General features: G+C 37.0%; 21 protein-coding genes across 46 annotated transcripts; 10 read left to right on the top strand and 11 right to left on the bottom strand.

Annotated features, from left to right (window-relative positions):
• Nucleotides 1-17802: 17802 nt before the first annotated feature.
• LOC105225453 (actin-2, muscle-specific) lies at nt 17803-20549 on the top strand. Its single transcript, XM_011203913.3, has 2 exons — nt 17803-17963; nt 18964-20549. Exons 1-2 carry the CDS (start codon nt 17924-17926, stop codon nt 20052-20054), a joined length of 1131 nt encoding a protein of 376 aa, XP_011202215.1. The 5' UTR covers nt 17803-17923; the 3' UTR covers nt 20055-20549.
• Nucleotides 20550-47374: 26825 nt separating this feature from the next.
• Nucleotides 47375-65584, bottom strand: LOC105225454 (homeobox protein orthopedia). Its single transcript, XM_011203915.4, has 5 exons — nt 65069-65584; nt 58249-58531; nt 56632-56761; nt 48807-48894; nt 47375-48437 (listed from the first exon to the last, which is right to left on the bottom strand). Exons 1-5 carry the CDS (start codon nt 65196-65198, stop codon nt 47971-47973), a joined length of 1098 nt encoding a protein of 365 aa, XP_011202217.2. The 5' UTR covers nt 65199-65584; the 3' UTR covers nt 47375-47970.
• A 33696-nt stretch (nt 65585-99280) lies between these two features.
• Nucleotides 99281-102820, bottom strand: LOC105225455 (uncharacterized). Its single transcript, XM_049453084.1, has 3 exons — nt 102663-102820; nt 99635-99805; nt 99281-99567 (listed from the first exon to the last, which is right to left on the bottom strand). Exons 1-3 carry the CDS (start codon nt 102690-102692, stop codon nt 99406-99408), a joined length of 363 nt encoding a protein of 120 aa, XP_049309041.1. The 5' UTR covers nt 102693-102820; the 3' UTR covers nt 99281-99405.
• Nucleotides 102821-106633: 3813 nt separating this feature from the next.
• On the top strand, nt 106634-109645 carry LOC105225456 (uncharacterized). The gene is made up of 3 exons (XM_011203917.3): nt 106634-106828; nt 109203-109285; nt 109356-109645. Exons 1-3 carry the CDS (start codon nt 106799-106801, stop codon nt 109471-109473), a joined length of 231 nt encoding a protein of 76 aa, XP_011202219.2. The 5' UTR covers nt 106634-106798; the 3' UTR covers nt 109474-109645.
• A 385-nt stretch (nt 109646-110030) lies between these two features.
• Nucleotides 110031-110555, top strand: LOC105225457 (U6 snRNA-associated Sm-like protein LSm6). The gene is made up of 2 exons (XM_011203919.4): nt 110031-110237; nt 110307-110555. The coding sequence occupies exons 1-2, from the start codon at nt 110147-110149 to the stop codon at nt 110453-110455; spliced, it is 240 nt and encodes a 79-aa protein (XP_011202221.1). The 5' UTR covers nt 110031-110146; the 3' UTR covers nt 110456-110555.
• A 25-nt stretch (nt 110556-110580) lies between these two features.
• LOC105225458 (uncharacterized) lies at nt 110581-111347 on the bottom strand. Its single transcript, XM_011203920.4, has 2 exons — nt 111059-111347; nt 110581-110994 (listed from the first exon to the last, which is right to left on the bottom strand). Exons 1-2 carry the CDS (start codon nt 111098-111100, stop codon nt 110581-110583), a joined length of 456 nt encoding a protein of 151 aa, XP_011202222.2. The 5' UTR covers nt 111101-111347.
• Nucleotides 111348-111491: 144 nt separating this feature from the next.
• Nucleotides 111492-116365, bottom strand: LOC105225459 (monocarboxylate transporter 14). 4 transcript variants are annotated; one of them, XM_049453072.1, is made up of 7 exons: nt 116242-116365; nt 113520-113673; nt 113194-113460; nt 112927-113133; nt 112526-112870; nt 112306-112471; nt 111492-112250 (listed from the first exon to the last, which is right to left on the bottom strand). In XM_049453072.1, exons 2-7 carry the CDS (start codon nt 113598-113600, stop codon nt 111880-111882), a joined length of 1437 nt encoding a protein of 478 aa, XP_049309029.1. In that variant the 5' UTR covers nt 113601-113673; nt 116242-116365; the 3' UTR covers nt 111492-111879. The 4 variants fall into 4 exon arrangements, with proteins under 4 accessions (XP_049309029.1, XP_049309027.1, XP_049309028.1 ...); XM_049453070.1 differs by lacking the exon at nt 116242-116365 and adding an exon at nt 113742-114298; XM_049453071.1 differs by lacking the exon at nt 116242-116365 and adding an exon at nt 113777-114287.
• A 1086-nt stretch (nt 116366-117451) lies between these two features.
• On the top strand, nt 117452-149211 carry LOC105225462 (ubiquitin carboxyl-terminal hydrolase 43). Of its 4 annotated transcripts, none has more exons than XM_019989955.3 (8): nt 117452-118626; nt 140376-140444; nt 141667-141867; nt 141977-142111; nt 142194-142322; nt 144235-146269; nt 146326-147419; nt 147488-149211. In XM_019989955.3, exons 1-8 carry the CDS (start codon nt 117970-117972, stop codon nt 147536-147538), a joined length of 4371 nt encoding a protein of 1456 aa, XP_019845514.2. In that variant the 5' UTR covers nt 117452-117969; the 3' UTR covers nt 147539-149211. The 4 variants fall into 4 exon arrangements, with proteins under 4 accessions (XP_019845514.2, XP_011202225.2, XP_019845515.2 ...); XM_011203923.4 differs by having other exon boundaries at nt 117453-118626; nt 142194-142328; XM_019989956.3 differs by lacking the exon at nt 140376-140444 and having other exon boundaries at nt 117453-118626; nt 142194-142328.
• Nucleotides 149087-152348, bottom strand: LOC109579485 (odorant receptor 49b). Its single transcript, XM_049453082.1, has 7 exons — nt 151981-152348; nt 150553-150691; nt 150192-150462; nt 150035-150134; nt 149882-149983; nt 149467-149574; nt 149087-149406 (listed from the first exon to the last, which is right to left on the bottom strand). Exons 1-7 carry the CDS (start codon nt 152272-152274, stop codon nt 149305-149307), a joined length of 1116 nt encoding a protein of 371 aa, XP_049309039.1. The 5' UTR covers nt 152275-152348; the 3' UTR covers nt 149087-149304.
• Nucleotides 152349-154193: 1845 nt separating this feature from the next.
• Nucleotides 154194-162532, top strand: LOC105225461 (uncharacterized). The gene is made up of 4 exons (XM_011203922.4): nt 154194-155384; nt 160580-160863; nt 160933-161241; nt 161302-162532. Exons 1-4 carry the CDS (start codon nt 155364-155366, stop codon nt 161924-161926), a joined length of 1239 nt encoding a protein of 412 aa, XP_011202224.2. The 5' UTR covers nt 154194-155363; the 3' UTR covers nt 161927-162532.
• A 1992-nt stretch (nt 162533-164524) lies between these two features.
• LOC105225463 (suppressor APC domain-containing protein 2) lies at nt 164525-169415 on the top strand. Its single transcript, XM_011203924.4, has 3 exons — nt 164525-165646; nt 167577-168678; nt 168741-169415. Exons 2-3 carry the CDS (start codon nt 167590-167592, stop codon nt 169158-169160), a joined length of 1509 nt encoding a protein of 502 aa, XP_011202226.2. The 5' UTR covers nt 164525-165646; nt 167577-167589; the 3' UTR covers nt 169161-169415.
• Nucleotides 169269-169912, bottom strand: LOC105225464 (coiled-coil-helix-coiled-coil-helix domain-containing protein 1). Its single transcript, XM_011203927.3, has 2 exons — nt 169800-169912; nt 169269-169715 (listed from the first exon to the last, which is right to left on the bottom strand). Exon 2 carries the CDS (start codon nt 169711-169713, stop codon nt 169342-169344), a length of 372 nt encoding a protein of 123 aa, XP_011202229.2. The 5' UTR covers nt 169714-169715; nt 169800-169912; the 3' UTR covers nt 169269-169341.
• A 361-nt stretch (nt 169913-170273) lies between these two features.
• Nucleotides 170274-172036, top strand: LOC105225465 (neuralized-like protein 2). The gene is made up of 3 exons (XM_011203928.4): nt 170274-171034; nt 171092-171400; nt 171477-172036. The coding sequence occupies exons 1-3, from the start codon at nt 170422-170424 to the stop codon at nt 171590-171592; spliced, it is 1038 nt and encodes a 345-aa protein (XP_011202230.2). The 5' UTR covers nt 170274-170421; the 3' UTR covers nt 171593-172036.
• Nucleotides 172037-172445: 409 nt separating this feature from the next.
• LOC105225466 (glutathione S-transferase 1) lies at nt 172446-174357 on the bottom strand. Of its 2 annotated transcripts, none has more exon segments than NM_001304986.1 (3): nt 172446-173167; nt 173246-173349; nt 174287-174357. In NM_001304986.1, coding segments are annotated over 2 exon segments (678 nt in total). In that variant the 5' UTR covers nt 173341-173349; nt 174287-174357; the 3' UTR covers nt 172446-172584.
• Nucleotides 174358-174930: 573 nt separating this feature from the next.
• On the bottom strand, nt 174931-175732 carry LOC125777849 (mediator of RNA polymerase II transcription subunit 29). Its single transcript, XM_049453779.1, has one exon. The coding sequence runs from the start codon at nt 175582-175584 to the stop codon at nt 174949-174951; it is 636 nt and encodes a 211-aa protein (XP_049309736.1). The 5' UTR covers nt 175585-175732; the 3' UTR covers nt 174931-174948.
• A 350-nt stretch (nt 175733-176082) lies between these two features.
• LOC105225469 (E3 SUMO-protein ligase NSE2) lies at nt 176083-177022 on the top strand. Its single transcript, XM_011203932.4, has 3 exons — nt 176083-176290; nt 176353-176770; nt 176832-177022. The coding sequence occupies exons 1-3, from the start codon at nt 176203-176205 to the stop codon at nt 176962-176964; spliced, it is 639 nt and encodes a 212-aa protein (XP_011202234.2). The 5' UTR covers nt 176083-176202; the 3' UTR covers nt 176965-177022.
• LOC105225468 (histone-lysine N-methyltransferase eggless) lies at nt 177018-182190 on the bottom strand. Its single transcript, XM_011203931.4, has 14 exons — nt 180780-182190; nt 180591-180726; nt 180232-180533; nt 179913-180171; nt 179726-179849; nt 179281-179662; nt 178958-179212; nt 178389-178895; nt 178180-178322; nt 177931-178108; nt 177757-177873; nt 177500-177693; nt 177349-177433; nt 177018-177287 (listed from the first exon to the last, which is right to left on the bottom strand). The coding sequence occupies exons 1-14, from the start codon at nt 182088-182090 to the stop codon at nt 177081-177083; spliced, it is 4200 nt and encodes a 1399-aa protein (XP_011202233.3). The 5' UTR covers nt 182091-182190; the 3' UTR covers nt 177018-177080.
• A 551-nt stretch (nt 182191-182741) lies between these two features.
• On the top strand, nt 182742-193235 carry LOC105225470 (epidermal growth factor receptor substrate 15-like 1). Of its 14 annotated transcripts, XM_049453777.1 has the most exons (15): nt 182747-182875; nt 183188-183247; nt 183386-183512; nt 183663-183899; nt 184086-184867; nt 185001-185172; nt 185237-185386; nt 185454-185543; nt 185886-185948; nt 186295-186492; nt 186569-187027; nt 187098-187286; nt 187486-187584; nt 190770-191280; nt 191401-193235. In XM_049453777.1, exons 3-15 carry the CDS (start codon nt 183447-183449, stop codon nt 192519-192521), a joined length of 4137 nt encoding a protein of 1378 aa, XP_049309734.1. In that variant the 5' UTR covers nt 182747-182875; nt 183188-183247; nt 183386-183446; the 3' UTR covers nt 192522-193235. The 14 variants fall into 14 exon arrangements, with proteins under 14 accessions (XP_029405700.2, XP_011202243.2, XP_011202240.2 ...); XM_029549840.2 differs by lacking the exon at nt 183188-183247 and having other exon boundaries at nt 182742-182875; nt 183391-183512; XM_011203941.4 differs by lacking the exon at nt 183188-183247 and having other exon boundaries at nt 182743-182875; nt 183391-183512; nt 187095-187286.
• Nucleotides 193236-193966: 731 nt separating this feature from the next.
• Nucleotides 193967-198893, top strand: LOC105225472 (inhibitor of Bruton tyrosine kinase). The gene is made up of 11 exons (XM_011203951.4): nt 193967-194414; nt 194475-194543; nt 194606-194796; nt 194862-195076; nt 195144-195511; nt 195567-195694; nt 195761-195904; nt 195983-196590; nt 196699-196822; nt 196877-197579; nt 197641-198893. Exons 1-11 carry the CDS (start codon nt 194226-194228, stop codon nt 198565-198567), a joined length of 3666 nt encoding a protein of 1221 aa, XP_011202253.2. The 5' UTR covers nt 193967-194225; the 3' UTR covers nt 198568-198893.
• A 91-nt stretch (nt 198894-198984) lies between these two features.
• On the bottom strand, nt 198985-217493 carry LOC105225471 (uncharacterized). Of its 6 annotated transcripts, none has more exons than XM_019989968.3 (19): nt 217377-217493; nt 213410-214574; nt 208300-208394; nt 208177-208206; nt 206427-206541; nt 206166-206263; nt 204846-204966; nt 204550-204700; nt 203350-203435; nt 203170-203294; nt 202856-203085; nt 201461-202781; nt 201161-201375; nt 201053-201091; nt 200832-200902; nt 200370-200558; nt 199955-200271; nt 199800-199896; nt 198985-199189 (listed from the first exon to the last, which is right to left on the bottom strand). In XM_019989968.3, exons 2-19 carry the CDS (start codon nt 214439-214441, stop codon nt 198992-198994), a joined length of 4530 nt encoding a protein of 1509 aa, XP_019845527.2. In that variant the 5' UTR covers nt 214442-214574; nt 217377-217493; the 3' UTR covers nt 198985-198991. The 6 variants fall into 6 exon arrangements, with proteins under 6 accessions (XP_019845527.2, XP_029405706.2, XP_011202249.2 ...); XM_029549846.2 differs by lacking the exon at nt 217377-217493 and adding an exon at nt 216897-217095; XM_011203947.4 differs by lacking the exon at nt 217377-217493 and adding an exon at nt 216691-216889.
• Nucleotides 217494-244567: 27074 nt separating this feature from the next.
• On the bottom strand, nt 244568-245732 carry LOC105225473 (trypsin alpha). The gene has a single exon (XM_011203953.4). It carries the CDS (start codon nt 245562-245564, stop codon nt 244647-244649), a length of 918 nt encoding a protein of 305 aa, XP_011202255.2. The 5' UTR covers nt 245565-245732; the 3' UTR covers nt 244568-244646.
• Between the last annotated feature and the right edge of the window lie 1487 nt (nt 245733-247219).

Below are 247219 nucleotides of genomic sequence, written 5' to 3'. Positions count from 1 at the left end.
ACAGGATAATTAGATTGAGCGAACATGACGATAAAGGACACCGCAATTATGAAGCTATTAAATGCTAATCAATTTATTGTGCATGAACGGCGACACGAGCGACTGGCTGGTGCGGCGGAAAGCGAAAGTAAAGGAGTAGAAAAAAGCACGAAAGCAATAAATTGTAATTAAAATAGTTCTGAAAATAAAAAAGCAGCCAAAAAAAAGTGCAAAAGTACAAAAGTGCATTTAAAAATAGAAGAATCTCATTAATCGAGAACAAGCTAATGTTACCAACAACGTTGAGACTTTATGGTATCCCAGGTTAACCGCTATTGACTCAGTGGTCAAAAGGTTCCAGCAAGACAACTCAAGAAATCATATAGATCCCGGAGCCACTACTTCAATGAAAATACAGGCGACCTAGCCATATTAAAATAGAGGCCCATCAATGGGCGAATTTACGGCTTACGTGACCGAAATTTTATTAAAAACCAATAAACGCACTATATTTACAATTTCATTCTCGTTTTTATTTGTAATACAATTTTTGAAGCGAAATGATTATTGATCTCAAGTTTTCATATCAAAATACCAGGTGCACCTGATCTCTCCAACGAAGTGAAGGTCACTTCTTTTCCATGTCAAGACGTGAATAATAAGGGAGTTGTACAGTTTTTTCGTCGGGAGAGAACTTTACTTTTCAGTTGTCTACTCAGTCCAAAGTAGAACCTGTTGGCAAAAGTGATTCTGCGCTGGATTTCAAGACTGATGTTGTTGTTGGCGTTGACGCTGGTTCTAAGTTAGATGAAATTATCTACGATTTTAAAGTTATGACTGTCAATAGTGATATATTCCATCAACATCGATTGGGGAATCGGGTTCGCTACCTCCAGATGTGACACTTTCACTGGCGTTCAACAGGCTCAAGAAGTATTCCCTCCATATCTTCAGTATGCTCTAAACATCAGCTACTAGATTAACACTGTTGGACCTACCTACGTAGAATTTTCGAGCATTAACCCTGTCGGCCAGCTTCTCAAGCTCTTTGTACTAACGCATTTTGGCCTCTCTCTCGCTACAAAAAGATAATGGTGTGAGTCGATGTTAAGTCCTCGGAGCGTACACACTCCAAGGACAATGGATACATGGCGTCCATCTATTACAATATGATCGATCTACTTGTAGCTTCGAACTTTTCGATCCAGAGGCAGCCAAGTACTTACTTTTCATTGTCTATAATTACCGACCTGTGCTTGCTTCCACTGCCGTTATCACACCCACGGAATCGATGGCAAATGTTTTAATAATAAGACTATTAGTTGCCTTATGAAATATTACTCTTAAGGGAGGGAAATTATTTAAAAGCATTGATATGTATGCCTTTCACAGGCACAAGAAGAGCCATAAGCCAACCAACTGAGAAAACTATCAACCACATGCATTCCGCTCTGCTAATCTTGATTCTCAAATGTAGTATATATATGATACAGTGACGTTTTTTACGAGTTGTTGGCTTGCTCCGGTAATTCCAAATCTCTACATATTTTTGTGTTATAAAAAATCTTAGGAAAATCAAAAGGATCTGAACAAACAAAGGTACCTTCCCGATAATTACCAAGCATTACGCGTCTCACTTTTCACCTCTGCTGCTCCAGATACATACACATATAATACACATACATACATACACATATTCATTTATGTCCATGTCCTTTGACACCCCTCCACCAGCAGCCTCTTGCATTTGTACTCCATTTATTGCTGTTTCGTTACAATTTCGTTAAATATCAATACTCTGCTTGACTTTGCATTCTGTTTGCCCTACCTCAGCCATCCCTTGATATTTATATAGTACTCGTGTTCATATGTACATACCATATACATATATATATGTATATGGATATCCATTGTGTGCGCACATTTCTTTACACTGCATTTGGTGTTCACATCGTCATGCTGCTGAGTGCTGGCCGATGCTTATCTACCCTATCAACGGAAAATGCCTACAAATTGCTATTGTTGTGGCTGTGGCGTGTCTGCCGCGCGAATTGTATTGAAACCCTCAATTGTTTATAATACCTCGATGAATGTGTTTTCCAAATTGCTTTTAAATTTGAAAAGGAAACCTGGTATGGGTTTGAACAGGGAAAAATCTCGCAAAGCTGCAACACTTTAAACGCATGATTTTGGTTACAAGATATTCCGGTTCATGTGTTTGCTAGTTTGTCGGCGTCATCTAGCGGACAATAGTTGAAGCACTGATCCCTTACAGTGGGAACAAAGCACAGAATTTGTCAAATAAAAATAATAAATCTGTGATTCTTGACTGTGATAACGATTTCAGGGAGCTTGACGAAAAGTCCAAAGCAAATTTCGAGTGAAAGCTTACTCTAAATACGAAATACCAAATATTATACAAATAGGTTTATTTACATATATACAAAATGTTAACTATTTTTCACTTCACTCAACTTTAGTGTTGAGCTGTTTAGTCGTAGAGCCAGAAACCCATTTTCAGATTGATACTCAAGGGTTCTTTACCGATATTAAGTCTAAATAAGGAAAAAAAGATACATATTTTGAATAAAAAAAATTTACAGTATGTTTGGGGCATCAATGAGAACGCTCAAATCGCTAAAAATAGATTCTAAAAAATATAAATAAAAACCAAAATCTAAATTTTTTTTAAACTTTCACATAAATTTTAAAATTATGTAAAAATCAGTAGAGACAAAAGTTGTATATCTTTTTAATACATAGAATTTTGCCATAAACAGTTTTCCATAAGAATCATGATTTTGTCGGAAACGTCAACATTCAACCTTCAAATTATTTTCCAGGTTGTATTTTTGTTATTTTAACTTCCATTTTTCAAACATTTTCAATGGCTTCAGCACTGTTTTATATTGCCTCTCAAAATCTGAAGTTTTGCTCGAGTATATCCAACGGGTTTTTCAATAGGGACGCTACAAAAGTAGACTAATAGGCACAGCAAAGGACGCCATATTTTTTCCCGCCCTTTTGACATTTCTCTACAGTAAGGTTTGCCATTTTATCATGGTAAGATAATACCGAAATTCTATTTTTATCGTCATAATCATCCTCTCTGGTCAACAATTGAGCGTCTAGTGGAAAAATTTGAATCCATGGGCACAGTTCAAAATGTTCCCGTGGCAGTGAGACTAATATTGCTGCCGCTGGTGCATCGATTGAGGAAGACCCAAATCAGTATCTCACACGTTGGGCATCTCTGTGAGGCCATTGTGGCGTATTTTGCAAAAAGGATCTTGGCCTAATCACTACAATATTAAATTGACGCAAGAATTGAAGCCGCTCGACCACTCGAATCGTCATATGTTCGTGAATTTGGCTGAACAACTAGAAAATGATCCGGATTGTCATCGAAAAATCATCTGAATCTGAAATTAGGCTCATTTCTGGCTAAATGGCTTCGCCAATAAGCAAAATATTCATTATTAGTCAGGCAGCAACCCACGCGTACTCCATGAGCCGCACTTCTTCGGTGAGGAACAGGACTGGTACTGTGAATGGCAAAGGTTACGGCTCAATGATAACCGAATATTTTTAGCCCGAATTGAACAATATGGGGTTCACCAAACTTGGTTTTCAATAAATCGATTGTGACATTCGCTGCGTCCCTTGTGGGCGCCCAACAGGACGTGTTATCTCACGTAATAGCCCAGACAATTGGCCGCCTCGGTGATGCGATTTGACGCTGAGTTTTATATACTCTGAGAAACTATAAACGGTCTAATAAATTTGAAGTGATTTGGTGTTTCATGAAATAAATTCCTCCGAAGATTTAGCATGTATAACCAATTGAAGACATTAATAATATTTTTAAGTTAAATTTTGTAAAGATGAGTTTTTAAGAGAAAGCTAACCATGCATCATGTAATAAAAAGCGATCCGAACTTTGACCAAATAAGGTGTTGGCAATCAAATTTGGTTAGTGGATACGTTTGTAGAAAGCTTAAGGCAGACGAGGTAGAAACAGAGTGTTTCACAATTAATTTTTATGAAGAAGCTATACTGGGTTATAGACAACTTGTATCGATGAGTGGTTCGTCCACCTCGGACATTACAACATTACAGACATCACCCTTGAAAATCGTCTTACAGACAATGAAAAGATATCAGTGGTCTCAATATATCATATACATACATAGAGCAATTTAACTCACGATGGTGAATATCTTAGATATTTAATATTTATAGTTTATACTTTATATGTACATCCTTATATAATGTATCTAGCCGAGTTAAAAGTCACAACAGAGAGCTGACCTCTCACTCTCAATTACGATGTGCAAACTTATGAATATGAAATAATCATTCCTAATCGGGTCGCTCGGACGGTTGGACTAAAATCAAGACACAGCCATTACTGCCTCGACTAGCGCTATTCGGATGGTCATGCAGTCATTCCGAAGAGTTCATCGGTTAATTATCAAAACCATGTATTTGGCCATTTTGAGGCGGCAACCTATAACAACTCATCTTAAGCGGCCAAATTTCAGTTTGATTTGCTTTCAAAAATTTTATTAATTGTATTTATTCACGCATATGTACACATACATACATATACATATACATATGTATATATAAACATATAGTGGAATACTTAGAATGCGCATGAATCAAAGTGTTGATATGTCTTTATGAATATCACTGTATGTGTGTGTACACATGTGTCGCCACATCACTTGTTCGTCATCACCTGCCGCCGCACGTTGCCAGCAAATTAATTTACTTGTGCATTTACAGAATTTTTGAATTCCTCAAATCTGAATGAATCTCTTCTCGTGCGCGTGAAGACTCAAAGGAATTCTCCCCAATGAATAAAACTTTTACAAATTCATTTGCATGTAAATACACACACACACACACTCACATGTATGTGACTGACTGACTGTTGACTAAAAATACATCGTAAATTTAAAGTGCACAGCGTCACTATTGAAAATGAAAACAATCCGCCATTCCGCCGCCCGCCACATGACGGATGCCTTTGCCACAGACACAAATAAAAAGCAAGAACGACACATGCACACACACATATACAACCGCAACTAAACTTTACATGGCTTTCGCTTTTGATTTTTTGCTTTCCTTTTGCCTTTGGTTTGTGTCTGCAATATAAATAAATTCAAACTGTTGACTCACCACAACGAGTAACGGCACCTTATCTAGTGGCAGCGTAAAAATAAATTAACGCCATATAAGGAGCTAATCCTCGTGCAATGATCATAGGGCCAAGTGGAGAGCTAACCGACGCAGCGAGCACATCTGCACTGCATCAAAGAGCAGCTCCCCGCCTCCTCACTCAGACCTCACTCAGGCCCCACTCAGTTGGTGGCTATTTTTAACCGCAAACTCAACTACACCTACATTAGAAGATATGGCAACATGTGAGGGCGAACTAAGGCAAAGCAGCGCTAATGGGGAGCCAGGAGCGGGAGAAGGCGAGGAGTAGCAGCGGCATGACAAATGCAAAAATGCGTTGAACTTGAAAAGTGAAGATGGCACGAATGTAAACAAACGAAAAAGGCAAAAACTGTAAAAATAACAGCTAACTGCACACAGATACCACAAAGTCAGCGAGTGAAACCGAAAGTGAACACAGCAAAAGACACAAAAAAACACACGAAAACTTGTCAATGAAAGGCGAGCGGCAAACTCAACTTGACTTTTACGAAAAAGGAAATGCGGAAAAGCCACGCAGCAGTGAAAATTGAAAATTGAGTTTAAATTTCGGACAGTCGCACAGTGTACAGCATGCGAACGCCAAATAATTACGAATGACAGCTACTCCAAGTGCGCAGGTGGAGCGAAAGCAGACGCGGCTGAGTTGGCTGGCTGACAGCAGCAGGAAGTTGGCTGTTCGGCGGACTGACGTGTAGTGATCCAAAATTTTTGGCAACTACATATGCGCACGTATAAGCCGACTAAAAATATACACGCGAAAAACCACTGAGCGATCGGCGAGCGATCAGCGGAAGTGAATGCGGTGGCGGTGGTTGCGGCGGTGTTGTGGCGTTGCTGCGAAGGCCGCGCAGTATTGATGGCACGCACCTTTATTACATATACATATGTACATATGTATGGATGGGAAGAAAGTGTTTTTGAGCGCTATTTTTTAGACAGTGCTGGTGGTGAATATATACTTACATACATATATTGTCAGCTGAAATACAAAGTAACTAAACATCACTTCTTATAAGTTCTCAAGTGCACGAAAAAAGATGAAAAATTTGGCTATTCATATCAAAACGAAATTTCAATTTTGGTTATAAATTGGTTATAGCTGATAGTAGACACTTACTAATTTTTACGTACATATCTATATGTAATATTGTATGATGTAGTGATACGTAATAAATAAAAAAGCTCAATTGTTTGTCATTTCAGCCTTCGTTTCCGATGAATTTCTTCATGTTTTATCATTTTCCAAGACTTTTGCAGTTTTCTATACATATTGGGTAGTCTAAAAAGTATTTTCGTATTTCTAATGGAACTTCAACTTATCTTTTTCATATTTATACTAATAAATAAATAAACAAATATGTACAATTTTGGTCCACCACTTTTTGCCATTTTTCCGCTAGAGGCGTTATCCCAACAGTGTAAATCGGAATTTTGAATATCGACAAAATACGAAAAGACTTTTTCGACTGCCATATAAGCATATATAGAACATAAGTAGCAGTAGCTAGAAATTACTTTAATGAACAAAAAATGTCTGAAATATTTTTATCAACTTGTTGGACGGATATAGTATATATACATTTCTCTACAAATTCACATAACTCCCACATGCACATACATACATATGTACATACATATATGGTACATATGATAAATTTGTTATATGCCCAACAATCAAGCACAAATATTTTGTAAATACGTTGAGCCGCCTGATAAATAAGTCAAGAAGCCAAACACTGTTTCCTTCCTGTCCGTCCTTTGAAAAACAAAACTCTCTCTAAACTTGTAAACATTTTCGACGCGCACCATACAAGTCCGCTGTATCATTTCAGAAGCAAAAGCTACACAATTCACTCACAAACATACATACATACATATATGTATATGAATATTCATATATACATACATATATATTCACATATACATAAATATAATGAATATATGCTATAAGCACACATAAAAATATATGTCTGAGCATTAGTATCAGAAATACATATATAGTATATATGAAACTGTGTATCCACACCGAACAAAAGCCATTATGTGGGTTTATATGTATGTATGTATATGTGTGTGTGAATATAAATATGTTGGAAATACTTATACACACACACGCGCATAGACAAATATTTTTTGTTGGAGAATATTTTTAAATAATTTCTGAATTTCTGTACAAAACGCTCGGCCAACAGCAATGCAACTCTCGACTTTCATTAGCGTACGAGGTAATATGTAGTGAAAATTTGCCATCAAAGAGAATTGGAATTTGTATAGCAAATACATACACGCTATAACACAGAATACATTCGAATTTCATATGTGAGAATTTATTTTCGAATAGTTAGATATTTTCATTTCAATATGTTAAAATTAGTTTTCCATACGCGTTCCCTTTTCCCTTGCCTAGTATTTAGTGGAAAATATGAATTTGGCTCAAACATTTTTTTATTTTTAATTGACAATGGCAGCGCGGTGGTTTTTGACGCTGCAATAACGACTATATATTTCTTAGAATATACATATAATTACATAAATATATATTTGTATGTATACAAATGTATGTATGTATATACAATAAAAAAATTTTAATGAAAAAACAATATGCGCGAAACCATCACAGAATAATACAAAGATAATTAGAATATGGCGTTATTAGCGAATAGCGATTTATGAAAATATACACGAATATGTTTAGCAAAATATTCATTGCTATACAATCGTGTTGGCAATTCGCTATAAAGTGGCTGCCGCGATCACCTTTAGCGTACGTGCATATAAAGATATTCATTCAACTCCATATATACATACATATGTTCATACATCCATAAATTTGTATTTTTGTACGTATTCATATACGCTTTTATGATATTTATTTCTATTATTGTCCACTATTTTCGAACACCTTTTCGCTACTTTAATCTCTGTACTCACACAAATTTATTTTTTTTTTTTTTAATTTTTTCAATATTTATTTTCTTAAGAGCACAGTGAACAGCAGTCTCAGATTTGTCATACCACACATTTTCACACTTTGAATATGATCATTTTGCCATCATATGTTTCCGTCAATCTGCGCGCATTCCTTCGCGATTGTGTTTGTTCAGTTTTTAGAAATCGATGAAAAGTTATAAAATTAGGTCTCGTTTAGAATATCTCTCGTGCTGAGTGCAACGCATGACACCTTTTTTGCTTACCCTTTTTTACCTAATCACTATGCCTTGAAGGAATTGTGCTATGCGAATGACGTACCGAATGGTGGAATGCATTTTGCTCAACTTTATCATTTATTGACCAAAATAAATATGCGTTGTTTTGGATAGACTCTTAGAAAATTTATTTAATTTGTTTGCTTGAAACATAATACTCTATTTAAAGGAGTATAGAAAAAGGTTATGTTCATTGGCGTGAGGTACATAAACCTTCTCTGTGCTGAGAACAGTTCTATTCTCCCCTCATTTCCCCAATTGATACCGCATTGAATTTTTTCAGGGAGACCCTGCATCTAATCGCATAAAATGTCTGGGCTATCGCAACCATACCACCATCAATCGCCAATATATGCCTAATTATCGTATTTATTGCTTTCGATTGAATAATTTTTTCTTTTCAAACCCGGTACTTAAACAGCCTTAGGTACCACTTATTGATACTATTTATTTGTGTTACAATTCATGGAAGATATATAACAAGATATGTAATATAAATTACTTTTTCTATATTGTATAAGAATTTACCTTTCGTTCCACAGTCTAAACCATAATCTAACGCATCTTCTCATAAATATTTTTAAAAATCTCAATACATAGAATATTTTTAAAGAATATGCCTTATATGTACAATGATCTATATATCTTCTCATGGTATAATATATTTATCGTACACAAAAATCCACAAAGTATAACCAAAAATACTATAAAAAGCTTTGAAAGCAATCAGATAACACTGTATTTAAAACTTCTTGGTGACATAATCTTGAAAATAGATCCAGTTCAGTTGTCATGATGCATAATAAAAGTCGAGGAGCTTGCTTTTAAGAACTTTTAAGTATTAAAACCAACTCTGAAAGTATTCGACGCAACACCCGCCGGGGGAAGAAGAGAAAGAGGAAGACCTCCACTGCGTTGGAAAGACCAGGTGTAGAAAGACCTGGTTACCCCTGTTGTAAACTCGTCTATAACCGCGGTGCCTATGCCGATAAAGAAGGAGAAGAAGATTAAAATTATAGTTGAATTTCCTCAATATTTTATATTTTTGCCTAATCTAATCTAAGTGATGTAAAATGGGTCTTGAGAAATTGAACAAGATAAACAGAACCAAGCAGCTTATACACGAAAAAAGTGGTATATACCCCACAAAACAATTATAATAGGTCTCGTTCTTTTTGATCGCATACATTGTATTAAAAAATAGTAAAATTCGGAAATGATAGACAACGTTTTGACTTAATTACTTACGTAGACAAGATCTTTTGTCAATGCAAGTACATAAAAAGATGTAAAACAAGTAGAAAAGGGGTAAGTTTTTGAGTAACCGATCATTTCATACCCTTGCAACTTGAATGAATCAAGCCTAGGAAATACCTTTAGGTGCCTAAGGTAAGTAAGTTATATGGGGACAAGGCAAGTTTTCTCCCGGTTATGCGGTATAAAGTCAACTGGAAGTTCGTAAATATTTCTACTTGTATTAACTATATATGAGCTAAAGAAATTATTGAGCCGATTCAACCCATTTTTGACATACAAGCCTAATATTATTAGGAAAGGATTACTTCTGAATTTCTATAACATATCCAACAGATTAACCGATATTTTTAATAGAAAGTAAACTATAGCCATGGGATCGACATATTCGGTATCTGACGACTTGAGTAGTTTTGTGCTGGTTTGGAAACCTTTTGTTTTGGCTTACTTTAAATGAACTTTACTTTAAGTGGTTGTAATCCGATTTCGTTTATTTTTCCATTAGGAGATAGGAATGTCAGGGTGATGCCACGCCCATAGTCCATTTTTGACCGCGGTCCTCTTTTATCGTGAGTATAAATAACCCTACATCCAACTTAATTATTTTTAGGTGATAGATACAACCATTAGGAAAATAAAACTATTATATAAAATGGCACAGCTGAAATTGTCTTCTGGAAGTTTAAATTATTTTCTCTCAACATTTGTCAATACATTTAAGGATGCATATAAATTATTCTATGTACCTATCTATCTATCGGGTCGTCCACTAAGTAGGTAAGTATTCCCCTGTTTGCTACAGTGGTCGAGCAACTTCTTGGAGAGAAAAATAAAAAATTTCAAATGGTTGTATCAAAAAATGAGAGACTGTTTGGGTATCTATAGACAAACAGACAGCTGTCAAGATGATCATATACATACCATATTTTATATGGAATCCGCCGTTTGCTTCTGAGGGTTGCAAACTTCTTAATACAACCTGTTCAGGGTATCAAAGAAAGGACTCTATGATATTGTTTGATCTTCTGTAAAACTTTAAATATCCAATTGACCAATTTGCAATGATTTAGTCACACGTAAAAGTAATTGCGGCAGACGTATTTGAATAAACACAGCCCGAAGTCATTTAGCCATTTGATCGTCGTCCGAATGTTTATTGAGCATTGAACCCTCTATGAAGGCACATCCAAATACGCATATACACATATATGTACATTTATATGTGCAGTTTTACATGGATTGTAATAATAATAATGCGGAAGCTCATTGCTTTGCTGGTTTCGAGAAAATTGACAAAATTGCTAAATCAGAATTTAATAAAATCACCAGAATAAACAGCAATCCCTTAGGTACATAAACACCTAAGTACACACACGCATAATAATAATGTTACAGCCTCACACACACGCACACAAGCACACTCACATCTATATGTGTGTGTCACAATGCAATTTGTTAGATTTTTAATAAGCCAACTGTAGGAAAACATAGTCAAGGATATTTTGTTAGAGCACGTGCAGCAATTGAGCAATGTCGCCACTGTTGACGCCGACGCCCCCCAAACTAAAACCAACAACAACACTCCCTCTGAACGGAGTGTAGTTGGCGCAGCGCTCGCTGTCACCGCATACCGCCGAACACGGCAAGGACATTAGCACGCGTACTTAAGCAAACAAAATAAAATGGATCACATTAACCCAACCAAAATTAATAAATTCCCGCTTTGCCGGGCGAAATGTGCGTGGGTAGCTGTGCCGCATAGATGTTTTGCTCTTTTGCCAGTTGACTTAGCACAGCATTGCCTTTGTTTTTGTTGTTGTTGTGCCTCAGTGATGCTGACGTTCGTTTGGAAAGGACTCGCTCTTCCCACACAAACACACACATGCGCTTGTATTGAGCTGCGCTTTCGCTGTGTGCCTTTATTTTGTTTCGTGCAGTTTCCCTTCGCTCCGGCGACCATCCTTTCATCCACCCCCTTAGCTATGGCAACGCGCCTTTCATCACATCAACTCACCGCTGGTTTCGAGGAATTTTTATTAAGTTGCCATTTACTTTATTTGGTGCACTTCATCACCAGTTGTGTGAACTCTTTATTGTGCCCGTGGGTGTGTGTGTGCGCGCTGGTGTGAATGAGCAGCGGATTTTATGCGGCCTGCGCGAGGGATTAAACAACTCAATTGTTGCTAATTGGCAGTGAGAATGCTGATCTTGGATTTTTTTCTGAAATGTGCACATAATCACGTATTTTATAGGCAGAAAATGGTTAAAATTAATTTTTGGAAATCGACTTCGAAAACGGTATATTTCACTGAAAATTAATTTTTGAGCCTGTTTCTGTAGACGATATCCTAGAGAACCTAGGAAAAAAAGGTATCTGGCGCTGAAAAAGATTTTTCATCTTTTATCTGAAATTTAAAAAAAAAAAAAATATATAGAGTAGTCGAAAAAGTATTTTCGTATTTTAAATGAACTTTAATGAACCATTTTGGTTGACCACTTTTTGTCTTTTTTTCTCCTAGAGACTTTATTCCATCAGTGTAAAACTTTTCTGGTTTCTCGGTGAAAGCAGCGATAAGTAATTTTCACAGTCTTCTCTTGAAGCCAAACTCCATTAAGGGAGTTCTGCTTTGACCGAAAGAAACGGTAGTCCGATGATGCAAGGCCACAGCTATATGGTGTAAGCATCAAAACTTCCGAGCCAAGCAATCTCAGTTTTTCCCGAGTCATCAAAGATGTGCGTGGTCTAGCGTTATCCTGATGGAAGAAGAGCCCTTTCTGTTGATGAGTTCTTTTTTTCGATTGCTTGCTTCAATCTCATCAGTTGTTGACAGTTAAATGTAGAATATCATTCGACCAGGCTGGATCAGCTCACAATGGATGATTCCTTTCCAATCAGACCAAACACTCAGCATAACCTTTCAAGGCGCCAATCCTGGCTTTCCGACCATTTGTTGAACATCACCACCCTTGGACCATGTTCGCATATTATTTTCATATTTTGATCTATTTTTAGTCTCCTGTTACCATTCGCATCAGGAATGGTTCGATTGTACGACTGCAACGACATCTATATGTACATTGACAAAATACGAAAAGATTTTTTCGACTACCCCATATTTTTAATTTTGAAAAATATTATCAAAGGGAAGCTATACCTTAAATTTAGATGCTTTATGTTGGAATGTATGCATGTCTAACCCACCCTAATAATTTCTCTTCTTTGACTAATTCCCTAAATATTATAAATAACCCTTTAACATGCACATAACCTAAATAATTGCGAACAAAACAAATTAGTGCGAATTTCCCATGAAATCTCATTTCAGAAATTCCTTGGATTTCGCTGTTAAATGTCGCGTGGCTGCGCAAATATTTTCACAAGTTCCAAATAATCGCAGACCCGCACTAAATGTGGCAGGCGACCACAAATCCCCACAACAACACGAAACAATCAGCATTTCAAACAAATCGAACCGAATGAAAATTCAATTAAAGGCGCTCAATCAAACACACAAAACCACATATGAATGTCTAGGCGTTGAATCTGAATCCGCGCCGCCTATGCCATCAGCACAATGGAAATCCAAATCACACTAATCAGTTAGGCATCGGTCAGCTACTTCGTAATGTAAATAAATACCACTTTACTTCAATGGATCCTATGATTGGGTGAGTGGCAGACATTTGGCCACAGTAAGCTAATAATGTCAATAACAAAATAACAACAACAAGAGTATTGAATTGGAGTAGTTAGCACCCTTTCATTACGCTTAAGCCACCACAAAGGGATCACCGCATTCAACGATTGAAGAGCAAAATCCTTTCAACGGCTAATGAGCCTAGTCACAACTCACAATTATACAATACTCGCTCCTAATATGTGATGTAGGGTTCACAAATGGAGGGAGCATTGAGGCATTGATTATTTCACAGCTTGGCTTTGGCCATTGGTCACCGCTGACCACATAACACCTTTCGCTAATTCTAAAAAAATTTGCAGTATGCAACATTTGAGGCAGCTGAAAATGTACTATATTGTTATTAAATGAGAAGAATAAGAGTTAAATTGAAAAGTACCATAGTGAAACACATTTTTTCAACATAGTTCCCTTCATGGGTAATACTCGGTAAACTGCCTTGTCATTTATTCAAATGAGTTCCTTTTTCAAGGTCCTTCGTTTTTCAAGGTAGTCAATACAAATTATTTCATGCGCATCCCAAGTACAGACTCCGTAACCATGCCTGCCGGCTGTTGCGTTTTTCCGCGTTTTGGAGTGGGTTCATTGTGTGCAGACCTCTCTTATGGCTGTCGATGGGACTTTGGAGTGAAATGATAGAGCCATGTTTCTTCCATTCCCACAAATTGACGCAAAGCTCAGGTTTATTATACTTGAACGTCTCCATATTCTGCTCCGAATCATCAACTCATAGCTGTTTTTGGTCAAAACTTTTTTTGTATCCATTTTTTCATAATTACAAGAGTCACTTCACTCAAAATACAATAATATACACACACGGGAATTTTACGACTGACCTCTCATATGGGTCTTCTTACTTGTAAATAGTTAATTAAGGGGTGTATTTTGTCTATTGATTCTAAAATAACGTTGGAGATATTAGAAAGATAAGTAGATAGGTAAAAGGAGCTGAAAATATAGAACAAATTGTCGGCTCTTGAAACATTAACGACGTTAATTGCAAACGGGTACAGACTATGTGTAGGAACTGACTCTCGGGTATTCCTCAGATATTTTGTTATCTATGCTATGGTATTTCATTCAACCTTTAGAATCAAACACCATAGGGATGAATGGTATCGTGGTCAAACTCAATCGATTTGCTAATATTTTGAAGTGAGATTTTTGGATTGAAAATTACGGTCCTTTTTCGATAATAAGACAAAATAGGAAAACTAGATTCATAATTTTTAAAAAACAATTTTATTGACAATGTTAAAACTAAAAACTTTTTTCTTAAAAAAAACAAAAACAATTTTTTGCAAAGATAAAAATTAAAAACTAAAATTTTTTTTTTAAATTTTACTTCAATTTGAAGATTATGTGAAAAAATTACAATTTTTTTCATACGATGTAGATTTATTACGACTTTGATAATATAACTTTTTTCTATAACACTTGTAGTTTTGAAATAAATTAAGGTGAAAAATTGTTAATGCTTAAATATATAACCATCCCGTTCCCTCGCTCACCCAGCCTCTGGTCGAACATTAATTATATTTCCTTGCATTTTTCTTATTTTATCTTTCTTTTCCAATAAATTTCATACTGCAATATTTTTTTTGATTTTAAAAACTATCTACTCTAGTCTATAATGATTTTCTCAAGTTTGCTAATGATATTTAAGTTGAGGGAAAATCAATATTCCTAATTACGAAAGAAAGAAAGAAAGCAATCACTTAGCCACACCTTATTTAACACATTACGCCTCGGCCATAATAAATAGAAATGTTTCCCATATAGTAAATAGAGTGTATTTTCTGTAAAAACTTTCCTGCCCAATTTCCTCCACTAATAGCCAATAAATTCTAAATTTATATAGATTTTTCCAGAGGTTTGTGGAATTAAGCGGGTCAGTCTGTAAACAAACGAATGTGTTCTTTGGAAATAAGTCCATTTCACTTGTTCAAATGAAATCCAACAACAGCTGGAATACGTGAAAGCTTTCCATGCATGCATAAAACCTCATTAGATAGTGAGTGCAATGAAATGTGTGCTGGAAAGCATTTAAATGTAGTGAAATACAAGTTTTCTCCCAGTATGATGGAAAAGTTACTGCCTAACATTGCAGACCATAACTATAGCTTATATGTAGCTGTCATACAAACTGACCGATCAAAATCAAGTTCTTGCTTGGAAACTTTTTTTGGGAAGGGTATTTTAGCTTCGGTTGCAGCAAAAGTTAATATTTTTTGTTTATTTAAAATAAACATATTTGTCTTAAATTTATCTCAATTTCGAAAATATACCGACAATTCTCAATTTATGCTAAAATTATATTCCCATTGCATTCTACTTAATATTTCAGAAATACTTGACATTTTCAAATATACACACATCATTCCCTGCTTGAATATATGTTTGTGGCTATTTCGAGCTGAACTAGTTCCACATTTAGAGCTGATCATTTTAATTTTAACCCATGCCAGCATAAATAGTTCGAGAATGCACCAATTCTATTTACATAAAACTGCTGGAATCATTCCATTTGCTCGATTACAGAATCAAAATCGGCAAAAGTATGTAAACATGCCCCACTTAGCATTCCAAAAATACTTGCGCTCCATGTACAAGTGTGGGCCGAGACATGTATGCTAGCATAGATATGTACATATGTTGGTGCATAGAACATTGTATCCGATTTTAATGGAACTTGAGGGTGTATGTGTGATAAAGATTTATTTCATATTTTATTGAGCGAAACTCCAGAAATTTTACTGGAACAAACCCAAAATGTTTTGATGTAAAGAAAATCATGGAAACTTACTGTCCTGCTAACTGTAGAGCGCCGCTGGAGCGACATTCAACATGTTGGTGCAACAGTGTGTCGCCGTGTAAACAAATGTGATTATGTATGTGTGTGTGTATATGTATAAATATGTTTTGGTTCATGAGCTTAACATTTTATTAAAGCAAACACAAATGTAGATATGTATGTATGTGAAAGCCTAAGCGCAAACAGGCTAGAACGACGAGGTGGCAACACCGAAAAAATGCACAGAGGGTGGCAACATGGAAATTACCAAAAATAGAAATGTACAAAACAGAAAAGGCGCCAATAAATAAAATCAACAACGTAAGCGCTGACCACCTTGCCTTTGCCTACCCAACAAATATTCACATTCATATACATACATACATACATACAGACATATGTATGTGTAAGCATACAAAAATACGAAAAATTCCTACATAATGATACACATGTACCATACCAATTTGCTCGGCCATACAAATGCAAATTTAGACGCCCGTGCGTGGGGGCCACAACGGCTAACGAGAGCGATGCTCGTACGCAACGTGAGAGCCACAACACAATCACACAGGCATACTAGCAGAAAATATGTATTTATTAAGCATTTTTGAAAAATTAAATGTTCGAAAATAGAATATTGAAAATATTTTTGTTTGAAAAGCGACAAAATGCTGCCAATACAGAAGCTATGCGCTTCGCAGGCGAACGCGTGCAAGCGAGACAGCCTCTGAGTTAGCAGGCGCGATGTATGCCCCCCACCACATAAACAGAGTAAGCGATTGAAACGGAGAAATTGAAGAAAACAAAAAGTGCCACACATTTTAGATTGAGAATAAATTTGTTAAAAAAATACCAGCGCCGCACCGCACAACACCCGCCAACCACAAACTCGCAACGGCAGGCGTTGTGGCGTTGACGCGGCCGCCTTGCCTTATACGGCGCTTTTGGAGCGCTTTCCGTGGAGAGCCGAACCAATTACCCATGAAATATGCACACACATTCGCACAATCATAAACAATCACACTCGATCATGCCGAACGAACGCGAGCATACGCGGCGATCAACAACGAACAGCGAGCGCACAATCACACGAAGTAAACGTGAGCACTGCGCTGCCGCTATGACGGCACAACAGCTTCCCCAGCAGGCCGAACCAACCTATACACCCACATGCATACGATTAGCCGAAGATAGTGAGTGGGGGTGCCACAGTGCGCAGGAGCACGATCGCTATTGCTAACTCGCTCGGCTGCGCGCACATCGCTTGCCATCCAGCCTCCGCAATGCATGGCGTACATGTGTCGGTGTGCCGCTGATGACGGTGAGCGCGGCGGTATGATCGGTCTATTTTTAGCGACGTTGAAAAATCGTAAACACACCATATTCCTCGTTGCATGAGCTGGTGTTGGTGTTGCTGCTTGTGGCGAAGCACCTGTATGTGTGCCTGTGTGTGGCGCGGTGTATCGTGTATGCCGAGTTGGCGGTGGAGGTGAGGTTGCCGCCGCCGCCGTTGATGGAGTGTTGCGGGTGTTGGTGACACTGAGCGGCGTCGCGGCTGACGATCGCTGTTGCCGAAGAACTTTTTGGGATTTCCCATACGATGAACATGAAAATTGTAGTTTTATGTTGATTGGTATAAAATCGACTGGCAGTGGCCAAGGCACTTTAGTCAGTGAGTAGTGTTCCAAAGCGTACACATTTGCCTTATTATTTGATTATTTCTTCTTGCTCGTGGTTTTAAAACACAAAACACAAACAAAATGTGTGACGATGAGGTTGCTGCTTTGGTCGTTGATAATGGTGCGTTAACATTGGATATTAGCTGTGGATATTGTTGTTGGTGGACTGGATGAAAGCCCAATCCAGCAGCAGCAAAGCATATTTGGATTACAGTTTGAAGGATTTACGGCGGAAGGAGGCGAAGATACGAGAATGGTGTAGTGAAAAGTGTACAACACAAACATAGAATTGAAACGAAAAGGATAACAAAAGAGAGAAAAATGAAAAATTGTTTATTAAATCTCAAGTGATTAAGGACAAGAGAGATACAGAAATATCTAGTTTCAAGAAATAGGGCGTTGGCATTGACCAGCATTGCGTAGTGTGTGCCGTGAGACCCCCTCAATGGGATCACGTAATATTTTTTATTTGAACTGTACCAGTTCCCCAAAAATCTGAAATAAAATGTGGTAAACATACCAAAAAGATATAGCAAAGCCCTGAAGGCAAAGGAGGAAAGGAAAAGAAACTGATTAAGTGATAGCAGAAGTTTCTATATAATTTGGCTAATAATGAGAAATATATTTTTGATTAAATTCAAAACTAAATTCAGCAGAAAGACTAAATATTTTGAAAATTAAAAAAAAAATACCTACTCGAAAGATTTTGGAAATTTTTGTTACTAAAAATATCAGCACTTAGTAAACTTAGTAAAAATAGACGACACACTTTCCAACGAGAATAATTTTAGAATAATCATATATTAAAAAAAGGAGGCCAATCAGGTTTCTAATTATATTCCTCAAACTGTTTTTTTGCGGAAAGCAATTTTTTCAAAAATTGGTTTTCTGAGGTTAGCTGTTTCTAAGACGGGCCGCCAGATTTATGCGCCATTTTTCACGTTACCTTCTCCGGGATTCGCTCAATTTTGCGGTAGCACATATCAAATGGCTCTGCGTCACTCACTTTTACCGCACGTTTCTTCGTTTCCCGCCGTCCGTTTTTCCTACGACACATAAAGACCAGCGAAAGCATGGTGTATCACTTACTTACGTACGGTTTGTATTTTTTTATTTTTTAGGCTCCGGCATGTGCAAGGCCGGTTTCGCCGGTGATGATGCGCCCCGTGCCGTCTTCCCCTCAATTGTAGGTCGCCCACGTCATCAAGGTGTGATGGTTGGTATGGGACAAAAGGACTCATACGTCGGTGATGAAGCTCAATCCAAGAGAGGTATCTTGACCCTCAAGTACCCCATTGAGCACGGTATCATCACCAACTGGGATGATATGGAAAAGATCTGGCATCACACTTTCTACAATGAATTGCGTGTCGCCCCAGAGGAGCACCCAGTCTTGTTGACTGAAGCCCCATTGAACCCAAAGGCTAACCGTGAGAAGATGACCCAAATCATGTTTGAAACCTTCAACTCCCCAGCCATGTATGTCGCCATCCAGGCTGTCCTCTCCCTGTACGCTTCCGGTCGTACCACCGGTATCGTCTTGGATTCTGGTGATGGTGTCTCCCACACCGTACCAATCTACGAAGGTTATGCCTTGCCCCATGCCATCCTCCGTTTGGACTTGGCTGGTCGCGATTTGACCGACTACTTGATGAAGATCTTGACTGAACGTGGTTACTCTTTCACCACCACCGCTGAGCGTGAAATTGTCCGTGACATCAAGGAGAAATTGTGCTATGTTGCTTTGGACTTCGAACAAGAAATGGCTACCGCCGCTGCCTCCACCTCCCTGGAGAAGTCTTATGAACTTCCCGATGGTCAAGTGATCACCATTGGTAATGAACGTTTCCGTTGCCCAGAATCCCTCTTCCAACCCTCATTCTTGGGTATGGAATCCAGCGGTATCCACGAAACCGTCTACAACTCCATCATGAAGTGCGATGTTGATATCCGTAAGGACTTGTACGCCAACATTGTCATGTCCGGTGGTACCACCATGTACCCAGGTATTGCTGATCGTATGCAAAAGGAAATCACCGCCTTGGCTCCATCCACCATCAAGATCAAGATCATTGCCCCACCAGAACGTAAATACTCCGTATGGATCGGTGGTTCCATCTTGGCTTCCCTCTCCACCTTCCAACAGATGTGGATCTCCAAGGAAGAATACGACGAATCCGGCCCTGGCATTGTCCACCGCAAGTGCTTCTAAGCAGTTACTGTTACCAGCTAGTAATACGCTTTTACGTGTTCGCGCTGACGTGGCTATTGCATTGTTCGCCACATTATTGTGTCTGATGATGCAGTATCACCATATTAGCTATAACAACAACAACATGCCTTCAGAGATGCCCGCCCATTCGTTTATTTATTTATTTGCATAAATGTTGTCAATACCAATTGATCACTGGTTCCAGATCGCAAATTCATAACGACTGAACAACACTCACAACTGTAAACACACAAACAACACTGAACCAGATTTATGTTTTATGTTTGTCATTTAACAATTTACCGTTTATGAATATGTTTCGTTTCATTTCGATTAACTCTTGATTTTGCTTATAGTTTTATGAAAGCATAATGAACGCATTATTGTTTTTTAAGGGTATTTTTGCCACATGTAAAATAATGTAATGATTTCTTATGTAATTAAATTAAAACAATTTATAATTATTTATAAATAAAACGACTTTTTTAGACTTAATTTTCCATATCAATGACTTTATAACGCAGTTATGGTCAAACAAGGGGGGGTTGAGGGGCCGAGGGGCTGGTTGCCGCCACACATACTTAGTACTCAGCATAGGGTTGGGTCTTCGCTATACTCCATAGGGCGTTTAGATCATACATGTTGTTGCAGTTGATGTTGTTGGTACGAGAAAGCTCTCGCAAGCAACAAAAGCATTGAAATTGTTTGACTCCCCTCCACTGCCGCCAAAAATATTTCGAAAGCACCGATCATATTTCCATGCGCAAGCTCCGCACACACCGCCCATTTCTCCACTCGCCTTTTCGAAACACACGAGCTTTCGGCGTGTTGCATAACAGCTTCGATCATTCTTTTGTAATCTTGTAGAAATATAATATTTTTATATATACATACATACATATTAGCCGTTCGAGTAAAAACATTGGCTGGCCGTTTGTCTATTTTTGGAAGCCAAAACGTTGCATTGGAACACAAGCGAATGCTGCTGCTCGTAACACCGCCAGCAGGTGCCAACGAGGCCACCGCCGAAAAAGCTCGCTGGCTCACATACATCAATGGCATTGCGTTGGCTGAAACACCATGCAGTTGTTGGCATTAACCGTTCATGTATTGGGGGCTGCTGGTATTTTGTGTGTGGTATGTACGAGTATTTATGGAAATGACATGATTACTTATTTTTACCTCGCCTAATCGGTACGAGTTCATATATACGCTTGGCGTTCGTGCTTCGCTCGACCCAAAGTCGGAAAGCAAAAGATGTACACAATTGTATTATATATACGTACATATACAGTTAGGTATATGGCAATGTAGAAACATATATTTTTATACTTTAAATTTATTGTTCCGCAGATGAGATTGCGTTGTGTGCTCAAATTTCCTCCGAATTTCCACACACAAATATTCGAGTATACATATTTTTGTTTCGATATCATTTGTTATTATTAGCAGCTATTTTGATCACGAAGTATTGCTAGAAATGTTCGACTCGCCTGCGTGAACAGCTTTTGGGTAATCAATACAAATTCCAAAAATATTTGAAGCGGAATGGAAATTGAAATTCAATTGGAATGAAGAGCGTTGGGTCTGTGTACTTCAAAAAGGCGGGTTTTCTTTCGTCATCATCTACTTTTTCAGTGAATAATATATTATAATAGGATTATATCGAACTTTTAAGGATACCAATACCTTTATAGACCTGCTATAAAGAATATTTCATACTGAAATACAATCCTGCTATTCCCCTTTAGAATGGTAATGGTAAAAGATAAGTTGTCATCGACTTCATCTAACGATAGACCCACTCAACGTGCTGTTTCGACGGGGTCGGATCAAAGCAAGAAGGGTATCATTTGAGTAGGGTTAGTAGAGCATGCGAAGAGGTGGCATAGTGTCATGCGAAAGCACCCTAGCAGGAAGTGCTTGGAGAGGAGTTCATTATGCTCCTTAACTGGTACCATATGAGCCTCACTATGCAGGTATTCGATGGGAGACATCAAGAGGCATACTATTGTAGTTCGGGCTGCAGTATTCTGACAAGTTTGCAGCTTCCTCGTCTGCGTTTCAGTGCATCCCAGGGAAATATCTGGTCACTTTTACACTAACAATATTATACCCTGAACAGGGTATATCAAGTTTGCAACGAAGTCTGTAACTATCAAAATTAAGCAAGCTTACCATTATCCTTAACATTTTTTTTTCCGTTTTTAACAAGATGAAGACAAATAACTGAATATTGGATTTCTGGTCATGATAAAACTAAAGGCTATAGGCTTATAATTAGAGCGTAACTCTTATCGTGCACATATTTTCATTAGTCAGGTGATGACTTCTGATATCTGAGAAATTACAAATCCTATGGGGTGGACAGGCCTGGTTAATGGGCTTGTGAAATTTTTCTAAAAAAAAATTCTTTTTTATTTTCCTAATTCCGACTTTACTTTGATTGGAATCCATCGTGTTCTATTCAAAAAATCCAGTTTTTGTGTGTATCATGCTCAAAAGCGTTTATTTTCAAATTAAAATTTTATAATATTAAAAGTAGTAATAACAAATAAAACTGATGTATTAGATTTAACCAGATTAAACATGGATTATCTCAAAAATATAACAAGTGTTTGCGAAGTTTTTCATTTTTGAAAAATTTTAAGTTCAAAGTGTCTTGTTAGCTTTTTTCCATCATTGACCCATATTTAACCATAAATAATAACTAAAATAATGCGCTGACAGTATTTAACAACAAAGACCTTGAAACACTAAGATATTTCTTCAGCCAGCAGCTAATATTATTAAGTGGTCACACGTCATTGTCAAGACATTTCCCACTTTCCTTGACCCAAAAGACACAAAGCTGCTTAGTACATAGTATTATAGATATATGTACATATATTCAACGGCTATATATGACTTTTTGTCAGACAATATTTTAATTACTTTCCAATTCTTAGGCGCCTTCACTCACATCCACGAACTACTTATGCATGCATGTAAGCAAGTATGTTCTAATTGCTTAAGAGTTTGTAGTTGTATATTCTTATACATAATATTCTGAATACAGATATTTAATTAATAGACAAACACTTGAAAACTATAAAATTTTGTTTTTAGTTGCAAGTACTAAATATCTAATGCAAATTCAAACATAATTACCCTAATATTTTTCATCACATTCAAGCAGCTTTCCTCCTTTATTAAAAGCTCGTTAATTAATGTTGCTCACTGTAATTTGTTGAATGTGATTTTGTAAATTGCGAGCACATGTTTGTTGCTTTCAGTGTGGCAATTTGTAAGTGTTACCACAAGACGATTTATCAGCAGATGCATTTGCAAGCATAAATATGCACACACACACACATATATGTACATATGTGTGCAATTAAAAAATAATCAGCAGAAAAAGTGATCATAGTTTCGTCAAAGGCGCATCTGTGCGATACAAATTATCAGCTAAATGACGTGCTAAACGAGAGAGGAATGCTGCTCATTTCACTCTTTCGAGGTTAAAGCGTTTTGTTTTTGTAAAAGAGGCTTTTGGCAGCATGCCATTTGATGTAAAAGTCATATACAATTAGTAGCTGAGATTTAATTTAACTAATTTCTGCGATAATTCATAAGAAATTTAAGACTTGCAGCGAGAGGAAATAAAAAATAATAATAAATCGAATGAAAATATAGTTTTTGCGCTGAATATATTATCAAAGATTTATTTAGAGAGTGTATTAGTAATTATTGCCACTTAATAAAACATGTCAGAAGGAAAAGGGAAATAAAAAGAATACCAAAATTTGCAATGTAAGGGGGCAAGATCATATACAATGTCTTTTTGATAATGATAATGTTTTGGGGAAAATATCAATACTTAAACTCTCCATAAGAGATGCTGGAGGTTACTGAAGAGTCACTCAATATCATATTTGATCCGAACTGGTCCATTTAAACTTTGAATGCACACCGAATCTAAAAAAAAAGGTTTTCTAGATTAGTAGAATTTGATCCTCATATGTCAGAAATAACTTGAGACTTGCGCTGTGACATAAGATATATTGCGATCTCCCCTTTGTCACACAGACCCACATCGGTTCATCATTCTAATAAATTCCATTAACCTTCTGGGAGCTCTTGAGGCCATGAGAACTCTATTTGGATATATAAATGCAAAGGGCTTCATTATGTGTTTACCGACTGCTGTGCAGTGTAGAATCAGGTGTTCAGGAGCTTTCGGCTCTGTGACGCAAAACCGGAACTTTGCACAAAAGCTACACCCATGCTAGACAAGTGCTTCTTGAATCTGCAGTTCCTAGTGTAAAACGTCACGATTAGCTGAAATATGACTCTTGGAAAAGTAATTACACTTGAGCTTAATGAGGTTGTAACCCATTAGCAACATTGCCTGCGCCATTTCGGTAAGTTGTTGTCCATACTTTTTACTGTCCACATTCATCTCCCTGAGGAGCAAGTTGTGTTCGTTGAGTTATAAAATTTATAAGAAAAAAATGTTTCCCTTTACAATTTTGACAATTTAACGGATAATATCTTTTAAACGATCAAGTTTATAAAAAAAATCGTAGGAGACCATCTTGCAAATCATTCAATTTTCTATAAAATCCATGAAACGAAATATTTTTTGATGTAGTTGGAAGCGAAATAACAATTTTGTATCTGACTAATAAAAAAAATAAAACACCGCTAGGCGGGGGACCTTCTCATAACAATTGAGAGCTCACACTTGGAGAGGCTTTCTTAGAGGTGTCTACTAACCAATTTTTTAGAGTACCAATCGAAAAAACAACCCTAATGTATATTGAAATGTACTCAACTATATAATACAATTAACTACTCTTTAAAAAAATCTAATAATCATAAATTCATATTATTAATTAACATAACTAAATACAATTTATATAAGCTCGCGAATTCAAGGTAAACTTAGGCACGCGTGCACCCCTCACGTACTTGTTAGTCAGGCATCTGGTCAATTTGTGTCACCGCCATGAACAGCAGACGAAGCTTTTCAGACGAAGCTTTCCACACCACTAACGTACTCTAACACACAGATGGTACTCACACCCACATACTTATATACATTTATTTCAGATGCGTATGCGTGTACACGTCACAGAACGCTTCTCGACAAGACTCAAGTGAATTTTTAGAAATCAGGCGCTCCATTGTTTTCACATCAATTACAATCGATGAAGTGATTGTCGCTTGAATGCTCAAGTTCCCACTAGCCAAATTGGCGGGTGTGCTGCTCGTACACAAAAATACATACCTACATTCGTGCTTGTAAGTTTTTGTTTACTAGGGAAAGCAACTGGTTATAAACTACTCGGCAACTAATCCAAACCGCAAGTAAGTGATATTTTCAAGTTACGTCAAAATTTGATCAGAATTAAGCCGGTTGATTACTAGTTAAAGCCAGATTACTGTTCAGGTGTTTTTATTTCAAAAACAATGCTATGTTCTCTTTTGCTCTCTCTCTCTTTAAGAAAAATTCTCGACTTAAGACCGTTATCTCAATGTCTGGTTCACTTAGCCAAGACTCCTTCCTTCCATAAAGATAATTTTTTAAACGAAATCTTAACTGACAGCTACCTGCTAACCAGATATTGAGAAAACGGCGCTTTCTCAACCAATTCTGATTGTAAACTAGTGCTTTTCATGACCATTCTGATGATTTTTTGCAGCATTATTGGGTTATAATCAATCCACCCTTCTGTTTTGTGATTTTTTGTGTGTTTATTATTTCTTTATTTTTCGCATTTAAACGCACCTTTCTTGGTTCAATGCAGAAATGTCGAGTTATAATTGTTTAATGAAATGGAAAGTCACACCCACGTAATGTATTACATAATGAATTAGATTAGTAAAAAATTTATAAAGAAATGCACTCATTAAAAATTTGTAAAAATCAAAATTAGCATGCCTTGACATTTCCATTAATTTTATAGCACGACTTTTCGACCTTATCACCTTAGTTATCAAATCAGGCAAACAAATGATGCGATGAATGTGGTCTTCTCTCTTTGATGTAGAGCTAATAAAAATCAAAGCCAAAACGAACTTCCAATGGAATAGAAAAATATTTTCAAAAATCATATTCAATTGAATATTTGGTCAAAAATCGCTTTCACCTTTCACACGCACACACAGCCACGTAAACACAATCAAGGTTCAAAAAAAGAGTTAAGCCGCCTTAATTTGAATGATTTCGATTTTTGACAAGCGTAACGAAGCGATCACAATTTGCGTTTAAAATTAAAATTCGCTGCCCACGCGTTGCAGGAAAACAGCACGTTGCAGCGCGCATTTACAACAACACAAAGGCACCAGCGTCACCCTTGGAGCCTCAGTGAAAGGGATGATTTCTGTGCGGTTTTCATAACGGTGATAACTTTTGCAGGGGTTAAAAATTGTTGGCAATTTATGCAATTTATGTGCAAATTCGCTTGAATAATTGAACGACAACAACGAAAGCAACAAGGACCAACAACAAATCCAGCACAGCATGAAAAATAATAAAATTAAAATAATCGCCAACTAATTGATTCTAATCGATAAAGTGGAAAGGGACCTTGTTGGAGATTTTTCTTTGGCTCGGTGGTGTTTGATGAAGCAAAATGCACACGTACGCACTTTATAGACACATAAACGCATACATATTTACATGAAGGTGTATGAATATGAATTTATAAAACCCTTGTACTGCACATGATGTTTTGATATTCGGCAATTATTCATTAATTTTTTCTAATAAGCAATTCGAATTTAAAGTAGTCTTCTTTCAATAATTTCCACATTTTCAAATTTTCGTAAATATTATGGTATAATCCTACAAAGCAAAATGTGTGTAAAGCTTACTCAAGGATCACATAGCGAACCATTTAAAAAAAATTATTCGAATATATCCATGAATACTCTTCGCCCTCAGCAAAGTTCACCTCTTAAGGGTTATACTTGTAGGAGTTCTTACTGGCCACTGTCCTCACCGCGATTCCTGCAGTACGATTGAACATCTTAACTGATGCCAGCTGCATCCGCTCTTTAGAAAAAGATGAAATAGAAATATATCAATAATTCCTCCTCGAATGTTCCGCTTTTACCAGAACAAAGCAAAAACACCTCGGATCTCACACAATCAAGTGAAATAGCAAAAATGGATATAAAACACCTTGGCAGATTTTTGATAGATTCAGGGCTGTTTGCCGATAGCCAATATCCCACTTCACTTCTTCTTCTTTATTGCCGTAGACACCGCTTACGGGGTTATAGCGGAGTTTACCACACCGCCAGTGCAGCCGTTATCTCATAATTCGCTGAATTATGTCAATGCCGTCCTATATCCCAGCTCATCGTTCCATCGACCGCGATATTTAAGTTAAAATTTTTTTTATTAATAAAATTCGGCCAAATGGCCACTTTGTTTCCGTTGCATTTCTCCATCCGTTTACGTCAATATCCGATGACCCAGTGCAGCATGTCGGCTGTAATTCAGCTATAGTGCCCTATATGTTGTATTCGAACCTTCGTGCGCTGTTGGTTGATTGGCGTACATAACTGATTTTACATAGTTCCAGATAAAATAATCTAGAGGCGTCATATCGCATGACCTTGGCAGCCATTTTACTGGACCATTTCTCGAAATTAACGAGCCAAACTTTGCGCGCAATGTGTCCATGCTTAAATGTGCGACATGAGGCAGCGTCCGTTTCGTTGGAAATAGAGATCTTCCGCATCGATTTGATCAATTTCCGAAAGAAAAAGTCGAATAGCATGGTGTTATAACGGTCGGTACTGAAGGTAACCTGATCTGAGAAAACCATCTTCCATACTTTTCAACTCCCATACGTCAAAGCTACGGCGATAAATGGTCTATCGACATCAGTTCTTGTACCAATATAATCTTATATGGATTCAGAGTCAAATTCAAACGTAAAATTCGCCATATTGTCATGAAAGACCCAACTGTGCAGAACAACGTTGAATCGATTGTTTTGTTGTTTTGGATTTGACTCAACGCTAACCTGAACGACAGAGATATTTCCTTCACTAAGGGTTTTTCTTTGACGGGAAGGTGACACACTATCGTGAAGATTATAACAATTTTGGAATTTCGCAGTTATATATATATTGAAAAACTCTCTCATCAGATAGATGATGACGACTGTGTTTTGCGCAAAGAGTTCACCGGAACGTGAATTTGAGTAATGATATGGGACAATTTCTAAGCTTTGTACGAAAGAGAAACATGGTAAACTAACTACTAACACTAACTACATAAATTTTAGGTAGATCCGGAAAATAGTCCTAGAAATATGAGCTTATTTGTAGACATTTTTTTGTGGGGTTATCGGCTCCCTAAATAAGGAATAAGATTTTTATACAAATTGGGATTCTTAAGCCATTCTAAAATATAGAAGTCTCCATTTTGAAAAATTCCAGCTGTATTTGTCTATGTATTACGGCTTCTTTGTGTTTTTTTATTGTTTTATATATTTCATAAATGAAAAAGCAGTCAATCCAATTGACAGATTGAAGATTTCGAAATTCTCCTAGTTTTTTCAAATGAAGTTCCATATTCCCAATAGAATATATGTTCATTACCATAGTAATGACGTTATTAGTGCTAGTAAAGATTAGGAGGCACATGCATTACAATTTTGATATTGACAAAATGATTTAAAAAAAATGAAATCAGTCGATGATCCAACCCTCGAGAACTTATAAAAATACGATAAACACCAGATTGACATATATACAAGTATATCGTTTATTATTATATCATGCATTATTAGACAGATCATGAAGACAATGCGTTTGGTAATTTCTTAAATAATATATTTTTACTGTTACTTAAAGTCGTCGAAGTGTTAAATTTGCGCTTAAGAGGATCCATTACCGGGCAAATGAGGATAACAATATTCAAATATTGGACAAAGGAACATTGTGTCGAGGCGTTCAAACCAATTCAAGTATTCCGCTTATTCATATATGTTCGTGTGTATGAAACAAATACAGCTATGGACAAATAAACAAGTCTACTACTGAATAACAAAGAAATTCAAGTAATTCTCGAGCGCACTCGAAATTTATTTTCATTTAATAAAAACATTCAAGTGTGTCTCACTTGAAAGTGCCAACAAATAAGAACAACAAATGAGTACTCATGCAAGTGAAATAGCCAGTACAAAGCCGCAAATACTCGCACAGCGCTCGGCACTGCATGCCGGTGTCGGTGTGTATGCTGTGGGTGATGCCACCGGCTGCACAGGATGCGACACAGTCGGGTGGTGGGTATTAACAAAAGTGCTTAGCACATGCGCACGCTAACGAAATGGAAATTGTGCGCGAACAAGCGGCGGACGGCGGAGTTGAAAGTGTACTAGGCACGAAGGACGAGAGGAACAAACAACAATAACACAAAACACCACAAAGCATGAATTGAAAGGATACTATTTTTGGCAAATTAGCGAACATTTGAAAATTAAATCAGGCATGTAATTTGTTGTTTGTACAAAGCTAAATAAGCATTTTCACATACAAATACATAATTGCGACCAAATAAATCCGTACATTGTGTGTGAGAGTGTCGAAAGTACCGTAAGTGCGAAGGTATGCTCCGTGAAAAGGTAAGAAATCAAAGGAAAATGCTGGGAGAAGCGTTACATTTGTCACTTCGTGTAACACCTTGTCGGCAATGCACACATTCGGATGTGTGTTTGTCTAGCCATACGAGCTCATTCAATTGAGGCCGCACAGCCGCTTTGTGTCGTATGTGTTTTGCTGTTTTGCCGTTTGAAGCACCTCATTAATGAGCATTTAAGTAACCTCTAAATAGCCGCTTTATGCTACTAATTTAAAGGCAAATGAGTTTTTGGCTCGCTCACACGTGAGTGCGCCTCTTTGAGCCCATTGAATTGAGGAAGAAATTCCGAAAGCGAAGAATCAATTGTCATGGCAATGTCTACTCGTACAAGTGTGTGAATGCTAATGGCTTTGAAGTGAGATATTTCGCACAATTTCAAATTGATACTTTTCGAGCGCAATATGTCTATGAATCGGTGAACAAACATATGTACATATATAAAACATACATACTTACATAAGTCTCTGGTAAAGTACACACCTTAAGGTGCAGTGCAGTCAAGTAGCAAACCTTTGAGTTCTGGTTGTATGTTGAGTATTTTAGTTTCAAGCATTTGAAGCTTATTCTGAGGTTAAATATTCATTACTTCTAAATATGTTTATTTGTATCAATCCATTTCCCTTCAATCCAATCCAGTTTAGTGCTACAAAAGTACAAATAAAAATTTAAATCTCTTGTAACAAATATCGGGTTACACCCTTCCGGTAGTCGCGTCCACAATATCATTTTCATAAAACCATATTTCACTCATCCACAATCGCTAATTGTTATTGTTATTGTGATACCGAGATAAGCACATTATTACCGCCATACGGTTTTATAATAAACTCATAATCCAACAACGATTTGTTGCTTTAAATGTGTCATAATTTGCATATGAATTGAAGGTATACAGAGATGAGCATAAAAATGTCAAAGGATAAAAAACAGCGGCTCTAACCAAAACAACTCGTATATTTTTTTGTTTAGGAATTCACAATAACGTGCCGGTCTTAATCATAATGGAAGAAGTATGTCCTAATGACATCGCCGGGGCATAAATTGGGATGAGATGGTCTCTCATTGAGTACGTGTGGATTGCTGCCTGACCAATAACATATTTTGCTTATTGTCGTAGCCATTCAGCCAGATATGAGCCTCATCGCTGAAGATGACTTTTCGTAGAAAATCCAGAACATTTCAAGTTGTTTTTCACCCCATTCACGAACATACGACGATTCTGGTGGTCAAACGGCTTCATTTTTTGCCTTGAATTGATCTTGTAACGATATAGGCCAAGATCTTTTCGCAAAATTCGCCACAACGACATCTCAGAGATGCCCAATGCTTGAGAATAACGTCTGATTGAGTCTTCTTCAATTGATGTGCGAGCGGCAGCAATATTCTCGACACTACAGTCACTCTTTGTCTCATTGGCACGGAAACATTTTGTATGTTGGCTGAGGATTCCAATTTTTTCCACTATACGCCCAATTGGTGATCTGACAGGACGATTATGACTGCTATAAGTTGGCCGTAGGGTTCTTTAAGTTGAGGCCACGGACTCCGAATTTCGGTAGTAATTTTTAATAATTTCGTCTCGTTGTTGGATGGGATTAACTCATAATGTTTTGAGAAAGTAATCTCGACGAACAAAAACCAGTATAAGTTCATTATTCGCCTCCTGTTATATGATGAAGAGACAGGGACGATGACAACATCTAATGAGTCGACATTACGAGTTTTCGAGAGAAAGGTTCTGCGAACCTCCTTAACGTATTGGCACGCCGAATATCGGTTACTCGGCCATAACCGCGTTAGCAGTGTCTACGCCAGTAAAGAAGAAGATAAATACAAATAGTTCTCGCATTGCCAACAAAACGTTTGGAATGTTTTAAAAATTTTATGAAAACTAGGTATATATTGGTCTAAATGTAAGATCTAAAGTATATACAATACTTGTATGTACAACAAGTTAGTAAACATGAAGGCAAAGCAAAATTCGAGGGGCAATATCAAATTATCACTATTGGAATTAAATGACACTATTTAGTTATGAATTGAGTTTATAAGTAGTTTTTCGCTCCCACAAACCGTGAATTCTAACAGCTGTTTGGAATGCACTTAACGGCATTAAGTAAATCATTTTCCCGTTATTTATTTTTGTTTGCAATTAACTATGATACGGGCATGTTGGCGTTTACTTGAAAATTCGGGGTCATAATTCTTCATAGTTTCGGAAGTAAACAAGCATGCAAAGTAGCTATCAAGCTCAATGGCACACTGAGCATATCGCACCTGGCTGTCATGTCACTTAGTCATACAAATACTGAACTATATATGTATGTATGTATGTATAGAGCTCGCATGCGTCTCGACACAACCTTCAACCCTATTTTGGTGAATGGGAATATTTATAGCCGTACGTAATAAATACTCCTTCATTCACATACGATATGTGTATGTGTATATAAATTAGTGTGTGTTTGCTTGCTCGCATTTGATTTTAATTTAATTTCCGTAACTTTGTCTCAATTTGTTTGCATTTAAATACTGTCATTTCGGGGCGGAAACATCCACACGCAAGCAGCGACTCCACACACATACATACGAGTATGCAAGCATATGCAAAGTAGTTATGCGGACACACTAGTTCCCAAGGATATGTTTTCTGTATAAATATTTACACACAGAAGCACACATGCACACACACATACTCACGCAAGGTCTTTGGTTGGCGATAGTTCGCTCTGGTCGCGTATCACTTCAACACCTTGCAACTCCCAACCCGACCGGCTCGAGTCCCTTTGCCTTGCTGCAAGCGCTGAGCTGGTGCTTGCTGTTGTAGTTGCGGCATCGCGTGCTTTGTTGCCTCACTTGCTGTTGCACTATCAAGTTTATTGATTTAATTACCACGCTCGCACATACGCCGTCTGGCAGGTGTTGCAAGACTTATGTTGCTAATGTAAATTAATTGCTTTTATTGCCAGTTACCATTGTCGCCAGTTTTACTGCAAGCATTCCGCCGTCTATGTGGTTGTTATGTCCCGTCGCTAAGGCTGAGCATTTGTCATAAACGTGAAGTGTTGTTGTTGTGTAATTTTTATATTAGTACTATATTTAGTAGTGGGTTTTTGGGAGATTCTATATTTTTTTGTATATCTAGATACTAATATACTCGTAGGTGATTTATCTGATTTGTGAGATCCTGAATGTAAGTCAGTTAAATTAATCGGAATCTTTGTTAAAATACATATAAATGGGAATAAATCACTTATAAAGACAAATATGTGATCTTCCTCTATGCAGGAAACAAAATGAGGCCTAATGTTTGATAAAACTTGAGAAATTTGGCGCATTTAGTGATCGGTACAGCTACACGAGATCAGCGCGAAGTCAATGTATCCTAAGATACTCAAGCTCTGTCATACATTGCGAAGAGGGCTGCTTCAGGCGACGATGAACACTGTGGAGGAATGTCGTACCGAGCGGTGGCAATTGTTAAATTGGAATATTGGAGGGTTCCGTAAAATATACGTCTGTACTGACTGCAGTGTCTTTCAAGCGGAACTGGCTGCCATCAAGCTGGCAGTAGATGTACGAGTGCTGCCCCGAAATGCAGCTTAGTTCAGAGAGGTATACGTTCACTCCGATAACAAAGCTGGAATAATGATAATGAACTCGCTGCAGTACATTAAATACTAGACAATACGTGTTTGACCTATTTATCAATGACATAAACCAACTTTGTTATCCGACTTGGTTGAAACTGCAAATCTGAGCTTACTAAAGAAGGCAAGATAGGCAGCGATTCTTTATTTCACTGTCCTCTTGCGTTCTTCTTCTTTATTGACATCTGGTCTTTTATCAGAAGTGGAGGCCTTCCTCTACTTCCCCTGGCGGGTCCTACGTCCAATACTCTCAGAGCTGGAGTGTTTTCATCCTGTCTCTCGTTGGGCTATGTTAATGTCGTCATATATCTCGTACAGTTCATCCATCGACGGCGGTATTCGATGTTGCCAATGCGCAAAGAACCATAGATCTTCCGTAGAACCTTTTTCTCGAAAACGTCGATCAGATGATATAATTGCCCATGCCTCTGCACCATATACAAGGTTCTTTGTTCGTCGAGAGAAGACTTTACTTCTCAATTGCCCACTCGGTCCGAAGTTTTTCTGCATCGGATGTTGAGGCTGACGTTATTGTTGGTGTTAATAATGGTTCCAATATAGACGAAATTATCTACAACGTCGAAGTTATGACTGTCAACAGTGACGTGGGAGCCAAGTCGCGAGTGCGATGACTGTTTGTTTAACGACGGGAGATATTTCGGGTTGCCCTCATTCACTACCAGACCTATTTGTTTCGTTTCCTTATCCAATCTGGGGAAAGCAGAACTAACAACGCTGTTGTTGAGGCCAATGATATCAATGTCATCGGCATACATCAGCAGCTGTCTTTTAGAAGATTGTGCTCTAGTGTTGGTTTATGGTATGGTAGAAGTCGAGGTGGAATCATCTACATAGAGGTATCTTCTTTTTAAGTGTCAAGCTTTTGCCAGAAGATGAAGGAGCTGCGTTTGATATCAGCCGTTTAACAAATTTTGGTAAGCTCAAAACTATTCGTCGATCGTTGGGGATCTGGTGATTCATGTCTATAGAATATTGGGAATGACAGAGGATCAGCGGTCACAACTGTCCAAAAAGAATTCTTGGAGTTTTATTAAGTTCGATTATTATTGAAATCACACATCTCATCTGATCAATTAAGAAAGAAGCAAGATGATAATATATATGGAAGTAAAGTATGGGAAAATAGCAGAGAAACTAAATGCATATCTAAAGAGAACCAAACTAACAAGTCAGAAAATATCTACACACATAAATGTACATCGTATGTAATTATATCTGCCCAAATGCAGTTAATCAACTGACATTTGCATTTTTCCCCTTCCCTTTTACGAATACTAACCTCCACTTTTTCCAACCAATTTCTTTTTTCTCATATTACCTCCACATATTTTTTCCTCACTTCATCCATTAGCATTTGAAGGCGCACACTTTTTCCAAATTTTGAATTTTCTTTTTTCATCAAATGCTCTTCCCATACGTGCTGTCCCCTTCCGCGAGGCAGCCTCTGCCTCTGCCTCTGCCTCGGCCTTAGTCGGCAATTATCTCGCTTGATTTAATAAACTCAATTGGCCTCTTAACCAAAATAAGTGCCTGCTAATCGTTTACTCCGCACTCTTTTGGTACCAGAACAACAACAACGATGTACGATTACCAACGCCAATGACAATGAAGAGGCAGCGAAGTCGAAAGGACCGAGGCGGACGACGTTAGCGCAACTTTTTGTCTTCTCGCTCGCTTGGCAACATTTGCTTCCGCTTCTTTTGCGCTGCTCCGCCGCTTTGGTGTAACAAAAAAATCCTGTCACCAGATCCATTGTGGAATCAATAAAAAGGCAACAAAATGTGTACGAGCACCAAAAGGGAATCACCAAATGAGCTGGGAATTGAAGAAAAGCGGCGAAAAATGACAATTGCAAATTGCTGCGACACTCACTTGCCGCTTGCAAACATCAGCCAATTCGATTTGCTCAAGTGCCAGCGCGGAGTGGTGGCGTTGATGGTGGCGGTTGCGCGCCTCATTGTCGTCGGCCGGAAAGCGGAAGCGCACAGAAAATTGCAAAGTTTGAGCAATGAATTTCATTTCAATTCACTTTATTACATTTATTTCCCCCCCGCCCGACGCGCCCGTTTCGTTTATTCCATTCGTTGCGCTTTTAATGTGGCAAATTAATTTCATTTCACTGAATGCCATGAGCCAGAGCGGAGGTGGAGACTGCGGAGCAAAGACGTTGTGAAAAGTTTTGGTGGTGCGGAGAGGCTGAGAGCCTGTGTGGCCGAAGATGTCGGAAAGTTGCCACCTTTTATGCGCCGATTAAAATAAATGCGAATTTCCGGCGACCCAAATTATCCGCTGACAATTGGCTTTGGCAGAGAGTGGGGGCTTGGTTATTGTTGTGCTATTTTCATTCCTTCCAAACGCTTGCATAGATTTGTCGAATTTTATTTTGCTGCGCTACTTTCGTAGTTGATTGTAATTTTATTTGATGAAAGTGACAATAAAGAAAAATCTGTTGATGCAAATGATTGCATAAATTAGGCGCTGCTGTTGGGAAATGTTGCTCGTGTTCGTACAGGATGTTCGCGGAAATAATTACTGAATTTTTATGCATTTGAAAATTTCACATTTTGCCTAGTTTCTCAAATTTTGAAGCTCTCACTATGTTTGTAACTAATTTTAAAAACGGAAGCTATACTAATATATCGAAATAGATAATATAAACAATAAGGTTAGGTTAGATCGTAGGGTTGATCCTCGCAGCAGAGATAGCGTGGGGTCTAACTTGGACAGTTTATGATACTCAAAACTGCCACATCTGGATCACTAGACCTAAATAGATCAACGAAGCGCATTGAACCCTATTACAGCACTAGATTCGCCAAAGATGTGTACTGAGATATTTTTTCTTCAGATTGAGCACTCCAGGTTGATCAATCTATCTTGAAGCATGTTCGTTTTCAGTCATGTTTTCATGCGGCGAAATGTCTAAAAAGAGCGTTCAGAAAGTGTGCAGAATATGCGAAGAAAACTATGAATTATGGTTCTTCAACGCTTCCAATGCGGTAGTCGGTAACTTGTTGTCTTTGTTTGCTTCTGCCTCCAATGACACTGCCAGTGATCAAGTTCACCTTTCAGCTTCAAATGTCGCATGACGTTGTCATTATCCAAAAGGCCTTTGAATCTATCTATCAAGCAGTCAATAAGATTTTCAATTTCTTAGGTTTGCAAAGCACGTTTTTCGAAAATGTTTCTTAGGTTTTTGTCTTCGATTTCGGAACTTTACAAGCAGCGTATCTATCATATTTGATGAATTTGCCAGATCGATCTATTCTTTCTGAAGAATCACGCTGAGTAAATGAGTTAAAGATAGAATATCACATGAGTATCGTTGCTTTTTCCGTTGGGGCGTTGCTACATTTGGACTCCATATACATACAATATATAAATAATCAGGATGGTGAAACGACTTAAAATGCGAGAGATTGTCCCTTGTGTGTCCGTCCATACAAGCTGTAACTTGAGTAAAAGTGAAGATATCTTGATGATACTTGGTACACATGCTCCTTCGCAAAAAAGTAAGGCGAAGTTCGCAGACGGGCGTTATCGGACCATTCGAGAGGACTTTATGTGAGCCGAGGTGAAATTTGGACGACCTTATGATCAAAAATTTTCCAAATCGAACCAAAACTAGTCAAGCCCCAAATAACGTAAATATGTACTCCAGTATCTGGAGTTGACTTTTGACCGAAAATATCGGTCAATGTATGGGATATACAATTAAGTAAAATGAAATTAATTAAAAATGGATAGAATGGACTTTGATTCTTGCGAGTTGAAAACTATAAAATGTTCGGTTACACCCGAACTTAGCGCTTTATCTTTTCTCTTTACAGAGTTTACAGTTGATGGCCTTCAGTAGGACCTCTCCACTACCTTTGGGGCAATTATTTCCAAACAAAAAAATAATTTCAAACCAAATTGAGCATTGACCAATTTGTTCGTTATTTATTGGCTTGCAAGCAACCTCATTATCACAAAATTAAATCTAGCAGAAATACCATTTGCGCAATATTAGTTCATTTAGCGTAAAATCCTCAACACACCACCGTCATTTATAAGCGGCATTGTACAGCGGTCACCAAAGGCTCTCCACAATGGCATTGCTATTTTTTTAATCACATGTCCAGCTTAATATACCAGATAAGAATTAAGATTTATTTACAACCAATAAAATGGAAGAACTGGAATGTATCAGATATACCGCTTGATCGCGATCAGCTGCCGTAAGAACAACAAATGAAGGCAACGCAGCGATTTGTGGAGATTTTTCCAAAGGACGTTCACCACACAGCACTTCAATGCCATGCACACCCATTTTTAATTTACAACAACAACACCGTTTCTGCGTACTGTCGCTTGAGTTGTTAGCGATCGCGAAAGGTAGCAAGCAGCACGGATCGGCGTCTTTTGATTTTGTTTTGGAAAAGGTGCACACTGTCAAAGTATCAGCTTACACAACAGCGCCGCGGTGCGCCACGTCTCAACAACCCTCCCCTCCTCGCATGTCCACCGGCACACAGCGTTGTCTCAAACGGAAATCGACGTTTGTCTCTTTTACTAGAACAACTTATTCCATGTATGTGTGTGTGAGTGTCAGTGTGTGTGTATCTCAAGTTGTTACTTATAGGCACTTATGAATTTGTTGCAATTTCGGATTGAGTTCTGCGGTGCATCAACAATTGACGGCGCTGTTTTTCTTGTCTGCTTGACTGGCAATTTGTATCATTTAACAAATAATAATCGGTTTCACTTTCTAATTTTTCTTTAGCTGCTGAGGAAATGTCATTCGATATGCCTCTCTTTCTAATAGACAATAAGCACACACAAAACAAGCGGTTTTTTAAATTGCTTGTTGGTATTGTTGTCAGGCGGCGTGATTATATCTTTGCTCGTAAAAGTAGGCTATAATTACTGAACATACACAAATATGTATATAAGGTATTCTTTCAAGCAGTTGATTTAAGATAGCTAACATACCTTAAGATTAAATCGTTTCGAAATATATTTACGAGGGAAATTTTTGTAAACATTTTTTTTTTATTATTAATAAGGGGGATTGATTGTTTTACTATTATACATTTTTATCACGGTGCAATTGAGTATAAATATTTAAATATTTATTTTTAATAAATTTCAAATTTTGAAATATAATGTAAATCATTGCTCTTACATTTTCTAAAAAGTTTCCAAATACCTAGAGTAATGACGTTTTTACCAACCTTGGCTCAAATTTATCACTTTGTCTCGCACGATCACTAAACTATAGTTACTCCTTCTTCTTTAATGGCTTAGACACCGCTTACGTGGTTATAGCCGAGTTTACAAAAGCGCACCAGTCCTTCGTCCTTTTCGATGTCTGTCTTGGAGACTCCAAGCAAAACCGGGCCCTTCTCCTGGTCTTCCCAACGGAGTCTTTCTTTGCTTCCCCCGGCGGGAACTGCGCCGAATACTTTCAGAGCTGGACTGTTTTTATTCATTCGGATGACATGACCTAACCAGCATAGCCGCTGTTTTTTAATTCGCCGAACTATGTCAATATCGTCGTATATCTCATACATACAGCTCATCTTCTATAGAATGCGATATTCGTCGTGGCCAATGCGCAAAGGAGCATACCTCTTTCGCAGAACTTTTCTCTCGAAAATTCGCAATGTCGACTCATCAGTTGTTGTCAACGTCCATATATCAGGACGGGCATAATGATTGACTAAAGAGTTTGGTTTTTGTTCGTCGAGAAAGGACTTTATTTCTCAAATGCCTACTCAGTCTAAAGTAGCACCTTTTGGCAACAGTTATTCTGCGTTGAATTTTCAGGCTGATGTTGTTGTTGGTCCATCCCGATCCTGATGGAGCTTTTGACATTGCTCAACATCAGTTTACACAGCCATATTAGTTTTTCGGGGATACCAAATTCAGACATCGCGGCATAAAGGCAACTACTTTTCGTGCTGTCAAAAGCAGCTTTGAAATCGACGTAGAGCTGATGTGTGTCGTTTATCTTTTCACGGGTATTTTCCAAGATTTGGTGCATTGTGAATATCTGGTCATTTGTTGATTTTCCTGACCCAAAGTTGGCTCGTTCAGCAATCCATCGGGCCCCACCGCTTTGTTATTCTTCTGGCGAGTAATTGCTATTCGAACTTCTTCATGCGGGAACATCTGTTCCATCGTCATCGATTGGGGAATCGGGTTCGCCTTCTCCTGGCGTTATATTTTCACTGCCATTCAGCAGGCTGGATAAGCGTTCCCTCCATAGTTTTAATATGCTGTGGGCATCAGTCATTAGATCACCTCTGGGGGTTCTACAAGTGTATACTCCGGTCTTGAAACCTGATATGGAATTTACATACATAAAAAATACCAACTTAGAAGACATGCGAGTTAAGTAATAAAATATTCTTAAGAAGATGAAACTAAAAATTTGAATATAATTCCGAACGACTACTGGGATTCGTGAGAAACTTTTCCGGAGCGAAAAAACGTTTCAAAAATTACTATATTCTGACAAGGTTTGAACGCTATCAGAAAAACTAGTTCAAGTTAATAGAAGCTGTGATTCCACACAAGCTCCAGCATAGCGGTAATGCCCACCTCGAAACACAACAACCGGCGGCACTTTTACTATAGTCAACGTCTTTCCAAGAAAGCTTTTTTGCAGACCTGTGATTTTCCTGTACTTAAATTATTTTTAAAAATTATTTGTCAAAAGATTTCTTAATATAGAAGCTGAGCAGCGACGTCATACGTCACCAAACTACCAACCATTGAAGCGTTGCTCTTTCCTTCCACAATAACGGTATTGTTCGCTGCGCATCCTCATTGCAAAACTTATCCGCTTTCATAATGAATGGAATTCAAATGATGAAACAAGCCCGTAATTATTTCGTTGACAACTTTTTGATGAATTAAATAATTTTTTAAGTGAGTTTCCACTTAACGCGCCTTCGCCGGCAACTAGGACGCATAGCGCAACGGGAAATGAGCACATTTACAAATACATATGCAAGTAAATATTCAACAACTTTGCCTCACACACACACACACATAAAACATAAAGGAATGCATACCAAAGTAATGAGCAAAACGCTGCGAAATGAAATCTGCCGTAAGCACCTTTTGAGCGGATTTAACTTGTTTAATTACCGCAGTATTCAGTGAAAATTTAACCGAGAAATATGGAAAGACGACGGCAAATAAGGCGACAACGCCGATGTGCAGATTTCATATTATTTTGCAATGCAACGCAATCTTCGCTGCCTTGAAACCATGGGCATTTTGTAATGAGTGAAAACAGAAAAATTAAATGGCGATTATTCTTGCACATACACATATATACTTTACATGCACGCTAGATTGTGAGATCTTATAATTTTCAGTTTCCATATTAAACACAAATTTCATTTAATTTGATACATTATTCATTCGTGCCACCCTTTATACTTCGCGAATGTGCTCGTATGCTTGAGTTATGATTCAATTTTAATGCGCTCAAGTGTCCTCATGCAGTTCTATTGTTCGTGAGCACACAGGCGTAGGCATATTTGAGAGCATTGGAAGCGTCGGATTCTTGGATTTCAAATAAACGTCAATCAAGACTGCTTTTGCAGGAACGAATTCGATTAACCAAATTTTCCAGTACTTTTCCCACTAAATCAAATCGTAAGTCATGAAAAGCACGTTCAATGTTGAACTCTAAACCTCGAAGAGAGTCTGGTTTGTTGCCAAGAAATAGCCAAAACACATTCATTGACAAAATTTCTTGAAATAATCAAATCTCCAAACTTTTCTCGCAATAATTCGGTTTTTGCACGTGGTGTGTGGCACGTAGCCTCGTCTTATTGGAACCAAATGTTACTAAGATCAACTTCTTCCAATTACGCCCATAAAAAGTTACTTATCATCGATCTATACCGCTATCCATTGACAATAACTTCGAAAGAAGTATGGACCCATGATTCTCCAAGGCGAAAAACCACACCAAACTTTACATTTTAGGTGAATGTAAAGATTATTCACAAATAATTTGTAGATTTTCTTCGCACCTGAATCAACAGTTTTGTTTTGAAGATGATTTTCTTAATATCTTTCAAGGAAAAATCAGCAAATTCACGACGTTTACGGTGATCCAATGGCTTCAGTTCTTGAGTGAGAACAATTAACAACAATACGGATGCAAGCCCAAATCCTTTCTCAAAATCGATATAGTTCCGATTCTTGCGGTCTTCAACAACTTTTGTCTGAACGGCAGCAATATTTTCAAAATTTAGAGTGGTTCTTTGTCCTATTGGCACATTATATAAAGATAATGTACGCTCGAAATTTTTAACAATTCGACGAATAGCTGTTATTACGTTCATAAAATAGCAAAAGTGCAAGAAAAGTAGTAATTGGAGAACGATTATTTTGATAATAAAACTCTTCACGATGAAATTGTAGACATTACTGATACGTTTAAAAACGGCGGAACGACGCTTAAAAATCATACCGTCTCTAAGTTAGAAGTCGCAAAATCTTCATGAGTACTTAGTACTTTAGAGCTATATAAGCTAAATTATTCACAGTTTTGTCGTCATATTCGTAATATGTTTTTGTAAAACATACATGTAGCACTGACAAGATTCATACCCAAACCATTAAGCAAAATGCGTTGAGTCGATGCAAATACTGTTTCCTTAACATTTTCGATGTTATCGTTATTAACGGAGGTACATGAAAGACTCGTATGAGGCAAGACAAGTGTCCGATGTTTCATTGACTTCATGACTTTCGCAGAATGCTTTATGTCGCTCAAATACTTATGTTCGTAATAAAAAGACTCTCCAAAACACTTTTGGATAACATTGGAAACAGAAAATGTTATGGAAGCTCGCTGTTTTATTTGTTGAACGCATATAAAAAAGGTTAATAGAACTATCGAGGAAAGAAATATTTATCGATTTAGTCTCCAACCACAGTTTAAATAGACCTATGCTGGTCAAATTTAATGTTATATCCTTCTATCAAGACGCAGATTGTGGAAATTCTGTTATAAAAACTTACTCTAAGTCTTTAAAATATTATGAATACTCGAAACAAAAACCTGGAGCGAATATGCGGTATTTTAATTGATGAACGAATCGATTTGAGGGAGATAATGCTAAGAATTATTATTATGATCAAGTTACGTGTGTTTGAATTTAATATTACCCCTCACCAATTGTTCCAACTACGCCACTGATTGCGGAAATGAGCGAAATAGTATAAGCATTGTGACACATGAATGCCGACTGCGGCACTTGACGCGAATTTCAATGTTGATTACACATTTTAATAATCGAAAATATGGCAAAGAATGCACTAAATAATGAATAAGACCACTTCAAGTGCCGCAAATATACCTTCTGTTACAAAAAAATTGCAGAAAAAGTTCAACAATGCAACGGGCAATGGCAACCCTTCTTCCAATGCCGTGCAGCTTTGACAAGAAGGAAGTGAGTGCATTATTGAGTGTGAGCACATTTGAGTCCACTTGATAAATTTCATATATTTGTAGCCCGCAGAGCGCAATCATTTATTACATCACCTCTAATACTCACGCACACACACTTGCAGGCATCAGCGTACTTGCACACAAATGTGCGTATGAAAGTCCAATACTGAACCACTCACACTCGCACGAACATTCGTGAGCGCTCATTGCAAGAGTTACACTGCTATTCTGTTGCTTTTCGACCGCCTGCAGCGCCTGTGGCAAGACAGCCACTCGAGCACCGATTCCTCAAATAAAACGCAGAGCTACTTGAACTTATTGAATTTTCGGCATTACCTTCGTGTGCCGGCGCATTCCATCCCGCGCTGCTGCAATGGGCAGATGCATATAGCAATCAGCTCCAGCTCTCGCCAGCGCGCACCGATTACGTACGTGTGTATGTATATATGAGTGTGTGTGTGTGTGTACTTAAACGCTTTTCCAGTTCATGTAGCCAATCGAAGTTTTGTATACAATTGTGGCCTTTACAACTTCCGCTCCTTTGCGACCGCTAAAGGATATTTGAATATCGCTGCTCTTTTTGCCAAAACGTCGCCAAGCAAATCCGCAATCCAGACTCGAGCAAGTCGCGCTCACCCACTTGATTATTTGCTTATGGAATTTAATTTTGTCATCTTAGCGAAAATTGCGTTTTCTACAGCAGAATAAATGAAATCAGTTCGATGGAACGTGTACTCACACACACACATATGTTCGTGTACACAGTCGTGCTATTCAATCGTTGCATTCGGAATGTCATCGAAACGACTCGAGCGACAATTCATATGAACAACAAATACTCTTACGCATACTTATCGACGACTGCACAAACATAGTATTTCATCGAGTGTTAATATTTGAATTAACTGTAATATGACGTGACTCAAATATCAACACGTGATCACACTTAAGCAATGATTGAGTTAATCTGAGCGCTGCTGTCGGCATGAATAGAAATGAAGCGCCATGAGTACAAATATTAAATATCATTAAATATTCTTGAAAAAGAAACCGTTTTCACTATTTAAGTAGTTCTGCAAGAAACCCCATATTTTTATGAATAAATATGGTCTAAGGGAGAGCAAATTTTTTTTTGACTTTATATGCTAGGAATTCTAGAATGATATAAGCCATACCTAGATCCTGTACCTAAATTGGCCAATATACATGTCTTTTCTTTATAATAATAATAATAATAACTGCAATCAAGGGTCAGCCTTCAAAACGATTTCTACCAATAAAAAGCTTTTGAGAAAACTCGACAACCATCGACAGTCGGCTTTAAGCTAATTATACCATAAGATCAAATATGACCCGGACTGACGGTTGTTTGTATCACCTTAAAATAAATGAGTTAAATATAGGGTTATGTATGTAGAAATGATAGGGCTGATGAGACAAGTTGAAATCCGAGTAACTATCTGTCTGTCCGTCTGAGCAAGCGATAACTTGAGTACAAATTAAGATTTCGTAAACTTGTTTCAAGTGTTTCTTGGCAAGAAAGTAAGGACGAGTACGTACATCTTTACATAATCAAACCATTGCCACGCCCACAAAGCCCTACGAAACGAATACCAATAAAGCGCCATAAGTAAGCCCTAAGTCAAAATATAGAACTATAATTAAGTCGTGGCCCCGCCTTCTAATATGCTTAATAAACATATCTCCTAAGCCTCTAAAGATACAACAACCTAATTCGCCTAGATAAAATATTATAACAGAGGGCTTTAAGAGAGCTGGGGCCAACATTTTATAATGGGCCGGCACTGCTTTAAGGAAAAATTACATATCTCGGAATTTGCTCGACCGATTTCAACCAAATTTGGCACATAGCATTCCTTTGATATTCCTATGTTAGGAAATCGGGCTATAACGACCTTCCTTATATCTTGTAAGACTGTGTGACAGAAATGGCTTGAATCTGGTCAATCCTCCCAAAGCCCCCATATAGCTAATATATGATTTTCGAACTTGCAATAGACTTTATACCGCATTCATATATAGACCAATATGTGAGTTATCTTAACAAGATAGAGAGAACTTATTTTTCTGATAACGTTACAGATTTATGTCAGGAATGAATAAAATCGGATGAAACCCCGCCACAAGCCCCATATAACGAACAAGCGTTATTTGCTTGAAAGTATTGTCCCGTCTTTCATTCTTGCAAGTCCTAAGAGTATGAAATGTACCGTTATACCCGAACTTAGCACTTCCTTTCTTGTCCGATGTTATCATTACTACTCAGAGGTTCGCGAATGACTCACATGAGGCACGTCAAGTTTTCAATGTCTTCACCACTGTGATGAAGTAAATTCCCCAAAGTCTGCTTGGTGCAGCATTTTCAATGACTCCGTAGCCAATATTCCACTGGAAACACCAAATTCCAAATTTCCATCTCAAATAAACTTTTCGCGACGTAAAAAATAGCTGTCATACACATTCTAATTGACATATGGAGGTCACACTTCAAATGAACGGAAAAAATTCGGCCCGGACTCTCTCCTGTTTCCCCTAAATATAAGAAATATTGATAAAGCGAAAACATTGATGATTTCAAGTTAGTTAAGTTTAAAAAGTTAAGTAAAGGATAGCTTTTCGATTAGAGTAAATCAGAATAAATATTCGCAAAGGTAATGCTTGAAGATTTCGTAATTCTACTCGCATGCTTTACATTCTGCTGAAGGGAGCATTCGCAGGTTTTACATTCCAACGCTTATCTAGACTTGAGGAGAGACCGCAAGGGTAAATGTCATGTGGTGACTCTACTAAAGTGCTGAGTTCCACCTTCCCAATTTGGTAGTGTATTGATCTGACCGCCATTTATACAAAGTTAGAGAAACTCTGTTTTTCTGATATATTTCTAAAATCTAAGCCTTAACTAATACCAGCAAACTAAACTGCAGGAAATGTGAACAACTGAGAAACCAATCTTCAAGCACTGCTGTAAGGCCTTTAAATATAGCTTACTAATTTAATTTTCTGCCTCTACACACAAACGTATTTTAAGACTACACTCCCAACATCTTTTCATATTGTAACACTCTTTCCGTCAAACTTTCCGTAGGTTCAATAACCCATCGTTTATCAGTTTTATTATTGATTCCTTCAACCAGCTCATATTGAATTCATTTTTCCCAGAAATTCTTAATCCTTTACATAATTACAACGTATAAATATGTATGCATGTGTGTAAACAGCGATACTTGTAACTTTCACATTTCCTTATTTTATATCCTTTGCGTTTCGTGCTTTCTCCAGCTGTGCGCTTCAACCAGAAAGAGTGGCTGCCATCATTATCGACGAATATTTAATAATTCTGCTGTGCAACAATTAAATAAGACAGCATTGTATTTAACGCTGCGTGAGTCCTACATACTGGTTTCCGTCTGCTTTGTGCTCTCCTTTTCAACCATCTCTCATGCATAAGGAAGTTGCAATATTGAATTTTAAACTACGCTGTATACCTCCCGAATAATTTATACCTGGTGAGACATATTGAACCATAATTCTACAGCGCTGCGCTGATTTCTGTAATAAATTGGCTCACTTACAATATTTCCGAAGAGTAACCGAAAATAAATATATTATTATATATCTATGGTACATATAAGACTATTTATTATCTTTTTACATATTCCTTCGCAAAAGAAGACAGCACTTATGTACCACAAAACCGTGAAATATCATGTCTTGAAATTAATTCTTCAGATAATGAAGTTCAGAAACCTTCGTTTAAGTCTCTTGAGAACTTTCACGTAAAACTTGGCGTTGGCGGTTTGTCCAGAAGGAACAAATTTATGGTGAACGTTGCCTTTGATGTCAAAATAGACATTAACCATCGTTTTTCACGACCTTCATCAGCGGCTCCAAAAAGGCCTGGTGTCACCCAAACACACCACTTCTTGCTAAAGCTACATCTGGGTAAGCCTGCTTGATCATATCAAACGTCTCTGTAGCAGAATTACCGAGTTTCACACAGAATTTAATCGCGTACCTTTGCTCTAAGGAACGCTATATTTTCGGCTTGCACCACTCACAGAAACACGTCTGTGTCCTGGCTCTTCAGGTGCTCGGAGACAATTACCAAATCCGGTCGGTCGATTATTATCCGGTAATGAATCCTGGGTTGAAAGATGGGTGATAGTGTTGGGAATAATATCCTCAGCTTGACATTATTGATCTGTTCAAGCTACTATAAACAAATAGCTCTATTACTGAGATCGCTATCAGCATCTGTAAATTGGTTATTAACAATTCTGACCACTTTTGATTTGACACCGACTTACTTTTAGTATGCTTTCTAAAGATATCCTAAAGAAGCAAGATGTAAACCGACGCGGTAGTAGTATTTTCTAAAAGAAAATCTGAAGAATCCCGATTACGAAAGTGTTATACGAAAAATAAGCATTGATCCAGAAACTTAAGGCTACTTAAATTTTCAGTGCCGGCATAGCAACATTCATAAAAAAAGATTTACAGAAATATGTAGTACTGTGTAAATTTTTAATTTTATTTTATTAAGTACTCTTATTCTTTATTCTTTTCTATAATAATATTTAATGTACAATACTTTTACGCTATTGAACATTTGCTCATATTTTTATAAGTTATCACTACTTCATTGATTCTAATTCAAAATATTTCCGAAAACCAATGAGACAAATGTTTTCCATATTTTTTTTACTTGTTCAATTTGTCGCCTTATCTAATGACTTTATCAACTAAATGAAATCAATCACATGTAAGGGTTTCATATTATAATCATTACAAAAAGTTTTTTATATATAAATTCGATCCTGGAGATAAATACTAACATATACGCATAAGTATGGGCATAATTTTGCTTACAAGTCTTTATCACTCGCCCTTCGTCTCTCTCAAAACTTAAAAACTACCAACTCCTGTTGTTGAATATACATAAATTATTTGATATTTTATTTATTCACAAATCAAATTTCTTAGCACTCATAATAATACTTAGTCCGATCTACTTTAGAGTGTTCAGCGTGAAACAATTAACGCGCCACATTTGCTCTGTGACTAAACCGTAACCACCACCATCAAACGACCGTAGCTGCTTCAGAGCAAAGTTCAGTCCTCACATTTGGTCACCACCGAGACGGGCGTTGAGGCGCTACTCGCCACGCTTGGCGCCAACGGACTCTTGGGCGAGGCCGCAGCCGACGAGGTGAACGTGACGCCACCCGCCACCATGGAGGTGGGCACCAACGAGACGAGGCTCGCTTGCGACTGGCTGGGTGGGCTGTCACGCGGACTATTGCTGCATGGTGGACTCACTTGCGCCGCCGAGTGTAGCGACAGATTCTGCGGGTAGCCAGCAGCGAAGATGCCATTCAAATTGCTCAAGCCCATGTATTGCGAGAGGAGGGTGTGGAAGTTGGGCAATTTGTAGTGCGGAACAAGGCTGGGCGGCAGCAGCGCGGGGTTGAAGTGTTGATGTAAGGCAAAGTGTGGTGGCCAGAACTCGGGCGGCAAGGTGGCCGGATGGCCGGGTATGCCGTGCGGAATTGGTAGGCCGAGTGGAAAGTCAGGCAGACCTGGAAATGCAAGAAAGGAAAGCATATTCATTAGTCGATGTCAAAATAAGCGATTGCGTGTGAAACTAAAAAGCGTTAATTGAATTAATCAAGAACTTTTGAAAGGTAAATGGAAATGATTATTAAAATAGGATTTTTTATTATGAGAAGCGAAAGTATAATTAAAATAACATTAGCGTCGTGTAAATTAATAAATTATAATCAAAATTAGGAAGCAGGTTCTATGATTAATGAGAAGAACGAAAGCTAAGCAGAAACTGTTAAGAATTAAAGCAAGTTTAAATAGATTTTGATTAGAAACCACAATGTTCGAAAACAGTTTCGGAATTTAAAAAAAAAAACGAATAAAAAATTTCTAGAAATACCAACCTTGATCGGGTAGCAAATATCCGTTTTTATCCTGATTCATAAATTTTTCGCGTTTTCGCCACTTGGCACGACGATTCTGAAACCACACCTAAAAATAAACAAAAAAAAAATTAATTAATTTAATTTTCCAAAAATTTTAAACAGAATATTATACAGAAAAAAACGATAATCTCTAACTGCATTACAATAGTAATTGGCTTGTCGAATTTTATTGCAAAACACTGCAACCCCGAGCAACTCACAGCACGCTACAACATGCCTACAAGGGCGAATATACGTACGACACACCACTGCCAGCCGACAACAGCATTCAACCCTCTTTTCACGCCTTGCTGAGATGAACTGGCGTAGCGGAGGACTACAGCATAGCAAGCATTACAATAGAATCCAATCGGAAGTCAGCTGCTCCTCTGCTTGTCTTCAGTCAACAACCCTATATTAACCCCAACAGAGCCGGTGTACATTCGCATAACCGACCCCGTCTCCTGAACTAAGTTGACTAAGAAGAAAGTGCGCATGGGACGCCATAACCGAGTGGCATGCAACGCCAACCACCAGAATTATCGCATCAGGTGTTTAGACTGACGGCTGCGGTGAAGCTGCAAGCCCTTTTGGCAAATTGCGTAGAAACTGCAACAACAACATTTACCTCAGAAAGGTGAAAGACTGCCAAATGACCATCTACCTCTATATATGTACCTTCATGCGCTCGAGCAGTGTGTAGTCGCACAAACAATTATTAAATGCAATTTGCAATCGTGTTTAAGCCGAGTGCGCCCAATTTAACAACAACAAATTGGTTTTGTACATACAAACGTACAAATATATGCCTGAGCATTGGAGAAGCCAGAACTGGTTTTCGGAATGGCTTTTTAGTTACTTTTGTTGGTTTTTGACACTGGTGCAGGTGAGTGCAGGGTAATATTAAAGATTGGTAGCTTAGATCAAATTTGGAAACTTTTAAGGCTTTTCAGTGACTTTCATATTCTGTATTCTTTCCAAATGATTTTTCGTGGTCCAGAAACGCATCTTTGAAATGATAGCCGAGGCTTTAGTTCTTGCCATTCGGCTTTCAGGTTTACTGAAGGCTTGATTCACAGTCTAAAAAAATCATGTAACCCTGGCTTTCGGATCTTTCTTTTCTTCGGATAACTCCTCATCATTTCTCTGAATTAGGTTCTCAATATTATTTAAACCCCTCATATAGTAAATTAATGTATCTATTTACATCTTCGGACTTAACTCACACTCTAAAATATCCAGAATCACAAGCAAATCTGTAACCAGCAATAAGCTTTTATCGAACTTGCGTTGAGAGCCAAATTTCGGAATGGGCGTGTATGGAAAACATTTCCGTTAACATGTATGCAGCTGACAGAGAGCAATTTCCTCAGCGCTGAGCACCCATACTTGCAACCAGCGACTTAAATAGATAACTGCTTAAGTGCCCAGATCCTTTTGATGCATTGTACGCAAGCCTTGTTCTGTGGCTCGGGCGTGTCTGCGGTAAATGTGCCTGACGAGAGTGTATGTACGTATGTGTGGGTCGTTGCGGTGGGGTATTAAGAAAATTAATTGTTTGTAAGCAAATTTGCACAAAGCCAAGGACCGAAAACCGGAGCGATCACCACCTCAACGACAGGTCAAAGCAGCGAAAACACCGAGATTTTGTAGCAAAGTTCAGCAAAGTTGAAATTTTCAAATTGACTAGCATTTGCATGCCTTAACTCGAGATGTAAGGGGGCAGCTAAAATTGTGTAGCTGTGGGGCAGAGGGAGCAAAAGACATGTAAACCGTCTAAATGTTAAACAATGCGCAACCAAGTGCGAATATTGAAGCTTTCAAGGGGTGCACGGGCGTTTAAGGTTTAATTTCAATAAGCAATAAGCCAGCACGCCTCCCTTAGGACAATCGACAAGCGGTCGTCGTCGCCCGACGTCGGCAGCAGCGTCGACTGTTCGCCCAACAATGCAGGCGCAGCAATGCGAGAATAAAATTAGTAATGATTTCCTGGCAATAATTGCCCTAAATGCTGTCATTTCTAGACGACAATGCAGGCAAGTCAAGTCGGTGGTAGCAAGAGTTGCGAAGCAGCGGCAAGGGGCAGATATGTGCAAAGATGATTATTGTAATGATGGAGATGTCCCGTGTGGTGGGATTTCGTAGACATTCTGCAACATTCTAGCTGCCCTAGAGCTCTGGCGTGGGCGGGTATGCAAAAGCAATCACATAAGTTGTTGTGTGTGTATTGGAGGCATTTAATTGTTACAAGGACTGCTGTAACGGCAAGTGAATATTCGTATCATTTTCTGGCACTGAGATGAAACGAAAAATATAATTGTGCTAAATGCTTTGCTTTATTCGTTTATGCCAGTGAATAGTCGGATGTGTAGACACGCTTCCGGGTAATTATGTGAGCTGCGGCATTTTATGCATGCCTTAATCTGAAAACGTTCCATGCAGAATATTTTTTGTGAGCATGACATGTGCTAAAAATGTTTAAATTTCGATTCATAGACGATTCGTAAGGTTTTTTAGAGAAAGCCAATATTTTTTAAAGCAAATTGTGTTGTCTATATTCGTAGCAATATTTTTAAAATTTAAAATAATCTTCAAGACGATAATAAAAACAAAAATATTTTTGCATCAAAAAAGCTATTGAAAATCTAAGCTCTATAATTTAGATGATATTTTTAAAGCAATATTTTACGAGTAAATGCAAAAGAAGAGAAATGGAAGATGACGGGTACACATTTTTAAAATATAAATAGCAGACGCTTACTAATCTATAAATATTTCCCAGCTACTTTTCACTTCAAGTTTTTTAAATTTTAATTTTTTTTATTTTTTATTTTTTTTTAATTTCACTTCCTTTTTAAAATAAAATTTAATTTTTATTTAATTTTTTTATAATATTTAATTTTAATTGATTTTATTTTACTTTAAATTTTTTATTTTTTTTTTATTTTATTGACTTTTTTCTTTTATTTTATTTTATTTCATTTTGTTTTATTTTATTTTATTTTATTTTATTTTATTTTATTTTATTTTATTTTATTTTATTTTATTTTATTTTATTTTATTTTATTTTTATTTTATTTTAATTTTTATTTTTTTTTTTATTTCACTTATTTTTATTTTATTTTTTCATATTTAATTTTAATTTTTTTTTTCATCCATTTTTTTCCATGCCTCATACATCCTCTCACTAGGTATATTTGCACAAATAATTCTGCTGTCATATTAATGCCAATAAAAATGTATAAGCTCATCAATAGATATTAATACTTTCATACACATGCGGCTAATTCTCTGTGGCGCAACAACAACAACCCTATCAAATCAGAAACGATGGATATTTATACAAATTGTCTGATACTAAACTAGTTACCAGCCAGTTTGAAGCACACATGAATTCCCATGCCAAGTGTATGTGTGTATGTGAATGGGCACATGTGTGACCAACGCGATTGTATCATTTTTATACACACACATATACATATACATGTACACTTTTTACGACTTAATTTTTTCTCGCTCAATTCGCCGCCACCAGTCGGCTCTCATGTCCTTCCAAGTGCATTAAATCCGAAAATAATTGCCATCTTCATGCCAACATGTTGTCCGCCGAGTCCATGCGCCCTTTACAAAGCACACATACACATATATATGCAAATGAAAATACACATGTGTGCGCTATGAGCACGTTGAAGGCTCATTTAATGCAGATAGGAGGAAAAAACCCGATTGATTCAATGACAGGCAGCCAACCAACAACTGCATTAACATACGTATGTGCATATAAGTATATTCATGTATACATATGTGTGTTTGTGAGCAAAAAATGTGCGGTACTTGTTAGCGATTTAGTGACTACTAATCGGTGCATTTAAAAATGTTACAACACGCTCATTTATCCTCATTCGTCCAGTGCATAACATACAAGGGTGCGTGTGTGTGTGTGCGGACACGAGTTATGGGAAAGCAATTGACGTGCGCGCGTGTGTGAGCGTGTATTATGCGCGATTTTTGATTTTTTCGCAAACTGATACTATCAATGACCAATTTAGCTAACAAACGGATTTATGCCAACAACAAACACACACAAACAACCAAGCGCATGCACACATACCTAGATCTCATTTTTTATTGCTAAGCCCTCAAACGTATTATAAGCGCAATAATACAAGTACTTTTATATGTATTCCGTCGGGCACGTTGGGCATGCTTTTCAAAAAGGTATCAGTCACGAGCATAACACATGTAAACATACATTGTTGGTTTGTTTTTCTTTCAAATATCGCTAAATCCGTTTTTGTTAATTTCGTGCTCAAATTGTTCAATAAGCCGTTATCTCACTTTGCTGTGATATGTTTTTTATTGCCATCTTTATTGTCCTGTCATTAGGGAAAAGGGGATTGCGCTTGTATTTTGCTGATTGATCATCATTTGGAAGGGTGAGGGGCATATGCTCAGACACTGGCTGTTTGTGTTTTTAATCTGTGCCCTTGTTGGGTCAAATTAGTGTAAAAACAATAACAACAAACACTCAATAGTGAATTTAAAATTGCACTGATGGCACTTGAATTGAAGTTTGAAACTCACGCCAAACTAATTATGATGGAAAACAAAACTTTTTGATGATGAGCCATCTGATTTATTGCAATTTGGTATCTGAGTCCATCATCTGATGAGATATATGATAAGTTTTGTATGTATAGGCAAGTTTTGATAATGCAAGATGAATTTTGTAAAACCGTTTTGCTTCTGAGAAGTGTTAGTTCCATATATTAGTCTAAAAAGTTTTTTCGTATTTTGTCAATGAATGTCGTTGCAGCGTATATCTCCAGTCCTAGCAATCACATTGTGTCACACCATATAGTATAAGAAAGGTGGGATCTTAAGATTCATTTAACAAAAAAAATGTAGATTAAAAAATGAAAAAAGTTAGAGCTCTTCAGAAATGAGTGAAGTATTTTGCCATTTTTATATAAAAAAGAGAAGAATGCCACGCAAGAATGATTCGCTTGCTTCCGTTCTTCGATGTGAAAGTGCACCTCGCTCTGATTGACCTTTCGTTGAAAAAGTCGATGAAAATATGGAAAACATTGACCAGGACCGTCACTTAAACAGCCACGACATCGCTATGAAAATTAACATTCATCATCAAATGGTTTTGAACCATTTAAAAAAGGCTGGCTACAAAAAGAAGCTCGATGTTTGGGTACCACATAAATTGTTTGAGAAAAATTTAATGGACCGAATCTGCGATTCTTTTCTGAAACGAAATCAAATCGAGCCATTTCTGAAGCGAGTGTAACAGGAAAAGTGGATCAAATACGACAATGATATTTGAAAATGAGCATGGTCCAACAACTGATGAGATTGAAGCAAGCAATCGAAAAAAACGGCCAGAACTGATCAACGGAAAGGGCTTCGTCTTCCATCAGAACAGCACTAGATCACACACATCTTTGATGACTCGGCAAAAACTGTGAGAGCTTGGCTGGGAAGTTTTAATACATCCACTATATATGTAGCCATGACTTTGTACCATCGGACTACCATTTGTTTCGGTCAATGTAGAACTCCCTCAATGGAGTAAAATTGGCTTCAAGAGAAGCCTGTGAAACTTACTATTCGCAGTTTTTTCCCGAGAAATCAGAAAAGTTTTACACTGATAGAATAATGTCTCTAGCGGAAAAATAGCAAAAAGTGGTCGACCAAAATGGTACATCTTTGGTTCAAAAAAGTTCTTTATAAATCAAAAAAAAATTAGTTGAAATTTTATTATAAATACGAAAAGACTTTTTCGACTAACCAATATATATTTTATAGCAATAACAATCGATTGTATACGTTAATCGTCGATAGTAATTGCAATTAAGAAAAATAAAAATATTAACACCGCGCATTTTTTATTACCTAAATTTCCAGCAACGACCTTTCGAGCAAATCAATGACACCGTTCACTAATTCCTAAATGCAATCAAATGGAAAATCGCTATTAAGAACTCATTGCAGCACTAATGAAGGTGATGAAAAGCATGGAAATAACACCCCTCGCCTTAATTCTCACAAAATAAAGATTTGTACACGAACTGAGGACGCGTAGCATACACACAGGCGCATATGGGATAGTGTTAACCCACCCCAAAACTCGTTGACTGCAAATGTTTTGTATACACAATGCGATTTAAAGTGTTTTAACGCTATTTACAAATGCACAGACACACAAAATTTCTGCCACCAACAACAACTACAAACAAAATTAAACAAAAACACCAAGTTGCCAGTAAATTAAATTCTCATCAGTGAAAAAAGCGAAAAAGCATTGCGATCAGCAGCTTTGGATAAGCGTTCGGCGTACGGCGCGTGCAGCATGTATTTGATTGTGCGGCAGCAACAACTGTAAGTCGCTACTTGAGCGGCATTCTTATGCAAATTACGCGTACATGACAACAAATACACAAACATACACACATATGCAGATGCGGCTAAAACCTCTGCAAATCGGCACAATGACGCGCAAAGCTCAATCCTTCATTTGAATTAACAGTTGTACGGCCACTTACTCGAACACACAAGCACACCAACACAGTTGCATGCACATTTGTGTATGTGTGTGTAGCATTTGTATGCGTTATGCTTGATTGTTGCAATTGTTGCGAGTGTAATTTGCATAATTAGCAACATAATTGACTGTGGCTACTGCATACATGTACAGTTAAACGTGCTACATATTGTGGCACAACCCGTTTTCACCCACACTTGCGAATGCGCTTAATTGTTGCTAATTAACCCATTAATCTGGAAATTGAATTGCGAAAATAATTACCAAACAAAAGTCATTGCTGAGTGAAGAGCCAATAATTGTGCCGTCAATTAATAATTGTTGCGTTGTTGCAAGCGATTAAGTTGCACTTAAATTGATATTCACCATTTTTCACATTAAAATTGTCACGAAATTTGTAATGTAATGAAGGAACCGTTGGATACGCTATAAGGTATATACTTTATATAAATGATCAGCGTGATGAGCTGAGTCGAAAAAGTCTTTTCGTATTCCTAATCAAATTTTTACTTATTTTTTATAAATATAAATTTCAAAATATAGCAAATTTCCTCATTATTTTCACTCATTTTTGTGTAACAACAAATATCCTATCGAAAAGCAATCGGACTATAAATTAAGATCTAAAACTGATACGAATGCGACTACCAACTCCCAGCCATCAAAGGATAATAAACTTAGTATAAATCTATTATAAATTCAATATCAAACAGAAATCTAATAGAATCACCACTCATTTTGTTATATCAAAAAAAATATATCTCACGAAATTCTCGTAAAAGGAAAAAATTTAGTTATCTTCCACTTAAACGCCGTCAAAACTAATGCTTTAGCAACATCCTGCACATATGTGTGTATGTATGCGCCGTCGAGAGCATCTCATCATCCACTTACAATCAAATTGATTCACGTGATCAGACAATCGCACCGTTAATGCGACCATTATAGGTGATATTAAAAGTGCTTGATTGCACCAATCGCCATGGGAACATCAGCGCGAAAATAAGATACAAATAAATGTTGCCAGCACACACACATACGCACATATGCGCGCATAAAAAGTAGCAGCGTGCAGCAGCTGCCATTGTTTGTTGCTAAAATGCGCTAATCCGTAAATAATTACAAAATCAGATAACAATTCACGAGCTGCAATCGACTCCTGTGCTGCCAACCAGCGACTAGTGCGGGTACTTGCATACTTGTATGTATGTATGTAAGAGATAGTGAAATCACAATTCATCGTCTATTTACCTGTACACGTGCTTCGCTCAAATCCAAGCGCATCGCCAGATCTTCCCTTGTGAAGACATCCGGATACTGCGTCTTCTCGAAGGCGCGCTCCAGTTGGTGCAACTGGAATGTTGTGAATGTGGTGCGCGATCTGCAACGGCATCAATGGCAAAGAAATTAATATTATTGTTATATTTGTAGTTAAGCCTTGAATGAGAGAAATCATTGTACTTATATAATATACTTAAATGAAAGAATTTTGATCAATGAATCAAAGCCGCCGCTTTGGTAAAACGCTCAGAAGCTAAATTTAATGCGATTGCTTTTCGCTTCTTGCAATTTGCTTTCCTCGGCTTTGGAGTTTATTATTCACATTTATTTAAGCGGATTTTAATTTGGCAATAAAAAGTAACCAAATAAACATTTGAAGTTATTTTTCAGGTTTATAACTGATTATAGGCAACTTTCGAAAGTAAAAGGCAACAACTCAAAAGAAGAAAAAAAAGTTCAAAGAGGAAGGCTTCTAACCATTATTTGTATTTGTAAGTAAAAGAGTTTGAATGCTGTGGGTCTTAGCTAAGGCATTTTCAGACAATTTAACAAAGAAAGTAGGAAATTTTATTGGTATGAGAGACTGAAAATCAGTATCAAAATAAGTTCTTCTATTGTTGTTGTTTCTTCTATTCACAATTTGGCCCCAATTCGTGACAACCAGTATTCTCCACCTGGTACCTCCATACATTAGGTATTTTAAAAGGAAGTCCATTATTTTTCCAATAAATGGCTTTAGTAATCTTTACACTGCGCCTAAGTGCGATGGGCTTATGCAATATGACGTTGGAAAGTCAAGATTTCGTACTAAAAAATAAATAATTGTGATTGCTTGATGAAGACCAACGCCTTCAAAGAGAAAATACGCCGTATTTTACAGTTTTTCTTCGATAAATTTGAAAACGCAAGGGCAGGGGCCAAAACAGTAGATAGTGTTTATAGACCTCATTGCAATTTTTTGATGACAACGATGCTCTGGAGAGTCAATTATCGAAAATGGATCGGCTTACCAGCAGCAAATCACTGTTGAAACGCAACAAAATCTATTACTGATGATGGGAAAGTGGGACATTTGCGACAACGTCAAGCAAAAACGGGCGTGGTCGATTCGCAGTTAGCCGACTCAAACGGCGGCCAAACCAAGACTGACTCTCAGGCAAGGTTTTCTGTGTGCTTGGTGGGATTGGCAGAGAAACATCTACTTTGGCCTCCTTTCTTACCACCAATTCCTTAATCCGTGCCTGTACTATCAACGATTGGACCGCCTGAAAGAAGCAATTGCCCTGAAGTTACCAGCTTTGGCCAAGAGTAAAAGAGTTGTGGTCCATAAGGGCAATCCAAGTTAATATACATCGTTGGTGACTCGCAAGAAGCTCCGATACTTTAGTTAGCATCAACTAATACGCCTCCAAAGAAGCTTATAAATTGTAAAGAATCTTTGCCAATAGGGTCAAGGGACATTATGAACAACATTCAAAACAAAGTTATCGAACAAAACGGCGCTCATTTCACTAATTCCTCTGCACACATAAAGCTTAAAATATTTTTGATAAGAATATTTGTAACATCATATTTTGTGCTTCTTACCTTCGAACCTTACGCGGTCGCTCCATGTCGCCCAAATCATGTCCGCTATTCAAACTATTCGACAATTCGTCGTCATTGTCCACATCAAGACCGTTGTCCATGTTTGTTGGCGACTCGTCGCGTTGCGTCATGTGATGACTGTGATGCAACGAATTCATGCTACTCATATTGTTGTTGCTGCTGTTGCCGTTACTAGAGCTATTGCTAAGATTGTGATTATTCATGTTATTGTTGTTGTTATGTAGAATATGTATTTGATGGCTATTCAAGGACTCGGTGGAATCTGAAAAAGCAGAGAGTAATATTTCATTAATTTTTAAGTAATTTAAAACAATTTTTTTTTAAATGGAAATTGTTATAGGAAAATATAAAAATTATTTAACTTGAAAATTTTTTATATGATAAAATTTTTTAACAATAAAATAAAAAATAAGTTGAAGTGTGATAAGAAATGCGAAAAGACTTTTTCGACTACCCAATATAATCATTTTTAATATAATTTTTTCAGCCAAGCAAATGTTCATTCTCAACAAGGCTTCACTGTATTACTCGCACGAATGCAGTTCCTTAATTTTTTGCCCACCTTTTTGGGGTGGTTGCGCCTAATTCACATTAATAGCATTAAAATAAGTTTAAATAGCTGGTCGACTAAGCACTGGCGCTTCGCATTGATTTTCAAGCGCATTCAACGCCAGCTTACTTCGGCTCACGCACAGTCTCGCTTGCTCAGCCATACCAACCCACTTTTCCGCCCATTCTCGAGCCCATTCGCAAGCTCTTCCCGGCGAGCGTATAAACAAACCAATTCAACCCGACTTCTCAGCGCCGCTAAACAATTGAAAATTTCTTCTTCAAATACTTCACGAAATAATTTTCGAACAATAGCAACAACAAGCTTGCCGCATGACTTTACTATTCACCAAAGCCGAATACACACACACATGATTACAAGCGTATTTGTATGTATGTGTGTGTTTGTATTTTTGCCAATTGTGCACTTCTTTCGTTGAATTCTCGCTTCTCGCTTGAATCGATCGCACAAATGTCTACACACACACTCGCACATTTAGCGCTTATCGGTGCAAATTTCAAAATCAATAAATCAAAAAGAATTTTTTCGGTAAACACACACAATTGCCAAGTGTGCAAACAATGGGTTAAAAAATTGCAAATTCAATTCAATAAAACGAATTATGCGTTGCGTTTGTTGCCTCATTTCCATTGAGTTTCAATTTGATGGCGTTTCAATTGAATTTGATTTGAAAGAAGCAGTCCATTGAAGAGTGTATTTAAGTATATATTTTGGCTAAGTGCCTAAGTGCCATATATTTAGTTGAGTATGTGTGTGTACTGTGTTTGTTTGTATGGAAAACGTCGTATGTGTTTTTCATGACATGCGTGTGTGTGTGAGTGCTAAGGTATGTGTGTTTGGAGAGTTTAAGCAGCAATTTCCTGCGCTGGAGACATTCAACAATTTAAAATTCGACTTGAGTGCGAATTAGATTTAGTTCCATATACTAGAATGTCAGAATTTTTTTATAACCACCATTACTCTCTTAAATAAAAATATCATCATAAAAATTCATCTAAGGTTCCCAGCCAATCGTACACAAATTTGGCCTTAGCACTGAAAAATCGTTAATCGCAGTAAAACTTGAAAGTTAAAGAAGTGAAAATTTTATTTTAATATGTTCACTTTATTCTTACTTTCATCGAAAAATACATTGCAACATCTGAAATTTAAAATTTTATTTAACGCCTTAAGATATGCTATGTTAATTCACAAAGAGTTCAATATCATTAAGGGGTTATACATATGTATCGTCACCGACATGCAAAATAAAAATCGAAATTGAATTTTTTACTGTTTGCGGTTCACTAAATCATATTACATATGTACTTGTGGCATAAAATTTTCAGCTGCCGCTGTCAGATACAACCAATATATAACCAATGTGTAACCAATATATAACCAATGCATCACCAATTTATAACCAATTTGTAACCAATACATAACCAATGTATAACCAATTTGTAACCAATATATAACCAATTTATAACCAATGTATAACCAATATATAACCATTTTATAACCAAAATTCAAATTTTGTTCAATAAGAGTGGTTTGTATTGTATTATATCGTTTTTCCTTCGCCTCTAAACTTATGAAAAGCGGTTTTACGTTATTCTTTAGAAACGGTGAAGAAATTTCCTCCGAAACGCCTGCACCGTTCGACCAGAATTCTCACACTATCCTCATTGTCAAAGAGACTTTTGACAATAATTTCGATTTTGGAAAGCAATCAAAAATGTTACTAGTCCTTTGATCATTACCAGTATTAATTTATTGCTATTATGATTTTTTTTTACTTGGATAAGAGATTATTTTATTATTTTCCGATGTGTTTTTTCTGAATTGCAAGTGGATATAACCACTTAAATTAAGTATTTTAAAAACATTTATTTTCAAAAATTTATTTCAATAAAACCTGTTTAAAATTTTCTCTCTTCGCAACCTAATACATAATTTCATCTATGCCCCTATTTCAACCTGTAGTCCACTAAAACCCCGCTTTCAAGCCTTTTTTAAAACGTCAAAATCTGCTGTTGACCAATTTAGTGACTAATCAATCGAATATTCAACAACAGTTACGTGCCACAGCAGGCTGCCTCTTTAGCATACAAATTGAAAATGCAGGTATTGAGAGCAAACCACATGTCACACCGTCGAATGAGTCATTAACTCAATTATTGATATGGTTGACCATGAAATGGATCAGCTTAGAGCCATTTTGGCGCACACCATTGCATAAATAACTGTTTTCTAGTATAAGCATAACACACACAACCGCCTCAAACATTATCAAAGCTTTCCCTGCTCATCCTCAACGATGTGACCATTGATTGAGCAGATTACTGAACAAAACGCCATCAATAGACGCCACAGCATCCCTGCATATTTACACATACATCGCCATATACATAGATGTATGTGTATATAAGCTTAAACAAACTCGCTTGAATAAAGTTGGGTTGTGTGTATGTTTGTGTGCTTGCCAGCAATATCGCACTTGACGAAAAACCACTGAACCACAGTGTGTGCAAATATTTTGGCACCTTCGGCTTTTTTGACTAAACCAATGCACCGAAACAACAACATGGAAGTGAGCTTATATTAAAACTGGCGGAATCTCTCATGTGCACAACTACATACAAGCAATGTGTCTACATACACATATATATATACACGTATATCAGCTTAAGCACACGTTGTTGGACTCATGGCTGTGGTGTTGTCGAGTCCTTTTGATTTTATGCAAATTATGGAGCCATTTTGAGTTGAGTAAAAGCTACCATGCCATTGAATTTGATTGCATATTGTTGTTGTTGTTTATTTTATGGCATAACGAAACATTAGTAGCTGCATAGAACTGATATTGAGGGCAAATCTGTCTGCTTACATCACAAGAGGTTAAATAATTTTATTTAATGATGGTGTAATGTATAAGCGACATAAATGTTTGCGAAAGTAAAAGCTATTAGGTGGTAAATTATTCAAAAAATTTGAATCCTGAAATAATTTGGAGGTTAGGTTGATTTTTAATTGAAGTATTAAAGCTTTGAATTCGATAAAACTTGACTCGGTTTTGGTAAATGTTTTGGTTAAATTTTTGGTTACTGTTTTGGTTAAAATTTTGGTTAATGTTTTGGGTATAAAGCGCGTCAACGACACTGAGTAGAGGGCGCAAAAGAGAGGCTTGGTAACGTATCTGAGCACCCTACAGTCCTCAAACGCATAAGTAATGATGCCGAAACGTGGCTTTATGCATGCGACTTCGAAACTGTTAAACAATCTAGGGAATGGCGCTCCAAAAGTCACCCGACAGGCACCAAAGGCCTTTCAAGTATATGGAAATTTTAATTGAATGAGTCCATTTTGAAAGCGACAATAAAGATTTAATCTAAAAGTCGTGAAAATTGTTGGTCAGTTGTCCGGGTCATTTTTGATCAGAAGCTATAGTACATATTCTCCACTACTGAAAGTTTTCCAAAAAATCACAGACCAGCTTTAGAAACATAACAAACTAAATACTCGTAAATGAAGGCAGAAAGTCAGCAATGTGCTATAGAGTTCCAATTTTGTTGAAATTTAAAGGATTTTAAAATCAAAAAAAATCTACTTAAGCCAACTTCTAAAAATGGAAAAATGTTTGATGAAAAATTGTGTTATAGATTGTAGAATCTTTAAAATTTAAAATATGATACTCATCGACATAACTAATGGGCGTTCCACAATCGCTTTGATAGCCTTCCCGTGGATCTCGCATGGGTGCTGCGACTAATTACAGCTTGTAATGTATACTTCAAGGCGTTAGCGCTTATTTTTTTTCTTTACATATGATTTTCTCAGCAATACAATAAATTTCTCTTCCCACCACGCACGCAAACGTCTCTACTAATAATAACCGTAATGAATGTTTCAGTTACAAATTTGCTTCGGGCAAAATATTTGTGCGTCTTGTTGTAATCAAATATGAAAATCGCATAATGTCACCGCAGGACATCGGCGTTTGGCAAACGGCAGCGCTATGCCATGACGTCGTTGCGAGCGACAGGCACTTGTGACCGAACAAATGGCAATAGTTTTAGTGACGTTGAGGTAAAGCCAATAACAACATAGCAATTGCGTGAAACTGCAATTCAATTACAACAACATTGATGCCGCTGTGAATAAAGTTAAAAATATTTTGTTTTTCCATTTTGTATAGCGCTCTCACACGCCCATCTGGGCCGTATTTGGATAGTTACCCCCGTATTTAATTCGATGATAAGTAATTTGATGCCAACTTACAAAATTGCCTCTCACTAACTGCATGAGTGAATTGAAATCTATGTGTATACAACAACTATAGCAAAAATGTATGTGTGAATATGTTTTCACCAGCGCTTCATTGTGCAGAATCCAAGCAGAAAATTTAAAATCATACAATCTCTATATGAGCACATTCCTCGTCCTTTTCCTTTTTTGCTCCTGGATGGCCTGCTGTGTGTTCAGGACAATTCTGCCGTCGCAGACGTATCGTTGAGTTTTGAAAAATTATTAATTTGAGGCTCATTAAAATTTGATTACACGTTATGCCATTGAACACACTTTCCGAGGGTCGTCAACTAGTTTTCTCCGTTTATGCTAGTGTATATATGTATGTATGTATTTATTAGAACGCATTGATCATATGGGAACTCGTAGATCGCTATATTGTAACAGCTTGAACTATAGTATTGAGGAAACTGGATTTGAAATTGAATTGCGTTGTTTAGTTTCTTCTGAGAACGTTGCGTTCAATTATCGCGCTGTTTCATCGATATCAAATAATTACATTTCTTGGAAAAGGAAGCAATGCTCGAGTTTAGTCTAGTATTTTTCTTAGATTGCTCAAGAAAATACGAGCTTTGTTTGCAATTTTGCTCGAAACTTGAGTTTTTTGTATTTGGACTTTAAAAACATCAGTTTCCAGTCCGACCAAGGACTAAAGGCATACACCAAAATGTATTGGAGAATGCATTATGCTGCTGCTTTCGCAATAATTCAATCAAAGCACTCTCTTTCAAACAATGTCATATAAATTAATCTTACTACAATAAAATAGGTCAATTTATAAGAACTTTCTCACTAAAATAGCTAATACTTACAAGTATACCATACTTATGGCTAGTTAGTGGCCTAAGTAACTATTTAACCAAAATCAGTTTAGATTCCGACATGAAATAGTCAATATCATGACAAACTTTACTAGAATTAGCAAGTTTTTAAGAAGTTAATCATTAGTATAGTCAATACTTAATACAAGGTAGCGAACACTACAATGGTATATATTAGTTAGCGGATACTTGAACCTGCCTAAATACCTGAAATTATATCAGGTATTGAGGATACATCGCTTTAAATTTCGATTTGGAATAGTCAATATTACGACAAACTTGACTAAAATTATACAATGTTTAAAAAGTTAGTCACTAAAGTAATTAATACTTATAACAAATTGGCGTAGACTAGAACGCTACAATGGAATTATATTAGTTAGCGGGTACTAGAACCCTTCAAGGTAACGTTTTAATTGCCTGTAATTGCCTACTATTGAGGTTATTTCGATTTAAATTCAGATCAGAAATAGAATATTTCCTCAAATATAGCTAAATTGACCATTTTTGGGCTATAAAATTATGCTTTCATTATTCGGTAAAGTTCCAAAACCGTTCTGATGCAGTAAGAAAAAAAATTAATTGGATCTTAAAATCGCCTAACAAATAACCGATTTACTAATCAAAATTTACTGACTCTTAACTCAAAAATTTGCAAGAAAAAGTACAAAAATGAAAAAGGTATGGACCACTTCTCACAAAAATGTTCCACAACCACGAAAATGAATAAATAAAAAATACAGAAACAATCATGAATCCAAGTGAATTTTAGTTCTATAACGTCGCCTCCACCTTTTGATTTTTTGACGGACTTTTCTTCCAGGTCTGCGCGTTCTGACATTTCTCTCTAGGCTATGGTATTAACATTTTACGATCATAATTTTTATTTATGTATAAGGAGACTATAAAATAGTAAAAGCGACGGCTGTCAAAAGAAAAGGAGCTACTATATGCTGTTTGCAATCAGATTCCATTTCCTTTTTCTTGACAAAAATCATTCGAAATATTTTAAAAACTCTGTATACCCATAGACTAATGTTTAAGTGTACTTAAAAGTAACTTTTTTCCAAAAAAAAATATTATTCATACAAAAAACAGTCTTTCTGTGCTATTGACTCACCTCTTCTCTTCGTCTGCGTACCCAAAATTTGATCGATGCTGTAGACAGCGCGTGGTCTTGATACAGGACCTTCCTGAACTGGACGCATAACGGGCGCCATAATGGGATGTGACGTTGTGGTGGACAACATTTTCGAAAATAAATATTGCTGCGTTCAATTTGGCACTAAAACTTTACTCTTTTGCACAGTTTTCAACTTCGGTAAATATTAGTAACTGCTCCCTTGGTACACAGTTGTTCTCTTACATAAAGTAAATTTGTTAATTTAGTTACTTAATTGCACTTTATAAACAATTAGAAATGCTTGTTTGTATTCATTAAAGACAAATTATTCGCAATTGATTAGTTGCACTGCCGTTGGACACTTTTAGCACACGTTGCGTTTATGAAAATCGCATTTCCCGCGCGCACATATAATTGATGTTACGACCAACAACCACCGACTGACACAATCACCGCCTGGACTTAGCTATTTGAATGCCAGCAAAATGCGTCAACTCGACCGAGCAGGCTGGCGGCAAGTGTCTGAATGAAACGGCACCACGGCAGCGCTGTGTAGGTCCTGCGATGCGTTGTCAACCGTTGACAGTGCGCTGTCCTGTGCTGTGCGAAATGCTGAGACAAGCACCCCGTAGCGCGTTATCTCTTTCGCTCTTTCATCGCTTTCACAAGGCAGCGCGCGTAGGGTAGTTTTCCGGTTCTTGGCCATTATAATGGGTTTGCAGGTAGGCGCTAAGATACATTAAGGGGTGTTGCCACACTCTCGCACACACACACACATTTTGTTCTTGTATGGCATACAAACACACACATATTTGTGAAATTTGTTGGTTACACACACACATGCAAAGCGCTCAGGCTAACACACACCCAGTCAAGAGACACAGCAACGCCATTGCGCTCGTGCAGGAAAATGAGAAAACACAACACCAACAAACAACAGTTACAAATGTTCGCATTGTAGAAAAACAAATTGTTGAATTGGCTTTTGACTTATTTTCCATGGTGATAAAGCCAATGCGTTATCAATCACTCGCTACAATTACAAATACAATGCGCTCGCTGCTCTCACTCGTGCTTTTGGCTCTCATTATTTTGTATGCATAGCACAAATTAACTTGATTTCACTTCACAAACGCTAATATCTATCGAATTAAGCTAGTTACAAAGCGTTTTTTATGTGTTTTTTTTTGCGATTCTCTCTGAGCTACACTCATAAAACGTGTTTGTTGGAGTAGTAGATGCGTAAAATAAATATTAAATCTGAATTATAACACACAAACTAACCTTTTTTCATTAAAATAATTTCATCATAATATCGTTTTTCTTTACTGGAGACCTGCATTTTCACTGGGTATTCCTGTAGTCCACTCTCCAAGCTACGACTTATTCCTTCCTATTCAAACGATGATATACTCAAACTCTATTCACGTTTTAGCTTCTATATAATCGTTAATGATATATATTTAGTAAGATTGATATATCCTTCCGGTCACAGAGTGGTGTGAACCTGGTTGTTTGGGTTCGAAACGAGTTCGTGTCCGGATATCGGCCAAAAAGTTATGTCATCAGTTTTTTGGAATGCGAGAGGAATTTTTTTTATGGATTACTTGCAAACTGGTAAAGCAAATACTTTTGAATATTATTGCAACCTCTCGGACCAGATGAAGAAAACAACTCGACAAAAAGGCTCGGTTTGCAGAAGTAAAAAAATCATTTTTCATCAGGTCAATGCACCGTGTTACAAGAGTATTTTGACAATGGCTAAAATCCATGAACTAAAGTTCGAATTGTTGGAGCATCCACCGTATTCACCATATTTGGTGCCCAGTCATTTCGATTTGTTTCCAGAACTCAAAAAATGTATTCGTAGCAAGTGTTTTACAGCTATTGAAGCGTATTGTGCAGATCTTTCGGATTCTCACTTCAGGGATGGGATCCACAGTGTATTAATATTCAGAAAGATTATACTGAATAGCAAAGTGTATTTTGAATCCTAAAATGCTGTTTTTCTTAGCAAACGACACAACTTATTGAACAAACTGGTATACGTAATTGAAACGGACAGCCAAGCACTGTCATAAAGCTAATTTAATTTTACCAATTTAAAAAATTAACTAATATTACTAAATTAATTTTTTAAACTAGACAATTAAATAATTATACATACAGTTGTTTGGAGTTAATTTTTCTTCGAAAATTCCACGTTTTCTTGATAACCAAAATAGGGAGGTTATTACTTGCTTTACAGATTTACTTTCTCTCCACGTTCGAATTTCTAGTCGGTTACCTTGTGCAGCTTTTGCTTACCAATCTTGAGTTTACTAATAGATTACAAATTTAATAATTAGGAAAAGATTTTAATATCTCTTAAAGACTCTCACACTCGGTTTGAGGATGCCTGTCGCTTACTAACCACTATTAAAATAAACTCTCTAATCCTGCCTGTGCTAATCTTACTTCATCAGTTTATTAGACTGCTAATTTGGTTTTACCAGCTAAAGGGCAATGCGCTAACAATGCCCCTGCATCGCCTTTGAGAATAGGCAAAAATAACCAAGACATTGAGTTATTCACTTGTACTCCAAATCCAAGCGCTGAAACCACGAAATTCTGATCTTTATTAAAGGCACAATACTTTGAGCAGCTCCTATCAAAACAAAGGATTAACCAAATCGGCGACACCGCGCAGTAGCGAGCAATGAGCTCAGACAAAGACTATAAGTCGTCGGCGATTAGCGACATTGTCTTCTGCAATGTGTGCGGACGCGAATCGGTGGGTCTGCATAGCTGTGTGTGTAAGTATTCTTAACTTATGCAGACACAATGGGTGCTGACAAAGGGACACCTCATCCTATTTGGCCTGTTACAGGTGCGGTAAGCAGAGCAAGTCGCTTAGGCATATCTGCTTGGTGCGATCAAGGAAAGCGGATCAGTGTATTTAAAATAAGACAAGTTACCGAGGATTAGAGCGGAGCTTTACTACAATTAGCTGTTTTCAACAATTAAGAATCTAAGCGTACAATAAGTTGTAAAATGTTCTCCCTGTTTTTGTCTCGGTTGGAAATATATTATATTTTTTGTTGAATTGTTTTAGTTTATTTGGAAATTACGTAAATTTGCATATTTTGATTTGTGTCATTGCAATTTCAAAAATTATTTGTAAGAGTCTGCTTTTTAATACACTGTGACACAAAAATTGCCGGAAGTTGTTAAAAAAGTGTAAAATAATTAGTTATTCAATTCAAAGTAATCGCCTCCAGATACAATACACTTATGCTCACGAGTTTTCCAGTCCTCGAAACACTTTTCATAAGCACTTTTTGGAATGACCTTCAGCTACTTCAGCAAATTTGGTTTTATTTCTTTGCTCGACTGAAAACGGGGTTCACGGATGTTCTCACGTAAGCGTCTCAATACGGCTCAATAGAGCTCTTTATTGACCGTCTGTCCCTCCGAAACAAATTCATAATGCACCAAACCACGAATATGAAAAAAAACAGCACCTTGATTTTTGACGACTTTGGCGTCTTTTTTTCGGTTTCGCCTCGTTTTTTTTCCTTATATTCGATGATTGTTGACTTGTTATATTGCTCTCCATGAATGTGGTATCGGAATTCGCACGTTCAAGCATACCTAAAGTGATCTGTTTACGAAACTCTATTTGAAAAAAAAATCAGCTTCATCGGATCTTTGTCTATCAATAATGCGTTTCATACTCAAAATATCCATCAAAATCATTCGAACGGACTCGCTCTCTTGCCATCTCTCTAGCCCTTGCCTGACGATTCTCAAGCACCATATCCTGGACTTTTTTTTTAATATTTTTATCAGCGATGTCAAATGTCGTTCAGAACGAGACATGTCTTCAACGATCTCTCGACTTTGACGTTATCTCATACTGTTTTAAGCATTCTGATTTAGATTTAAATGCAGATCGCCTGAAAATAGACAGTACATTTTTGGACGAAATTTTAAAAATGTATTTTCAAGATCTGTTAAATCAAGTTTTGAGATTAAGCTCATATGGAAGATATATCTTTAAATTTCGCTATTTTTGCGTTTAATTTTATCCAAAAAAATTGCGAAATCTGAGCTATTTCAAAACAGAAAAACGCAAGAAGGCAAAGTCAGGTTATATATTTCAAAAATACAGTAGTGATCTTGAATTCGACCCTAATTTTAAACTTTAACGATAAATATTTCGATTTTGGCAGCGAACTTCGAAAAACGAAGAAGAAGTTTTCACTGAATTTTCCAAAAAAAACCGAACAAAATATGTTTTTGCCATAAAATGTTGTCAATCTAGTTGAAGCTTACTTCAAAAACGGAGTTTTTCAAACGCTGTGACTATGCTGAGTGAAGTTTACTTCAAATATCATGTTTTATGTATTATTTCAGCAATTAAATGCATTTTCGAACATTTGTAAAGGAGATCTTACTTCCTCATTTTCAGCAACACTCTCATTATTTCCCAAAAAGGTGCCTTTTCTGCATGAGAATATATCAAAATGTTCTTAAAAAGGCTAATTACAGCCATCTTGATGCCTTGTTTGAGGTAATTTGATACCCCTCCCTCCTTATCACTAACCTTGTTAGACATCTTCAAATGCTCAAATACTCAATTGGCCATAGCAAAAAAAAAAACAGCAGAAGACATTAGAAAAATATGCCGCCTCGAACGCCATCGACAAATTTGATGATACCAATTAAAGCGGCTTTAAAAGGCCAAAAATGCAAATCACCCGGAGGGAAAGCAAGCGGCGTAAAATTAATGCAGATGCAATGCCCAGAGCAAGCGGTTCTCTCAACCAATGCCGGAGCCGCCAGCTGCACAATGGCATAACGCAATCCTAGATCCCGACGCGCACACTAAAACGCACACTCAGACATATTCAAAGCCGATTCACTTACGCTTACGCTGCTCGTACCAACGAAAGTAATGATTTTGCATAAATTTGTGAAAAACTACTTAAGAACAAAAGCGGCCTACATTAGATTTAAAATCATTAGCAGCTATTAGCGATATAATGACAGGTAAGAGTGCCGCTGTGCCGCAGCGACGAAAGGTTGCGATTGCCTTCGGGCGCGCTAAGGCGAGCGAACAGCCATCTATAACTGCACCGCGCACTGTGTGTGTGTGCGTAGAAGTAAGGTGCAGCAAGTGAACTTGCAACAAAGAAAAGCGGGCGCAAACTATTGTTCTTGCAACGCTGCACACTCACCCATACATACATCCGCGCATGACAATGCAAGGGTCAGCCAAGCACCGTAATCCGTGCGCAGTTCGGCGAGTTTAGTTCAAGTCTTTAATTAATACAAAGCAAGCAAGGAATATTAGTTGTGGTTTTCACAGGAACTCTGCCAATGGCCAGAGGTAGCCGGCGTCACTAATGCTAAACTTAGAATTTCAAGAAATTGAAAATATTTTGCAACCGTGTTGAGCAACGCCTGCATTGTTTTCACGTTTGTACTGCAACAATGGCCATTCTTTGCACTGCTCTTCAGAGAATTGTTTGTGTATTGGATTACCGCAATCGGCAGGCAATTACATAAGCTTCAGTAGCGGCAGTTCTGTAGTATTTGTGTTAAAAAGGGGTTTTCGAAAATATTTTTAAATATGTTTTTAAACAAGTTTTCTACAAGTCAATTAACAACTTTTCACATTTGGGTACCTCAACAATGATTTGAAGGTATTTTTTGTATCTTATATCACCTGCTAACCTTGGTCGATTTGGAAAGGAATTACAAAGTAAACTGTACTGAGTAATTATGATTACCATTTATTAAATTTAAATTTCCTACAAGACTACTTCGTCAAAACTGATATATCCTTGACTTCAAAATATTCTCATTCGGGTTAACCAAAAAATGGGAAAACCCAAAAATGTTCCTCAACAAATATTATGAGACATTGTGACAAAAAAGTACCAGGATATTGTAAATAAGCAGCTCCTTCAACGAATTTTGTCTTATCCCTTCGATCGACTGAAAACGGGTTCGACAATTTCAGTTTGGGAAACAAAAAAGTAACAAGGAGCCAAATCTAGTGAATACGGTGATTGGTCAATGGTATTCATTGCATTTTCGTACCAAAGGGACCGGCTTATTCTAATATTAAAAAAAAAAAATCAGCATTATTGGAACGAGTCGAGCAAGAACGCGTTTCATACCCAAAATATTCATCAAAAATCATTCGAACGTATTCAAGAGAGATGTCGAGCTCTCTTTTCATTTCTCTAACACTCCAACGGCCTCGCGAGAGATGTCGAACTCTCTTGCCATCTCTCTAATCCTTCATTTTTTCAAACTTTTTCATCAGTTGAAGAAGTCGAAGGTCACCCAGAACGAAACATGTATTTAACGATCTCTCGACCGTCCTTGAAATCTTTGAATCACCGAAAGCTTTTTCTATCAATCGCAATGAATCCGCACACGAAATTAGGTTAGAAAAACAAAATTTTAGACAATTCACTACTTTTTTGAAATATCATTTACCCGGAGAGTTTAATTACAATTTCCAGGTGCTTTTTTGTCACAATTTATATCTCAAGATTATTGAACTATATAGCATTTCCTAACACTATACTTCAAATCAAATAGAAACAGCCGATTGAATTTGGAAATTAATTTTAGAAATCTCTTCGAAAGCTCTAAAGCTTACATTCCCTACCTTGTTTAAGTTTAAGACTATCTGACAAATACTATTTGATGCAAAATCTCTTTATACCATCTGATCAAATTTGACCCGGTCTAAACACTTTTTTTCCTACCTTGGAACAACTTTTCTATATTTTAGTCATGTTGGCACTAGAAGGACAACGGAGGATATCAACATCTCTTATGGATTGACAAGACATTTAAAAATGAAGCTTATTAGCTAGACTCTTACCAAATTAACTGAATCGTTTTCATAAACGACGTCGAGTAATATACCACCATGGATTGATCAAACGAATCATTACTGGTGTAGAGACTTGTTCAACAATCAAGCGACTGGCGCTCCAAAAATTAGCTGAAGCAAAAAAAACTCATTGAAGACACTGAAGGCCATCCCAGCCGAGTCTTTTGACATGCATATGAAAAATTTGATTGAACTTCGGCATACTAGTAATGGCCTAAGAACCTATTGTGAAGACAATAATACTACATTTCTTTCAGTCCGGGTCTTTTTTGATCAGATGACACAGTAATATTTTTGATAGCATCTTTTCATTTTTCGAAAAAAAAAATTGGGTTACTGGCTTACAACGCCTCTACTAAGTAATATAAAATTGTAATGAATTTTGAAACATAAATATCGATATCGCCGACACTGGGCATTCAGCCCACACTTCTCAAAATTTCATTTTGAATTATTTAATTCTGTTAGAAAATGAAAAACTCTGTCCTAGAAAACGCGCAACAGAAACCTTAGAAGTTTTTCAGGTCTTTCGTCAACTCCGTTTTGTGATCACGTGATCTACATTCAAAATGCATTCCCTCCTTACAATATGTTAAACCTTAAGATGATTACACCACAATAAATTGATCGTAATTGATAATTCGATACAATCCAATATTCTATCATTTGCTAAAATTGAAAAACATTTGTCCACAACTTCATTTCAGTTATCTGGCTGCAATATTGAACTAATTTCAAATGTGATTAGTTTATGTAGCTTTCACACCTCGTTTTTTTTCTCTACTATTCAAAGAGCGTAGCAACCAACATTGCTCGCTCTCACCAGGCTTAATTGACGACGTGACGTCATCGACTCATGGATCATGCGCTCTTGATGCTACATTCTCATTGGATAGAAATATTACCTCAACACCTCCACAACCCCAAGTCGACGCACACTCAGCTAGAAACGGATAGGTCATTGTCGTCTGCATCACCAACGTGCCACCAAAAGAAAAACTGCTCTACAGGTATAAGTACATATGTGTGTTTGTATGTACTTATGTCTCGACTGCCCAGCCACCCCCTTATCTCATATCAACAATATAGCATCTCGCCGATGCGCACGGTTCTACAAGACAAGCTCACACCGACGCAAATCTCGTTTCACTCCTTTTGGATTAGTAAACAGATTGTAGTAATTTAGCCTCGTAATTGGGTGTAGGAGTACATACTATGTTCGCTAACTATTACTGCAGTCTGTTGATTGTGTACACATCGGTGGGTGGAGGAGTGCTGGAGAGTGCTAATGCATGTATACACGGGTATATGTTCTTTTTGATTTCATTAGGTAAAAATGTATCTCAAAAATTGTGTTTTAGTAGAATATTTTAAATTTATGTATAGTTGTGCTCATATAATCATTATTCATGAATTAATTAGCTTGATTGTTCTTCTAAAATGTATCCTTAAAATATCTACTTTCTAACTAGTAGATGTAACTTTTGTTTCTTCTTTGACATTTTTTCTTTTGCTCAAATAAACATTTGATTAGACCTTGAAAAAAAATAAATAAAAGACATTTCTCTGGTCTCACTTCTTTCTCCAAATTGTCGACACGCTTCTTGGTAAAGTGTTTTATTAGTAAAAACAATCGTATTGTTCTTATCGGCCTAAATCGCCGCCCACAGTTTTTAATCTATGAAAACAGTAGTCGCCGACGTGTCTAAAGAAGCTACGCCTCAAGTGCATCCTTCTATTGTCAGATGGTCACTGCGAAATGTGGTAGCCCGGTATTAGATTGCTATACTCTCATATGAATAGTTCACACATATACATATACGCTCATAAGCATATTGAAGTATAACAAACTAACAGCTTAATTTTACCCTGGTCACTGTGGTTCATTTTGGAATTTTTTGTTGCAAATACCACAATAGTGCAAATTGTTATGTCAAAAGTGTGAACAGATTTCGTGCTCTCAATTGAAATACATTTTTCAGTTATGCTTTTTATATATAGATATTCAAGGTTTGGTACCTAATAGATTTCAAAACTACGATTGTCTGATTTGTGAGAGCTGGACACTCACAGAGGAAGTAAAGCACTGTCTTCTTGCTTCCTTTGCAGTTACGGCACGTGCTATTGTGGGGCATTCCCATTTTTAACACATGTTCTCCAAATGGCAAGTGGCCCATTAGGATGGCTGTTAGCCCATATATATACTTTTCCTCGACCTATGTAATAAGTTCTTGGTTTTTGTTCTGTCATATCCGTTTCATTATCCTGCATTTTGTTTTAGATCTCCATTTATTCTGTGCTGTTTGTTCAAATTGCGTATTAAGCTTCCTTTTGATCGATCCTAGCGGATATTGTATTGTGTCAGCCTTCGGTTCGTCTGGAGAGGCTCCTAACTTAACCAACTCGTCTGCTTTTTTGTTGCCGAAAATGTTCCTATGACCGGCAAACCAAATTATGGATAAGTCTAGTTGACCTGCCAGTGAGCTTAAAGCCTTCCTTGCTTTGTTTACTACCTTACCTTCTGTAACCTCCCGCAGTTGCACAATAGAACTTCACAGGTCTTCTCTATGCCCAGTTTTTTCGCTTGGAAGATGATAGCTGAATTAGGTAGACGGTAAGATAAAGAGATATCAAGCTCTTCGGAGAATACTCCTGTCTCTATCGGTATAGATTGAGGTAGTACTGTCTTTCCCTACTAAACCTCTTCTCCAATCTCGTCTAGAGATTAATCTCACATGGAAGTCCTTATTGAAGTCCAACCTTGGGAAGATATAATACGATTTATTTAGACTAGTTTCGGGCTGATTCAAAACTTCTCTAAGTTTATAACGGAAAGTTTATAAGCAGAATTGGTGCTTGGGAAACGTCGATTAACGGGCAGAGAACTTACTGGCATTGTTGGAATATCGGAAGGATCGGTGAAAACCATTTGAAAGATCATTTGTGGCTGAGAAAAGTGATAACACGATTGGTTCCAAAATCAATAAAATTGTTCAAAAAACAGTGTCTCGTTAAAGTGAAACAATGCTTTCCGACTACTAGGAAGTCATGAAATACATTATTACTGGCAATGAGTCTTGGATCTATGTTTACGGCCCGGAAACAGACGATCATCGGCCAAAGATCATGGCAAAGGTGAGCCGAAGCCGAAATAACCCTGTCAAAGCAACTCAAAATCAAAGTTATTTTGACAGTTTCCTTCTAATATCGAGGTGTGGTGCACTTCGAATTCTTTCCGACCGTCCAAGCTATCAACAAGGAATACTATTTGAAGGTTATGCGTCGCTTGCGCTATGGTATTTGTAAAAGGAAGCCGGAATTATGGGACGAAAATGCTTGGTTCTTGCACTACGAAAATCCACTATTGCATACGGAACGTATGCCAATCAAAATTGTCTGTTAGTTTTCATGAACGACACACTGTGCCTCAGCAGATTGTTGCATTACTCGGACACTGCCAAAAAAGCAATCGCTATTGTATGGTTGTTTGCAGTTTATTTCACTTTCTTTGCGGCGACACTTTTATGCAAATCGTTTTCAAATATTTTCCTATGATCCTGGCAATGTTATTTGTATTATTGTTTTTTTTTTCTTCTCTTTTCCGAATTAGCCTTACTTTCTCTGCCTTTTCCTCCCACATACTTTCTATTTTTAGGCTACATACAAAGCCGCGCTCACATATCTTTTCGCAGACATTGTTATCCTGCATTGTTGTCCTTTTTCCTATTGCTTTCACGTTCATGGTCTTATTTGTTTGCTATTTTGGCTGGTCAAGGAGTCGCATTGTCTGCGGTGCACAATTTTTATGTAACTCAAGTGGCCAAACACACGTACATCCACACACGAATGTCAAGTGCTCACGTGTTTTCCATAAACTCTTGGCTTATTAAAGTGTATATGTGTGCGACCAAAAGGTGACAAATGAGCGGCACGCCCACATATGCATTCGCACAAGCACCACACATGCACTCCTGGCCTAACCCAAGTGGCCACGGCTCACCAATTCATTATCGGTCACATGGCACGCCCACTCAGATGTCATCTATGGCAGCGTGAATGCCTTTCCACAGAAGCGCATCCGTCAATGGAGTCGTGGCCTGTTGGCAATTGCTACTGCATTTCCGATTTCTTCACACGCTTCACATGTTCGTAAACGTAAATTACCAGTGAACTGCGTCGGCTTTTGGCTGTTTGGCTTTATTCCTCTTGCCAATTTGCCTCACTAATCTTCCAGACTCTTGAGAACATTTGTTCTCATTTCTGGTCATTTGTGGTCATTTGCATGCATTGAGTCGACGCTTATCAGCCCTAAGTTTGTGTCGGAAATCTCTTCATTCTTCATTCTGATTTCGTTGCATTGTTCGACACACATAGACACATGTGTATGGGTCTTTGAGTATGTGGTGCAAGTGATTAGCATCAATGTCCTTTGTGGTAGTGCCTCTGTTCTCGCTGCTCACTTCAAATAAAACAATTTTCCCTAATAAAACCATCATCAGCTTACTTTTTGCTCACACTTGGGTGTCAATTTACTCTAGATTAGCCAAAGATTTTGTGTAGACTTGGCTTTATCATGCATGTCCAAAAGAATAATGTCTATGTGTGTGTATGTGAAGGAAGTAAATGTGGCCTCATATGCTCTATTTTTTAATAAAACTATGTGTGAATTTCCACATCATTCGCCTTTGTGTAAGGTGATAGCATGTACTAAGAATTTCGGTCATTTCTATTCAGTTTTCAACAGCTGAAGAATTCATTTCAATTTCCTTGAAATGCATATATGTTTGTATGAATATTATACTCTATCCGTAGTGCAGCACATAAGAGATATGGATTTGGAATCGCTCAGATCTTATCAAGTTTCCACGTGGAATTCGCAAATGTTTAATTAAAGTAGGCACATTCGTATGTTTAGTAAAGAAATACTGAAGAAAGCCTTAAGTACTATATCCTATACTCTAATCAAGTTGGATCAAACATATATATTCGATGCTATCTAAAATATGCACTAAAATATATAATTTGAAAGTCTCCTTTGTATTTTTCAGAAGTTGAGTTCTAATTCTATAATTCTCTCAAATGTAGGCCGCAGCAATGTCTCAGAGGATCCATCCGTTGAGCCCAATTTTCGATGACTTGTATTTCGATTGGTAACTAGCGATGACACGCGTGATGTTTTGCTTCTAGGCCTGAATCGAAGCGGGAATGTCCGCGTAGACTTTAGACTTTACATAACTCCATGGAAAAAAGTCCAACGGTGTGATATCACACGATCTTGATGGCCAATCGACCGGACCAAAACGTAAATTATCTGTTGATCGAAGAGTTCTGTCAATAAATCAATTGATTGATGCGATGTGTGGGAAGTGACGCCGTCTTATTGAAGCTAAATATCACCGAGATCACGAGCTTCAATTTCAGGCAACAAATATTCGGTTATCATGGCACGATAACAGTTGTTGTTGTGGTAGCGGCAGAAGTTGACAGTCCTTGGCCGGATAAAAATCCGGGTCCGTTCCGGTTTCGTTGACCCGACGGTCATTAGAACGGGCGCGATAACGGTCCCCATTGACGGTTACGTTCTCACCGGCATCATTTTCGAAGAAATATGGATCGATGATTCCACCGACCCACAAACCACACCAAATCGTGGTGTTTTCTGTATGAAAGAAATGGTAACTCATAAATCTCTTCAGGTTATTATTCGTTCCAAAAGCAGAAGTTTTGCTTGTTTATTTACCCTCTGAGCTAGGAATGGACCTCACCGCCGAATAATTTTGACTCGAAAACGTCGGATCTTCTTGGAACTTTTCAAGAGCCAATAGAGCAAAACAATGTCGCTTTCAATTTAAGGTCTCGACATAAAATGCGCCAAGTCGTTGCTGCGAACGGCGCCGATGCGACTCTCCACGGTCTTCGTATACACCCTACGGGTATATTTTCTGGACTGCATGCTCAACATGGTCTATTCGGTCGAATATTATCCTATAATGAGAGCTGGGTCTCAAGATGGCTATTGCGAATAGTACGCTTGGATGAAAACACTCCAGCTCTAAAAGTATTTGACGCAGTACTCGCTGGAGAAGCACAGGAAAAGGAAGACGTCCACTCCGTTGAGATGGCGCCAAACAGCGGATAAGAAGAACGACTTGCGCGCTGTTGGAAACTCGGCTATAACCACTTAATCGGTGTCTACGCCTATAAAAAAGACGAAAGTCAAATATTCACTGTATTTTCACCACCTCAAAATCTTCAAAAGAAGCTGCCATGAGCAAAACCAAACCGATTACAAATCATTAAATATGCTTATTAAAACCGCAAACCTAATAAAATATGTCGTAAAACTAATTCCAAAGTTCTCGCACAACCATTAAAATATAGTCAAATTAACGGCAACTAGATTAAGAAACTTTTCGCAAGCCCTCAAATACTCACAAACTTCATCGCAGAGCAAACAGCAGGCGAAATTAATCTAAAGCACACCATCAAATAACCCAATAACTTCTAATATCCCCCGTTCTACAAATACATACCTTCTCATTACATTCCTTCACTTCCTGGTGTTCAATAAAATTCATTAATATTTGCCACATTTCCCAGCCCCCCACACCTCACGCAGACTCTCTCCACGCGCACTTCATAAAGCGTCCGCTGGATTTTTGCTTTATAATCTAATATTGCGAAGAGTTTATTAGTAAACAACATTTCTGCAACTGGCAGCTAGTTATAATAGTTTCTGGCCATAAAGCAGCCACTCAGCCGCTCAGCTGCCCGGCCCTGTGGGCGCCCACTCCATCGGCATGTCCACTGAATAACTGTTGCGCATCCCTTTGATGAGCGATTGCGCCAGCGTATGACTGCAGGAGCCGCAACCGCACACACCGCATACAAATATCCTTCGCTCAACTTGTGTCTTGAATTTCGGGTTAGCATATTGGAACATTTATTATGCCTGCCGGTGGCGATGTGTTTGTTGTTGCGCCCACATGCCGCACGGCCATAGACGATGGGAGCAAAGTCTGCGAACTAAAATGAGCAAATTTACGTATTCGGACTGTTTGAACGATGCGGTGTGAGGCGGCTGCGGCCTTTTACTGTGGTGATGAGCTTATGATATGAAGTAGTTGATATGTGTGATTGAGAATGTGGAATTAGGTATTCGTTTTAAGCGATTTTAACATTTAAGCGCAGTTTTGGCAGTTTGGATAGATTTTAACGATGTTAGTGCTTGGATTTGTGTTTTTAATATGAAAATAAACATTATTCATTAACTTGCAGACAAAACTACACATAAATATGTTAAAGTTTTCTGAGACAAGGTTTAATATTGGATAAAAAAATTATATTATATTTAAGGAAAAAATACATTTACAATTTTTTTATTTATGCTGAAGAGCGGAACCTAAATGTTTTATGCACATTTTTCAATAAGAATTTCTATACCAATTTTAGTAAGAAAGGGTTAAGTTCGGGTATTCACAAACGTTGCATACTCTTGAAACATTCAAAAATCAAGGCCGGAGAAATAAATACATTCAGGTGTTGGAAAACAGTTACTTCACATACCAACATCAATATATGAGGGTAACGTCAACCGGATGTTTTAAAGTATTGATATTAGTTTTATGGCGGCTAGGTCAAGTTTTCGCCCGATTTCCCTCATTTTAGTCAGAAAGCTACACCATTATTACAAAAATATAAACACTTACTTTTTATTAAGATAATTCACATATGGGCCGATATATGGGATATAAATCAAACCGGAACTTCACAATTTTATTGGACTATGTATGTATGTATACAGTTATGGACAATAAAATAGAGTCAAAGGTCTTGTTTTGAAACAATAGTAAATGTTTTGTGTAATTTTTGAGATATGTGGTAACTTTTTTGCATCATAATATGTGCAACCATATGTTCTTTTAAACAAGTAAGAAGGAGCTAAGTACATTCAGTGACATACGGCTCTCTCAATATTTTTTTTTTTATGTTGAAATTAATTAATCAGTCGGTTTTTTTCATAAATAAATACATTCATGACGAATACAAAATGATTTTTGTATGATTATTAATTGGGTGTATAATAGTTAAGTAAATTGTCCTATACGATGTCCACGATTGCGGCCGATTTTGATCTAGAACAAAAATTTCAAAAAGATTGTTAATCTGTAGGAAAGTCGTTATCGCGCTATTGAAACTTTTTTTCCTCGAAATTTGACAAAATGGCGACGGTTTGAACAAAAAGTATCGATTTCTGGCCTTTTTTCGAAAGTTTTTCGTAGAAAAATAGGAAGATTTAAAAAAAAAAATAAAAGTTTCCATTGCGCGATAGCGAATGACGTTAAAAATGTTGTCTCCAAATTGGAAATAGATATCTTCAAAACTCTTCCTTTGAGAGTGGAAACCGTTTTGAAAAACACCATTCTGAGAAAAATGCGTTTAAGGATTGGAGTCGCTATGTTCCCCACTCTGTTCCCTTTCAACAAGAAACGCTGTAGCGACCGTAATAATTTAAATTTCGATTTTGAGAGAATGTTTATATAGTGCATACTATCCGATAATGCAACAAAAAATCGATTTCTCGAAAATTTCACACTGAGACGATTCCTTAAGGTGTCCCTTGCTACAACGATTCCCTATGCCAATTAGAGTATTATATCGTCATTTAATGCTTAATTATGATCCTTTATATGTTTTCAGTTAAAGGTGTTCTGTGGGCGTGGCAGTAGCCCAATTACGCCTACCTACGAACTCGTCTTTAATGTTTACCAATAAATGCGCATACCAAGTTTCATCAGGATATTTCTATTTTTACTCAAGTCACAGCTTGCTCGAACGGACGGACATTTATATATATTACATAACCCTATATCTACATCGATTAGATAATACGTACAATCTTTAGGTGAACAAAACTATTATACTCTGTAATAACATGTTGCAAGAGTATCTCAAGAAGATAGAGAGAGCGTGTTTTTTCGAGGCATATTTGTGCCAGGAATTAATAAAATCGGGTGAAAACCTCGTGCTAGACGCCAGATAACCAACAAGTCTTAGGCACCTTTCCTCGTTTTGGTCCACTATTTTCACACCGTCATTGGAAGGGACGAAATTTGGGCCATATAGCTCAAATGGTTTAGGAGATATATACATTAAATCGGGGGATCTCATGTCCACCTTTTAAAGATTTTCAACCCACAAGTGACTTTCTTAACGTGATTCGTTGTACAAAATTTTATTTCATATTATGTATTAATGGCGTTTTGTGGGTGTGGCAATGGCCCAATTAGGCCAATATAATATTTTCTCAAACTCTTATCATAATTCACATAAGTATGGTACTTACAGGAAATCGACTGTCATAGAAGTTATACATGTAATGCCGAAATGATTGTGAGTTTACCAAAAAATAGTACCAGAAGTAAAATACAAAACATTACCGTTACCTGTTAGACTAATATCAGATAAATTTTCAGCAATTACAGACCACCTCTCTCCACTACAAAGAAAAGACTCATAAAACCAGCCAAACATCTCCTAAAATTATTTCTATAATTATTTCATTTTTGTTTTTTTCCAAAGCATGCTGAGCTCGTCCTCATTTGCATAGATTTGTATAGATTTAACTGAGTAATATTGTAAAACTCTTATTATTAACTGAAAATGTTCACAATGCAAGTATAAATATTAATCCTTTAAACAATCGAACGAAGAAATGTGGCAGATGTCATAATTCATAAACTTGTTGAGAGCGATAATCTGTGGTTTGCCACATTTTGGCAACAGACGAGTTTATTATATTTCACACAAACAAAGGACAGCCAGCTTGACTCATGCAATATTTGCTGGGCTTCAACCCTGCGGTGTCAAAAATCAATTTCAAAAAATCCGCCAACAAGAGATTCAGTATTCAGCATTCAGCAATTTTTTGCTTAGCTTTGCTCATCTACTCATGCCCGCGTGTGTATGTGTGAATGCCTGTGCCGTCACAATTATAGGCAATTTGTTCGAAATGAAATTTTCAATTTTTCCATTGCCTCGATTCATTCAGCGCTCATTCATTGTCAAGCTTTTCATTTTGGGCAATTTGTGCTACTCAAATAAACAAAAATGCCTATTATTTGGACTTTTTCTCTGTTTGTGTGTGAGAGTATGGGTTTATGACTGTTCAGTTGCAACGCCCTCAAATATGCAATGCGGCGACGATAAAAACGACTTAATAAATAAAATAAAAATCGGGCAGGCAAAACAAAGCTTAAACCGAGATTGGCAGACAAAGTTTTAATTCGCGCTGAAGCAAGAGACAAAAAAAACGCAAAATGCAAATAATTCCGCTATTCCAAAAGCATTCATGCCGCACATGTAATGCACATGCATATGCGTATATATACATGTGTGTGTGTGCTTGTATGCTTACGATTGACTGCATGCAGTATGCGACGGGGTTTGGCTTTGTGTGCTTTTAGGCGCATACGTTTATTGCATTTAGCGCCCAAAAATCGGCATAAAAAAGCGCAGCGACGAAATGCCAAAGTCAAATAAAAATTGCACTCGCCACAAAACTGCGGCCTAAATGCCCCACACAAATTCACACGAACACCTAGGCGGCAGACCTCCACTCATACACCCACACATGGGTGTATGTGTGTGCGTTTGTCTACTTTTAGCTTTAATTTGTTTCATTCGTTGCAAAAAGGTTGAAACGGTGCAACGCCAAAAAGCAGGCAATGCCGTGCAATGAAAGTTACAAATTCCGATTTTTTCGTGTCGAACGCGAGTCGAGTTTTTCATAAATGTATGCATTTTCCTTTTTTCGGCTTAAAATTTTATTTCGTTGGCAAATAAAGAAAATTTTGCTCGCGAAACGTGCTCACCTCCGCCGCCGCATGCATACATTTGCAGCCAATTACTTGCCATTGCAGTGTATGTGTGAGATTGAATGTGTATGTGTGGGTGTTGCTCTTCGCTTGAGCATCATTTGAATGCAATTTTCCACGCTATATTACAATAATTTTTTTCATATTCACTCGCTCGTTACTGTTGTTGCTGTTGTCATTATTATTATTGTTGTAACATTTCCTTTTCATCAGGCGCAGCTCGTTGCTGGCAACTTGGAAGCTGATAAGCCGCTTCAATTCGCGTCAGTTGGATCGCAGCCGAGGCATCTCCCGCTGACACCCCTCGCACACATACATCGCTACAACTGCAAATGCATGTGTGCTTGAGTGGCGGCTAGCATGGCATGGACCCGCTGGTTGGTCCTTTGGTTGGGTGTGAAGTGGGCACTCATTACATTTTATTACTATGGCATTATGCAGTTTTCATTTTTGTAATTTTTTCGGGTTAAAAAATCAACAATGGCAGCCGATTTTAATGAAATTTTTGAACAAGTTTCGTAATGAACACTCATATGCATACCGACGGAGGCGCTTACAAGCATATAAGGCTATGATGGGTTCATGCATGAATATGCCGGTGGAATATGAGCTGACTTTTGTGCATTTGCACGAGTGTGTGTGAGAGTGTTCCTTCATGGCGCGGCGGCACGGACTCCTCGCTTTTCATAGGCCCCAACTCGCTTTGCATTCATATGAAATTGTGAAATTTTCTACTTTGGCTTGGATTCACTTTAACGGCGGCACACATGCACCCTTGTAGGGTGGGCTAGTGGGTTTTATACTCTCGCAGCATGTTACACAAAGGGTATATCAGAATTGTTCAACTTACAAAGGCAATAATAATTTGTGTCAAAATTGATTTTCGAAAATTTTCCGAAAGTGAGCACTGACCACCTCATAAATGGTCATCAATTTCTGCTATCAACGTTAGGCTTAGTTTAAGTTAGATGAATAATCCTCAAGATGGAGGAATTTGTGAAGTCAGATAAAAGCTGTAGTCAAATATTAACTCTGGACAAAGAGTCTTGAATCATAAATGTTTTTGTTCTTGTTTTTCTAACGGATTTCTAATCTCCTTTAGTATGACAAAGATTATCTTGGTTGTCGTCGACGTCATGTAACGGGAGGCCAAGAAACGTGCTGTTTCGGCGGGGTCCGACCATACGGAAAAGGGTGCAGATGAATAGGTTTTGTCTACCAAAGGGTGCAATGTAAATTGCCGGCTAAAGTAGCTCTCGCACCTCTTAGACAAAGCCTTGACAATAGACCAAAGCTTGCTCACACCGGTGGAGAGGTTACAGGACTTTAGGTGCTTTATCCATTTCGTCCTAAATCTAATTGAGATCCCTTATTCGGGGATTGCAGGGATCGACGTGGCGTAAGGTGCCGCGCTCATTAGCTAAAACAGCTGCTTCGCCTGGAAAGCTGGAGCGGAGTTTCGCAATTCTTCCAGCCAGGATGAAGCGAGCGGTATCTTCTGCGAATCACCATGCCGGATCGACGTTCGCAAACGGATACGCCCATAGGAATGGGTAAAGCGTTGAAGGTGTTCTCAGAAAATTCTGTGAAGCCGACCCAGTTAGCTTTGTTTATGTTAAGTAAAGGAACAGTTGTCCACAGAAACATAATCGCAAGGTTTCTCGATCGATATAATTATGGGCAGATGGTCTGATGCGAGAGTTAGCTTAGCATCTTCTAATGTTATGCCTTCATTGTCATTCAGCAGACTAGAGAAGTGTTCCCTACATAATTTTTGTATGCTCTGGGCATTAGTCACTATCATAAATTTACCAAGGTGTTTTACTATATTCCATCGTTTCACTAGATGTCAAAAAGTAGCGCACCTATATACGGTGATATCCTCAAAAATGGTTCAAAAATGGTAAAAATTTTGCTAAACCTCAAAAAACTTTCAAAAAATTAAATGTAGTAAAATATTTAAGAAATGCCAATTTAATCCAAAACAACATTTTCTCCGTTTTTAATACAAATACATATAATTAAGTAGCTCTTTAGCCAATACAAGATTGTCAGCTTTACTTCAATTTTATAAACACGTGTTATAAGCCTCGTCTGGAATGGCCTTCAGTGGTTTCAGCTAAATTTGTTTATTTTTTCGGTTTCGGCTCATTTTTAGTGTGCCATTCACTAAATAGTTGGCCAGTTTCGACGTCATATACATGAACAAATCCGGGTCAAATTTGATCATCACTCGTATACTACTCCCCTGACAAGTGTGAGTCTCATATTTGGTAATAAACAATCTGTTAGCTCGGTTATGGTAAAAACGGGCGTAGTTTTCTTCAAAAATTCAGTATTTCAAAAATATTTTCCTGATATGAGTTATACAAATTCAGTCACAAGATATATGCAAACATTAAGAATTTCATTTCATTTTCGATTTCACCCGAATTTTGCTTCCTCCCTAATTGCTTTTGTTTCTGTTTTTGTTGCAATAATCATTTCGTTATTCATATTCTAGCAATGATTTTCACTTGCCGTTAAACTTGAACAGCTCATTGTATCGTGTGTGTAAAAATTCATATCGCTGATGAAATTCCAATTATTGCCTTTATGACTTAAATTGAAATTGCATTTTAGTTTGCCTTAATGAGAGTTCAGTAAAAATTTCAATATCAAAAAGTGCTGGGAAAAGTTGTTTTTTACCTAAAGAAATGGTCAATAAAACAAAGTTTCAAGCGGTTATAAGGTTGGGTCTTACCCGTTCTTGCATTTTAGTTGACAAGTAATCGCACTAAACCATTATTTATTGCTTTGATACCATTATATGATGGATTCTGAATAGACGAGCGCATGGATTCACAAAACTTGTATGACGCGTTTTCAAGTCTCAAGTCGCCCTTAAGCCTCTTATGAACATAGTCTGAATTTCTACAAAAATTTTTAATTAACTGCATTACTTACTATTGAAAGTCTTTGCCACAACTTCGCTGTCAAGCGCACACCATCACTAACCGTATTTGCAACACAAACTAGTTGCTGGCTCTGGGCCTTGTGTTCTTGTCTTATCTTGCATGGCGCTGCTGCAACTGATTTTGATGATGATATCATTAACTTTTGCCGACAACAATGAAAATTGCACAAGTAATTACCCTAAATAAGGATATGCTAAATGTGGTTAAATATTGAGGCGCCCCGCTGTGGCGTGCCACACAAGCACACACACACACATATTTTGGAAGCAGCTTTCAGCTTTTAATGTGAACCTAATAAAATAAAAGTTGCGAACAGATTCTCAAGTGCTTGCCGCCGCAATGCTGGTTGACAAAAGCCCAGAGCTGCCTTAAGGCCGGAGGCGGTGGCATGTGCAAGGATTGTATGGCTGCCAGTGCTGGCGATGTGCGCTCAGCGTACAATTTGTATCTTTGTAAGCCCAAACTGTGTGCTTGTGTGTGTGTGTGTAAACAGCCATGTAAAGCACAGCTGGTGGCTCTGAGCGCGCAGTATTACTTTCGCAAAATAAAATATGATATTATATTTCATTAAAGTCTTGTTAACAATGCGAATACGAGCTAGTGCACACATAGCGGTTTATATGTGTGTATGTAATTATGAAAAAGGAGAAAATGCAAATCATAATATAAATTGTAATTACGTCGGAAGGACAAAGGCCATCACTTGCAGGAAATTCATACAGCTTTTTGTATTTATTCATTCTTAAATATATGTATATATATATATATATATATATATATCTACTTGTGCATTTATTTGTATTAGCAATTTAATTTCGCTTTTAAAACGTATTAAATTTCCAACGACTGCATTAGAACAAAGCAGGTTATTGCCTCTGACTCGCTCACCAGCTCACAGTTGCTTGTTGTTGGTGGCAGACTTTACTTATGTGCAATAGTATCGTTTTCTTTCAAAGGGCCATTTCTAAAAGTCATAAACAGCACGGAAATGCATTAAATTCATTATTGAGCTTGTTGACATTTTGCATTTTCGCATTTTTTTCTTTCGGTTGCTTTTTAGCATTTCATATATGGTTTATGCACTTCACTAAATGCGGGTGCAAAGCACTTAGTGGTTAAGTGGCAGCGCAGTGGCGGTGAGTCGGTGCGTCGTTGCCATTATTGCCACTTTTACTCATATATTAGTCCATATGTATTTAATAAAGACTCTAAACTTACGGCAATGCATTAACCTTAAGAGCTTACATAAAACATATCTTTAGGGTGGGCACACACTGAAGAACTACCGAGTTAGTTGGGGATCTCTTAGTCACTCCATTATTTTTCTTTTTTTGTAGAACTGCAGAAAACTAATTTTTCTAAAGAAATTTCGTTGTTAATAAAACAAGTCCGATTTTGCTACGAAGAAAAATTTACTTTTTGTAAAAGATAATATAGACCGAATTTCATTAAGGGGTTCACCCAATTAAAATGCGGTTTTTAGGGTATAATTATGAATGCTTTCAGAATACACTGTAAAATTTATGAAAAAGATCATTAAATGCTTTTTTCAAGCCTTTCGCAGCAACTCGGACTGACGTATGGAACGACTCTGCGAATTTTACGATATCTTAAATTCAAAGCGTACAAAATACAGTTTCCGTCCATATTTCCCCAAAAATGATGCCGGAAATAACGAAACCGTCAATGACGACCGTTATCGCGTCATGATAATCGACTATTTGAAGTCTGAAATTGAAGCTCGTGATCTCGGTGACATTTGGATTCAACTTGAAGGCATATCGCATCGTTCCATGGATTTATTGAGAGAACACTTCGATGAGCAGATAGTTTCACGTTTTGGGCCTGTCAATTGGTCACCAAAATCATGTGATACCAGTATCACATCGTTAGAATTTTTCTTAAGGGGATATGTAAAGTTTATAGTCTAGGCGGACAATCCCGCTTCGATTCAGGCCTTGGAGCAAATCATCACATGTGTCATTAGGCAGTTACCAGTCGAAATGCTCGAACGAGTCATCCAAAATTGAACTAAATGGATGGAACTTCAGAGACTTAGCAGCGGCCAACATTTGACACAAATAATCTTCAAACAATAAATGCTACAAAATATTCTTTCAAATGATCATAAACATTCTTCACTAAATTTGAAGTTTCTGTGTGTTTTCTTTAAAAAAAATAAGGGAACCTTGAGATGAACCACCCTTTATGTGATATTGTTTCGATTTTTACCTCCTTAGCTCACTAATATATTCCTCAAAAACTGTTGCATTAATGTCCGATTTTTCGCTCATGGTTCGTTGGAAATCCAAGAATATATATTTTCGATCAATTACTCATTCAATAGAAGCCCGTAGATGAACGCCGTATGTAGTACAATTATTCAAGAAAGCTTCACCAGCCTTCCCTAATGGATTCATAATGGAATTCTAAAAAAACGATTACAAGTTGCGTGCTAATAGTGGCTAGAAAATATATTAGCAGAAATTTGCCACAGCTAAACGTTAATGGAAAATGATGATTTAACGGTGTTGGTGCACAAATGCAGGCAAAACTTGTTCAAGTAGAAATAAAAGTAATAACAATTGTATGAAAACTACATAAGGTTCTTATCGGAACTATGAACTCTCTTAATGGATGGCAACATAAAATAAAGATTTATTCATAATCCAATATTGTAAGTATTTTACTACAATTAAATCAAGCTCTAATTTTAAATTTGTGAGTCATGAAATGAACATACGAGCATAACATATCTTTTTCCTAATGGACTAAATTTAAAATTTTTTTTTGATTTCTCGAAAAATCAATAAAAAGGTAAAAGCTCTTAAATTTTCTTAATTCGATAGACGATTCCATCAATAGTGTCGAGAACAACTTTTTCAATTCCTGTCTACCTTAAATCTTATATGTACGTACCAAAAGCTTCGACAGGATCGCAAATAGTCTCTCCGAGCGGTTCGATATCAGGCGAGGTTTCATATAAGGATACTCCCTATTGTATGACTGCTTCAATCTATCGCTAAAGATAAAATTATGAGCTGCAGGGCCAAAAAGAGGAGGTACAATCTCCTAAAGGAATGTACAACTGCTGCCGTACGCCGATGAAATTGATATCATTGGCCTCAACAACCGCGCCGTTAGCTCTACTTTCTCCAGATTGAATAAGCAAGCGAAGAAAATGGGTCTGGTATGAGGACAATACGAAATATCTCCTGTCATCAAACAAACAGTTGTCGCACTCGCGACTAGGCTTCCACGTCACTGTTGACAGTCATAACTTCGAAGTCGTAGATAATTTTGTCTATCTTCGAATCAGCATTAACACCAACCGAAACGTCAGACTCGGAATCCAATGCAGAATAACTCTTGCCAACAGGTGCTACTTCAGACTGAGCAGGTAATTAAGAAGTGAAGTCATCTCTCGACAAACAAAAACCAAACTCTACAAATCACTCATCATCGCCGTCCTGCTACGAGTATATGGTGCAGAGGTATGGACGATGACAACATCTAGTGAGTCGATGTTACGAGTTTTCAAGAGAAAGGTTCTGCGGAAGATTTATGGTTTTTTGCGCATTGACAACGGCGAGTACATCGATGGAACGATGAGTTGTACGAGATATACGGCGACAATGACATACTTGAGCGAATTAAGAAACAGCGACTGCACTGGTTAGGTCGTGTTGTCCAGATGGAAAGCAACACTCCAGCTGTGAAGATTTTCGATTCAGTACCCGCCAGTAGAAGCAAATGAACAGGAAGACCTCCACTCCGTTGGAGAGATCAGGTGGAGAATGACCTATCTGCACTTGGTATCTCGAATTGACCCCAAGTAGCATAAAGAAGAAACAATCAAAAATACATCCACTTGGCGCACCAAAATCAAAAATGATTAAGAAATAAATGTCACTACCAAATATTTAAATTTTAATACAGAATGCTTACTCAATCATCCAATCCAAACCACAATCATTCGCGCCGCAACACACCCACTTGCAGTGCCATCCTTTAAGAGACTTCGGAAATGCGCAATCAAATATTCTAATATATAGATATTTATACACATCTTTAGTGAATATTTTTTGCTGTTTTTCATGTATTTATCATTCACTTTCATGCGTCTTCCACGAAAACCGAAAAGCAAACAATAAAATTTCAATAAAAGTGAATGTTTTCCAAATTAATTCCATACCGAATTCGTTTTGTCATTTCCTCTGCGGCGTTGCAGAGCAATCGGCTCAGCAGCCGCCCATTTCCTTCACTCATTCTATACTCTAGTTTTCCTCTTCAATTCACTTGATTACAAAGTAATTTATTGGCAAAACAGCAAAGGCAGAGAAAAATACTGATAGGATAGTACGTACGAGCATAGAAAAAGAAATAAAAGTAGAAATAGAATCTGCGAGCGACTGAAGTATCGAAATTCATTTTCTTTGTGTACTTTTCGGTTCACAGGCAACTGGTTTTTGTCAGACATACCCAGCAGGAAAGGCAGCATCTAATGCTGTTAGCTTCTAGTACTTGAATACCTTGGCATAACTCAGTGCGCTGCAAGGAATAGAAGCTCGGTTAAGTTAATGCCCAAAATCACAATTTTATGGTACGTAAGACCTACATTTAGCAATTCCTATAAAGTACCCGAGTATTGTTTTTCTGCATACAATAAAAAAGGGGATACTTTATATGAAAATCTTGGATTACCTGACCTCAAGCGTTGATATTACGTCTTACTTATCTTCGCGCCGCAATGTAGGCAACGTTTGAGGACTTCCACGTAAAACTTTTCGTTTGACTTATTGTCCATGATGTGCAAATTCATGCGAATCAACTCCATCTACTAGATCCTCTCTCTAGTACCGATTTGACAGTTCACCCGTTTGCGACACACACACACAGACAGATATTTATCTAATAACATCCTATCCGTCTCAGTTGTGTCTCCTGCGAATGCTAATCACACCAAATACCAAAAATCAACAAACAAATGAAAAGAAAATTCAATAAAGAAGAAAATCCAAAGATAACAAAAAGAAATACGCAGTCAGACTACAAAAATTATATCGAATTCAAGCGAGAGACAGCCATTGCGCAAATAGCAAACAGAGCAGCGGTGGGGCACATGCAAGAAGGCCTGTTGTTTGTCAGGTCGAGGCTGCGTGGCGTGGGGCTGCATGGCACTGATACTTTGCAAAACTAATTACAACACTCCTTGTTGCTAAGTGGGCGTGACCAGCGACGCAACCGTCGCTCGAACCAAATATTACGGCACTAGTTAACCACCCGCGGCCTAAATACGTACCCCGCGCTTCCTCAGCGCCCAACTCCTCTACACTTCTAGCTTGGCACTGCGACCCCAAGCCCCTTTCACAGCTCTTGGTTGCGCATTTCACACTTTTATTTGATTGTGTTTGCGTAGAATTTTGTGGAGAGGATTTAATTGCGAATGCTGAACGCGTATTTTCCACTGACAGGCAGAAAAAAACCTTAAAAGAGTGTAAAAAAAGAGCATGCAAAAAATAATACTGCCACACGCTCGTGCAACATCTACCAACACAAACGTACGCACGCAGCCATTGGTGGCTACACCCCAACAAGAGCAGTCGCTGCTGCTGCTGCAGCGACATCGTCCTCGGCAACGTTCATTTCATTCCGTGACTGTGTCAACATTTAACTCGAAACTCGAATAAAATTAATTATTTTGTCAGTCAAATGTCGCTACCCGGAATTGGAGGATTACATTTTTTCCACCCATCCGATCCCGCCGACCAGCATTCGCACGACTTCTACTCGTGAGCGCAGCTCGTGGCCTGAACTGCCGTTTCTTTTGTGGGTTTCCTTTTATTAATGTCTGAAAATAAGAAAACAAGACCGTCGCTTTGCCTCTACTGTTTCTACCAGCTTCCACACCCACAAGGTCACACATCTATATACTTACCGTTATTTGCGTGTGTGGGAAAATGCACAGCTATTGGTGTGCTCCCTTTCATTGCCTGGTTGCCAAGTTGTGTCAACACAGACACCCGCCTGCCCACGCTCAACCCGCTTTTCAGCCAGCGACATCCATCGTGCGCCGCCACAACCACCTTAGTTGCCCTGAGGTTAAGTTATTTTTCGCAATTTAAGCGTCATTTGTCGTTACAAAAATCGAGAAAAAACCCCGTCAATGGCGAAAAACATATAAACAAAGTAACGAGATCCGCACAATTTGGGCGACAAGCGATTTCTCTTCTTCATTTCAAACCCATCCGTCGGGCTCTGGCGCACTGTTGCTCTTCGTGTTCGTGTTGTTTCTTCTTTGGTTATATTGCTGGTTGTTGGTCTTGATTGGAGTGTTGCATTTGACTGTGCACACCTTAACCTCATTTCGCTGGCCTCTCTCACCACACACACACGTCCCGCTTTGCGATGAACAGACATCAAAATGAAGAGCCAAAACAAGCAACACGGTCTACTGAACTTTTGCTGCAGCTCCAACGATGATGACTGGTCAAAGCAAAGAACAAAACTGAAAGTGATAACGGTTATAACCAGTTTGTGGAAATATTGTTTGAATTAAGCAATCAATCGATTTTTTGGTTTCATAATTTGGATCTAAATATTTTGTTTTGCTTAAAATTTTAACGAATTTTTCACTAATTTTTCCTTTTTTGCTACAGATATGCTACATAATAGTTTTGTTCACATAACGGTTGTTTGTATCATCTAAAACTAATCGAGTTAGAATAGGGTTATATATAAAGTGTGCTCCTTTTCGAGGTTCCCTACTTTTTTAAAGAGAAAACATAGAAACTTTAAATTTAATGGGGAATCTTTATTATCATTCGAAAGAACATTATTTTACATTTATTTTTTTAAGATTACCTCTCTCAAATGTTGGGCGCGGCTACGTCTCTGATGGTCCATCCATTGAGTCCAGTTTTTGATGACTCGTCCGAGCATTTTGACTGGTAACTAGCGAATGACACACGTGATGTTTTGCGCCAAGGCCTGAATCGAAGCGGGAATGTCCGCATAGACTATAGATTTTACATATCTTCACAGAAAAAATACTAACGGTCCAACCGGCCGGCCGAAACGTGAAATTATCTTCACATCGAAGTTTTCTCTCAATTAACCCATTGAGGACCGATGATTCAACTGGCCCACAAACCACACCAACCCGTTGTTTTTCTGGATGAAATGGCAACTCTTGGATGTATTCAGGTTGATCTTCGTCCCAAAAGCGGATCTTCTTGGAACTTGGAAAATTTTAACAATTATTTCTTCAAAGAGCAGATTTAAAAAGTTGCACGATAGGGAGTCGCCTTGTCTGAAACCTTGTTTGGTGTCGAACGGCTCGGAGAGGTCCTTCCCGATCCTGACGGAGCTTTTCATATTACTCAACGTCAGTTTACACATCGCGACATAAAAGCAGCTCCTTTTCGCACCGTCAAAAGCAGCTTTGAAATCGACGATTTCAGGTCCAAAGCCACACTGATAAGGTTTAATCAGTTTGTTAACGGTGGTCTTTATTCTCTCACATAATACGCTTGACAGAACCTTATTCGTGATGTTTAGGAGATTTATCCCACAGTAGTTGGTGCAGAATGTAGGGTCTCCCTTATTGTGGATTGGTCAGAAACCAATATCAAAAGATTCCTGGTTTTAACCTTTAATTCTGAGCGCTGATCAATCAAACTGGAAAAAAGACGAAAAATTATTTTTATGAAACAAGAAGAGGTTATATCATAAGCCAAAAGTGTGTACAAGAATCTACATATAGTTTATATATGTATATGTATGTGCTCATCGGTATATTTTATAAATATGTATGCTAATATTTTCATTATCACAGATATTATTTGCTTTCATGTCACACGTCAATCGAATTATGCCGTTATTTGTGTAGTTGTACATAAATTTATCATAAATCGATCACAGGGGGAACAAGCGCTTTTCCAATTAATTGCAGCGAAATACCCGCAATAAAATTGTTGCCACATTGTACATGTGCACACACACAACACACGTGCATTAACATTTTGATTACATTATCAATTTGTCGAAAATTTACTACAACAAATGCGCAGTATTACCCGCCACCACCGGCATACATATATCATCGGGGGGAGAAAAAGCTTCGCTATCACCGCATTAACCACACATTTAACGCAGCTCACATTTATGAGCAGCGCCCACAGGTGTGCTTGCCACGAGCCTTAGCCCGAATGCACTTGTTTACATATAAATATATGCATGTGTATATGTATGTATATGAGTACATGTGTAAGTGCAGCGTTCATAACCGCAATTTCGGACATTTATTCTATTGATAATCCACTCTCAAAGCAATTCATGTCAGCACTCATACAAATATCACTCAATACAACTTAACCACTTGCAGCATTGCAGGCACACACACATACATACATGTATGTAGGTTCGAGGATGTAAATGCGCGCTTTATCCCTCAAATGCGCAACTCCAATGGTACTTCAGTGTTAACTATGAATTTATTGCATTATTTTGACAACTCTAAATATAAATTAATATTTGAGTGTGTAAGTATATGGCGTGTGTGTGTGTGTAATGGTTGTTGAATTGTGGTTATTGTTATTATCAACGTCAATATGTGATTTTGTAGTGCAAAGTGTACATGATGTTCGAGTGTAATAAATTTTATTATGAATAAAGTGTCGAAAATTGACGCGTGATTGCTCATAAGCTGTCCAATCCTACATATTTACATCATATATATCTTTGTACAATATGTAGAGCACACTTGTATTGGCTTTAAAAAGATAATGCACACATCATTTGAGCAATCATCTGATTTACTCTTGTGTGTATGTGTGTGTATTAATATCAGTCAAATTTGTGGCATTTAACATTCATTCGCTGTAATCTCGAGCAGTTAAGTGGGCACGCAGCAAGTCAATAGAGTCAATAAGTTTGCTTTAATGAAGCGATAATGAACTACATGAAGCAGCACTAACGACAACCAACAAGCCGCAATTGTTACAGTGCCCACACACATACATACATTTACATACGTGTATTGTAGAGCAGAGTTAATCGATGGCAATCAAAACCAATCAACGTCGCGGCGTGATAATGAAATAACTCGTATGATTGTGGTTGGAAATGCTGGTATTCTGTTACAAAAGAACCTGTAAACTAGTTGGCCATTTCAATAAGAAGGAATATACATACTTACATATATGTAAAAAATATGAAGTAACGGGCTTAGCAGGCAAAGGCGAGATATTCTTTGGCACGTGACTATCTATCAGTGAGTTATGGGCTCAAGCTCCGACAGAGGAAAAACTATAATTTACTATGTATTCTTGGAATAAAAATACACTCCTGTTCTCTGAAAACATTCGATGACGTTACAGCGTTTTTTTTTTAAGTAGGGGAAAGCCTCAGAAGCCAGAGTACGAAGCTTCAATCCGCTAAGCGCAACCAACTCCAAACTCTAGAATCTCCTACGGAACCACCTGTTTAAGTATGACTTCGTGGGAGTGATAAGACATTAAAGTCTCCTCTAAGGCCGGACTGACGGACGTCTCTATATGTCTCAGTTTTGTCATGATTGAAGCTGCCACTTTGTCTTCAAAGCACTCTAACCACGTCTAACAATTCGGACTAATGTCGTGCTGGAATCTGTACAGACTTCTAAAGCACCCATATTCACTTAGTAATTGTGTTAAGCGGAAATCCAGGTTTCCATGTCGTCTATCTGTCCACGAATAGGTGTTCGATAACAGCCTGTCGGTCCAGCGTCTTTTGACTAAGGTTTGTCAGGCTGCTGCTCTATTGGCTATTACTTCGGCAGCTTCGCTTGATATTGTTCGAAAAGCACCGATAACTCTTCCTCCCCACAGCTTATGCACTGTGCATATGTTTAACATATGCTTTAATGCCTAGCGTCTGGATCCATATTGGAGCCGCATATAATACAAACGATATCATAACCTTTGGAAGTCAAAATCTCTCACTTGAATGCACGCAGCCTTGATTTGCCATCATTCTTGATAAAGCGCTTAGAGTTTTATTCACTTTGCCTGCAGTGTTTTCCAGGTGGTCCTTAAATTTGAGCCTTGAGTTTGTTATTACTTCCAGATACTTAAGTTGTGGCTGTGAATGAATCTCACACTGACTTATGATGAGCGATATACTTTCCCCCACTTTTCTAGTATTAATGAGTTCTAGACTTTTATTTTTTCTCATTAAGGAGAACCATAGCCGCAGACCGTTTATGCTCTCATTCCATTTGCTCCGAGGGTCATCTAGGTGTTTAGCCACTGCTACCACAATAAAGGAGTCTGCGTATGCAATTAATTTAAGGACTTTTGGTTGGTGTCTGCTTAGCACCCCCTCATGGAAAAGGCCTAGAAACGAGTCTTACGATACTCCACTCGAAATAGAGCTCTTGGTGCCTTCAACAGTATGTAATAATGGTCGTCAAGGACTTAATTTAGTGCATCAAGGGTGGACTCTCTCTTTATGAGTCCCGGCGCTTATTTGACAGAATATGCCAAAGTACAATTACAACTACGTACATGTATCATATATGTAGCCGCATAAATGCGTGTACGTATGATTAAATTCATTGCATTATTCCTTTAACAATTTCATTTGGATGTCGGTTATATTAAATTAGTGTCATAAACCACAACAGCGATGTGACCGGCTGTGCAGCGAGCGAAAATTCCCACGTTAAACAAACACACAGTATCAACCACACACATACATGCGCAAGTGTGTGTGTGTTTTTTTATTTGTTGTCATTTGCACAACACATTTATTATTAACGATGTTATATTAACAATTTATTAAACAATTTTATGGTGTTATCGCAATTATTGCCACGCATACAGCCACGCACGCATATATTTATTTACTATGCGCTTACCCTGACATTAAAGTAATCATCTCATCACACAAAAGACAATGATAAATAATTTGCAGGTACGTACATACATATTTACATGTAAATATGTTCTGTTATCTATGTATATACATGGCGATGATTTTCAACCATTTGCCTGCGTTGGCTTTGCTTTATCAGGTATGATTCGGCGACATAATGAAATTTCCAGCGCTAACGGCGTTTACCTAACACATTACCGATATCCTGATGGCTGATCCATTGCAACAGTGCATTAATTTTTTGCTCGACTGCAAATAAATTAAGCATTTATCTGTGGTAATATGTTGCAATTAAGTAGTTTCAAATTGCTGTTGCCCAAATTATAGTTTTCAATCCATGATAGCTTCTATACAATTAGTCACTTAAAATCCATCTATATTACATACGATTATACCGTAAGTCAAAAGTGAACAGTGAACAGTGTTTGATTTTTACAGTTAATAATATATTAGGTAGTCGAAAAAGTCTTTTCGTACTTTGTCAATAGATGTCGTAGTAGATATTTATCTCCAGTGTTAACAAATTTTAGTCATAACATATAGTGTTGGAAAGGTGAGATTTTAAGCCAAAAAAAATTAAATTGGGGGATGTGGAAAATAATTTGCAGCTGTTCAAAAATTAAGAAATTCACTATATTTTGAAATTTTTGTAGAAAAAAGGGAAGAATCCCAAGCCACGAATGGAATTTTGTGAAGTTTACGGAAACGATGCTGTATCAGTACGTGTAGCATAACAATGGTTCACTCGCTTCCGTTCTGGAAACTTCGATGTGAAAGATGCACCTGCCTCTGGTCGGCCTATCGTTGAAAAAGTCGATGAAATTATGGAAAAGATTGACCGGGACCGTCACATAAACAGCCATGACATCGCTAAGGAGCTTAACATTTATCATCAAACGGTTTTGAACCATTTAAGAAAAGCTCGATGTTAGAGTACCACATGAATTGTCTGTGAAAATTTTAATGGACCGAATTAACATCTGCGATTTTTTGCTGAAACGAAATGAAATCGAACCATTTTTGAAAGGAATGGTAACTGGAGACGAAAAGTTGATCAAATACGACAATAATGTGCCAAAAAGATCCAAGCATGGTGAAGCTCAGCAAATGGTCGCAAGGCCAGGGTTGACGTCTCGAAAGGCTGCGCTGAGTGTTTGATGGGATTACATAGGAATCATCTGATATGAGCTGCTCTAGCCTGGTCAGTCGAATTATTCTACATTTGACTGTCAGCAACTAATGAGATTGAAGCAAACAATCGAAAAACAACCAGTTTGGCCAGAAATACGAAAAGGCGTTTTCGACTACTCTATAGTTTGAATGGCTTATGAAATATGTACATTGAACTATTAGAAGGTAGGGTCACGCCCATTGTTAAAAATTTTCCAACCATAGTTATCTTTCCCCACACTAAATTCTGTAAATGAATAATTATTTTATCAATTTATTAAAAAAATTTCCTTCAAAAAATTCTCAAAAAACAGTTTAAACTCAAACAAGCAACTAAAAATGCCTGAGAGACGTTATATCGTGTAGAAGAACTGGCATTTTTCCATACAAACGTCGTCACATGCAAATACTGCTCATTATGACGATCAACGCATTGCTGCCTAAAAATATGCAACAAAAGCGGCGCATAACTTGCACTGCAAATAAGCACACTACTCTTGGTCGTAAGCCGATGCACATTACTCACCGCTCACCACTCACCGTTCCACGTGCGCTTCGGCGAATGTCCTGATTATGTAAGTAGAAAATTGGCTCAAATTATGCGCCGTATTATGAAATTATGAAGTGCATTGTTTACAGCGAAATGTAATTACAGCAATTGTAGGTACCGTTACTTTGCGTTACTTTGCCGTAATGCAAAGCCGACCCCCCTCTCCCCTTCCCGCGCACTCAACAGGCAAATGCCAACAATAAAAGTCGGAATTTATTTGCACATCACTGTGGACGAGCATGCAATTGTATGGTTGTGTCTGTGCGCGCGTGTGTGTGTGTGTGTGCACTTGTGCGCTTGCGAGAGAACAATCAGTCAACCAAAAGAAGAGCAAAGCAAATAATGTAACTACGCGCTGAGTGCTTGTGCAGCGCGACTGTAGCTGGCAACGAACTGCTGCAACAACAACAACAATAAGAGCCGTTTCACCATCGACTGGGGAATGAGCTTAACAATGCGCTAATAACGTTTATTAAATGCGTACGAGATTTTAATCATCTCCGCTGCAGCACAGCCCCTTCCGCCTCTCGCCGCGCTTGCCCCGGAGCTATTTTGCTATTTATCCACCGCCAATGACAAATTATGCAAATCCTTGTGAAGCACATTATATGTAATGCCAACAACAACAACATCTACAACAAGCAGAAGCACAATTGAAAATTAATCGCTGCAAATTAAAATGATGACAATGCCCCACATACCACAGCCCCCCTCCCAGCAATTGTTGGTGTGCACTTGCATGTGTTTATACATACATATGTACATGTAAGTGTGTAAGTACATATATGCGTAAGTCTCAATAATTTCATGCATTCAGCCACATTCGAATGGCATTCAAGAGCTCAGCTACTCGCAGCTTGGATTTACTGACTTCTTCGCTTTTTATTTATCTTAATGATTAACGAACTGCTATTTAATACTAAATTTCTATATTAGAGATATAATTTCCGACTCATCCTCCATTATGCGTACTGCGCCAGCGGTTCTGGTGGAAAGTTGATATTATGTTCGCCATTAAGACGTCCGACATCACGCGCCCGCTGCTCCGCACGTCGCTCCTCTTCGTGTCCATCGATTCCCAAGCCGATTCGTTCAATAAATTTGGCCGCCCGATAGCCATGGGTCTGTGAAAAGACACATAGATACACATATTAGTACACCGATTATAGCTGGGGAGTAAATAATTCGTACCTCATAGAAGAGCGCGCGTCGTTTCTGGCTTACTTCCGGGTCAAAGTCCCATTCTGTGCGCACATGCGTTATAGGTTCACCAGCCACATTGTTCTGCAGCGTCTCCGTTAATAGGCGCACTACTGAGGCTTCACATTGAGACAAGATGGTAAGAACTATTAGGAATGTAACCTGAAAAAGTAATGATGTTATCATATTATCTATATATAGAGTCGAATACCCTTGAGTAAGCAAAAAAACCCGGTTGAAGTTTATAACATTTATATTTTTAATTGGATTTATAAGGTTAATGATTTGCATTGAGAAATATGAAAATATGTTTATCTTCAACAATTGTAGCTAAAGTCGGTGGCGTATGAGTAATTTTTTGCTCCACTAAAGAACTTAAGTCTGCTGTAGGTATTGGGTTATTACTTCCATATACATATGTTTATTACAATTACATATCTAATCATATTCACAATTCTTATAGAAAATTTTTAACTAAACGAGTAGTGTAACTATATTTGTGCGAAAATCCCAGGTGATGGAAAAAATCAATTTTTTTCAAAATTTTTTTAATAAATTGATTTTTTAAAATTCGAAATCGTTTTAAGAAGGAGCTGTTCGGCGCGCTGTGTTGGCAGTCGGAGGGTTCAAAATCGTTTTTTTCAAAACTGTGTCTCAGAAACGGCTTGACCTAATGACTTGAAATTTATAGAGTACACTGAGCATATGTAAACGCATGGACTTAACTATTATCAAACAAAAATTCCTAAACATTTATTTGAAATGTTTAGAAAAAGACCGAAAGTGCTCAGAATGTTGTAACTCTTCTTCTATAGAATATATTTAGCTTAAACTTTATATTTATATTGACGAAATATATGTTAGACGTAATTAAAAAATCTTAAAAATCCCCCAAAAAACAGGCTGACGCCCTTAAGAAACACATTTTCCCATATTGCTAACAATTTGGACTGCGGCGGCCAAGATGAATTAGACCAATTTTTGTCTCCGTGCTCTGAAGAAAACCTTACCCCTCTGAGGGTGTTCTACATCGACAACACAAGGTGCGTTCCAAAGTAAACGGGACTTTTTGAATCTAGCGCCCCTGGTGGTGCCATCTATATGGCGACTGGTGCGTTGTAATCTGCTATCTTTGTCGATTGTCCAGTGAGAATTTCATGACATTTCATTGATTGGAAGTGAAGTTATTGCGTTTCAAGTGTCAGTATATGTGTTCTATTGGTGCGAAAATGAGCTTCGAACAAAGAGCCATTAAATTTTGTTTTAAAATTGTTAAAATTTTTACCGAAACGTTTCAATTGATGAAACAAGTTTATGACGATAATTGCCTATCCATGACAATACGTGTGGCAATCAAAATCCATGATCCCCGGCAATTTCATCGAAACTGTGCGTGAATTCATCAAAAATCAGCCGAAATCATCATTGAAATTCATGGAAATGGAATTGAACATCTCCAAAACATCGTTTTACCGTATTTTGACCGAACATTTGGGCTTACGAAATGTGCGTGCACGGTTTGTTCCGCACAAATTGACTGACGACCAAAAATTGCTCAGAATCCAACATTCGAAGGACGATTATTTGACCAAAAATCACATTTTAACCATTAACCGCTCCCCGTATTCACCTGATATGGCACCGTGCGACTTCTTCCTTTTCGGAAAAATGCATTTTCCCATGAAAAGAAGGCGTTATGCAGACGTAGAGGCCATTCAAAAAGCTTGCACCGGCGTACTGACGGTCATACCGGCCAACGAGCTAAAGCACTCCTTCGACATGCTTTTGGACCGTGCAAAAAGCTGTATTGAAGCAGAAGGAGACTATTTTGAAAAAAATATATTAATTTTGCCGATAAAACCATTTTTTCTGTTTTTTTTAAGTCCTCTTTACTTTGGAACACACCTTGTATTTATCGAGTAATACTTTCAGTTGCTTGTTTTCAAAATGTATTGGCCACCCCGAGTGTTCTTCGCCTTCAGCCAAAATCATAATTTTTAAAATTTGCCACGGTCGCTCAGCTAAAGCATTTTCACCATAAAACTCCACCAAGAAACGACGACTTTTCACTAAGGTTTTCTTCATATTGAAGTAAAGAAGACAAACTCTCGGCAAAAACACGTTTTCAAACACAAAGTTCGATATATTTGAGTATAAATAAATTATTGTTGTTTACACTTCGAATGCATGATCTAAATAATCTACATTGGAACAGTGGCATAATAATCAAATTACATCTTATCTTAGCAAGCCACATGTATATAGTTAGATGGCCAATATGTTCACAATTTTTATAGAAATGCTTTAATTAAACAATTTTAAGAGATTTCAAAATTTCCCTGCAAACCACTGAGCTTTGCCTGAACCTTTTCTAATTTTTTTTTTTTTTTTTTGTATAGGAAGAAATAGATGAGAATCGATTCATGAAATGGAAATTTATGGTCCAATGGCGCCAAATTATAATACAATCGGACTGTGGAGTAATATATAAGCAAAATTTCGTTTCGATATCTTCTAAAATATATTTTTTGAAAAATTATTACTTGTAGGGAGTGATAGTAGTAATAAATTAATGAATTCAAATTCTATTGCACACGTTGCTACCACTTTTCGTAACCACAAAGAGCATCAGTCACAGCAATATTGAGTCACTTTACGACAATGAAATAAATGAACTTCTGCAGGTGAGAAATGTACATGAATACAACGCTTTGGACAATTTAACACTTCGCCAAATGATAAGCTTTTTCTAATTTGGATAAAAAATACTTTAATTTAAAATCATCGAACTCTTTGCTGGAAGAGTTTGTTAGGTGCTGCTCAATTCATGAAAAAAACAACAAGGTCTTCTTGTAGGTAAGTAAAATAACACAAAAATCCTGTTTGTCGCTTAAATCTTTTGTTTGCCATTTAATTAATTTCCGAATGCCTTTAGTTCTTGTATTGGAAGTTATTTGCTATTATTCGCGGAGCATATTTCACTATCAAAAGCAGTAAGAAAACAAACAACAAAACTTACAAGCACATATTTGCTCCAATTTATTAACATTTCAGCTCAATTATAGCTCACAAAAAAGGCGAAAAAAAAAACAATTAAATAAGTTAAAGCACTTTTCGCAATTTGATCTGTCAAAACTCCAGTCCCCGCTAACACCAATAACCAACTAATAAGCAATGCATTCAACCAACTTCGACTACAGCAAACATTTGCGCTCATATGTAAGAGTGGAGCTGTAAATATGTACGTGTTTTGTGGCTATATTTGAGCATATAAAGATTGAATAAGAAACCACGCTTGTGGCATATTTGTGCAAAAATCGAACTTTGAGCGAAAATTGAGAAGATAACGTCTATAACATATACATACATATTTACACATATATAATTGCATGTGTTAAGAGTATTTTGTATATACCCAACAGACATTGTGATTACTTAAAAATTAAAAAAAAAATTATTAACGAAAATAATTTCATATATTGATCGGCGCACAAAAACGATCTCTTTCCCAAGATTTTTTCAAAGAAAACGCCAATGTCTTCATGGGTATAAATATTGCTCATTGCATATCTTTTGTAAAACTGGACTTGAGATAAGCTGCGGCAATGCACCTGTTACACATGCGCAGACCAATTTTGAGCGCGGCAACTCATATTGTAGCCGTAAAGCCAAACTTGTTTAAATATTTACATGGCTTATTTACACATTTAGCTGATGGGCTGAAACGCTTGTGCGCTCTCCAACGACTGTTTCAAAAGAAAGTGATGCTCATTGTGGACTTACTTACTGACTTACTACAGATATAACAACTCTAATATTGACCAAGAGAAACAGATTCTCAATAGGAAGCCTTTAGTCGTTGATCAGTACCTATTAAGCTCTTACGATTTGGGTTAAACTCAAATCATATTTTAATTTTTATTTTACTCAAAATTTTTTATTGACGAAAACAAAGGCATTTTATTGCTGTTGTTGTAGCTTTAAAGTGTTTATATTTATAAGCAAGCATAAGCATCTATTTTCAAGTTCAGACGAGCAGGCGCATAAAAAGACGTTAGTAGACCTACCTACATGCGTCTACAATAACATCAAGCGCTTAGACGCTGACTTGTTACACTTTAGGCTTTGACCCGCTGATGAGCAGCGTGCGTCCTCGCATAGCATTTACTCGTGTCTAATGGAAACCCTGACAGCGCACATAAGCACTTGTTGTAAAAATATTTTTGTTGTTAAGATATATGACAAGCTGTAACGTTTTTCAAACTGAAAACGACAAGCAGCGCGCTTTTAATGAGTGGTTTACATTGCTGTATAAGCTGCAAGTCTGATTACCAAAATTACTTAAAATAAAGAATCATGAATACAGTTAAAAAATCTTTAGGACTATCATGACTTTTCCTATTTATATTTAAAAATAAATTTAAAAATACCATCTGATCAAAAATGACTCGGACTGGTCCACTGAAACTTCGAGTGCCAACCGTAGCGAAAAAAATGTTCCACTTCATGAAAAAAAAAAAATTAACACTAAGTTTGCTTGAAATTTTATCTTTCCAATGGAATCACGGCTACGGAATCGTTGAATATGTTACAGAGGTCTTTTGGGGCATTTATTTTATCACAAACACAAGTTTTCAAGTAGCACAAACCATTCAGCAGAGGTCGTAAAGTCATCTGAAACTTGCCTACCTTATGCGAATGAATCGCCATGACACACCTCTGTTAATGACGGTAACACCGGAAAAGTCAAAGAAACAGTGCTTGAAAATCGTCGTGTTGGTATAAGAGAGATAGCAGAAGGTCTCTTATGGATATACTCAATGGGTTTTGGTTAATGTTTTGGCTACGAAGCGAGTTAATGCTAGAGTCGTACCAAATGACCCGGATCTCTTGCAAAAACTTTGACGAGTACAGGTCGCAAAAGAGATGCACAACGTAGCCTTGTGCACCCTTTTCATTGAACGAATGATTACTAGTGTCAAACCGTGGTTTATGACGGCGAAGCTGTCCAACAATCTTGCGAATGGTGCTGCAAAAATATGCCGGAACCGAAAAAATTGAAGGCATTGAAGGTCATCTCAGCCAAGGTGCTTATTTTAAGAAGATAATAGAGATTTGTACTAAAATACGAGAAGATATTGTTTTTTTGTCAGTCCGCGTCAATTTCGTTCAGTGTTTCATACTCTTTCGAGTAGTATTTAGAGAGAAGAAGAGCTAAAGTTAAGTTCAATGTATAATACTTTTCATTTCCTTTTTCTAAATTCCGAAAATTATTCATTACGCACCCCAAAATGTACAATATATACACTAAACATTGTCAGCTGACCGTTACAAGCTTTTTTTGTTAATCGCGAGCAGTCCACTCCAGATGACCGTCGATTATACTTTGAAGTGAAATAATGGTTCCATGTTTCATCCATTGTCATTTTAAGACTCTAGGATTATTCCAACTGAACTCTGCAAACATTACCCAAAATCATTTTCTTAAACCATTTATTCAACAAGTTTCTTTTATGACCTAGACTATAAGCTATATGGAACAAACTCATTCGCTTTTCCAAAACATTTATGTTTTCTCATTTATTAGGGAAGTATTTCGCTGTTATAACAAAGTCTGTGTTGAATTTGTACTTCAATATTAGTATAAATGGTAAACGTCACGCTTGCTTGAGAAGAAAGCTAAATTTTTCTGCTCTTTCTCTATTTCAAACCTAAACCGGAGTCTATTTACCTCCAGACACGCAATTCGAATCCTTATATTGTCAGCAAAGAGCCAGCTAACAAAAATTTCGACAAAATAAACAAAAATTGCCTGAAGCTGGTCACTTTGTTTTGTCGATTGCATAATACATGGCAGTGGATGCATGTAATATTTTTATACGATTTTCAACACACAAAAGTCCCAAAGTCTTACACTCTCTTACATTGCTACTACCACTGGCATAAGCACTACTTTTTTTATTTTTCTTTTCTTGCTTGAATACACGCCTCTAGACTTATATTTGGAGTCTCTTGCTGGCCTCATTGCCGAGAAGGGCTTCGATGTAAAAACCTGATTTCCTGCACGTTGCCGATTAATAGCATATTTGAAATTCCCCAGTTTGCAGTTGACTCTCTCAATTTCGCGCTTTGTTGACATACATGCCGATGAAGATCATTTTACATTCATATTGACTTGATTGCAAAATTCATAATATGACCTCGGAGTAAGTGAAAAGATGTATGGGAGTAGGCGCTCCTGATTTCGGGCCATGGCCATTTGCGCAACACTCATATTTTTTGAATGCAAGAGAGTCGTACTTTCACTTTCATTTCTCTCATGGAGATGATCTTAAAATGTTAGAGAAAAAGCTGCTGAAGATTTACTTGATAGTTTTACTTGTTGCTAGTGTGTGTTGCTGTGTCTTGAGTTTTCCATATGATCTCTTGCATATTTATATTCAAGCAGTTGGACTTTGCAGTGGGATTAAAAATTACTTTTGAGGTTAAGTTACTGAAGAATAACAGATTTTTTCGGGCTCCTTCAAAGTATGTAAAACTTTTACACTACCTTAAAATCTATTATATTTTAATATTTTTTTTTTTTTTGAACATTTCTCGTGTCTTATATCAAGTCTGGGTTATTATGTTTCAGCACATTGAGAACAGGCTCTCATTAATCCATTATTAACAGACATTAGGTAGTAAAAGTGACAACCTTATGGAATACGAGATCTCATAAATTACATATATAATATAATAGCCCACTAAAGCCAAAGGTCCATTCCAACTTAAAGTTCAGCAAAGCAAAAAGTTAAGATTTCAAGTACAGCTGATCGCTTAAAACTGACACTTGTGCGTAGCTTTCAAAGAGCTATTTGGTGAGCTGCGCTCTCACCTTAACCTTCTCTTTATTTTCTTCGCATTTTCCATGCATCTCTTCTGAAACTAAATAAGCTTCGCACAATCAACCAGTTAACTTCTTGGCTCATACTACTAACCAACATAACGACAGCGACAAATTTAGTAACCAACCTGACGTGCAGGAAGACACTGCCAAAGCAGCAAAGCGAGTTGCGGCCGCGAAGAAACCAAGCGTGTGAAAAGAACGAAATTACACCGAACAAAGCGGAAGTGGCGCATTATTTTCAAAATCGTTAAAGAAAATTAGCAGAAATGGCGAAATTGGTGGCAATTTTGTTGCACGTAAGTGTGAAGTGTGGCAATTAGCCCTAAAATGGGCGCAAGCAGGTGCTTTGGTAAAGTGTTTGATGCGAAATGCACAGCCGTTATGTAGGTCAGCGATCTGTCCACTGGTTGCATAGCATAGGCATAACATAACATGCATGCGTAACATAGTTTAATGTGTTTTTAATGCGAAATCATTGAAAATCTCGCGCCTTTTACTCGGACTGCTGTGTTTTCATTTTTGACATAATTTCTACATCCGAAAGCACATATTAACCGAGCTTGTTTGTAAGCGCACACTTTGAAATGGCATAGCCATAGCGAAACGCAGCAGCACGGCAGTGCACCACCGTCTAAACGCTTACCAACCACAGCCAAACAAAAAAATAGTAAGTGAGCAAAGTATGAGTTCGTCGCGGTACGTGCTGTGGCCTCCACTGCCAATTGTCACTTTCGAAAACTGTTTTTGTTTGAGGCGTTGCTTTACGATGTGTTTGGAATTTCAATTGTTAGAGAAAAGCCAAAGTGAAGCTTTGCGCTTCTCCAATTTTCTGATACGCCTCGAAGGGGCTCCATGAAAAGCCGACATTAAGTGCCGAATCACGAATTATTTTAAAACCACTAAAAGGCCGCCGCAAGCTTAGGTGGTTGACAGTTTTTTAGGCCAGCGCAAAGTGCACATAAATGTATTTATGCATACGGTTGAGGGCATAAAAATAAGTACAACTTTCAGCTTCGTGATAGCTTATAGTAGATAGGGGTTCATTAAAAGATGGAATTTGTGATATACAAATTTTAGGAAAACATTTAAAAAAAATAGGGAAAGTCAAAGTTCTGCTCTTCACCATAACTCAAAAGTATGCCAAGAGTCTTTGGTTAGAGGCCTTAAGAGTTCTTTATACATACGCCGAGATATGACAATAACAGTGATCAAAATAAATTTTTTTAGTTTCGATTTTCATACTCGAATTCTATTTCTGGATCTTGAAAAACACAGGAACTTTTATTTTTAGCTCTTAAAGTTTGTCTTTGCTTTTTCTGGTTTCTCGGCAAAAACTGCGACAAGTAATTTTCACAGGCTTCTCTTGAAGGCAACTTTACTCCATTAAGGGAGCTCTGACAAATTGGAGTCCGATGGTGCAAAGTCTGGGCTATATGGTGGATGCATCAAAACTTCCGAGCCAAGCTCTCCCAGTTTTTGCCGAGTCATCAATGGTATGTGCGGTCTAACGTTGTCTTGATGGAAGACGAATCCTTTTCTGTTGATCAGTTCTGCCCGGTTTTTTCGGTTGCTTGATTCAATCTCCTCAGTTTTTGACAGTTAAATGTAGAATCAATCGTTCGAATAGGTTGGAACAGCTTATGCTGGATGATTCCTATCCAATCTCACCAAACACTCAACATAACTTTTCGAGATGTCAATCATGGCTTTGCAACCATTTGTTGAGCTTCAACACGCTTGAACCATGATCTTTTTAGCACATTATTGTCGTATTTGATCCGCTTTTCGTCTCCTGTTACCATTCGCTTCAGAAATGGTTCGATTTCATTTCATTTCAGCAAAGAATCGCAGATGTTAATTCGGTCCATTAAATTTTTCACAGACAATTCATGTGGTACTCAAACATCGAACTTATTTTTGCAACCAGCCTTTTGGCATAGTGGAGTGGATGATGGTTTGGTGGGGTTTGGTATACAGTGTTTGCTTTCAAATTCGACATCCCTAACCTATTGTAAAAACATATGCATACATATGTAACAATAATACATCTATATATGTTCATACATATGTAAAACTGCTGAAGTAGCGCACTCCCATTTCTATGCTCGCAACTGTATTTCTGTTATTTACGATGCAAAGTGAGCATGAATGATATGTGAAATTATACCATTTCGAAATGAGCCTTGAAAATTACAGCAAAAATTATTTCTTCGATATTTTCAAAATTAAAATAAACATGTCACTTACACATTCATACATACATATGTATGTATTAGTATACGCTGCACATCTGTGTGAATATTTTTCCCGATTTTTCTCTTATATTCAACCACTTCACTTTCTTACGGTTTACTGCACTTAAATTTTGGTTTTTAGAGTTTCGAAAACATAACGCTTATAACGGTGAATACGTATACTATACATACAGACACACAAACATATGTATATGCACATATGTATGTATAATATATGAATTACTACACCCTAGTGTCATAAAATTCGCAATTGAAGTGGTTTAGCGTCAGCAATTCAGTTATCAGATGAGGAAATCTTCAAATACATATGTATATACATATATAATTAAAATACTTTTAAATTGTTGCAGTTAATGAAGTTGTATTTCATTTTAAAAATATTTCACTTCCTTTTACTTTCTTCTCTTTTATTTAGCTGCTGTTGCTCACAGTTTGTACTTGGCAATTTGGCTCCGCCACTGTGCAACCGCGCGCTCCGAATTTCCAATACTTTGAGCGGTAAGGAATTGCAGTAGTAAACGCAAATTGTTTTGGAAATTATTTAATAAATAAATGCTTTACATTACAGTCCCAAATATCGCTATCCTTACTATGACGAGAACGGACGAGGCAAACTACTCTATGGCTATGGCGGTCCAGATTTATACCAATACAAAACTTACACACCTTTGGAAGGCATACATTAGTCAATACTGCTGTCACTCCTCGAGATACTTAGACAAACACCCGTAGATATTTAGTTCTTAACAATAATCTTAATTTATTTTAATGTCAAAAGTTTGTTCCGATTTAATTTTGTTATGAATTTTAATCACAAACAAATAAACCTATGATATAAATCCACCATTTTTTAATCCTGCTTAAAATTAATAACCACGGTTCTTGTTCCTTTCGAAGAAGAATTTCCTTAACGAAGAAAATCATTAATTTAGATTTTATACAAATGGAACCTCGCAATCAGAATGTTTCTTTAAATTCAAACTAGTCACTAGAGGAGTAGTCTTCATACACTGATACAAATAGTAACTGTGTAACAAAATCCACCACGCAAACGAGGTGTTATATATTTTTATATAGCTTAATCCTAAAAAGCCATTCATTTCATACATTTTTTTATTTTCTTATTAGAATTATAAAACGATTAGAGTACGCCATGCAATTTGTTAGAATATATTTTTAATAACTTAAATCTCAAGCAGCCTGGCAAGGCGGCAATTAAATAGCATTATATGAAAATATGGCAACACTAAACGTGGTGAATAGTATATTCTGCCAATAACAAAATTGCACAAAATTGTTTTTATTACTACATGCTTCTTGTAGGAAAAGTATTTTGCATTTTGTTTAATTTAAATAAATATGTCACGCAAAGAAGCACTCTCACAATTCATTAATCAGATACATGGGCGTCCCGTGGTGGTTAAGCTAAATAGCGGCGTTGATTACCGTGGTAAGTAAACTGAATCCTGTCCTGCACCAAATGTTGGTGGTCTCACACAACTGCCGGTCTTTATTTTAGGTGTTCTGGCTTGCCTGGATGGCTACATGAATATTGCGCTGGATCAAACGGAGGAATATGTAAATGGGCAGCTCAAAAATAAGTATGGCGATGCATTTATACGTGGTAATAATGTGCTATATATTTCCACGCAAAAACGGCGCGTATGAGAGACTAAAATGAAACTTAACATCTTTTCGCCATTTCGTAATAAAAAAGTTTTGTACTTCAAATATACTTAGTTTAAAATAAATAAGCAAATTATAGCAATAGCTTTGTATTATATAGTGTTAATTTAGCGCGTGGGGTAATATGGTGTGCCAAAATCGTTTGGAATTGCACCTTGCTGCCTCAGTTGTTGCAATGTATATCCACGACCTAACATATCTACTAAATTCACACCATGTTTGCCATAGCGACGTTCGAAATATGGACGCCATGCACGCCCAAAATGTGGATTAAACGGTATCTCACTTTTCTGTGTGAATGGCGATGTGCCTAGAAATAAATGCTCTACATAATCCAGGACGGCCTTCTTCTTCTGGAAGTGTTCTAGAAAGAGATTTGCCTGTCCAGCTGTTTTTGGATTCTGCGACGGTAAATTCCGAAAGTATTCATAGTTTCTCAAGTCCACATTTTGTAAATCGACTATATCCAGAATGTCATGCAGCAGAGCTTGTGAGCTTTGTTGTTGCAAAAGTAGCAAGCACTAAATAAATGAAATATTCTCTAATAAATCTCGTTTTATGGTCAATTAAAAATTATAATTTTACCGCCACAAATGATATCACACTAATTGCTTGGAATTTTTGCATTTTCTGCTATATTATACTGCTACTTGCAGCGTACCGATTTAAACTGAATATAATAAAAATCAATTGATTACGTGAAACCTCTGTATTTAATGGTGCCATTTATCTTATTGCAAAATGTACAAAATATTGTTGCAAAATGCATTGCGACAACAATTACACTATGCGTGGTCCCACTTGTCCATTTTATTTGCAGCACACATTGACCGGCAGCGTGGAGTGAAGACATTCACTAATTAATATTCTATGCACAATGCCTATGACGTTTTATTGTGTTTTCTGCGTATACGAAATTATGTGTCTTATTATTTGTTAACACTTGGATAAATATTTTGCTTGTACACTCCGCTTCCCTAGATGGCCAAAGGTGAGTAAATGTAAACAAGCGGGAACATAATTGTAAATTCAATATTTATGTATTTCTTTTTTTTAATTTCGAAGTCTCATTAATATTTTTTAATAAAAAAAATACTATAGTTTAAGTATATAAAATAATCTTGCATACTTATATGTACAATAATTATAAATATCTTGCAATTCATATTGTATGAATTACGGGCTTTGGCATCATTTTATAATGTTAAATATCACATATGTATAAAGTTCAGTTAATGCAGACTTCATTAATCTCCTATAAATGTTAATTTAACTTAACTAATTTACTTATATAAATATGTACATACATACATTTATAGTAATGAAGTATTAAATTCAAAATGGTTTTCATAACACCATAAAAGTAATACTGTGTCCATCGCCGGTGTTTTGACAACTTTAGATGTTCAGCATACGCTCATTTTGTTGTATTCTTCTCTTTCTGTTGCTGCCACCCTTATTGCTCTCTGACTCTTCCGGTACTGGCAGAAAAGCTCTGGAGCCCAAACCAATACAACCAGCAACAATAAAATATTTTGCGCATGCAGACACAGTATGTAAGAGTGTGTGTAATCACGTATCCAACCAAGCAGTTGGCCAACTGTAATAACCAGCACACCTTTGGCGATCATATTCAAACCCAAGCCACCTGGCAGTTTTTCTGGTCGACAATGACTGGAAATTGTTAGATTATTGTTCAACACTGTGGCCGATTTGGTCATGCCAGTAAAAATTGACATCACGATGATGGTGATCATGTCCATGGATTCGGCAAGGGCTAAATGTGAAATCAAAAGTTAAGTTACTCGCTATTAAAAAAAAGTAAACCATACCTGCACGTGATATAAGCAAGCCAACCGTTCCCAATAGGAATACAAGACGATAGGGTATTTTCAACTTGTCAGTAATGCAGGGCAATAAAAGTCGACACATAATATCGGCGCCAGCCACCGTAGACATGCATGTTGCTGTATTGAAGGACGAAAGTCCAACTGAGTACTAAAAAAAATAGATGATTAAAGCACACATATTAAGATAGACTTTGTAACAAACCTGCAAGAAATGCGGAAACAACATGGTGAACTGTATGGTGGATGTGTACACTAAGCCCATGCCAACAATGATACTCCAGAAGGTCGTATCTCTGAGTAATTCTAAATCCATAGCTTGCACCAATCGCTGGATCACATTATTACAGCAATGCTCTCGAGATGCACTCACATTTGCATTCGCCTGGTCTTTGTTCATCAATTTATTGTTTTCCACTTCATTTACTTTGAATTGTGGTGGCGCTGTTTTGTTTTTCTCATCATCTGTTGATAACAATAGACGCACATGTTGGCGATTATTGTGCCTCATTGGAGGAGCTAGTGGTTTTAGCAACGCAGCGCCAATTAGCTGTAATATATATTTTATTAGAAATCAAAAAACCACTAAATGTCAAGCAAACTTACGCCAATTAGAGAAAATAGTGACATGGCAAAGACAGTGGCCCGAAAACCATAGTTATCTAGAAGTAGGCGTACAACATGCGGTACAGTCACCTGACCTACCCCAGAACCAGCTAAAGACAGTCCCACAGCACGACCACGTTTTGTGCTAAAATACGAATTAATAGCCATAAATGTGGATGGTGTTATTAAACCGAGTCCAAGACCAACCTACAATGAATTCGGAATAATCAAATATTTATTTTTAGTAAATATAAAGTTTTGACTCACAAATAAACTGTAGCCAACAATAAAGTGCCAGCTTTCCGTTGCGAATGCACAAAGCAGCAAACCAAACGAAACAAATAAAATCCCAGCCGCTGCGACATTACGCTGCTTAAAGGTTTTTATTGCCGGTCCAATAAACAAACCGGAAAAATTCAATGTCAAACTGCTTAAATTTAAAATTAATGCTGCCGTGAAAGTTTGCTCCTGCATACTTTTTAATTTGGCACCGAATAGCAAGCCGAAAACAGAGTGTATATATTGATTTGTCATCTAAAAGCGAAATAATGCACTTTTATCATAAATTTAAATTGCACAAATTGTTTACTTACATTTATTAATGCCACAGCGCCTACAATAACCCATCCCCGGCCGCCGTCTGGCACAGTAGTACTCGTCTGTGCAGCATCCATGATAATGCGCTTGTAAACTTATTGTTTTTATGGTCTTTTAACAATTGTTTTTTTTTATTAATGAAAACCGCGACTGAAATGAAGTAAACATTGGTGTGTTAAATGTGCATCATTTATTGTGTAAAATAAACGCTTAATTACTATTTAGTCTGCTTTCGTTGATTTCGTGATTTCACCTGATAAACTTATCTGATGCATAGATAAGATATGAATATGAGTATCTTTTGGCTACGCAAACCGAATGCTGTAAATCGTGTATATACTAGATTTAAGATGTCATTTGCATAATTGAATTAATTTTCCACTTAACAGCACGATGTGCGAGTAAACAATTTTGACTCAAATATTTTCCAAATTATATTTATTTATGCATATGTATTAATTTGACCGTTCTCAACGTAAATGTAATGTATACTATTTGGACACAAGGCTATTTTAAGAATTTAAAGCCTACTCGCAGTAACATTTTACTTTTGAATTTATATTTTTACATACGTAGTATGTGTATGTACAATATATAGCAGTATGAAAAATAACTAGAAATTTGTGCATTGTCATTTAATATTGCATTCAGTTGTATTTAGCCACTGCTCTTTTATTCATGCATTGCCCCCTTCAGTAATTAATATAAACAAAAGTATTTATTTGTTTACACTCACTGTGACCGAAGCACTTAAAATTTCTTTTTTCGTTCTATAAACATAATAAACAATAAGAATGGGTTGCCAGGCTTTCCAATAATGATCTGGTGTGTATATCAGAAAACATAAATTATATACAGAGAACGTTTAATATTAAACGTTCTCTGTTATATATATTAGACGTTCTCTGCTTTTAGCACTTTGAAAAACCATACATATATTTATGTTGATTAAACGCAAGGACAATTTAATATATTCATTGTAAATTAATTTGCTTTTTCAATTGAAATTAGAATTATTATTAAACTCTATTACAGAATTCATATACTAGTTTGCGCACCATCTAACGGTGGAGAGCGAGTTTTAATGGCAACGGTAGGCGGTATTTCAAAAAATTGGTTGAGTTCATTTTAAAACAATTTCGTTATACAATTTTTGTTTAAATATTTTATAATAGATCATTTTCCGCAGCCAAGGTCTTACTGCTAATTTCATGCACGCTGTCAAGCAAAATGTGTGTGAGCAATATTTATGTGAAAGTTCATGTACTGGTGACTAACCACTTCAATCCGGTTAATTACTATTACACTTTGAAATATATAAATAAACCAATAACAACATCTGCCAACGAAAATAAGCTAGGTAACGTGCAAATGTACACCGCGGGCACAATCTGCTCTTCGTACCTACATAGTATGTACATATGTACGAATCTCGGTCCATCTCGGCTGATGACCGTTATCAGAATCAATTATTGCAGCAAAATAGCCTTTGTATATTGAGCATGGTTCAAAAATAAATAAAAAAATTGTAAAAACATCATTATTTTGACGAATGAAGCGGCACAAGTGGACGGACAGACTACACAAGTCGACCGGGTCCCAACGAGTGCGTACTTTTCTGGCTAATCCAGTTTAATCTGGTTTTGAAGTGGATTTTAATATTACGACGAGCACTCTTATCAGCAAAGTTTAATTTTTGTTTTCTGTAATGAAATAAAACCAGTTTAAAATGGCTAGTCATAGTCTGTTGTCTTCGAATCAAACGCTAATAAGTTTATTTACTTTTTTTTCCTAAGAAACTTAAACACATTGCAACATACCTACATACTTTTACTAGAAATATCGGGTATTTTTTTGGCATCCGGAGATAATCAGTGCGTGACACCCAATTAAATTAATTTCGTACTTTGCGAAAATCAGTTCAAAGCGACAAAAAATATTTGTTTACTTCAATTTTTGGGGTCAGATCTTAGATCAAGCCATTTAATGTAGATCACATTGGTTCAGTTAGAGGTAGGTAGTATGAATTGGAATTAGGACAGCGGTCTTTTATGAACTATTTATACACATACATATGTACATACATATGTATGTAGGTGTATAGACACATTAGATGAAATGAACATGTATGTACATACATATATATTGCATAGTCAAAAAAGTCTTTTCGTATATTGTCAGTAGATGTCGTCGCAGTCGTTTGTTGCAGCAATTTGTCTCAAATTTTGTAATTCTAACCAAATTTCGTTTGTGGAATCATTGCGAATGTTGGAAAAGGCTTACGGTGATTCAGTTTTATCAAAAACTCAAGCTACGAGTGGTACAATGCCTTCAAAGACGGTCGAGAGATCGTTGAAGACATACTTACCTTAACTTTTAACTGATGAAAATTATTGAAAATGATCAGGCAAGAGTTAGAGAAATGACAAGAGAGCTCGACATCTCTCGCCAGTCCATTCGAATGATTTTGGTGGATAATGATAAATAATATTTAATTGCCTTTTGTTTACCATTTCCGTGTATTTTTTGGTAACAAGTTATCTTCCATTTGAATTTCATTGTGATTAAGATAATATCAAAGAGATAAAAAAGCTTCATTGCATAATTGCAGTTTGTTTGCCGTAACACATAATAAACTATCTTAAGACGTCAATAGGAGCCACCAACATAAAAACAAGAACATATTTCTAATAAATTATGTTTAAAATATTAACTCACTTTGTGCTTGCAAATATCACTTTTTCAAATTAACGAATTCTACTTTCGACTGAAATACGAGTATTTAATCACTTTCTATTAACACTGCTTTTCGCTTCGCAGTTGCGGACTGAATGAAGTATATTTAAGATTGTGAGAAGATCTTATAAGGCTAGCGCTTAGCGCACGTTATCTTTGTTTTGCCGAATATAAGCATAACTAAAAAATATTATATTTTGACAAATCTTTTTTTTACGTGGGAAAATACTTAAGATGTTATGAACCAATAGTTAGGGCTAGTTGGCCAAGATTTTCAGTTCGATTTGGTGCTTGTCATTTATTTATTTTTTTTTTTTGAGAAACTCATAAAATATGTTGTTCCTAAAGAACTTTAACAGAATTAAATTTATTTGATATTAATAATATGCTTTGAAATTTAACTAATAATTTCTATACGATAATAATATTCTTTACTTTTTAAAATTATAAAAGCGACATAGATCTTTGCGAAGCGGAATGCAATATTGAATTAAAAATTTCTGAAAACGGTCACATACAAGAAACAATAACGGTTTTAAAAGTAGTAAGTTGAAACTACACAGCAAGACACAAGCACCTAAACTCCAAAACATTGAAAGCATAGGCGCGAAACTAACACTTACACCTCGTCAACCTTCTAAGCCCTTTTCGTAAGAAACAGACGAACACAAATACAAAAGAGTTCATGTTTGAATTATAATTCAGCATAAGAATTTTATAGAAACATTAAAAAAATCTCTAGCAGCGATCTCGGGCTTTAATTGAATTCCTGGATATAGAACATGAGTTTCATAAACAGAAAAAATTGTACAATAATCAAAAAACAGCACTGTTAAGAACACGTCAGAATTTGCCTATATTGAATCTACTACGCTATGTAATCTAATAAGAATTACACAAGGTTACCTTACCTTTAAATATGTTTCTTTTTTTCATTATTACGATTTATCGATATATTTTTCAATTTTGTTCCGGTTTTTTTTTTAATTTTTTTATTTTTCATTTTAAATTTTAACTGAGAACAGCAAAAATAAAAAATATATATAAAAAGGAAATATTAAAGCGAATATTATTAATTTATACACATTCATTGAACTTGAACAAAAATGCAACTCTTAATCGTATAGATTGATCTGGCAACTTACGCCGCCGCAAAATCTTTGGCGGCGCTGTAATCTTTTTGTTACACTTATTTCGCTTTCATTGTGGATTTCGGTGCGCGACTGACGAGAACACTAAAAAATGGGCGAAAATCCAATCGCTGAATATTGAATTGAGGGCAGAAAAGTTTTGCAGATTATCGTGAAAATATTTGTTTTAGAAAACTTCTAAAGCCAAATGCAATAAATGTTTTTATAAGTGTTTAATCTATCGTTAATTGCATATAAAAGGAAGTTTGGGTGTTGCACAGCAAGGCGAAATATAAAAGAAAAAAATAGAAACTAGAAGAGGGGAGAAATCGCGAAGCGGAAAGTTTCCAACTTGTCGGTGGAAGTGGAAAAAAGCAAAGTAGTGACGAAGAGAACGTGAAAACAAAAAAATACGAAACAAAGCAAAAAATTATAATATTCATAGAAAATATCGTCAATTAAATACAAAAAAAACCAATAAATACGCGAATTGGAATGCTGTCCGCATTTGCAGTGTAATTTTAACAAAAGCAAGCCATTTATGTGAAACTCATAAAGTTTTCATAATTTGACACCGAAGATGGTTACAAAAGAAGAAACGCCTGGGAAAGTGGGCGCTACGCCTGCATCAACGAACGTGTCCGCTGATAATAGAAACTCCAACATAACAAACGACGCGCAACAACAACAGCAATACCAACATGTACAACTTCCAAAAGCTTCGGCAGCGCCGCAAGTGATCATTGTGCCTGCATCTCAACCAACTACCGCAGCCAATAATGCCGCCAAGAAAATAAGACGAGCTTTCTCTATGCCAAGGAATCCCTTCCGGTGGTCGCGCAAATTCAAAACTTCCAATTCGGCAGCAGACAATGCGAGTAGTGCTGGTGGAAGCAATTCTGCGATATCGTCGTGCGTTGGTGGGGGACGTGGGCGCGCCGGTAGTATCGTTTCACTAAGCAGCTACGAAGCCATTTGTAAGGACACTAATGGTGGAAATGGAAATGGTGGTGTAGTAAGTGGCACACGCGAATCTAATGCGAGCGGCAGTATAAAAAGAGATGCTGTTGGCAAAGTTAGTGATCAAAAAATAGTAAATGGTAAACCAGTTTCCGGTGGAAATGAGAGCAACAACAACAACGCGGCCACAAATACAAATCGTATCCTAAGGCGTTCATCTTTCAGAAAATTTCTAAATCGTATTGCACAGCATGTCAGCACGTCAATTAATGTTGGGGTAAGTGCAATTTTTTCCATATGTATATATTTTGTTGATGATTCCGGTGTATAGTACGTATTGATTAAGAAAATATTACTAAATCTTCCTTTCGAATGGTCAATGATTCTATTGATATTTGGTCAAAATTATAGAATTAGTGTTTATTTGAATTCGGCAGCCTAAAATGAATGCCCATTTGCCTCCATAATAAAGAAATAAGCACTTTTACAATGTCTGATGCAATAGTGAATTGGATGCCCTGTAGAGAGTGCGTGTTTGTTTATTCTTTCGCTACTGCTAGTCATTTTGTTGGTGTTTTTAAAGAATCACTGTTTGTTTTTACTGGAATTTTCCTTCCGGAATGTGTGTCAAGCAGTGACATGACGCAAAAAGGCTTTGGCGCCTCTATTGTTGCAGCTAAATGTTTACATTCAAAAAACGAATGCACTTACAATTGCAAGAGGCTGATTGCATTCTGTTGCTACAACAGCAACAACTATGCAAACACAAAATTCATTAATTTGAAAGTAAAAAAAAATAATGCTTTTGTACAATTATAAAAAGAAAGATATTTCGAAACACTGGACTGAGAAGTGTAAAATTAGATAAAAAGGCATTGTGGCATTTCTGGTATTATTTAAATTTTTTTGATAATGCTTTAATTAAGTTTGTACGTATAAGAAAGAAATTTGAAGTGTTTGAAGTGTTTAATGAAGGAGAAATAATAATGTTGAATTGCATTTTTCTTATGTACCATATATTCTTTAAATAATAAAACAACTCCACAATTAGGAACCAATTAGCCTGCCGACTGTGTGACTTTTCCATACGAATAAGTTAATTTAGGTTTTGGAATCCCACGAGAATGCAAATGTCAGATTTCGTTTAGAAAGCAGCCGAATTCGAATTAGTTACTTTACAAAACAGTTTTCTTGAATTTTAGACCTGCAGACTTGGTCAAATAAAGTAACCCATTAGAAAATTAATCCATAATTGGTATAAGTCGTATATTATATGTTCAACAAGTCTTGTAGTTTCGTTCCAGTTGGATTTATTTCAATTATATTTAGGGGTATATGTAACCTCATAAAGTTATAAGTTATAACGATTCGAAAACATAGCATTGAAAATTGTAATTGTGTTAATTCATTTTTGTATGTAATCCAACAACAAATTTTTAAACAAGTGTAAAACTTTAAGATTTTATAACTTTACGATGCTTTATGACAGGCTGTGAGTACCCCAATTAAGTATATCTATGTATATGAATAAAACCATTGTACGAACAACGAGAAAGATATATTTTTAATGCATACTAGGCATGCTACTGATAAGAAGCTAATAATAGTAAATTTTCGAAGTTCAAATCGTCGTAATATATAGAACTGGATAAAAAATCTGAAGGAACCTACAATGTCCACGTCACTTAACACCTTTGTTTTGCTAAAATGCAATAATAAACTCTTTGTCAGCCTTTTGTTGAGTGTCTGGTTATTTGTCTTGTTTACATTTGTTGTTGTTACTATTGGCACGGTGATTCACGCCGAAAACATTCATGCCATAGTATGAGAATACTATTTATTTTCACCCCTTCTTGTGTGCATTTGCCACAGAAGACATGAGGCATGAAAAGTAAAGTAGATTTCAAAATAGTTTCAAATTGGAATGATTTTCAAAATTAACTTTAATTCGCAGCATATTTTTTTTAAATAATTTATTTCTTCAGAAATTATTATTATTTTCAAAATTACTTGTGTAATCTTTTTATACATAATTTTATTATAAAACTAGTAATATTTTTACTGTAGTTAAAAAATGTTAGAAAATTCAAATAAATGAAGAGTTTCCTGCAAAATTAAATTATATTTTTGCACAATTTACGTTACCAAATAAATATGTTACTGAGAAATTATTTTTAATAAATTATTAATTTTTTAATATATTTAATAATAAGCATGGAATAAACATTTTGGACTAAAACTAATTTTTTTAAATCTAAAAAACGATATTTAGTGCGTTTTCTAATCTTTGGTCATGGCTTTGTAATTTGTTCTTCTGTTAAATTATTGTAAAATAAAAGGGTACTTCACTAGGTTCGCCTCTTGGCGTTTTCAAATATACTTTTAAACCTTTTCCACTTCTCAGTATTCGCAAGTGTATATGTATATGGCCTATCGCTTTTCTTTTGCTGGCTTAGTTGTCACCATGTTTTTTTTCGCTGTCGTCGGCTTTGCCATACACTTTTGCATTGTTTTAAAAATTTCTCATATCAACTATTAAAAAAAAAAAAACAAAAAATCATGTGTATATGTATGTACATATGTATCTAGGACGCAACAAGTACAACAAGTGATTCCGAAGTTCATTGCTTTTACATATATGTATGTATGTATGTACATATGTATGTATTTACAAGTAATCGCATGTAATGCATTTGTCAGGCGGCTACATTTTGCTGAATAGTTGTTGTGATTTTTCATTGTTACATTCTCGAACAGGAGTTATTTTTTGTTGTATTTTATTGTTGATAATTTTAATTTTTCTTATTGTTGACTTTTTTTATTCTTTGCTGCTACTGGCAGTCTAATTCGTCCTAATAATCGTTTTTATTTGCTAAATTTCGGTGTTGAGCATAGCATGGCATGGCGTCGCGCTCATCATCATAATTTCAATGTTGTTCTCTACTTAAACAAGTGCATGTGTACGTATGTATGTATGTATGGTATGTACAATGTGTGCATAAATATATGGCGGTGGTGTTGTTGTTTGCATTGATTTGCTGTTTCTCGGCATGCAGTAGTTTATTTTGTTGACATTTATCAGTCTCTTTCTTGCCAGTTGACATTGTATGTATGTATGTATGTTTTGTGTGCCGGCGTGTATTTATTTATAACTAATGCCAATATGACAACAATAACAATAATGGCAAAAAGTTTTATTTCCCCCAAAGTCGTCACATATGTATGTATGTATGTGTGTACACCTTATCTGATGATTGCGGGTGTGCCGCCGAAAGCGGGGCAAATGAAATTAAAAAAACTCTCATGCACTTCCCATCGTGCGTCCTTGTTTGGGGCAGCACGTGCACACCCCCCCACTCCCTGCTAACCTTACACACTACAGCCTGAAGTCTGGCGTCTACGCTTCGTTTTTGACTTTTAGCGATTTTTCGCGAGCGTCCATATTTCATGTTCATTTGACGTTTTCGATTCGCTCGCCTCCAGTTGAATTCATTGAAATGTTCAATTTATAAACTGATAATCATACTTGAGTGTGTAGCATTTCACTTTCTGTATTATTGATGGGCCTATTCATGGCAATTAATGTGAAATTTTACTCTTTGCCATTTCGATATTTGAATTAACCAGAAAAGGAGAGGAGGCGAAAAGAACGAACCAATCAAATTTTGGAACGTAAGCAATTGGTAATTGTCGAAAATATTTTGTTTTTGTAAGCAATGCACTTGTTGAATATTTCGCTCAATTTACATATTTATTTTTTGCTGGTTTTGTATGTGTTTATAATTATACCCTTGCCACATGTTGCTATAGAGTATAATAGTTTGTTCACCTAACGGTTATTTGTATCACCTAAAAGTAATTTAGTTAGATATGGGGTTATATACATACATATAAATGATCAGGATGTTGAGACGAGTTGAAATACGAGGGACTGTCTATTTGTCTGTCCGTCCGTGCAAGCTTTAATTTGAGTAAAAATTACAATATCTGGATGGTACATATATTATAATTGGGCAGTGGGCATGGCACCGCACACTTTTAGGTGAAATCACATATCTCAGGATTTGCTGGACCGATTTCAACCAAATTCAGTATATGACTTTCTACTGACATTTTGACTGCAACCACCCTTCCTTATAACCTAATTTTAAATTCCATTTGATTTTTTCTTTTCCAGTGTACAAGTTAAGGATGAATCAATATAACGGGAGAAAATTTTCCACAAATAATGCCTTTTGGGTATGCCACCTTATGACCAAAAATTTTTCAAATCAAACAAAAATTGTTCAAGATACCTAGGACATCCCCAGTATGTATGGTTGATATGGTATGGTGAGATATATAATTGAAATTCAAGTATAATCCTTTCCTGACAATCGTATGCCTATGTATTAAATATAGGTTGAGTCGGGTCAATACTTCCCCTAGTTCCTATATACCCAGTACACCGATTTTCGAACTTCCACGTGACTTCATACCGTAAATATCGACCATTTCAATGAAAATGAAAGAGCGTTTATACTGGTATCTTTGTGTCTAAAAGGGCACCAAGCCCCTTAAACAAACATACATACATATGTCATCCTCTGGTTGACGTTTAACATCTTAAGGTAAAATCTTCGATTGCACCCGAACTTAGCCCTTCCTTACTTGTTTTTATTTTATAATTCCGAATATTTTATTTAGCATGTCTTTGCCATTTATTTCGTGTTTGTTTACCTTCGTATTTCACATTTTGTATTAAATTGTTGTATGATTTTTATGTATTTTCTGCACACAGCTTTCTGCTGCGCGCACGAATTTGTGAGATCATCTTATTGTGACGTTAATTACTTTTTTGCTTTATGTCTCTCTGCCTACGCTGGCGTTGAGCAGTCTGATTCAATAAATATACTCCACATTATAAATATACATATACATATGTAGGTATGTAAGTATACATGTTTGCATGTATTTTAATCATTATCACCACCTCTGTCGATCGACTCTCGACTTTGTTCCAAATTGCCAATTCGTAGCCGATCGCAGCTTGTATATTGTATCTGCTGCAGATGTTTCTGCTTTTCCTTTGCAATTTTCTTTGTAATTTCGCAAATTTACCGCAATAATGCCTGCAAAAGACAACAACAGCGTCATAAGTGGGTTATTACGTAATATGTATTTTGATTGGAACACTGGACCGATCCACTCATAGAAGGTGATTAAGCAATGAGGCAGGCGGTAGTCATTATATTATATGTACATATGTATGTGCCTATGAACAAGAAGAATATGAGGATAGAAGTGCAGATTTCGTGCTGTTTGTTGACGTATTTTCATCAGGAATTAGGAAAGGTAAAATATATACTATCTTAGACAAAAAGCCTAGTCGACTCGCAAATAACTGAGAAGGAAGGAGCCTTCTTATTATAACCTGAAGATTGGAGAAGAAGGAAACGATGGCTGATCAGCGTGATGATCAGGACAGCCTGTCTGTCTGCATATAAACGAGCTAGTCAATAAGTTTTTAAGATATTGAACTGAAATGTTGCACGAAGATATCGTGTCACTATAGAATATAACTATCATACAATCAATCAGTCATACTCAAGTCCTTGTATGGAAAACTTTTTTTTTATTTGAGAATTTATTCATAGAATTTGGTATAGATTTTTATTCAAGGCGACAAATTGTTCAGATCAGGCACAACTATAACATATATGTAGCTGTCGTACAAATTGTTCTATCAAAATCCAGCTCTACATGGGAAACTTTTTTATTTGACTACACCATGAAATTTTTCCTCGTGAACAAACCATCAACGCCAAGTTTTACGTGAAAGTCCTCAAGAGACTCAAACGAAGGGTTAATCGGGTCCGAAAAGACATCGTAGCCGACTACATACACTACAACGCCCGGCTCACACCGGCTTTTTTGTGAAGAGCTACCCAACCAAGGCCGGAATCCCAACGTTTCCGCAGCCGACCTTCAGCCCAGATGTGGCACCCAACTTTTTTGGTTTCCTTGCCTGAGAAGGGATCCAAGCAGCCCGCCTTACGTGACGCTTGCTTGATCTCAATGCCTTTACATTTAATTCACCCTTCTTGCTATAAAAAATGCACCTGTGAACGTGTTAAAAGTTCGGTGCAGCCAAAGTCTGCATTTTATCACTCATTGAAAAGTTAGCACAAAGTTTCTGGAATTCCAAGCAGTACTCCCCAAAAGAGTTTCAGAAAAAATGTCAATGATTTAATATATAACGCGTTTGTCGGACGTAATAGCTTGAGATATAAAATGTTTGGCTAAACTTGAAAAATGTTTCTTAAAAAATCATCACGGTTATGATAATAATATTTACATACATACATATGTGGATATATGAAGTTATGTAAGTAAAATTGGCGGCATTCTAATGATGCTGATGATGATTTTCCTGGCTTTCGCAATGATGTTGACTTCCGTAAGCTTTGTTTGTTGTCAGCATGAAATTTATTTCGCTTGTTCCTTTGCGCTCAGCTCAGATTTTGCATATGAATGAACAAGTGGCAAGTGACGGCGGCTCTGTGCCCCGTGAATCCGCTGCGACTATCAGCACATTTAATACAGCCACATACCTTCATAGAATCCTATGAAAACTGTGCGTACTTGTGTGTGTGTGTGGATTTGCACTTGTTGAAATTAGCGGCGCATTTTTGCATAAAACACACGCGACGTAGGAACCCTTTATCCCTCCTTACCTTCCCTGCGCTTTTTGTCTGGTGTAGATTGTGCGCTTAGATTTTCATTGGCAAAATTTAACCAACGGAATTTCAGCGTGTTCATATTTATACACACATACAATTGATTCAATGAAACAACAACAAAAAAAACACAACATACTCAAATACATATAAACCTCTGTGACATATATGTATGTATATCAATCTACATATGTTTGTATGCATGTGCGCACGTGTAAATTAAAAAGTGGCTGTGTGTTTGTGTGTGTCTTTCTTTTTTAGAAAGCTCTAAACATTCGCGGCAATGTGCGAATTATTGTGTATTTTGTGTTGAATTCATTCTCAAGGTAAAATCAATTGAGATCAAACTAATTGAAATGAATCTAAATGCCAACAAAGTGGACAGCAGGCCGCTTCTACGCTTGAACTGGATGCGGCTGGGCGAATGACGACCGCTAATGCTGACGTGTGTACGCCGGCCCATTGTTGTTGCTGGCCGGATGGTGTTTTGATGTACAGATGTACATACATTATTGTACAGGTTGACGGCGTGTCGCGTTTGTGCAACATTTCTATCATATAGCTTTGTGCGAAAATGCAAAATTACAAAAACAAAACCGGCGTAAAATTAAAGAATACGCAATCAAGAAAGGGCGCACAAGTTTTCGCTTCGTACAAGCTGCCAAATAAGTTTCTTCAAATTCAATGTTGATTCTGGAGGATTAATCTAATTTTGGAAAAGCTTCATTGTAAAAATATAAGAAAGGTCTTTAGCGAGGTTTTAAGGTTTATTGTCCTACCAGCTTAACCTAACCTAACCTTCAGTCTTGGTTTCAGGATTTATGGAGTACGCGGTTATGTTATGATTGTGATAATGCCAGGCTGTATTGAGGCGATAATAATCAGCCGAGTTCTATGTGTATTCTTTCCCTTTTCCAAAAAGTCTTGGACACTCTTGTAACTTTTCATTTCATCTGCTTATTTTTTTATGAATGATAAATATTTCTGTTCCAAATGTTGTTGTTGTTGTTCTAGCGGGTATCTAGTCCTCGTTGGGATGGTAAGGATTAGCTAAGTCGACATCATCTAACGGTAGGTCCAAGAAACGCGCTGTTTCGACGTGGTCGGACCAAAGGTGAGGAGTGTTAGATGAGTGGGTCTATTCTAAGTATAATAATTAGGAGTTTAACCTGTTACAGTATCCAGAACGAAGGTGCGCTAGGGTCACTCTCGTTTCTCGCGGCAACTCGAGCTCTTCGTCTGCGATGGGCAGTGGCTTGACTCCGAGTACGCCATTCACTGAGAGAGAGACGGCGAAGGTGTTGATGGCTTCACCGTGAATGGCGGTCAGTGCTGTTGCGAATCGCAACCCACGGTACCAATTCATATGATCTCTCACAGATTTTATGAATAAAACTTTTGTTCCAATTAAAAAGCAGAAAACGACTAGCTAACAAAAATGGGAATTAGGTTTGAAACAATTTTCGACTATTCGACTATTTTCAAAAATGTTTTGAAAATCACCAGGGTAACTTGAAATACGATTTTTGCGAGTGCTCAAAACATTAACGTGATCGAAACGATACTCACGGTTGGAAGAGCCTCTTCTACACCCTCTTTGACAAAGTACAAAAACTATTATCACGAATCACGGTAGGTATAACGGGGTGTAAAAAATGTTTTTGTTGTGCGGAAGTTGCAAATATTTTACGGCTTCGCATGTGTGCATTTAAATATTTAAATATGCCTGTGTTTGTATGTACTCATATAATATATAGTATGTAGTAGATAGAAGTATAACATGACGAGCAAATAATTTGTGTGGCGACAAACGGCAATGATGCGAGCAACTCGTAAATTTCTATTTTTCCACACTTTAAACCTAAGCGCGCTATTTTAGGCAACTACTATGACTGGAGTACAATGGTCTGATAATTTCGTTTGGGAATTCAGCGAAGCCACTGCTATGCGCTCTGTGACTGGCGAGCGGCGCTGTAGGGAGGTGTTTGAACAGATGTGACCAGCACAACCTGTTGATTTCAGCTAACCTCGGAATGGGAATACGTTGACACCACTTAAATGAACATTTTTAGCACTCTGTTGTGCCAGATTTATCTAATAATTCGCCGACTATAATATTCAAAATAAATTGCGCAGATACTACGAGTACTAACACACCAACACAAGTGGATGCGCGCTCAGACTAGTCGGTCGGTACACGGTGTGTAGTGTTTAGTAAATATGTATAATACAGACCTAAATTAGTTATCTTAATTTAGTTTTAATGACAGAATCATGTACATAGGAAAAATGAAATGAAATGGAAACAATGTACAAATGTAGATATAACATTATTTTCATGTTGCTGGTATTGATGAGGAGTCATTAAACAGAAAGCTAGGCACTGGAAAAATTAGCATTTTCCGAAATCTGTAAATATCAGTGAAAGTTATTTCATACTACTTATAATAATAATTAGAAAACAAGCTAACTTCAGTCGCACCGAAGCTATATTAACCTTCACAAATACAAAAAATTCCATTCAAGAATTTGAATAAGAATTTCAGCCCAATATCTCGAAATCGTGTACATACAAACGGTCATTTACATAACTATTTTTAAGATATCAGAAATTTCTTGGCGATCTTATAACGAAGATTGCCTTCTATATATCGAAACTTAGCAACCCTAGTGTTGCAATCTGAAAACTTACAACTTTATAGTAAAGTTTTACATTTTTGACGTTATACATACCACGTTTTGACATACAACCGCTATTTGTGCTGCTTACAGTAACTTGAAATATGCGTCTAGCCAAAAAAATAAAATTAAATCGCATTTTCGAGCGATTATTTTTTTACAACTTTCGACTTGGATTAACTCAGCAACAGTGCATCGATGAACTTAATTCACTTTTTGGTGGTGAAGCTCTGTCAAGAGCCGGTGTATGTTGATTGTACGGAGAACTCAATTAAGGTCGTAGAACACTCCAATTTCGGGAAGGTCGTCCAAAATCTGTTGTTGTTCCGGAAGATATTTTTTGCTCACAAATTGATATTGCAAGGCCGTCTTTTGACCTATCGAGAGATTGAGACAACTATGGGCATTAGTGGGACTGTAAAAAAATCACGTTGGGTCCCACACAATTTGTCAATCGCTCAAACAAAATCTCGTGCCGATTCATCGACAGAAATGTTAACAAAATACGAAAACGGTGCTTCAAAACAAGTCTATGGCAGCGTGACAGGTGATGAGTGGAGAACTTACGCGTTTGAGCCCGAAAGTAAGCAGCAGTTGACTATGAGTGTATCAAATTGAGCCGAATTCAACCAAGTAAATAGTTGCCTGATTCTTTGGAACAACTGGATGTATCGCAATCATAAAACTAAAACAACGCAGAATAATCAATTCTAAGTGAAACACAACCATCTGTTTGTCATTTGTATTTCAAGAAATCAGGAAAATCAACCGCCGAAGTCAGATCATTCTTCACCACGACAATGCTAACTCTTACACATCGACTGAAACAACTGCATTTTTGAGCACTGAATACAACGAATTGAAAAGTCATCTTCCGTAAAGTCCTAGCTTGGTGCCGAATGACCTTTTTTTTATTCCAGTATAGATTTTAAATGACAATATTTTAAAAACAATTAAGCGGTTTTCGATGATTATTTGTTTTTGTTCTCTAATCCTGAAATATAAAAAAGCAATCCTGTTCTGTGTATGAAAATATCGTCATCATGCCCCTACTCCATTTTGAGGTGCAAGTTATTTTCAGTAAACCGACCACCATCACTGACTGCCACCTGCTGTTAAAAATCAATTCAATGAATATACACGAATTGTATTAATTTTTGTCCTCTGTGTCAAAATGGAAAAAATCTTATAAAAGTTTAAACTCGTCCACTAGGAAGTGAAGGGGATTGATTTTACTATCGATAAGGAATAACACCCAATTCATTAGCTAAGAAAACACCACCATAAGGAAGGTGGGTTGGTTACCGTTTGAGTTCAGCTATTCATGAGGTGGATAGTGTTCGAAACTTTTCTAATTTTAATGCATACAAGTGCAATCCTGGTTATGACATTGTGATTTCACAATTGGCAAATATGTATATCTTTTATAAAACTACAACCTGCTATTTAATTAAGCGCTATAAAGAGGCCAATTCCAAGTATGTTGTATCTGTCTGTCGTATAAAAAAATTTGAATGACTATGCGTTTTGACTGATTACAGCAACCCTTGATAGATTAAAGCAACGTGCTTATCACAATCTGGTAGAATGATACATAGAGGCGCCACTTACACACGACACGCATAGCGGAAAATATTAAATACGTTTTTGCACCCGATTTTGAAGTGTTTTAGTTAGATAGTCAAATATGAAGATGGATGAATTAAATTAAACAGTTATAGTTTATTAGATCCATTGTTGTAGTATGTATAGTATGTATTTCTGTATGCAAAAATTTCATTTAAATTCTGCAACAAAAATTATTTTTTTTGATTTTCTACATTCAAAAAATTGAACTTAAGAACTTTCTATTTCAAATCATACATTTTACATTTGCGCCAATCCGCAAGTTCAGTCTACTCTATAACACTAAACTTTTTCGGAATATTGCCTTATTCAAGCAAGTTTTGTTTTTTTATGAACGAGCTCCAAATACTCATTTGGATATAATATTTTGAAAATGTTCTTTTAATTTATTTCTCGAAAAATTGTGGTTTACGTGTCCATATATCCATATAATTATATAAAATTGAGTAAATAGGTCGTGGGACCCGTCGTCTCTAGTTTGTGGGCAAATATCGCTTGTTTCATTGGCGAAGTGCTCAACTTATCGAGCGTATGTTCATAAGTATGGTATGTGTGCGCATACCGAGATATCTTTGGAGGTATGTATGAGTAACAGGCCACAGTTGGTGTGTTTACACTTTGATAAGCGTTAATTTCGCCATTCAAGGTTGCGATGTACGTAATTTCTTACGTTAATAGCTGAACTCTTTTAATTATCCGCGTGTGTGTGCAAATGTGAATGGTTGGAGATCTAACCTTTTCTCATTTGCCAAACTTTTTTGTTGCCAACAATGTGTCGGTACTTTACACACAGATTGTATTGGTTGTAAATTAGCTTTGTCTGGGTTAGCGCTTAGTTAAACAGATGTGTTGACAAAAATATCACACTTCAAATAAGTTTAAATTATTCCAATTGTAGCGGTTTGAGTAAATGTGCAGGTATACACACCTTCTATGAAGGTAGGCGATTTCTGTAGCTTAAGTTGTTTAGGTGATATTTACATTAAATCAATTAAGGGGGGCCACGCCCACATTTTCAAAAGTTTTAGCTCACAGATGCCTCTCTTCGCCAAATTGCAGTTCTGTATCTAAATTTAGTGCTTAGTTATGGCATATAAAATTTATATTTGCTCTACGTTTGCAATTTCTTTCCTAGCAAGCAACAACAGCGACGCGTGAAATATACATACATACAAGTATGCATGCATGAGTAGAGTTTTGAGACACGTGTACTTTTGATAGTTATCTAAATAAATTAATGCACATAAGTACTTATATCTACTCAAAAAGTTATATACACACGTCACAATCTGTAGACTGCAACGTAATCCTTATTTGCAAAATCTTATAATTTCTGCTTTCCCATTAGAGTGAAAAGCAAGAAGAAATGCCCACTTATTTACTCTACGAGCTTTTAGAGTTTCAACAAAGTTTTTTAGCTTTTAATTATAAGACGATTTCAAAGTTTCCTCGCAGATTCGTCTGCCTATATAAAAGAGTTTTTATCTATACGTACTTGCAAGTCAGTTCGGGCGATGGGCAAGATTTTTCTGCTTAAAATTATGCGAAATCCGAAACCCCAAAAATAATATAATTATCGATGAATACCGGTAATGATCAAAGCACTTGTCAAAATTTTGATTTTCATAAAATGGTAACTTCGCAAAAAATTCATTTTTTTTTGAGAAAAAAATTTCCTTCAGAAAAACATAAAAATTAATTTTATTGTCAAAATCTTATTCCTTCGATCAATAATTTACAAATGTATCAAAGAAATTCGTATGAAAATTTCAAGTCAATCAAATACTCAATATGGAAGAGTGCTGAAAAAGTTGGAGGAATTGAAACCAGATTCGGAACTTAAGATTATTATGGCGAAATCGAACAACTATGCCTACTCCCCAGATAGTACAATTTTAAATGCCCTATAATTCTTACACTTTACAGTATTTAAATCAAACTCAATATTGGTCATCCTATGAGATGTGTACATGTATTATTGCAATTCCAACACCGTTCCTTTTTCATAATAGTATGGACGTATGTCAAAAATAGATTCCAATACTTCCCCTATGTACTTAATAGAAATATGCTCGAACTTCAGGTTTACTTTATAGCTCTTATATCGCCCAAGTTATCTCTATGAAAATGAGCGAATGTGTGTTTCTAATAACAGTCTTTGTGTTTAAATGGATCAAATCGGGTGTAAACTTGCCTTAGCCCCTACATAGCTAATAATATCAGGATTTTCGAACTTCCATATTGACGATGATATGTTATGTACCCTAATGAAACTCAAGTTTTTGGCAACACCTGAAGATATTTCCCAAGTTTGGATCGTTGGAAGTTACGTGTTAGGTTACACCCGAAGTTAGTCCTTTCTTATTTGTTTCTATTGCAACCGACCCGGACTAATGTATTAATTATAGTCTACATACCATAGCCACGTACATAGAAATTGCCTGAGAAACGTTTTTTGATATGGCTGCTTATAAAATTCTTTTCTTTGATTAGAAAATTGTAAAGAGGGAAAAGAGATACAAATGGGAGAGTTTTTACCCGGTCGGTAATTTCTCGCACCTTTCTCTATAGCAGAAGGTATGTATATTTCCAAAAAGGGTGGAAGATAGACGCTTTTAGTTTGGTTCACATTTATTATACGAGCACGTGACGTTCGCTCTCTTCGCGTTGCTTTGCCAAATATGATAAAGAGTACAAATAGTTCACATCTACATATGTATGTATGTATATACTTACACACATATGTACATATACTTAGATCGCTATATCTGTATGTCTCAGTCTGTTATCGCAAGTAATAATGGCGTATAATCGCTCGCATTTAAAGGCATTATTGTATGATCATTTTTCTGTTGATTTAATAAATTTACATAAACAAATGTGGAATTCTATCAAGTGAATTCCATTAGGTGTCTGATGACTTTAGTTTCTGTCGCGGTTTGAAGCACTGTGATATGTGACAGAAATTGATAAAAATTCCATTCCAACATTCGCATACATGTGTTGATTGTTGCATACATATGTTTGTATTCTTCAATTGTTTTTGTAACTTTTCTGGTTTTTAGTACTTCTGTAATTGTTGTTATTACGACTCATTTACTGTTTTTTTTTACATAAATTCGATTATTTAACATTTGTTATTGTTATTGTTATTGCTGTTGCTGTTAGAATTCATTCATTCATTCATTCATTTATTCAACATGTTGCGACTATTGTACATGCTGTCGCCAGTAGTGTAAGCGAGTCGACTGTTTTTATATCACAAAAATGCATCCACTACTTCAGACTACCGAAACTATTTTACGTCGTCGAACCATTCATTCAAAAACTCGTACATACATGCAACCATACATAAATGTATATACATATGTATATTATATGACTACTCTGTCCAATTTGTCATATTTAGTCGCAACAGCAATGTGTTTGACAGCGCAATGCCAACATTATTAATAACAACAATAGCAAATCGCCAACAATCGTTGCCGACAAAAGTGACACGAACCACGACAACTTCGACAAAAACACCGGTAACCTACAATCGTAATAATGGAAATGAACAACAATCATATTCAATTATTTATAAATAAATGTACGGACGTATGTACATACTATATAATCGAGTACTGTTATATTGTTGAATTGGAATTTCAGTTACTGCACAAGAAACTCGCGCAAAAAATTTAGTTTTTATAATTTTTTAGTCGGTAGAAAATAATAACTGAATCTGTTTAAGGAATCAGTCGTCCTTCTAAATTTAATTCTTGGTTTAAAGCAAAATGATGTCTGTTATTTCGTAATCACACCTACTTCAACATAAATAGATGTATGTATCTAAGTATTCATCTATGTTATGTTTAGTAAACAGGTCGATCCAAATTCAGTCGGATAACTGAGAACGCCGGTCCATTATGATACCTAAAGAGTCCTTAATATTGATCGAAAAGACTTCAAAACCGACAAAGCGCTTTGAGTCTTCCAGAAATTTGTTGAGGTGGCTGATAGCAATTCTGGCTATTTGGACAGGTTCGCCGAATATATGACGGGCGAGGTATTTCAACCCCAGTTTTGAAAAAGCTGGAACCTAAGTAAAGCGGAAGAAAATGTACTTTCATGTTTCCTCCTCAGCTTTTTACCTTAAACTATGACAGTTGTGTCCGACAAATTTTTCAGTAGAACCAGAACCAACAAGAATTGGGTAAGTTGAATCTTACTGAGAGCATGCAGTTCAGTGGATCCATTCCGTACTAGACCAGAAGGATACGAGATCGGAGTCGGAAAGGAGCAAGTTGTTGACCAGCGCCAGCAAAGCTCTCGCAAAGACCAAAAGTCCCTTGTTAGAACTCAATACGAGAATGGACGTAATCGGAACCAGGATGTCTTTTCTTACAAGCTCATCGGCTTAACAGTTTCCAGCGATTCCACTATAACCATGTAGCCAACTCATCTAGTATTGTCAAAAATTTAATTAAGAAATTAACTAGAAGGATATCCAGTGGAATGAATACAAGAGGTTAAAATGGTCTAAGAAGAGGTCCCATGTTAACAAAAATTCGCAAATTGTCTTTAGTCATCACCGGGATGATTTTATAAATATAAATTCTAAAGTGAATATTATTTTAACTATTTTTTCTGGATGTTTCCCGTATCTCACACCAAAATATTTTTTTTTTTCATCTACTCAATTATGCTTCGGCTTGAAGCTGCTCATTCAGAAGCTCTTCGCACAACTTAGCGCTTGATACTGCAATGTCTCGAAACATTGCTTTTGTAAATTGATATAAGTGACAATATTGCTAAATTGCGATAAGAGTTGGGCGTAGCTTCGCAGTCTTCGGCACTAGCGTTCAGCCTATTAACCGACAACAACAACAGCAGCAATGACAGTTGGGCTGGCATACTGGGTTGATTGACTGACGGATGGCCTGGTATGCTATGCTATGAGAAAGCTCCATACATACATACGTACATACATAATAATACGACTACCTACTACTGTCTTGGCTCGCTAACTTTTGATTGTCCACCGTTGATTGTCGTGAAATAAAACTCTGGCATTTACTTGCTAGTGCTGAGTGCAACGACTCAAATTTTCCAACGCCCTAGTAGTGGTACCGATTGTTTACGTTTCATTCGGAAAGCGAATAAACACACGCACATTCCTTTTAATTTAGATATTATTTATTTTATGTGTTGTTATTGTTTATTTGAAATGACTTGTTTTTTGCTGAGCATGCTCTAACTACTCCCAAGTTTCTGTGTGAACATGAACTCCGCTAAATGCTTGCGGTCATTTCTTTTTGGTAATTCGAAGAACGCTATAAATAAATTATTAATTAAAACAATATCGCTTACTCAAGTTAATGGCAGCCGAAAAGAACAGCGCCTGTCTACAAGGCTATTATTTCTAACGAGCTGTAAGCTTTTCCGTGCAACATTTTAATATGTTTGTGCAACGTATTCTAATACTCTTTAAATATTGGAGCGAAGGCTTTAATTGCTCAGCACTGAAATTCACGATTTGCTTATTTAAGGCTAGGTAACCGTGTGTGCAGGGTATATTCTTGGCGTGAGTGAAATTAAGAGGGAAATGAGCTTAGTAGCAAAAATTAATCACTCCCCGTTCGCTTGTTTGCTCTCGTGTTACTGAAAGTGTAAAGAAACCAACGTCCATGTAAACGAACAGAAACAGGCATGCCCAGTAAGAAAAACAAAAACAGCTTCACAAGTCGACTTACAGCATGTTTCAAGTCATTCGTTCGTTTAACATAACACTGTAATGTTTTGATCTCAACGAGCAAATCAATTCATGTGCACGGACAGCACGATGAGAGCAGCAAATGCAATAACATGCATGAGAATGTTCTTTCGAAGCACTGTTGTTTTAAAACAATACTGAAGTAGAAGATAGTAAAGGCAATGGAAATCTAGTCATATCGCAATTGGTGCAACAAAACTTTTTCCATTTTTCTGTGATATATTTATCATATTCAAGTTCAAGATATGCTATTTTATATTAATAATTGCTAATAGAACCACTCGTTATGTATACATATGTACATAATATATCATTTCAACAGACATAAAATATTAAAAGTCTGTTGGATATTTGTGTTATTATAAATAAAAGATAAGTACTAAGTACTTAATGATATAAGTTATAATACATTATTTATTTACACTATACATAAAATTAAAAAAATTAAGCGTATTTTAAGTATACTATTATTACAAATTAGTTTTGATTACCTTTATAAGTGCACTTCGATTATACATACAGCATTCGCTTTTAACAGTAAGTGCATGATGCAACTCGTTACTTTTTGCTAGGCAATACAGGCAATCGTTTACATTGCATTGCCTGTCAAGCATCAAAACAGAGTATGTACTGTTTGCTTTATTGAGAGAACCGAACAAGTGATGTTTGTTTGTGTCTTTTGACTTCGTTGCTGTTCAAGTACACCACTTACATTGCTGTAAATGATATCAAACACTGTTAAATGCTATAGGTCACTCGTTGCTTCGCTGATATCAGGACCACTTGTACTGCAGTCTATTATGTATTAATGCATACTTTCATATATTAGTCCATAAACATATAGTAGATACAATTTTTCAACCCACAACCCCACAAAATATGGTGAAAAATTACTAGTTCTGTAGAAATCAATTTTTTTTGCAATAACTGTCCAATTTTCCTAGTGGCATTATTGACTTATGTGTATGTTATACATATGTATATACGTCTGTGTAAAACACACTGGAGATTATTCCGCCAATATCCGGCGGAGAATTGTGAACCGAATTTCCTTAAAGAAACACCAACAGAAAAAACCTGGCGTAGAAAGCCAAAGAACAGGTGGTTTCTGATGTCATACATACCTACAAACATCAGGTTATGACGTGCTGCTTACTTTCTTTCATTTTTGCCGATTTTTGCTGGTGGTTGACTTGCGTTTCGCTGGCAATTCGCGCGCTACTAATTTGTCTATACTCAAATCTAATAAGGGAATTGTAGTCGGAGTCGATTATTAAATTAACGATGTCTGCGACGTTAATCCGCATTTTAATAATCACGAAAGTTAATATATTTAGTATTTAATTACTTTGATTTGCGTTTTAGGCAGTGCGACGAGGAATGAGGTGTAATTATCAGATTTATTGTTTTATATTTTAAATTGTTGGATGAAGCAGTCACTTTTTGAAGCACTATTCATACGTCAATAACTTTTTACTTTTCAACATCTTTACTAATGTTTGTTTCATTTGTTATGAGATTGACTCAATTCCACGCAATTTTTTCGTTTTCTTTGTTTGTGTAGCTCCGCTTTCACTTCCTCTACTTAATCCACCCCTTTTCTATGTCCGTTTAAATATACATACATATTTCATATACAAATATTTTTGCATAAATTGGTACCTAAATATCGACAGACGCAAACAATTTTTGTTTGCAAACTTGCTTTGTCAGCCAATTTCTAGCCGGAATCTTTCTGTGGTATGTTAATTACAGACATATGTTAATTATCATACCGTCATTATGTTATTAGGTATGTTAAAGCGTTTAAGCTCAATTCGCTTGAGTCTCACTTGCTTTCGCAAACAGTCCATTCCTGATATTTTGCACTAAATCCATGGTCTCAATGTCCCCACATACACACTCACATGTACTTGTATAGTGTGTGCTACATTTGTTTGCGCAGCTATTATCAATACATTTGCCAATTTTGCTGCCGCTACCGTTCTGCCATTGGACCGTTGAGCCAACCTTGTTTGCTTTATTTCCTCTCTCCCCAATTCGAATCATTACTGTGGCTAATACAGTGATTTGGCTTCTTTCCGGTTAGGAGCGGTCACTTTCTTTGTGGTTCTTAACTTGTTTTTGTTTGTTTACTTTCCTTTGCTCTTTTTTATGTAAATGCACTTAATACTTTTGTCAAATATTTGAATGAATTGCTTGCTTTGTTCGTTTATTGGTGAGAGTCGTTCACTGCGGTCGTAACTAATTTTATAAATGTATTGATTTCCTAGACTACATTAATACACAGTGCTATGCAGTCTAATAAATAGTTTAGAAAATGTGAAAGATTTTTGAAAAAGGTGATCTGTTTTTTTCTAATTGGTTCTTCCAGTAAGTTTCATGGTAGCTGACCAAGGTCAATCAGTACCAAAGGTAACCTGCATTTTTGTGATGTTCGTCAGCGAAACAGACTGTCACTTTAAGAATGAAAAATGAATGTTAATGTTATCGTTAAGTACATGAAGAAGCTCAAAGAAGGTAACAATAAGTAACAAAACATATTCATATTGAAATGTAGAAATGATATTATTTTTCTTTAATGGCGTAGGCACCGCTTGGCGCCAATTCGAGATACCAACTGCAGCCAGGTCCTTCTCCACCTGGTATTTACAACGAAGTGGATGTCTTCCTCTTCCTCTGCTTCTTCCGGCGGGTGCTTCGTCGAATACTTATAGCAGGACGGGTATAATGAGTGACTTATAGAGTTTGTTCTTTGTTCGTCGAGAGAGCACTTTATTTCTCAGTTGCCTACTCTGTCTAAGTAGCATCTGTTGGCAAGAGTTATTCTGCGTTGGATTTCGACAAGGCTGACGTTGTCGTTGATGTTAATTCTGGTTGCAAGATAGACGAAATTATTGCGACTGTTTGTTTGATGACAAGAGATATTTCATCTACAAATTACAAATGAACCGGTGCCAGACTGGCATTTTATTATCGCTTTTAAAATAGGCTCCTAAGCCAATACAAGCAATTAACGCTTGATTCAGTTTTCCATGCAATTTTTATAACCCCGCTGTACCAGTCCTGAGCAAATTTGAACAGGTTTTGATCAAACTAATGTAGCATACAAAGCCTTTTACAATCTCAACCTTCCTTTGAAGTGATTTTTCATTTATCATTTATCACAGCTTCAATGAAGGCATTGATAGTCTAATTTGGAATTAACTCGTCAAAACTGTTATAAGCCAAACCCTATAATTATAGTGATAGTACCGTTTTAATCGCTCGTTTATGTATGTAGCTTTGTCGATCGGGCTATTAATAAGTTTTTATCTAACAAATAGCCGCTGACGTTAAATAATAAAATTAACTGCCTTCCACGTGTTGTCAATAATTCATTCAACATACACATACACACACATCTTTGCATGCATTCCATCTACGTATATTTGCGTACTTTTGCATGTTTGAACACAACCGATACTGACAATAGCCTTCTCAACTCCTCAGCTGCACCGGTGCAATGTGTAACAACAACGTTAATAATAGTAAAACTCAATATTGGCTAGAATGATTGTTGGGCGATGGGCGTGAGTTTTCATAGCTGCACGACATGCCCTCAACACTATGTGCGTACCTGTGTGTGTGTGTGTTGGAAGAAATAGCGACTTGTTGCCAATCTATTGATAAATAACTGAGCAACTCTATGCATACATATATCAATATACAGTGCACAGGTAAGGAGACTCTCTATGAATAAACATCACTGGCACCCAGCTACCGCCCGCCACCCACCAGCTGCCTGGGGGCATTATGAAAACAAAAGCGAAATAAATATGGAAGCTGCAGCTGGCGCTTTTGTTGAGGCATAAAGCAGCATTAAGAAAAGATGAGTGACCGCGGGGGAGGAGGAGTTCAATGGGCGTGCTTACATACATATGTACATATGTAGATATAGTTATGTGATTATGTTGATTTGCTTTTTTGTGGCATAATAATGGTGGCTAAGTTGCGTACTCGTATGTTTGTTTGTTTGTATGATTGTGAGTGTGTGTGTCACGCTTTCATATGACGTGTCTTATTCTATTTCCTTAAGTGTAAATGAGCACTGAGGTCACAATAGTTGAACTTCAGCTATTTTAATTATTTGAATTGCGTGTGTCAGACGTCTAAACATGAAATGCGAAAATTCATTTGTACCAACACTGTGCAACACAGTGCTTAAAGCGAAAACATTTCGTAGCGGAAACGTCTGAATATGTTTTCTTTGCAAATTGTTTTCAATTTAATAAAATTGGACATGAAGCATTAGTTACGTCTAATCGAGTTTATTAAGCAATAAATTGACTCTTGTTGTCGTGTTGTTGGTTAATGTAAAAGTCGTAGATTTTTAGTAAACGAAGTGAAATTGTGAGAAATGAACCAACAACGATTATGATGACCAAAAATTGGTTTCTTAAAGTTGAAGTCACTGACTCCGAATTTCGGTAGTCAATTTTAATCATTTCGACTCGTTGTTGGATCGTATATCTTTCCATGATGAAATGGCAAACCCTACTGAAAAGAAGTGTCAAAAGAGCGGGAAAAAATACGGCGTCGTTTGCTGTCCCTAACGATCTACTTTTATAGCGTCCCTATTGAAAATTCCGTTATATTTTTATTCATTGCAAGTGACTTTGCACCGTAGAAACGTGTCCCAATATATCAAACCATGAAAAAGTCTCAATCGTCAGCGCTAACTAAACCACAATTGTACTGAAAAAAGCTATTTCGTTTTCGAGTATCAAATTGGTCACTGTTTGGCCCTAAAAAACTTCTTTATTTGGCGTGATGTGTTAACGAATTTTTACGTGAATTATTGCTCATAGCAACTGTACTATACAATCTTAGAACAATTTTTTTTAACGAATGGTTACAAACCGGATATTCGAATAAATCGGTTTTCAGATCATTCGAATAATTTTAAGAACCGTAATTGAAAATATTAGTTTCTACAGTACTTATTTTTATGTGTGTATGTCATTTTGGTGATAATTATGAGACTTTAAAAACTGCTAGATGGTAGTATAAATTTATATTATTTAAAAATATATATATATTTACCTAATCATAAGCGCGTCTGCATTATATTAAAACCACTAATTCCGAATTTTCATGGAAAAAGTTTTAAAGTGTAAAAAAATCTAATTTCACGTTTTAATATGCTCAACCGAATATCCCTAATTTATTCGTTCTTTTGCTCCTTTCAATTACGACGTGCAGAAAGAAAGTTCAGCGCATAAAACAACGGGAATAGTGCCTTTTTACACCGCTTGCTGGCGCAGAAAAAAGGTAGACATCATCTTCTGCTTTCTCATCGTTCCCAAAACGCTTGATGGCATCTGTACGCTTTGCCACAATAAAAAAGACTAAAGAAATAACGCAAAAACGCTAATAACATTTTGCCAACAGCAAGCATAGGTCGCATACAGCGCATCCGCAAACAATCAAAAATTGGCAATTGGCATATTCAACTTGACGCCCACTAAAGATCGCTTAGTTGCACATCGCCCACCAGCTTAGCTTAACTACACTCACCTTTTTGCCTAGAACGCCCACATACAAACATGTGCATCTTTTCTTCTTCTTCAGCTTCAGCTTCAGCTTTTTATACATACATACATATGTACGCTTCACTTTAATTTTGACTGCAGCCTTGCAGCAATTTCTCGATGGCGAAAATAATACGCGCCGCTCAATGCATTTAGTTTTAGTTGAACTCGAACCGTTTAAAGTTTTTACTTCAGCTGCGTCAACAATGCCTAGTCGCACAATTGCAAACTTAATTGGCGCTTTTTCGGCGGGCGTTCAATGGAAATTGTCATTGTCATTTTAATTCATTTTTCCTATCGAAGCTCATCTTATTCTGCTGCGACAAATGCGCATTACAATTCATTTTTATTGATTTCCACAAACATTGACGCTACGCGATGAAACGTTCTATTGATTAGGTCGTCGGCTTCGTCTATGTTTTCATAAGTTCATTCGTTGCTTGCTTTATTTACTTGCTTTTATTGAAAAAAAAAAAAAAAACATTGGCGGCTATTTCGAATCATATACCATTTCCCCTTTTCGCTTGCTTTGCTATAAATTTTCCGCACGATTCGCCATATTAAATATTGACGAACTTTTTTTAAACGCTTCAAACGCTTAACTCGCTCTAGTTTGTCTAGTACTCGTATATATGTATGTATGTACATTTCATTCGATATTCGTTTGCGAATCATAAGTGGCTATAGAAAAAAATTTAAATTTTATCATTTTGAAATCTATAAACGTTTATTCATTCTTGCATAATTGCTTAGTATTGACCCGTAAAAGTCAACCAGTTTTTATGCAAAAACATTGCCAAAACCAGTTCCAAAGTAACTATTTCCAGTATATTGAATCAACATGTGCACAATTCATTCTTAAGTTTAGCGCTCTAAAAACATTAAAAAATACCAAATAACTTAACTAATTGCCTTTTCTTAATTCCATTTCCTTCCTTCCTACATTCCACTTCTCGAAATAGGCGAACAAAAGCGCCGCTATGTGCATATCCACAACCGCCGATCGCGTGCCACCCATCGGCAACTACCAGTGGCCGGCTGACCAGACACCTGGCGTCATGGGGCTCAAAAATCATGGCAACACATGTTTTATGAATGCAGTGCTGCAATGTCTTAGTCACACCGACATACTGGCGGAATATTTCGTTTTGGATCAGTACAAGGTGAGTGGTGTGCCGAGGCGGCGCACTTATATATTGTTTTTATTTGTATAATCACTTATCTTATGTTTATGTGTGTTTATGAACCACGTACCATAATTTAATTTTTTAGGCCGATCTAAAGCGTCGCAACAAAATCAATTCACGCAAATTTGGTACCAAAGGAGAATTAACCGAACAACTGGCTAATGTGCTAAAGGCGCTATGGACATGCAAGAATGAGAGCGATCACAGCACGAGTTTTAAGGTGAGTCCAATTGTAACAACAACTGCACATGCACACACACACATCTAAATCGCATTTTCTTATGCTAATATTTTGCTTTCAGGCTGTTGTAGATCGCTATGGTTCACAATTTCGTAGCTCAACACAACATGATGCTCAAGAATTCTTATTCTGGCTGCTGGATAAAGTGCACGAGGACCTCAATACGGCCACGAAACGGCGTTATAAAAGTGTAAAGGTGCTTATATTACCTAAATTTAGTTTAATAATATATTTGCCGAGGGGTGTTAAAGAAATATATGTTTCTTAACTTGTTTCGGAATCTTAATGAAAGTTATAGGGTAAAATTAACCATGACTTGGAAAGCGGTACCTTCCGCCAATCAATAATTCTAAAGCAAAAAATTCCCCCTATAAATCACTTCTAATTACCACTTTCCGATTCAAACTTAGGTGGAAGAAGCGTTGTCAATTATGGTAACATAAAACCAGCTGTTGTGTGACTGCCTATAAATCCCCTACTATACAATATTGAATTAGCAAGCATAAAATGTTTAGCCTTAAAACTTTCTACAAACGGTTGTGCTCTTGCTTTGACAACATTTACTCCTCTTTTTATTTTTTGATAATGAAACTGATATCTTTTGTCCACAACTATGCTGGGTTTTCATTAAAACTAATTTAAATTTCATTATTAAAGTATCGAAAGATGAGATCTATTTCCTATTTTCCACCCAGCTTCGCATATGAGCATTACGCAAGCATTTCCTAGACACTGTTCCTTATCTACTGAATTACATGTGTGCGCATGTGGTTGTAAAATAAACAAAAACATCGCCTTCAATGATTTTCTTTACCTTCCCAGAACCTGTCCGTTCATAGACGTACAAATACATGCACTTACATACAAACTGACACGATATACATATGTACATACATATATAATGCATTTTATAATCGGAGAAATTGCGACGTTATTGTTGTTCGTCAAATGCACCGGTTGACCGACGAATAAATGGCAACCAGCAGAATGTGGCAGTTAATTTTACAATTCTTATTTACATTCATCGTAAATTGGGCATTTATAAAAAAGTCAGCAAGTGGGTATGCAAGGTGCAGAGAAAAGAGAAATGTTTCTGTTGCAATATTCCCGGGGCTGCTTATGTAAACAAAAGCAAATTGCTGAAGTATGTTTATTAAAAATATTTGTGAACATACACACACATACTTATAAGTCGTTTGCGCTGTCACTGTAAGTATTTCCACGCGTGCTCTTGAATTATTATTATTTTCCCAAAGTGGAAAGATACAATTTACTTAGGTTTGTTTAGATAAGATAAACTGGAAAAGGCAAGAGCAGCGATGTCAGCGCCGCTACCGTTGGAGAGACAATAGAAAATAACTTATGATAAGTTATCAATTAGGAAATCATTTTTGGCGGCATTTTGAGTGTTTTGAAACAAAAAACCTTTATGTTTAACAATTAGTAATCATGTAATAATCTAAATAAGTGCATAACCAGGGTTGCAAATAATGCATTAAAAAATAATCAAATTAAATTATTATTTTTAAACCCAATTAGCGTAAGTCGGGTTAAAAATTTATTTATATCCAAGTTTATAATAAAAAAGGAAGTTTTTAAAATGTACATATTTTTTGTATACTTCGTTTTCTACCATTTTGTTTAGCTTTTGAAAAATTTTATTTTTAATAAAAATAAAAACATTGTTTATCTTCCGTTTTTATACTATTTCAATCCAATTGTGAACTAGCAAACATATATTTTATACCAATTATTAAATTAAAAAATATTTTCACAGATTAATAATTGAGAACTTAGAAATATTTTTTCAATATAATAATTGAAATTTTTTTTTTTATTTAAAAAATTCGCAACCCTACGTAGGTCACAAACAGTGATTCAGAAGTCGTTATAAGCGTTTTTTGATCTTTCTTAGAATAAATAGATGTATACTTACTTATATTTATATGAAAAATAAGTATTATTAAAATTAAATATAGTGCCTTCAAGACAAACTTACCATCCGTAACACAAAATCGGCAAATCCTTTAAATAATATTGTCGATTTCTTCAAAACTGTACTATTTTTGGAACTATAATTTTTACATAACTTTTTTTTTCAGAACTCATACGGACGCCCAGATGAGGTTATCGCCGCAGAAACTTTAGCCAATCACATTCGTTGCAACAATTCGTTTGTACAAGCGGTATTCCAAGCACAATTCCGTTCGTCTCTCACATGTCCACGCTGTAAAAAGCAGTCAAACACATTCGATCCGTTCCATTGCATTTCGGTGCAGCTGCCGCAATTAATGCAGCAAACGATTTTCGTGACCGTAGTGTACTTGCAACGAGACCCGCGTCAAGTGAAGATCGGTATAAGTGTGCCTACTGGTTCGCCAATTGTCGCTCTACGCGAACAATTGCAGGCTGACACTGGCATTCTGGGCAAACACATGGTATTAGTTGACATCAGCAAAGAGGGTTTCACGCGCGTTTTCTACGATTCACAACCGGTGGCAACGCTAAGTGGCATCGATTCCATTTACTGCATTGAAGTACCCGAAACAAAGGTCGTCGCATCAACAACAGCAACAACGTCAGCAGCAAAAGTGGACACTGAGAAAGGTGACACAAGTCGAAGTAGCAACACCAATCCCAATCAAAGTACAGCGAAAAGTGCTACATCGATGGAGGTCAACAAAAATAGTTCGACAGGCAACACTGCCAATGCAACCACAAATGGTGCTAAGACCACTAACACTTCGTCTACTGCCAACACAACCAATGAACTACTCCTGTTAGTCGCAAATGTGCATAAACGTAAAACGGATCTTGAAAATAAAGAGACACCGAATGGCGATAGCTCGCATACACATTCCGTGGAACGTTTCGGTATGCCGTTCAGTTTGCTAACAACCCGAGATTGCTCTTATGCTGATTTGCAAAAGCGACTATTACGCGAAATGACGCCATTACTGAAACCTGAAGTTTTCTCGAGTGGAAAACAGAAGAACGATCTGTTTCAGATACGTCTACAAGATCCGTCCGCAGATCCAGACACATATTTACAGAATGTTGAGCATCCACTGCTAACAGAGATGATCGACCTGGCATTATCTGTGCTTTCATCTGAAGCTGGACCACCGCATATAAAACTTCTACTAGAGTGGACTGAGCCGGAAGAGTACTTTATGGACCTCAGTGATAAAGTGATCGAAGATGAAAGTGTGGCACGTTTGCTCAATGTTGGAAAACTGAAAACCACAAAAGACACGTCAGTACTTACTTTAGAGCAATGCCTTGAGCACTATACCAAAGCAGAAACCCTGAGCGCCGAAGATGCTTGGCGTTGTCCACACTGTCAGCAATATTTGCCGGTTGTGAAAACACTCGGCCTATGGTCGTTACCCGACATCCTGGTCGTGCATTTCAAACGCTTCCGACAGCATCACGAAAAAGGTGCCAATGCAGCTAAACTTACCACTATGGTAAAATTCCCATTGAATGCATTCGATATGTCGCCACATTTGGTGCGTGGTGTGGAAGAGGAGAATGGTCCGCGTACAACGCTGAGTGCTGCAGCTGCCATGGATAATGGACCGCTTTCTCGATCAAATCCGTGGAAAAAATCTCGACCCGGAGATTCGCGATCCTCAACACTTAGTTCACGTGATAACCGAGAAACCCGTTATGATTTGTACGCTGTATGCTATCATCAAGGGGACACACTCGAAACGGGTCATTACACAGCCGCATGCAAAAATCCATACGACAGGCAATGGTACAAATTTGATGATCAACGTGTTTCTAAAGTACCCAACGCGTCAATCGAGGAGGAGATTATCAATAATGAGGCTTATATGTTATTTTATCAGCGTCGCGTCGGAGATGCAGCTGAATGCTCCGGGTCTAGTTCGAATTCGGGCGATCATTGGGTTTCTCGAATCGCACCACCACCGAATATGGCAGTTGTTGAAAAGATAAGTGCTGCGGAGGAGAAAGTTATAGAAGAAAATATAACGGACGATCAAAAGAATATTGAAGAGATCGCGACCACTGCTATAATAGAGCCATTACCAGGTAGAACAGAAGAAAAACCAATTGACATACCTAAAATAAATAAAGCTGCACTTGAAAATGACACCGTTGTCGAAGGTAATAAAGCTTTGATAACATATGCATTATTTTTTTCTAATACACTTTATTTACAGTGAAAATAGAGACATCCCCGATGGTTGTGAACAATGAAAATATTTCGGTCGATATCGAAACTCTAGAGTTTGCTGATTCAGAATCCGTTGCTCCCGACGACGATAGCTCCGCTGTGGCCCCAAATGCAGTCAGCGCATTGAAAGCGCTGAATACTTTAACACCCAATAAAATAGTAGAAAAGCAGAACAGTGTTGGCGAAACTCAGATCTTTGCTATGGATGAAGACTGTCAAATTGATGAAAGCCAATCACAGGAAACGGCAGTACCCCCTACCCATACTGCAACTACACAAATCAAGTCACAAAAATCGCCCTTAACACTACCGAAAGCTGTGGCAGATGCAAAGACGGAGCCAGCAGTTTCTTCCACAGGGCCCAACAAATCTGCTGTATACACAACCGCTAAAGTATTAACTAATGGCTACGCTACAGATGACGCCAAATCGCCAAATCAAAAGTTGAACATTACGCAACCGGTTGTAAATGGTAAACCGAAGAGTCCCGCAACATCTATCATAGCAACAACACCAATAGCAGCCGGTATGAATGGCAGTCGCGTTGGAAATTCCTCAACATCTTCCTCCAGTTCTTCCTTATCGTCACACTCATCGCCACACTCGCTGGCCGTCTCCATACATGGCGCATCGACATTACAAAGCAAGTTCAACGGCTTTACAACCACATCAGCCACAGCGAGTAGTAACTACAAAGAGGTACTGCTCTCAAGCAGTCTGAAAAGTAATAGTAGCAGTATTATTAGCGCTGCTGTGGCAGCGCACACAGCCCACGAATTCCACCTAACACGCCACCAGCCATGGAATGGCAGTCGTTCGAGTGTTTCCGCGCTGGAGAGCGGCACACAGACAAACAATCATCAACATATGCATGGGCTCAATTTAAGACATTCGTTCTCAACAAGCTCAAATTGCAAATTGCGCGAATGCAGCGAAACACTTTCATCGATGTTGCGCAATTCGAGCAATACCTGCAGCAAAGATACGCTGATATTTATCGATCAACAGAATCATCATCATCATCACCACAGTTTAATCGAAGATGACGACGATTCGTTCATGGGCAGTCGATCACTCTGGGTATGTTGTACACATTAATTGTCATATTTGTCATTTCGACTAAAATTATTAATTTGCGTTGCTTACAGATTTCACCGGTAACACCACACAAACTAATAACGGTATCGCCCAAAAACTAAGTTGGCGCCAATCAGCGGGCTTTGTGCCTGCAGATATCCATAATTTGTTAGGACATTTGACGGGACAAGCTAAAACCATCTTTAGCATGTCCGCTATTGAATCCATTTAAATCGCAGGTGTATGATTTAAAGATATTTACAATTATTTTAATGTTAAGAGTACAGTGACCAAATTTATATAAATTATACACATCGTGTATATATTTGATATGTACATTAAGTAAGCATGTGGGCTTTAGTTGACATTTAGTTATGTACAAACAAATGTCATGTGTGCATTCGACGCCTGTAAACCGCTTAGAGGCAAACAAATGCAAAATGAACTAGCAATAGAAAATTTACAACACATTATTGATAATTACCAGTGTATGTATGTAGGAAAGTACAGTTATACAATTACTTTAAAAAATACTCGTATACGTTGATTCCGAGCTGAGCAGAGTTGAAACTGCAAAAGTTGGCTTATTGATTGTTGCTACATTTTACACAAATTGAACGAAATGAAAGAGCTGTGCAAAGGTAATAACAGTTTGCTGTATATGAATTAATCTTAAGTGGTGGATAAGTAGCTGACATATAGCTTTGCGTAAGCATGATAAATTGAATTTGAATTTCAAAATGAAACACGATATAAGTACATAGATTAACGGAAAACATGTTAATTATTAGAAGAAAAGAAAAATTATTTAGTGCTGTAAGCAAAATTTTATAAAATATGTTTATATTATAATTATTAGATAAAGCCGGGTACAAGACTATTGAAACAATAGCATTACGATACAGTTCATAGATATATAGAAATGGTTGCTTAGCCGATGCCGAGTTTGTCTTTTGATTTAACGAACGACCGCTATTAGAAAATGAAATGCCTTTTCTCTGACGATTTTCAGTGTTTTCGCAGTGACACAGCGTCATAACTAAAGCATTTGAAATGCTGCTGTACATATACATATATATATACATATGTATGTTTGCGATTACAACCTCCCCAACTATAGATAAACTCAATTATAACTGAATATAATTTTAACTTAAAATTAGTCACAAGTAGTGATTTCTGATATTTTATCAACGCTTCATGTCTTTAAAGCTCTGCATTGAAGAATACGAAAAAAAAATAACAATGTGTATCCTTAAGTATCCAGAATACATCATTTGGCAGTCAAACTCTGCAATCATAATTACCAAATATATATTTTTAACTTTTATTTTTTAAACTCTACAATTTCGCGTAGCCTCGTTTATTATGTTTGTTATGAATTTTACACAAAATGACGCAATAAATGCAATACCACTGTATGTACGAACGAAACGAAATATTTATGTAATTATATTACATAACATTATTATTGAAACTTGCATACAAATACATATATATATCTATGTATACGTAACTTAGCACCTTGCAATAAGCTAAAAACCAAATGTAACACTTTAAAGTAGATTTTAAATTAAAATCAAATATGTGAATGAAGCATATAAGTATATATATTAACATAAAAAAATATTAAAGACTTTGACTAAACTTTGTTTATATAAAGAGGAAAGTAATAACATTAATGTATTCATATATCTTTATTTATCAGAAATACAAGTAAAGTAAACGTTGTTAAAATGATGAAATCTATTTAAGGTGAGATGAATTGGAAATAAAAGTGAAAATACAAGCCAAATTAGAATAATGCTTTTGAATACCCTTAACAGAAATAATTGAAACCACATATTTTTATTCCTTTAACTTTGCCCATTTTGCTTTTGTTCCTATTTTAAGTGTAAACTCGCTTTAGCAAAGTGAAGTAAGTGTAGGAGGCATTCAGCAAGGACTGGAACAGCTCCAGCGAAATCGGTTGAGTGTTGCCCACCATTATCTGAAAGCGACAAATACTAATTAACGTACTCATGTGTGGTAATTGAATATACAAGTCTACCGCTGGTGGCTTTTGTGCGCGCAAGATCATCAAAAGAATATATTTTTGCACCGGTATTGGAAATGTGAACCATTCGGTGTCATAGGCGGCGGCTGCGATAGCGAGATTCTGCAAACATAAGTTAAAAATAGAAAGTAACAAGAAAAACGTTTAACTTCGGTTGCACCGAAGCTACAATACTTCACAAATACAAAAGATTGCATACAAGAATTTGATTTTGATAGGCCAGTTTGTGTAGTCGCTGTATTTGTGCTATAATAAACCAATTGGAGCACTTCTTTACCCTTGCCTTGGACTACAATCCATGCCTGCTAATACTCCGCTGATGTCAAAAAGGTCGTGTTTATGCAGATAGACGGATGGACCTTCTGGACATAAAAAGTAAAAATGTAAACAAATGCGAATGTGCAATTACCTGCTCACGCAGCTCGTTCGCATACCAATACAACGATAAGATCTGTGCAAATATCATGGCAATATAAGCGCAAACTATAATCGCCTGAGCCGAGGAGTCAACCTAGGTAAAAAAATTATAAAACACTTTAAAAAAGAAGAGTAAGCAACTTACAATGATTAGCAGGAACAGTAAGGCGCATAACAGTGTGCCGAAGGCTAGAAATTCCAAGAGAAATATGTAAGTCGTCAAAGCATTTACGCGCGCAATGTAACTATAAATGCATACATATATTTAAAGTGATAAATGCTAGCTCAAAAGAAGTATTTACTCAATAATGGACAGTTGATAGCGTATGCATTCCCGGACGTTTTTATGAATGAGGGATTCAATGTGCCTCACGCGGTGCAACGTCTTCAGCCGAAACTGCAGTGCCTTGCACATCACAATGCCAAACATGATGAAAGCCACTATCAAACTTGTATAGGGAATGTACATGCAACAGCCCATGGGCGTGATTACCATTTGATAGATATACCAGAACTCGTAGAACGGGCTTTTGTATTCCTCAACACCCGGGATCATGCTTCCAAAGGGTAAAACTTTAAACAAAAACCAAAAAAGAAATGACGAGACAATTGTAGAGCTTATACGTATACTAATCTGAAATTCCTAAGGATTATGGAGCATACCTCTTTCCGTGGCAAAGAGCGGATAAAAGCCAAAACCAAAGCAGGTGAGTAGCCCAAGAAAGAGATTGCCTCGTGCCATATATTTGCCTGTCGTGTTGACTTCCACCAATAGGTCCTGTATATAAGAATCTTTTGAACGCTAAATAAAAGAGCGAAAAATAAATATGTAACAAGTGATCCAAGTGTAGGTACATTTTTTCAGAGATCATGCGTAAGTCGGGTCAGGCTGTCATGTTATTTTTGTACAGTATTGTTCGACATTCACTAGGAAAGACCTACGTCTAAAGAATGTGTACAAATCGTACAATTACGAACATTCAGGTTCGGTAAAGAATGTTTTGCGCTCTTCACTCAACTTACGGTCAACATAATCGGTCTAATGACCATACTATTCGCAACACCATCACCCATCTTGAGATCCAGTTCATTATTGGATAATATTTGACCGAATATACCACGTCCAGCACGCAGTGAAGAAAATATAGCAGCCGTAGCTGAAGGTGTACACGAAGACCGTGGAGAATCGATTCGCAGCAGCTCGGACTGACGTATAGAACGATTTGGCGTATTTTACGTCAAGATCTTAAATTTAAAGCGTAAAAAATACAGCTTGTGCAAGAACTGAGGCCGCTCGAACTTTCTAAGCGACATCGTTTTGTTCTATAGGCACTTGAAAAGTTTCAAGAATATCCGACGTTCCTTAGCCAAATTTTGTTCAGCGATGATACCCATTTCTAACTCAACGGGTATGTAAAAAAGCAAAATTGTCGCATTTGGGACAAAGAGCTGCCATTCTATCCAGAAAAACAACGGTTTGTTGTGGTTTGTGAGCCGGTGGAATTATCGATCCATATTTCTTCAAAAATGTTGCCGGTGAGAACTTAACCGTCGATGGCGACCGTTATTGCGCCATGATAACCGACTATATGATGCCCCAAATTGAAGCTCGTGAATCCGAATCCATCAATGGATTTATTGAGAGAATACTGCGATTAGCAGATAATTTCACGTTTTGGACCGGTCGATTGGTCACCAAGATCGTGTGATGTTACACCGATAGACTTTTTCCTGTGGGGTTATGTAAAGTCTAAAGTCTATGCGAACAATACCGTTTTGATTCAGGACTTGCCCCAAAACATCGTGCGTGTCATTCGCCAGTTACCAGTAGAAATGCTCGAACGTGTCACCGATAATTGGTCTTAACGGATGATGGTCAATCCCATCAATGAAAGAGATAACCTTAAAAAAATAAATGACAAAGAACGTTCTTTCGAATGATAATAAACATTCCCCATTAAATTTGAAGTTTCTGTGTTCATTTATAATCTGCGTTACATAAGCTGTATTTAAATATGTCTTCAACTATTTTGTGTCGTACTTTTTAGTATATCAAAACAAATATAATAGCACTTTTCCACACCCCCTCACCTTCAAGTCATAGTAAAATGTTTCCAAATCGCTCAACAGCTTTTCGTACTTTTCCCGATCGTACAGCAATAGGTACGCCCGTAGTATGGTATTGAACCATAGAACCAACATGTAAGAGTTCCTTATGATGGAGTCGATACCTTCGCTGGTGCGGAACATATAGTAAAGCTGTGTGAACACCAAGAAGGTCGTCATCGACAGGCAAACATAACGTCGCCAAGTGTGTTCGTAGATTAGTGACCAAAAGCGTAAGATTCGCACACTCATGTGGATCAATTGTAGATCGTCGAACATGCTGATCACTTTGCTCTCTTTCACGTCGAGGTAAATGCTTTAAGTATGAGTACCAGGAACTAGCTTACATCCAGTCAGTTATTGGTTTTTATACGAAAATTTGTAATGCTTATGGCTGTTTGACCTTCAAGCGATAATTTGGATTCAAACAATTTGGTAAAAATTATCCTAAGTGTGGTGGGTGCACAACAATTAAATGATGTTGCGGTTTAGAGTCGATTTTCATGAAGCACTGAGAGAAATTTTATCAAGTTCTGCTTTAAATTTGTGTAATTATATTTTGAACTTTAAAATTACTAAAAATTAGTCGGTATAATTCATGAAATGAAAGAGATAAAACATTTTATAGATATTGGATAGAATATTGGGAGTGTTTGTGTTATCTTATAGACACATCGCAGCTCATTGGACCGTTTGTGCACTAAGCTGCACAGGCCTTTTAGTTTTAGGGAACTCCATGTCATCATTTTCTAACTTTTTCAGCGCTCTTAAAGACTTTTTACTCATATTTAAAATTTTTAATTTTTTGGGACGAAAGATTTTCCTCACTGTTGTAATAAGGTCAAAAATTAAAAATTTTACCGTATGCACCTAAGTGAGTATACTTATATGATGAGCCGAATGTAATAGGCAGTAAGGAAAAAATTCGAAGTCATGCAATTTATTCTGGTAATTAAATTGATTATTGGAAAATTATGCTTGTTTAATATTAGATGCTAATAGTATCTAATTCAGACTGCGTTTTCCGGTCTAAACGCACTTGACTTTTTTCACATTATTACTCCTGAGAGTTTGAGGTCAAACGTTAGCAGAGGCTACTTTATAGTACACACAGGGTTTGTCCAGAAAGTAATAGCACTGAGTCGATTTAAAAACAAATTTATTGAACCAATCATTACAATTATTTAAAAACTTTCAAAATAGGCGCCTCCTGCGTCGATGCAGCCCTGCCAGCGCGATTTCTAACCATTAAGAAGGCGTCACGGAAGGCATTCTAGCCGAGGTGCATGCTGCTTGGATCCGCTCTGTCATGTCAAAATGCTTGCCTCTCATAGGCTTTTTAAGGCAAGGAAACAAAAAAAGTACGGGGCCACATCTGGGCTATAGGGCGGCTGCGGAAGCGTGTGTATGCCGGCCTTTGCTAGATTGCAGTTCACAAGAAAAGCGGCGTGGGCCGAGGCGTTGTCGTGCTGCAACTTTTAATCGGTTGCGTATGTTCAAGTGGTCCGTCATAATCTCATGAACAACAGATTTTGTTAAATTTAACATCTGGGCAATTAAACGACTACTTAGTCGACGGTCTGAGTTCAAAACTTTGCGCACATGAGTCACTTTGTCGGTGTTTGTCGAAGTCGCAAGTCTCCCAGCACGGTCTTCATCAGCGACCTCTTTCCTGCCCTCCAAAAAGGCCTGTTGCCACCGAAACACACCACTTCTTGCTTAAACAACATCTGGGTAAACCAGCTAGATCATATCAATGGTCTCTGTCGCAGATTTACCGAGTTTCACACAGAATTTAATCGCGTATCTCTGCTCTAACGAACGCGGCATTTTCTGCTTGCACCACTCACAGAAACACGTCGCGCAAAAATGTTTGTCCTGGCTCTCCAGGTTCTCGGAGGCAACTGACCAGCTGCTCGTTCGTTAGCTAGGAACGCCCTCTACGAAATCCAGTCGGTGCGTGCACGCTCCGAAGTACAGTCGCGGCGAAAGAAAATCAGTTCTATTACTTTCCGGACAAACCCTGTATTTCGAAGGTAAGGTATTGCGTTGATAAAGAAATTAGCACCATATCAAATAGAGACGAATCGTCTCTATCAGCTGGAGGTGTGTAGAAATAAAATTTTCGTTTTTTTGGAGCTGGAGTTCAACTAATCTGGTGCTTCGAATCATGTCTTTTCCAGTTGTCGATCAATCAAGCAGAAAAAGAATAAGTCTCAGGTACAATTATATTTTAAGCATATTTTTACGATGCGGATTGATAGTGCTTGGACGGATAAAAATCAGTATGGGGTCCGAAGTAAGTTCACAGGGCTTGAAACACTTTTATTCCAAGTAGTAGTAGCCAAAATAAGCACTTTATATGACTCCATCGTGTGTATTATACTTAAGCATATTTTCTGATTTCGACCCCAGCAAGTTTGTTGCTGCTGCTGCTCTAGCTTCTGGTGCTGGCACTGCTGTCAAAAAGAAGGAAGAAGCCAAAAAGGCGGAGTCGGGGTCCGAGGAAGGCTAAAGTATATTTTCTGATTTCGCTTCTAAAATCCCGTTATTTTCAGTCCAAACTAGCATTCATATTTTTCTTTATATTTCCACAATTGTTTTTGTATTTTTTTTCAGAAGATAGGCTCAAATTTTCTTCGAAACGTTAATCAGAGACGACATATGTACATACTTTTAAACGCCACTGTCAGTTGAATGAAAACTCTGGTGGCAATCCCAAGAGGCGTTCATATTCACGCGGCAAAAGACAATTTTTTAGCCCCGTGTTGAGCTTCCACATAAAACATACATATTCACACATACATATACAAATGTACATACATAAATAATCCAGCTTAGTATGTAGGCATTTAGATATTATGTACGCGTACTCATCCGCAGCACCAACGAAGAAAGTTCACAAAGCAATAGAAGAATTTCTCTTCGAAGCCAAAAGAAATGAGCGCATGAAAGAAAACTCCAACGGACTCAGACCAACTCGAAGCGGCTCAATGCCATGGCATTGGCATTGCCAAAGAGACATTGGAAGCCAGCACATTGGCTGATGAGATGGAATTCCATGGCTGGCCAGCGGTTTTGTGTTGTTGCGCTGTTGCGCCACATCCAGAGGTTCAATGTTTAGGTTACTCATATTAATATTTCAGTTGAGTGGCAGCTTTTGACGGAACTTGTTCTACTTTCTGTAATAAAACGGAATTATAAGCGCCGAAGTGCTTTTGTAATTCAAGGAAAAGTGTTTGAGTTGAACAGTTACAACTACAAGAGGTGCAACTGAAGTCAAGTAAAATAACTGTGTAAATAGAAAAAAAAAAGAATTGGAAAAGTTTCTGAAGTGCATATTTCGGAGAATACGGAAAGTTCGTGAGATGGATTATCGTCTGCTTTTGGTAGGTTATACATTTAATTCTTAGTTTTGTTAGGTGAAAAGTAAGTCTTAATTTTTTTGCCTTTTTGTTGTTTTTGTGCGCTTAGAAGCACAGTAGCAGGCATTTCGACCTCCACTTGTGATGCAGATTTGTGTGGCGCTGCACGTACATACATACATATGTATGTGTGTGTGGGAATACGTGATTGCCTTAGCATGTTCTAGATGCTGGTCCCGTTTTTCCATAATTTAGCATAACAACAATGCAATAAATGTGCAAGGTAATTAAGTTTGCGCTCTTTCTGCCTTTTCTGCTTGCCACTTTCATGCGAGCGGCAGAATTGTCGGTGGAAGTTTGTGGCTCAACTCTTTAGTTCTAAGGCTCTAAACAACCTATGGTACTGCGAGCAAGAAAACTTTTTATGAGCATGTAAATGTGCGCGTATGTACGAGCAGCTTCTAGCGTCGACACTTGTTGCATGTGAGCATTTTGCGGCGGGTTCTTGTTGGTTTCCACTGCTGAATGGTTACAATAACAACAATTGAAGTAAAAAGGTAAAACTACGCTTGACTAAGCTTAGCGGTAAATTTTGCGAGTTCAATAGTTGCGAAAGTATTCAAATGATGAATAGCTCGCAAGATTTTGGGTAGAAGCCAGCATTGACGCTATTGAAAATTCGAAAAGCAAATAGTAAAAGCGAGCCAGTTTCCCGTTATTTACCTATAGAAATACATGTATTTAGAACGATTCTTCACAGTTTGTTGGCTACGCAGCGCTCATCTGGTTATGCTTGCCACTATGACAAAGCTGCTTCGATTTACCGATATACCTTTGTAAATGCATATACATATATATGTACATATATTAGTCAGTAAATAGCTTAGCATGTCTGTATGTATGCGCGTATCTGTTGTTTAGTGGCACTGTTACACAAGCATGCCCGAGATATGGGAACAGAAATATTTGTAAGATTTTTTATGGAGATATTTGTATGAGCGCCACGTCTTTTTTCGTTGCTAAAAAGTCGGTCACGACATGCCGTTGCTTTCTTTTTGCGTCTCTGCGAGTTATTTGAATGCGTTCTTTCTGACACCTTGGCAGCGCGGCGCACCGCTTTGACGACGGGGAAAAAGTAAACAAATTAATTACGAAATAAACAGTGGTTGACAGCCGTTATGGACATTTTGGCAAGTGGTTAACCGTAATCCCACACACAAACACACATATACATGTAAATAAAATTTAGCTAAGAACGGCATACTAACTAAAGCACGGTATGCATAACAGTGCTGCCATCTCCCGCTGTAACTCGCTCGCTCGTTCTCTCCCTCAATTTATTATCAAAACTTTCATTAAATTTTTTTCCCTGAAATTTATACGAATAGCATCTATTGCTGCGCTGTGTTTCAAACGAGCGCCGCGCTCTTATAGCATTTACATTTCCATGTTAGTTCAGCGGCAGCAAGCGGTTGAATGTTGCGGCAATCAACAACAACTCAGCAGTAAAGCGGCAATGTATCAAGGTGCTATTGACCGTAGAATCTGAGTGCTGACGTCTGACCTAATTCAGCTGTTTTGGTATGCAAACCGAGAGCATAGCATACTTAGCCCGCTTAACGCCGTGCAGTCTCGCTCCCGCTTTAACCGCTGCTGCTGCTGTTCCACTCCCTGTGCACTGAAGTGACACAAATGCTGACTGTGTCGCACGCATTTAGGCATCAAAAGAAACTTTTTGATTTCCAAAAATCCCGTCATCTTCATCACAACAACAACAACGATAACAACAACGTTAAACCTAACTGTATCGATAGGAAATGAAAGGGTAGAAATCAGCTACACTGGCTGTGTAATTATGTGTAGCGTGAAGAAAGTAACAAATCAAGCGTGATCGCTTGCGCTTGGCCCTTGAAAGGTCAAAGAAACCCACGAGCATTCTTTGTCAGCAGCTACTGCGCACATACATATGCATGTATGTAAAGCGGAAAGAGTGGGCTTTCAAGTGGAAGTCGTTGAAATTGTGGATGGTCACTTTTGATTTCACTTAACCACCGAAAAGTGTGAACAAATCTCTAATGGATTCTAGGTAACAAATTAAAGTGAAAGGAAAGTTTTTTTTGTATCTACCTACATATGTATGTATGTATTAAAAAGTGCATTCCTTAAATAAGTTGTGCCACAATAACTGTTACAACTTTAAAATAAAAGAAAAGTCTGCAGCTTCGATTGAAGTTCGAGGCTATAATACCCTTCACAGGTGCATTTCTTATAGCATAAAATGGTATAAAAAGATCTGTATTTTGTTTTAAATCGGTCATGTTTGTATAGCGGTTGTATGCTATAGTGGTCTGGATATTATAGCGATGTCTTTACAGCAATTTATTCGAAATTTTGTGAAAATGTTTTGTCAAATTCCGTCCAAACACTTGATTTTGGTTAATCCGTTTGTATGGCAGCTTTATGCTATTGTGATCCGTTAATGTCGAATCCCACAAATAAAACGCTTCTTGGAGAGAAGAGGATATCTGCAAAATTTCAGATCGATATCTCAAAAACTGAGGGACTAGTTCCCGTAAAAACACACAGACTGAGAGACATGGCTAAATCGACCCAGTTCGTCAAGCTGTTATTAGATTTTAAAGAATATTTCTCTACAAAATATTTATTACTTTTATTTTACTAAAAGCCAAGGAGTATTTAAGCCTACTAGTTGCTAAAAATACACTTACTTCAAGAAGAGACCTCAAAATATAGAAAAGACCAAGAGAATTTGTTATTAAAATTACTATATATTTTTAATTCTTTCTAATTTACTATTATATCATACACATTTTGCTTATTTTTTTTAATAATTAATGATCAGCAATTTCCATTAATCATGTTCAGTCATGTTCAATATAATGCTTGGTTCACAGCTTTAATTAGATGTAAACAAATCGGTTGTCAATGAAAGAAAAAGTTAATTAAGAGAGTTAATGAATCTTTTGAACATGCGAAAACGTGCTGGGACATGTGAAAGTAGAAATTTCTAAAATAAAAAATTACATATTTTGTTTTACTACATTTCTTTTATTACGAAAATAGTGAGATCACAAAAATGTACAACAACAATAGAACAAAAGCATCATGTGATGGTAAAATAAAGACGTTAGCGATTGGAAAGGCCATTTCAATTTTTTTAAAATTGCTATTTTTCGTTTAAATATATGAGTTTATAGATCCTTCTTCATCGAAATCTAAAAAGTGCAAGTAAAATAAATAATTACTTGTTACAGCAGAAACAACCTTTTCTTTTTATTATTTGTAAAATTTTTTTACTCTTTACTTTGTCAAAAGTCACCAACATAATTGGCAATAATACATACGTATGTACATATTTGTACATAAAAAATAACAGTGGTGCTGTTAGCAACTAAGGTAATGTAACTAAACAGTTAATGTGAAATACATTTGACAAACATATGTACATACAAACGTACACAATCAACAATAAATGTCATTTATCTCATAAAATAAACCGCCAACAATTAATTTTTGGCGAAAGTTAGTGTTTGTGTTTATTTTCGTTCGACAGAAACGACAATATCGCGGAAAAAAGTTCCATTGCCAAGCAGCAGCGCTTTGAGTCTTCACGAAACTGAACTCTTTAGATGACTTCAGACACTTTCATTGTCATTGTTATTGTGCTGTATTTACTTTTATTTTTTCATTTTCCTTTCCTGTGTTTTTTTTTTTTGGTTTCTGTTTTTGTTCTTCTCGCACGAGAGTCGTCTGAAGTGGAATTGGAAGTAAAAGTGCATGCCTTCATTAATGAAGTCATACTTACATTCCCCTAAAAGCATTCATACATAATTTTATAAGTATGTCTACATAGATATCTATATTTACAAATAATTTTCTTGTAAACCAAAAATAATTGTGCTCATTGTATTCGCTCACTATTCCACAATGGATGGTGGGAAAAGTGCCAAAACGTCGAATAAGATCTTTGCATCTAAAATTTGTAACTGCTTGAGAGGTTAAATCTTTTAACGGAAGAAGAATATTTTTCAGCATTTACTTTTTGAAAGTTATCTCTTACAAATGTTGGCCGCGGCTACGTCTCAGATGGTCCATCCATTCAGTACAATTTTCGATGACTCATTCGAGCATTTCGACGGACGTGGTCTATTCAGTCGAATATTATCCAAGATAAGTGATGGTGTAGTGAATAGTACGCTCAGTAGGCCGATTATGTTGACCATAAGTTGAGCGAAGCGTGTGAAACACATTCTTTACCGAACATGAATTCGTAATAAAAGTGAACGATTTGTAAAAGTTGTTCAGGCGTAAGTTTTTTCATATTGAAATGACAAGTAATTCTGATTAAAATAACATGACAACTTAAGACGACTCACACGTGATATGTCATAAAAAGACTATTGAAAAAGAACCTCTACTTGAATCACCCGTAAGGTTTCTTTGCATTTGTTGCAAGCTTCGACTGTGGAGGGGTTTTCAATGGTTTTTCGGTTTCCATTTGCTGTTTTTTTGGACAGTTTTGACGTCATATTCACAAACCGGTGTATTGTCAGTAGTAATGATGACTTTGATGAATATAGAGGCCTCAGCTACGTTGTCAAGCATCTCTTTTGCGACCTTTACTCGGCGTCGCTTTAGCAAAAGAGTAACCAAAATGGATTTACTCGATCCATGTGTGATGTTGACATCATTTTTTATCACCCTGACGCCAACACGACGATTTTAAGATTGTGTTGTTTGTTTTTTTTTTAAGATTGTTTGCTGAAATTTTTCGATTGTTGATGGACGATTCGCTTGAGACAACTTTTCGAAGACTTAACGACATTCACTGATTACTGTGCCACTCACATATGTAGTTGTGCTCGTGAAAAATGGACTACAAAAATAAACTTCTGCAACATTTTCAAATTTTCAAGCAAACTAGTTATTCAATTTTTTCCGTGTTAAAATCTACAGATAAACTTTGACTTTGAAGATCTCTTGTTACAGCCTTAATTCTTTCGACTTCATTTGAACCAAAGTGTAAAAAATATGGGCATTATAAGTAGTGTTGAAATTGTGTTCAAACTCTTTGGTTATATATATTATAACCTGCATACTGTTCGCAAATAATTCACTTAAATACAAGTTTACTTGTTATATACCCTATATATTATACCACATGTATTATATGAGGACTTGTAACCTTTATTTTTTAGAAGATTCTCTGCATCTCGCTAATCGCCGTTGACAGTTCTGCGCAAACACCGAATGATTATGGCGAGGAGCCGCCCGAGGGATACTACGCATTTGTCGAATCGCCAAATTCTGTGCCCCCAAAAGTGCGGCCACCGCCCTACACGCATGTCAGTGCGGACTGCAAGAATGTAGGTGGCAACAAAAAGGCCGCTGTTTCAGTTAACAACATTTGTGGTGATCTAAACAAAGGACAAATTCCACAAAATCCCATGAGACAGAATGTTCTCGGCGAACCGTATCCATTGTAAGTTTGCATAGCATTATATAGACGAAAGAGTAAAATTTTGAAAACAAAACATTATTGTAATTGTAGTGAGTTGATACGTAACCAGACACTCAAGTTTTTATCGAAAACATTGCCGGTGCTTAAAGCTGACGACACTTTGCCCAAGGTGACACAAATTGTACGTGACGAACCAGTCGATCCGGTGGAGAACAACAATATCGATCGTCACTATAATGCACGAGCAAAACGCGCCACGCCTCCACAGCCACAAAGCCAGCCGCGAGTCGAGAACCACGAATTCAGTTATTTCGACCCCGCTCTAGACGAAGAACAGCGTGCAAATAGTCGTGCTGCCGAGGAACGAAAACCACGCAAGTTCTGCGATGGCGGTGGAGTGTGAGTACAACACGATATATTTTTAAATAAAGAAATATAAATAATGATAAATTCTTGCAGCTTTTGCACCTTATACCGCGCCATCCAAGGCGATACTTCGGCCGCACCACAAGCCACAGCTGAACGTCGTGAGGAGATCGGACCAATACGTTATGAGGGCCCACCTACACCCTGTCCTGCCAAAGTTGAATATGCCACACCAGTCTTCGCGAAAAACTATCAGGGCTTCTGGCGTTACGTTGTGCAAATTCCATACGAGGGCTATTTCACGCAAACCGTCGAAGTAACGCGCTGCATACAAGCCCGTTGCCATTACTTGGACGGCGGTTGTCTATCCTCGCCGCGTTGGGTGAGCCTACTTGTCGCTGAAATTTTCTACCCGAATGCAGAGGACGCCGTGCCGACGACTTCAACGACCACACCAACGCCATCCGTACAAGACTTCCAAGCTTACCAGCAATATCTGCAGAAACGAGCCGGCGTAGCAACCGCCTCTGATGGTACCAGCTCAACCAGCAACGTCAACGCACCCGAATACAATCAACACTGTGATGGGCACGATGATATCGGCTGTTTTCAAGTGCGTTTGTACTACGATTGGTTCCTGATTCCCGGCTCATGCAAGTGCTGGCGCCCAGACTACTTTGCCAAGTATGTGCGCAGAAAGTCCGTAGCGGATTTGTAAACGGATCAGCGGTAACGCAAAATACTCATGTACACGTTATCTGTTTGAAACGGAAAATCTCAAAAAGTCTCCAACTGGACTTACTTATTCTCCTGCCTTCTAATTTAATTTTTAAGCATAAATGCGCGGCGCTCCGTTGCCTTTATGAGTTAGTTTAATATTAAAAACTGATTGGTGAAGCTTTCATTCTAAAATTCCAGCTCAACACTATCTGACTACAAACATTATATTTTCCAGATACTTGGAATTTTCAGAATTTTAACTTCGCAGCTACTAATATATTTCAATATCTAAATACCAACTAATTAGTTTAAGCTCTTATTTAACTATATAAGTTAGTACTAGCGCATGCATATTTCCCGCAACCGTTGAGGTCAATCAACTGAAAATCGGGAAGCTCAGTATCATGCAGTTGTATCGCTTCTACGTGTCTCTTTCTTTTGAACCTGAGTATTTGACGAGTATTTGAAAAAGTAGACCGTTTTTGGTATTACTTCGAAATTATTCTAAGAAGCATTTATAACCTTAAATATAAATATTAAATAACTGTATCTTTACCTTTATCTGATATTCATAATAATTATAGAAATATAAAACAACTAGTGTAAACAAAAACTGACTTTTATTTGAAATCACAAAAATTTCTATATATTGTAAATCATTAGTGGCGTGTAGATTGATGGAAATTAAGGTGACTTTACAAAATTCCCTGTTTCAAATCAAATATGGAACCACATTGTTTGGGAGCGATTTTTTATTACTACGCACACGCACCTCTCTCGGCGAAACCGAAAAACCTCATGAACAGAGATATTTTTATGAGCCTACCAGGAAGACAAGCGAAAAATCACCCCATCATCTGTTTTGAATCGCCTTAATGGCTGACACTCGGTAACCAATCCGTCACTTTGTAGCTTCTAAAAATACTGTTATACTGAAGAAGGGCAAGATTATCAGTCGGTTTTACCGCATATTTTTATACCCAGAAAAGGAGAGAGAGGGGAAGGAGAAGATGGTCGACAATTCCTTCCGAACCATGAGTTTGCAGTAAGGCCCAGCCGTTCCCACTACAGTCGGGTCTACGTAACCGGAACGGACTCCTATTTTTTTCCGGCCAAGGACTGTCTACTCCAATTCTTTTTCCAATAATTCACTACAATCATTCCCGGATCACGATTTTCTTTCTACGATCATGTGTATAAATAATACAAGCAACGACTTCGTAGCATGTATATAAAGTTATATTGTTCCAACAGTTTTCTAATTATAAATGTGTTAAATGATATTGTACGTGTCCAGGGAATTATCTATCCTAGATTTTTTTCAATCTCCAATTTCAACAACCTAAGAAAAAAGTCTACCAAGTGACCAAGGAATACTCCAATTCTTATTTTCTTCCTCGACGACGGCTTATATTTAACGATCTACGTGAAAGATTGACGTTTTTAAGCAGCATTTAACTGAGAGTAAGTCTATCTCAAATATCTCACGTCACTGTTGGCCGTCATAACTTCAAAGTCGTAGATAATTTCGTCTATCTTGGAACCAGTATTAACATCAGCAACAATATCACCCTAGAAATCCAACGCAGAATAACTCTTGCCAAGTAAGCAATGGAGAAGTAAAGTCCTCTTCGACGAACAAAGACCAAACGATACAAGTCACTTATTATTCCTGTCCTGTTATGTGGTGCAGAGCCATGGCCGATGACAATATCTAATGAGTCGACATTACGAGTATTCGAGAGAAAGATTCTGTGGAAGATTTATGGTACTTTGCGCATTGGCAACGGCAAATACCGCAGTCCATGGAACGATGAGCTGTACGAGTTATACGACAACATTGATATAGTTCAGCGAATAAAAAGGCAGCGGCTACGCTGGCTAGGTCATGTCGTCCGAATTGACGAAAACACTCCAGCTCTGAAAGTATTCGACGCAGTACCCGTCGGGGGAAGCAGAGGAAGACCTCCACTCCGTTGGAAACACCAGGTGGAAAGGACCTTGCTACACTTGGAATATCCGATTAATCTTTATTTCCACATATTTTCAAAAATAACTGTCAGACACAATACTTTATAATTAACGAGAATGATCATACTACTAATCGAGAGAGCTGAAAGATATAAGCTTTGGAAAACAACGGAAAATAGAGAGTTGACGTTTTTTTTGTTGAGTATTATATTCCGTTAGAAACAGTTGATCGAAGGAAACGATTTAAAATTTATTCATACTATTCTTAACCTAAAAACATTACACTTGAAATTGGCCAACAAATTGAGATGATGTCGTCATGTAAGCAGAGAATAATGCCGAAATCAGGGAATAATTTGCATGGAGTGTGATCTTTCCCAGCACAAGTAAATAAATATGTAAAACTGAACTGCGGAACAAAATATGGCATGTCTACTAGCAAAACCTCATGTAATGTTGTAATTACTGTTATAAATAAAACAACAAGTAGGCATTATAGCGTGTAAGTATGTACCGATATATGGTAGACGAGCGCATTTATTGTGATCATGACAAGCAGCATTAAGGTAAAGACTTGTATTAAAATTGTTCAAATAACTGTGAGGCATAGATGAGCCGCACCGAGTATAGCTCATGCGCGATGTTTCGGTTCCCAGTAAACAGTTGCACGTAAACATCACATTTTTACAGAGCATGCACAGTTCCCAGAGCGCTGCACCAGCTTGAACGCGATGCGCAAGAGACAACAAAAAGTATGTAAATATGCGCCGCGCGATGCACCATACTCGAATTATGATGTAAATGCTTGTACAATGTGAGGAAGGGAACAAAAACAAAATCAAGGCAGCGCTGATAACTGGAAGAGGCGAAAAACTAGATTCGCATGCGCGCACAGGTAGCCTTAGCAGCCACAAGACCAACAGCAAACCGCCAATTATATGCAGCCGCCAACAACAAACCAACTCAAGCAATAACAAATTCCACTAGTGCGGCTGAGGCGTAAATTGTGCTGTGAGCCGCGCACACATGCACCAAGCCGACATGCAGCGTCGCTTTTATGGACGCGTGCGCGCACATTTATTGCATGCCAACTGTCTTGCTGTGCTGCGGTGACGCACCGTCGGCTATCTGCCATAGTCTGCATGTTCTGTCTAGCATTTTTTGCACGTTTTTGACGAGATTTGCTTTATGGACTTCTTCTGCGCAGCCAGCCAGTCAAGAACTGTTTGAAAATAGATTAGGAAGCTAAGCAACCTTACAGCCGCGCTCACTGCGAGCGCCAATGGCACGGACATGGCTAGCAACCAGTCTTCGCGGGCAAAGTGGCAAAGCAAATAAAGGTAAATCGCAGCGCGCCGATGCTCTGAGTTGGTTGTTTATGACGGCGGCGGCGACGGCAGCAGCAGTCTGAGTAGTCAGAGCGGCAGCGGCGGCGTGAACATCAACATTAACAAGTCTGGGCGAGTTCATAGTGTATAGTGAATTTCGACTGCTCGGCGCGTACGGATTGCATTCCATTACAAATACTGCAGTGCTCGTGAATTCTAATTATTGAAATAAAAATCTCAAATAATTTAATTCTAAATTTTTTCAATAACTAAATAAAATGTATGTAAATATGGAAAATATTATAAGATTCCTTTGAAATTGTGCACGTGGAACTGGGAGACAATTTAAGTGGTGTTGTGCGCGCAACTTGTTACATAGCTCGCAAGAGTGGCGACAAAAAAGCGGTTTGACAAGACAAGTTCGTATCTTTAATCTTTTGTTTTGTTTTCATCTCGAAATATGTACACACCGCATTTCGGCTATATTGTTTATGTGGCGTTGATAACCGTGCCAACTTGCAACTTGTGTATCACACGCTATTAAATCAATTGTTGAATTAATAAAATTTGAACTGAAAAGCGAAAATCCATTCTTAAGTAAAGTCTGTCTGTCAGAAATACGTTAATGTGGCGTTAAATGTTGAATGATTCGAATTTTTGCGAACAATGTGTAGTATTAATATAGCAAAGGCTTATCAGCAGAGGTTTAAGCATCAAATATTTGTACGAAGGTGGTTCAATAAGCACTTAGCCTAGAAAAAAAATGAAATACTTTACTGTCGTTTTATTTCTCAGCACAGTCTCCTTTTAGTTCGCCCCAGAAATGCTTCAACCTATATTATATTCATTATAAATATAAAAAAATAAGTTGAAGTTAGAAAAAAAAAAAAGACTTTTTATACTACCCAATATTTAACCTGCCTGAAAGCTATGTTTTCGGGAATAGGCCTAAACTAGAGAATACGTCAGATAGGGCAGCAGTTCATAGGCTAATTCGACCAATTTGGCGCAGGTGTGAACCGCTGTACTTTTTCTACGCAAATCTTGGCCTCTCTACTGCAATTCGGCATCGAATTGAACCAATAATTAGTTAGAGTAGAGCACTGTGGCTGTTTGTATTCCTACTGGTTGTCAATATGGATCACAACTTATGTGAAAAACAATGATAGCACCTTTTGGACCGATAAGGAAGTTCTTGTCTTCTTCGGAGCAGGTTCATCGCGTGATTTTTGACGGTCGCCATCGAAGGGGAAAAGTCTCCGTGTATAGCGTCCAAGCGCCCTTTACTTTCACTGTTTACACGACAGTAAATTCCGTTGACTGCAAGGATCTATTTGAAATGGTGCTAATTTCTTTATCAACGCAGTACCTTACCTTCGAAATACAGGGTTTGTCCGGAAAGTAATAGAACTGATTATCTTTCGCCTCGACTGTACTTCGGATCGTGCGCGCACCGACTGGTCGTTCCTAACTAACGAACGAGCAGCTGGTCAATTGTCTCCGAGCACCAGGAGAGTCAGGACAAACATTTTCACGCGATGTGTTTCTGTGAGTGGTGTAAGCAGAAAATGCCGCGTTCGTTAGAGCAGAGGTACGCGATTAAATTCTGTGTGAAACTCGGTAAACCTGCGACAGAGACGTTTGATATGATCAAACAGACTTACCTAAATGTTGCTTTAGCAAGAAGTGGTGTGTTTCGGTTGCACCAGCCCTTTTTGGAGGGCTGGGAAGAGGTCGCTGATGAAGACCGTGCTGGGAGACCTGCGACTTCGACAAACACCGACAATGTGACTCGTAGCGCAAAGTTTTGAACTCAGACCGTCGACTAAGTATTCCTTTAATTGTCCAGATGTTAAATTTATCAAAATCTGTGATTCATGACATTATGATGGAACACTTGAATATGCGCATATGTGCTAAGAAAATTTGAACATGTGTGATAGTGACCCCCTGTGAATAACGTAATCACAGGTGACGAGTCATGGATCTTTGAGTGTGATCCCGAGACAAAAGCCGATGAAAGACAAGCATTTTGACACGACAGAGGGGATCCAAACAGCATGCACCTCGGCTCTCAAGGATATTCCGGAGAATGCCTTCCGTGACGCCTTCAATGCTTGGAAATCGAATTGTAACGATTGGTTCAATAAATTTGTTTTAAATCGGCTCAGTCCTATTTTCTTTCCGGACAAACCCTGTAGAATAGATCTTAAATAAAGTGTTAAGGGGTTAATCCATCGGTGTCGGGGATGGAGAACAAATAATTTTTCGCTTCAATTCGAAAGAAACCCCTATAAGAATCCATCAGTGTGTATATCAAACTAAATATGCAAAATTTCTTAATTTCAGCTGTGCTTTTCCCATGTTGCGACACAATGGATCAACTATGATGAACACAGCGAACAACAGCAAACTCACTGTAATGAACACTAACGGTTGTGTTTCAACATCCGGCAGCCCAATGGACGCATTGCCCAAACAGTTTGTTGCTTCAATGAAGACACTCTTCGATATATTGGACGACCAGCACACAGGCTTTGTACGATTCCTAGACATTGAGAAAGGTTGGCAAGACGATGGCTGCAAAGGATTGCCACACGGTGTGATTGACTCGCTGCGCAAAGTTACGCCTACAAGTGGACTTTTGTCATTTGATCGTTTCTGCGCAGGTTTGAAATTATGTCTGTTACGTAATCAAAGTACTGCCATCAGCAATGCATCGTCAGGCGGAAACGATGTGTCGACGCATAATGTGGTCTCACCAATCAAGCCGCCCCGACCGCCCTCTGCGCCACTTCTAGATGTTGAAAGTACTGTGCATGGCGCTACAGCCTGGGGTGGGAACGCCACAACTGTCGCTGTGCGTCCAAATAAAATTGTCACGGCACATCGGGCACTCAGTTTACCACAGTTAAGTCCAGACTGCGATTTGGAGACGGAAATAATAAGCAATGATATTGGTGTTTACAATTCACCACCGCCACCACCGAAACCACCACGCGCCTCCGCTGCCGCGCAGATTGGAGTACCAAGTTCGACAGTTACACCGCTGGATAAGGCTGAGATACGACATGCTTTACAGAATTGGCAAATGGGTATACTATTGAATGAAATGGGAACAAATGAGAAACGTAGTTCTGGATATATGTACAATCAGTTCCCATATCGAGGTTGTGCCGATGGCGGGTCCTCATCAACAACTGATAGTGTTACAGGGAATGTAGGAACTCTACATCCAAAAAAGAGCAATTCAAAGCGAAGAGAACCCCGCCGCCATACACTGCAGAATGGCATTGACTACAATATGCTAAAACGCTTGAAACAATTCGAGGAGGAACGCGAAGTTCTCTTAACGGGTTTGGATGCAGTAGAGAAGGCGCGTGACTGGTACCTCCGACAAGTAAACAATGTCCAAGAAAAGATTAAATATTTGGGACGAATGGGGCACGTTGTGAGTAACGAATACAGATGTTATTTTTTTTTATTTAATGTATTTGTTACATAATTCCGTAGGAGCAATGGTCAGAAGTGCAACAAGAACGTTTGGAATTCCAACGCGCACGTGTGTATGAAGTAAATCGAAATTTAACAGCTCTTGCTGATTGCTGGGAACGTGGGGGATTTCCCCTACACTTTAACCTTGCTATTAGGCCTCCCGGTAAAACACCGAGTCAGCGAAATGTCAATAGCGGAGGGCTATTTCAACCAGTGGATCGCCTGCGTCAACAAAATCACAGCCTTACTAATGAGGTGAACTTAAAAAGTGACCGAATAGCATTGCTAGAGCGTGAAAAACAATCGCTTATGAGGGAGTTGTACGAATTGAGGCAAAGGGTTGGATTAGTTGGACGAGGTTCTGGATTTGTAACTGTCCTAGGTCAATCGTCTCCTTCATCGTCCGGAGGGCTTGGAGAGGTGGATGTTGTATTTTAAATTAAAAAAATAAGATAAATTGTTTTAATCTTAAAAATATTTGATCAGATAAATAAATAAAGGATCATCTATACACAATGTACATACACTTAATATAAAAGCTTCATATTTGTTTCAAACTTTAATGACTTTCAGCACAGGTTGTATTAAATCACTTAATTATTATATGACAAAACTATGCTTATTGCGGATTAGGAAAACGTCTCATATACTTGTTGAGCTGTTTGTAGTTCAGGTTTTTTCCAGGTGTTATAATACCCTGGTTTACGGTTTTCTTTGCTTCGAACTTCGAATCTGCATAGAATTTATAACATTTTTGGAATTGCTGTATTTCCTTATTGCAGTACTTCTCTACGAATTCATTGTCTTTTAGACACGCAAAAAGGACACCCATTTCCTGTAAACATGCTACATCAGACGAAGAATCTGCCTTGCCGCTCACTCTATTTTTTAGCCGCAATGGTAGAATTTCTTGAAAGGGTACTGTGTGTTCTTTCTGCGGCGCACGAGCATCACGATTTTTGTAAGCGAAGACGGCGGTTGGCACACGCATTTCTAAAACCAAAAATAATAAATTACAAAAAATAGGTTGACTAAATGAATCATGTATTTCTATCTTTCAACTTATCAATCATATACCTTCTTTTATTTATTATATACGCAAGTAGTTCAGTTAAAAAGTGTTCAATTTATTATTCTTTGGTTATATGAACACAACAATGCTGCCAACGCAATGAAAAGAACAGCTGTTATCTGTTGATTACAGTGGCGTATAATAAAAAAGGAGTCATAGTAAAACAGCGGCTTCAAAACATTTGTGCTGTTTTTGAGCTAAGAATCATGTATGATGTATGATGTTTTATTGTCATGTTATTAGTTTAATGGGAAAGCTGTCGTGGTTTTCTAAAAATAATAAAAAGGAACTAATTTCTATAAAGTTCATGGAATTTAAATGCAACGCAAAATGCAAAAATACTGCGAAAATATTTTTATTTTTATTATAATGCATAAATTATCATCATAAATTAAAAACGTTTCAACAACTAAACCTCTACTGTGTTTCATGTGCTTCCAAATCAAACCACCATTTAAGATATGGCAGAAGTTCATTCATTCAATAAAACAGACCAATCATTTGACATTACTACGAAAGCGTAGCTTTGAACATATTTGTTTTCATTTCACAGCAATGAAAAAGTCGTGGAATAGATTTTAAATATTGAGAAAATAATAAAAATAAACCCCGATTAAAGTTAATAATATGAGTAGTGAAATTACAATACCGCGACAAGTGTCAACTATACCAGATACTTCGCAGATGGAAGTAGGCACATCTCCATCCGTGCCAACAGCTTCGTGCGCTTCACCGGGATCTAGCAAGGTGTCGTCAGCGGAAAATCTACCTGCCGGTAATACCAATAATAAACGGCAATTAGCCCGATTCCATCCATATCACGGCGCAAATATTATTTTATGCGAAGATAATACAGTTGCTTACCGAAAAGCTAGTTTTGCGGATGCTGTTACGTTTTCGGAAAAACCACTACAACCTGGCGAAATATTTCTTGTTGAAATTGAGAAAAATGAACGTGGCTGGTCAGGTCATATAAGACTCGGTTTAACACAATTGCTGCCCGACGTGATCGGATCAATGTCAGAAGGCTTGCCACAGTTTGCTTTACCTGATTTGGCGAACTTAGGAACTAGTTGGATTTATCCCATTTCAAAATTTGAATCTCATTCCTTATCACAGCGAAGTGGTGCCGCCGGCGGTGTCATAGAAACTAATCCACTATTTCAAAATGCTACCGAGCCTGTGTGGGCACAAGATAATTCATCTGGCGCTGTCACAGAAAACGAGACGTCATCTCGAAGTAACATTTTACTAAAAAAAATATACACAATATATAAAACATTTACATCTTTAACAGGTAATATATTAGGAGATTCAATTTATGTACGCACTTCACGTGGTATGGTTCCAAAGCGTTTATTGCGTCCAACTGTTGATAATGGCGATGGCAACACAGGTATTTTGCTGACTGATAAGGGTTCGCGAATTGGTGTCGTATATGTGTCTACTGAAGCTGATAAAGACAAGGGTGAGATGCACTTCATTATAAATGGAGTTGATCAGGGTCCATGCACAAAGGAAATACCTATGGACAAATCACCACTCCACGTAGTCATTGATGTTTATGGCACAACGAAACAAATTCGAATAATACAACTTTATGGAAGTAAGCATATATTATTGAAAAAGTTTTAGTTCTTAGAATTAATTTATTTTTTCATTTATTTCATGTAATCAATCAGTCGTATCCCTTCAAAACGCTTGTCGAGATGCAATACTATTACACACAAAACTACATAATATTGAAAAGTTGCCGCTGCCGGAAAGACTCAAAAACTTTCTTCGACGGAATGACTAGATGTATATTTAGCATATTTTTGCGTAGAATGACTTTGTTTTAAAGATCATCTAAAAACGGCAAATGAAAAGAGCATGAGTGGATGTGTTGTTAGGAAGTTTCTGTTACGCCAGTCTTCAAATGTTATGTAAGAAATATTCACACAAATTAGAAATGAAGAATATGCTATATTTTACTAGGATGACTCTGAAATTCATGTATTTTTTGGTGTGTTGCGAGTTTGCGGTGCGAAGATAGCAAGGATGTTGAACATATTGAAAGTTTTGTTTGTTGTTAACAATGATGTGACCTAAATCTATAACATTCGCCCGTATATGAAATGGGTTTAGTTTTAATAAAAAATATTAACCAACAAGAATATTTATACACAATTACTAATTATCAATGTAGTAGTTTACGCAATTCTAATTCTTTGTTTAAAGTAAATAAATAATATTAAAATAATATTTTTTTTCTCTACGCAAAATACAGTTATCATATCACATTCTATCGCAAATGAATTCGAATTTTCGCGATCGAATATAACATTCATGTTACATATAGACGGGCTATTAGTTTTCTGTTTTACAAACAATTGTCCTCACATATAAATAAATTCATATACTATCAGTCACTGTTATCACTTTTTATTTATTTTTTGGTAAAAGTACCTCTTTTTAAGACTGCTTCTTATTTACAGTTTTTAAGTCTGGTTTCTAAATCCATTGTTTGTTGCCCTATTCATTCTTGAAATCAAGGTTTTATATACACACATCCGTATGAATGCGACTGTAGATATTTTGAGAATTATTATTTTATGCTTGGCTACCATTGCGACTAATTTCAATTGGATGTGCATATTAAGCAAAGGCCATTTAAGCTTCAACATTTCACAATTTATTGTACAAGTATTAATCTGTTACTCTAAAACTAATCTTATATCATGTTATGAAACGATTTTGAGTTTCGAAAAAATAACAGTAATTAAAGCGATATAATTCCAAGAGCCGTAATTACTTTTGTTTTGTGCGATTGTTGGTTAAAATTTCTTTAAAGACTTTCTTTAGTTCATCAGCACCTTCTTGATTGATTTTTTGGTAATTTGGTAGTTCCGATAAACGTTTCATCCAAGCTAACAATTTGGGAAACTTGAACTCGTCAATAGGGGCGACTTCGTCAACAGAAGTTATCGTTGCCACACAACAGAGATCGGCAATTGTCAAATCCTCACCACACACATATGGGTGTTCCTTTAACATTTCCTCCATGATTTCATACGTCTTCTGAATATAGGCGATTTTATCCATGGAGCAATCGGTTGAACCGGAGTATAGAATCGGCTCATAAAGAAAACGCAAACGTGCAAATAAATGTCCAGAATCAAAATGTAGACGTGCATTCACTTGTGCACGTTTTACCAGATCCTTTGGGTACAATTTGTCATCCTCCCCATACTTGTCCACCAAGTAACCACAAATGGCATGAGAATCATATACCACTGCGCCATCTGCATCTATCATAGTGGGAATGGTATGTTGTGGATTCATTTTAATGAAATCGTCTGTTAGTTGTTCGCCTTTCAGTAGATTAACTGGACTGTTGAAAAAATAATGAATAATTAATTTACTTAACAAAAGAACACTTAGTATAAAATTTATTCCTCAGAATTCATACCGTAATTCCAAATCGAGGCCAAGCAAATTGGCTGTCAATAAAACAGCACGCGATGGTGGGCTGAGTGTAGCATAGTACAAAACTGGTTTCGCCATTTTTAATCGCTAAAAATTAATATAAATAAATTAAATACGAATAATATTGTCCGGAACACTTTTATGCTTTCTATTTGTATACATTGTAATAAAATAATATAAATTTACGCTTGAATTCGATTATTTTTTTAATGTTCCCTTATTACCCCTTGAACTAGACGGTACTTGCATGAGATTAGCGGCACCCTGACTCATTTTTGTACTGCACACTTTTTACTTTTTTTACCTCGGTTGCACCGAAGCTATACTGCCCTTCTCAATAAAAAAAGTTTTTAGACAAGAACTTAACTGCGATCAGTCAGTTTGTATGTCATTAATATGCCATAGTAATTCGATAAAGGCAGTTCCGCCAATGTTCAGCTTCTTGGAAAGAAAAGGAGAAGTACAAAATTTAAGCTTGGTATTTCAAAAACTGAGGGACTAGTTCGCGTGCTGCTTCTCGGTATCACCAACTTCTTGGCAAGCTTTATATACCCTGTGTAGGGTATACCAAGTCAATTTAAAACATTCAAAAGCTCTCGTGCATGCAAACTTTTTAATTCGTTACGAACGTGTACTTATTAGAATATATACATACTTATGTATGTGTGTATATGTATTTACAGCACACATCTAAATGATAAACAGTGAATGGTGTGATATTACAGATTTACAGGAAAAGTACTATAATTTTACACAAAGTATTCACTATGGCTGATATATCGTTCTACTCCAACATTTACTGGTATTTGAAATTAAGACATAAATAAATATATTCATTAATACGTAACAAACAAATGCATAATTAGTCTGTCATTAAATTATTGCAATGCACTTTTCCTTTCTAATGAAAATTCCATCACCTCTACACTTTGGCTTGTTCTACAATGATAAACCGAATTTAAAGCGTAGAGGAGAAACAAAGAAATAGTGGAAAATTTTGTTAATTAATCATTTAGTTACTTACTGTTTCCCTGAATAAATCACTTGGCTAACTGTTTTTGATGCTCTTCACCAAATGAGCGCACTGAAGAGACTGAACTCCCATAAGCTCAGTTGTCGGTTTTTCAGTTACGTCTAAACCCAGCTATGTGTATTAAGTGATATTACTGAGAGTGATCAAAATATTATTACTGATATACAATCATTCAAGTCTCATACAAATACATATACACAAATATAGATAGAAACTCAACCGGCGTAGAACGTTAACGTTATGTCATAAAAAACAAAACAAACAATAATAAAAGCTTTGTAGTTTACCACCCAAATAGATTTATCTTATAAAAAGCGTTCGTATGTTTATGTATACAAATAAACAATAATTGGAATATTAATGATTATCTCTCCCATACTTCTATCCTTAAACACCCAATTTAAAATACATTTGTTATGTTCTACATTCAAGAAGTATTTATAATTTAGAATGAAAAATAATATTTTGCTTATATGGTATATAGTTTATATAGATATATTATTATTTAATAATTACGTGTATAAGAGCTTTATATGTACGTACAAACACTATCTGCTCCTTAATAGGTTTTAATTAAATTTTTTAGATCTTACAATGTTATTATAATTTTTTTTTTTGCTTCAACATTAGCATTGTTTTATTTAGAGTAATCATCAATCAGCCTGTGATATGTTTTGCGCCGCACTAATTAAAGTATCGTGGATATCTTTAGCCGATTGCACATGCACGCGGACAATGTTCAGATATGTAGAGTATGTCATTGGACCGCCAGAATTATCCTGCATGTATGGTTCCATACGAGCTGGCGTCACTGCGCTCGGAAGATAGTGTTGTGCAGATGATAACTGTTGCATACATTGAATAGCTGTTTTTAAATGTAACTCGATCTGATCACAATATGCATAAAAGTCTTCCAGATGTTTTTCAAAACGTCCAGCGTGCGATGATGCGTCGCGTTTAAGGTTATCTGACAAATTATGTTCTTGCAATGAGAAAGCTCCGGTGCGCAATGTAAGAAAAAGCGACTCGCGTAATGGCGAGAGTAAACTCTTGACTTTTAGGATGTTATCCATTTTTTCAGCTTGCTGTTGTTGTTGTTGTTGCTGCTGCTGTTGCTGTTGTTGTGCGGCATTCGAAACTTGCGCTTGCATTTGGCCTTGCATTTGTTGCTGGGGAGAGGCTTGCATCATAGAAACTGGCGACACACCAGGCTGCATCATTTGATTTGGTCCACCGACTTGCGAAATGTTCATCTGTTGCATGTTATGCATATTCATGTTGGGATTCATATTTTGCTTCCTGAACTTGTTTTTCTTCAAACTGTTTTAAACAAACCAGTATATATTATTGTAAAGATTTTATGAGAAACTTTAATGTATTTATATTAGATATATCATCTGTTGTGAGCGTTTAATACCCTGAAGATGGTAAACAATAAATCGAAAAAATTACACAAAACCAGTGTTGAAAACCGATCAAATCTTGACATATTAAATATCCAAAAAATTAATTTCAAAACTGCATTTTTTCATGCACAATCCACATTTGTGAGAATATGCTCATATGTCAAATTTATCAGAACTTTGCCCATGATCACCTTGATCAATCTCAAACGTAAACACACAATTTTTCGTTAGAATTGTCTCTCATAGAACAATTAACAGAAATTTTTAAACAGCACTGTTGGGTAACTAATCGGTGAATTAACCGATATTGTCTTCCAGGGTTGTACATGCTATAAATGTTTCGCAATTTATTGCTCACAATAAAATTTATAGACCTTGTAGACAATTCAAAAGGTCTTCAAATTCTAGTTTTGTATTTGCGCGATTTGAATTTGAGATCTAGTTAAAATATATTTGACTATATAAAAAAATAATACTTTTAATAAATTCATAAAAAATAAAATGAGTGACTTTCTTAAATCTGAACTGGAGAAGGCTGAACAATGCCTTTTGGAAACTTATGAATTAGCTGAATCTTATGGGGATAATGGTATTCAAGTTGTTTAGTTGCAAAAAATACGCATTGAATATAGTAATAACTTTATTTTGCAGAGGAAAAAGATAAAAGCAAATATTTGCAACTGATGGAACAAATATGTCAAATTAGAGACGACGCCATTCGTAATGAAGACGCATTGAAAGTGGCTATGGAGGAACGTACCATTGCGGATTTTGAATCAGCCTTTGAAGGAACAATAAATCGTGCCGGTAAAAAATTCCAAGCTAAAAAAACTCGAGAATATAAAGCTTTCTCTGATCGTTTGGAGGACATATCCAGAAGTGCAAGAGGCGATACTTTACCTTCAACCACAAAAAAAGACGGTGCTTTAATAGAAATGGACATGCAAGTGAACATAAATGATCCCATAACAAAAAAACGAATGGTAGATCCTGTAAAAAATACAATCTGTGGACATATCTATGAAAGGAGCAGCATACAAGACGCAATACAAATTAAACCAACACTTCGGTAATAAATATAATTTGCTTATAGTTCAAAATATGTATATAAACTAAACTTTTTTTTTCAGTTGTCCTGTTGCTGGCTGTGGGAACAAACAGTATATTAATATGGCACATTTAAGGCCAGACAATGCGCTAAAATTACATCTACAACGGATAGCTGAGGGTGAAAACGACAACGATTCTGATACCAATGCTTGATTTACTTTACTTTTTGGTTATCAATGTAAAATAGATTAAGAAAAATTTTCAAATGTTTCGCATGTTTTTTTATTTCTCAGATAAGCAAAATTGAAACTTAAATGATATATTTTTATTTATAGAAGACGTAGGCGACAATTTGGTGCACCACATTGACAGTATAGTACTTTTCCGGGCACTACGCCGACTTCATAATTATAATTCCAAGTCAGTTCCGTACCGGCCCGAATATTAGTTGAGGAAAAGAATGCTACCCAAGGGAAGCGCAAGTCATGGGTATCAACAAAAACATTTTGTACGAAGAGATTGGGGGAACACGAGTGCTGTAAGTGAAGGACAATAGTCATGAAGTGTTTAGCATGGGTTGAATGAAATTGTAATTACATTAAAATAGCGTCCCAGATTTCCTATGGTTTTTGCGTCCATTACGTAACACGCCTCGTCTTTTCCAAATAGGGCTCGTATAGATCTAAAAAAATATTGCAAGTTATCGAAAATTTTACAATTCAAAAGCTATATAAAACTGTGATCCTACGATTCTCGTGTGGAGTCTTCATTCATATCCGCGTTAGGATTAAAATTAATTACTTGACGTTCCTGCGAGTCTTCATCGGTGTTTTGTGTCGAACTGCTGCGCGTCAGTTTCTGTGCCTTGTTTTTGGCGCGCGTTAAGAAGGATTTACTTGGTGTGAACTCATCGTCATCTTCCGGATCTGGTGCATATGTATCCTAATTATATGTACATACAAAATAGTCTCATTTAATTTAAAAACGTTATTTTTATATGCAAACCTCCTCTTCCTCTATCTCCGGGGGTTCAACGTCTGATTCATATCCTTCCTTGATTTGTTCCGCTACTTCTATGTAATCTAATTCAGCGAAATATTCGTCGCCGGCATCTAGCCCACCCTAGAAACACAAATTTTAGGTAAACATTTCTAGTATTTTCTATAAGTAGATTCTTACTTCATTTGCTTTTGCTTCGGTTAGCAAGTGACCAGCGTATATGCAAACAAAGCTGCCTCTGGGCACATCGTTTATACAACGCAAGCCCCATCCACGATTTGATGTTTTAAATACTTGAAGTTTCATAGCTAAATTCTGCTGTGCTACACGATTTAAGCAATTCGCCTTGCATTTACACCTAAATATAATTTTTATTAATACCGGTAATTTTTAACGTGTATGGATACACAAACAATAGAGAGAACTGACCTTGAGTTACATTCATAAATTCCTGTCGGAACGTGCTCATATAAACGTTTATATTGATAACCGATTTCTGCCATTGGTGTATTTGGGTTTCCATACTTGGCGCCTGCATAAGTGAGTTGCCAACATGAACACTTTTCTTTATCCTAGAAAGAAAATGGTTTTTCAACAAATATATTTGGAATTATAGACAAATTTTTTTGGTTAACTACCGAACAGTCTCCTTCGCAGTCACAACCAACCAAAAATTCTGGGTCAAGATTGAGATTTACACCATCCGTTGGTATACGTTGTGCGGCGTATTTACACTCAGGTGGCAATGTATTATCGTAATAGTTGACCAAGGGTATCGCCATTTTTTCTTGGCCGCCTGAAATATCGCGTTTTTGTACAATAGCTGATTCGATTACATATTCTGCCAAGCAACTGGTCTCATGATGGAAGTCAAAATTATCAACGTTTAGTGTGTTATCTGTTATACGAAGGTAACAACGCACTTCCTCCATATTACGCATAATTTTTCCACACGGTCCACGGTATGCAACTATTTTTTTGTTCTTTAAACGCAATATCGGTCTTTCCCAGCCAGAGAGCAACGGTTTAGACAGTGGGCTGTAGGCGCTTAGATTATGTGGAATTTTAAATAAACATGATGAAGAGCATTTATGAGCGCGATATGTTAATGGTGGCAAATCTCGTTTAGCAGTATAGTAAACAACCTAAAAATAAACAGAATTGACTTAGAATACTATTATGCCAAAAATACAACAGTGCATCATACCTTTCCTTTTGGCTTGTTTTCATCTTCCAGATAAATAGTAGAGTTGTTTAAGTGACGCACTGTGGGTAATGACGACGTATGCGATTGCGCGCTACTTGCTGTTGCCGAATCTGTTGATAAGCGGCTCACGCTCTTTTTAGCAACTGCCCGTGGCTCAGTGGACGACACACGTTCACGTTCACGCTCCTTTACTTGCTCCTGTTGCGCGGTAGTTGCCTCCTCATCAGCGGTGTAACGAATAAATGGTTCAGTGCGCTAATAAAAAAAAAAAAACAAGGTAATATTTAATCAATTGGCAAGTGGTGCACATATTTATATTTTACCCTGGCCAGACGTGGTAAAGGTAGTGTATCCTTTTGTAACGTTTTCTGGTACTCCTTAAAAACTGGTCCCAAACGTAGCGATCCTCTATAAATCCACTCCGTATGACTTTTTGGTCCCTCGAATTGCATTTGTATTAAGCTACAATCAATATCTACAACTCGTGCATAAATCCATTTGCCATTTGACTCCGTGGTCATACTTTGCCCTTTCTGAGTTTGCACCATTGGCCGGTTGATGGAGTACTGTGTTAGGTATTTTTGTATAAATTCTCGAGATGCAGGATGTACGTCCTCCCACACATGATCGGAAACGTTGCACACCAAGCGAACATCTTTGTGCGAAACATACTGGGTGTAACCGTCATCATAGAATATTAAATACCTAAAAATTGTGTAAACAGCAATAAATAAAAAGAAATAAACTAAGAATATTAATGTGAAATACCGATATTTGTTGTTCGGTTTCAATGGTTCTGCAATAATTCCCGGGTAAAAAGCACTCTGTATCATCATCTTTTCTTTACCTCGCGACAAGGAAGTGGCATCGAAATAAGCAATTACACGTGAACCTTAAGGGAAATGTATTCTGATGTACAACAAATATCGTAAAGATTATCTAGGGTAATATTTACCGATGGGAAGCCGGAATTTCGGAGGATCGTAGTAGGCCAAATGTTTCGCAGATACAGTTTTCATCATTTGATATTGCAGCTTTAAAAACTTCACTTTATAATTCGGTAGCTTTGAATTCGAACCTAAAAGCGAGGTAGATTCCACTTGCTCAAACACCTTACAGGGCACCCAACTAGCTATTGCCTTATTCTTCACTGCATAATAAATTTGATTAATTTCGATAGGTGGCCGTAATATTTCTCCAACTGGGGGACAAGGCTAAGAAATGTGACAATTATTACGATTAGTCAGAAAGATATCGAAGAAAATACAACTTACTGTGACTTCAGGGAATGAATAAGGTAAGTTGGTATTCAAATCCAATGGTTGGAACTGTCGTAATCTTATTTTCGGACATTGGTAAAGTGAACTGTACATTTGGTCAGCCTTCCGTTGTAGTGATCGCAATAACTCATCATTTAGCTTCGACTCCTCTTCCAGTCTACGGGCACGGGTCTCTAAAATTGTCTTTGACCAAGTTAACTGATTTTGTATTTCCAATTTTTCAAGTACATTTTTAATAGAACTTTCCAGTTCAGCCTCTATTAGGTCTAAATTCGCAGGAGTAAATGATCCTTTCACTAAAAAACATAGTAATCAGTAGGAATCTCATTATAAACATATAAATATATATATACCCGTTTGAATTTGTTGCGTTGTAGATGTTTCGTCATCATCGTCGCTGCTGTCTGTGATTTCCACAAACTCAGGACCTTGGACATTAATATTTTTTAAAAGTAAAGGTTGTTTAGCTTTTAATAAACCGCAGTATTCCTAGAAAATATTTTTTTGTAAATTAATATTTTACAAACAACATTTCTCCTTACCTCATAAGTGTCAAGAGCACAGTCATAACATTCTAGGCAAATGTATTGCTTTTGGCTACGTCTCTTCTTTACTTTATAGTGACTTAATGCGAATTGGGGTACTAAGAAAAATTGCTTGTGCTTCCGGGCACAATCGTGATTGATGCACTCCTGGTTGTAGAATATTTCAATCTGGTCCATATCGTCTGATTCGCGTGTCTGTGGTGGTACTGCAGTTTCCATTAATAAATCTGGTTCCGTAACCGATTCTTTAGTAGATGAATCTTTTGTGTTATCTGTATTTGTGCTCTCTTCAACGAGATCTTTATTTATACTGTTGACACTATTTTCGTAAGATAAAGCAGCAGCGGTTTTTGTAATCGTAGATGAGGTGGATTTCTCATCATTTACTTTCTCCTTCTGCGCGTTATCTTCTAAACGATTTTCATTTTCATCTTCGTCATCATCATCATCTATTTCTATTACTGGAATATAGGAAGCGCTCCTTGTTTCAGTTATTTCCACATCTGGGTCATCCTCGGTTTTTGTTTCTTCATTGTCATCATCTATTTCAATGATATTTCCAGGTGCACACTGGTTGCGATCTAGTTTATCAATCGCCAAATTTTCATTGTTTGTTTCACTGTTACGGTTATCTATAGTTGACTCATTCGGATTGGAGTTACTGCCTTGGAGAGAACTTAAAGCAGCTTCTGTGTTTGTTTCATTAGGAGAAGATGGTTTTTCGTCAATTACGAGTGGTAATGATTCTTGGCTATCTTCGTTTCCTTCATCGCTAAGGCTTCTAGAAATTTGTAAATTATGACTGCTTATTTCCATAGGTTCCATTTGGCCATCATTTTTGGTTTCAGACGATTTACTTATTAAATCTTTTTCTAATTCTAACTGTACATCATTTGTCTCGATAGAAGGTGAAAACCCAATTATTTGATCGGCTACCCTATTTTCTTTATTCATACTAACAACTTCATTATTTTTTGATGCTATGTCTGATTCCTCCGTTAATTCTGTTACATCCATTTCTTTACCCTTCTCAGAAATTGCAGTACAGTGTTCGCTTGTTCCTGCAATTTCCATTTTATTTATGTTTTTGTTTTGTGTAATACTTTCGGTAGTTTTATCAATAACTTCTTCATTTAAAGGATTAACATCTTCAACAATACATGTCCTTTCGTCATTTTTATGAATGATATCGTCGGCTTTCACATTTTTGCAATTTTCTTCATTAATTATTTCATTTTCCGTTATATCTGCCAATTGCATTTCATCCATTTCGGATTCTATATGCTCTGTTTTTTGTTCTTCAGACATTTTTAACGTCTTTTAGTTTGTGTAATTTACTTTCGTAGTATTTTTCAATTTTTATTAATGGTTTGCGGAAAACTAAAATGCGGTATAAACAAATGTTATTGAAGTGTTGCCACACTTCTCTGTAGCACAGATAATCTTAAAATATTATATACACAGTGAAAAAAGGAGCGATTAGAGCTCAACTCGACATTCTTAACTTTTTCAAAGTTTAATCTAAATTTACATTATGTAATATTACTGCAAAGAGAAATTGCATATCCAATATAATTGAAAAAAATATTTTATAAATTATAAACATGAATAAATTAATCTTTTATACCAAAAATTTGTGTGATAATAAGCAAACTGAGCAGAACCAAATTGTAAACTTTTTTTATACCTATCAAATTCCGAAACAGGCAGTGGAATTATTAAAACTTGGTTGCCATTTTTATGGTTAAAATAATTTACAATTATGTATTTGTAAAAACTTCAAACTTTTTCATAAAGCAGGTAAAATATGAGGTTTAATTTTTATTTTAAACATTCGTTATTCAATTTTATGCATGATAGTAGTAATATTACAGAAATGATTATTAAATATGGTATTGTCATCTCAATAATTTCGATAACAATTTATAAAAATCATATCGAATGAAATACCCCAACTTGCGACAGACAGCTGCTATCTCTAGAAAATGTATTGGAAAATGCTGTCGTGAAGTAATTGAATCAAATATATTTGTTAAATCTGAAATAAAAAGTGAATACTACCAATTGTCAAGTTAATGCAAAGTTCAATTGATGTGAGAAATCAAATTTGTAGGAAGGAGTTCAATTAATTCAAGCTAAAAGAGTAGAATTAACTTAAACCTTGATACTTGTAAAAAAAAATAACGAAGGATAGAATAGAGGTGTGATGTCAGAGTTGCAACGCTAGCTTATGATTAATGTGTAACAAAATTTTGAAAATAGCTGCATATATTGAATGAATAAATTTCCTTTCATTTTTATTGACAATAGTGCTTGCATTAGTAACATTTGCAAATTCTATTAAGGTTTTATTCAGTTTTTCTTGCTATTTAAATAATTAGTTGTTCGATTAATATTCCAATTAGACTGTTTGTGGCGTTCCAATTGAAATTAGACCATTTAAGCAACTCTACAGAAGTATTAAGGTATATAAGTGCGTTATGTGTGTTAAGACAAAATCGATTTACAACTGTCAGAATTTTTCTGTTTATCGATTTTGTGATAAGAGAATTTTGGAAAAGTTTTCTTCTTGAATGAATAGAAGTATCATCGTATCTTCATAGTACAGATTAATTTGCCGTTGAAGTTGTGCTGGATTGAGAAAGAGTACACTGGATTTAAATAATGAATTTAGATTTTGCGAAATTGTGCGGCAAACACGCTGCCATTTATGAGGCATATTACAAACAGGTACGGAGGAGGGATGACATGGAATAATTAGTTCTGTTGCGTACAACCGCTGTGCAGCGGATACGCCTATTGATTTTTACTTATACTTTTGTCGTGTTAAAGGTTTAATTTGTGTTTGTATTTTTATTTTTGAACTTCGTGAATGTGTAGATTGACCCAAAGGGTTCTGGTGCTATAGAAGCGATGACGGCTGCGAAATTTTTAAAAAAATCTGGTCTTAGTGATGTTGTGCTTAGCCGAGTTTGGGATTTATCAGATCCTAACGGAAAGGGGTTTCTTGATAAACCTGGTTTCTTTGTTGCATTAAAACTCGTGTCACTGGCTCAAGCAGGTCAAGTGATAAATATGAGTAATATATACACGGAAACAGCGAATCCACCAAAAGTTGTAAGTACAATATTTCTAAATAATACGTAAAATATATCATTGTAATACTATATAAATTAGATTACACAACTGCACGTATTCTATGAAATATTTATTTCCTTTTATTTTTTTTATCAAATAGTTAAAATGTGCATATAGAAACATTAACAAAAATATGATCTGATTGCTTACTCTTTCATTCACCAGGGTGATATCCCAAAAATTTTACCACCTCGCATACAAACAGTTCCAGTGGCTAGCGGAGGTACTATAAGTGGTGATTGGTCTATTAGTGTTATAGATCGTTTGAAATATGAACAACTTTTCGAGACCCTAAAGCCCATTAACGGAATGTTGCCTGGCAACAAAGTCAAGGGTGTGCTCATGGACTCGAAACTGCCTATGGATACTTTGGGAAAAATCTGGGATTTAGCTGATCAGGACAAAGATGGTAACCTGGATAAGCATGAATTTATCGTGGCAATGCATCTAGTTTATCAAACATTGGAAAAACGCACTGTGCCCGATGTGCTACCGCCTGAGTTGCGCAAGCCTAATTCCGGTGGAGGTCCACCGCCAAAGCCCGCTCCGCCAATTGTGTCAAACAATTCGGCAACGATGCCGCGTGCCCCAAGTGGTGAAGGATTTGGGGATGGCGGTTTTGTGGCCAACTTTCCCAAAGATATAGCACCTCCACCAGCTATACCACCGCTGCCTGTCGCGATACCAACAATGACACGTGTTCCACCTGTGGGTGCAAGTGGTGTGCAGTCACAACCGCTTATATCAACCGATCCGCTAATACCCATCGGCGCGCCACCTTCCGTAACAGCTAGTGCTGATTGGGTTGTTAGTCCAGCCGAGCTGAAACGTTTTGAAATAACATTCAGAGATTCAGACCGAGATAAGGATGGTCTTGTATCGGGGCTTGAAGTGAAGAATGTGTTCATACAATCGGGCGTACCGCAAAACTGTTTGGCGCATATTTGGTGAGAATAAAAACAAATCAATATAAGCTTCACTATTTTAGTAATAAATATTAACATAATTCAAACATGGTAAACAAACTTACTGCTTCGTCTGGCATTTTATGGCAATAATAAAATAATTATATTTTTACAGGGCTCTTTGTGACACAAACCAGTCAGGAAAATTAACTCTTGAGCAATTCGCGTTGGCTATGTGGATGGTGGAACGCAAACAGAAGGGCATTGAGCCACCTCAAGTACTGACAGCCAACATGGTGCCACCGTCTATGCGTAGCATCGTATCTGGCGTAGATTTGCAACCACAAGTAAACCACATTAACGCATTTGTTTTATGCATATATAATATTCTCGTGCACAATTCGTAAACAGGAACCTAAACCGACCTATTCTAATCCTGAGCTAGAAATGATCTCAAAGGAAATCGAAGAGCTTGCCAAGGAACGCCGTGCTTTGGAAACAGAAATTGCACAGAAAGAAGCAGACATACGCATAAAATCGGGCGAAGTTCGTAGCCTACAGGTTAGCAACATATATGCGTATACATATAATAACAAAAATTGTAAATAAAGAATTTTTATGTTTTTAGAGCGAATTGGACACATTGTCAGCTACATTAAAACAGTTGGAAAATCAACGTGGTGAGGCACAGAAGCGTTTGGATGACTTGAAAGCACAGGTAAATGCTGAGTATCTTATTTATTGCTTTTAAACTTTTAAACTTTTAAGCTTGCTTGCTCGAAAAAGAGTACTACTCAATAATCATAAAAATTTTATTCAAATTGCAATATATAAATTTAATTTAAATTGGAATTTATTATTATTTTTTATTTCTTTCATATGTGAAAACATTCAAAATTGCTGCACATATATTTCTTATTTTTCTTCGGCGTGCGTGTGTGCCTTGCATTATGCTCCTCATTTCTTTGCACCCTCCAACCACTTTTACTACCAAAAATTCAAAAATTCGCATCATTGCTCGAAATCGGTTGATAAAATTAACAAAAAACATACTCATTAGAGCATTGACTACCAGACGGTACTAAAAAACATGACTTTAGATATAGCTCAGTTAAGAGTGCAGGTTTGTTTTATTATGATTTTGTTATGATTTGTTTTGTTATTGTTTTGTTTATTTCGTGTTCTTACCTTACAATTAGTCAAACATTACCTAATCTTTCCTTATTGTAATCGTTCTTAAATAAAAAAAATTTCAATTTTTCGTACAAAACTACTCCGTTAATATAACTTTCGTTGTATGTATGTATGTCAGCACAAAAAAATTCGCCAAATATAATTGACTGTAGTGTTTGTTCGCATTGCACACTATAATTGGACTACATAAAGTTTGTAAATTGGAAACAAGTATACGTGTAGTTAGCTTTTTAGCGTCTCAATTCAAAATCTAAGACATAATCATTTCATTTTAGGTAACCAAAATACGTGATCAATGTCAAAAACAAGAGGAAACCATAAACGAGCAAGAGGGTGAACTAAATGCAAAGCGCTCGGAGTTGCAAAAATTAAAAGACGAGGAAGCTGCGTTGCAAAAGGAGTATGATCAAAATAATCGAGAGCTGCAGAAGCTAACACAACATTTACAAAATACCCAATTACAAATAAGTTCGGTAAGAATGTATAATTGTAAAATAGTTATTTAAAATGCCTAAGCTTTTGTACGCATTGCTTTTGCTCTCTCCATAGGTACGCTCGATGGTAACACAATTACTGGAAACTCAACGTCAAATGACTGATGCACTGCTGATGTGTCGTGCGGCCATCTCAAATCAAGACGCAGAGTTGGTGTCCGAGTATCAATTAAAAATCGAACCAGACTTCAATGAAGCGCGCCAAATACTTGAAAAGAAAATAGAGGAACCGAAGGCGGACGATCCATTTGGGGAAAATAGTACTGTAGAATCAGCAACGAAAACTACAAACGGATTCGCCAGTAATGGCTTTGGCAATGATCCTTTCACAGCTAATAGTGGCAGTGCAACTATTGGTCGCAGTGGATTTGATGACAGCTTTACGGCTACAAGTGGATTTGGTGAAAGCGGATTCGATGGTTTTGGTAGCAATAGCGGCTTCAGTCAACCAGCAAAGGATCCCTTCGGCGGAGATGCTTTCGCCAATAAACCTAGTAATGCAATAACGCCTGAGGTACGTTAGACGGTTAATCCTAGTTAAAATTTGTGCTTACATAATAGCTTATTTGTTATCATTATAGCAGCCGGGTAAAGATGATTTCGGAAGTGATCCATTTGCCGCGTTACATGCACCTACCGGACAGGGTCAAGTGTTAAGCCCAAATGCCCAAAAATCTGGACCACCACCGAGGCCCGAGTCGCCAAGTCCAGCTTTGCCACCAAAGAAATCGAAGGTGCCACCTCCGCGTCCAGCACCACCACGCCCAATGCAGGTGAGTTAACGGAAATTGTGAATGATAACAGTTACGATAGAAATATTGGTTAATTATTTGACTTTTCATACATATAAATTAACACTATTTTACTCAAAGTTGCTGTCCAGCGCAAAGTACATTTAACGTTTTATTTCTCTTATTTAAAGAAACGTTGTCTATTGAATGCTTTATTAAAGCTATGTACGTTCTGTTACAGGGACCTGCACGGCCTGTTCAACCAGCTTCCGACGCATTCGGTTCAAATACATCCGGCGGAGGTGGTGGTTTTGCTGACTTTGCAGATTTCGACAATAAGGTTGGTAACAATTTTACAGTACGTTGGGATCGTTGGTAATGCATGCATGCCACACTGGCACTAACATATTCCTTAGACATAATCCCTGAGTCACACTATTTGTTCTTAGACCTAACATTAATAACACCATGTTTTATTTAATATTTATCAAAATTATTACTTTTTTTTAATTGTTGATTTTGTTATGATTATTTTTTGTTTACAACAACATTTGCTAACCAATAAAATTTGAAGTATTGTTTTGAGTTAATACAACCAAAAGGTAATTGACCAATTATTTTCATTTATAGCCTGTATAAATCAGTATTAAATTTACACATCACAACTATTAAATATTTTTCCATCATAAAGAAACAGTTTTATTACATACATATTTACACACAAGTGTTACGAATCCCTTCCAAAGTTGAAGTCATCGTTTTTTATTTGATTTTTCGCTTGCAATATTCTTTGTTATTATGTTATTTTAAACAGTGCCAAGCTGTTTACTTGCCAGCTTTCCTAGTTGATTTTTGTAGTCACTTTTTCTACCATTGTGTTCAACTTGCCGATAAAACTAACAGTGCGCTTCCATTTTCTGAAACTCTATTTGCAGTGAACATCATATTATCAATCACGTTTATATAAATACTAAGTAAAAGTTATTTAACTATAAGTGTTTTTTCTTATCAAAACAAAGAAGACAAAAAAGATAAACCATGACATACGAATACATACCCATGAATCCATATATCTACTTAGAAAATGAAGGAAATGAATGAGACATATAAGATAAAGAGTCGTTAATATTCTTAGTTAATTTAAATATAAATTATAACAAAATGCATAAAATCGAAAAATTCCAAAACAATTATAGGTAAATTGTATTATGAAATGAATAATAAAAATAGAATTCAATATTATCATATTCCCACTAATACTTAACATATTACACTCGTTCACGTACCTAACCAAACATACTACTGCTATTCATTGTGAAAAAACAAGCTTCGTTTGAAATGCAAGGACCTAAATATACATATTTTTTAGCAATCTTATGCCGACTAATTACTAAAGAGTTGACTATGCAGATGCGTTTATTAATATGATGAAAACGCTTTCTCTAACCATGTACTGAAGACAAGTAAGGTTGTCGAGATAGGCACAAAAATCAAACATTCCAGGCTCAAAGCCCTGAAGAGCTACGAAAATTTTTAGTCATTTCATATTTACATTTATTTGCTTGAACTAAATTTAACTAAATAATAGCATAATCAGACTAACTAAAATACTTTCGTTATTTACGTGTTGTTTTTAGAGAAATGAATTTGCCTTAGAGAAATGCTTCAGTACATGGCTATACAAATATTTATCATGTTCATTGTTCATTAATTAATTGAAAATTAACAGTTAAATAATTAGTATGATTTTAACTACTTAACTTTAACCGTTAAATACTAGTATTGTGAAAATTATTATACTACATACAATATCGAATCGAAACAATAACTATAACCATTCTGAGTCCTCATTCATTACCACAAGTATATCATCAAAAATATACACATAAATTTAAAATACAAAAAAATAATTATATCGTTACCAAAATGATTTTAAGATGATACAAAACATATAAAGTGAAATCATAACTGTTTCCATTACTAATCATATGTATTCAAATAAGTCCCACTTGTATTAACATCCCATTTTGCCATGCGAGTCTTTTATATATAATTTTTTTACGCCTGGTAAATCTTAGAGCGATAAAAGCTGGGTATGATGTTTATTTTGACACATGCTTGACTCGCAGTTGGGTCTTATTTCAAGAACATTGTTTCGGAAATGAATGTTTTATGCACCCTAGGTTTGTTTTCAGTTTTAAATTTTGGAAACTGATTTCATTAAGTGGTGTCTTTCTAATTCACTATAAAATAAATAATAACTGCGAATTTCACAACTAAAAAGCTACCCTCATGGATGGCTGCCAATAGTTAAACTGTACTATTTCATTCTGTCAACCGTGCAAAGGCCACTTAATTGTTATGTGTTCATATATTTTGCTTAATTTTCAAAAAGTTTTTCTTTGAATTCTTATTCAAGTGGTATATAATTATATTGATGAAGTATAAATACGTATGTATATGAACGATTCTCGAAAATTTAATTTTCTGCAGAAATAGTGCAGATGTTCATAGCCCTGAACTCTGCATCTTCTCCAAAATGTTTTTTTTTTTGTATATACTCATGTTTTCAATAAAACTGTACAAACTAACACTCATGCGTACACAAATACTGAAGACATTCAATAAACATTTCACATATATACGTTAATGTTAAATATTCAAATAAGTCTATATGTATGTATATCCTTAAATCACATTGGTCACACATGGAGGAGCACACAGAAATTTTCATTGCATCTGCACTATACCTTGAGTGTGTAAGCAAGGATTTATCTAGACGTTGAAGGCGTTCATTACTTATTATTGTATTGTATTGTATGTTACAAAACGAACTATAGCCGCATATAAAAATAGTAAATAATAATGAAATGCCTACATAAATATATAAAAACTAAAAAAAAAAATGAAATTATCAACAGAAATAGCTTATGACTATTACAGTGGCATAAAACTGAAATTGATGATACCATTTCACCAAATATTGACAAAATAAAAGTAATTGATGCAAAGTTCCGATTCTCCTGTTTCTTCTTATTCAATGATAAAATTTGAACAACGAACTTGACTTTTTAAGGAGTATAGGCATTACTTTACATTTGCAATATTTTAGTAAACATTCGCATAGTAATAGAAATGACTTGAGTAGTAGGCCTGTCCACAAGTAAGTAAATACACAAATAAATGCATATGTTGTGGTTTTGGCGTATCGACTAAACTTTTATGTTTTTTGTTTATATTTATTAAATTATTTATTTGTGTATGTATGTCTGTATAATATAGTTTATTTTGAATGCACTTTGGATTATTTGCTAACTTATAATTTTGTAATGTAAATTTGCATGCACCTTTTTAAAAAATGTATAATTTGATTTAATTTATTATTTCTTTGTTTTGAATTGGTTTTGTTTCTTTTATTTCTTTTATTTGGCATTTCATCTTCTCGAATGCACCCGCGCTCGTCCACACGCATACACAATGGCAACTGAACATCAACTTGTTTATCGAATTTAAATATGGCTACAGGTCTCGAGCATTCCACCGCCTATAGCATTCCCTCCACAATTAACATCTGCACTTGTGTCATATAACAGTACAAACAGCAAAAGCAGTAGCTCATTCGACATGCCCATAATTACAAAGATTGTCACACCAGTCACAACTACATTCGCATCGGTATCAAGCTCATCACCATCTACGTCAGTGTCTACATTAACGGCAATCGCAAACAATTCCAACAACTCATCTACAATGTCCTCGTCTATAAATGATAACTTAACGCGTTCCATCACACCGCTGCAGCAGGCGTCCGCTGTAACGTCCTTGTTCGTGAGTAAATCGAGCGAAACAATAGCAGATGCTTCCGTGGAGAATGTGCGGGAAAGCCGAGCATCTATTATTAGTGGTCCGACAGATTTTTCAGATGATCCCTTCAAGGACTATCGTTATGAGGATCCATTTAGTATTAAAGACCCGTTCGCAGATGATGAAGATATAGATACGGATCCGGAGAAGATTTTCAAGGATGACTTCTCAGGTGATATATAAATTTGTTTTATTTTTGGAACATAACAGTAATTTAGCTATTAACTTTTATTTATGTTTTATTTGGAAATTTCCTTTGATGATTTTACGATCTAAAACATTTTTCTTTTAGACGATGATAAGGCCAAGACTACACCTACTGGTTTTACGGCAAACAGCACCAATACTCAAGCCTTTGTAGTTAGCAATAAATCTGCAACTCCGTTAAGCGCTGATTTTCTTGACCAGTTCGATGCTTTCAATTTGAATCCTAGTCCTGTGCCTTCACAACAGTCTTCAACATCGGGCGGCTTAACAGGTATAGGCTTTGGCAGTGGGGGTCAGAGTAGTATTAGTAGCTCAAGTAAGAAATCGAATAGTGTTACACCTATTCCACATGCATTGGGGGGCGAAGCTAGTGGCGATGGTGGCAGTTTATTTGATGACTTTGCCAATTTTGATACATTTGGCGCTACGAAACCGAAAGCGACAGTTGCGCTGTCCTCGTTGGGTGAACTGGAGGATGCATTCAAAAGCAGCAACTCACAAGAGCCCAAACCCAAGACAAATGATTCTTTCTTCGACGCATTTAATGATAATTTTGATAACAATTCTAATCGTGATATGAAGACAAGTACTCTAACTGGCAAGTCAAATACAAATATTTTCGATCCCTTTGGTGATAGCAAGGCAAATTTGGAAGCATTTGATGCCTTTAGCAGTTCCAAGCGTAGTGATTCAGCCTTTGTAGATCCTAAAGGAAATTCGGCCATTACTAAATCATCTAAAGTGTTTGATGACTTCAATGACAATACATTCGAAGATGATTTCTTTAAGATAAAAGACAATAAGGCAAATGCCAACTTTGATGTCAAGGTGACAACTGCGCTGGCAAATAATGCTAATACTAAAGACGATAGCTTCGGAAAATTCGATGAACTCAACAACAGTCTTAATTTTACAAACGATTTTGATACTGCTTTAAACAACTCAAAAAATTTAACTGATAATGAAGAGGTAAAATCTTTTTCGGCGTTTCCTAAAGATACACTTGGAGCTACTGCATTAACGAAAGTACAAAATATCACAACTCTAAGTAAAGTGTCAAATCCAGATGTGGCGCTTGCTGTGGGTGGGGCAGCTGGGGAAAATGGCGACAAAGTTGCAGAAAAATTCGCTGCCGATTACTCCAAAGCAGATACATTCGAGTTGGATTTGCAAGAGGCGCTTAAACGCAGTATGCTGGAAAATTAAGAATTGATATTAAATCCCGACATACCACTTTGTATAATTATTATTAATTTCGATGTATTTATAACTCTATATATTCCGCTGTTATAAATATATTGTAAAAGTAGTAATATAGTTCGCCATAATAAAATGGAAATTAGACATAACTAGGAATATGGGCGTTGCCCGTTCAACGATTCACTCAATGGTGATAAAAACCTTATTTATATGTCATTTATGATCGGTTTTGCTCAGATTTTGTACTCATACTTTTATTTACATCATGAATGATTATTTTATACTTAAAAATACCTGTTAAACCACCTTATTTTGCATAGAATTGTATTTGTGTTGCGTATCATATGACTAGTTTTGTAAAATTTGTCTTTGGAAACTATTTTTTATGCGTGTAAAAATTGTAGTTCGGATTTTTGGATCTATACAGCGTTTGTTTTCACACTGCGGACATCACATTATACTTGTACAATCCTAAATATTTGCAAAAAAAAAAAATAAGAAAGCAATGCGGTACAAATAATTGTTATTAGATTTAAAAATCCATTTCTTACAATCTTTAGTACGCATAATTTGATTACCAACCAAAAATTATCTAAAAATTCCATACTTTAAATTTTGTATTATTTACTTTATAAATTATTTTTGTTTAGCTATACGAAAAACTTATCATTTACATGAATATTTATAATAAAATGCGAAGCATGATTATACATACTGACACCAGATGTTTAAAATTTATGATAATATATAGTACCTTTCACAGGTTGTTTTCTTATATCGCAAAAGGGTATTAGTTTGTATGGCAGCTATATGCTATAAGTAGTTCGATCTGAACAATTTTTTCGGTATCAACCGTTGCCTTGGGCAATAATCCATGCTAAATTTCGTGAAGATGTAAAAAGTTGTCCATACGAAGACATGTTCTTGATCATTCAGTTTGTATGGTAACTATACATGTACATATGTACAATATGTATGTATGTGCCACAGTGCTTTGATACCGTCGGTTACAACAAATGAGAAGCAATAGCTGGTAGAAAAGAACATGTGAATTGATGGTGGAATAACATTCTTTGAAAAAGTATTTAAATGAGGTCTGGTAACGTAAAAACGTATGTGATTAAATATTTAATAATTTAAAAAAATTGAAACCGGAAGTAAAATAAAGGTATTCAAAATTGGCGTCACTAGTTTGAACCTGTTGTTTTTATTCAGAACAGCTGATTTAGTTACAAATTAATTGTATGAAAATTTAAAGGGTGACACTAATATTTTAAAAATTGCGATTCTTAATCTCATGATTTATTTGTATAGAGATATAAAACATTAGTTTCATGATGGCAAAAAATATAAAACAAATATTATACGTTTAATTATGTACTTAAATCAACGGTTTCATTGCCATATAATCTCGCAGTTTACAGCAATCGGAGTCGCCCTGTTGCCAGCGTAATCACAAAAATGTTGGAAACTCTTTTGCCGATACCCAGCTGAAAATTTTGCAAATTGTCAACATTTTAATTTTAGCCAAATTGTGAAATTATTTTTAAAATATTGCCACAAAACGCGAAAACACAAAACTGCCGAAAATTAGATTTGTTGCGAAACTATACAGTGCGTTTTTCAGAGGTGTCAGGGAAGGTTTTGTCTTATTGAACTTGTCTGCAACTTGTCCGCAACTTGTCCGAATACAATAAAAAGGAATTGGACATGGCGACAGCCAAAATATCAACATTTACATCTAAAAACTATGAATATGATTGTACTCGTAAATGTCGTCATGTCGAGCATGGAAATAAAATAACTGCAGCATTGACCAAACGATCAATTGACGACGAACACCTTGGAGCATACATTGCAAAAACTTGCGCTAACTACACGGATATAGTAGATGATCTGGTAATTTCAAATATTAAATCATGGATATTTTATTTTACTGATGCTAAATTAATATTCTAGGGACGATCTGCAGTGCACTTGGCTGCATCCGTTAATCGTTATGCTATACTCGAATGGTTGCTTAATCATGTATGTTTACATTTTCTTTGATATACATATGTTTGTACAGAAAGTATATTTTTAATATTAAGGGGGCTATTATAAACAGCCGTGATTTTGAATCTGGAAGTAGTGCACTACATCGTGCCATCTATTACGGCTGCATTGATTGTGCCGTTCTTCTGTTGCGCTATGGTGCCAGCCTAGAGCTTTTGGATGATGACACTCGTTGTGCTTTACAAAATGTTTGTCGGCCCCGTGATTTTCCAATATTTTCATCTGTGTAAGTATTAACATATATATTTTATGCCATTAAACTTAAAATTTTTGTATATTTTCCAATTTCAGCCCAAGCAGTAACGAAATTTTAGTTTGGGGTACAAATAAAAATTATAATTTGGGAACCGGAAATTCAGAATCCACCAATAGCCCACAGTCGGTTGATTTCTTTCGCAAGGAACACATATCAATTGATAATGTTGCCCTCGGTGCTTATCACAGTTTATTTTTGGATAAAAAAGGAATACTTTATTCGGTGGGTCATGGAGAGGGCGGACGTTTAGGTGCATGTCTATTCTGGTATATGTGAGTTTTTTTATTTTAATTAAGAATTGCTTTATACCAACACAGGAGTTGGAGGTGAGCATAGCCTAGCTACTCCTAAAAAGGTGAAGATTCCAAAAAAGAGCTATGGGGAACATATAATATGCATAAGCGCATCTCGAAAGCATTCATTATTGCTAACAGATAATTCTGTCGTATTTGCTTGTGGCTTAAATGAGGATAAACAATTGGGAGTTCGTGATGCAGGCGATAAATTAGCAGTTTTTCGAGAAGTAGTAACATTACGAGACTTAAATGTATCTGGTCTGTTGCGCGTAATTGCCAGAGATTTTCACTCAATCGCCTACTCAGAACAATGTATTTATACATGGGGCACAAATCACGGCCAAATGGGTATAGACGCTGATGTGAAAACTGTAACCTTACCAAAACAAGTAAATACTAATGATTTGTAGCAAATGGTTTTAATAATATTTTAATTATTTTCAGATGAAATTACCATCAAAAACTAATATTGATTTTGTTGAAGCGAATAACTCAGCAACTGTAGTTTACACTAAGGATACGAATATTTTATTATATTTCAAATGCAAAATGCGTACAATTAAGCCGCCGAAGTAAGATTTTTTAGATATTTTATATACATTAGACTTTAACAACTTCTCCTTAACACTTTTTTGTAGTTTCGAAGCTTTGAAAAGTATTTCCGTTGTTGGTGGCGACGTCGTTAAGTCCAGTAAAGGTACTGCCACAGCTTTGAAACTGCTCATGCTTACGCAAACAAATGTCATTTTTCTTTGGTATGAAATGACTCAGCAATTTTACAGGTTTGCACAAATATATTTCTTAAAAAATTTTGAGTACATCACAGTATAACGCCCTTATTATTTGTGAATACCTTCTAGATGTAGTTTTTCGCAAATACGAATCTCGCAAATTGACAAAATCTTTTACAAAGCCAACCAAGTGTTCATACTATCGCAAGGCGATGTATATAAAGGCAAATGTCAGCAGGTGCCAATACCGACTTACATGACAAAAACCGATACTCAAAAGCATCCCTCATCAACGGCCAATATATGGAGCAGTTGTGATCAGAATCGAACAGAAATCTGTAAAGAGCACATGATACGCATTGAGCTGCAGCGCTATCCAAATGTTGACCGAGCCGTCGATATATTCTGTGATGATGATTTCACGTCGTTTGCTGTTTTACAGGAATCACATTTGAAATATTTCAAATTACCCAATTTAAGACATGAAGAATACAGCTTCAAGAAATTGTACAATGAAGTGGACGAATTCGATGCTGTGCATGACGTAGTGTTTCATGTGGATAGTGAAACGTATGCTGCTCACAAATTTATTGTGTACGCTCGTGCGCCTGGCTTGCGTGATTTACTCCAGTCTTATGAAGATGAGCATATCTACTTAAATTTCAAGCTAATGACTGGCAAGATGTTCGAATTGATGCTCAAGCATATCTACACAAACCAATTTCCAAATGAAGACGGTGAGTTAATATGTTATATTTTGTTTATATTTACTTCTATAACGGTTTTATTCTATTGTATTTTGCATATTTTTAACTGTTTTATAACATATTCATTCTCTTCCGTAGACCTAGACAATATTCAACACAGCTTAGGTCCGGACTGTCCAACTGAACGCATTGATATTTGCAAGTTGTTCTTGCAATTCGTTGAGAAATTCAAAATACAAAGTTTGGCAAATTTTTTGCAAAGGTTCGTTCATAATCATATGATTTTTTCTTTAGTAATAAAATATGCGTTTTACAGTTTTATACAGAAGTCTCCATTCTATTTACCGCAAATAGCGGATAAATCAAAATATCGTTTCAATCGTCTTTACCATGGTGATTTTCCAGAACTTTATGATGTGCGTATCATTTGCGGCGGCGACGTTGTCCTACCAGCGCACAAATGCATTCTAGTTGCCCGCCTTGAATACTTCAACATGATGTTCACACACACATGGGCCGAGCAGAGCACAGTCAATTTGAGCACTATACCACCGGAGTATATGCGTCCTATCATAGAGTTCTTGTACAGCTCGGATGTGGAGAACTTTCGCAAGCAGAACTTCTCCGAAACATTTTTATTCAATATGATTGTGTACTGTGATCAATTCTTTATAGAAAGTTTGCGCAAAGTGTGCGAAGCATTAATATTGGACAAGATAGCCATACGGAAATGTGGAGAATTTTTGGATTTTGCGTGCATGTATAATTGTGAAATTTTGAAGGAGGGCTGTTTGGAGTTCATTTGCCAGAATTTGGCACGAGTATTGAACTATAAAAGTTTGGATGTGTGTGAACCCGAGGCGCTTAAGTATATAAATGAACATTATCGGAAAATGTTTAAGGATGTATTTGACTATCGTATGATAACGCCAGATTCGGACGCTGTAGATGATGAATTGTTATTGAGTTTTGTGGACGATTTTCGAATCGATCTAACATATCGTATGGATGAAGACGAAGTGAGTATTGTATTATAAAAACGAATAAATCATATATTTATTTACTATTTATATTACTCAGGAAGCTTTGAACAAATCCGGCAAACAAAAGTCGAAGGAAAGCAAAAATAACATGAATGCCAAGCGTCAATATGAACTAGAAGCTATATCCTCCATGCTGGAGACAATAAATGTGAATGAAAAAAATATGAAAGTAGCGCAAGAGACCCAATCCAAGGTGACAAAAGAAGCTTCAGAGGTTGCGGAAAAACTACAAGCCGAAGCACGAACTTGGATGAAGGTGGCTGATAAAAAGGATCAAAAGAAACATCAAACCGTCGAGCATTCTCCTAAACTTAATGAGATTTTGAAAACGGAAGAGGCACCCAAAGTTGAATACGTTTCGCTAACAAAAATGAATAGTGAGAGCGTTGCAGCAAAAACTCCTGAAAAATCTTTAAGCGAGGACCTGCCTAAAGTGACACCTAATAAGGGGTACAGCTTAAATTTGGCAGACTTTACAACACCACCGTCGCGTGAAAAGCTCTCGCAGAAACAACGCAAGCGACTCTCTTCGGAATCAACGACTTCATGGCGTGCGTCGGCAACGCCGGAGAGCAAACCAGTTAACGTACCAGTACCACCGCCAAATGCTTGGGGTGCTGTCGCACAGGCTTCCCCAAGCGCATACCCCCTTTCCCCGCCCACAGGCAGTCTTGCCGATCCGAGCTCGTTTGCGAATATGATGCGAGGAGCTGCCAGCACTGCGAGTAGCAATCCGAGTAATGCTGACAATAGTTTTTCACGAATTTTAGCCGATGAACGAAAGCAACGCGATTACTATGAGCGCATGCGCAACAAATCGCTGGTACTGACGCAAATAGAAGAACAGGCAATAGCTGAGTTGCGTGAGTTTTACAATGTTGACAATGTAACGGATGAGGAAATAACAATCGAAAGAAAGTCACTGCCTTCAACCATGAATTTTGCCGTCTGGCAACGCCATTAAACATGCAAAGGCACATAGAAATTTGCCGAAGAATGCCGTAAATATTTACATATACATAATTATATATGTATGTATGTATGTATATTGGTTAGTAGAATTTTTATTAGCTTTACTCTTGAAGCTATACATATCTTTAGTTTTATTTAATTTAAATGAATTGCGGACAAACCGAGTTTTATATTTACATACATAGTTTATAAATATTTCATCAAAGGTTTTTAAGTTAAATATCTTTAAGCATACATCAAATTCTTAAACAGACAACAATGTACCGTTATGAGGCATTTAAGGCTAAGCTTTACAATAAAGTTTATTTTAAAACCAAACCCAGCTTAGTTGTTAATAAAATAACAAAGAGCTTTAAATAATAATAAGAAAACACAATAATAATACAATAAAAAAAATTATTTGTTTGACTTTAAAATTAAAAACATTCTTTGCGGAATGCAAAGCCGTACTGATCGCATTTGTAGCGCAGTGTTTTGCCTAGTTGCGGTGGACCACAGTAGAATACCGTTACCTTGCCCTTCTTCTGCGCCTGCAGCTGCTTAAACACTTTATCCCAGTTTGGACGCCCGGCATTCGTGCGCGTCTTCAGACCAGTAATGAGATCTCGCTTGCCCTGAAATCAAGGAAATTCAATGATTAGAGCAGCGAACTCTATATAAAAAGGTTTTTATTTTGATTTTGATCGCTGAGTTTATATGGCAGTTATAAGCTGTCTGATCTGAACAATTTGCTCAAAGGTCCGTGCCAAATTTCGTAAAAATACCTTGTCTAAAAAACAAGTTTTCCTTGAGTTTCATCGAGCCGTTTGTATGGTAGCTAATTGCTATAGTGGTCCTATATGTATATACAATTTTTTCGGCGATTGTAACGCCTTGGATTGCCTTGGATAATAATCTATACCAAATTTCGTGAAAATATCTTGCCGAATAAAAAGTTGCCCAAGTAAGGACTTGAGTTTGATGGATCAGTTTGTATGTCAGCTACATCGTGTAAACGTCCGATATCGGCGGTTCCGACAAATGAGCAGCCTCTTGAGGAGAAAAAGTCATGGGCAAAATTTCAGATTGATATCTCAAAAACTGAGCTACTACATCTCGTATATACAGACCGGCTCATTATAATTTGTATATACTTTTTATAGGGTCTCTGATGTTTCTTTCTGGTAATATATCCTATTCAGCGTATAATAAGTAGTAAGCAAAGATAGTCCAATAATCACTAACCTTTTCATGTAGTAAATCTAAAGCCAATTGCAGTCCCACTGCCTTCATATCGGTGCGTTGCAGCGCACTGGTTATGTACATATGCATATCTAGGAATCTGAGATATAGAAAGTCATTTAAAAGATTTTTTTTTTAGTTTCAAAATACCAATTTACCTCTCCATTGGTCCACCCAGCTCAGCCTGTTCGATTTCCAGCTGTGACAATAAATTTACAAACCACTCGAATGAGCGCTGATCACGGTTGATCCAAAAGAAGTCCACCTTACGCAAATTCATCACCGTTTTCGGTATATCGCTGGCCCACTCAAAATGACAACGCGGACAGGTGTGCCGAGCCTTCCAGTAGCGATGCATTATGGATTGCAAAATAGATGCGAATGGTGTGACACCGATACCAGTGCCGATGAGCACAGCGTGTTGAGCGCCGAATATATGACTCGACGGCGCTCCGTACGGACCATCGATGAAGATCTTTAGACAATAAGAAAATGTTGTAAGCTTTTAGTATTTGCCATAGACATAAATATATGCGTGAAGCATATTTGTAAACGTGTGTTGAAATCCCAAACCTCTAATACGCCAGCGTCTAGTGTAACCTTGCTACCCGAGTTATGGTTGCCCTGTGGTGGTAGACTGCCATTGCTACCGCGATTTTTGATGGATGTCGAGAGGGAACGCAAAAAGGTCGGTCTGCGAAAACGACCAACTTTAGTTCGCGCTGTTGGATCCTTAGGGTGGGAATTCGAGACATGATTTTGCTTTAGTGTATTATAGCCAATTAGAAATTTAGAGTGTATGCTTTATATAAAGTATTTAATTGAATGGAATGATATCGAAAATACCATAATTATAAGCTTAGTAGGTAGTATATCTAGTAGTGTTATGTATGTATATAGAAGTCATTGAATTTAGTAAGTACTACAAAAGAATTGATAAAAATCTGTCGGATTGAGATATATTAATCCGTAATATATGTATATAAGTAAGTAAGTATATTTGTTCTTAGATATGTATAATTTATATGTACTTACTTCCAATGGTTTGGACACGCTGGCTTCGGAGATTTCAATTGTCGTGCTGGCGGTCTTGTCGACTCCATTTCCTGAGGTAAAGTTAAAAATTTCGAAAGAAGACACATTTTTTAATGATTTTGAAATGCTCGTCAAATGAACAAGCAAAATTTTTTGGGATCCGAAAAACTCTACTCGAATTTAAATATAATTTTTCGGGACCAAAATAGATCAATAATTACCTTTTCCTTCTTCTAGCTCCCTGTATGTGTCCATATTGCCTGAAATGTATTAAAATGATCACAGTTATTACATACATATCTAGAGAATTGTTATGTTTGAGGCCTTACCTCTCGGTGTTGGCGTAAAATCTGGTTCGGCTTCCTCTAGGCTTGGTGTTCTAAAGGCAATTATTGTTGGCTTATTGCGCATGTAACGAAAACTCTGTGCAAGCGATTTATTTTGAGGGCTTAAGTAGGCTAAACCTCCGCTCTGAAGTCGCGCACGCCTGACACGTGACTCGTCGAAAGACCTTTCAGATTCCGAACGACCCAGCGCTCGTAAACTTGAATAGTATGAAAGAGAAAATATTTAACTAATCTTCCTTTCATCTTCATTTGATACCGTTATTATTTTATTGTGACACTTACGCTTTGAGACGTTCCTTCTTTTTAGACTTCATGGCCATATCTGGTAGCGACAGACTCTTTTCGAGCTGCGGTTTACGAGAGTTTAACTTTTGTAAGCGTTTGTCCAATGGCTTTTGGACGGAGTCCACTTGATCGCCTACAAAACCTTCATTCCAGTGACCATCGATCTCCGTTTTCGCAGGCACATCTTTGCGAGAGAAGGTACGTTGCAGCGTCTTCTTAATGCTGCGTATACGATCTGCGTTTTTCGATCCAATATCATTCTCATTGCGGGCATTTGTATTGTCAATGGCCAATTTTGAGGGTTGTTGTATGTGTCGCGCGGGTTTGAGGGGAACATTTTGCATTTGATTTGCGCCTTTACTAGGTAGTAATGCTGAATCATTTGCACCGGGTTTGCCATGTAAGCGTGCTAGATTTTGAGCAAGAAAATCGATTTGCGGCGTTGCGGATGTTTTTGACTCAGTTTTATTGGTAATACACACCAAGTCGGTGGGAATCGCATGTCGGTGCTGTATGATTTCGCCATTTTGGAGTTTCTGTTGTTCTTTCTCGAAATACTGGTACAATCGATTGGTCCATTCGCCTACAGTGCGTATGTGTAGCCACATGTAATCCTCCTGTTCCGGTGCAGAACTAATTGTGAAGGGATGCCATTCATAGTTGGCAATAACCGGTATATTAACAAAGACATAATCACCAGGACGGAAATTGAAGTTAAATGGACGCTTAATGACCAAATGTATAACTTTGGATGGTAAAAGTAAACCGGAACTGATGTAGGTTTTTCCATGTTCGCTTTTCATCCAGACAAAACGCAATATACGCTCCACTATGTACACCAACCCCGGCACCAAAAACCACTTCCAGAAATTCGGACCATGAAACAGTAGTAGAATCCAAAATGGAATATACAATAGATGCGTCCAATAGAAGACTTCGAAGGAACCCTTGCGACGTACGAATGGCTGTGAGCAAATGAACATTATTAACAGGATAATTAGTAGCGCTAAACCAGTGGGGTTTGCACAGCCCGGTATGAGGCCGAACAGCCCTGGACGATCGGTTAGCAGCCATTCGCCGATTGTGTAGTGGCCAGCATTGATTTTCGGATCGTTCACCACAATTATGGAGAAATTGAAAAGATGTGCGATGGTATGAAGCAGACTCAGGATTGACACGACAATGCCGGTCAGTTTGTGAAGATAGATGTGGTTATCGAGAGGCAGGTACGAAGAAAGCCCCTGAGAACGCAGATAGGTAAGAGAATGTCGCAACATTAGCACTAAAATCCAGGCACAATTGAAATTCAGACATTGTCCTACGGGAGTAGAAATAACATTTATTGAATTTTTGGAGGGTACTTTATACATCAACTTAAGAATCTCAACTAACCACATGCGCGCGCAACAATCACAAATCCATTGCTCGCTCGATACTGAATGGCGCGTGAGATGAAGAGGCACAAATTTATGGCAATATAGATGTACAGATACGAAACGAAGGCTTGGTTGTTTTTCATGTAGGCCAAAGTGAGCTGATGTGGCTTGTCAAAGCGCAGTCGCGGACATTTGGACTTCGGTTTTGGAGTCTCCTGCGTCATGGGCACAAGCCAACGATCTATGCTGCACGTCAATGGAATTTCGTTATTATTCATGTTAATACTCGTATATACATATAAAAATATTAAAAGTGAAGATTAGTCTTACGTAATACTGAGGTTTTCTAATAATCCACCATGTTTGCAAATTTGATTTTTTAAAGCTTCATAAGTGATTTCACCACGATTATACGGATCCGCATCTTCAAACATGGCTGTTGTCAGATCTTCAATCTAAATGCGTGTTACTAAGTTAAATCATTAATTTAAAGGTGCTTAAAAACCTTACTTGTTCATCGGAGAATTCCATACCATTTTCCTCCATGCAGGCGCGTATCACATCATGTAGTTCTTTATGCTGTATCAGACCGTCACCTGAGGACATTATAGACATATTTGAAAAAAAAATGTGCCATGTAAGTCAAGAATTCATTTGACCACACTCATTAACAAATATCTTTCTATACTCTTAAAAGTTATATCCCTGATTAGGACAAACATTTGATATGGTTATTATGTGGTCTTAAAAACAGTCTGCTTCGTTAACAATGTTGGTTCAAATTTCTAATCAAAAGCTTTTTATGTTAGTATATAGGACATGTCTTCAGCAAGCTAGACGCCGATATGTTTATTGAAGAATCAGCCAACGAAAGTATTTAACTGCTCCATATTTATGGTTAAGAATATTACCAGCATTGTCCGGAAAGTAATAGGACTGATTTTATTCAGCCGCGATTGTACTTTGGTACCGATGTTCATTGTCTTTTTTGACATCAAAGGCATCGTCCACCACGAATTTGTTCCTCCTGGACAAACTGTCAACGCCAAGTTTTACGTGGAAGTCCTCAAGAGACACAAACGAAGGGTCAATCGGGTCCGACAAGACATCGCAGCTGATTGGAAGGTGCACCACGACAACGCCCCTGCTCACAACGCCTTTCTTGTGAACAGTTACCTAACGAAGGCCGGCATCCCAACGCTTCCGCAGCCGCCCCACGGACTTGTTTTTGTTTCCTTACCTGAAAAGGCCGATGAAAGGCAAGCATTTTGAGACGACAGAGGGGATCCAAGCAACATGCACCTCGGCTCTCAAGGCTATTCCGGAGAATGCCTTCCGTGACGCCTTCAATGCTTGGAAATCGTGCTGGCAGCGCTGCATCGACGCAGAAGGAGCCTATTTTGAAAGTTTTTAAAGAATTGTAACGATTGGTTCAAATCGATTCAGTCCTATTACTTTCTGAACAAACCTTCTATTTATAAAAAAAAGTGAAGAGAGAACTTCTAAATGGCTTCTGAAGGATTTTTATATTATATCTATTATAATTTCTGAGATTTGAACCAACTGTTTTCTAAGTGGTAGACACGCACTTCCTGCACTTGACTACGTCTGTAAATTTTGTAATAAAGGTCATTGTTTGCAGTCTGTGCCATACCAAAACTGTTATGCAATGCCCACCAAATAAGATTCTTGTTCGAGTACTGCACTTACCATCGATATCGTATACTTTGAATAGGAAACGTATTTTATCATCCGCTGACTGGCCGGAGAATTGATGTATGGCATCAATGAACTCTTGCAAAGATATCGAACCCGAGTTATCCTTGTCGAATATTTGAAAGACACGATCGGTAAAGAATGGCTGCATTGAGTGACATCCATGTACAAACAACGAACCAACCAACCAACCATTCGCAACAGCAAGATGAAAGACAAGAAAAACAAAAGTAAATTCAAGGTGTACTCGTACAGTAATAAAATTCGAATTGTTGTTGGTAGTTTCTCACGTTTTTCGATGTTACTATTTTCTGAAATTCTTCACGTCGTATCTCCCGTTCATTGCCCACAGTGCTGCGAAAGAGTTGCTCCAGACGCACCAGGGAGCTCTTATCAAAACCGGTGCGTGGCCTAAGAACGAAGTGAAAGAAAACAAAAATAAAATACCAAACAGCAAGTGAAGTTGTGGTTGTTGTGTTGGTGCGCTCACACCGGCGGTTGCAAGTGCTATAGGTAAATATTTGTGTTTGGCTGGGCAGACAGACGTGAGTGGCGGTCAGTAAAGGTGAAGAAAACATTTTCGGTTAGTTGAGCTCGTGCAATAAATTATAGATTAATTAAAGATTGCGGCTATTGGACGCTGACTGATTAATGGAGCAGCGAATCGTGTGCTTATTGCACTCACGGCCTCGGTTGCTAGAGTTGCACATTAGCACATATCGCACTTGTTACGTTAAAGTGTAACAACTCAAAATTTGAACATTTTCAGTAGAGACGAAAAACTGTTTCCGTAAATATTAATAATATATTACAAAGAAAAAACAATGTAATTGCACGAAAATATCATTAAAAATAATATAACCGTTGTTTCGTTTTTATTTGTCTAGTATTTGCACGAAAATAACAAATTTTTGAGTTATTACTCTTTTCCTGAAATTTTTTTATATACATAGTGGTATTATTTTGAGTTGTCTCTGTGTAACAATTCAAAATGTTACACTTTATGTGATACACTAACGAACCAATTTGATAAAATACTTGGAGACAACTAAAAATGTAACTCTTTAGTTGAGTCGAAAGAAGTCATTCTGAAAACAAAGAGAGAGTCATAACGGTTTTTTTTAACGAAAGACGAGACAAATCACTGAACGATTTTTACAGTGGGTAGAGATGACCACTGCACAGTATTTTCTTGCAAAAAACTAAAATTTGGAAATTTTGAGTTGTTACACTTTAACGTAACAAGTGCGATATGTGTACGCATTTACATAGGAGGTACTAGGGGCACCTACCACGATCGTGTAAGAGTGCAACACTTTTTATTTGCCACTATGGAAATGAAAGCGCTGAAAGCGTGTTCGCAGACGGCGCAGAGGAAGGCTTCTGGATTAGCTTTTGCATTTGCGTTTGCTCTTCGGGCGTGTTAATCGATTTGTTTGCAATTTGTAAGCGTTCAGCACGTACAACGTTCGCGCACTCGTACGTTAGATTTAATGGCGTCAATGGATGTTGCACATTGCCAAATGTTGCGCTAAATATTTGTTTCGTTTGATTGCAAGTGGGTCTGTTTGCGCCACCGGTTTCGCGCAGTCCGGCCGTGGGATACTCACCGTGTGTTGGTCAGGTGTGAAATGAATTCCATTATTTGATTTGTGGATATCAGATTCGTGCCATCAACATCGATCAGACGGTATAGTTTATCCAGGATCTGTATGTGGAAGAAACGGGTAAATTTTATTTTAATGATTTCCCATTGTCCTTGAACTCTTAAACTAATGTGTATAGTTTATGGACTGTAAAATATAAGTATGTGCAATAAGCGCATACAAATCTACTTTAAACTGCAATTAGCAGACAATCGTTTTACTTACACCACGCGCTTGCCAAATTTCTGTAAAGTTCTTTGGTGTGATCTTACTGTTCTCCCCACAAATCACATATGCCACAGACTCGAGTTGTTCGGCGAAATCCATTTGTCTATCATCGCTGTGAATTTAAACAAAACATTGTTTTTAGAGTAGGTGCTTGTTTGTAAATAATTTCTTTCTTTTAACTGTACAATTTTAGTGCAAAATTTAGCCAATGAGTAAGCCACAGACGTCATATTTATTAGTATTTGCAAAGTTTGTTTGAAGAAAAAACATTACAATATTATATTTAAAGCACATGTGGGTATACGCTTCTTCGAAAATTGTTTGTATGTAAATATTTTATTTCTTTAAATATTTGTAATTTTCTCTTGTTGATTCAACCTCCATGGATATTTTTAGGAAATTATGAAAACTTTTGGAAATCATTGGCTGTTGTAGCAGCGGAAAACATTTCTGCAGAAATTTCGAGGAATGGGGCAGAGCTGACTGTGCTTGGATGTATAAAAATCCGGTTCCGTTCCGATTACTTAGATCCAAATATCGTGACAAGAGGGCTCCTACAAGTCATCAAGGTACCTTGTCAATTATGCCAATATCGGAACGGAATAGTACCAAGATCCAATATCAAGATCGCATTAGAGAGGCTCTCGTGTCTATTATAGTTTGGTCGTCTGCCGCATGCAAAATATCTAATTTGCTTGTAAACAGAACATCGTGATGTGATCGTAGAAGAGTAGTTTGCCAATAAAATGATTTCTTCTACGAGTATTTCCAAAATTTTAATATCAACTTAGGGAGAAGCGTTATGAGTCGGTTAAGGCCGTGAAAGGAATTGGAGACTTGCAAAGTGGGCCACCTATCAAATACGGTCACTTTGAAACAATGCATTTATTCCATTCAGATCTTCTTAGTATATTCCAAAAGATTTTTACCTTTTGGCTTTAAAACATTTACACTGGAAGAACTTAATATGTGGCTAACTATACTCGTATTGAAATAAAAGTTTATAACAACATATAACAAAGCGATTTGAGAGACATGTACTGGTAACGGAAGTAAAATCCTTTACATTGGAGTTAAGGATTTATATCTTTTATATCTTGAACAGGCTATATTAAGTTTATAATGTCCAGAAAAAAACATCGGAGATGCTATAAATATAAATGATCAGCGTGATGATCGTAGGTATGTACGATAACAACTCACTCAATTTTTGAGATAACGATGTGGAATTTAAATACGTCCATATCTTGCCATGCAGCTGAATTTTTTTTTGATCTGCCGATATCGGACCTATAGCTGCCCTACAAAACTGATCGATTAAAATTCAACTCAACTTCTTGCATGGAAACTTCTTTTTTGAGAAGAGATCTTTACAAAACTTTGCAGGAATTTCATAGCAATCATACAATTTCCGTACCAATTGCTCACTAAAGCGTATCGAAATTATGAATAAGAATTTCATAAAAACTATTTTTTCCTTATTAAGTAACCTTAATTCGAATTGAGGGTTGTTGATCTATATCAAACAACGTGACTAGAAAGAATAAAATGTTTTTAGTTTTCAGATTTAGTTACATAGTTGCTGTAAAAAATGCACCTGCGCAGGGTATACAGGTAGCTTTGGTATTTTTCTTGTTTATTACAACGTTAAAAGCGTGTTAAAATTTGGCACCAAACATATTTAAATAAAAATAAGCTTTTTTACAACAAAAACTATAGCGACATGTACACAAACGGCTATATTTACCAAGGATCTTCGTATGTTGAGTTCAAAGGACTGCTTGAAAAATTGAAGTTTTTGAGTAAAAGTTTATTCATAATAATTTTTTTAATGAAAATATTAAAAATAATAAAAAATTCTTATACTCACGTTAGACGTCCTTTTAAATGTTCAATCCAACGATCCTGCACCAAGTAACCGTTTCCTTCGAGATCGAAGAGATGGAAGAACTTTTGTTGGAATTCCTATAAAGAAAATATAAATGAATCGCTTATAAGTGGGGTTTGTGTTAACTATGTTCAATTACAGCTTTTTAAAGTGTGGCTGTCAACGGGCAATAACTTTATCTTTAAGCAGTTACATGGGTTTACGAGTTTCAAAAGCGATTTTTTTATTGTCTTATTAAATTCTACAATACCTCTAGAATATTGTCCTAAATAAAGTCAAGTTGATCCGTGTAATAGTTTCGGCGATACAGCTTTGAGAACATGTGCGCTTGACGCTAGCTAAATGAGCCGTCTTTAACCGCGTTTTTCTATAAGCAGTGTTTTTGAAGTCGGTTTGCAAGATTTCTCGAGGACTTCTCAACCGATCTTTATGAAATTGTTCGCCGGTTTTTGAGATACAATTCTTAAAGACTAGGACGAAGGATTTTTTTCGATTACACTTCTTTGAAACAAAAATTTTGCGAAATTTTCACTGAAATTTAAATTTTTTTGTAAAAATGTATGGCAAAAATCGCCCAAGTTTTAAGTTAAGGTTTTAACTAAAACACTTTTTCAATCTTTATGATCCTGTAAGGTGCTATCCTGGCAACGTGGACGCATCTTTTTTTCGAGAGCTCTCCGGAAATGGCGTCGCAATAGCCGAGTTTAAAATAATTCCAAAAACTTTAGAATTTCTTTGAATACATGTATGTATGTTTGTAAGAATTGTGCAAGCTAACTTCACACGCATGCTCTCTGGTTCAGCTGTTGTCGAGACAGTGAGGAAGCAATATTACGCAAGGCGCTGAGGGAAATGTGCCCTGCACATAATTTTTATACCCTGAACAGGGTATATTAAGTTTGTCACGAAGTTTGTAACACCCAGAAGGAAGCGTCGGAGACCCTATAAAGTGTATATATAAATGATCAGTATTTTGAGCTGAGTCGATATAGCCATGTCCGTCTGTCTATCTGTCAGTCTGTCTGTATCGTTTTGAAATTTTGCAAACGTCATTTTGTTTTCAAGAAGCTGCTCATTTGTCGGAACGGCCGATATCGGACCACTATAACATATAGCTGCCATATAAACTGAACGATCGGAATCAAGTTCTTGTATGGAAAACTTTGACATTTGACAATGTATCTTCACTAAATTTGGTATAGATTATTTTTTAAGGCAACAATGTAATTTCCGAAGAAATTGTTCAGATCGGATTACTATAGCATATAGCTGCCATACAAACTGAACAGATAGTTACTAACAGAAATGCACCTGTGAAGGGTATTTAGCTTCGGTGCAACCGAAGTTAACGTTTTTTCTTGTTTTCATTATGAATGCTTTATGATGCTTAAAGACAATCAAATGAAGAATTTTAGGGTCTAATTCGTCGTCCATTTGTAAACTATCATAATTTGTAATTTTTTCCCCTGTATTCAGTAATGTTTACAATTTTATTATGGAAAGAACAACGTTTACAAATTATTCTCTATTATTATCAAAATAATAATAAATAATTAAGAAAATAATCATCTCAGATGTGGTTCACATTCATATGAGTGGTGCAGTAAATAAACAAAACTGTCGATTCTGGTGCGAAGAAAATCCACAAATTATTCATGAGCAATCATTACATTCACCTAAATTGACAGTTTGGCGTGGTTTTTGGTTTGGTGAAATCATTGGTCTGTACTTTTTTCGAAATGAAGCTGGTGGCACCGTTGCTGTCAATGAAGACCAGTATAGATCAATGATAACCAATTTTTTCTGGCCGCACTTGGAAGAAGTCGATCTTGATAACAACTGGTTCCATACGTGCCACCTACATAGCTATGCAACAACCGAATTATTGTGAGAAAAGTTTGGAGATTCGATTATTTCAAGACATTGCGGTATTGAATGGCCTCCAAGAAGTTGTGATTTAACACTATTAGAGTACTTCTTTTGCTGTTATTTGAAGTTATTGGTCTTTAGCAATAAATCATACTCTTTTCAAGCTTTAGAAGTCAATATTGAACGTGCTATTCATGACATACGACTTGATTTAGTGGGAAAAGTACTCGAAAATTGGTTAATGGAATTCGTTCCCGCAAAGGAAGTCGTGGAGGCCATTTGAATGATGTTATATTCAGAACTTAAATTTATCGATAAAAAAACATTTGAATTTGCTTATCATTTAGCGTGTTTTTTCTTTGAAAAGATGTCATATCACTCTTATTCGGAAATTATGTATTTTTAGATCTTTCATAGCTATATTGATTTTGATGCGATTTATGCGTAAGTGATTTAGAATGTGTTCTTTTTAAACTCTCTTTCGCTCTTATTGTAGATCTGACAGTTATACAGTTTACCTATATAAACAACAATGCTTTAAGATTTTTAGGTTCCAGGTTTCATAACCGTTGACCTCCATGTTGATACTACTATAAACGAAGCAAATCGTAAAAATCGTAAGTTGAAACATTGTGATGGATAACTTCATTATAAGTGTCTGATTTTCATAAAAATATCGCAACAGTATTCGTTATTTACGGTCTGTGTAAATTCTAATAATGCTTGGAAAAATTAAATCTTTGGTCGCTAGTTACGTAGCAGAGTTTTCTATCATACCATTTATTGTGGATCGAACCAAGTTCCTTCTCATTGGAAAAATCTACCGAATCATTCGTTTTTGATGATTTATTTGCGATCTAAAAATTCTTTGGATTGAATCTACACCCTTCAAAAATTTCTACTGAGAATTTCTGCAATTTTTATTCACATTTTACAATCGGAATTGAAGTTTATGAGGAAACTATTTATAAACGAATATATAAAAAATTATATTGTGTATAAGTATTAATTAAAAATAATCAACAAATTACTGATTGATGTGCATTCTCCTCATTATGTCTATTTGTTTGTTTCTTTACAAGATATTTAAAATTTGCTTTAAGCAAAAAAAAAGCCGGTTGTTAGTGCGCTTTTCTCATTGTTGCTACCAAAGATAAATCATTATATGCAAATGAAAAACTGCACTGTAGAAAAATTAATAAACTAAAAACTTTCTTTTAACAAGTGTGAGTCTTATGCTTGATTCGTCTGTTAGTCTAGAGTGTCTTATTACATATATACAAGCGATAAGTACTTTTTACATGGCATTATTCTATGAGATGTCAATGTCCAGATGTCAATTAGAAATATAGCTGGTTAAAAAATTCAAGTTAGAAGCCATTATATGTGTCTTGTACTAGATCTAATGATATAATACTCAAGGAACAAGTATTAGTTCCACGGATTTTAAACAATTGAGTAAGACACTTTTTGAATTCTATGTATTTCGAAAAAAAAAATGTTAAAAAGAAATTTCGTGCGTGGAAACATTATTTTTAGATGAAAAGAATGTTGCCAATAAGGGAAAGTGTATATTTGGACCTTTGTGCCAGGCGAACTAATCATTTATAAGTGGTTTGCAAATTTCCGTACAGACCAAATGAACCCCGAAGACAATGAAAGTAGTGAAAGTAAAAAAAATCAAATGATGAAGATGGATGTAATATTCAAAAATTTAAAAATTAAATTCGGTGACAAGAAAACGAATCTTGTTTGAGAGATAGTTTACTCTGAATTTTATCTGAATTTATCTGAATTTGGGGGTGCTCTGTGGAAATCTGTGTCTCAATCAGTTTATTAATTAATTCATAAATAAGCTTTTATTTTTATTGGCTAAATTGCATAAATGAGCATCATTTTTTATGCATCTAATATACAATATTCTCATCCCCTGACCCCCAGCTCTTTTTATTGTTCTCAGACCTCAAAGAATGGCAGTTGGGAGTAAATCAGCGAGACTGAGGCTTCAGTTGATTTGAAAATTTGATTTGAGTATTAAAGTGGAATTTTGTTAAAAAATGTGATTTTCTATAAAACCACAAGAACTTTTTGGCCTGCTTATTATCTAAAAGCAGATAATTGTTGATTTAAAAATATAATAATTATTTAATGACAACTACATAATTCAATTACGTTTCATATTGAATTGTAACATTCTATAGATTTTATGTAAGACATTGTTTTACTGCGAAATAATTTGTTGAATATTAATTATTACTCTTTAATTTCTTTATATTTACTTTGAAAAGTCATACCCCTAAACTTAATCAACAGGTTTAAAGAACATTAAGCATCTGCTTAGCTTCTTTATACTTACATGTACAGTTATTGCAAGTGAAAACAAAAAATGATTAATGCAAATATTTGAAATAATTTGCATACCGGAGATAATATATGCAAATCGCGAAGATACCAGCTAATCAATCGAATAGTTTTATTGACTGGCTTTTATTTAGTGGAAAGAGTATTGAAGGTCTCTTTGAGACGTAAAGTATTACTTGTACTTCATACACCTTGAATCTTGCACAATAATCTATATTTCTTAAATTTTTATAGATTGTTGACCAGATTTTTTGAAGCTAATTTTTTTTTACTAAAATTACTTCTTTTTTAGGCCGACATACGCTCCTACATCGTATATTTCTGTTATGCTGAGCAGTACAATAAAAACTGCCGTTTAAACATCTTCATTTCAATTCGCTATTACAGCTTAATGATTGGTAAACTCAGTGTCATCACATTGATTGTGTTGAAAATAGGTAAACAAAAAAATTCAGATATGGACCAAAATGCGAAACTTGTTTTAAAATATGCAGCCGCTGTTTAGCGTTAACCAAAAATATTCATTAACCGGCTTTACTTTTGGAATCCCTTTTGCCGATTTCTTTCATTGTTGTTGTATGACACATATCATTCCAAAAATTTACATTATTTAAGCATAAACATGTACATATATATGCTAATTTGGACGATTACATGCCTAAATACATATTTACACATACATATATGTATAGACAAAGTATTTTTTTGAAAGAAACTCGAAACACGGCTAATAAGTGACCTAATTCAGTAAAACTATAAAAATCAAAGCCCGACTAAGACGTCTTTAGTAGAGCAGATATTTCATTAATTACTATAAGCTCAACGTAGGTAAAGCTCAGCTGTTATCAGTCATGAAACTCACCTTCTCCAGCACCAGTTTCCGGAATGCCTCACGAGTGTGCTTGCCCTCGGCGAGCAGTGCGCTACACTCGGATATCAGTAGCCAGCGCAGTTTTTCACGCCTCGCCTCCACTTCCATCGCGCTGAAATTCTTATCTAAATTGAGGTTGTAGCGGTCAATGTATCTGGCCACGTGAGACTGCTCTTCGCTTATCTCTTCTAATTGTGCCGAGGTAGTTGGTTCCGCCAGCTGCACGTTGCTGAGGGTGGTGGTGAATGTCTTTCTCGGAGCTGCGCCGGAGGTTGGTGCGGTATTTGTAGAAACTATTGACTGTGATTTGGTTATTTGGTTTTGGTTCTGGTGCTGCTTTTGTTCTTGTGCCTGCGCTGTCGACGATTGTTCGATGTTGTTGTCTAATTCAATCACAGCAGGTGATACGCTAACATTGTTAGCTGTTGCTGTTGTTGTTGCTGAAGTTACCGCTGTTGTTGGCGTAGTTGTGTTGACGTTGGGTAATTTATGCACTTGCACTTTATCCAATTCATCATCGCTGGTATTTACTTCTTGCGCTCTTACATTTGGCGCTGCAGCAGCTCCACCGCTACCACCGACTTTAGCGAGTCGCTTTACTTTCTGTGGTGGCTGCTTGAGATTTATTTGCTTGCTGCTTGTGCTGATTTCGTTATGGCTCGTTGGTGGTGGGCTATATGGCTCTGGCTGGTGATCTCGAGCGCCGTGCAATTGTTCCAGATATTGTGCCGCCTGTAGCAGCACATGATTAACGGCGGTTAGCTCCTCTTCGGTGACGGAGCTCGGCGCTGTAAATACACTGTTGTTGTGATCGTTGGCTTCGCTGCTGTCATTACTCGCGTCGGTTGCGTTGGTGCTAGTGGCTGGCACCGTGGCGTTTGTTTCATTAAAAGGAAAATCATCTGAGAAAGATACCTTCTTCGGCGATCGCGTTGGTGTGGGTGGCACCTCCAGCGATTTAATGGAGGACACAGAGCCACGCGGGTTTTCTTTAGAAGTATGATTCTTATGATTGGAGTCCATTTTTGAGATTTCGAAGTTTTTTTCGGTTTAGGAAAGAATTATTTATTATTTTATAAACACATTGGCGCAAGAATAATTGAGTTGTTTGTATGTCTGTAGTATCAAGAAGGGCTCATCGGCATAATACTGGAAACTGTGAGTATAATATTTATGATTTATGTTTAAATTTTTATTGATTAAATGGATTGAAATATAAAAAGTTAATTTTTTTATGTTAACACTTAATTAAAAAATATAAAAAATTAAAACTTTTTATTTAATAAATAACTATTTTTATATGCAATTTTAGCTTTAATTAAAATATTGCTTGATCAATTTTTTATATAACTTTTTCTTGTACTCGCTTTTTCATAAACTTTATATTATGTACATCCCAACTTTATTTTGTTATAAAAACTCAACAAAAAACACACTTTGAGCATTACACATTGCATAACATTGCATTTTCCACCGAATTCATTACATAATTAATATTTGTACAAATTTGCTCCGAGTGGCACTATTAACGATTAAGCCGAATCGAACGTGACTTTTGCTGAATACCGTAAATTGGTGCCTTGATGAGGGTATTTTACTTGCTTGCTGTATTTATAAATTATTATTTCAATTTTGCTTTAAAGCGATTTTCATAAATTGTGAAAAACTTATTTTCGAAAATATTTTTGCACTATTGCACAAACAAATTTGGTTACAAATTTTCTTTATAATTTCACCATATGTTAAAAATTAGTTCACGCCGCGCCAAATTAATTTTTTTTAGATCGTACGATAAGCTCGAAGCAATTTGTTCGTTAAACTTTCTACAAAACTTTGCTAAAGCTTCCAACAAATTTGTTTCTAATAAACAGTTGCCAACAAAAACCGATCGTTAACTCAGTGTGGGAGTCTAATCTGATATTCTGGGCAATTTGTTTTTCGAGTTGTTTCACAGCTTAGTCGTTTTTCAATGCTTTTCGTATATTTTGTTAATTGAACATATATTTATATATATATTATATATATTTTGTTAATTTACGTATTTGCTCATAAGTTCTTATACAAAATAATTAAAGAAAGATAGCATCACATAATTTTTGAACCACTTTTTGCTAGAGAATATTTCCGATTCGTTTGTACAGTTGTCTTTAAGGGGTTACATGGATTCACGGGTCTCAAAAAACCAAATCTTTTTATTGTCTTGTTAAATTTTAGAACAGCTGTAGAATGTTTTGTTCTCAATTTTCAAGTTGATCGGAGTAATAGATTTGGAGATACGGTCTTGAAAACTTGTGAACTCGAGACTAGCTAAGCTAAGTGCGCGGCCTTTAAACGCATTTTTCTCGAAACTGTGTTTTTTAAGTCGGTTGGCAAGATTTCTCAAGAACTGCTCAACCAATCTTCATGAAATTTTTCACAACTTTTTGAGATATAATTATTAAAGAATTGGACGAAGGATTTAAATTTAAATTTAAAAAAATGACGAGAAATTTTAATTTTTTTGTAAAAATGCCTGCCAATTTCAGTCTTTTTCCTTCGTTTAAGTTCTAAGTTAAGGTTTTAACTGAAAAACGTATTTTTTTTACTTTAGAAGATCCTGTGATGAGTTATTCTGCCATCACGGATGCATCTTTTCTCTGATGGGTCACCGAAAATGGCGACGCAATGCTCGAGTATAAAATATTTTTTTTCCAAAAATTTCAGAATTTCTTTGTTATTAGTGTGTGTTTGTAACAATAAACAATTCTAATAAAATATTTAATTTTTATATGAGGAAAAAAACTGTTGAAATAAGGCTGTTCTTCACCCGAGGAAACCCATGTAACCCCTTATGCCATTGATGTTGGAATTCACATCTCCCATATTAAAAAACAAGCTTTTGTTACTTGCGTTTTTAATATTGTTAAAAATTACAAAAAATTTTGAAATATATTTTTATTTATTACTTTTTTTTAAATATTACTTTTTAACTTATTTATATGTCGTTACACTCTTCGTCGAAAGCAGAGTAAAAAAAAGGCCTCATACTGGGTAAAACTTTTTTAAATAAAACCATCAGCCTTTTAACAAAATTCATAAAAACACTGCATAAAAAAATATAATCATCATTTCCATTTTAAAAATTTTTCACAATAACAATTTTATTTCATATGCTTGAAAATTATTTTCAAATTTTATAACATTTCTTTCCTTTCAAAATCTTTAATATTTTTGCGATAACTTTGCATCAATTTCACAATTCACTACGGGCATTCCAAATTTCTTGTACGCACTTGTTTGTAACTGTTGCCGTCCTTGGGCAGGATGTCTAGGAACAGGTTTTCGCGCGCCACTTGCCGATATCGAACGCACGCACAACAACTAATTAACGGACCTAATAAAAGCCAAAATGGCAAAGAGCGCAAATCAAAAACGAACGGAACCGCGCACGTATTCAGCGCAGCTTGCAAACTCGTACTGAAAGTGAAAACGAACTCACAATTCACAATTCCGCAGAGCAGCAACGCAAACGACGGCGGTGGCTGGGGTGGCGACGCTGATTCCGGCCCCTCGATAAAAATCGTACACACGCGCACACAAATGCAGACGCACAATGCACAGCGCTCAGTTTGAGTGACGGAGCGCACTTGAGTTTGAGTGGAAATGCACTTCGCATGCAAGTTGCAACTTCTTGCGTTCCACACGAATGCAACTCTAGCTACCGAACACACTGGACACTATGACTGTCAGCCGATTGGATGCTAACACGACTCGACCAGAGACTGCAAGGAGCCAATCGTTTGTTGATTCACGATTGGTGCGCGTCGTTGCCGCGTTCGTCAGCAATAGCATAACATTGGTGCGCATGCGCCTGCGCTGTTCGTATTAACTCTATCGTGCAAGGTGAATAATAATAATGAAAATATATAAAATACGTTGGCGCGCCGTTTTACACACACATATTTAAAATAAAAATTACTTGTTGTTGTTACGCCGTGTTCTAAGCCGTTTTTTGTTGTTGTTGTTTAAATAATATTTTAAAGCAAATATTCGAACCGAAACGATTTGTTGCGCTGGATCCGGCGCGTACTAACAATTAAAACGTACTGAACGTCCGGTTGTTGGCGAACTGCTACGTGCCTGTGCCAGATTGCCACGGCAAAAATACGAGCTGTGCAATTGTTTTTTTTCCGTTTAACGCTTAACTGTTTAACATTATACATAAACATTTCGAAGTTCTCGTCTTGATTTAGATTTGTATACTCTTATTTTTGTATTTTTTTTGTTTGAAAATTTATTGTGTATGGGTGCTTTGAAGATTTTTGCTTCTTATTAAGTTTTAGCGCTTGCAAAAGTGGTTGCATTTGTAAATGTATTGAAGGGTCAAGTATGAGTATCGGTATTTGTGTGCGCGGCTCAATAAGGGGAGCGCAAATAATAAATAATTAAGAAACAGTAAATACTGAAAATAAAGCGAAGCAAACGAATGCAGTGTAATAAAATTTAACTCGTTTATTGCGACTCCGAAAATTATTTAAGGGCTTTCCCACGGCTACATTTCACTTTTTTGCATTGAAGCGACTTTTAAGCAGTAGACTCAAGATCAAATATGACCCGGACTGACCAAAAAAATTGAATTTTCCGATATTTGTATTTTTATAAGCGCCAGAGCTGATACAATGCCAATGCATATTCTAATTTTTATAAGCCTCCGCTGGGATGACCTTCAGCGCCTTCAATGAATTTTGGTTTTTCTGTTTCTTATTATTTTTGAAGCGCTATTCGTTATATTGTTGGACAGTTTTGATGCAATATTTATATACTTACATCTCACCAGTAATGTTGCGTTAGATTAAAAGGTTACATGGGGTTTCTCGAGTAAAAAAGGCCTTTTTTCAACAATTTTTTCTCATATAAAAAATGAAATGTTACCGCGTTGGCAGGATAATTCCTCTAACTAAAGTGAAAAAATACGTGTTTTAGTTAAAACCTTAACTTTGAACTTGAACGAAGGAAAAAAACTGAAAATTGGATTTTTGGCAGACATTTTTACAAAAAAATAGAAATTTCAGTGGAAGTTTCTCAACATTTTTTTTTCAAATGGTTGTATCTAATCGAAAAATAATAATTTATCCAAGTCTTTAGGCATTGCATCTCAAAGACCCGTGTAAAATTTCATGAAGATCGGTTGAGTAGTTAACGAGAAATCTTGCCAACCGACTTTAAAAACACAGTCTCGAGTAAAACGCTTTTAAAACGTAGAACATAGCCTAACTAGCCTCGAGCGCAGAAGTTCTCCAGGCTGTATCTCTGAAATTATTACACGCATTAACTTGAAAATTTAGGACAATATTTTAGAGGTGTTGTAGAATTTAATAAGACAATAGGATTTTTGAAACCCATAAACCCATCTAACCCCTTAATTTAGGGTTCTGAGCTACGTTGCCAAGCATCCCTTTTGTGACTTCTACTCGACGTTGTTTTTGCCAAAGAAAAGTTTAGCATCGAAATGCTTCATACCCAAAACATTAACAAAAATATCTTGAGTCGATCCATAAGTATATTGGGACTCACCGCTATATTTTTGTTACCATCACGACGATTTCAAGTATTGCTTTGTTTTCGCGTCCTGAACAAATAGTTGCTAAACACACACATATGGAGGTCAAATTTCGCACGAACATAAAAAAGGGGTATATCAATCTAAGAAAATTGTTTTTTCTTTATCGATTTGGTATGCGCGTACTTTACATACATAAATGGGCAAGTCCGGGTCAATTTTGATCAGATGAAATATATGCATGAACAAATAACAATTGATTTCTGTGAACTATTTACAACAATTTAAAAAAAAATTCTAGTTTTCAATATATTTTTCAATTTGCTTTCAAAATAATACTTTCAACAACAGAATAATCGAAAATAAGTTTTCAAAATTTTTCTTTAGCTTTTTATTAGCTAAAATAATTATTTGAATTTTCTACTTGGAAATACATATGCACATTAATGACAAACTTAGTAGAAATTAATTGTTTATAAAAACTCTAGTTTTATAAATTGGTAATATACAATATTAAAAAAAAAAAAAGATTTCAAGCTTCCAAGCTTCCATATAAAATGGTGTCGATTTTATTTATGTTCCTGGGAAAAGTGATTAAAATTGCAGCCAGTAGCTCTTTATGCCTTCAAAGTCTTAAGCTCGTGCGAATGTATGTACACCTATACGAGTTCATATGTATGTATGTATATATGTACATATATAAGCACGCTCGCACATAAATATTAAAATCAAGTAATATAACAAGATTGATTCATAAATCGAAAGTTTAACCTACACACATTCATTATGAGTATTATTAATTTTTTGTTTGTTTGTATATACAAATATATGTACGTATGAAAGAATGTATATATATGTGCATGTATTTCTCGGCTGACTTCCGAGTAATGAATGCTACTACGTGCAAATGCTTGTTTTTGAAATTGTTAAAAACCAACACACACACACATACACGTTGTGAGCCGTAAACGCAGAAGTTGCTTGCCATAATTCTCATTGTTGGATTTTTCTTGCGTAATTAACAACAATTTTATAAATAGTCTTGTGCAGCTAATTTAACATCTGTTGTCCAATAATTTGGTGTTTATGAAAATATTTGTATCGGCTACGAGTTGCATTTTCCCCGCCAATTCTTGTGGTAACTCTTTTTGAATTTCAACTGAAAATAAAATCATTCTTAGACGTGTTTCATTTTTTTTTATTTTCTTTTACTTGTTCGCTGAGGTGCTTTGATAAGGCGTTGTTGTTGTTGTTGGCTGCGCTAAAATTAACATTTAGCAATTTGTTGTCTTTGACGTTGTGTAATTTAAAATTTGTTTATATCTCGAGACGTTCGTTCACACTGCTTTATTGGCAGTTGGCGTTACTGCTTCGCGTTTCTATCTTATAAATACAATGACAGGTACACAAATATGACTAGTTATTGGAAAACCAAGTATATTCTGTAGAACGCGTCGCCAGAGCAGTGGGGGAGAGAGGGGAGGTCGGAAACAATTCCTCCCGGGGGTTCTCAGAATGCTCTGCAGCAAGGTTTTGCATATTTTTTCTCAAAGAATTCACTGCTATAATTTTCGGGTCGATTTTTGGTCTTATATAGGTTAATAAAGTGGAATATTGAAATAAAATAAAACGAAAGCTTCAATTTCCGGCATGAAATAGTCGGTTATCATGGCGCTATAATGGTCGCCATTGACGGTTACATTCTCACCGCATCATTTTTGAAAATATACAAACCACACCAAGCCGTTGTTTTTTCTGCGTGAAATGGTAGCTCTTGAATCTCTACCGGTTGCTCTTTGACATAAATGCGTCGAGTTTGCTTGTTTACATACTCATTGAGCCACATGTGGGCCTATCGCTGAACAAAATTTGGCTCGAAAACGTCCCCTTGGAACTTTTCAAGAACCCATAGAGCGAAGTGAGGCCGTTTGTGAAGGTTGGGCGGCTTCAATTCATGAACAAGCTGTATTTTATATGCTTTCAATTTTCTTCACTGGGTGCTGGACATGGATTATTTGGTCGAATATTATCCAATAATGAATGCTGGATGTTTGATTGCAAATGTTGTTCAGACGTAAGTCTTCTGTGATGATATGCCAAACAATTTTGAACAAAAATAACATGATATCTTGACACGACTCACGCGTGATCTGTCCAAAAAAGACTACTGAAAAAAAAATCACCCGTTACTTATCTCGCATAGTATCCCACATATTGTACACATTGCTGCTTAGTTCAAAAAGAAATCACCCGATAGCATTAAATTTTGGTTATGCCTATTATGAGTCAAAGATCTTGTTAAACCGTCTCCTTATTATAGAATATTATATCTTTAATTCAGAAAAGTTAAAAGCATGGTGGAATCCACTCGTTTTCATTGAACTTCTTTGTTATAACCAAAAAGAAAAAAAAAATATACATATGAAACCATAAAAAGGTCCCATAAAAGTTTTCATGTACATTTTAGTATGTACCGTCTGCTGGTATAAACAAACACATAATTAAGTTAACTAAAAAATTTTTCTTATAGAAGAACAAACTGTATTCTGTATAGAGTAAACATTTTTAGCAAGAGAAAAAGCAAATACATATATGTACATATAAATCAGTGCTTGGTCTATGGGCAGCAACATCGACCATCGACATAAATCGTGTACCAAAACAATTATAAATTACATACCAGCAGGCGAAAGGCGTAATAATTTAAGCAGAGTCAACTAATGGAAAATTTGGCAGGGCGTTCTAAATGAAAATGAAATCCTGCGCACCAAGGTAGCTGTAAATTTATGCACACGGTGGGGAATTTGTAATGTTTTAATACAAATGTAGTTTCGTAGGCAGTGTTAAGGAATTAATATTTTTATGTGTTAAAAGTGTAGTAGAAGAAAACAATGAGCAAAAGTTCAATGGAATTACCTAAATCCAAATACATCGCTACCGAAAATAATTATTTGCGTCCATTCATTTATTAGTCTTACTGAATTCATTTTAAGTAACAAAATATACGCAATATTAACATAAATTTACCGATAAATATGACCTGGATTAGGAAAAATAAATTTTCCCGTATAGCCTTCAAAATAGGCTGCAGAAAAAAACAAGTATGCAAACGTTTATTCCGAATTTCCACACAATTAGTTTAAACTTCAATTGACCATTCAGTGTCTTCAATGAATATTGGTGTTTCGGTTTCGGTTTCGGTTAACTTCTGGAACGCCATTCCCTAGATTGTTGGAGACTTTCGACGCAATATTAAGAAATTCCCGTCTTGTCACCAGTAATGATGAGTTTGATGAATGAAAGGTCGGCTTTGTGATCCAATATTTCTTTGCGATCTTTACTGGATAGAAGAGACTGTAGAAGCATGATGGGAATATTAACTGGTCACTGTCTGGTGGCGACACACGTCCTTAAGATGGTGCTGACAGATCGAAAAGACTACAGGAAATGCCTAGAGAAAGGCACCAGGGAAACAATGGAGTGAACTCCAGCTGGTATCGCAAAGGATCAAACCGGTCTATGCGTGGCCTACCAGATTAACCTAACCTAACTTAAACTTTACTCGACGTCCTTTTTGCAAAAGATTCAAGTCGTGATACGAGATTTAATTTATGCACTTCATACCCGAAACATTAACCAAAATATCTTAAACCAATTCATATGCGATGTTGAGATTCTCTGCTATACTGTTTTTTTTACTTTTTCGATGTTAACGTAGAGGTTGTTGGCAAGTTTTCGATGACTTCCAGACCTTCTCTGAATATTTAATGCGACTCAAATCCTTCCGCACCTTTTCGATGATTCCATATCCGTTATTCTAACAGAAAAATCTTAAAATATTCACAAGCTGACAGAAATAAAAAGGTTTTTTTACCAAACTAATAACATAGAACATAATGGATTAAAAGTTATTCGAAATAACTTAAAATAACAATCAAATAAGATCTTAAGTTCTCAAGTACAATCGAAAACCATATTGAAGAAATCAAAACGCCTGATACTCGACCAAGAAATACGTATATCCCACATCCTATATATGCATATTCACCATATGTGCACACCAATACCTCGGCAAATTTGTGTACCTACCTGTGTGTGTTCGTTTTGCCATACGCTAATGTGTTTGCGTGTGGATTTCCGGTATGGTCCGGTGGGCAGTGTTAACGATAGGCGGCACATTTACACTTTCGCTTTTAGTTTTTCTGCTGAAAAAAAACACCTACAAAATTGTTTATTTATGTGTTGGATCTCCATACACGCAGCACCATCAGCTAAATCGCCACCAATTTCATAGCTCTGCCCCTGGCTACTCCAGCAAAGCAATATGTAAAAATAAAAATCAGAAAAAATGAAATCACAATATTCAGAATACAATGTAAAAAGGCTTAATTAATAAAAAGCAAAAAAGATAAACAAACAAAATACAAAAGAGGAAACCAGAAATGCCTGTGTTGAGTTGTCGAATGAAGGTCAGCATGCCTTAGCCCTGCTCTTAGCGTCTACGCTCACCCAATGCAACGTAGCGGCTTGAAGCACACACAAGCATGCACACCTGTACAGCCGTGCGTGTAGCAGACAGCATCGGACAGACGGTGTTTGGCACGTTCGGGTCGATGCCGTCGCCTCTAACCGAGCGAAATGAAATGTCGTTGAACTTTTTTTTATATTGATTTGACGAAAAAGACGCAAATTTATATTGTGTACTATTAAGCAAAAATAACAATAATAATAACAGCAACAAAAACATTTTATTCGTACTTTAAGTAGATATTTTTAAAAGAAATCCGTGCAGTCATAGTTGTTATACCGAATTGGTCATGATTATTACGCGCATGCTGTATGTATGTATGAGTGTATGTGTATGCAGATATTGTTTCCATTATTGACGCCGCAATACAGTTGGAATTTGACTAATCCCATCTGATCGAGTTTCACCGCATCTTAGCGTCGTTTATTCCATTTATTCCGTTTCGGCAATTTCAGCATCTCATTCGCTTGAGTTGTTTATTCGCCCCACGGTTCTATTGAATTTCTGATTTTGCGGGTACCGAATTCCGCCACTTGTTTGAAGTGTTCGAATTTAAATCTCAAGTGCCACATGCGGACGTTAACTCAAAGAGCTTCGTTAAACTACAGGTTGGATTTTGGTATGCGTCTATATAAAAAGAAAACAACAACAAGTAGAGTTTTGAAAAACAATCCAATGAATATGTGGTTTAGAGTTGTTAATTATCGCATAATATTGTATATACATATGTAATATGTACATATGGAGATGTATGTATGTATCGTATTTTTGGTTATGTCTGCGCAGATAACACTATGTAATGAACTATGTTATAAGTATAACATATTGAACTGGACAACCAAATTTTGCATACAAATGAAATTTTAGTACGAATCTTCAAGGCCTTATACATATGTAGTCAATGTGTAAAAAGACTTTAATATATTAATATCCAGAAGAAAAGTAAATGCTCAGCGGGATAAGCAGAGTCGATTTATCCATGCTCATCTGTCCGTCTGTATTTACGGGAATTAGGTCCTCAGTATTTGAGATCTTAAATTTTACATATGACTTTTTCTGATTTATCAAAATCCAGTCCTTGTAAAAAAAGCATTTATTTGACAAGATATCTTACAACATTTGGCATGAGGAAGTAGCTCGATGCCATTTATAGTGAGAATATACACTCGTTGTCACTCTGCTGGCGGCGTGAATGTTCACCTCCCTGAAAGAGGCTGTATTTCGTAGCAGGACGTCTAATGCCACCTTAATATGCCGCCTAAAAACAGTTCAGGGGTCCCTAAGCCTGAAGATATGATTGACGGAGAGCTTATAACTCTGCGCTGCGCCTCTTCTTCTGCGATACCTCAACATCCTAATTTCCGCCGTCGGTACGTGAGCAGAGAAAACATCCTCACTAATGGCCTTTGCAATGTAGTAATCCAAGTTTTCAGAAATGTAGTTGAAAAGGGAGAGATTTTCGGTGTCTCTTTATTAGACCCTTTCATTTACTCAGTTTTCCTAAGTCTTCGAGCGCACTTCGGAGCAATAGATTTGCCGTCAACGTGAACGAGTGTTATGTATTTCATTTGCCCTTATCGACAATCATCTTGCCACAATCCTTTTTATAGAATGCTGGACATAAGCTGCGTTCACCAAAAATCAGGTGGAAACATCCACGCATTTTTTCCTCCATTATTAAGCCTTTGCAAGACTGAGATTGAAACATCTCGGCAGTCTTATCTTCGGCGAACAAGAAGACGTAGACGAAAACTGGTATTAGCCGTCTCAAGAATTTGCGATAGGCTCAGAGCACTTTGTCGATTTGTTAGGGTCTTATGATCTTTCATGTAGAAGTTTTAGGATCTATGTAGCTCTTAACCTAACCTAACCTAACGCTTCATAATAAATATTGTTCAGATCGGACCACTCTAGCATATAGCTATCATAAAACTGGCCGATTAAAATCAGCTTTCATATATTTTTATACTATTTTATGCTATGCTTTACAACAAATATCAAAAATGAATGGGAAGATGTAGAAAGTACTATTGTTTAGCTTTACAATATTTTACTACCTAAACCCTCCTGAAACAAAATAATATGTTGACTAGTGTAATTAATTTGTTCACAAATCATTTTTAAGTACCCTCAGATATAGCAGAATTCGCTAGACTTGATATGCATATATACATACACCTGCCAGTTGATTGGCATTTAAAGTGTTTGCATCTTGTGCTAAAGACGCTGAGAAATGAAACAAAAAAACTTATCTGCAAATTTAACTGTGTTTGTGCCGAGTTATGATTTGCTATAATAATTGCGTGTTCATACAGAAATCGGAAGAAGGCGAGCTCATAACAGCTTCACATATCTTAATTGAGTACGTTTTTTATATATATGTATATATATCATATGGTCTAATAACATATCACGCTGACCTTATGCAAATATGATATGTCATAATTTGGTATTTGCCCTCAACTGTTAATTCGTGCTACTCGAAAGGATTACCCGTTGCGTTTTCAGGGTTTAAATAGAAATGCATATGCAACCGATTCTCTGATTAATGAGTTTATATAATATTTGTATATGAGTTTACATAGTATATGGTACCAAAAACAGCAATATCACAGCAAAAGTGATATGAGTTTCATAACCCATATTATGCCATTGAATGATTAATCGGTGAAGGTGGATGAGTTTGAAAATTTGCTGATATGTTTAAATATGCAACAAACTCTTTTCAAGAGACACAAAATATTGAAGTCATTTTCGGAAAACGAAGCTATACCGATAATTGAGTCTAATACGAGTTTATGCATATTCTGAAATGGAGGCAGATATCGTCGAGCTCACGACCTTCTAAGCTTACGCATAGTAACTGGACATAGAAAAGGCGGATCCATCGCAACTCTCAAACCGAACATATAGTATAACGCCTGCGTACAACTTCATTCATGCAAATGAACACGTGTTTGCATAATGGAAAGTAATTAAAAAGTCAAGCCTTCACAATTTAAGCCAACAAATATGTATTTGCATGCTGATTTTCGTACGCAAAGAAAAACTAAAAAAGTAGAAAAATGCAACACTTGGAACAATTGCAGTGGCTTATGCGTATAGGTGAAGCACAGGCACATACACACACACACTTGGCTTTAGTAGCTGCCAGGGGCAACGTATACGCCGTGGAGTGCAAGCAAAAAATGGATTACGTTAATTTGAATTTAATGCTGTATTTACGACTGGCCAAGAACGCATGAAAGCTTTGCAGCCAACAACATTCAAAACAGCATTTTATCGCAGAGCGCGTGAGCTGCACGCATGAAAATGCAATTATGTTACGTTCAATTGTGTTCAAACGCTGGTTGGCTGATTGGCGTATTTAAATGGCCGCCGAGTGGTGGCGGTGCCTAGTGCCTAGTGCTCCGCACCGGTTCCACCGCCTGTTGCAGCGAATGAGTGCGACGCGCAAGGCTAAACGCATTTTACTCAAATAAACAAATCAAAAACTTAATCCACAACATTCACTTTGTCAACACGCACACCTGACACTCTGACTATATGTATATTATACATTATATATTAGTATACTCGAACATATTTATGTGCCCTGCAGGAAAAATGACTCTGAAAAAGTCGATGAAATTATGAAAAAGATTGACAGGACCGTCACATGAGCAGCCATGGCCTCGCTAACGAATTTAACATTCACCATCAAACGGTTATGAACTATTTGAAAAAGGCTGGTTACAAAAAGATGCTCGATTTTTAGGTCCCACATGAATAGTCTGTGAAAAATTTAATGGACCGAATTAACATCTGTGATTCTTTGCTGAAACAAAATGAAATTTAATCATTTCTGAAGCGAATGGTAACAGGAGACGAAAAGTGGGAAAGCTTGGCTGGGAAGTTTTGATCCATCCACCATTTACCCTTGAGCTTGCGCCATCGGACTATCATTTGTTTCGGTCAATGCAGAACTCCCTTAATATAGTAAAGTTGGCTTCAAGAGAAGCTTGTGAAAATTACTTCTCACAGTTTTACGTCGAGAAACCAGAAAAGTTTTACACTGATGGAATAATGTCTCTAGCGGAAAAATGGCAAAAAGTGGTGAACCAAAATGATACATTATATGTTCATTAAAGTTCTTTATAAATATAAAATAAAATTAATTTGAAGTTGGAAAAATACAAAAGACTTTTCGACTATCCCATACGAGCGTTTTTTATATTACTCGTAGGTAGCCTAATAATCAGCAGCATGTACTCGTACTTTTGACCAGATTTACTGGTTAACCTTATCTACTTTTCCAATAACTGAGATGTGTCATATGTGTTCGCAATTTCAAATATTCGCATATATATGCATACACACACATATGTAATCACGCAAGTGTAAATACGCACAAATGCACTTTTCCATATGGAACACATAGTTGGCAAGGTGCATTTCCATTCACTCGCTAATAGCAAAATCCACCGCAGAGCCGCGTATATGAACATACATATACATATGTATTTATATTTATTAATAAACATATTAGCAAAAATACATGCTTATTGTATATGCATCTTAGTGTTCATGCGCGGCATTTTTGCCATTACATTTTCTGCAGTTTATGACTGTCTATACAAATATTAATTTCAATTATACATAAATGAATTTATTGTTATATGCATACATACATTTAAATAATATGACATTAAAGTCAATGGAATCGTAAAAATACTATTAATCTTGCTAAAATACGAACAATTTTTATGCCTCTATTTACTATATGTGTTTATTGATGGTGATGGATGGATGATGTATGTGTGGATTGAGTACCTCTCCAGAATGACTTGATAAAGTTCTTTCAAATAACGGTTCAAGTTTAGTTCTGACAAGAAAAATTCGAACAAAATATTTTAAGAATTCAGAGGCTAAAGCAGATAGAATGAACTGTTTTAAGCTTCAAAAGCTCTGTGTTAGGTCAGGTTAAGTTAATCTGCTACATCAATAAGCCAGGCATAGACCAGTTTTGGTCCTTCACGATACAGGATGGAGTTTAGTTACTAGGTCCATGAGAAGTAGTCATCCTTTAGAATGTCTGCGTTTGATGCGAATTTTAACGGAGTCTGTAGGCTCATTAACGATTCCTCTTCCAGTGTATCATACCGTGGGGACCACAGATGCTTACAGCATGGTCTTGCCAATGTAGGACAAGAGATGCTCCATTGTTTCTCTGGTGACTTGCTCTAGACTTTTCCAGCAGTCTTCTCGATCTGTTAGCCCCATTCTGCGGGCGTGTGTCGTCACCAGACAGTGACCAGTTAGTATTCTGATCATGTTCCTACAGTCTTTTATATCTAGTGCCAATTGAAATTTGGTGTTCTTCCGATCTACCGCTTTGCACATGCATTTTGCAGCTCGTTTCATCGGGTTTTGATTTTCTTTACCACGCTTCTGTCCAGATCGTCGTATAGACAATGCATGGATTCCCCAATGTTGATCATGTTTTCGGGTATAAGCCGTCCAACAATCTTGGCAATCTCGTCCACTATTTATTAGCCCTCGATAACTTTGTGGCCTGGCACCCAGTGGAAGTGAAGTTGCTTGCTTCTGACAACAGTTTCCACTGCTGTCTTGCCTCACAAGGCACTTTTGGTCGATATGCGATACGAGGTTACTACCTTGATTGCTTCTTGGCTGTCTACGTAGATGTTGAGTCTGGATTTGTCTACAGGCATTAGAGGCTAGCTCCGCGGCTTTCGCAATAGCAATTCAGCTTGAAATATACTGAAGTGGTTAGGAAACTTAAAAGGCTGCTTTAGCTAAACTCTGGACAGTATATTCCTGCACCAACTCCATTGTATATTTTCGAGCCATCCGTATAAATGTTTAGAGTGCTGTGCGTAGCTAACATACCTTTACGACAGCCATCTTTTTCTTTGTTTACTATGAACCTCCTTCCCAGTTGAAATGTGGGATCTTATAGCAGCCAGTCATCCCATATTTCGTATTAAATATTTGCTAAAAGTTTTCTCAAGTTTGTCATTGCTTTTTAAAACAAGCAAAAACGTAAATATAAAACATTCCTGCTAAGAATTTGATATTGATCGGTCAATTTGTATGGAAGTTGTATATGTGTTGTAGAGGCTCGATCTTTTCTTCGAACATTGTCGAGGGTATAAAATATTCAATATGTTGTTCGGAAACTACAAGTAGAATCATAATCCAAGCGCTGGCTTTTGGCTTAACCATCACCAAGCACTACAACTGCCATGCAGATATAATCAAGTTTCCAGGAATATTCACACAGCTTTACTGGTGCACACATGGTTCTTTAATATACTTATTTATTGACCTCTCAGCAGAAGCATAAAAGCTTTATGCTCCAATCAACATTGAAATTCATACAATCATTTATGGCACGCATTCGTTCGAATATAAAAATCTTTGAACATTAATCATTTTAGTCTATTTCATTTTTCAAATATTCCTTTCATTGTTTAATGACTCCAAATCCGTTAAGCTCTATCTTAATTGTCTAGTTGGATTTCTTTATTATTATATATTTTTATCTCACCACAGGTCGTTCATTTCATACCATAAATGACGATCATAAATTTTGCGGTCGAATAACAAAAGTCAAAATGTTAGAATGGCGGTGGAGCAAACAAACGAGTGTACGAACTGAGGAACGAGCGGACTAACGAATGAGTGAACGAACGAAATGTGTCAGTTTGAGTAAAATATGAGCCAAACTGCCAAAAAGCATTAGCAGGGCAAACAGCGGCGAGTGCTACCAAGTGTCACGATCAGTCAATTCGGCAGATATCGAACAGTAAATGCACACATGATACATACATATATTAATACAGCGTGTGTGTGAGTGCGTATCGCACCGACACATTCTTTCTTCTAACTATTTCTACGCATATCGCTGCGGTGCTATTTACCATATAAGATCGTTGCTGGGAGTTGCGAATGTGGACAGCATAGTCTGCGTGCGCTGTGGGCAAATATGTTTGTGCAAAAATGTTGTGGGCGGATTTATTATTGACGTGGTTGCGAGCTTCTGATTTAATTGGAATGGAAGCAATGGTTTCGACCGTTAAATATGATTCAATTAGATTTCTGAGTGCCGAAATATTTAGTACAAATTCCTAAATCAATAAAAATACTTTTAATTACAAAGCTTATGAAAAAAAACTTGCAAGAAACTGGTTCATGAGCGTGGTTTCATTTGCTCTTGGTTATTTATTCAGCAAATAATTTATAATGACTTCATCAAAGCGCCAACGAAGACATCTAGTAGATGTTTTTGGCAGGCAAGTGTTGCGAAGTGCAACCGTGCACCACACTCGCCATCATTACGGCACATACTCGCCATATTCTAGACAGTTGCCGCATTAGAAATTTATATGCTGCACTACATGGGCACTTGCTGCAACCAGCGCGCATGCGTAAAAATTCACAAACGCAGCGAAAATATTAAATGCGAATATGTGAACAAATATAGTAACTGGGCTGTGGCGAGACGGGGCGCCGCAATTTCAACAATTCCATGTGTTGCATGAAGTGGAACTCCTCTGAACGAGTGCATCTGGAAGTATGCACCATATGCGTTTGGCAACGGTTTTGGGCATTGCAGCACGTAATTGGCAATTATTGCACGCCTGCCAGGCGGTCAGTTGTCTGGTAGGCGCAGCAGCGCTACGCCAAGCGCGCTAGGGACTGCGTGTGGCTACAAGAGTGCGTTGACGACGGGTGGCGCGCTGACGCTCGCCTCAATGGAACTAGTAGAATTGGCGGCGGCGGCGGGGGCGTGTGTGAGTGTGCCCACGGCAATGGCTTCAAACTGCCACAGCGGGCGCTTTTGTGGCACTCACTCTGTGCTGCAGTACCGCCAACTGCTGCATGTTGCTTGCTGCCTCAGTAACGACCGTTATGGCTGCGCCGTCCAGCGTTGTCTACTTCTTCTGTGGCGCTACGGTTCGGTGTGGGCGTGCGGAAATTGAATGCGTACACTAAATAAAATAGAAACAATAAAAACAACGTGACGCAAGAAAAACATCAATCAACCGACGTACAAGTGGGAGATTGGTTGACGCAGCGCGCCACGCTCAGCCTCTTTTAGATTGCACAATACTTTTAGCGGTAACTGCCAGACATAGGCACGGTAGGGTGCAATCGCTGTAAAATTTATGTTTGGCGCGCTAATCAGCAATAATATTTCGCCTAATATGCACACACTGAGCCGATAATCGATAACGGTAGTTAAACAGTGTTGGCTCATGTGATAAATGATGTCACATTCGAACACATACATCCACAAATTTACGCCTCCTGCGCCTGTGTTTGCGGCTGTGTGCAACAGTGCGTTTGTATGCGCCAATTAGTGAGCATTTTCCGCGTTGGAATCGTTCATTTGCTCTACTTTAGTAACTAACTGTTGTTCGTATATTACTTTTCGGTTTTAAAATGCAACGCGATAAGCCGCTGCACGCATACATTCGGACGCTGGGTGACTTTAAGTGCATTCATTGGAGCTGAGGGAGTGCTTTGCGGAGCATATAAATGCGCATAAATTGTCATTGGTTGTACAGGGTGAACCAAAGCCAACAAGTTTGATATTTTCCAAAGGAGGCTGTACGAATCTGAGAAAAAATTACTACTTTTGCCAGTATAAAAGTGTGAAGAAAAGAAAAAGCGCTGAAGAAATCTGACATTCCTCGGTACAGCGAATATTATATTGCCTTAGAACAGACGAACATTGTGACACTGTGCTCTGGAATTAGTTTTGAAACCACGGTCTTCCATCTTCCTTTCGGGACAGAGACAGAGTCCGTACTTTTAAGTGTTAGCCTTCTATCTCCAAGCATTGAAGGGGTCAGGGAAGGCTATCTCCGGAATAGCGGAGGTGCATGCTGCTTAGATCTCCTCTGCCGTCTCAAAATGCTTGCCTTTCATCGGCCTTTTGAAGCAAGGAGTCTGGGGGGCCACATCCGAGCTGTATGGCGGCTGTGGAAGCTTTGGGATGCCGGCTTTAGTTAGATAACTGTTCACAAGAAAGGGGGTATGGGCCCGTGCGTTGTCGTGGTGCAACTTGCAATTGGCTGCGATGTCTTGTCGGACCCGATTGACCCTTTGTTTGAGTCTCTTGAGGACTTCTACGTAAAACTTGGCGCTGACGGTTGGTTCAGGAGAAACAAATTCATAGTGGACGATGCCTTTGACGTCAAAAAAGACAATGAGCATTTCACTTTGGACTTGAGGAGACGCCGGCCTGTGTCACTCGAAGATTGCCTCTTTGTCTCGGGATCACATACTCAAAGTCCATGACTCGTCATCTGTGATTACGTTCTTCAAAAATTGGTGGTCACCTTTTAACCGAGTTTCACATAGAATTCAATCACGTACACGAGGTGCGAAAATATTTGTTCTGATTCTCCAGGTGCTCGGAGACAACTTTCCGGACAAACCTTGTACTGTTCTTCACTGCTTGAAAATCAAACCTCTCTTAAAAATAAGTAAAAATATTAAAATTTACTCAAAAAAGCTTATCGTCTTTAATTCCAGCATACTTAACAGCACATAAACGCTTCTGGTCCTAATCTTTGTAATCTAATTGATTAAATGTCCATTGCATTATGCCCCTCTGAGACTCTGAACCGCATTCCTATATAATTTTTATCGCGACTCATTACCGTGAGTTATCACGCTTTGCTAAGCTAGTTTTTGTGCGTAGACTCGTTTTCGAGCTCCACTTCGGCTGTTGGTGTTACAAATAATGCGTCAAATTTAACCCACAAAGCGCCATAGAAAGAAACACCGACGCGTAATTAAAGAACGCAGCCGCAGCGCAAAAAACGCGAAATTCCACACAAATCAAAAGATAAACGCAAATAATGATTGGATAGAAGTCATGTGATAAAAACGCGCTTGCCATTTTTGATTCGTTAAGTTTTTAAATGTAGTAGATTTTCGCACTTCCAAATTTGGACGCAAACAAATTGTTGCATAGAGCCATGACAGAGTGCGAACTAAAGTCACAGCAGTTAAAAAACTCCCCGTAAATAAGAATGTGAAGTGAAGTTTTGTCAGATCGGCAGTGGCCCGATAAATTCGCTTATGAGGTATGCGTATGTATGGGTGCAGACGCGATAGGTACGTTCAATATATTAAATACTGGAAAAAAATATGAACATTTGAGGCCATGGCTAGGGGAAGCGTTAAAAGCAGGGGCGACGTGCTGGACCGTCGAGAAATGCCACTTATGAAGTCATTCATTGCAACATTTCAGCGCTGCGATTCACTGCCAAACGCGCTGCACTCGAACACACTGGACATAACTACATACAAAGGTGCGCGGCTGTGCATCGGCACAGCTGCTGGAAAATTTATTATGGTTAGGCTGCGCGCCGCGGATGCACACGACTCTTCGGCGGCGTCCATAAATGGGCAGAGGTGTGTGCGTGCCGGCATGCGTGAGCGGGTGCGTGAGAGCAAATAGGCAGGATTGTGCGCATTCGCTTGTTGCAAGGCATTCAACAAGCTGCACTCGCCAATCACCAAACGGCGTGGCGAACCAAACCGTCTGTCGAACTGGCCGTGTGTCTGTCTGTGTGATTAGTACTAATTAGCAACAAATAACGATATCAATCGCTGGCAAAAACACAGCCACTAGCGAATTTATGGTCAACCAACTGATCGGCGATGTGCTCATGTATGTCTGTGCGTGTTTCCGATTGAATGGATGACTGTGTGTATGTCGATAGAATGCCGTAGCAAGGCGAGTTACCGGCAAGCAGCCACAATTAACTCGAGTGCGTTTAATATTTTGCAGAAAAGTGGCAGCAAAGATCTTTTTCGCTTTTAATTAATGCGATTATGTGACAATTAGTTGCGCCAAAAATCGCTTTGCGTCAATATGTATGTACGTTCGCACGCAAAAATTACCAAACAACAAACACTCGCGGAACAAAGCAACACTCAATCGACGCTTCGATGATCTGAGTGGTGGTAGAGTGCGTTCAGTGCGTTTATTCGACGCCGGCCGATACCGAGTTGTGGAAATTGTACGCGCTCGCACGGTCCACTTAAGGTTGGAATTTCTTAATTTAGAAAAAATGCTTTTAATTATCGCTCATAGTTCGATTTGGCATTATTGTTTTTTTTGTTTTAAGTTTGCCGCTCGGAATAAGGCGCGTTAATTGTCAGCCACGATGAATGCTTCGAGTGCCATTTCAAGTGCCTTGGGATCAATGTCTCCACAGATGTGCGATTTAACACAATTTTATTAAAAATTAACCGACTTATTTGTATACGCAATGCACATATGTACCGTTACAATGGATTTTATATTTGCTATTACAAATTACGAGTGTTGTTGAAACAAGTGTTTGTTGAGAAACTCAATTATCTTGTGGATTGGCACAAAGCTGCTCCAGCTAGTTTATGGGACACCGCAGTACTATATTTCCGACGAGATGTGTTAAAAAGAGTAATTTTTTTTTTTTATGTAACACGAATTGGCATCAGATATGTGACACCGAATAAGTTTAATTCCAAATCTAAGCTATTGCTCGAGCAGATAGAAGCATGTGAAAATATTATTCGATATGTAGTGGCTCATAGGATTTAAACGCTTTAATAAATTGATCTGTTGTCAAAAGACTCTATTAATTTTTAGGCTTTACCTAAACCTTACTATCGTTTTGAGATGCCCCGGATTGATAAAAAATATATACATATATCGCAAATGACGCGCATGATGTTTTGTTCCAAGGCCTGAGTCGAAGCTGGATTGTACGTATAGACTTTAGACTTTACATATCCTCACAGGCAAAAGTGTAATGGACGATAGACGGACCAATAGACCGACCCAAAACGTGAAATTATCTGCTCACCGAAGTGTCCTCTCAGTAAATCCATTGACTGACGCGAATTGTAAGAAGTAGCGCCATCTTGTTGAAGCCAAATATCGCCGAGATTACGAGTTTTAATTTCAGGCATTAAATAGTCGGTCATCATGGAGCGGTGACGGTCGTCATTAATCAGCTTGTTCTTTGTCTCAAATTCGGCTATTTTGCTTGTTTACATACTAATTGAGTCAGAACTGGGCATCGTCGCTGACCAAGTTTGTTTCGTAAACGTCGGATCTTCTTGGAACTTTTCAAGAGCACATAGAGTGAAGTTATGTCGCTTGGGAAGATCGAGCGGCCTCAGTCTTTGCACAAACTATATTTTGTACGCTTTCAATTTAAGATCTCGACGTAAAATGCGCCAAGTCCTTTCATACGTCAGTTCAGCTACGGCTGCTATATTTACTTCATTGTCTGCTGGACGTAATATATGACGTGGTCGAATATTATTCAATAATGAATGCTTGGTCTCCAGATGGGAGAGTGGTTGCGTAACTTCTGGCTATTCAGCAAATTCACATGACCACTTCCGAGGAGCCTGAATCCAGAAAGGCTCGATGGTCATCACGACGGTGGATTTTCCAAGTGCTATGATGACTGGAAAATTCGTTGGCATAAGACACTTTGAAGGAGATGAAATGGACAAAATTTGCCATTCAATTTGATCACAGTAGTATATATCTCTAAAGCGTGACGAGCTGAGTCGATTTTCCCATGTCCGTCTGTCCTTATATACTTCCTAAGTTTTTGAGATATCGAGTTGAAATTCTTCACATTGTTTGTTATAACTTTTCATTGGTTCCCGAGTCATAAGCAGGAATAAACGAAATTGGTGGAATTAAAATTACTATTTTCGATTTCAAAAAGAAATATGTTTATTTATTAAACCCATCTAAGAGTGTGCTTTGTAATTGCTTCAGTGTGACTAAGTTGCGAACATGATTTTGGTATGTAATTAAACTAACTAGGTAACTAACAAGAATCGGCTAAGCTTCAATAGACAACTAACTACATTAGTTTGAGTGAGTGCGTGTCAATTGTGATTTCCAAGAAGAGAATTTGTTAAAATATTTTCACCATAATGGGCTGGTTTTGACATGCACCGCAGAAGAATTTGACATGCATCTCTGGAGAATACGAGTGCACAGCCGCTGTAACATGGAATACTTGTCGAGCTTGCCAACTAAGTAGCTGAGTGAAGGCACGTCTCGCGCATATAGGTTCAGCGGGGCGAGAGATCACAGCGTGAGCCAACGCTTGTGCGATCACTCAGTAGTACGCGCCGCGTGCGCTGTTGCAGCCTTTCAGTTGCAGTGCGACAATTTGACAACTGCAGGTATTGTATGTATGACAACAAAGTTAGTACACGTAGAAGCGACAACTGATGTGTGCTATGCGGCGACGATGTGCACGGCAGACGTGACATTTTGTGCTTTGACGGCTTATTGTTGCTGCTGAACGGGCGGCTTTGTGACTAATTAAGCGGGAATGTAGAGCAACGATTATGAGCGATGACGTTTGGCGGCTGCAATGCTTAATGGTGCCTTGCCAGTCTATTGATGTGCTGTCATTCACGCCCACACTTCCACATATCACGGCGCTTTATGTGACTGCATAAGCGTCTCACTATGCGCATTTATGTGCTTCCAAGCAGCTGCATTGTCAAGCGGCTTGAGCAACAACCATGCGTCTACCAATCAGCAAGATTGGCAAGCTCATTGATGAATTGCGTGCCAGGGAATTGTGTTACGTCTGTGTGTAAGAATGTAAGGTCATGTGACATATTTTGAAATGTGTGATTCTGCAAAATGCGCAAGAATTCTTCACTAATGATTCGTTAGAGTTGAAGTTTGCCGCCATGAAGCTTGGTTTTGCTTATACTTTCGCCTACCCAATCACTGAGGAGTGTTTTATGCCGAGAAAATGTTTGTTAACAAAGCAGTAGATAGTTCTACCAAAAGCATCTACGGGCAGTCGATGGAAAAGTAGACAATTAGAAATGATGGTATTTGAGTCTAGAGTGTTAAGAATATCCAGTCATCGACAAGTAGTTCGTTCGATGGTAAAATTGTAGGTCTGTTGAGAATGCCACACAACCGAAACCAATTTAAAATAAAGCACAGAGCATTTTGGGGTTCCCATTCCTCTTTTTTTTATTTTAGTACACACAGTTATAGTCGAGTTTACATTAACGTGCCAGTCGTTCTTCCTTTTAGCTGTTTGGTGCCAATTAGAGATTATAAGTGTAGCCAGGTCCTTCTTCACCTGGTCTACCCTTCTCCCGGCGGGTATTGTTTCGAATACTCCCAGAGCTAGAGTGTTTTCATACATTCGGACGACATGACCTAGCCAGCGCAGCCGCTGTCTTTTAATTTGGTAAAATATGTTAATGTCGTCGTATACCTCGTACAGCTACGGCGGTATTCGCCATCTATGCATTGGCTTTGGTCCATAAATCTTCTGCAAAACCATTTTCTCAAAAACTCGTAATGCCTACTCATCAGATGTGGTCATCGTCCATGCGTCTGCACCATATATCAGGACACGGGGGTTTGATTGATTTTTAGTTTGGTTTTTTGTTCGTCGAAAGAAGACTTCCCTTTTTAATTGCATGCTCAGTTCGAAGTAGCACCTTTTTGGCAAGAGTTATTCTGCGTCGGATTTCGAGGCTTCACTTGGGGTTCTCATTACCATTTCTTTTCTCCGAGAAATTTATAAATGCCCAAGTCCTAAAGTCTTAGTATTCGAGTTCATATAAAACAAGATATTTTTAAGGAAACGGATATTACTTTTTAAATGTGATAGAAACGTACCTATGACCAAAGCGCATCATATGTAATTTAAAGGATGCAATGTGTCTTTTCAGCACACTTTCAACAAACGTATCTTGCAAAGATTTATTGTGTTCCCTCTAATGATCGGAGTGCACGCGACCGCCTTAGAAAGTGGTCAGCTTGTACCGACACCGTTTAGCTAGTGAGCATGATTAAGGAACATACAAAAGCAGGGCACTCACACATGTATATACACATGTATATATTGTATATGAATGAGTGCAAAAGTGCTGCACTGATGGCAACTAGATATTGCCAGAAATATATACGCCAAGCAACGGCTTAGCAGACAGCCCAACAGACACATGGACAGTTGGACATGGGCGTATTTTTTGTGCAGCAAGATAAACATCGCTGCTAGTATATGGTATCCATATTTTTTGTGGCATGCCAAGCGTGAGGTGCCATTTAATTTGTACCAATGCTGATCGCCGTTGCCGCGATCACATATCAGCGCGGACGATCGTGCCTTCGTGCGTTCGCTGCATTGTCCGATGGATATATCGGCGTTTCGATCGATCCACACGGATTGATACCCAGTTCGTGACCCATTTTTGTATTAATTTTTATTTTTATGTATTTCATGGCCCAGGTTTGCTGCGCCTTTCGTGTTTTTGTTGTATCCCGGCTTAATGTTTTTGTTGGTCTTGCAAAATGTTGTACACTTTTCATGTTGTTGTCGTACGCGTACACAATTGTTGCAAGTACTTATCGCATAAATTTACTCGATGCTTGATTTTGATCTGTAAATCATTTCCGACATTGCAACACGTGATTGACTATGTTTGTTCGGTTACGAACTGAATGGAATCAAAGAAAGGTGCGTTTGCTTGCAGAAAGGGCGACGTGTGAATATCAACGACAATGCGTGGTGACAGAGCATTTTTTATAAAATATATATATGTATTTTCTATTGGCTAAAGAAGTGATAGACTTGTGATGAAAGAAAAGATAATTCTGCAGCAAAAATTCGGTTTAACATAAAACTTTCGTTGTAAAATTCAAAACTCTTGAGGTTTGAGAACAGTTAAAAGTCGGTTTGGGTCATATATAGAAGACGCGGTGGATGAGTAATCAATGCCAATTCTTGTTTGATCTTGACTTTATAAAGTGAATGATCAGCGCTATGGTATGTTGACATCGTCGTCTCTCAGATTTTGAGACATCTGAATTTTTATACACGTCTTTTTTCCTCAAGAAACTGCTTCTTTCTTTATTTGGCATTTCATCATGGAAAGACTGACATCTGAACAATGTTTAGAAATCGTCCAATTTTAAATCTGAACAATGTTTAGAAATCACCCAATTTTATTTCGAAAATTCACGTTCTGATAATAATGAGTTTTGCACGTTTCGCTCTACTTTTGGCCAACATGATCGGCCCACTTAGCGTACTATTTGCAACACCAACACCCATCTTTAGACTGTGCATTTATAATGGATTAACATTCGAGCGAATATATCACGTCCAGCACGCAGTGAAAAACATATAGCAGCCGTAGCTAAGAGTGGAGAGTCGATTCGGAGCCGTTCGCAGCAACTCGGGCTGACGTATGGAACGACTTGGCGCATTTAACGTCGAGATCTTAAATTGCAAGCGTACAAAATACAGATTGCGCAAGAACTGAAGCCGCTCGACCTTTCCAAGCGACATCGCTTCACTCTATGGGCTCTTTGAAAATTTACAGAAAGATCCGACGTTTTCGAGCCAAATTTTCTCCAGCGAAAAGGCCCATTTCTGGCTGGGACGAAGAGTAACTTGAAGATATTCAAGAACAGGCATTTCATCCAGAAAAAATAACGATTTGATGTAGTTTGTGGGGCGGTGGAATCATCGGTCCATATTTTTTCAAAAATCATACCGGTAAGAACGGTAGGATATTATAGCTTCGAAAGCTATCCATGAAAAATATTTCAAAGAATCTGTCCGTGTTTCTATCTCCATAATATCGTTCGATTTCTTTCACCTTACTTACATATTTACATATCCACATGAGAAATTGCAAAAGAAGAATGCAAGCGAAAGCGGCTTCCCACTCGAGCCATAAAACATTGTCTGTTGTCGTGTTAATTTGCTGCATTTTTCAAAGGCACTGCCACCAGGCAATGTGCTCACAGTTCTTGAGGCGTACATGATTCAACTCGGTGGAAACGTAACCGCAGACGCGGCCGGTAGCTGCATAATAACAACTTGTCCGCAGTTGCACGCTTCTACTTCTACATTTTTGTAATTTTTATTTTCGGGTTACGGGATTATTGTTAGGTTTTTGTTGTTATTTGCAGAGTTTGTGCTTCCACTGTCGTTATTCAAAATAGTTTTTGTTTTTTTAACGAATCTGCGTATTTCTTGTTGTCTTAGCTCTTATGGACACAAGCGTTCCTTTGCTTGATAATTTATTTATTTTCAGTATTTTTCCTATGAGTTTGTCGCTCAGTCACGCTTGACAACACAGTTTGTCAAAAGTAATCGCTCCTGACAGTGAATGTCGCGGCGGCGGCACACTTTTGGTGCACTTACCATGTACATGCAACAACCGCCGTCTGGCTAGGATCTGCTCAATACGCGCTTGGCGGTGGGTAAAAACACAAACATTTGAAATTTCAGCAATTTGTCAGTCACTCAAGCAACTATTCAGTCGCCAACAGTGGTTCGCCCGTCTGTTGCGGCAAACTGTTTTCTTGGCGAAAATGTCATTTTGTCTTAAAAATTGGCGCATGCGGCGGCGTTCTTTGACATTTTGGGTGGCCTGACATATTTACTTGTGTCGCCGATTGTCCGCATTTGTGTGTTGTTGTATATGCATGTAGTTCAACAATCAGCTGCAAGTTGTTCGGGAATCGTGACAACTGACAGGTGCAAATCGCTGTCACAACTATAAAATATGGCGCTTAAAGGCTATACTTGAAAAGTGAAATTTGTTCAAAATTTTTAGCTACCTCTTAACTGTCAGTATGCGACCTTCAAATATATCTTTTGGCTTGCCAAGGAATATTTTATATACATAGCTCAATAACCATACTTTCTGTCAATGTGGCGGAAAAAAATCGACCTCTCCTTATCTGTTAAAACCAGTCAGTTAGTCCTTTCCTTGCTAGCATTCATTTTATTTTCTCAATCATTTACTCCAACCAGGAGAATTAACACTTTAAAGTCAATTATGCAATTATCTGCTCTGTTGAGTGTTTTCTTCACTTAAGGACCCTTAAGCCGTGCAATCAGCAAAGAATTTGCGAGTGCATATCCAATTCACGTGTTAACGTTGTGTAGAGAAACGGGTAAATGCTTGTTATTCTGCTATTCCGTCAACTACATTAAACGCATATTAAGTAAGAAGAAGATTTTATGTAGAATGTGGCACTAAGAGGCACTTGACAACTGGCGTTGAGTGGCAAACACAAGTTTAACGAAACGTTCAAGGAGATTAAAGGAGTAATAAACAGAAATATGCAAATGAAAGGAACAAGTTTTAACTAAAGTTCAGTCATCATGGCATCTATAGAATGAATGAGGAATTTTTCGCAACATACAAGTATTATACATATACATAAGTAGAGAATTTACATCGAAGCTATAACATCTTTCATAGATGCATTTTATAATATGACTGAGTCGATTTAAAAACAATTATTGAACCAATCGTTACAATTCTTTAAAAACCTTCAAAACGGGCTCCTTCTGTGTCGATGCAGCGCTCGATTTTCAAGCATTGAAGGTGTCACGGAAGGCATTTTCCGGAATAGCTTTAAGAGCCGAGGTGCATGCTGCTTGGATCCCCTCTTTCGTATTAAAATACTTGCTTTAATTCGCTTTTTCAGACAAGGAAACACAAAAGTCTGGAGGGCTACATCTGCCAAAGCATTGAAATGACGGCCTTGGTTAGTTAGCTGTTCACAAGAAAAAGTGGTGTGACCCGGGGCGTTGTCGTGGTGCAACTTCCATTCGGCTGCAATGTCTTCTCGGACACGATCGACCCTTCGTTTGGGTCTCTTGAGGACTTCCACGTAAAACTTGACGTTGACGGTTTGTCTAAGAGAAACAAATTCATGGTGGACGATGCCTTTGATGTCAAAAAAGACAATAGCATCGCTTTCACTTTGAATTTGCTCATTCTTTCCTTTTTTGGGCGAGACGTCGCGTCAAAATCTTTGTCCTGACTCCAAGTGCACGGAGGCAACTGACCAGCCGCTCGTTCGTTAGCTAGGAACGCCCTCTACCGAATACTCTGTTCAGGGCATTAAAAATAATGTGTATCTCATTAATCATATATTTCTTGCTTCTTTTCTGTTCTTCTACATTTATAATCGCGCTGGATTTTTATTTAATGCATAACTCATACCTAACTGCTAACTTTTTATACATTTTGATGGACAGCATTTTTCTCATGACCAAAAAATTTTCCATCGCCCTGTTGAATTTTAAGCGTTTAATTGAGAACTCGAACGAATGTCACAACCATCACATTTTGCACGCTGACAGCCACAATTAACGGCTCTTTAGCGCCTCGTGAACGGTGAATTGCAATTACAAGTCGAATGCTTCATTTTCGCTAACACCTTCGGCAAAGTGTCGCATGCATAAAGTCATGAATTTAATTTATAACCGCTATGTTAGCCGGCAACTAATCATGTGGTTTCGCCCCGCCTTGCACGTTTTCAGCACTTCGACTACTTTGTCCAACGGCGTAACCAAAATGAGATTTAACAGCACTATAAATCGCAGCCAAATGCAGTGTAACGATCCCGTCGACTCGTCATAAATGCATGGATTTGGTCAGACGCGCCAAAAATATGCGCCACAATGCTAAAATGGTTGTAGCAGCTAATAGCGAGCCAATCTGATATCCGATCCACTGCGATCAGCTGTGATCCACACGTTCCTCCACTCAATGCGGCATTTTGTGGCATGCCAAGTGAAGCGTGGAAATGTGGGATTTTCTAGCTCATTACTGCAAATCAATGTCGTGTCCGCTAACGAGCACTATCTACCACAAATGTGAGCCGATTGCGATTTAATGCTCAAACATATTCGCGCATAACTTTTTATGTGTGTTCGTTTGCGCATGTGCGCGGATATAAATGTGAATTTGTCTCTGGCGGAGCACTTAATGCATTGGTAGGTTATGTGCCAACGATTTTTTTGTCTGCCGGCTAAGAAAAAGCGAAGAAGATGGTGTCAGACATGGCTCCCTTCAGTTCTTACTAAAGACGTTGTTGTTTGCAAGCATTTTTATTTTCAATACTTATGATCGTCAACAACATGTAGATGATTGTAGATTGTTACTATAGTACTAGGCATTTCAGGCTTTGTTGGCAAAATGAGGAGTATGCAAAAGCACTGGATAGTAAACGGACTCATTTCAGTCATCATTAGGCTTATTGGGTTTCCATATGTGATAGGACAGGATTAGACCGACTACATGAAGCAGGATGTTGGAGACTCCACATATGAGATGGTTGAGGCTAGTTAAGCTTTTGAGTTTTGTACATTACCGACGGTTTCTTCACCTAAAAGACAACAAAGTTTACAGACTGTAGCCTTTGGTTTCTTTTTAGCATAATGTCGTACCTCAGGGTATAGGTTGGGTTAGAAGAGTTCTTCCGGTAAGCTAAATAAAATTGTAAGAGCCTACGGGTTCAATAGTAATGGATCCTTGCTTTTTCATATCAGTTTCCGAATTTGCATTTCTACAGGGTTTGTCCGGAAAGTAATAGGACTGATTCGTTCGTTAGAGCAGAGGTACGCGATTAAATTCTGTGTGAAACTCAGGCTTACCCAGATGTTGCTTAAGCAGGAAGTGGTGTGTTTCGGTGGCATCAGGCGTTTTTTCTTTCGAGTGGCACACGCCGACGTCTCCTCGCCAAAAAAAGGGTAGAATGAGCAAATCCAAAGTGAAAACGATGCTCATTGTCTTTTTTGACATCAAAGGCATCGTCCACCATGAATTTGTTCCTCCTGAACAAACCGTCCCGGTCAAATTTTGCGTGGAAGTTCTTCAGAGACTCAAACGGAATGTCAATCAGGTCTGACAAGACATCGCAGCCGATTGGAAGCTGCTCCAAAACAGCCAAAGACGGCATCCCAACGCTTCCGCAGCCGCCCAATGATGAAAGGCAAGCATTTTGACACGACAGAGGGGATCCAAGCAGCATGGACCTCGGCTCTCAAGGCTATTCTGGAGAATGCCTTCCGTGACACCATCAATGCTTAGAAATGACTTTCCGTTCAAACCTTGTAGCTAAGCCAACGATATCAACTTTTTGGAATATTTTGTAAAATAGTAAAACATCACAGTACCAGGACCACTTTTTTTAAACAAATTTTGTTGTTTTTGCAATAAATCAAACGATAATCTGTACATTACATAATTTATTTATTTTGTTTCAAATATTTATACAATGTTTCAACTTATTGATAGTTACAATTTTTGCATATTTAATTTTTTGGGTTCAATGATCTTGTCACTCCCGTAATCCAGTCTCTATAAGCGGATACTTTGGTGTAAACACCGGGGTAGCCAGCTCGCGCGCAGCCATAACCAAAAGACACAACGCCATACTGTGTGCCTTGGCTTGTCAAAGCGCCACCAGAATCGCCTTGACAACTATCCTGTTTTGGAGCAGAGGCACATAACTGTTTAGTCGTAATTTGACTTATTCCACGGTATGAACTTGTGCAAGACCTCTTTTTCACCCGATTCACATTGACGCCACGCAAGTATTTCGTTGGATTAGCAGCACCCTCGTTTATTGTTCCCCAACCACTTATAAAATACGAACTCGGTTCTTTATTGTATGTCGCCAGTCGGACGGCTTTTACATTTGAATTGAATTTGAACGGTTTACTTGTACGCAACAAGGCTATATCATTAGCAGAAGTTCTAGGATTGTAACCACCATGATAGAGTACACGATCGACAATGCGCAATTGACCGCCGGTTTTAAATTGGTTAGAGCCTACACGTACCGCATGCCTTTTACTAATATTACCATAGACACAATGAGCGGCGGTCAGCACCCAATATTCGCTGATAACTGAGCCGCCACAAATAAAAGTGTTTGCTTGTATAACAGATGCCTGCCAGGGTGCTTCTCCGATGGAGATCTGGCGACCACCAACAATTCGATGATTTGTGGGCAATACAAAGTTGGGTCTCGAGTTGGTAGTATTGCTGGATTGACTGATTATAGTAGAGTTGGTGAGATTAATAACGGTTACGACTGGTTGGGATGCGCCACTGCCCACTTCGATAAATTCCACTCCAGCATCCTCTTCTTCGCTATCTTCATCAGTTTCGCAGTGATTGAAGGCACAGCAAGCGAGTAGAACGAGTAGCGCTAACGTCCGTTTCATCTTCGTTTTAAAATAGAACTGCTTGTTAGTTTTCGCAACGGCACTTTGTAGACCTTTTTCTAAGAAACCTACGCAAATTTGCCATTGTAAGCATTTGGTTACGACTCATTAATATTTTACGGATTTTGTTTTTGTAATTAAAGACAAATTCGATTTTGCGCAAGCGTAAGCGTACGAGTATTTAAGCGAAGCTAGACGAAGAATAAAGAAAGAGGAGAAAGCGTTTAATTAGGTTAATGGCCGGCTTATAAGAATAAAAGAGTTCATAACCCCATTCTCAAGTGTTTTAGCAAAAGCGTAATTATATTGAAATATGCGTTAGAAATATTTAGAAAAAAATCAAGATGACACCGTTTTGAAAATGTAAAATGATATTCGATCTATCTCCGTCTAACCCACAAGGAAAATGACATACATAAAGTAGCAGTAAATTTGGGAAGATATGAGATATGGAGAAAGAAGTATAGTTTACTGAAAAAACTCAAGGCTAAGCTTATGTATTGAGACTAATCGATTTAGTTCACTTAAGTAGTAACCAAAAGTGACATCGAATTTGCAGATAGACTCTTTACTTGAAGAGCCCACCTTATCAAAATTATATCCTCAGCTCAGTCGAAGCTTATCTTATCTCGGTACTTGTTCCTAGAACGCACTATCTAAGTTATTGGTAAGGAAACACTTTACCTCGGTATTTCTTTGTTATGTGTATCTCAGAACATAGCAATCCTGAGATGTATCTCAGAATATAGGATTTCGATAGTTTTCTCTTTCGTTGTTAGGAGCCTTTTTATCGATAATTTTATGCATTGCATTGTTTTAATTCTTCGATAATAATCACCAAACTTTTAAAACCAATATCAATAACAGCAAACTCATTAAAGAATATACATATATAGAAGTATATATACATAAGTATACATATATAAATATATATAGATATATATATATAGTTACATATGTATAAATTCCACAATAACACTAAACAAGTCTTTTATTGTAATGCTTTTACAGAACAATTAATTAGGAAACGAAATTAAACGAAATCGCTGGAGGCGAACATACCACTGGTTCGAATGGAAAGCTCCAGCTGCGCTCCGTTGGGACTACAGACACCAAGCAGCAACTTGGAAGCGATGTTGAAAAGTGAAAAAACGGGTGTCCTGCTGTGCTTACAGTGAACGGCAAGAACAACGGCTGGAGTCGCACTTTTGCTAGCTGTAAAAGTCAGACAGCAATCGAAAACAGGCGAACGACATCAGCATTCAACAGCAGCAGTGGCAGTTGGTCGAATGAGCTTGTAATTAAGTTCGGTTTCCAGTTGGCGATTCCACTTGTAATACATGGCAAAAAAAATAAAGCAAAAAGCAGAATATTTTGTAGCCCAAACACACAAAAACCCGCCCAAAACAGCCAGCGAAATGGCATTGCCGTTGGAAGAGGAATCGGCATTTCATTTGCTTGTCGACAGCGTACACAGTAGCCTAAGTTTGCAGCAAACATGCCAGTCACAGTTGCAACAACAGTTCTATTAGTTTGTCCCCGCCTATTGATAAACTTGCACAGAATGCTATTTAATTTAGCTGCTTGCCAGCCGCCGCATGATTCACGATTGTGGATCACACGGGAAACATGTTAATCCATCTGAGTGCCCTCGA

The sequence above is a fragment of the Bactrocera dorsalis genome, chromosome 3, assembly GCF_023373825.1.
Source record: "Bactrocera dorsalis isolate Fly_Bdor chromosome 3, ASM2337382v1, whole genome shotgun sequence".
Taxonomy (NCBI): domain Eukaryota; kingdom Metazoa; phylum Arthropoda; class Insecta; order Diptera; family Tephritidae; genus Bactrocera; species Bactrocera dorsalis.
Note: the sequence above shows the minus strand (reverse complement) of the source record. Positions and strands in the feature narration are given on the sequence as shown.

Excerpts from the sequence above, each read along its gene's own strand:
- LOC105225472 (XM_011203951.4), top strand. The coding sequence starts at position 194,226 with ATGGCGACAGCCAAAATATCAACATTTACATCTAAAAACTATGAATAT. Across the intron at positions 195,077-195,143 it reads TGGAGAGGGCGGACGTTTAG|GAGTTGGAGGTGAGCATAGC; the intron begins GTGCATGTCTAT and ends ATACCAACACAG. Across the intron at positions 195,905-195,982 it reads ATGACTCAGCAATTTTACAG|ATGTAGTTTTTCGCAAATAC; the intron begins GTTTGCACAAAT and ends AATACCTTCTAG.
- LOC125777849 (XM_049453779.1), bottom strand. The coding sequence starts at position 175,584 with ATGAATCCCAACATGAATATGCATAACATGCAACAGATGAACATTTCG.
- LOC105225453 (XM_011203913.3), top strand. The coding sequence starts at position 17,924 with ATGTGTGACGATGAGGTTGCTGCTTTGGTCGTTGATAATG. Across the intron at positions 17,964-18,963 it reads TGCTTTGGTCGTTGATAATG|GCTCCGGCATGTGCAAGGCC; the intron begins GTGCGTTAACAT and ends TTTATTTTTTAG.
- LOC105225465 (XM_011203928.4), top strand. The coding sequence starts at position 170,422 with ATGAGTAGTGAAATTACAATACCGCGACAAGTGTCAACTATACCAGAT. Across the intron at positions 171,035-171,091 it reads AAACGAGACGTCATCTCGAA|GTAATATATTAGGAGATTCA; the intron begins GTAACATTTTAC and ends CATCTTTAACAG. Across the intron at positions 171,401-171,476 it reads AATAATACAACTTTATGGAA|TCGTATCCCTTCAAAACGCT; the intron begins GTAAGCATATAT and ends GTAATCAATCAG.
- LOC105225473 (XM_011203953.4), bottom strand. The coding sequence starts at position 245,564 with ATGAAACGGACGTTAGCGCTACTCGTTCTACTCGCTTGCTGTGCCTTC.
- LOC105225459 (XM_049453072.1), bottom strand. The coding sequence starts at position 113,600 with ATGGATGCTGCACAGACGAGTACTACTGTGCCAGACGGCGGCCGGGGA. Across the intron at positions 113,134-113,193 it reads TTGTTGGCTACAGTTTATTT|GTTGGTCTTGGACTCGGTTT; the intron begins GTGAGTCAAAAC and ends AATTCATTGTAG. Across the intron at positions 112,251-112,305 it reads CTTGCTTATATCACGTGCAG|CCCTTGCCGAATCCATGGAC; the intron begins GTATGGTTTACT and ends TTTCACATTTAG.
- LOC105225461 (XM_011203922.4), top strand. The coding sequence starts at position 155,364 with ATGGATTATCGTCTGCTTTTG. Across the intron at positions 155,385-160,579 it reads TGGATTATCGTCTGCTTTTG|AAGATTCTCTGCATCTCGCT; the intron begins GTAGGTTATACA and ends TTTATTTTTTAG. Across the intron at positions 160,864-160,932 it reads CTCGGCGAACCGTATCCATT|TGAGTTGATACGTAACCAGA; the intron begins GTAAGTTTGCAT and ends TTGTAATTGTAG.
- LOC105225464 (XM_011203927.3), bottom strand. The coding sequence starts at position 169,713 with ATGCGTGTGCCAACCGCCGTCTTCGCTTACAAAAATCGTGATGCTCGT.
- LOC105225466 (XM_019989942.3), bottom strand. The coding sequence starts at position 173,340 with ATGGCGAAACCAGTTTTGTACTATGCTACACTCAGCCCACCATCGCGT. Across the intron at positions 173,168-173,245 it reads GGCCTCGATTTGGAATTACG|TCCAGTTAATCTACTGAAAG; the intron begins GTATGAATTCTG and ends TTTTTTCAACAG.
- LOC105225463 (XM_011203924.4), top strand. The coding sequence starts at position 167,590 with ATGTTGCGACACAATGGATCAACTATGATGAACACAGCGAACAACAGC. Across the intron at positions 168,679-168,740 it reads TGGGACGAATGGGGCACGTT|GAGCAATGGTCAGAAGTGCA; the intron begins GTGAGTAACGAA and ends ATAATTCCGTAG.
- LOC105225471 (XM_019989968.3), bottom strand. The coding sequence starts at position 214,441 with ATGGACTCCAATCATAAGAATCATACTTCTAAAGAAAACCCGCGTGGC. Across the intron at positions 202,782-202,855 it reads GATTGTTGCGCGCGCATGTG|GACAATGTCTGAATTTCAAT; the intron begins GTTAGTTGAGAT and ends CTACTCCCGTAG. Across the intron at positions 201,376-201,460 it reads AAGAAGGAACGTCTCAAAGC|TTTACGAGCGCTGGGTCGTT; the intron begins GTAAGTGTCACA and ends ATACTATTCAAG.
- LOC105225462 (XM_011203923.4), top strand. The coding sequence starts at position 117,970 with ATGGTTACAAAAGAAGAAACGCCTGGGAAAGTGGGCGCTACGCCTGCA. Across the intron at positions 141,868-141,976 it reads TCGTTTTGGATCAGTACAAG|GCCGATCTAAAGCGTCGCAA; the intron begins GTGAGTGGTGTG and ends TTAATTTTTTAG. Across the intron at positions 142,329-144,234 it reads GGCGTTATAAAAGTGTAAAG|AACTCATACGGACGCCCAGA; the intron begins GTGCTTATATTA and ends TTTTTTTTTCAG.
- LOC105225456 (XM_011203917.3), top strand. The coding sequence starts at position 106,799 with ATGGCGAAATTGGTGGCAATTTTGTTGCAC. Across the intron at positions 106,829-109,202 it reads TGGTGGCAATTTTGTTGCAC|CTGCTGTTGCTCACAGTTTG; the intron begins GTAAGTGTGAAG and ends TCTTTTATTTAG. Across the intron at positions 109,286-109,355 it reads AATTTCCAATACTTTGAGCG|TCCCAAATATCGCTATCCTT; the intron begins GTAAGGAATTGC and ends TTTACATTACAG.
- LOC105225470 (XM_011203941.4), top strand. The coding sequence starts at position 183,447 with ATGAATTTAGATTTTGCGAAATTGTGCGGCAAACACGCTGCCATTTAT. Across the intron at positions 183,900-184,085 it reads CAGCGAATCCACCAAAAGTT|GGTGATATCCCAAAAATTTT; the intron begins GTAAGTACAATA and ends TTCATTCACCAG. Across the intron at positions 187,585-190,769 it reads TTGCAGATTTCGACAATAAG|GTCTCGAGCATTCCACCGCC; the intron begins GTTGGTAACAAT and ends ATATGGCTACAG.
- LOC105225455 (XM_049453084.1), bottom strand. The coding sequence starts at position 102,692 with ATGTTAATAAATTGGAGCAAATATGTGCTT. Across the intron at positions 99,806-102,662 it reads ATTGGAGCAAATATGTGCTT|GTTACATTCCTAATAGTTCT; the intron begins GTAAGTTTTGTT and ends TTACTTTTTCAG. Across the intron at positions 99,568-99,634 it reads GACGCGCGCTCTTCTATGAG|ACCCATGGCTATCGGGCGGC; the intron begins GTACGAATTATT and ends GTCTTTTCACAG.
- LOC105225454 (XM_011203915.4), bottom strand. The coding sequence starts at position 65,198 with ATGTTGTCCACCACAACGTCACATCCCATTATGGCGCCCGTTATGCGT. Across the intron at positions 56,762-58,248 it reads CGACCGCGTAAGGTTCGAAG|ATCGCGCACCACATTCACAA; the intron begins GTAAGAAGCACA and ends ATGCCGTTGCAG. Across the intron at positions 48,895-56,631 it reads TGAGCGAAGCACGTGTACAG|GTGTGGTTTCAGAATCGTCG; the intron begins GTAAATAGACGA and ends GTTTATTTTTAG.
- LOC105225458 (XM_011203920.4), bottom strand. The coding sequence starts at position 111,100 with ATGCAAAAATTCCAAGCAATTAGTGTGATATCATTTGTGGCG. Across the intron at positions 110,995-111,058 it reads GTGTGATATCATTTGTGGCG|TGCTTGCTACTTTTGCAACA; the intron begins GTAAAATTATAA and ends TCATTTATTTAG.
- LOC105225468 (XM_011203931.4), bottom strand. The coding sequence starts at position 182,090 with ATGTCTGAAGAACAAAAAACAGAGCATATAGAATCCGAAATGGATGAA. Across the intron at positions 178,896-178,957 it reads AAAACAAGCCAAAAGGAAAG|GTTGTTTACTATACTGCTAA; the intron begins GTATGATGCACT and ends GTTTATTTTTAG. Across the intron at positions 177,288-177,348 it reads ATCTGGGACGCTATTTTAAT|CACTCGTGTTCCCCCAATCT; the intron begins GTAATTACAATT and ends CTTCACTTACAG.
- LOC109579485 (XM_049453082.1), bottom strand. The coding sequence starts at position 152,274 with ATGTTCGACGATCTACAATTGATCCACATGAGTGTGCGAATCTTACGC. Across the intron at positions 150,463-150,552 it reads GCTCTTTGCCACGGAAAGAG|TTTTACCCTTTGGAAGCATG; the intron begins GTATGCTCCATA and ends TTTTGTTTAAAG. Across the intron at positions 149,984-150,034 it reads TACTGTTCCTGCTAATCATT|GTTGACTCCTCGGCTCAGGC; the intron begins GTAAGTTGCTTA and ends TTTTTTACCTAG.
- LOC105225457 (XM_011203919.4), top strand. The coding sequence starts at position 110,147 with ATGTCACGCAAAGAAGCACTCTCACAATTCATTAATCAGATACATGGG. Across the intron at positions 110,238-110,306 it reads TAGCGGCGTTGATTACCGTG|GTGTTCTGGCTTGCCTGGAT; the intron begins GTAAGTAAACTG and ends TCTTTATTTTAG.
- LOC105225469 (XM_011203932.4), top strand. The coding sequence starts at position 176,203 with ATGAGTGACTTTCTTAAATCTGAACTGGAGAAGGCTGAACAATGCCTT. Across the intron at positions 176,291-176,352 it reads TGAATCTTATGGGGATAATG|AGGAAAAAGATAAAAGCAAA; the intron begins GTATTCAAGTTG and ends TTTATTTTGCAG. Across the intron at positions 176,771-176,831 it reads CAAATTAAACCAACACTTCG|TTGTCCTGTTGCTGGCTGTG; the intron begins GTAATAAATATA and ends TTTTTTTTTCAG.